Source organism: Emydura macquarii, unplaced genomic scaffold (genome assembly GCF_026122565.2).
Source record: "Emydura macquarii macquarii isolate MOO-44397 ecotype Brisbane River unplaced genomic scaffold, CSIRO-AGI_Emac_v2 contig_3401, whole genome shotgun sequence".
Classification (NCBI taxonomy): Eukaryota; Metazoa; Chordata; order Testudines; family Chelidae; genus Emydura; species Emydura macquarii.
Window position 1 is genome coordinate 65759 of NW_027133538.1, and position 283945 is coordinate 349703.

Here is a 283945-nt window from a genome sequence, read left to right on the forward strand (position 1 = left end):
GACGAGCCTTGGCCTTCTACATTGAGAGGACCAAGACGTTCTGGAAATCGACGCAGCTGTTCGTGGCAGTGGTGGACTGGATGAAAGGCTCACCTGTCTCCACCCAGTGCATCTCCACCTGGATCACCACCTGCATCAAGACCTGTTACGAGCGGGCAAAGGTGCCGCTTCCAGGAGCTGTGACAGCGCACTCAACCACAGCCCAGGCCTCATCGGCGGCCTTCCTGGGAAGAGTGCCCCTGCAGGACATCTGCAGAGCAGTGACCTGGTCATCGGTCCACACCTTTACGTCCCACTACGCCATCGTGCAGCAGGTGAGAGAGGACGCGGGGTTCGGCAGAGCCGTCCTGGCAAGGGCGGCGCAACGCTAACTCCTACCCACCTCCAAGGTATGGCTATTTAATCACCTATAATGGAATGGATATGAGCAGTCTCTCGAAGAGAGAAAACAGGGTTACTTACCAGTAACTATTGTTCTTCGAGATGTGTTGCTCATATACATTCCACACCCACCCTCCGTCCCCACTGTCGGAGTGGGCAGAAAGAAGGGACTGAGGGCCCGCGGGGTCGGCAGCACCCTATGTACCACCGTATGAGCGCGGTACTCCAGGGGGCGCCTGAGCCGACCCTACGGGGCCTGCTAAGGGGAAAAAAGTTCTGGGAATCTGTGCACGGGGCGCGCACACACCTATAATGGAATGGATATGAGCAACACATCTCGAAGAACAACAGTTACTGGTAAGTAACCCTGTTTTTCCTGATTCTGGCTGAGCCATACCTATCACTTGAGTCACGGTGGGTTATCATTGCTGTTAGTAAGTTTCCTGCTTTATGGGAACTCTCTGACTCAGAGGATCAGTTCAAATGTAGATTTCTTCTTGTCCATCTAGCATCTGATATCACTAGTCCCTTTGCCTGCTCATCTGTGGTGTAAAGCATGAAGGATTCTTTCTCCAAGAATCAGGCAGCACAGCCAATACTGGAGAGGTTTATTCATGATACTGGGAAGTCTGATAAATCAGCTTCAACTTCATGATGTTACAGTGGTCAATTATATACCCTTTCTTATTGATTACATAGTACGTTTTAAATTCTTTATCTATTCACTTACGAATACAAACATTGTCCCAGCCGGAGAGAACAACAGTGATAATGGTGGTTACATACATGCAGAGACACTTTTAATCACTTTACTTACATCATGGATGCTAGGGTTACACTCGGTGGGGTGTAGGGTGGAGGAAGAAGTGGGGGGATCCTTACAGATAGGTGGCAGACAGGAATTTCTAAAAACAAATTTGCCGTTCTCCTTGGAATTAGAATCACTAAGAGGACATCCGGCTACCTGAGTCATTGAATGTTTGCATTAGCCATTTACATGAGTTTTAATGTACAACTTGTTAGCTGAAAACAGTCTCAAGCCTTACAGCAGTAAAGGAGTTTGGCAAACAGCCTTTTCGCTGTCCCACTTTCTGACCAGCCTGTAGAACAGACCCAGCTTGTGCCGCCTCCTCTCTGCTTACTCCTCATAGAGCCGCCTGGGAAGCAGCCCAGAGGGTTCCTCCCATGACAGCTTGCAAGAGGTGGTGCCAAGTTGCAACCCTGACAATGTCAGTTTGAATCCTCTCTCTCTCTCTCCTGGCTACTCACACAAGCTCTTTGGGCACAAATGGACCCGGCGAGAGTGAGACTGGCTCAGCACAGCTCCTCCTGGCTTAGCCAGCCAGGAACATGACTTGCAGCTCAGCTCAGCTCCTGCTGTTTGGCCAGGCTGTGGCTCCCCTGCCAAGCCCAGCGGTAACGTGCGAGACCCATGCGGAATCCAGATGGGGACTGTCTAACAAACGGTTATTGTGTCTGCCAGCTGGTGCCCAGCCATTAGCGCAGGTCCAGTCAATTAGTGGGCAAGTCCTCTGCCTTTATTCGTATTGAGTTTTGTCTGCAGGTGACTTGGGTATTGACGTGCGAAGCTCTCCGATCTTGCCATCTACCGCCAGCATCTATACCAAGAAACTTTGCTTTGTCACACCAAGTTCAGCTCCTAAGCGGCGCAGGCATGCCAATCTCGCCCATGACAGAACTCTGGATCAATGGCTCCAAAGCACTAGTCCTCCACCATGCCACAGATGTGACCACCTGCGAGTGGCCACTGCCAAACAAAGGGATCACATGCATTGTGGGCGAGCCAAAAAATTAAAAGCCAGCATAGGGCAGTGGTGACACTCATATGCGCTCTCTGCATGTTCTGGCTAACTTCCAATATGGGTAAAATTGCATCCCACTGCAGTACCTACTGTCGCTTTAATGAATGTCCAGGCGTCTTCATTCCTTTCCCCTGTAACTGTTAGACAGTGGTGCTGTGAGCTGGTAAGCCCCAATCCTGTTATGAGCTAGCTAGAGGCGGCTGAATGTCAGAACTGGATGGAGTGCAGTGATCCCAATCTGCTGTCACATTAGAAGCTGGTAATTAAGGAGTTCCAGCTCCCAGTATAACCCCTCTTCTCTGCTTTTTCAGGAACCCAAAACTTTCTGACACTGTCTATGGGCTGTAGGCTGTAGGATGGCCATCTCAGCCCTTTACTTTTCCAGGACAAAAGCATTTGAGTTCCATGAAGTGGTGAGTTGTTGCTTTTGAATGAGACTTCAAAATCTGAGGACCTGCTTCCTGTATAAGGATGTCAAAGATGATGAGGTCTTTGTGTTATCGAAGTCCTTGGCAAAAATGTCTTCTCTTCCACTATGCATCAACTGTTGTGCACCAGTTGCCTGCTTAGTTGCACCTCAGAGGTGGATGCATTTCAAATGGAGTGACTGGAGTATAGCTTGCATAGCAGCTTCAGTGTGTGAAGCACTGTACAAATATCAACTCTCTGTAACCCTTGATCCAGCAGCAGGAATAACTATTCATTTGAGAGAGCCAATCTTTTTCTTATTTGGTTAACTTAGTGACATGTCATAGCTAAGAACCAGCCTAAGAGCAAATTGTAACAGCAAGAGGACCAAAGACTAAAGACGAGAATGACAGTGGGTGGAATACCAAATGAGCTGATATTGGGAGTCCTTTGTCTCTTTTAGATCCAGAACACACACAATTCCTGTCTGGGGGGACGTGACACCACTGAATAGATTATATAAAACAGGTTGGCTGAGCAAATAACAAAGATGAGATTGATTACAGCTTGTGGAATTCTTTAATGACTTTCCTTGAGACTTGTGTTCCTAAATCTCACTGGTGCTTTGAAACTCCTCTTCTTCCCTTCCCCCCCTTCCCCCCAGTCCAGGAAGAGGGGTGTTCTTTGGATCAGCCACCCACACAGACACCCATGAGGGAAATGGGAGTTCCTGTGGCTCATGAGTTAGAAATTGGACTAATGTAAGGTTGAGGTTTGTGGTCAAGAAAGAGCAGCGTCAGCTAACCAGCTGAGTTAGTGGAATGGAGAGCACACAGAGGAGTTGGGATTCACGGGAAGTGGGCCCTTGGAAATGTCAGCCCAGGGTAGATGGTGAACTGTCCTAGGATGGGGAGGAAAGGAAAGCTGAGGAAATATGTTGCCTAGAAGGGTTTTGTTAGAGTATGTTTAGCTAAGCTGATGCTGTGTGCTAGAGAGTGTATCCGTATTGGTCTGGAAGAGAGCAGGAAGAATAAAAGAGCTTACCTTTTGGGAACGGACTGAAGAGCTGGGTCTGGGCATGCCCAAGGATGGAGGGGGTGGGACTGACGTCTGTCTTCCAAAGACTCTGGGGGGACCGTGTGGTGAGACGTCATGTGATGTGAACAAAGGATGAGTCTGCTCATGAGCACACTGGGTGAAAATAAGGAGCCAGCAAATTGCTTCATGCCCAGATTAGCTATCAAGAACAGCCACCAAGAGAAGCTGACATACCTGCATTACCTCACCGACCCTTGCAAAAAAGACAACCACTGGTGTCCTCCATGTCCCTGTCTCTCCCCAGCAGGGGACCCTCCCTGTGAGTTCCCTCGTGTAGGGATGGAAATTTTAGAAATAGAGTGAGCTCCTGGCTGTGCTTGTTTAATAAACTCCAGGATGCTTTTCTGGCTCGCAGTGATTGCACACTATCTGTGGGAGCCACGCCAAAGAGGAGGCTAGGACTGTGGGCAGAGAGTGCTTTTCTGCACAGCAACAGTGAACCGGTGCCAGCTGGCAAGGGAACCAAGAGCTCTGGCTCTACGTCTGTGCTGTTCCACCCAGCAAACCCTCCCTTCTCAGCCTATCAGCATCTCTAGACGGTGCGTTTGTTTCAGAATGTTTTTTGTTACAATGAAATGGTGTGACCTGTTTGTCTCCGAGTCAGTGCCCCCCAGTGCGGTTCGGAAAAACACAAACCCCACAAAGTGATTTCACTTAGAAAAGCAGCTGCAGAGCATGTGTAAAGACTTCTCGGAAAGGGGAGAGGAAGGCTGTCTAGGAGCTGCGCTACTGACTATTTGCAAAGCCCTGCATTTAATATAGGAACTGGCCCAGCTGACTCTCACTGTTCCAAAGGACTGAGTGGAATAAGTAGGCCAGTCCCACTGAAATGATCTCGGATACAAAAGGTCCCTCACAACTCATTTGAGAATCAGGAATAGATGATAGCCTTGCTGTCGGATTCTTTATGGCCTGTGAGCTTGTAATGAGATCATCTTGGATTTCTGAGGCCAGGCACAGCTAAAGTACAATGGGAAACCTCCAGCCAGGAGTCCAAGTGGAAAAAAATGTAGGGGTGGTAATCTCCCTATTCTGTCACTCGTGACATCGGAGCTTAGATTCTGGCAAGGATGCAGGGGAAAATGTTGCCTTGTCAGACTGTTGTGAGCTGGCTCAATGTGACCCCTGCTTCAAGGGAAAACATAGAAGTTGTGGCAAGTTACATCAGTGATTCATGCAGTGTTAGTGTGCCCAAGTTCTAGTATTGCTGACCTAGTGCATGAGCATGCATTCAGGGGTGGCAAACAGTCTTTCAGACAAAATGCCCTCACGTACTTATTGATGATTCCCTTGTGCCTTTTACAGGAGTGGGAATGATAGGCCTAGCTGAGCAGGTTTTAGGGGCTCTCAGCCAATCGAGGTTGGCCCTTGGATTGCATTGCAGTCTTTGCATCGTGACAGTGATGCATGGGGCACTGCTTTACCATCTATCACTGCAGTGTCATCATGCTGAGACGGTGGAGGGACAGAGCAAAGCCGGAAGCAAGATTTCAGGATGGATGGAAGCCCAGCCAATCCCACCTCCCCTGCAGCCAGAGTGAGGGGGAACACACCTTTCCCTCTTTAAAGCACCACCTCTCTTGAAATGAAGAATAAAAAACCAAGACTGTAAGTGTGTCCTCCTCTGCATCGGTGGAGTGCCCAGCACAACAGGAATCCTTTCAAAATATATTGGTGTGAAATTAGAAAGACAAGGAATTAGGAGTGAAGGTTGCATTTCTCAAGCCAAGGGCGAGGCAGATAGAATGAAGCTACCACATAGTTTTATTTCATCATTGTCTTCAGCACATAGGGAGGAAATGCTTCAGCGTAAGAAAGCACCTGATGAGTCCTTCCTGTGCTCCTCCAAAGCTCTGCCCAGGTTTACATGATGCAGATGTTTTTTGAGACATCCCTACCAATGCGCTGCCACCTAAGCAGCTCTGCCATGGTAGCAATGGGAGAACTGCTTGTGCAAATAGGGCATAAGCATTGCTAAACAGTGGTAGCAATAAATATTTATATTACAATAGCACCCAAAGTGCTGGCCCCCCACGGTATTGGCTGCTGGTGCAAGCACAGGAAAGAGACGATCCCACTCTTTATCATTCACTTATTGTTTTTCCTTAGCTTTAGTTAATACGTATGATTAGAGCTTTGAATTTATAGGCCAGCTCCTCAGTTGGCGTGAATCAATACTTCTCCAATGGAGTCAATATGTTTCATGGCATATAAACAGCGAAATTAAATGAAGAATGTCACTGCTCTGGCTGGAAGGTTGCTATGTGACACTTCTTTACCTCTTAGTATTCAGAACACACAAGCACCGCAAAACAGACAGAAACAAAGCAGGCTGCTCCCTAAAACAGAGAGGCACAGCTCTCCCCACCTTACTGCAGGCTGGGTGGCTGCAAACTGACTGCTGCTAGATCTCCAGCTTCCCAGGAAAGCCTGCAAAGCAGGCTCCCATTCTTAATGCAATAGCTTGCAATTTCAACATATGGAAAGCCCTGCGTTTTTTGCAAATGCAAAATGAAACAAAAAATAACCAACAATACAAACTAAAATGCAGTCACCCTATAGCAGCGGCTTCTGCCCCAGGGGGCTGGGCCTGGCTCTCTCTTCTAAGCGCTGTGACCTGGTGCCTGGCACTGCAGAGCTGCTCAGGCTTGGCCCAACGCCCGCCCCCCATCACAATGATGACGGGGCAGTAGAGCCACATTGGATGGGTGGCACTGTGACTCCATATGCCAGGTCACAACAGCCAGAATGGGCAGCCGGATCCAGCCCCATGGGGAAAGAATTGCTGTTGTGGGGTGAATGCAGGGTGAGCTTACTCTCCAGTCTCCCAAAGCATCCTTTCATCACTGGGGTGGGTTTATGTGCCAACTCCTCAGTGCCTCCTGTTGATTCTGGACACTTTGTGATCAGTGTGGATACCAGTGAGACACAGTATGCCCGATTTGCAGATCAATAAGGTTTAATGTTCAAGGTTTTCTATAAATATACTAGTTAGATACAAAGCCTAAAATTAACTACAATATATCATACTCTGCTTAGCTCTCCAGGCTTAGTGTTACTCAGAAGGCTGTATACAGGAACAGCTTTCTTCAGGGGCCCCGCCAGGGAGTCAGTGGATCCTCTGGTCCAACCGGCAGTACCTTCCGCGGAGTCAGGTGTTGATGGAGCGCCCCCCTTTGTCTAAGTGGTGACTACCTATACCCTTCCATAAACAACCTTCACCTAATTATCTCTCTCTCATTATCATATAATGCTAATTACCTACATTGGGTTTCCACCCTTAATTACATTCCATTTTCACCATAATAATTGGGGTCATCAAAACAACGTCTGGTGGTAGGAGGGGCGGAGTAAAAGTATGCCCCTTGGCAATGAAACAGTGTACCCCCAGACGTTCAAGGATAACTTGTTGTTCCCATCATCGTTATCTATGTGCAGCTGCAAGCATACAGTATCTGTATTTTGTCTTATTATGTGCCATGCTATGCAGAAACTGAGACAGCTATACTGTTATTCAGTCTCTGCCAACTGGAAGATGTCATGCTACAGGGGTCAGAATAGCCAAGCAAGCAACTGAAGCTATGCTAGGCCTGTAGGACAGTGGTCAAGCAACTCAAATTGCACTGAGCCTCCAACACCTCCCACCCCCAGGGCTGGACCCCTCAAAAAAAATGCTCGAAAGACTTTCACAGGGTGGTGTCGGTGCCGCTCATGCACCATCTGAGTGCCTGGCCTTTTGACTTCAGCTTTGTACAGTGCCAGCCCAGAAAGCAAACTAAGGATTTTGCTCACTGGTGTTTGCTCAGTCTCCAAGGACTCCCCTCCCCCCTTGTTTGTACAGCACCTAGCACAATGGGAGCCTCATCCATGCCTGGGGCTCCGAGGTGCTGTTGTAATGCAGATGATGATAATCTAAAAGTTTGTGGGAGTCTGGTGGTGAAACAGCTTAGGGCTTGTCTGCACAAGCAAGGCTTTGCTGACACAGCTATATCAGTATAGCTCTACTGGCAGAGGCCCAGCGAGGAGAGCGCTTATACCAGCATAAGATGGGATAGGTCAGGGCTTCCCAGACTTTTTACTTGCATGACCCAATTTTCAGATGCAGTGCTTCCTGCGGACCCAGACTGCATAGAGGACACCATTTTGGATGCACTCAGAAAGGCTGTGACCCCATCACTGATAGTGTGACTCCGTTTGGGAACCGCTGGCCTAGGTAAACCGCCTCTTCAAAAAACATAAGCTGTATCAGCAAAAGGTCTCTTTTGTTGATATAGGTAGATCTACACAGGAGGTCTTAAGTTTTTTTTTCACACCTTGGATGTAGCTACGCTGACAAAACTTTGGCACGTTCAGGTATACATTACAATGTAAAACAAACCTAAGTAAAGATCTTCATACTGGGAGAAGTACAATGGCCTCAAAAGTGAGCTGGGGAAGGAAAAGGGTTTGCATCGCCTCCTGGTTTTAATCCCCTCTTTATATTGTCTGTGACGAGTGGCTGCTTAAAGATCTTTTTTTTTTTTTTTAAAAAGAAGTGGAGGTCACTCAATTTTTTTAAATATTAAATTCAGATTCTCTCTGTGAGTGATTGCTCATATCCATTCCATTATAGGTGTGTGCGCACCCCGTGCACAGATTCCCGAAGCTTTTTTCCCTTAGCAAGCCCCGCAGGATCAGCTCAGGTGCCCCCTGGAGTGCCGTGCTCATGCCACGGTATATAGGGCGCTGCCGACCCCGCGGGCCCTCAGTTCCTTCTTTCCGCCTGTGACGGTTGCTGGAACGTCTGCCTCTTGCATATCACAAGTAGCCTCCCTTAGCATTCTAGTGCTTTTCTTTGTTAGTTGATTGTGATAGTTTACAACTCCTTAGTAGATAAGTAGATAGCAAACAAGTGCCCTTCGGGGCTACGTTAGAGCCATGCCTGGCTCCACTGGCTTTAAAGCCTGCACCATGTGTGCTAAAGCTTTCCCCATGAGTGATCCTCACGACCACTGCCTCCGATGCCTTGGATAGCAGCACAGACGAGAGAAATGCAAAATCTGCAGGGCCTTTAAGCCATGCACCCAGAAAGAGCGGGATGCCAGGCTGAAGGCTATCCTGATGGAGTCTGCGCTCTGACCGGACTCCGAGCCATCTCGTTCTCCAGCGGCACCGAGTGTCTCCTCGGTGCGGAGCACTCCATCAGCACCGAAAAAGAAGAAGCGGCCTGAGGCCGCCCACATGGACTCCCCCCTGCGACCAGTACAGCAGGGTGTGTCTCAGGAGATGCCCCAGCCACATGCCGTGGAGAGTGCTCCAGCACCGGCATCTCCTCACAGGGAGCCTCCCCCGACTCCTGTGGGTGGGGGAGCACTCCTGCAAGGGCCGTTGACGCCGGAGGCATTTGTGGCGGCACGCACCTTCATGGGCCTGCCCACGCCTCTGTCCCCCCCTTGGCCGAGGGTTCCGGGACCGGCGTCTCGGGGTAAACCTGTGCTGGGTGGCCCCGGTGGGTGGAGGAGACAGGAGTCGAGGTCTCTCCCCAGACGGTCAAGGAGGGTCGAGAGTGCGGGCTCCCCTCCTAGCTCCGACTCTAAGTCGTCGAGCTCCTCGGCACCGAGGGCGGTTGAGAGGCAAATGCGCGAGGCGATGCCGTTCCACTTCCCCCTCGCGCAGGGATCATAGCTCCAACTCTGATGCCTTGGTACGGAGCCTCGCTCGGCACCGATCCCCAACTCCGGTCCCCGTCTCCGACGCAGGTGAAGGTCGCTGCACTACCGGCTCCGGCACCGCCCGCCTCGGCACCGCTGGCCCCAGCACCGTTCGTATCGGCACCGTGGAGTCGGATACGCTCTTGCTCCGTTTCGAGGAGACATAGGCGGCACCACTCCCACTCTAGAGGTGAGAAACGTCACTGCAAAAGATCGAGGCACAGGGGGAGTTCTACATCCCACTCCTCCAGCAGCTCGTCCCCCCGACGACATTGGAGACGTCGGCACCGGCGCTCCTCATCGTCATCTAGGGGCCGCTCAGCAACCCGGGGCCACAAACAACGGTCTAGCAGCTCCTGATCTCAAGCACGCCAGCCACTGCAAGCCCCAATACAGGCTACGGCGTGGCCCCAAGGCCCCTGGCAGTGGCCGTACTTGGGGCCGTGGGGTACCCAGCTGGGCCAGGGCACCGTGTCCATCTACTCTTCGGTGGCCCAGCCAGCACTCCCACCTCCGGCCCAACCTGACCAGGATCATCCATCGGATGACGGTTCAGACCCCAAGGACGGTCCCTCCATGGGGCCCCTCCCCCAGTCTTCCTCCTCCTCCCCAGATGAGGCGGTGGCTAGAGACCGTAAGGCCCCCCTCTTTGACTTCAGGGCCTACCAGGACCTGCTAAAGCGGGTGGTGGATAACCTCAACATCGATCTCAGAGATGTCGGAGGAGGAAGATCCTCTCTTTGGGTCATCTGGCTTCGCAGGGCCATTTCACATCACCCTCCCGGTGCACGAGAGGGTCATGAAACTCTCCAAGGCCCTCTGGCAGACCCCTCTTCTGTGGCCCCTACCTCCAAGACCGCAGAAAGAAAATACTATGTCCCCAAAGAGGGTTTTGACTTCCTGTATACCCACCCTGCCCCGGGAACACTGGTTGTTGATGCTGTCAACCAGCGTGACCAACAGGGAGGCCAGGGCAGCACCCCTAAAGATAAGGACAGCAAGAAGCTGGACCTTTTTGGGGGTAAGGTTTACTCCACCATGGCACTGCAGCTACGTGTCACCAACCACCAGGCGCTCCTGGGGAGGTACAACCTCAACTTGTGGTCCTCGCTACAGAGGTTCCAGTCGGGGCTGCCACCAGATCAGGCCGCGGACTTTGCCACTGTGACCCAGGAAGAAGCGGCAGTGGCAAACACGGCATTACAATCAGCCAGCGATATGGCGGATGCCTCCAGCAGGGTGATGGCTTCGGCCATTGTCATGCGCCGCTGCTCCTGGCTGCAATCTTCAGGATTATCCCAGGAGGTCCAGCAAGCAATACAGGACCTTCCGTTTGAGGGGGGGGGGCGGGACTCTTCTCTGATAAGACAGATGAGAAGCTCCATGCCCTGAAAGATTCGCAGGCCACCCTTAGGTTCCTAGGGCTCTATACCCCACAGGCTGCGAGACGTCAATCTCAGCCTCAGGCCCAGAGGCAACCACCGCCGCCTCCTAGGCCAGGGCCCAGACCCGCTCAACCCAGGAGGGGCCAGCATCGCTTCAGCGCGCCCAATCGCCATGACCGTCAGGGGTCCTCGGCGGGGCCCCAGCAAGGCCCAAGCAAGGGCAACAATGGAAATAAACGGTTTTGGTGGTGCGTACGAGGGTGGTTCTCCTTCATTGCCCCGGATCTCTCCCGGCCCTTTGCCCACAGGCTTCGGCCCTATTATGCCGAATGGGAAACCATCACCTCGGACCACTGGGTCCTTGGCGTAGTCCTCAGGGGCTATGCCTTCAGCTTACAGCCTTCCCCCCGGACTCTCAACCATCCAGTCCCTCTTCAGGGACCCCGCTCACGAGCAACTGCTCATACAGGAGGTCAAGTCCCTCCTCTCACTCGGAGCGGTAGAAGAAGTTCCTCCACAGGAACGGGGGAGGGGATTTTATTCACAGTCCTTCCTAATCCCCAAGGCCAAGGGGGGCCTGAGGCCCATATTAGACCTCTGTCATCTGAACAGATTCATCAGATGCATCAGGTTTCACATGGTTTCCCTAGCCTCCATCATTCCCACCCTAGATCCAGGAGACTGGTATGCTGCCCTCAATCTCAAGGATGCGTATTTCCATATCTCTATTCTCCCCGGTCACAGAAGGTTCCTCAGGTTCGTGGTAGCTGGCTGCCACTACCAATTCTCGGCCCTGCCATTTGGTCTTTCGTCAGCCCCCAGGTTCTTTACAAAGGGTATGGTCGTGGTAGCGGCCTATCTCCGCAGCAAAGGAGTCCAGATCTTCCCATACCTGGATGACTGGCTGATCTGGGGCCGGTCCAGGGCTCATGTGAGGAACAGCCTAACACTCACCTGCGCGACATGCACAAACTGGGGCTGCTCATCAACCATCAGAAGTCCACGCTCACCCCGGTGCAGTGCATAGATTTCATAGGGGCCACCCTAAATGCCACCCAGGCCAGAGCCTTTCTCCCACGGCCTCGGTTCGAGATCATGGCCGCCATAATTACCGAATTACACAGGTCCCCCACAACGACAGCCAGGCACTGCCTTCAGTGGTTGGGACATATGGCAGCGTGCACGTATGTAGTGAGGCTGGCTCGCCTCAAACACAGGCTTCTCCAAGGGTGGTTGGCCTCAGTGTATGTACCAGCCAGACATTCGTTGAACAAGGTGGTCACAGTTCCCACCCAGGTACTGTCCTCCCTAGACTGGTGGAGGAACCCGGGGGAGGTTCAGAGACTTGGCTCCTTCAGAGACTCTCATAACAGACACCTCAGATATGGGATGGGGGGCTCACATCAGCAAGGACTTGAGCACTCGGGCTCTGGTCACCGGACAAAAGAGCCCTCCATATCAATGTCAGGGAGCTGAGGGCAGTCCACCTGGCCTGCAGGGTCTTCCTCAGGTTCCTGAAGGGCAAGATGATTCACGTTCTCACGGACAATACGGCGGCCATGTTCTATATGAGCAGGCAGGGGGGAGCGCGCTCCTCAGCTTTATGCCAGGAGACTATACGACTGTGGGACTTTGCTGTGAGGCACGACTTCCACGTCTCTGCCTCTCACCTCTCCGGGGTCAAGAATGATGAGGCAGACCGCCTAAGCAGGTCGTTCTTACCCTGCCACGATTGGTCACTGCACCAGGAGGTGGTAGATTCAATCTTCCGGAAGTGGGGAGCTTCCCAACTGGACTTGTTCACATCGTCCTGGAACAGGAAGTGCCTGAGGTTCTGCTCGCTCCAAGGTTGCGAGCCAGGCTCCCTCTCCGACGCGTTCCTTCTAGACTGGACGGGGACCCTCAGGTATGCTTTTCCCCCCATCCCGCTCCTACCCAAGGTCCTCTTGAAAATCAAGAAGGACAGAGCGGACATGATACTGATTGTGCCAGCTTGGCTGCGACAGCACTGGTACAGCATGCTGCTTGACCTGTCCATCAATCCGCCGCTCCCGAGGCGTCACGACCTGCTCTCCCAGGACCAGGGTCACCTGCTGCACCCGGACCTGGACTCCTTCCACCTGACAGCATAGACACTCCGTGACGGAGAGAGAGAGAGCCTGCTCCTTGCAGGTCCGGCAGGTTCTTCTCGGCAGCAGAAAACCTTCCACTCAGATGGTGTACCAGGCCAAGTGGAAGCGTTTTACCTGTTGGGTGGAGTCCCGGGGTATCCCACCGAGCGGTTCGCTCATACAGGCGATTTTGGAGTACCTGCTCCATCTAAAGCTCCAGGGCCTAGCACTAGCCTCCCTGAAGGTGCACCTGGCGGCTATCTCCGCCTTTCATCAGCCAATGGAAGGACGATCCCTGTTCTCCCACCCCATGTCAGTCAGGTTCCTCAAGGGGGTGGAGAGGCTGTACCCACAGGTCCGTGACCCGGTGCCTCCCTGGGATTTGAACCTGGTCCTCACTATGTTGACAGGACCCCCCTTCGAGCCAATGGCTACATGCCTGCTGCTTGTCTTCTCTTGGAAGGTAGCCTTCCTGGTGGCCATTACATCGGCTAGGAGGGTCTCCGAGATAAAAGCTTTGACCTCGGAGCCCCCGTACACGGTCTTCTACAAAGATAAGGTCCAACTGAGACCCCATCTGGCTTTCCTGCCTAAGGTGGTGTCTCAGTTTCATTATAACCAGGATATCTTCCTCCCCGTGTTTTTTCCCAAGCCACACGGTTCGGAGGAGGAGCGGAGATGGCACTCCCTGGATGTCAGACGAGCCCTGGTCCACGACATCGAGCGGACCAGGCCGTTCCGGAAGTCAACACAGCTGTTCGTGGCAGTGACGGACCGGATGAAGGGCTCATCTGTCTCCACCCAGCGCATCTCCACCTGGATCACCGCCTGCATCAGGACCTGTTACGAGCGGGCGAAGGTGCCGCTTCCAGGAGCTGTGACAGCGCACTCAACCAGAGCCCAGGCCTCATCTGCGGCCTACCTAGGAAGAGTGCCCCTGCAGGACATCTGCAGAACAGCGACCTGGTCGTCTGTCCACATCTTCACGTCCCACTACGCCATCATACAACAGGCGAGAGAGGATGCGGGCTTCGGCAGAGCCGTGCTGGCGAGGGCGGCTCAACGCGGACTCCTACCCACCTCCAAGGTATGGCTATTTAATCACCTATACTGGAATGGATATGAGCAATCACTCGAAGAGAGAAAACAGAGTTACTTATCAGTAACTATTGTTCTTTGAGATGTGTTGCTCATATCCATTCCACACCCACCCTTCGTCCCCACTGTCGGAGTGGGCAGAAAGAAGGGACTGAGGGCCCGCGGGCTCGGCAGCGCCCTATATACCGCGGCATGAACGCAGCACTCCAGGGGGCGCCTGAGCCGACCCTGCAGGGCTTGCTAAGGGAAAAAAGTTCCGGGAATCTGTGCACGGGGCGTGCACACACCTATAATGGAATGGATATGAGCAACACATCTCGAAGAACAACAGTTACTGGTAAGTAACCTTGTTTTTCCTTTCGCATGGAAGTTAGTGACTGAAGAACGCGTGAAATAGTGACATCACAAGAGGCAAGTGACTGGAAGCTGAGACCTGGGCAGTGTTGCAAATCTTGATGATGTCTGAATGTGGCTGGGAACAAACATTTTAGCTGAAAACAGTTGAGTGCTCAATGGGTATGTCTACACTCCACGTTGAGCCTAAAACCCGGCTGGGGCGTGGATCAGAGCCTGCGTCCTGCTATGACTTGGTTCCAAGCCATCATTCTGCAATATGGATGCAGGTCAAGCCACAGACCTGAGTCAGAAGATCTGCTTAGTACTGTATGGACGCATTAGCACAGCTGAGAGATCCAGATCCAGCAATTGTAAACCCAGGTTTACAATGCAATGTGGATGCTCAAGTGTGGGTTTGATGACATGGAGTCCACAAGGCCGGGTCCCACAGATCCAGGTTTACAATGCAATGTAAATGTCCCCACCGTGGGACCCAGACAGATCACAAGTAACATTGAATTATAGAAGATAGGGTTGGAAGGGGAGCTCAGGAGGTCATGTAGTCCAACCCCGCTCAAAGCAGGACAAACCCCAACAAAATTATTCCAGCCAGGGCTTTGTCAAGCCGGGCCTTAAAAACCTCTCAGGATTGAGTTTCCATCACCTCCTTAGGTAACCGATTCCAGTTCTTCACCACCCTCCTAGTGAAAACGTTTTTCCTAATATCCAACCTAGACCTCCCACACTGCAACTTGAGACCATTGCTCCTATTCTGTCATCTGCCACCACTGAGAACAGCCTAGCTCCATCCTCTCTGGGAACCCCCTTCCAGGTAGTTGAAGGCTGCTATCAAATCCCCCCTCATTCTTCTCTTCTACAGACTAAACAAGCCTCGTTCCCTCAGCCTCTTCTCATAAGTCATGTGCTCCAGCCCCCTAATCATTTTCGTTGCCCTCTTCTGGACTTTCTCCAATGTGTCCACATCCTTTCTGTAGTGGGGGGCCCAAAACTGGACACAAGACTCCAAATGTGAGCTCACCAATGCCAAATAGAGGGGGATAAACACTTTGTGTCAGCTAAGCATGAGTAAACATTTTAGTTCTAAATTTTTGCAAAACCACATCAACAAAAAGCGAATAGCAAATGCTTATCTGGGTGTCTGTGGGCAAGTCCTGTTACCTCCCTATGCTTTAGTTTTTCAATCAGTAATGTGTGGCTATTCTCTCCCAGGGCTGTTGGGAACATTAATTCACTCGTGTTTGTAAAGTGCTTTGAGAGCCTGAGCTGCAAGGGGCTAGAGAAGAGTTACCGTAATTTCCCATTGTTATTCTGTAAGTGTTTGCACCTATTATCTGCTCCTGTATCATCTTGATTATAAATATGAGAGTTATCCACACAACTCAAGACAGAAGCCTTGCAGAATACATTGTATACGTTAGCATGGGTGAGAGAGATCTCATACAATGTCCACAACTTCTCAGGACAGTAATCACAGGCAGATTTCATTTATCGGATGTCACAGGATGGCAGTCCCTTGGGTCTTAACTGTTGACTGGGCCTGGCTTTCTTCAAATAGCCTGTTGAGTGGCAGCCCCACTGCTGTGGGTAGAAATAACCTGTGAGGTTAATCTTTTTGTCCACTAATTGTTCCATGATTAACATGGCCCAGGGGGGAGAAAGGGGGATGTCTCTAACCATTTATGTCCCTTTGTTTCCAATTAGCTATGACTTCACTTAAAGATATAACTAGTGAATGGGAGATTAATTTTACACACTTTAAGCTATATTTGCCCTTTCCTGGGTGACCTAGCATAGTGGCTAATAGGCCTGATCAAGTCTTAGACCCACTTACTATAGATAACTTCCCTTCATTTGAGATGATAGAGTGGTTCCACCAAAGGTGTAGCTGACCACGTAATCTCCAGCGCTTCTCCCTGCTATCCTTATATGTCTGGGAGATGCAGGGTTAATCTGCAATGGCTGCTGATGTGCCGAATGCAGCAGCCAGTTTCCATTTCCCAAACTCTCCTTTTATCCACCTAATCAGAGCCAATAGGGCCCTGCAGAGAAGGGAATCATCCCCTTTGTACTGTGTGAGTCTAATTGTTCCCTCCCTGCTGTTTTCGCCTCTGTTAAAAGCCCTCGATGGAGGCGCACCGAGTGAGTCCCACTGGTGGATCCAGAGTGCTGCTGTGTATCAGCTACTCATTTCCCTCTTCGGTTCCAGAGTTTTGAAGGCCCCCTTCTTTAAACTGTCCCTCTGAATCTATTCCCAGATCTGAAACTCTGGTTCTGATACATGACTCAGGCTCTAGAGCTAGCTAGTGGGCCCGAGGGAAGAATTTGCTGATGGGGAAGATGGGCTGGGAAAAAATACACGTCTTATTTTTATGTTTAAACAAAACAGGTCAGGCAGAAATTCTGCAGGTTCCTGCACCCCAGCTGATAGCCTGAAATCACTTGTCTTTGCAGGTATACTTCTTACGGTGTTTTTTTGGTGAAAAATAAACCTGTTTTCTGACTGGCGCTAGTTCTGAGCGCCTGGGGTGAAAGTGCCATGAGAGCCTACTTCTGCAAGAGTGAATGGGCAGGAACACCCTCTGGCTTCACGGACAGATGGGGGTGCGCTGCACGGTGGCAGAGTGGGCTCTGTTTGCCAAACGTGCAGCAGATCTTTGCACTGTAAACACGCTTTGCTGTTTCATTTTCTGGCTTGTACAGTATTACATCTTCAAGGAAAAAAATGGCCTGTGTGTAATATTTCATCAACCTCAAACCTGTCAGCAGTGCAACTTGTCATAGTAAATTGGGTCAACTCCTCAAACAGCTAAAACAGAAAAGAAAAACCAAGATTTCTAGTTCCCCTAAAAGAGGAGGGGTGGGGGGCCTGCAGCCCCAGGCATTGCAGGTCCTGCAGGCTGGTTCTGAAACAAGGCAGGGGGCAGAGGTCCAGGTGAAAGGTGGGGGAGCAGTGAGACTATGGCTAAACGAGGTAGGAAGGATTCCTGGGTGCCGTGAGTTTGGAGGAGTAGAGGAAAGTTTCTTGGCAGACTAATAACTTCTCTTCTACTTCTGATTGTGAGTCATCTCAGCAGTGGAGCAGCTTACAGCCTGGTAAATGCAGAATGGGAAATACAGCATGACTCAAACTCTGGGGAATGCTGTCGCTGGGTTGGATCCCGGGTACCTGCGACAGAAAGGAAAATTGCCCCTTTTGTGACAAAAGTGTATCATTGAGATAAAATCGACGGGAATTCTCAGAGTGAGGCAAGGTTCCCAATAACATCTGGAAGAGAGAGTGGCCAGGCTCTGGGTGTGATGATGAGACCACAGTCTGAGAACTCGGAGTGTCCATCTCCAAATTCAGCCTGAAACACAGTGTTAGGCATTGTCTTTCTAGAACAGGGGTGGGGAACCTTTTTGTTGCCAAGGGCCTGATGGTGAACCTTTTTGTTGCCAAGGGCCTGATGGTGGCCCTGGCGGTGGGCGGGGATTCGGCGGCAGGGGGGGGATTCGGCGGCGGCACAGTTACGTGTGGGGCGGTGCCCGCCGCCGAAATGCCGCCGCCGTTTCCGCCTTTTCGGCGGCGCGGTTTTGCAGTGTCCGCAGGGTTCCGTGGGGCAGTAACCGCCTCCGGACTCCACCCGCCGCCGAAAATGGGCAGACGGCGGCAGGGTTTCGGCGGCAGGGTTTCGGCGGCGCGCACTTCCCGCCCGCCCGCGGGCTGGATCAAATCCTTTCGCGGGCCGGATCCGGCCCGCGGGCCGGCGGGTCCCCACCCCTGTTCTAGAAGATGGACAGGCACATGTGTCTGAGGAGCCACTGATCACGTTTCAAAGCCCACTAACTCAGAGGTGTCCAGAGCAGCAGGTATCTCCTCTTCCTCTACTGGGAAAAGAAGGGTGATCCAGTTTTTCCTCCATTGTCTAGAGATTTGGAAAGGTGTTGCCGTTGCCTATTTGTGCCCCTACGAGTAGCAGCAGGGTTAGAAGGGAAAGGAATTGGATGGCACCAATGGAGCTTTCTTCCACTTCCACCCAAGCTGGTTCATTCACGGCCCAAGAGCATGGATCAATAACATCTAAGAGGGACAATGCTCTCATCACCGGGGAACCGTGCTCTACATCTGCCAATCACCTTTTAAGGGTTCTTTAAAGAAAGAACAAAGCTTTTTGAAGTTCAATGAGTTAAAAGCTCACAGCTATCCTTCCCCTCTGCAACAGAACCTTATGGCCCCCATGCTCGTCTTTCCCCTAGGAGAGAGAAAACACCCTAACCATTTCAGCCCTGAAACCCTCTTGCAGTTTGATTTGTGTAAACTTTTCGGTGTCTCTCTCTCTAGTTTTTTACACTGAGCTCATTACCACAGTGTCCAAATACCTCAAAGGGCTATCTGACTCAATGGTGGGAGGGGCAGAGGATTTTCACACAAAGGAGGGGAAAAAAAAAAAAAAACCAAATGAGACCAAGTGCTTTCATCTTCCTTTTCTTCCCTGGTGCTAAGCTAGCTGAGGAAGCAGCTCAGGCAGAGGGAGCTGTTGGCATGAGCTTGGAAGTCAGATATGAAATGTTAGGCCACCCAGAAATGAAAAGTAGATTCTAATGCTCTCTAAAATAGATGCAGCAGTGTCTTTGTTAAGCAGAGAATCCACAGCTATCTTACTCCTGCCTCTGCAAAAAAAAAAAAATCCCAACACGTTGACTCTAAAGTACATACGATGTCAACCTGGCGTGGTCTCTCTGACTCAGAGTTGAGGGAAACTTTCTCGGTGCTGGGCTTGTTCTGCAAAATATGAAATGATTAAAGGAAGAAGAAGAAGAAAAAAAGAAAACCCTAAGCTGCTCTGGCAGAAAAATTAAATATTTTCTTCTCCACAGGAACTACAAGGCCAGAGCTGCTGGCTCAAAAAGACATCTCATTGCTTTCCCAGAGCAACCTGGATCTCATAAGATTGCAGGATACAAAGAAGTAGCTACACAGTGTGGGTTGTAGCAAGGTCTGCTGCAATTATGCCTTAACTGGGAGGCTTTAAGGCTATGCAAAGCAGATTTGTGAGCTAAACACCTACTGTCCACATCAGATATGTTTCCCCCTCCTGCCCTCGCTTTGGGCTTTCATCAGAGGAGGGAGAGTGATGTTAGTTTCTGCTGGGGGCTTCTAATGAGGTTTTCCAACCCCATACAGAACATAGGCAGAAGAGCGAGGAGAGCTTTCCCTGCTGACAGGCATCCCAGGGTGTAGTGAAATGTAGTGAACAGGCTATACAAAATGTGGACTGAGACAGGCAACTGGCATGGAAAATTTCAGCCTCATTGGTTAAAGTTGGACAAACTGAAAAAAGACCTTATAATGGAAAGCGTTGGGTGTTCCCAGCCCTGCCTATAATACATACACTGAGACCTTTCAGTGACTTCTCTCCGTCCGCCCTTTTGTGATGGATGTATCTTTGGGAGTTCTGACTGTATTAACATCCCGTGTCACTGTGGGCCAGGGATCATATATCATTGCAGGCGGAAGGCTGAGCACAGCTTTTAACATGAATATAGGAATTTTTATTGTTGTTATATGTATTTCTCTTTGATGCTTTTTTTCACCTTAAGAATCAATGTGCTCACTTAGAAAGAGCCATGCAGTAAATTATAACTCGGGGGCCATTACATTGTTCATAAGCCTTCAGAGAGAAAGCAAAGTGCAGACAGGCAGTCTGGCTTGCTGGGGGCATCACAGCGTAGGCAAGGAACTGTGCAGCTTGGAAAAACCCCGATCAGGGGGAAAGATGTGGGTCTGTGCCCAAGATAGGTGGTAATTGGGAGCCTAGAGCCGGTGCCCTCAAGGGACCATGAAGGGGAAATACTGGTGCAGTTGCCCTGAATTATGACAATATACACTGACACCTTAATGATGCCTCGCTGTCCATCCTTTCTACTTGCCTTGACCAAAAAAAATGTGTGGATTCACTTCAATTTTCTTGGCTAAATGTCTCAAACATAAGTGCTTCTCTTCATTCTCAAGTCCAGTTTCATCTCCTATTGCCTTCCTCTCACTTATCACTACTCCACTACTGCTTCATGGGGCCATGAGCACAAGCATGTACCGGGCACAGTTCACCGCTCTCCCAACGCCTGCTCCTTCTGTGGCATGAGGGAGACCCTGGAGCATGTTTTCCTGGAGCGTGCCAGGTTGCAGCCTCTGTTTTGGCTCCTCCAGAACCTGCTCCTGAGGTTCTGGCTGCACTTATCCCCTCACCTTCTGATCTATGTACACCCCATCCCTGGCCCCACAAAGTTGCAAGACCTTGTCAACCTCCAAAATGGCCATTCACAGCACTGGGGAGAGAAGGTTGGCAGAAGGGATGCCCTGCGACTATGGGGACTATTTCTGTTCCTCCGTCCATTCACACATTTGGGCAGAATTCCTCCGGGCCATGGAGGAGCAGTGGATGCTTCCCAGGGTTCTCTGCTGGGTGTCCCCCTCTGGATCCTTGCAATTGATCCTTTGACACCCCCCCACACCCATTTGTTTTTTCATTTGTTGTCCCCCGCAATTAGTTGAGTCCTGGGCTCAGTGACTCCTTCGCTTAGGCTGGGGGAGGGGCCTTTAGCAGTGAGGGGGCTTGTGCCCACCCACTCCCTGGAACTCGCTAGGACCACTACTAGGTTATCTTGGTATTGCTCTTCACCCTGACTCCTCCTCTTTCCTATATTCCCATGTATGTAAATCTGCCTATCACCTCCAAATCCCCAGCATTAACTCAGCTCTTCACTGCCACCCACCTCTGCTTGCAGTCCTCTTGTGGCCTTCACCTTGTCTCACTTTGAGTCTCAGCCTGTCTGGCTTCATATTGCAGCTTGGTGAACTCCAGCATGAGCAGAAAACTGCTCTCCTGCTTCCACAGAGAAGGAAGCAGGGAGCAGGGGTCCCCCACTCATACCAGGAGATAGTAAGTTCAGAGTTTCTCTCTGTGTTTCTAAAAGCTTTCATGGACTATACATTGTAGACCTGGGACCAGGTTCTGGTGCCCACCTCTTTCCCCTCCTGTGGAGTCCTGGTGTAGAGGTGTGCTAGGCTGGGACTAGAGCAGAAGGAGGCAGTTGGGAGAGTGGCTGCAAAATTATGGGCAACCACAAGAAAGTTGCTGTAGGTCAGAGCAGCCCTCAGAGCTTCTCTACCTTACATCAGTGGCCATTCCAATCTCAGGGTAGCCCAGAATCCAGGAGGCACAAAGGTGATTTTAAAGTCACCCTTTTCCTGCCAAGCTGGGTCATCTTTGCTGGAATCTGGCCCTTTGTCTCCACCCTATTCTGCTCTAGCAGTGGCCTCTTCACACAGCATCAGCATAAAGGTGGGAAAAGGAGGGTGCCAGCTGGAAACCCCTTTTCCCTCCCGGCCTCATCCATTCTCTTTCTTATTCCAAGTCTGCCCTCAAGCCATCTCTTCTCTGTTAATTTATCTCTTTCCATGTACTATTACACATTATTTAGCTCTGTAACTGTACTATTTATAGCAACACTGGAAAGCTTTTCAGGATACAATTTGCGTGAAAGATGCTACACACAATAAAACATTACTGTTTAATGACTCTGAAAACATCTGCACCTGGAAATTCTATGCTATGTGAATGGCTTGGGTCTAATCCTTCAGGGAGGGGGAAAAAAAAGCCAACCCAGGTATTTGATCACTTGATTTGGTTTCTCTTTTTGTATTTTTACATAATTAGTATCCAAAGATGGAAACACATATTTCATATGAGTTATTCTGTGGTGTAAAACTAAGGGAATACGAATACTTTCACGGGCGTCGGTGTCTTATTCAGCAGATACAACAGAGCTAGTATCAACATGACAAGGATGACTGGTAAGTACTGAGAAATATATAATTAAGGGATAAGGTCCAGCCAGCTAGTTCTTTATCAGTCCAATAACGACAGCAGGAAATAGGTCTGGCTACTAACACATTCAATCCTTAGTGAGCTGACAAAGAACCAGTGATGGGGATTTTATCCATCATTTGTCACCATCAGAGCAGCAGCATTACACTGCAGCAAAAAAATCTGAGAGCTGTCAGAGCAGCTGCAGCTGCCGGTGTTTGGAACCAGGCCTGGCTGGACTCCCTTCCCCCACTCCAGCCCCCTGCATCTAATGTGGCCCCCGCAACCCATCCCCTACTTGGAGCACCACATGGGGTAGGAGCCCCCGCCTCCTGCCGGGATGTAGCATAAGAACGAGAGCTGTGGCAGCCCAGAGTCCCCCAACCATCTCCTGGTCCCAGCAGCCCATCCTTCCCTCCCCGGATAAACAGCCTCCTGCTGCACCAGTTAGTGTAGTTTGCCTGTTGCTCAAGTGGTAGAAATCTGTGCAAAATGTTCAGGGCTCACACCCCACTGGTGTGGCATGGTGAGACATGATGGGGAGGTTGTCACAACTCCCCATAATAGAATTTATGTTTATCTTTCTTTAAAAAAAAAAAAAAAGAGAGAAAAAAAATGACGTACAAAACCATACAGTATAAAAGGTATGTAGGCTGCCAAGTCAAGCCCTCAAAAAGCTACAAAATGCCAGCTGTATGATTGCTCATGCAACCTTTTATTCAGGCCTCCTTGCGCGTCTGTATTATGATCAAGTCTTTAAGTACATGATCACATTCTGTTTTTTTCCACAGGATCCCTGCCTCATTCAGTACACAGATTATACGCACAAGGAGGCAGAATTAAGGGTGCACAGGTCAAATGTAACTTTAGCTTTCCCTAGCATTCAAGTGCTTCACTTTGCAACTTAAATAACATTCTTTTATGGTAGGTTTTGGTATGTAATTTACATGTATCATGATAACATCCACACAGTTGCATTGTATAGGATAAAACAAAAATCAAAGGATTATAAACCCTCTTGGTTCAGAGCAAGAGACAGCCACTACTTGATGCGGTTAGGAAGACACATTCCCCTATGGGCAGGCTATACCATAATTGCCCACTGCAGATTTGCTTACTTCTTCCTCTGGCGCTGGCTACTGTCAGAGCTGGGATAGTGGAGACTCTGTTTCCACAATGTTTTGCCCATAGCAGCAATGACAAAGTTGGTGGATTTTAGGGGGGCTTTCTAATAAAGTGAGGCTAGGGAAGTGCCATCTTAGAATTAATGAACCGAACATGCTGTGGCAGATCCACTGAGTCTGAGGTGGGCCTCTGAACTGCCTTCCTTTCCTACCTGAGGAGGTGACCTCAATGAGAGACAGCACAGGGATAATTAGAGCCCAGGGCAGTTTGCTCACAAAGCTATCCCTGCTTTTAGAGAATCAGGGAGATACTGAACTCTGAGACAACCGAGAAAATAGCTCAATAATACAGAAAGAAAATGAGCCATAATCCAAAGCAGATTAGCTGATCTGGTCCAGCAGGATGGACTGAAGTGTTCAGCTACCACAACCCTATTTTGTAGGGAGAATATGGACCAAATTCAATCTTGGAGCAAGCGGAAACAATTCCCACCAACATCAGAGTTATGGCAGGGCTGTATTTGGCCCTTTGTCAAAAGACTGCAAACTCCTGAGGGCAAGGGTTGTCTTTATTTTTCTGTATTGTTCAGGGCCAAGCTCACTAATGCTGATGCTTAAACCAATAACAATTTCCTGTTTCCAGCTGCTGGTAAGAGTTTGTAATACCTACTGTGAGGACTGCTCTGAGTGCCAGTATGAAACTGGAGATAAGCCAGTTGAGTTTCTGGGTTAAGCTTAGAAGCAAGAACAATAAGGAACAATAAGGGTGATGTCGTGGTAGGTGTCCATTATAAACCACCAGACCAGGAGGATAAGGTAGATGAGGCTTTCTTCAGTCAACTAGGGAAAGTTTCCAGTTTACAGGACCTGGTTCTCATGGGGGACTTCAATCACCCTGACATCTGCTGGAAGAGCAATATAGCAGAGCACAAACAATCCAGGAAGTTTTTTGAGAGTGTTGCGGACACCAACTAGGGGCCATGCTCCTCTTGACCTGATGCTCACAAACAGGGAAGATTTGGTAGGGGACGTAGAAGTGGGTGGCAACCTAGACAGCAGTGACCATGAGATGGTCGAGTTCAGGATCCTGACAAAAGGAAGAAAGAACAGCTGGATACGGACCATGGATGTCAGAAAAACAGACTTTGACTCCCTCAGGGAGCTGATGGGCAGGATCCCGTGGGAGGCTAATATGAGGGGGAAAGGAATCCAAGAGAGCTGGCTGAATTTTAAAGAAACCTGGATTCACCAAGGGCAAGTCATGCCTGACCAACCTGATTGCTTTCTATGAAGAAATGACTGGCTTTGTGGATGTGGGGAAAGTGGTGGATGTGATATACCTTGACTTTAGCAAAGCTTTTGATAGTCTCCCACCGTATTATCAGCAAGTTAAAGAAGTATGGGTTGGATGAATGGACTATAAAATGGATAGAAAGCTGGCTAGATCATTGGGCTCAACAGGAAGTGATCAATGGCTCCATGTCTAGCTGGCAGCTGGTCACAAGCGGAGTGCCCCAGGGGTCAGTCTTGGGGCCAGTTTTGTTCAACATCTTCATTAATGATCTGGAGGATGGGGTGGATTGTACCCTCAGCAAGTTTGCAGATGACACTAAGCTAGGGGGCGTGGTAGATTCACTGGAAGATAGGGATAGGATACAGAGTGACCTAGACAAATTGGAGAATTGGGCCAAAAGAAATCTGCTGAGGTTCAACAAGGACAAGTGCAGAGTCCTCTGCTTAGGCCGGAAGAATCCCATGCACAGCTACAGACTGGGGACCAACGGGCTAGGCAGCAGTTCTGCAGAAAAGGACCGGGGGGTTAAAGCGGATAAGAAGCTGGATATGAGTCAGCAGTGTGCCCTGGTTGCCAAGAAGGCTAATAGCATATTGGGCTGCATTAGTAGGAGCATTGCCAGCAGATGGAGAAAAGTGATTATTCCTCTCTATTCGGCATTGGTGAGGCTGCATTTGGAGTATTGTGTTCAGTTTTGGGCCCCCCCACTACAAAAAGGATGTGGACAAATTGGAGAGATTACAGCAGAGGGCAACAAAAATTATTAGGGGGCTGGCGCACAAGACTTATGAGGAGAGGCTGAGGGAACGAGGCTGGTTTAGTTTGCAAAAGAGAAGAATGAGGGGGAATTGATAACAGTCTTTAACTAGCTGAAAGTGGGTTCCAGGGAGGATGAGTTAGGCTGTTCTCAATGGTAGCAGATGACGGAACAAGGAGCAATGGTCTCAAGTTGCAGTGGGGGAGGTCTAGGTTGGATATTAGGAAAATTTTTTTCACTAGGAGGGGGGTGAAGCACTGGAATGGGTTGCCTAGGGAGGTGATGGAATCTCCATCTTTAGAGGTTTTGAAGCTGCGGTTTGACAAGCCCCGGCTGGGATGATTTAGCTGAGGTTAGTCCTGCTTTGAGCAGGGGGTTGGACTAGATACCTCTTGAGGTCCCTTCCAACTCTAATATTCTATGATTCTATGACTGATATATATACAGGTCACTGGAGAATTAGCATTGGGTATGAAATCTGAAACGACATCTGCGACGCCAGAGTTCTATCAATCTCCCAGCCACATCCCTATGAGACAAAAGCTTCTTTTACGGGTCATAGTGTTCTGGGATTTGTTCTTTTGACCAGCTGAGAAATGAAACATTAACTCCCTTGTGTTATGAGACTTGTTTGCAATACCTGGCTTTGCTAGGACTTGTATACTATACAAAAATCTGGCATGCTGTTATGGTCCTGAAGCGGATATGGACTGGCTACAGATTTTGCTTTTCAGGCCTGATCTACACTAGAGAGTTTAGTCGACAAAACAATCCTGGCGTCCACAGTGCAATGACCCTTTTGTCGACAAAACTGCCCTGTTTCGTTGACAAAATAAAACCACCTAGACGAGAGGTGTAGAGCCTTTTTTGGTAAAGTTTTTGCGAAAAAGCACATGTGTAGCCCGTGCCCTTAGGTTATATTGCTAAAAATAGCCTCCCAATTATCCCAGCATGCCTCATGAGACCAGTCTGGTAAACAGTTTGATCTCAGCTACCCTGCAGCTGTCCGCCTCCGCCCCACCCCTTTCAAAGCCCCAGAGAATTTTCAAGTTAACTCATCATGGAGCTCAGTCCACAGTGCAGCAAACACAGTTCTGTCCTGCCTGCCCTAAGCTACAGTGTAGGGATATAACTCTTGATGGGGCCCTGCAACTTTGGGGAAGCAAAGGGGTTGGAAGCAGTGCAAGCATGGAAGGCTTAGGGGCTGGAGCACCTGAGACTGGGGAATAGGGCTCTTGGAGCCTAGGAAGCTGGGAGAGAGAAAGATAAAAAGATGCTGAAGTTACAAAATCCATGGCCAGATGTAACTCTGCTCTCTGCCAATGAGGTGCAAAAGAGGTAGGACTAAAGATCCCAGATTCAAACCTCCCAAAACGGAACGTGACCGTAAATTGGAAGGGGTGGTAGTGGGGAGTGGGCAGCCAGAAATATAATTAACCCTACCAAGAAGGAGGGAGGAAGAGGGGCCTCTGTTGGTGCACAAAGCTGTAATTACAGAAAGGCAAAGTTCCTTTGGTGTACAGAACCATGGATTGGGGAAGAGAAAGTTCTATGGGCATGTAGCGCTACAGTCATAAAAAAGAAGTGCAAGTGGTGTAAAAGACTGTGGTTTTAAGGTTGCCTGTTTGACTCCAATAAACCCATCCCAGTGCCTGCAGACTGGACTTTGGACTGTTACTTTGTTGCAGACTGTGTCTAAGAACTGAAAGAGGAGATATGGGAGAGGGAAGGAGCATTAACAGTGTGTCTCTGATTGCTTTAATCATTTAACATGCCTCTTATTTGTTTTTCCTTTTATAATAAACATTTAGTTTTAGTTACTAAAGGATTGACTGGCAGTGTGGTATTTTGAGTAAGATCCAAACTTATATTGATCTGGCACTGTGGCTGACCCTTTGGGGGGGTCAGGAGAAAAGTTTGGTAAAGGGAATAGAGTTTAAATAATGTATCTCGGTACTGAACCCAGTTGCTGATTGGACACCAGAAGCTGAAATGCAGTAAAGTGGGCTATGTATTTCCTCTTGTACCTTCTTGATAACCAGGGTGGGAAATCAGGAGCACTGTTTGCGACTGATCGGGGAAGCTAACTGCAGCATCACCCACCAGTTTGGGAGAATTGGCTCTCATCTCACATCCTGCCCTGCCCTAGGCATGGATAGTTCACAGCCGGTCAGGGGCCGGGAAGGCTGGGGGTGGGTGGGTCCTGGACCACTGGGCAGGTGGGTGGGGCTGCCTCTGCTTGGCCGGGGTCGGGGACAGGCCGCTGAGGGTCCTAGAGCAGTAGGCGCACTAACGGGCACCGCAGCCCGGACCGGAGCCGGGGGGAAGGCGGGGCCGCGGCGGCGAGATGCCTGGAGCAAGGGTTTAGCGCTAGCCCCCGGAGATCCCGGCCGGGGCAGGGGTGAGCGCATGCGCAGTGCAAGGACGGGAGCTCGGCGGTGCGAGGGCACAGATCCCGTCGAAGGACCTGCCCCGGGATTGGGAAGCGCCAGTGAAAGGGGCGTGTCCCCGTGCTGGGGGCGGGTCTGTCCAGTGTGCTGGCGGCCCCGCCCGGCTGCGCGGTGGTGTCATCGCCTGGCGGCGTGCTGATTTGCATACGCGGTGCGCGTGCGTGCGCGAAGGGGGGGTTGGGGTCGACAGGCGCGACGCGCGCGCAGGCGGGGGTGTCGGATCCAAGATGGCGCCGTGCGGACGTGTCCGGAGACGCTGGCCGGGCCCGTTGGCGCTTGTGCTCCTCTCGCTCGCGGCCGCCGCCACAGCCACCGTGCAGGGCGGCGGGGAGCCGGCCGCGGCTGGCCAGGGTCCCCAGCCGGGTCTTCCGGCGGGCGGGCCGGGCCCCGGCGGACGGGGGCCCCGCGGCGGCGGTTCCGGGTGGAAGCTGGCGGACGAGCCCGCCTGCCGCGAGGACGTGAGCCGGGTCTGCCCCAAGCACAGCTGGGCCAACAACTTAGCCGTGCTGGAGTGCCTGCAGGACGTGCGGGAGGTGAGGTCGGGCCGGGCCAGGCCAGGCCGGGGGCAGCGGGGATGGGGGATGGGGTGTGCGTGTGCGGGCGGGCCCCGCCGTGCTGGTGGGGGGTAAGGTCAGGTCGGGACCGGAGGAGCCCGGGGGGCGGAGGCATGAGGAACCGCGGGGGGTCTGGCCGTGTTCCGCGCCTGCTGTGGGGCTGGAAGGCTGCGTCCTGAGGCGAGGCGGGGCCGGGCTGGGGTGCTCACACCGCTCCCCATCCGCCCGTCCGACGGAAAACCGAGGTGCTGGAGTCACTCCCGCGTTCCTCTCTGTGAGTTGCAAAGGGCGAATGCCGCCGCTGCACTGGGAGGGGGCGCGTGCGCGGGGCAGCGCAGCGCAGGTAGCTGGGGGCGGTTTGTGTAGTGCAGCTGGCAGGGCTCGAGCCCGCTTTTGTCCGGTAACTGAACGCCGCGCGCGGTCCATGTTTGAAGCTTTGATCTGTGCGAGCTGGGTGGGGAACGTCGGCCCGGGCGTCCGGGATCCTGCCGCTCCCAGCAGCCATGGGCCTGCGGGTTTTTTTGATAGTTTTAGGTAACATCCCGAGTGTAACCGTATTTTTCTGGGTCACAGAGTTCCGGATTGACAGGGTCTTTATTAAACTAAATCACGGCAAGCTACCGTTCGTGCTGCTGGGTCCTTGTGTCTTAGTGTAGGTACTAGAGTTGGGGAAGGGGAAGGTATGTGTTGCATGTATTTGAACCATTATCTAGTAAATGTAATTGAAAAAAGTGATGCCCCATACTATTAAATTGTCTCATGCCCTCTTTTGGGTCTTTACCCTGTGGGCTGGGAAGGAATCCCCTTTCTCCTCCAAGAGTACAGCAGTAATTGATTAGTTGCCTTATAATGGTTCTCTTTTTCTTTGAAATGCTGGGTATTAGACTGCTGTTTGGAGTCAAGGTACTGGAATTGAAGGATCTGTTCTCTGATTCATGTTTCACTTGATTTAATGCAGTGGTCCCCAAACTGTTGGCAGAAAAATCCAGCCATGTGATAGATTCTTGTTTGAGTGAGAGAAGAACCTGGTTGCATTGAGTTCTCAATTGAACAAGCTTTTTGTCTTATGTAATTTACAGTTATAGTTTGTAAAACGGGATTGATTACTCAACTGAACTCACAGAAATATAAGACAAACACCATAAGAAGCAGCACTGGAATGGGTTACTTAGGAAGGTGGTGGAATCTCCATCTTTAGAAGTCTTTAAGGCTTGGGTTGATAAAGCTCTGGCTGGGATGGTTTAGTTGGGATTGTTTCTGCTTTGAGAAGGGAGTTGGGCTAGATGACCTCCTGAGGTCCCTTCTAACCCTAATCTTCTAGGATTCTATGATATCACCCATGGACAAACACTTTTCACAAAGCGATCACTCCATATCTGACTTTTCAGTCCTCATTCTCAGAGGAAACCTGCACAACATCTTCAAAAGATGACCCTGGGAGCTTAAATTCATAATTTTGCTAGAAACTAAAAATCATGGGTTTAATAAAGACACTGGATTTACGGCTTATTGCAACAATCTGTAACCCAGTCATCCCCCCTTTTTTGTTCTGTGATTTGAGGTGTTAGTTGGCCATTTCTCCTTGTATTGTCTGTTACAGTATGTGTTAACTACTTATGCTAAACAAACTGTTCCACCTTCTATTTAGCTGTGACATTCTAATGACCTTTTCCAGACCTGAAGAAAAGCTCTGTGTAGCTCAAAAAAGCTTCTCCTTTTCACCAACAGAAGTTGGTCCAGTAAAAGACATTATCTAACCCACGTTGTCTTGCTAATTATAAGGGCTATCATGCACCATGGCATTTCTTCTGACTTGCCTAATGAGTTGTGATGTATCAGTGTGCTCAGCATTCTTATGTACAGTGTGTTTAACCATATTCTGTTTTCTTTTTGTTTTCCAGTTCTTAAATGGCCCTTCACTTTTTAAAAAACCAATGGCTCCTTTTTAATCTATATCTTCAGGTCTTATACTACTGCTCATCACCGTAATATCTCATTGCAAATGCTATTGATTTTTTTGTGGAAGGCGAAGTCCCTAGCAGACACTTTGTGGAGTCTCTGGTTTTGCCTTTTTGGAGTAAATTCCCTGCTTGGAGTGGCTTTGGTGTTTTGTTACAGTTTTTATAAAAATATTTTTGAGGGGAAGTGTTTGAGTAGTTGGGGCACTTTGATTTTTAAAAATCAAACAATATCTCCCAGTGCCTATAAAAATACTGCATTCATAGCTCTGGAGACTGAGGAGGTTTGTTTCAGTGTCCTTGTGTTTTGGAATTTTACCTCCCAACCCCTGCTATTGTCTTCTGGCTGTATGATGTTCTCAGCCCTAGAGATAGCTAGCTGCAGTGGTTCTTTACATATGTAGTTCTGTACATATATGTAGCTTGGAACACTTTGAAGTGAAAGGTGCTAAATAAACACATTACATTTCTATCCACCATGTAGCTACAGTAGGAGTTGGTTGTGCCAATTTCCCCACAACACTCTGTTAATATTAGATTAAAGGTCTTGGGAGAGCTACCTTAAGGGAGTGGTGGTGGGGGAGTGGTGAGGTCATTCTTTAGATGATTTGTTCAATCTTTGGGGCCTCGGCTGAGAGATCCAACAAAAATGTCAGTGAGTACCAAAGGTTATGGTGTTCTGTAAAATGGAAATATTTTTCCACTAAGAACTGTGCTCATTTCTCATTGGTTATCAGAGCTAGCAGGTATCAATGACTTATGGTTAGGCTGATTGGGGTGGGCAATGACAGTGGTCACTTCCTAAATAAAACAGAAAAACCCCTAAGATTCTGTCTCTCCTCAAATTTGAAGTTTTTTTCTATTTAGTTAACTGTCTTTCAGGGTTAATTAAAAAAAATGACAGGTCTCAGTGGTGTGAAATAGATAATGCTTTTTACAGGTTATGGCCCATTTTTTGCTTTACCGTTGGTAACTAGCCCCTTCCCATTGTTCATACCACTCATTGATGCCTGAATGGGAAGTAGTACAGCTTCTCTAATATGTGCTATCTCTGAGATAGACACTTACTGCCTCTCCCTTTCGCTTTCTTCAGTGTTTCTGCTACTACCATTTCTGCTTTCTTCCATTTCCCTTGCAACACTTCTCTTTATCTTAACTGTCTGCTGGTATTCTTCCTTAAACTCTAGTAGTGTCTGACATCTGGGGCTAGTAGCACTACAGGTAAACCTCTAAATTGGATAACACCCACTTTGCAACAGGGCATCATAAAATCACATTGGATTGGGATTTCACTCCCCAGATACAGTTCTGCAGTCTGTAATGAACGCTATGTCCTTATTTGGCTTTTGACTGGTAAAGAATACTGTCAGGTAGTTTTTAGCTCAATAGTTAACCTGTAGAGTAATAGTTCTGATGGGCACATCGTGATATATAAATATGTTTTTGTTTCCCAAAGATTCACTAGTGAGCAGTATATTAAAGTGACGATTTGAAGGGTCTACAATTCCTTGACTTTTTGTATACTGAGAGCTTCTACAGTTTACCTCTGTCAGTATTATGATTCTCAACAGTGTTAACTGGTTACTAACCAGCAATGACTAGCATGTGGGAAGCTACGCTGCATGCATGTTTTCCTGCCCAATATGTCATCTGAGACCCTGCCGTCTGGTTGGAAATGGAGGGAGAGTTTGCGGAAACAAATGTCTAAAACTAGTCCTCTTGTATAAATTTACAGTTTTATTTAAGAGGCCCTACAGTGTTTGTAAAGGAAACATGCAAAGTGGTGCCTGCACAATAACTATTTCTAAAACCTAATTTCCTACCCCTTTAAAATTTTGGAATCCTGAGCCCAGTAAAATAGCTAGATTGCAAAGTCTTTGGAGGAGATGCTGTCTTTTTATTGTGTACAGTGCCTAGTACAGCAGGGTCTCAGTCCATGAGCAGAGCCTCTAAGCAGTACTGCAGTACAAGTAACGAATAAAATTGTAAAGGCAATCTGGCTGCTGAGTACCAAGTAGGTTATAGTAACTTGAAAGTGATCTGATTGTCTTAGTCAGACATCCTAAATATTCTCCTGAAGTGGAGAAGGGTATAATCTTTTTTAGTTACTCAGTACTTCTAATGTCCTCTTCTGCCTAGACAACTGGGTTTCATTCCCATACCAGCAAGTGGAGATGGGAACACTTTGAGTTATCCTTTAATAACGGGGGAGCTGCTGGCTCATACATCAATGTGCTAACCCCAGCATGTTGAACTAGCTTCAATGTGACCTTGGTTTTTTTATGATGTCTAAAGATAGCCTGAACATAGTGGTTTTTTTAAATATCTACTTGTTTCTTTCCTTGAAGATATCCAGATTAGCAAGTCTTTCTTGTTTTTGCAGCACAATTCCATGGAGACTAGAGAGCTAGAATGGGAGCTTTCTCGGCCCTCAATTGATGGATTGGTTGTGTCCAGTCTCTTTAGAGCCTTCAGTTGAAAAATTGGGGGTGTCTGTCTCCTTCAAAGATAGCTTTTCTGCTAAGTGGCTGTTATGAATGTGTCAAACAGGTGTTAACAAAAACAATACTCTGAACCGGTGACTGAAAATCCCCTCCTTTCTCTTCTGCTCATAATTCGACTCGGCCCCCCACCCCTAGTCCTCCGGGGGGTCCATCATCAGCAAACACATTTCTAATGTTTTAAAGTATAAATACCTTCATGGGGAGAAAACACTGGATGTGAAAAGGCTCTTTAATCAAGTGGAGAAAAGCATAACAAAAACCAATGGCTGGAAAGTGTAGCCAGAAAAATTCAAATTGGATATTAGGCACACATTTTGAACAACGTGGGTGATTAACCATTGGAACAAACTACCAAAGGAAGTGATGGATTCTCCATTTCCTGATGTTTTCAGTTCAGGACTGGAGCCTTTTTGGAAGCTGTGCTTTAACCAGACACAAGTGATTGGGCACACTTCATAACTGTCAGTGTTTCCTGTGCCGTCTTAGACATCATCCTGGCCTGTAAGAGGAGCTTAATATTCTTGGTGTTAAAAGCATGGCTTGTGTGTATATCTGCTCTGGGAACTAACTTGATGGAATTGTCATCTTACTGTGCTTTAACATGTACAGAGCATTAAAACATTAACCAATCCTCATAGCACCAGTGTGGGGTAAGTATTCCCATTTACAGATATCTACTCTGAGGCAAAGAGGTAAAGTGATTTGCCTGAGACCAGACAGCAAGTCAGTGGCTGAACCATGATTAGAACTTGAGAATTCCTGACCTACAGCCCATAGTCATTGCTGTATAGTTACACTGCCTCCTGAGATGGGTAAAACAGCTGGCTGTAAAAGGGAAACAGTATAATCAGGTCTAAGGACTTGTCTATAGGGCCCCCACAGTTTGCGCTGCAGGGTGTGAATTGTAGTGTGCATTATTGTGCTGTAACCCCCAATGTGGCTGCTATGGGCACGAACTAAAAGGCACCTCTTTAAAGAGGACTATGTTAATGTGAACTAGGAACTTTTTAGCCCCTTTCTGCTGTGTTCATGTGCGGGAGTTACAGCACAGCATGGAGTCCAAACTGCAGGGCTGTGTCAACATAATGTGTTTGTTTCCACCTAAATAAATTTCAACTCCTTAAACCATTGAGAATTAGGGCAGGTCTACACTATCGCTTAAGTTGATCTAACTTAGGTTACTCTGGGGTGTGAAAAAGACGCCCCCTGAGTGGCGCAAGTTACAGCAACCTCAGTGATGTCCACACCAGCACTATGTCAGCAGGAGATGCTCTCCTGCCAACATAACATCTGCCTCTCATGGAGGTGGAGTATTTATGCCAACGGGAGAGTTCTCTCTCTTCTGGGCATACAGAATTTTCACCAGATGTGCTACAGTGACTCAGCTGCATCAGTGTAGCTGCTAGTGTTGACTATCTTAGGTTCTATTTTAGGTGATATCTGTTTTACAGCAATCTCTCCCCGAACTAACACTAGAGCATACCTTAGCACAAGAATTATGTTAACATTTGTCAAATAGGCATCAACGTGTATGAAGTCAAAAGTATGGAATAAATATGGAATTGGAGAAGACCTAGCTCATTGGGGAGTGATTTTTAAGAAAACTTGCATAGCACGGACACTTGCCATTAGTTAGTGTCTGACTGGTCATAGTTCAATTTAGTATAGTAAATCCAGTGTCATTGCTTTAGTAAGAAATACGTTACTGATTAGACAATTCTTGTGGTTAGCTGGCCTAGCAATGAGATAAGATGACTGCACAAACAAGGAGTGAGGATTGTTTGCCTGTGTAGATGGCTTTAATGAAAATCAGTTGTGCAGTAAAAAGGCTATCCTTCCTGCTGAAAAGGGGAAAGGTAGTGACTTAAAGAGCAGCGTTTGCAATATCTGTCTAAATCCCTTTCTCCACCTCTATAATTTAAATGGGGTGGTAGGATGAAGTTTATGAAGAGCTCCTTTATGGCTGAATTGAAAGTAGTGTTTGACCATCTTCGAAAAAACAGAGAGGTAGGGTCCCCTGGGAAGAAAATAAGGAAAAAGGAGTTCAGGAGAAGTTGGCCGTTTCTCAAAGACAATATTAAAGGCACAACTGCAAACTATCACAATGCAAATATCTTGATTTTAGTAAGGCTTTTGACATAGTCCCACATGACATTCTCATAAGCCAACTAGGGAAATGTGGTTTAGTTGAGATTACTATAGGTGGATGCACAACTGGTTGAATAACTGTACTCAGAGTAGTTATCAGTGGTTTGCTGTCAAACTAGGAGCACATATCTCATGGGATCCTGCAGGGGTAAGGTCTGGGTCCAGTACTATTCAGTATTTTCCTTCATGACTTGGATAATGGAGTGGAGCCTATGTTTTATAGAATTTGCCAGTGACATTGAAGTGGGAGGGGTTGCAAGCACTTTGGAGGACAGGAATAGAATTCAAAATGACCTTGACAAATTAGATAATTGGTCTGAATTCAACAAGTTCAATAAACACAAATGCAAAGTGCTACACCAAGGAAGGAAAAAATCAAATGCACAACTACAAATGGAGAATAAGTGGCTAGACAGTAGAACTGCTGAAAAGAATCTGAGGCTTATAGTGGATCACAAACTGAATTTGAGCAGACAGTGTGTTGCAGTTGCAAAAAAGGTAAATGTCATTCTGGAGTGTAGTAACAGGAGTGTCATATATAAGACACAGAAGGTAATTGTCCCGTTCTGCGTGTCACTGTTGAGGCCTGAGCTGGAATACTGTGTCCAGTTCTGGGTGCCCCATTTAAAGAAAGATGGGGACAAACTGGAATGAGTCCAAAGGAGGCAACAAAAATGACAAAAGGTTTAGAAAACCTGACCTATGCGGAAAGGTTAAAAATATTTAGTCTTGAGAAAAGAAGACTTGAGGAGGTACCTGATAATTCTTCAAAGAAGTTGAGGACTGTTATAAAGAGGAAGATTATCAATTATTCTCCATGTCCACTGATGATAGGACAAGAAGTAATGGGCTTATCTGCAGCAAGGAAGATTTAGGTTAGATATTAAGAAAATATTTCCTAATAGGATAGTTAAATGATGGAACAAGCTTCCAAGGGAGGCTATGGAATCCCCATCCTTGGAGATTTTAAAAAATAGGTTAGACCAGTGGTCCCCAAACTTTTGGGATTGCATCTCCCCCTTACCTGGTCCATGCTCCCCTGGGAGCCAGGAGCAGGGCCAGAGCTGGGGTCTGGGCCCAAACTGCTGCTGGTTTGGGGTGAGGGCTTCAGCTGCATCCATGGGGCCAGGTCCCGGGGCTGTGGCTGGAGCTGCGGCCCTGGGGCCAGGGCCATAGCCAGGAGTGGGGCTAGGAGCCAAGGCCAGGGCTGCAGCTGGGGGTGTGCCGGAATGGAGATGGGGCAGAGCAGGGCTGGGTGGTGCTTCCTTCTCACCCCCATGGGGGTTGGCCCAGGCCCCGCTGCGTCCCCCTGAAGGATCTTCCTTGCCTCCTAAAGGGGCAGGCCCCTCAGGTTGGGAATCTTTGTGTTAGAGAAACATCTGTCAGGGATGGTTTAGGATGGTATACTTGGTCATGCCTTGGTGGAGGGGGTAGACTATATGACCTTTTGATGTTTCTTCCAGCCCTACCTTTCTATGATTCTAGCTGCCTCTTTTGCCTCACAAAACAGTTGCTTTTATTAAAAGGTTCAATCAAAAATCATTCATGTTCTGACTTTCTCTTTGGGCAACAGCTGCCAGTTTACTTATCTTTCTGGAACATGTAAGCTTTCTTGGGCAGAAACTTTGTTTATACAGTACCTCGTACAATGGGTGCCTGGTCCTGCTCTGGGACTCTGAATGCCACCATCGAGTAGGACTAGGGAGAGGCTGTTACTAGTGTACAGTAGAATCTCAGAGTTACAAACACCAGAGTTACAAAGTGACCAGTCAACCAAACACCTCATTTGGAGCCACAGTACGCAATCAGGCAGCTGCAGAGACCAAAAAACAAAAAAAGCAAAAACAGTACAGTACTGTATTAAACATAAACTAATAAAAAATAAAGGGAAAGGAGCATTTTTCTTTTGCACAGTAAAGTTTCAAAGCTGTATTAAGTCAATGTTCAGTTGTAAATTTTTGACAGAATAACCATAACGTTTTGTTCTGAGTTACAAACAACCTCTATTCCCAAGGTGTTCGTAACTCAGGTTCTATTGTATATGGCGTTAGTGAGACCATTACTGGAATATTGTATTCGCTTCTGGTGTCAGTACTTCCAAAAGGATGTTGAAAAAGTGTAAGGAAGGGTTCAAAAAAGAGCTGTAGGAATGATCTGAGATCTGGAAAACATGCCTTAAAGTGAGAGATTTCAGAAGCTCAGTCTGCTTAGTTTATCCAAGAGGATTATAAGAGCTGACTTGATAATGGTCTAGAAGTACCTACATTGGGAAGAGATTCTGGTAATGGGCATCCCTTTAATGGAACAGAAAAAGGCATAATGAGATCCAATAGTTGGAAGCTGAAGTTAGAAAAATTCAGATTAGAAATGAGGCATATATTTTTGAGAGTGAGGTGAATTAACAGTTGGAATTCACCAAGGATCAGGGTGTAGTCTCTATCACTTGAAGGCTTTACATCGAGACTGGATATTTTCAAGATATCCAAAAGCTCAAACAGAAGTTATGGGCTTAATGCAGAATTTGCTGGGTGAGGTTCTTTGGTGTATGTAGGAGGTCAGACTAGATGATCATAATGATCCCTTCTGACTTTAATATCTATTAGATAACAGTGGGAAAAGAGAGGAGGATTTACCCAATGAGACATTGAAGGAAACGATCAGAGCTGGGAGGAAGTACCCCTGAAGAGAAGGGAGTCAAGGAAGTAAAGGTTTCAAGAAAGTAAGTATGATTGATCGTGTCAAAGTCAGTTGAGAAGAGGAGGAGGATGGAATGAAGGTGCTGAGGATTCGTACTCCTGCATCTCAGCTCCTTAGGCAGAGGCTGACTGAACTCCCTTATTTTTTGAAGTTTTGACCTTTTGGGACAACTGTAATAGGATAGTTTAAGCCAGGTCACTATTTGCCATTGTACCTCACCTTTTACAGAGTAAAACCTTACCTTTCCTCTGCAAATTCCCATTCTTTATTGATGGTGGTCGATGAGAAGCTCCCCATGGAGTCTGCGTCTCAACTCTTCAGAATTTCAGTGGTACTTAACAGGCATCCTTTACTGCTTCTTACCCTGCCATCTAATATGGCTGTGCTAAACATGTAAGGCTAGTTTACACTGGCCACGGATTTCGGCGGCAGTCGACGGGAGATACGCAAGATATGTACAGTAACTTGTGTATCTCCCATCGACTTCCTAATGTCTACTTAGTGCGGCATCTCCATTGCACTGTGCCGAAAGGAAATGCCCTCCCGTCGATACAGCGCTACGCTATTCTCCGGGATAGATTTATGGAGTTGACTCCTGGGTTCGATTGAGCGAGTCTTTACTGCCGTTCAGTTGAACCCGCAAAATCGGCAGCTGTCACACCATTGCCAAATGCAAAGGTAAAATAACCTCTCTTCTATTTGAGATTCCCCGGTTTATATATCCAAGGATCACATTAGCTTTTTTGGCCACAGCTGTACGCTAAAAGCTTATATGCATTCAGCTGATTAACCACCACATCCCCAAAATATTTTTTAGCTGCTTTTCTGATGAAACTGCATTGTAATACCAAGATACTCTAATTGTAATATGCATTTACCAAAGAGAAAAGAAAAGGCCTTAAGCCTTAAAACTTAATAACTAGCAATCAAAGTTGCAAACTTGACAGGCAGTATAGAACAATATACAGAAAACTCATCTTTATAGTGTTGTGAAATTGGAGGATTTTCAATGTTTTAAAGTTAATTCTGTAGAAAGTATTTGGTTCTGCACTCTCCATTTGCCTGGAGATGCCAACAGAACTAACCAGCTTTCTCCATTACCCTGCTCCAGCTGCTCCTGATACCTCTCATCTCTTGTTGCCCTCCTTCTCTATTTGATCACCTACTGTCAGCGTTTTAGGAGCAAATGTGGTGATACCACTCCCCACATGCTCTACTTCAAGTAGGGAGAGGAGGGTTGTATTATCAACAGCATAGTAGGAAGACTTGAGTTAATGGAAGGGGCAGAGCAGTCTTTCTGGAATAGTTTGTGTAGCATATCTCTTACCCATGTATCAGACTCTCTTCCAGCAATGGGGTTCCAGCTGGTTATTTACTTATCCACTTTCCATTTCTTCCACATGCTCTGGGATTGTCTTGGCTGGCTGACTTTGCTCTCAATCAGCTGCTGATAAATAAGGCTGTTGTGGAAGAAATCCACAATCCTAAAAGCATAAAAATGCGTAACTTTTCAACTAAACAGCTGAAAAGTGCCAGAATCTGTTTAGTGTTTTGTTGCACTAACTTGATTGTTACATAACTTGAGCAAGGATCTGCACTCAGTGCAGTTTTAGATGTCAGCTAAAACATTGTTAGGTGAAGGGAAAATACAAAACTCTTAACTCAAATTTTGGCAGGAGAATGAAAAACACTTCCAAATATTCTGTTTTAAAATGGCATCTAAACATATTGTACATATAGAATACGTATTTAGACTACGTATTCTATACATTGTCTACATGTGTTCTGTTAATGGGATGTTAGTGGAATAACAGCCGAATAGGTCAGGCCTCTTCCCCCATCCCCCAAAGAAAAACCTCAGACATGAAATTTTTTGATATATTAAATAGGGATGAGATATAGGAGGATGTTTTGGTGTATCCAGTTTACAGAGCAGTTTTCATGTAGAAAATTATTTGGAATAGCTGCACAGATACTCTATTATAGCATTCAGAACACTTAGAAAGCTTAGGTGGTCTAAATAGAACTTCTACTAGTAACTGGAATGAGTATTTGGAATTCTCCGCTCTATAGAAAAGTGGAATTCTTGCCATAAATAGTGAGTTGGTCTGTCACTCTTGGTCAAATTAGGTCAGAAGAGTCCTTCCTATTTGAACTTTCACTCATTGATTGCTTGTTCTTGTAGTGAACTCATGGAAATTGTCTGATATACTATGTTTTAGTGTCCTGGGACCATACTGCTGAAAGTGTTTCAGCGTAAAGGTCTTTAGGCTTCAGATGGTTTTCCTTTATGAAGTTCTTCGCTCCTATGTTGTACAGTTATCCACTTTTTGTAGGAAATAGGAATAATCAATTTTGGTTTAATCCTTTTTCAGTTACTGGGGCATTGAGAATTTAATAGTTAACAGCTGTGTTTTAAAAACAGTAACTCTCCATAATGATTTACAACAATATTTCTTTTTAAACAGAGTAGTTAAAATCAGATGTCCTGAAGCATCCCATTAGACAGTAGATCAAAAAGATCATTCCTCAAAGGGTGTTTAAAAAGGTATCTTAAAATGTCCTGACATTTTCTGTGGAAATATTTTGGCAATGCAGATACCACTGATTACTTTCCTTGTGTACAGAACTGTTGTTACTTTGGATTTTAGCAGTAATTTATGGTTGAGGCAAGTTCAATTTTCTGGTAGTGGTTGTCTTGTGGGAATGGAGGTAGAAACTAGCCTAGAAGAGATCACAGGCTTGGGGTTGGGGGGTGATGTCTTATATATATTAATCAGTTTCTTGCCTCCTGTTTTTTGTGCCTGTGGGAAATGTGAGTTTGTCTTCTCTGCATAAACAACTGACTTCTTGACATGAGATTTTGAAATATTCCAGCCATTTTAAAACTTTAGTGATAGAATTGTATGTGTCCAGATTTTTCACAAGCAAGACTAGTAAGCACATACTGGCAGAACTCTGTGTGTTTCTTCCCTTCCCTTCCCTTCTGGAGTTATTTCTAAAGTTCCAATGCTGGAAGTGCTTCTTGCCTTTTCTGTCCCCTATATTTGTTTGACAATCAGTGATAGGCAAACCAAAGTCACACTAGCAAAACTTTCCTTTTGCAAATAAAATAGCAGTTCAGGCCCTTCCGGAACAGGAGCTATTTAGGTTTAATGCAGGGAGGTTTTCTTTGCAATTCAGATGTATAGGAAATCTCCTGAGATGCCCTCTTGATAGTAATAGTTCGTAAAATAAGCTCCGTGACAGGGACATTAATGGGAGGGGTGTTTCTTGTGTACCTGGGCAATTCAATCGATTTACATTTCCACCTGCATGGGACTAGCAGATTAAATCTGCAGAGGGGGCTTGGAGAGCCCCTCTTCTGATTATACAATCATGCAGTGGTCCATTGCATGTGGTGTTACATTTGACAATTGGAAGCATGAAGATCAGGACAAATATACAACTTTGGCAAAGTTTATTGTTCAGGCTTGAGAAAGTTTGTAAAAAATTCTGTACTCCTAAAACTGCTAGGCTCTGGACTGCAGGTTTAGTCATCGTCAGTTAAACTAGTATTTAGAGGCTTTCAGTTTGTATTCAGATCTCCACCTTTCTCATGCTTTTCAAGTTATAGTGACTGATTTCAAAGTTAACATGTTATCTAAAACACAGCCTAATTTAAAATCTCATAATTGTAAGCATCTCAGCTGGGGAACTCAGTTCAGGTAACTAACTTTTTCCCTTAGGTCCTTTGACACGTAAATGAGAGAGAATCCTTTCTCAAACAGCTGCTTTAGTATAAGAGTTGGCCTGCACACAAACTTGTCCTGAAATAACTAAATCTATTTAGTATCTATAAATCTAATCATGCATCTGACGAAGTGGGTTTCTGCCCACAAAAGCTTATGCCCAAATAAATTTGTTAGTCTTTAAGGTGTCACAGGACTCCCGTTGTTTTGCTAAAAACAGACTAACATGGCTACCACTCTGGGATAAATCTATTTGAATTCACACTTTTTGGTATTTTGATATAAGCTTGTGTGGGTGGACATTCTTAGTTCAGAGTAGCTGTCTGTTTTGATGTATGCAGTGTAGTTGTAGCCATGTCGGTCCCAGGATATTAGAGATGCATGGTGGTGTGAAGTAATATCTTCAGAAGTTAGTTCAATAAAAGAGATTGCCTCACATCATGTTGTCTCTCTTGATGTATAGCTTTTCTGAGCTAAAAATGTGTCCATACACAAGCTTACATCAGATTTGGTTATTTCAAGACAAGCTTGAGTAAGCGAGTTGAAGAATTGCCTGTTTGTTTTCAGTTCTAGAGTGCTAAGGAGCAGCAATAATTACTATCATTTACAATGGTTATTGGTTTGACGTTGAAACTTGATCACTAAGTCGTGGTTAATAAAAACTAAGTAATGTTCAGAATTGTGGTATTAGCCAGATTCTTTATGGATTTTTCACATGACTCAAGTGCTACTGTCTGCAGACATGATCCAGTGGTGTAACATGTTAATTATAGCCGATACAGCATGTGCCTGTCATTGGTGTATATATTTTAATTTTAGAGTTTTTACAGTGCACCCAACACTTATGTCTGGTCACGTGTACAAATCTTAAATAAAAGATTGAATAATCATGGCTTGTAAGATACTTTATCAGGCTGTGGGAAAACAGTGAGGTCAAGAATCAAGAAATGAACACAGATCCTATACCAAATCACCTGACTTCACCAGGCCATGTAAGATCTGGATCACAGGAAACTACATTAGAACTTCACATGGATGATGAAGTTACGTGCTATACAAATGGAAAATGAAGGAGAGCTCAATATGCAAATATGGAGAAGACATCCAAACCATGGAACAGTCTCGTGAACTGCTGCCCTCTAAGATCCTTCTCCCAAGGGACAACATTGATTTATTCCATGTCACCAGAATGGGTGGATGACAAACTTGGATGTTTACCTTTTAATGTTGCCTTTTAAGTTGTCATACAAAAGTTGTTCCTTTTGCAATCTGTCATCTTGATCTTGTGAGAGACGCACTAGATTCCTTAGTATCACAGCATTATAAATGTTCCATAACAGTAGAGTTCTGCACATATAATCTTGGAAACCAGTAGTGTCTTTAAATGGTTAGAGCCGTAATATTCTTCAAAATAGCCTGAATTCATCTGGTGAAAAAATGAGGCATAAGTTATGTTTATATGCTTCCCGTCCATGTAAATGAACATGCTTAATAATGTATTTGCTAATAAGAGATATATATTGTGCATAATTATCTTGTACTGTACCTCTGAATTATATTATCTTCAGGTGTTGCCCTTTCAGTCCATCACTAGATCTGAGACATTTTGCAAATCCAGTAAATGCTCTACAAGTAATCTTGATGAGCTCCTTTTGTCTCTAGTTTCCCAAAAAAGGCTGGCTGTCTTAGGCTCTGTGTTACTGGATTTAAAATGGTGCTTTGACTTTATTTTGGAGCAAAACTGCAACTTACTAGAACGCTCTAATTTCTTTTGGCCTAGTAGCCACGTATCCAAGAACAGCAATATTCTGTATTTGTACATAATGCCTAGTGAGATTCCTGTCTGACCGGGCTGTGGTCTGGAATAGGATAGTGCTGGCTTGAATAGCTTGTCTGTTCTTAGGCATTATGTTCAGGTATTAGTAGGTGCTGTCCAAGTAAACATTGCCTCCCATTGTTCAACAAAAGTAATGAGGGCTCCTTCCTCTTCTCTATTCTGTAGTTTTAGCAATCTCAGATCTTGTCTATGCAAAAATTGCACCAGTTGAACTAAACTCATTTAATTAAAGGGCGGCAAACATAAGCATTGTACGTGGATGTATTTAAACTTACTATATCTATTTACAGTGGGTGCTTAAGTATGGATTTAGGATCCTAACTTTTTGGAACCCAAATTAGAAAACTGTGGCCTAGTGAAAGTGGCAAACGGCTAATGAAACAAGTAATGTTACTGGAATGAAATTTAAATGTGCAACTTCTGATTAGTGGCTTTTTCCATAAGTTTCCTATCAAGCATGGTCCGGAGGAATGCACATAGGGTCCTGAGCATTAGAACCTAGAGATGCTGAGCTTTAATCTTATCTGGCTGTGCCACCGAGTCACTCTGGGACCTTAGGCAGTCATCTGACCTCTCCTTTTCCCCATCTGTAAACTGAGGGTGATAACTACTTCTACACGAGTAGAGGTTTAATGTTAAAATGTTTTAAATATATAAACAGCTACATAAATGCTGAGCATTTATAGCTAAGCAGCAGTGCAAGAGAACCATAGACTTCATTCTTCTCCTCCCACCCTCTCCCAAAAAGGCCACCCCAATCCTGTCAAATTAGTGGCATGCTCCTTCTCTTCTGGCTATGGAGTAAAAAATCTAACCATTCTGAAATTCTTGCCTCCCTGTCATATGTTAAGTCTGCTCCAGGAGGAATTGGTAGTCAGATGCTCCCTCTGTTACATGGTTTCATTGTATATGAGTACCATATGCTTCACCTTTCCTTTTGATCCCTAGAAGATGTACTCTTAGGGCTAGTCTGCACTTGAAACTCTACAGTGGAATAGCTGCAATACTTCAGTGTAGCCACTCACTACAGCGATGGGAGGGGTTCTCCACCTCACTGAGAGGTGGTTGCTAGGTCAGTGGAAGAATTCTTCAGTCCATCTAGCATGTCTACACTGGGGTTAGGTCAGTTTAACTACATCACTCACAGGTTTAGATTTTTCATACTCCTGAGCAATGTAGCTGGGTTGATTTGATTTTTCTGAGTGCAGGCCTGGGCTTGCTGTTGGAAGACACTGCAGACACTTTGACTAGAATCTTTTTTTATAGTATGTCTGATTTGAATTGCAGTGCTGTAGCCACTTCTCCTTGTCTTTTTTTAACCCTTTCCCCAAAGTGGAACTTAAGTAGTGGCCACCCTTGGCTGCACTGAAGGATGGAGGGTAGCCCTTCTTAAAATTGAAACAATTCCTTTGGATTTTGTAATGCTGCAATTGCAGTGTGCTGCCGTATTCAGCAGCTATCTCCTTACATCCTTGGTTATTTGAAAACTGATGCGCCTTTCTCCCCAGTTTCCATACGTTTTCTGCAAGTACAGTTCTTCATTGATCTTTTCATTAGGGTGTTGCACCAGAATCAATCTGCTCACTTTTTGAAACTTTTGTATGTTAGTAGTGAACTGAGAACCTTTTGACTATGCCAGTGTATAAAATTGCTAATGCCCTACTTGAATTGCAGGATGACTGTCAAAAAATTGCAGCTGTGTTGAGGATAAACCATGGCAAATTGCAGAAAAGTAATAATGGACCTTATTATTTGCCATAATAAAGTCCATTATTACTTCTCTGTGATTTTCCACTGGCTCGGCTTCCATTCTCAGCCCCGCACATGGTGGGGGTCCTGCTATCAAAATTGCAGTGGAAGCCTAATATTATGGAATCCACAATATCGCAAGTGAAGTAGGACCTTAACCATTACATAAATGTATTATATGTACATGGAAACATCTCTTCTTGGCGAGAAAGAGATACAGAACTGTCAGGTATTATAACAGTATGAAAAACCACATGGTTAAAAGTATTAGTTGGCCGTCATAAGGATACTGCATTTAACTGTCTAAGAAGTTGGAAGAAAGTTGCTGTCATATTTAACAATTTAAACACAATAAATCTGTACCAAAATGTATCTGAGACAGTCAGACTGCCAAATGCCTGTCTACTAATGGAAAAGTTTTTAAAATAGCAAACATTTCAGCCAGTCATTTCTTCTCATAAAAGTAAATTATTATGGATAGCTAATCTTTAGCTGAGCATTTTAAATCCCCAAACAAAGTAGCAGATTAATAATTATGCATTAAGTAATTACTCTAGTACATATACATTTATCCTGTAAAATAAAACAACCTTTCTGTTTGGTAATTGGATGAAGTGCCCACAAATATTCTAAGGACCTCAGACACACTGTCTGCCCCAAAGAGCTTCTGATTGTTACGGATATGTCACAACAATTGAGTGTCAAAAATGGGAGAGGGAAGAGAAAGGAAGGATGAGTGTGACAGGAAGATCTTTTGGTTCCAATAATGTAAAGTGTATGCCTTGTTGGTTCCATTTTACAAGATTTAAAATTTTTTTAGGAGCATAATAATTGCCATACTGGGTCTGAGCAGTGGTCCATTTAGTCCAGTAACCTGTCTGTGAGACTGGCCAATACCAGATGCTTCAGAAGATGATATAAGAAACCCCGAAGTAGGCAATTATGGAATAATACCTTACCCTATGAAAAGCTTCATTCTAACCCTGAATAGCTAGAGGTTGGCTCATGCTCTAAAATGTGAAGATATCTATCCCCAAAATGCTAATATTTACTCCTATAACTCTGGATATTCTTATTCATATAATATTCAGTCATTTAAAATAACTCTACTTGTTGGTCTCAATTATATCTTGTAGCAATGAATTCATGGGCTAACTGTCTACACTGCAAAACAGCATGGCAACGAGTCTCAGGGTCTACAGACTTGGGCTCATAGGTCTTGCACTATTGTGTTAAAAATAGTGGTGTAAATGTTCCCACTTGGGCTCTGAAACCTATCCCCTCGTTGGGTTTCAGGGCCTGAGGGGAACCTCTACGTTGCTATTTTTAGTACCATACCATGTGCTGAGTCTAGATCCAGGCTCTGAGACTCCCTGCTGCAGTTTGTGGAATTTTATCTTTTTATGGATGTATCCTACGTGTCTACTTGTCAGTTTTGTATTTGTCACCTTTTAATATAATTGAATGTCCCCTTATTCTTGTATTATGAAAGGGTGAGTAGAAGTTTTTAGTTTACCTATTCTATATTTATTATTTTGTATGTTTTTATTAAGTCTTTATTAAGTCCCAATCTTTTTAATATCTCCATGAGTTGTCTCATGCCCCTGATTGTTTGTCACCTATCTGAGCCAATGCTATTTCTGCCATATCCTTTTTGAGATGGGGTGACAACAATTGAACACAATATTCCAGGTTAAGGCATTCCATACATTATTAATATACTGTATGTTGTTGTCTTTACTTCCCTCCCTCCCTTAAGGATATGACAGCAGAAATGAGTTTTCAGAGGGGACTCAAATGAGGCAAGTGAGATGGCTTCAGGTATAACAGGGCAGTGTCAAAAATCACTGAAGTGTCTGACAGGAGATAAACAGGGCATCAAAGCTGGCATCATTGGCAGGGTGGTGAAGGAATGGGGATGCTAAAGGAGACCTGATTAGATGCCAGCAGGGCTTTCTCAATGTATAAGGCCTTGAAATCAAGTACAAGAAATTTGAATTTCTACTGCCCATCAAAGTCAATTAAATGATTCAAACAGTGTGCAATGGTCAAAGTGCCAGATCGGGATATTTTTGGAGGCAGCATTTTGGGGAAACTGGAGGACATAGAAGCTGATTGAAAAAGAGGAGGAGTTTGCAATAAGTCAGAGTGAGAGATGACTAGCATGTGGACAAGCATTTTAGTAGTTGGGACAGAATGTAAAAGATTGGTTTTTAAAATCTTTTAGAGGAAAACATGGCAAGATTTGGTCGTGATTTGGATGCAGAGAGTGCCCAAACAGTGGGGAAACTTCAGAAGACATTAAGTTCCATTCCTGCCACACACTAAATGCTCGGAGTGAATACAGGATTGTGTCCATAGCGGTTAATGGGGAGATATGTACCGAGTTCTAGCTAATTACTTTGCTATTAAATCTTTGCTTAGTACATGGGAGACATCACAAATTACTTGCAGATCATAAAAAACAGATTACCAAGATTCCACTGTATTTTACACTTCTGCACATTATTGATACCTGGAGGCAATCACTTTACTGTTTTCTGGTGAAAATAGTTTTATTTTCATATAATTGGAGGCAGGGTGTAATTTATAATTTAAAATGGGGTTCTTTACATGAAATTCAGGTGAACAGATGATTACTGGAGACTGCGGGTAGAAGGAGTCTATAAGAGTAGTTGCAGTTATCTATCGTTATGCACTGTTTAATCTATTAGTTGTGGTCTGTTGGACTATTAAACAGGTGGCCTTACATCTGCTGTTTACTGCTTTTGTATTAGAATCTATCTGTGTGTTCCATACATGCCATGTAGAATAAAACAAGACACAAATATATGCACTTTTCTCCAAGGAGTAAATGGGCTAAAATAACTAGCTGCTGCAAAGATAAATTGCCACATTGACCAGTTGACCAAACTGTCATAACCATAAAAACCTATTTTTGGCTGATTTTGTTTTTTGTGAAGTTCCGAAGACCAAAGGTTTAATTGTATATTAAAAAGCCAGTAGGCTTTTTTAGTTTCTCTCATAATCATAATATTTAAGGATAAAATCTTCCCACTTCCTGATGTGTTTAATCTAGATTTTATTCAGGGATTTGAAATGTGTTTGGGTTCTGTTTGCTAATTATCATAGTAAAAAGCTTAACTGTTTGTAGTCAGCACAACAGTTTATGCCATTGTTTAACATGCTAGTACCTATAATTTGCTAATGGAAATGCCTAGCATGAATACGGTATAACCAAAACTGAATGGATCAATCATACCTTAATATCTGTCTGTTCTTTAATAGATGGCCTGCAGCTTCCTCCCTTTATGCCCAGCTTCAGTGTCATTGAATTTACTGCAGAATTAACTAGAAATTCTAAGACTGAAGCTGTCTGAACTGCTTATTTTTCATGTGTACACTCAACCTACTGCATCATATGGTCATCTTCTTTTAACACCACTTACATCAGTATAATAGTATCAATAAAGTAGTATTAGTAACAACTATTTTGGCTTCTGTTGTGACCACATGTGAAGTCAGTTTAAGGGGTTAAATGCTCTGTCAAGCAGCATAATATGTTGTAGCATTTAAAGGCTTGCTCTTTTCCCATACTCTGGGTGGTATGGTATACAAACCCTACTAAGGGATATTGGGACAGTGACATGCTTTGTGAGAAGAAATGTATGGTATTTGAATAGCAACACAAAGGCCACAACTGGAAGCTTGCAGGTGGAAATGGTGCCTGTATACTTAAATGCAAATGACCTGGACAGATTGCACTAATTAAGATAATACAACCCTTACAAAAAGTAGGTCTCTCTAAAAAGACTACACACAAATCCCCATCGGCTGCTGCTAAAATGGTCTAGCAATTAATGGACTGACTGAACAGATACTTTACACTGTACCTTGGAGCCTGCCAAAATTGAGACTGGCAGGCTGCCAGAGGGATCAGGTTGCAGAGGCATGAGCAATCCACTTACAGTGCCTAGCCACTAGACCTACAGAATTTTCCCCAGGGGGCAGATCACAATAGGGATGTTACCTGCACCCACCATGATGGAACACACAGAGGGTTTATAGGGAGGGAAACAGTCTTGTAGATGGGTCTCAAACTAGATTAATGCTATATAGGTTAGCCAATGGGTAGCCAGTGTTCATCTTGGAGCACTGGGGCTATGCACTTTTGCCTAATCCAAGAGATAAGCCCCTGCCTTCTGCAGCAGCTGGAACTTCCAGGGTCTTTCAAGAGAAGCATCATAATATTAAAGTAATTAGCCTGGAAGTTACCAAGGTGTGGATCACTGTTATGAGGGGATTCATTCTTAGTCAGATGATACAGTCTGAATGTCCTGGTAATAATTTCCTTTCATCTAATTAGCTTGAATTGTTGAACCTTTCCTAAAAAGCAGCATTTTAGGTAGGTATTTGTACACTTTAAAACCCTGCATAAGCCTTTGGGAAATCCATTTACCAAGTTTTCCTGATGGATTTCCCTTCTGAACATAACCAAAATAGTGTTTTCTTTCTGAGTCAGAAACACAGGCTTGGTATAGCTCAGAACTATGTCATGTAGGGCAAAATGAAATGAACAGTATTGATCAGTTTGATATTCAGAACCCTGTGTCGATCATATACTTTGGTTGTGAGCTTTTAAGGGCAGGGACCACTTTTGTGTTTGCACAATACCTAGCACAATGTGACAGAGGCACTATTACAATACAGATTTACCAATAGCATGCTGTTGCTGCTGGAGGAACCTCTGAGTGGCAGAGACAGGTTCTGAAGTTATACATGGAAGGAAGAGGACGCAAAAACAGACTGGAAAAGAGCAAAGTAGCAGATACTGCCCTTTTAGAGCAGGACAGAGCCTACAAAAACCACCTTCTGTTCAAGATAGAGGGTGAGGTGTCAGATTTCAGACCCCTACTAACTAGAGGCAGACGAGAAAGAAGTTGCTCCCAAGCCGGGTCTAGGGATAGCACCTGAGTTTTAAAATGACCTGGTATTCTCTCTGCACCCCTTTCCCAGCATCTGGGGATGGCAGGAAGGATTGGGATTCTCACCAGCATATTACATCCGGACTTCGTTGGTTAGCACACCTCCTCTGTCTCATTGGCTTCTGCCTGGTAGGTATGTGGTAACACTTTTTCTAGACTTGGGTGCCTGTTTGAGCGCCCATAAGTGTTCATATATCTGTTGTCTTCTTGAAAATCCAGCTGTATAATATGGTATGGAAAACCTAGAGTTTTAGCATGGATAGATATAAGAATGGGTGTTAGTGGTTTAGCTGAATCACATAACGTTGTGTTTTCTGGGAAATGGCTTTCAGTGATGGCCAGCAAGCCCCGAATGGAAGTAGACAGTGTTTCATTACTTTTACTTTTACAAAAAGGCGCCCCTGTGGTGTTTCACTTCGAGCACTACCCTGTGTATGATTCCTACCCTTTGCACTGTTTACATTATTTTTCCATATCAGTAGTCCTCAGAGAGACTGGCTCTCCCTGTTTGTGCTTGATCTGTCTGTATGAATTCCAGTAAGCAGTTGCTCTAGAAATGGAGACTGTCATATTGAGACACCCCAGATGTAACTAACTGGCCTTGGGGCCTGGTTACATCATCTAAAATGGGTTCCAGGACTGGACACTGGGGTGCTGGAAGGCCTGCAGCAGGAAAATGGGAGATCAAATGTAATCTGAGAGTAGTGGATTGGGTGCTTAACAGCTGGTGTTTGTTGATGTTCCCTATGGCCCCTCTCCAGCTGGGTCCTTCAGTTCATACTTGAAAAGAGATGGATGCAAGCACAAAAGCTATTCAATGACGTGTTCAACCCATTGTGGGACATGTCAGATTTTGACCACACTGCAGCTTTGTCTACAATTAAAAGGCTTCATAGTATAGATGCAGTTTATACCTGCAAAAAAGCCATAGTACCTGTATAGCTTATACCAGTTTCCTCAGCAAAGTAAGCTATGCTGGCAAAAAGTCTTTTTGCCGGTATAACAGCATCTATACTAGGGCTTTTGTCAGCATAGCTATGTTGGCAAAAAACATCCCAAAGCAAGGGATCTGCCCCAGTAAAACTTCTAAGTGTAGACCAGGCCTAAGGCTTTAGTGCTTAATATTTCATAAAAACAAAGATGGATGGGTTCATAGTAAAATGTTAGGATTTTCTTATAGAGAAGGGCTCTGGACTGTATATGAAGTTCATCATCATGGTAAATCCCAAAGGGACGTTGCAGATCAAGTGCTACCGGGATTGATTTCGGCTATGTCCTTAAGGTGATCTGGCTGGATATTCAGCTTATGTCCACCACTGACCATTTTATCCTACCGAAGATTTTGGCATCCGCGTGATTGCCAATCATGTAGTAGCATTCCTAGTAAACCTGCTTTGGAATTCGTTGGTCTTCTGTTCTAATAGGCTCAACAGATGTAGACGCTCATATGGCATCATGACATCAAGCCTGCCACAAACGAAGCTGCAGATCTGTAGAACCACAGTTATACTAACTCTTTTACAGAAATGAAACATGGGCACAGTGGAAAGCTTAAGAAGGCTGGAGATAGATGTTTTCAGTTTACATGGTCTGTGTCAGCTGCTCCATATTAAGTGACAGGACAAAATCAGAGATGAGGATATTTGAAGCCAAACCCAGCAACTACCTCCATCAGCACTGGTTCATTTTCAGAAGCTTTCAGAGATACGGACATACAGGGAGATAAATCTGGCCAATTCTATGAGTGTTGCTTAAACATTTCCACGTAATTGAAAACTGAACTCTCCTGTGTTTTTGAGGGATTAAAAAGAAATTTACTTTTATTTTAAAGGGCAGACCACTGGCAGACAAATTATTAATCTAAGCATCACTATTCAAGAGCTATAAAAACTGGTGGTCCACATCTTTTGGTATATCACTGGTTCTGTACAGGACTCTGTTAATCTTTTTTGATTTAGATGTACAGGATGCATGGGTGCATATAAACTTTTTTACCATTTTGGAAGTAGTTGCCCAATAATAACAGTGCAGTTTCTGGTAAGTAATTACCCAATAACTACCAGCCAGTTGCACTCTGTGTGTCAAATTGGCAGAGCCTTGCAGCATATATTTTTAAATCTGCGTAAAATTTCTAGTGGGCCAGCCCTGACTTAGACCACTTATCCTGGCCTCCCAAATAATCATGCATCATGCTGCAGCTGTGTCCTTAGACTGGGTAATAGGAATTTAACTGAGAGGCGTGTTAAGAGCTTGCCACCTGCTTTTTGAGCTGCTCTGTTTCAGCTGCAGACTGAGCTTCAAACTGGCACACAAAACACAGTGAATCTCAGAAGACTAATTGTAAATATGGTCGGGGAGTAGGGCATCTCCCTTTGAGAAGAGATTTCATGTCACAAATGTGAGTCTGTAAGTGAATGCATTGTGGTATATGCTCATGCTCCCCTTTTGTGCAAATGGTAGATCTGTTTATATAATCTCACACACTTTAAAAAAGTTTGAATTAATAAAGCTAGACTAGAATATAGAAAAGAGTGAGGGCTTTACAATCTTGCTGATGATTAGTATGCAGGTCAGTATCTGGAGGTTTTGAATTCTAATGAGGGCCATGGGAGTCTATTGTCCATTTTCTGAAGGTAGCCAGTCTAATCTGTCAAACTGGTAGAAATGCTGTTACAATTGAACAATTTAGCTGTCTTTTTTTAACTGACCCATCTGATCAATGTTTAAAACTGACATTGGAACATCTAAATGAAATTAATAAAATGAATATTCTATACCTTGTACTTTCAGATTTGTGACTGAGCCAGGAATGACAGGCTCTATGTCTGGGAGGGTAGAGATGAGTTAGCCATACTGGAGGGGAGTGGCTGGACTGGGCATTGCAGGCTCTTTGAACTACAAGTGTGAGGAGCATCTGGTTCAGAACACAGATAGTATAGGTGCCTGGGGTGCTGGGTGGACCTGAGAAGGAACATGTTAAGATACTGGATTTTCCTGTAAATTTAAAATCTGGTTGTCCCTGTTTTTGATTCTATAAAAATGTCACCACCACGAAGATGGGAATAGAATTGAAGAAACAAATATAATTGCTTGCTGTAATAATATAACAAGTTTATTCAAAACTCGGTTTTCCTTTTCTCATCTTATTTACTACACTTTTGTGTTAGATTTAAGATAAAGCTTAAAATTTCACTGCTTTCTCTTCATTTCAGTACTTCAGGACGTAAAAGAAAGTAGAGGTGTGGTAGCCAATTAAACTTCATCTGGGCTGCTATTCCATATAGCACTTCTCTTCTGACCCCGTAGATCTGCAGAATGATGCAGTTGACTAGGACAGCATCAATTTCAAGCTGTTGTCTCTCGTCAGAGTATTTGGGCAATCAAGCAGAAGCAGGAGAATAGGAGCAATCTTCTCCTGCGGGAATTTCTTATAAAAGAATTTAAAGTGCAAGTCTGAGGGAGAGAACAAATTCCTGCACCAAATTTAAATGCTGGTTGCATGCCCTTTCTTCATAGATCTGATTGGAGTAGCTCCTCCAAATAATTTCTGGTTCTGAAGTTAAGCTTTGGCAGTGCAAGACTGATGATCCAAGTGCGAATGAATTTATAATCTGACCCAGCAATTGGGAAGCCAGAAAAAATTAGCTCAATCAAGACAGTGGGTAGTAGCATATCTGATGGAAAAAATTAAATATTTAACTGTGGAAGGCAACTGATTCTGACAAGATGATTCTAGGTCTGATCATGTGATTGAGTTCTGAATTCTGTAGAGACTGCACAGTGGTGGATTTCTGATTTTGTGTTGGCAGATTAAATTTGCCTTAAGTACAGTGTGCTTCACAGAAGTAAAGGCCAATGATGTGCAGAATATACTCAATTTCTCCAGTTAAGCCTTGTTGAGGTTCTGAGGATCATTTAACATTTTCCTTGCAGATACTCAAACTTGCTTTTCTCTTCCCATCTTTACCTCCCAAAAGATCTCTGCTTTTGGATATTTTTTAATACAGTCTGATCTGCATATATAAAAATGACATTTTCATTCTTGACAGAATAAACATTTTGCTGATTTTCTAGTAAATTGTGGGTGGCTTCTTGCCAAATGCATGCATACTTAAGGGCGGTATAGAGTCAAGGAAAATGCCTTTTTATTTCTCTCTTGGTCAGATTCAACACAAAAGGTGCAGTTTTCTGGTGATCTGTTTCTAATTAAAATGCAAATTAACTTCTTGGTGTTGGTGATCTGGATTTCGAAGTGCTAATATGTACTGTGCTGGGAAATCCCTAGCATGTGTGCTAGAGCACCAGCGCTGTCGGCTTTTGTGCTTGCTTTACTGGCTCTGCTGCAGTAGTCAACTAGAAGCCTATTTTCAGTGCAGTGATGACATCAATGATAGTGATGCATAAAAAGTAAACAAAATCAGGTTGTTTTCCAACCTCACTGGAAGCACGGTGGGGAAGAAAGGGGGATGTTAGTTTGCAAATGGAAAAAGAACTTAATGTGAATTATATTTAAGATCTTAAGAATGGGGTGATTATTTTTAGGGGAATATAGCAAAACCTTTTGTGTGTTAGAAGGGAGTCAGCGTGCTTCTACTCTGGGCGGTGGGTGGGGAAGAACGTGTTGGGAATGGGAAGCATATACATTGCTGTAACCTGCTATCAGGTATTCCTTTGTTCTTGCCTAGTTTATAAACTGAGCATTTTGTGTTTGTTTTTGTGGTAAGGCATTTGATGAGGATGAATTTGCAGATTGGGTCACACAACTCTGGTTGTAATGAAGATTAATGGACATAGAATCATAGATTAGAGTTGGAAGCGACCTCAGGAGGTCATCTAGTCCAACCCCCTGCTCAAAGCAGGACTAACCTCAGCTAAATAATCCCAGCCAGGGCTTTGTCAAGCATCAGCTTAAAAACATATGTATTTTTCCCTGAAGATTCTATAACGTGACAAAGATTATTACATCACTTTACACTAGCATTGTATATTCACTTAGCTGGCATTCATTAGCATATTTACTGATCATTGTCCTTAACTAAAGGCCAAATTTAAAGCAAACAGTGATGTAACTGAACTTGCCATTGAGGGAATAAATATTAAAAAGGAATTTTGATCCAAAAGAAAATTCTATCTGTACAGATTTTTCCACATCTATAACACATCTCCTTTACTGTTATTGAGATCATGGTCAGAAGAATAACAACACAAAATTGGTATCCTCTTAATCAAGAAATCCATGTGTATTCAGTCATTGTTTTGATGAGGCTTACGTACTTACTACTTCAGATTTGTTTCAAGTTTTGGTAATTAAAAGCCTTAGTGCCACATATGAGATGAGAGAGAGAGAGAGAGAATCAGCTATAATTTCTGATCCCAGAATGAGTCTGTAGTACCGGTGGCTGGAAACCAGATCTCACTCCTGCAGACTGCACAAACTTGGAATGAAATAACTGAGGCCTTTTAGTAATTTCAGAATAGAACCACACTTCAACCTAATAATGACCGTCACATTGTTCTGTAGCAAACTGTTTTTAAAAACTTGAAGGAAAATATGAGCAAGAGGATTTATCCTGTTTTTGACAACAGAATTCTGGTAAACTTTGGCTTGCTGATGAGGCCTTCTGTGGTAATTAGTATCTCTGTAATCTGCAACTTTTTTATTTTTATAATTACCTTGAGATAACATTTTATGCAGCTGATGGCATATTAAGGTGAATTGTGTTTATCTGCCTCTGCAAGGAGAAACAAGGATTCCAAACCAATACAGCTTTTCACTTCACCTACCATTGAAATGTGGGCATCTTAAAGGCTACCTTTTGTTTAACAGCACAAAGCAACACATCACAACCAGGAAATGAAGGCTGGACATATACCCAGTTGAAATAGAGGGGAAACTGTAGGTCAGCCCAATATATTTAGTAAGACTGTATTTCAGACTAGAGAAGAAGATTCTACATAGTTGAGTAGGAAAAGAATTCTGTTGAGAAGCCATCTGGAATAGCATTTAAACTTAGATGCGTGTTTTTGAATGGTTCATTTAATCATTTTTCAAGCAGAGGTATAATTCTCCTTTACCAAAGGAATTAGATTTTCTTCTTCCCCTCTTCAGCACTCTGCATATCCTTTGCCTTACATGATACTGTTATGTAAAGCCTGCAGATAGGTGTACCGAGAGGATGGAATATGACCAGATTATTTCTTGTCCTGGTTTCTTCTCTTCATATAGTATGAAGTGGTGGTGTAGTAATCCTACTTCAGCAAAACTTTAAACTGAATAGGAATTATGGAAGATGAATCAAATCCTCAATTCAAATAATGAATGGATTAATTTGCAGCCCTTTTCACATTATAAGCAAATCAAAAACTGGTTTTTGGCTGCAGAATAGCCACCTGAGCCCCTCTTTCATTAGTGAGGTCTGGTTTGTACTGAATAGATGTCCCTCTTTATAGCAGAACTTTTTAATGAAACAGTCTTCCAGAGGCTGTGCCAAATTATCTAAGCATTTCTTAAAAGGCATCTTTATTCACAGGGTTTGCAAACTTTAGATTCCTGGTAAGGGATCAACTTTACAGTGCCCTTTGTTTTTTAAAAAGTGACTTGGGGAGCAGCTGTTTCATACCTCCCTCCAGAATCTCTTCTCCAGTTTTGAAGTATTATTGGTCCATTGTAATAGAATTTCAGAATCTGTCTCTTGAGCTAAATTGGGTGAGTAGAGAAGTAGTGAAAGCCCCCTTTCTTCCCCAAAGCCAAACCACCATTGCTGGCTAGTGCTTAAGTGGAAATTGACAGTTCTGGTGAGCTCAGTATCTAGCTCACTCTTAAAAACACTGCTTTGGAGACCAGAAGAAAGACAGGGGGAGACCTCAGAAGAAATCCTTCTTGAAATCCCAGAATTTGGTGCATTCTTGTGTGTTTACACAGCTAGAATTCAGTCTTTTTGTTAACTGTAGGTAAGACTATTTTTTAACTGTACATTGCTTGTCACTAATTTCCAAGTTTGTGAAAGATGTTTTTAATAAGTAATCATTCAGATACTGTTGTGGATATTATATGCAATACATTTTGTTTTTGTAACGAGGTCATTGAACTGACCATAGGGACATGTTTGTTAAATACAGGCATTTCACTAGTATTAAATGAGTGGATTGGAGTGAGGCGAATCTGTGCACTGAGAGTAAAAAGGCAACGATGATGCTAGGCTGACCTCAGAGTACTGATACTTTCATTGACAGCCACAGCAGAAATGGCATTCTAATCTTGGAACCAATATGTCTCTGGGTTCCATAATAAATTACCATTTTTAAGACCAGTTATATTGGTATAGGAAGGGAGAGGCTGGGTTTATTCAAAGACAGGTCAAAATGTCAGATTTTTAAAGGCATATAGAAACTATTCAGGGAGGAGTAAGTTCTTTCTGAAATTAGAAGCATTAATTTTGGGGCAAAAAAATTTCCTCAAACTGTGGAAACAACCTTTTTTTGGGGGGGAGGGGGAGGAAGGAGGGCAAAAATCATTGCTGTTTCACCAACGGTGGCAAAATTCCCAGAAATGGGCTACACTGGAAAGCCAGAGTAAGAAGAGCACTGAGAATAAAGTGTCACTCATCATAATCCGTGAGGCAGCCTTGCAAATTCTCGTGGTCAGATGCCTTTCTTGCCGTTTGCATTAAGTTGTGACTTTTATAAATGCAGATTTATGTACTTCACAGTGTGACCCGACAGGAAATTAAAGTAACATTATTTGTGACACCAAGAGCCTGGAAATCCAAACAGATCATAATCTAGGCTTTTCTGTTGCAGTTCTAGTTTAGCTTGAGCCAAACTCCTTTACTGCAGTTGTCACACATGCTTCTTGCAATGTACTGGCTGCCTGCAAGACAGTCTAGATTTGCCAGATTCAGCCTGTTACGGAACAAATTAGCTCTTTTTCTTTTTTTTTTGCAGAGACCACTGATCTGTAGACCATACTTTTTTTTCTATGCTGGATATTGTAGCCAAGTGAAAACTTCAAGATAGACACTGAGATTTTCCTGACATACTAATCCATAATTCACTATGGCGGCTTGAATACAAATTGTCTGAACAATTGGCAGCAGCCCTGGCAAGGAAGACATTTTTATAAATAAAACCCCCTCTTTTGTGAATCAAACAAGCTGCTCTGTCAGTTTGTAAATGTAATTTTCCAGCAAGTTTGCCCCTCTTTGTTCTCTTGTGATAACACAGCTGCTCCCAGCACTTCTGTGGTATGTTTGGATTGATAGTTTAAATGGCCTTATGGTGAGCAGAAAGTGTATCTTTGCTTGCCTGTGGCCTGCTGTCAGCTTTTATTCAGGTGTCCTCTGTATGCTGGCTTCCAGAAAAATGAAGACCAGCTCTCCTATGTTTTTAATGGCACCACTATGGAAAGTATATTGTGAAGCATAACAAGTTCCTTGGAATTGATCCTTACTCCTCTGAGCTGCGGGATTCTGTTGTCAGTAACCCCATGGTGGCTTCTGCACTGATCCCATCATTTGGATATTAAAAAAAAAAAAAGTCATTGTTAAGGCATTGTATTAACTAACATTTTGCTCTTCAAACTGCAAGGGAAATACTATGCTGTACAATTGTACTTCTTACACCAGACGATCCTTTCTTCCTGATGTTTAATTATGTAAAATTGCAGATTGCTGTGTACCATGTCATGGCTGGAACATAGTATAAATCAGGGATTTGAATATGTCAGTGTAAAGCATTAGTTGGGATGATTTCTAACTGTTTATCTATGAATGCTTTTTATCTAAACCAAAGGAAAGTTCTGAGAAATGTTTTCAGTATTTGTTAGCGAAAGAGAGATGATGAAGAGATACAGCAATTGGCTTCACAAGAGTACTCAAGGCATCATTATTTGTACTCCAGCACATGGACTATGATCTGTCTAACAGAGTCCATTTAAAGTGGCCTCATGGCCTGTTTCTTCTGATGATTAACTTGTGGCTTTCTGTAACACATTTTATGAATCTTAGGATGGCTCAATAGTTTTTGCATAGTTCAAATCTATTTTCTTAGTAGCTAAATGAGCTATACTTAATGACTTTCTTTTTGTGCAGTAATAGGACTGTAGATGAAAATTCACAGATTTTGAACCATGCATGTGTACATTCGTCCACCTTAATTTTGTACGGCTCTTCCCAGCCTCTCCTGATGCAGTAAAGGTGATGGAAGTCTGCTTCCTTGGAGGTCAAGTCAGTGATTAACACACAGTGCTGTATTATCACAGTGCAAACAGGTTCAAGCCTTTATTTGCTTGCATTTCTTGATGAAAGATATTTCCTTGTTTTGTTTGCATATTTGTGCATTGGTTGGGGGAAAGATTTTCATGTGGGTGTTTTCATATGAACCTACAGATGATGTTTACGCACAATTTAAGAGTAGACCCCCAATTGTGTGTGTCTGTGAACTTGCACTCCTCGCTTGCAGGGCAAATACCACCTAAGTTAGGAATAATGTGAAAAATATCTTGTCAGAAACCCGTTGCTAAGGTATGTAGGGCATAATTCCTGCATTGTTTCCCAGGTCTCTTAGTCCTTTTGTAATGTACTTCCTAGATCAACATCTCAATAACATTTGTATAAGAAGCACATGGGGAGAAATATTTACATGTTGTGTGGTTACATCGAGGCTATGCAGGCAAGCAAGCATTTTTTTAAAATGTTTTGTAGTTTTCCAGTTATTGGTGCACAATGGAAGCTAGGATGATTTTGATGATTTTATTTGCAGACCTTGGTAATTACACTTAGGAGACACAAAGGAAATTTGCCAACTGACACTTTGCTGCTCTGTTTTAAACAGTTGTTTTTCCTTGTTTACAAAATGTTACACACAAAAGAATGTAAGTACATTTGCTGGCTGCCTCATTCAGTGGTTTCTTCTATTCTGTTCTGTTCTGTGTATTGTACCAAATTGTTTGCCTACCTGCAAAGCTTCTTTATAAAATAATTGTTAAAAATACCCACAGGGGCTTGCTGCATCAAGTTCCATAAAACATTTTACAGATAGTGTTCAGCTGTGTGCTCGTTGTGCCCATCTGTACTATAAAACAGAAACTACAGTGATGAGTGCAGTGTAAGAACCTATGTGGAACAGAATACAGCGTTAAATGACTGGCCTTAAAACAATCTAAGGCCCTTCCATTTGTGCATTAAGTGACGTGACAGATGTCAGTCATGTGTGGGTTTGTTCTTATCCTTTCCCCAAAGAGCGAATTGTGTGTGCACTGTAGTGACGTTTTGTTTTAGTAGGGTTTTGCTTTTGAGGCTTTTTAAAAGGTACATGCTGCTGTGTGTTTATCCTGTAACAGTTACGTGGTTTGGTCCTGTGTATGTGCAGAAGACCCAAACCATGTCATAACCAAGTTAAGGAAAAAATATACTTTAGCTTTAAAAGTGTCTTAAAATGAGGAAGGGGCCTGACTCACCAATTGGACCTGACTCTCCATTCTGCCAAACCCCCATATTCAGCTTCATTGGTGCAGAGGGGGCTGAAACACAGCAGATCTGGTCAGCTGAGATCTCCTTGTGCAGGGTGAATCTCCATGTGGTTTTATGCACAGTGGCTTGGAGGAGTGTGATTGGTGGAAAAGAAGGTATGGCAGAGTGTCTGTACAGTCTGGTTATTCCCGGCTGGTGGAATGGCTTCTAAGGCAGCAAAGCAAATATTAAGGCATTCCTGAGGCCGATCTAACTTTCTGGAGCTGATTTGGCCCGTGGTGTTTTGATGAGTCATCTGTCTCTCCCTTGGGTCCTGCACTGGGCATATCTCAGCTGGACTCAAGGATTGGGTCCCAAATTTGAACAGATTCCATCTCCATAGTGAAGCCCAAACCATGTTCTGATAGTTGGTCCCTAGTATTAAACTATGCTTAAACACAGTCAGGTTTGTAGTACAAATAGGTCCAAAGCTCCTCCATATTAGAACTTAGTAGTCATACCATATGATTCATTACATGGACAACCTCATTCCAGAATAAGAGAGCCTCTTTTCCAGTTTGTCACTTTGGAAACAAAATAAGATAAACTGGAAAGAGAGACACTTGTTCTGGAATAAGTGTGTCCACATGAGGAGTAATAGTGGTCTAACTGTAGTGGTAGAATTATACTGGTAAGTTTTCCCTCTGTAGACAAGCCTTTAGAAAGAGACCATCTTGAGGTAATTGAACTTGTTTGAACCTGGTTTTGACTTTAACATTGCAGCCTTATGAAGTTATTGCTTGGCATTCTCAAGGAGTGCTTAAGACTTGCTAGATCATTTAGATACTAGTTTACTTTTATTAGCCTCATTACTGTAGATATTATGGTAGAAAAAGCATGTTGGGAAACTTGCCATTTCTTACTGCAGCTGCAAAAGTAAACATAACTCTGCTGAAACTGAATTTCATTTGCCTCTAAGCAGTCTGAAAATATTGTTTTTAAGACTCTTTGAGTTTCCAGAGACAGAATAAATGGGATTATTACTGTTCAAGTGTGTGCTTGGCCTGCTCTGTTTGTTTTAAAGCTGTTATAATCTCAGATTTTGTTTTTGAGAGGAGCTGGAGTGGGAGGAGCACTGTACCTTAAAAACGATTAGGGTGCAGTCCTCTCCTACTCGTCGTACTTCCATTAAGTACAGATGTTACTCTGTAGTATGTAAGCAGTTTGCACACTATAACTTCCAATTTATAGTCTCATTTTTAAATGTCACATTTGAAGTCTTTAAAAAAAAAAAAAAAAAAAAAGGCAATCAGAAAAATCTGCTGAGGTTTATCCTCCATCTGCTAACTTGTTTAGATCTGTCTCATTTCTTAGTGGTGTTGGTGCATCATTGGGCTGTTAGTCAAATTATATGAATGGGGATTGGGAATGCTCAATTCCAGTATATTTTTTCTTAGTTTTCCTTTTATCACTTTATATATATATATATATATAAATTGTAATGTCTGAGATAGCTGCAGACATTCCTTGGCTGGGCATTCCTCTATCAAATAGTATGTACAAATTAAAGCAATAACCATGGCAGGATCGCTGTTTTACCAGGAGTCATACTGCTTGGAAATATTAAGTGTGTGTCTGGAGATCTCGCTCTAATGTACATTTAATAGCCCTGATGTGAAGGATTTTAACCTTCCCTGATGAACTGCATGCCCTTACAATAAAAAGCTTAGCTCACTCAAATTTCTTCAATCTTTTTGTGATCTACTTTTATTGTATGATCTCTATGACGACTCCAGATTGTACACTGTTTAATTCATCTGTTCAAAATTGTCATAAAAATGTCCAGCCCTGGCTCTATCTTTGTCTGATCTTAGCTATGAGTGTTAAAAATGGTAACTTTCTCACCCTCTAAAAGAAATATTTGCCCTGAATGAGAAAGTAATTTGCAAGGCTGGTTTAGTAGTTCATTTCAGTGCATGGTTGCTAAATACACACACACACCTTAAATCAGTGGTTTAAAAGCCACAATATCATTTTTACAACTCTGAAGGGTCACCAGTCTATCAACTCATAAAATATGTATTGATGTACACACCATTAAGCACTACAAATCACTACATATTTAAAAAAAACAACGAGAGTTCTGTAGCACTTTAAAGACTAACAAATTTAATTTCAGTAGGCGTAAGCTTTTGTGGGTTGCACCCCAGTTCCTCAGATGCAGTCGGTAGAAATAATATAGCAAATACAGGCAACATATATATGGTAGGCAACATACATATCCAAAGACATAGACCAGCGGTTCTCAACCGGTGGTACGCGGGGTGGTACTTACCGGAAGGCTGGGTGGTACGCGCGCCGCTGAATCCGCCGCCGCCGGAAGGGCCCTCCCACCTGCCCGTGCGAAACCGTGTCGCTGAAAATGGGGAAATGGCGGACGGGTTTCGGTGGCGGGTATTGTTTCCGCCGCGAAACCCCGCTGCCCGCCTCTCCCCACCGCCGCAAAACCCCGCCGCAAGTCCCCTCCCTTTTTTTTCCCGAGTGGTACTCGGGTCGGGTACAGTCGGGTCAAGTGGTACTTGACCTGACTGTACCTGGCCCGAGTGGTACTCGGGGGAAAAAAAGGTTGAGAACCGCTGGCATAGACAACAATGGGGTAGGTGGATGAAAGCCAGGTACTTGAGGCCTAATTACAACAGTTGCATTGAGTAGGAGGTGAGAATGGGTGATCAGAGCAACTTACTTCTTGTAATGAGAGAGCCATTCCAAATTCCTGTTTAAACCCAGTTTGAATGTGTCAAGTTTGCAGATAATTTCTAACTCAGCAGTTTCTCTTTGAAGTCTGTTTTTGAAGCTTTTTTAGAGACGTACAGCAACTTTCAGGTCAGAGACAGAGTACCCTGAGAGATTGAAATGTTCTCCGATTGGTTTATGGATGTTATTATTTTTTATGTCTGATTTATCCATTTATCCTTTTGCATAGTGATAGGCCAGTTTGGCCAATGTACATGGCAGAGGGGCATTGCTGGCACATGATGACATATATAACATTAGTGGATGTGTAGGTGAATGAGCCCCTTATGCTGTGATTGATGTGGTTAGGACCAGTGATGGTGTCACTAGAGTCGATGTGTGGGCAGAGCTGGCAACAGAGTTTGTTTCAGGGATAGGTTCCTGGATTGGACTTTTTGTAGGGTGTATGGTTGCCAGGATGGGTCTGCCGCCCACTGCCTGAGCGAGAGACGGAGCATCTGCTGGGATAGGTTGTAGATCTTTAATGATGTGTTGGAGAGATTTTAGCTGGGGACTGTAGGTGATGACCAGTGGTGTTCTATTGTTTTCTTTGTTGGGTCTGTCCTGTAGTAGGTGACTTCTGGGTACCTTTCTGGCTCTGTCAATTTGTTTCTTCACTTCTCCAGGTGGGTATTGTAGTTTTAAGAATGTTTCATAGAGAGCAGGATGAAGAATATTTCATTTATTTTGTACTGTATCAAGGCTCATAGCTATTCCATGGTCCCAACATAGTTGAGTTGAGTAGAATTTTTATCTAGTCATGTCTGGCAAAGCTGGTTTTGAAAATTTTGGTTTAGTGATAGGCTTCTAAATACGTTTTCATGTTAGTTTGGAATTTTTTGTTCTGTACTAAATACAAATTACTTCAAACGTATTTTATTTAAAAAAGCCCTTGAAAATGTAGCTGGCAATACATCAATTCTGGAAGCATGATGTCTGCAATAATCCTCCTGCATTAGTAGTTGATTTCTGAAATTAAATTAATTATAATGCATATGAGCCAAGTCCTTTATAGCTCTACATGAGCGTAGCTGTTCTTAATCAAGAAGAGATTTATACATTGGTACCATACAGTTCTGGTAACCTTACTAGTTCACAGTTAATCTTTTATAGTTTAGTATAAAGAGCTACCCACCTGAAGAAAGTGGTGTAATGTCCCACAATTGAACTTTCTTTTATAGGTGTTTCTAGAGTACAGAAGAGAACAAAGGCTATTTTATCTTAAAATGACTTTATTCCCAGTAACTCTTGATAGCTGTTCATTTCCCAGCAGGGTGGATAAAAATCAATTATTTAAAAAAAAAAAAAGTTAAAAATCTGATATTTTTCATTGAAATCGGATTTATTTAAATCAGATTTTTTGATTTTTTTAAAATCATCAATAAAATACTAAATTTCTCTCGTTTAAAAAATAACCGTTACAGTTAAATCTCATCACAAATATGCTAAACCTACACTTATAGTCTCATAAACATCAATTAATGGCTCTAGTCTGTCCAGCTTAACTACCAGCTCTTGCTTCTTGAAAGTTCTGGGCTTTCAGTTTCTGTTTCAGTTTCTCAGCAGACTAAAGTCACATGTGCAAAGAAAGACACAGGTTAGATAGGCTTGTTGTTCTGCGCTTATGTGGTGGTGGAGCTGGGCCAAGTGAGGCAAAGGAGTTAGTTAAGACACTGTCTTAAAGACAGAATGAGAATGGATGGAGGCAGAGTAGAAAGAAACAGTGTAGTGGACTGGAAAGAAAAAGGGAAGGCATTATTCAGTACACACACAGCTTCCTATATTCCCCCACACTTTTGCCACAGAAAATCTGTCATAGCTTGTGTGTGTAAGAGAGACCCTATCTGGGAATATTTTGAAGAAATTCCTTCCCTGGGTGAAAAAGGAAAATGTGTCAAGTGTAAGCAGTGCAAGAAGGAGATGCAGGGCCTAGTTGCAAGAATGAAACATCATAATGAAAACTGTTTATTTAGAGAAAATGATGTGGATATGTCTGAAGAACAATGTGGATCAACTAGTTAGTAACTCAAATAATTCACTTTGCAATGCATCGTTCTTTAAGACTCTCTCTATGCCTTTTAGTATAAATGTGATTTAACAAGTAAATTTCCAAGCTGTTCGTTATGTTGGATATTGCTAGAATAAAAAGTTTAGTTTAGCTAATCCTTATGTCTTGTTTAATTAGTTAACTAGGTTTAGAATCAATCACCCAAATACATGGTACAGAAAGCTGCAGTAAGAGAAATCTAGAGTTGCCAGTTGCCACTGGGTGTCATTTTCTTATTTTATATTACATAATACATACCCCTTATTTTGGAACATCATGGCCACAGACCATAATGGTGATGCCCTAAGTCTATTCCCTATTTTACTTCAGCATAATTCAGCTTTCCCAAGGGAACCACATCCTCTATTTGTTTTCTCAAAAAACAGAATTGCCAGTGAGTTCTATGGGGCTTACTCCAAAATTAAGTGCACTCTAAGTGCAGTCAGTCTTAGCTTTTTTGGTAATTTGGAATCGGATCTGCATCCTTCCTGAAAAAAATGTAAATGATTAACTGAATAATAGAGTGAGAAGAACTGAGAAGAATGACTATTCAAAATCATTTTTGAATTTTGTTTCGGGATTCCATTTAAGCATAAGAGACTTTGACTGTGACTGTCTAACTGCAACAATTTCAGAGTCATCCATTGGTACTTTTAGCAGCAGTGCTGCAACTAAATGTATTTCAGACAACGAAGTATCAGTAGCAAGCCAAAGATTTCAGTCTTCCAGTAAAACCGCCACCATGGATGGGTTTGTAGTAAGGACCAGCAAAACCAACAAGACACCATAGATGAAAAGATTGCTTGGTTCATTTATGCCACAAATTCTCCTTTTTGCATTGTTAACAATAAACACTTAATTGACGTGGTTGAGTCCTTACAACCAGGCTACACTGCACCTGGTAGAGCAGACATTGGTGGAAGGTTGCTAGATACAGTGTCTGAGAAGGAACTTGAACAGTGTGCAAGAAATACTGAGGGGAAATTTAGGCATCAACCTAGACAACGTCACAACAGAAGATGGGGTTGCATATCTTTCAGAAACCATAGATACATCAGGAAATGCCCACACAACAGAATATTTAAAAGAAGTGGTAGCAAAAGCTGTAATAAACAGTAAACAAAAATTCAACTGTCACATGCGCAGTTTTGTCACAGACAATGCTGCAAAGATGAGAAGAAACTTAGAAAAAGAAATGGAAGGCTGCTTCTTAACATATGGCTGCAGTGCCCATTTAGTGCATGTTTTAGCCAAAGACTTAAGTATGTCTTCTTCAGAAATAAAATAAAATGTTGAAATTGCAAAATACTTCTGTAACAATCATTTTGCTTCAGCTTCACTGAAAGCAAAGAGAGCAGGAGGATCCAAACTAATTCTTCCACAAGCTGTTCGATGGAATTCTGTGGTTGATTGTTTTGAACAGTTTATTAAGAACTGGCCTATTCTCATAAAACTTTGTGAAGAAAACCATGATAAAATAGATCCGAGTATCTCATTCAAAGTATCTAACATTGGATTAAAGAGGAATGTAGAGGATATGCTCAGTATACTGAAGCCTATATCCATAATCTTAAACAAACTTCAGAGAAATTGTTGCTGCATTGCTGATGCTGTCGAAATTTGGAAGGCACTTCAAGAGACATTGAAGAAAGAAATACCTTAGCAGAAAAGTTAAACTGCAGGCAATAAAGAAGCGAATGGATCAAGCACTAACTCCACCTCATTTTCTTGCGAACATTCTGGACCCCAGATATAAAGGTAGATGCCTAATTTCTGAAGATGATGATGCTTCCATGGCATGGGCATCTCAAAATCACTCCTCAGTTATGCCAGTCAGAATAAATTTCAGGGCTGGAGTGGAACCATTTAAACAGTACATGTTTACTGATGATATTTTGAACAAAGTCACTCCACTGAATTGGTGAAAATCATTAGTCAGGCAGCTTGAAACAGAGTTCCTTCAGTTGCTAAGCCAACTTTTCACAGCAGTAGCTTCCTCTGCAGGCACAGAGAGAATATTCTCATCGTTTGGTATTATTCACTCAAAGCTAAGAAATCGCCTGGGAGTTGAAAAAGCAGAAAAACGCGTATTTCAGTTTGTCTATGAATAAAAGTGATGGGGGGTGTGGGGGAATGGGGAAGATGAGAGCTAGTTGTAGAAGTTTTAAGGACAGTGTATGTTTAGTTTTGTGATGACTTGTCTGTTAGAGTTAATAAAATTGGAAAATTAAATTAAAAAAAAAGTTTGACAGCCGTCAGCCGGCAACTCAGGAGACTGCTGCAATTGCAAATGTGAAACATTTATAAATAAAATAAAGTGCTGTTGTGTTTGTATGACATTTAGTTCTTACCATTTCTAGTGTACTGCTGCTGCTTCTGCAGCTTGACACAGGTAATGAGTATTATGTACTATTTCCTAAATTAATAAAAATCAAGTTATTTAAAAAATTACACAATGTATACCCTCCTAGATGTTATAAAATGCTGTATTGAGTTGTAAATTAACATGTTATCAGATTTGCACCATTGTTTAAGAAATATGTGAAGAAGTATCAGTGGGAAACTTGATTTAAATCAATGATTTTCTCCTTGATTTAAATCAATCCACCCTGGTTCCCAGCAAAGCACTTGAAGTTACAATGGCTGGCTTCAGAAGTCTCAAAACCAAGTAATTTGCCAATATCCAGGGTAATGGAGACAGAGCATACTGTGACGTAACTGTATCTGCTAAATCATGAATGAGACTCTACAAAAGTGGCTATCCTGATGTATTAAAGGAAGAAGGCTAGAGAGTTACTACTAGGTTGAGTGTCCTTTAGCAGATGCTGTTTTATAATGGAGGAGAGGGACCTGGAGGGAATGAAAATTTTAAAAAATGTATTCACAAATATTGTGAGATTCAGCTTCTCAGTTTGCCTCCTGGATTGTCTGTTTCTAAAATGCAGGATGGACATGGCAGTATATGTTCTCCTGAGAGCATGGCTCTTTCAAATTGTCACTGTCAACTGGAACATTGAAGGCAGGATAATGGAGCCATGCTGTACTGAAGCAGTATGTAGTTCCTAGTACTATCTAAAAGCAGTAATGGATAGACTTCTCTCAATGAATCCAAATGGTGCCACTGATAAACTGTCAGATGAACACATTTTCGATGAGGTGAGTTGGAGAAGGTCAACAGAAGCTTTCTTGCTTTCTCTAAGATCAGAATAAATTGTTGTTATAACCACGTCAAAATTCAGTCTTTATCTTTTACAATAGTTTTTTCTCAACAGGCTGTCCAGACTCAGCTTAATTTGTGAGAACTGACTATGTTCCGAGGCATGAATACTGCAGGCCACCTTCCAGTGCCATTGCTGTCCACCTCAGGTGCTAGATTAGTCATTAATTTCTCCCCCAAAGTGCCAATGCATTATGGGAGTTCAGGACACTGTTCTAGGTCTCATAGCAGTATATGGAGCTACCATCAAGCCCTCATAATGGGCTGCCCTGCAAATGTTTAATAAGTAGAGTAGAGCTCAGATGCTCAACTTGGCACAGAAATGGTCTGACTTGTTCACTGAATCTGGTCTTCCATGTGAACACTGGGGAGAGAATCAATATTTTGGATCAAGTGTGCATTTGCTCAGTGCTGCATCAGCCCACAATTAATAGGTAATTGGTCAGATATAAGGAGACAAGTGCTGCTTCAGTACTACCAATACATTTTGCTGCATCAGCTGCTGGAGGAGAACATTTTATACAGTCACTGCTCTTTACTTTGCCTTTAATTTTATAAAAAGTGCTGCTGGGGAGGAGGGTGATACAATCACTGTACTTAAAACTGAGTTTTAAAGTCTTTTTTATGCTTACAATCCTGTCTATATGTCATAGCAAACAGGATGTGGTATTTTTAATGACCAAGAAGCAGACCTATCTGAGAGAATGCCTTACCACAGGGAGTTATTTAGCAACATTTCAAGGATGGGCCGTGTTGGAAAGGCAGATTTTTTCCTGAAGTGACCAGTTGGATGAAGTATTTTGAAATTCAAAGGCATTGACTCAAGGCCACTCAACTTTAGGCACTTGATTGTCCATTAGGGGTTTTTGTGTGCAAGGTGGTTCCTCTGTTGACTTTTTTATGCTATTCTCTAGCCTTCCAGTATTGAGGACATGGGGTAGATAACTTTAACCCTTTTCTGGTGTTGAAATGTGTCCTAGCAGTATTTTATAAGCAATCTATTCCAGTGTTTCTCAATTAAATTTGGCCACGGAACCCTTTTGAACTCTATGAATAATTGTGGAACACCCCAAACTCTTAACACAAACAACTAGGTCGTTTCTCAGTTAAATTACACTTACACTCCATACCCTCCGCCGAAAAATCCAGGACATCTTCCCTTTTTCGGCATCGCGGGCGGCGCAGAGAACGGCAGCGCGGAGAACAGCTGCTTGCGGAACCCTAACAGGGTTCCCGCGGAACCCCAGGGTTCCACGGAACACCAATTGAGAAACACTGATCTATTCATTATGCTAACACCCACTGATCTGTTTTGATGGGTACATCAGCCTGGTGGCTGCTCAGCCAGAGCTCAGACCTGTCATTCACTGAAAGCAGGGGAATGTCCTATCTCCTGAAGTACCCACTAGTTTCCTTTTGCCTCAGCAGTGGCAGGTGGGTGTACCTAAGCCCTTCTGCTCCACAGCTTTTATGAGGGGAAAACTCCCAACACCTTTATTTCAGATCTCAAAATTAACAGTTTGGCAGTCTATACACCACCTGTGTCCCAGGGCTGAATCTGCCTCTTGGGGAGATTTCCATCCCTTTTCTGCGTGCCTCATCAGCTGCTGCCCTTTAGGGAGAAAGGGGGGCTGAAAAAGCCATGGCCGTTCCTCCCCCCCCCCCCCTGATCTTTCCTATTTTGTCCCTTAGAGCATCTCACTGGGGAGTTCTCACTCAGAGCAGTAGGGTACAGTTCTGTTTCTCTCAGGCATTTGGAGCTTTGGTCCTTGAAAGTGGGTGCCAGGTAAAGAAACATCCAGCTCTCTTTGGTCTGATTTAAACGATTTATGTACGATTTAACTCTTTGGTTAGGGGTGTGACTTTACATAACCCCTAGTGTGGATGCAGTTGCACTGATATAAAGGTGCTTGCATTGATATAGCTTATTCCCATAAATTTAGGGAGTAAATTATTGTGGTATGAGCACCTGCATATGGATATAACTGTATCCACAATAGGGGTTTTTGTTTCTAAACTGATAAAGTGGTACAAACACTGTGTAAACAAGCCCTTAATACTAGGGGGAAGTCTCTTGGTAAGCGAAGGGACAGTAGTCAGGGTCATCAGGAAGGTTATCCTTGCTCCAGCAAGATGCCATAGAAAGGAATATGAATCATAAGAACAGCCATATTGGTGCAGACCGATGGTCCATATAGCTTAGTATCCTGTCTTCTGACAGTGCCCAATGCCAGATGCTTCAAAGGGAATGAACAGAACAAGACAATTATCAAGTCATCCATCTCTTGTTGTCCAGTCCCACCATCTGGCAGTTAGATGCTTAGGGACACCCAGAGCATCTTGGCTAATAGCCATTTATGGACCTATCCTCCATGAATTTACCTAATTGTGTTTTTAACCCAGTTATACTTTTGGCCTTCACAATATTCCCTGGCAATGAGTTCCACTTGTTGACTGTTATGCAAAGAAGTATACCTTAAGTTTGTTTTAAACCTGTTGCCTATTAGTTTCATTGCATGACCCCTGGTTCTTGTGTTATGTGAAGGGGGTAAATAACACTTCCTTATTCATTTTTCTCCGCACCATTCACAATTTTATAGACCTCTATTATATCCCTCCTTAGTTGTCTCTTTTCCACGCTGAAAAGTCCACGTCTTATTAATCTCTTCTCGTATGGAAGATGTTCCATACTCTTAATCATTTTGTTGCCCTTCTCTCTACCTTTTCCAATTCTAATACAGCTTTTTTGAGATGAGGTGACCAAAACTTCATGCGGTATTTGAGGTATGGTCATACAATGGATTTATATAGTGGCATTAGGATATTTTCTATTATCAATCCCATTTCTAATGGTTCCTTACATTGTTAGTTTTTTTGGCTTCTGCTGCACATTGATCAGGTGTTTCCAGAGAACTATCTACAACGACTCCAACAGCTAAGTTAGACCCCATCATTTTGTATGATAATTGGGATTGTTTTCCATTGTGTTACTTTGTATTTATCAGCATTGAATTTCATCTGCCATTTTGTTGCCCAATCACCCAGTTTTGTGAGATCCCTTTGTAACTCTCCTCAGTCTGCTTTAGAGTTAACTACTTGAGTAATTTTGTATCCTCTGCGAACTTTACCACCTCACTGTTTGCCTCTTTTTCCAGATCATTTAGGAATATGTTGAACAGCACTGGTCCCAGTACAGATCCCTGGAGGAAACTGTTATTTAACTCCCCCATTCTGAAAACTAACCATCTATTCCTACTCAATGGGCATTTAAAGCAGTCTCAATGGTAACAAAGAGTGCTGCTTTTCAAGTGGTAGCTAGAACAAGTTCAGGGAAGGCAGTAGCTGAGGAGAGGCCAGTGGATGCTCAGAGCAATTCACGTGACTCCAGCTCATCTTTTTCTGAAGTTTGACCTTCAGATCATTGCCAGGATTTTTCAGTTTGGGAGCAAATGGCTTCTCTCAACTCTGGTCAAAATGAGGGTACTGGACACTGTGCAGGAATAACAGAGGCAAGGTGGTGAGATATCTTTTATTGGACCAACTTCTGTTGGTGAGAGAGACAAGCTTTCGAGCCATGCAGAGCTCTTTTTTTTCAGACCTTCAGTACAGGACACTTATACTGAGTAATTTTGATCACTTGGTAAAGTGGCTGCAAACAATATGCATTTTAATATGGCCAAATGCAGGGTCCTATATATAGGAACAAAGAATGTTAGTCCATAGGACAGGCTGGTGCTGACCTCATTGCATCTGGAAAGAACAACTGGCAACACTCTAAATGCCAGGTCCTGGGATTGAAGTTGGTAGCCAATCTCTCTGAAAGCTAGCCAACAGGTCTTTGTGACATGCCTTTCCACTGCTCCTCAGGTACATTCATAAGCTAGAAAGGAGAGTGCCATAATGTTCATGCATTTCTGGGCAAAGAGGCCATTGTTCTCAGACCTGTTCATCCCAGTATCAGACTTCCTTGGTCCTCTGCCTTCCAGAGACCTGCTAACGATAGAACCAGTCTTCCACCCAAGACCAGACAGGCTCAACCTAGCTAACTTGTATTTGAGTATCCATTTTAAGTAACTGCTTTCAGATGAGCTGGATAACGTACCTCTGGAACCTAGAAAAGTCCGCATACTTACTCTGCTCACCCATTTTAATCCATGGATTAATTACCATGTTAAAGCAAATGAAACTTAGCCTGGCATTCCTTCAGATGGCCATTTAATGTGGGTGTATTCTAGTGTCCAAGCTAAAAGGCCACATTTCTGCACTCTTCTATGTTCAGGTGGCTGCATCTATCCTGAGGATTTTCTGAAATTCTCCACTTAGTGTTAAAACAGCTGGGGAAGAACATCTGGAAAGCCTATAGAGATAAGATCAGTGGGGTCACTGATTCTGCTGAGTATAATTACTCAACTGTCAGTCCTAGTTATCACCACTAGACCAAACAGACTCTGCTTTAAAGATTAGCTTTTAACAAATGCAAGCTTGTGAATTTAAAGGGTAGGAACTCTCCTTATAAAATATCATACTTTTACTGTTTATCCCAGTTAGCTAAATATTGCAAATCCCACTAGACGCAACCCATTTTATTCAAAGACAATTATATCTGGAAACAACCATCAGAAACAGCAGAACCAATAAGTAACCAATGTACTTCCATTAAGCAGTGTTCTCATTTTAATATTTGTTTCCTTAAGAACAAAGTGCAACTATTAAAAATTCTTCCCACTTTAGCAATTAGACTTTAAACTATTACATGGATTTTTGTAGCATTAAAAGCAGTGCTGTCACTTTCCCAGAACTGCATCAAGCATAGACTAAGTGGTGAGAAAAAAATAATGGGTGCCTTTGGCAATGAGGAAACTGAATTTTAATTCAAACATTTAATGGAATCATAAAAGTGTAGAACTGGAGCGACATCATTAGATCATCAAGTCCAGTTCCCTGTACTCGAGGTAAGACGAAGTAATAATTAGACCATTCTTGACAGGTGTTTGTCTAACATCTTCTTAAAAGCCTCCAATCACTGAGATTCCACAGTGTCCCTAGGCAATTTGTTCCAGTGGTTAACTGCCTTGGCAGGCATTTTCCTAATGCCCAACCTAAACTTCTCTTGCTTCAATTTTAGCCCTATTGTTCCTTGCCCTATCCTCAGAAGTTCAGGAGAACACCTTTTCACACTCCTCGTAACACCCTTTTATGTATTTGAAAACTTATCATGTCCCCCCTCAGTCTTCTCTTCTCCAGACTAAACAAACAGTTTTTTCAATCTTTCCTCATACATCACGTATAATCATTTTTCTTGCTTTCCTCTAGACTTTCTCCCATTTGTCCACATCTTTCCTGAAAGGTAATGCTGGGAACTGGACATAATGCTCCAGTTGAGGCCTTATCAGTGTGGAGTAGAGTGGAAGAATTACATCTCATGTCTTGCTTACAACACTCCTGGTAATTCATCCCAGATGATGATTGCTTTTTTTGCAACAAATTTACACTGTGGACTCATATTTAGTTTATCAGCTATAATTCCTATATCTTTTCCCACAGATATTCCTTCTTACTCAGTAATTTCGTGTTATTTTGTGTGTGTAATTAATTGTTTCTCTGTGAGTGGAGTGCTTTGCATTAATCCTTTGTGAATTTTATCCTGTTCACTTCAGGCCATTTCTCTAGTTTGTCCATATCATTTTGAATTTTAATCCCTATCCTCCACTTGCAACCCCTCCCAGCTTGGTATTGTCCACGAATTTTATAAATGTTTTCTCTGTGCCATTATCTAAATCCATAATGAAGATATGGAACAGAACCTAACCCAGGACTGATCCCTGTGGGACCCCACTCATTACGCCTTTCCGGCTTGACTGTGAACCACTGGTAACTACTCCCTGGAAATGGTTTTCTAGCCACTTATGCACCCACCTTATAGTAACTCCATCTAGACCAGTAGTTCCCAATCTGTAGCCTGTTGGCCAACAGTGGCCTGCCACTCCCCTCCAGTGGCTGCAGAAGGGAGCTGCTGCCTAAGGACTCAGGCGGAGCACGTTGCTGCGGGGCTACAAGACCGGTGCAGGCTCCTTGCGGCAGCCAAGGGGACGGGAGATCAGCGCTCCCCTCCCCCTGGTTGTAGCAGGGAGCACGGCAAAGCGCTCTGCCTAGATCCTTAGGCGCTAGGGTCCCTGCTGGAACCAGAGGGAGGGGAGCACTGATCTCCCATCCCCCTGGCTGCAGAAGGGAGCCACTGTCTAGGGACCCAGGTGAAGCGCACGTCTGGCTGCAGTGGGGAGTGGGAAGGGGGTTTGGCAGAGACTAGTGGTCCTTCAGAGTTGTAAAAATGATATCTGTGGCCCTCAAGCCAAAAAGGTTGGAAACCACTGATCTAAGCTCTATTTCCTTAGTTTGTTTATGGAAAAAGTCATGCGCGATAGTATCTGAAGCCTTACTAAAGTCAAGATATACAGCCACAAGACTTGTTTCCCTGTTAAAGAAAGCTATTAGGTTGGTTTGACATGATTTGTTCTTGACAAATCCATATTGACTGTTACTTATCACCATATTATCTTCTAGGTGTTTGCAAATTGATGCTTGGTTATTTGCTCCATTATCTTTCTGGGAACTGAAGTTAAACTGACTGGTTGTAATTACCCAGGTTGTTTTTATTCCCCTTATAGATTGGTGCTATATTTGCCCTCTTCCAGCCCTCTGGAATCTCTCCCATCTTTCATGAGTTTTCAAAGATAGTCGTGAATGAGCTCAGTCAGCTCCTTGGGTATTCTAGGATGTATTTCATCAGGCCTTGCTGACTTGAAGCCATCTAACTTTTCTAAGTAATTTTTAACTTGTTCTTTCTTTATTTTAGCCTTAGATCCCACCTCATATTTACTGGTGTTCATTGTTAGATGTCTGATCACTACTAACCTTTTTGCTGAAAACTGAAATGAGAGACATTTAGCACTTCCGCCATTTCCACATTTTCTGATGTTGTTGTCTTTCCCCCTTCATTGAGTAATGGGCCTACCTTGTTCTTGGTCATCGCCTTGTTTCTCCATGTATTTGTAGAATGTTTTCTTGTTACCCTTTGTCTCTGGTTAGTTTAATCTCATTTTGTGCCTTGGCCTTTCTAATTTTGTCCCTAATGCTTGTGTTGGTTTTTTTGTATTTATATTTTGCCTTTGCATGTAACCAACTTCTGAAATTCCTTCCCATGCCTTAGTGAGATTCCTGGGGAAGGAAAAAACAGACAACAGACAGTTACAAGATATAATCATGCTAAATCGTGTGTATATGACAGGACTGTACTGATCACCATATTTCAGATTGGTAAGGAATGCCAAGCCATACAGGATGAAGGATATCGTTTTCCACTAGTGAGGTGTAATTTTCTCTTCCCCAAATACCTCCATTATTGGGACTGCTAGAAACCGATGTTCAAATCTTGAATTATTTGTCTTCGTTAGCATATTAATGATCACCACTGCATAATTCTGCTTGATGATCTCTGCTCCTGAAGATAAGGACTGGAATACTAGGTGGCACAGGTATTATAAAGTATGGGGGTGGGGCGGAAGGTCTTATTTTTCCAAAACTACTTTTCTTATGAGAAGATGCTATTGACTAAAACTTTACTGAAGTGTGTTGTGTATTGTGTTTAGTGCAGGGTTTGGATGCAGTGTTGTAAATAAGGCTTGGGGCAGGGATCCTGTGTTTGTGTGGGAAATAGTGACTGTGTCATGCATATGGACAAGGGAATTTGAGTTAGAGGTTGCACGTGCAACTGTAAATCTGGCATTTCCTCTCTCTTGAGTATGACTTTGCAACCTTAATGTTCTTTTAACATGTGTTTTAATATAACAGGTATTAGACTCCAGAAGTCTGGCAACAAAGTAGTGTTATCATAGCAATACTATATTATGATATCCTATGATACTGAGCATGTTGTATGTTTTAGACTATATATTGTATGGTATACATGGCCAAATTAGCTTTACTGTGACAGCATTGTTTTTCATTTTGACTTTTATTTAAAATAGTAGCTTTAATGTTAATATACAAAAGCTGATGTTAATGTAACAAGTTTTAATAGTGCCATTACTCTTTCCTCGAGCCTGGGATTCCCTGTTAAGCAGGAAAAGAGGACAGTTTAGAATGCCATGTTACTCTTGGAATTGGTACTTTGTCACTCTGTGCACAGCAGCTCTTTACATCTTGCTAGGCTGCTCATGTTCTAGCTGTTTAAAAAATCTGAATTGGCTACATTAAACTCCCAGAAGCCTTGTGCTTCAAAACCCAATGGGGGCTAGGAGTGCATGAATGGACTTATAAAATGCCCTTTTATGTCTTCATGTTCACTTGATTTTGTATGCTGGAATGCAGCTATAAACTTGCAAATGCAGTTTAGGTTGCTATTGCTACTATTGTATTTAAACTGATGCTGCTAGTATACAGTTGGCTCTGTAATGGTAGATTTGTTTTTCTGTGGATCAAGACTTCCTCAGAAACCCCTGACTGGGGGTTACCAGTTCATAAGTATGAAACTAAATTTTGCTTATGCTTTTCATGCGTATTACAAATTTTGCAGTGATACAGCTAATCAGTTGAGGTCTAGGAGGGGGGTTATAGGAGAAGTGGAGCTAGAGAATTTCTAATTTCTGTCTTTAGAAAGAAGTTTAAATTTAATTTCAGGGAATTCACAGAAGCACTCCTTTAACTTAGGTTTTTATAATTGGATTCTTGGGATGAAATTCTGTTTATCTGAGGATCATAGGTGTGCGCAGCATGTTACATTTGGGCATGCACCTAGGGAATTTTCAGGCAGCACTGCATTAAAATTCACGTGCCCTCACTGCCTTACTGTCCACCAAAAACATCTCGCGGTGTCATCTGTTTCGGCGGCAGCTAACGACGTCTTCCCCACCACCGAAAAACTACTGGGGGTCCTTATTTTCGGTGGCACCTTGTGACGTAGTGCCCGCCGCCGAATAAAATGCCGGGGTCCTTCTTTTCGACGGCAGCTCTCGTCGCATTTCAGTTCTGTCGAGCCCTGCATTAGGGTGTGCCTGGGCACACCCCATGTGCATGCCTATGCTGAGGATCCAGTCCTTCCTCAGTTACTCTAGAAATTCTACCACATCCTAGTGAGGAGCAGCTTATTGAAGTTTGTAAATGTAGTGCAGTAATGAATTCAGCAGCAAAATCAATAGACCAGCATGTAAATTTGGAATTTTGACACAAGCCAGGCAGCCTGGGTCAACTATTGACAGAATTTCAGATGAGACAGAAGCTTTGTGGTATGTTAAACCAAAGTGATGTCATTGGTTCACTACAAATTTGAGGGCTGTGACAGACTTCAGGACCACTCAAAACCAAAAATCAAGCTTTGATGCTTACCTGTCTGTTTCACAAGAAAATCCCTCCTCATTCCCTTTTTCCTTTTGGGGGAAAAACAAGCTGCTAAAGCGGGTCCTTCAGAATGGACGTAGCTTCTGCTTGGCACCGATTCAGGGCCTCTTCCAGCCCTCTTGTGATGACTTCATTTGTCAGTCTAATCCTTTATACTCACCTTTCCTTTTTTCAGACAAGGAACTGTCTCATGCAAAAGCCGTGCTGCTCCTTCAGATGTAGGGAAGCCCAAGTAGCAGCTGTCAGTTCTGCAATATCTTTGAATGGATGTTGTATCAAGACTAAGTGGAGACAACTTAGTATAAAAAACAAACCCCAAGGAGGAAACTGTTTCTTTTTGTAAACAAGTTTTTATCCTTCTAAACACTGGAGCCTCAAGTAGTTGGGGAGCCAGGAATGCTGTTTTAACCATGATGCCTCTTATTCTACTATATCTGTGTCCACAACTCTGCTCCTTCACAACGAAATGTGGGTATTGCCAGTGTTCCCAGTGAATCCACTTTTGAGACCACCCTTCAAAAATTCCAAAAGTAAAAATCCAATCTGGGTAGGGGTTGGCTTTCAAATTTGGGGATGAATAGATAAGTTTTCAAGTCATGCTTGGCAACTCCATCCTTGTCTGCCCTTTCTGACTAAAGGTAGAGGGCCTGGACTTGCCCTCTTGATGATACTGAGGGCAGAGGTCGCTCTTTTGAGTAGCCTGGCTAGGATGCTGTCAGACCTATGGAAAACTCTGCCTTATTTATAGTTAGGGATGGGAAGGCTTGATTTAAATCAAAGCAATTTAAATCACTGATTTTAATTGTGATTTAAGTCAGCAAACTGGAAATCTTGATTTAAATAATCAGTTTTAATTATATTTTGCATTTGTACTTAGTTGTTTTCCTTAAAAAAAAAAAAAAAAAAAAGGTTGATTCTTATTGGTAACCATTAAAACATGTTGATTTGCATCTAAATATAGCATTTACATTAAATTTAGAGCTTCTTTTTGCTAACCAGAAGGATGCACACTGACTTAGCTCCTCATAGGTATTGTGTTGAAATCATGGCACTTTGAGGGTCTGAGCCTCCTATCTATACACATTTATTTAAGCAATTACATAACTTAATTTATATTTATTCCTATTATTAGTTTTTATTTTTATGTTGAAGAATGATGAATGATGTATTTCTTGTTTACTTGATTAACTTTTTACTTGTGATTTGTGTTGAGCTCTCTTTGGATGGAAATTCAAATTCAGTTAAAAATGTACATAAACAACATTAAAATGTTTTTTTTAAACTGCCTTAAAAGTGCTGGGTACATACAACAATTATCAAAACATGTTTTGCATTTCAAACTAATTTATTAAACCAAGGAAGTAGTATTGGTAGTTAATGAATTGAGTTGATATTTTTTCTGATCACCATGTCTTTCAAGATTTTAAAACTAGTAGATCTCACCCTTTCACACCTACTTTTTATTTATAGGATTGGAAGAGGAAAATGAGCTTTCTTGCTTTCTCAACTTGCAAATGATTTCTTAAGTTTGAATGAACATTGAACTGAACTGATTTTACACTGCAATGAATAAAATATTCTCTCCTCAGTGGAAAAGGTTAGTGTTGTCAAAAGCTGGTTTAGCACTTCAACAAACTCTGACTCCAGGTGCTTAGCCAGTGTCATCTATCAGTTTAGTGGTTTAACTTCCTTAAAATTTGGCAGTAAACACAAACTGCTTATTTTTTTTAATGTAAATGATATGAAACAGATTGTTATAAATTTAGGCCCTAACATGGGTTGTCAATTTCAAATTTAATTTTAAATAGGGTTTTTAAAAAAAACAAAACAAAAACCCTACTTTACTGGAAATATTTTTTGGCAAAACAAAAAATCCATTTTTAATTTAAAAAAAATATTTTTATCCATCCTGTTTAGAGCATCGATTGGTAGGGGGTGCGTTAGGGAGCCAGCATCCTAGTTTTTAAGGAGCAAAAACTTGCTAGCATGGAATGTTAGCACAAATTGAAAGTAGGAGAGGGAGCTTGACTCAAGTCCACCTTGCTGCTTCTACTGCTGGGCTTCCCTCCTGTTTTCTTCCTGGTGGGCTACTAATTGGCAGTACCTTTGAGATGATATGACTGACTACAGCTACAGGTGATCACTCTAAATCAGCATGGAATGAAAGCTTTTCTTGACTTTAGACATCTTTGTAACCCTGAGAGCTCAATATCCCTGTTAAATCACTTCTTGTAGCAGTACTTTTTGTCACTGGTCCCATACTGAACATACAGTGTCCAAGATCTGATCATGTTCACCACAATTGCAAAAACCCATGAATTGTTGTGTAAGCAACCATTAGTTTCTCTGATATTAAACCTGAATTTTCGTTTAAGGAACAAAGGTGGGTAGTGATCCGCAATGGCTGCCTTGCTTTTTCATAAAGGAGGTATTCTGAACTCTGATTACTGGCTGTCTGGGAGGCTAAAGTTTGAGCGCTGTTACAAGAGGTGGATTCATTTTAGGCCATTAAAATATACAGCGTAGGAGTACCCTGAAATGTAGCTAAGCTGTGTTCCTAATGTCTCCATTTTCATGGCCTAAATTAGCCCTGCAAAATTCTGCTTGCCCACTCGTGTGGAATGAGTCACTTTCCTTGACAGGTGATTAAAATGTCATGTTTTCTATGAATTTTTCTGTGGCATTTGATACCATGATCACCAAATACTCGTATCTCATCCCAGTGAACTGCAGGGAGAACAGAATACTCTGAAATGGCTAGGTTCTTCCCCGCAGACCTAACTGAGTCACTGTGGGCAACTGTTCCTCTACCTACAAAAGCGCTGTCCCCTGCAGTAGGCTGTGAGGCTCAGTCCTCTAGCGATATTCCATGTCAATATGAAGTTACTGGGGGAGATGGTGAAACATAATGGAGCTGAATGCAGATGACACCCAGGTTGACTTTTGCTTTAGTCAAACATACAACCCCAGCACCTACCTTTCTCAATGCCTAGCCAAACCCAGCACTCTGATGAGCTAGCTATCTGCTGGTTAAAACTGAACTCAGGCAAAACTGAAATGATGCATGCAGAAGGGCTGCACTTGAAAGAACATCTCCTCTCATTCCCAGCTATCATGGGTATCCACACTCCCACTTGTTCTCTGCAGCCTTGGGGTCTTTTGGGGTCTTCTCACTGTCATGTGACAAATTGCCATAGTGACAAAAGGTCACTTCCATCTGGCCAGAATATTAGAATAATTACACTGTCAACCAATAGGAGAAGCTTGTGAGTTCAAGAAACAAAACTTTTATTGGAACTGGACCTAGGCTGTGGAACATACTTTCACAAGAGAAAGTATGACCACGTAGCTCACCACTTTCACATCTAAATATAAAGCTCGTTTTTTTACTTGGCTTTCATGCACTACTCACCCACTTGTATTATCTCACAAACACAATTGAGAGGATCTCATAAACTGATCTGACTACTTCCCCTGCACTCAAAAAAGGAAGGGATGTGGGTGGTTCTTCTTTGGAGCACTAGGAAGCATTCAGGCTCTGAGAGTTGTGGGGCAGCATAAGTACCTAGGTAGAACAGTGCAGTGCATAGATTGTGTCTTGGCTTTTAAACGTCTATTATTGTTTTGCAAGAATAAACCCAGATAAACAATGAAATGAATATTTCTGCCCCTTAATTTTTTTAGTTCAGGTTTTTGCTTTGTTTCAGAACTACAGAGTCAGGGAGGGGAGGATGTGTTTTGCAGTTACTGAATACAGCAACATCCAAACTTAGTTAGCTGCCAAAGTTATTTCAAGCCAGTGTCTGTCTATACAAGTGTTTCTCAATTAAATTTGGCCACGGAACCCTTTTGAACTCCATAAATAATTGCGGAACCCCCCAAACTCTTAACAGTCTTCAAATGTTGAAATAAGCAAAGGTCAGCATTTCTCAATTAAATTACATTTAAATTACACTTACACTGGATACCCTCTGCCGGAAAATCCGGGACATCTTCCCTTTTTCGGTGGCGCGGAGAACAGCTGCTCTCAGCGGCGCGGAACCCTAACAGGGTTCCCGCGGCACACCAATTGAGAAACACTGGTCTACACACTGCCCTATTGATCAGTTCTGAATGAAAAGCAAGCTATAGCTCCACTGCCTTCTTACAATTTCTGCCATGCAACCTCTTGTCTGCAAACTCAGCTTTTCAATCTGTGGCAGCTGACAAGTGTGCACTCATTATAACCTCAGTTCTCCTGAGGGAATGAGTTAGGTTGCAGTTCAGGAATGGTATTGATGTTGCTCTTCTGCATACCAAAACATGCGCCTGTGCCTCTGCCTCCAGTTGTTTTTCTCCTATGCAGCTGCTGAGTTGCATTGTTCTAATTTTCTTACCAGAGGCAAAAGCTCTTAGTGTGCCCACTTATCTCCCTTTTGTATAAGCCTCATACTTTCCCCTGGACTATTTCTCTACATGTAGAGCCTAGTGACTGCTGGGTTTTTTGCCTCCACAAAATCTTCCAGATAAGTTTAGATTATTAAATGTGAGTACCCAAAGAGATGTGGGGTTGTTGAGATTCAGCTTCTGGCAAGAATGTTGATGGCCTGTGTCAGCATTACATTTCCATAAAGGAAATGTTAGACAAACCTGGAGAGAGGGTCTGCAAAAATCCTGAGTGTTGTACTCTGTATAGTGATTGCTTCCTTCTCACTAAAACATATCATCTTTCTTTATGTTTTAGAGTCCAGAATTGGCTCAGCAGAACCAATAGAGCTATGGAGGAGTGCTTCTGTATCAACAAAATTAACTAAGTCACTACTTTCATTTGGGTTGCAGAATCTCTATTATTGGTGCTGATGCGCAGACCTGAAAGAATCCTGCTTGAGACTCAGATCTCAGCATGACTTTACAGAATTGGCAGCTGGGGTGGGGGCTTGTTGATTGATCATGTGTGATCTGTCGTAATTAAGTGAATAAACCTGGAGCTCTTGTGCTTAGTCATCCTTAGATTGAAATTGCACTTTAAGCATTTCTTCAAAGCAGCTGGCTATTTGGTATTACTTTATATGTGTAACCAGGCCCCACCAAGTGATTTCTGTTCTTAACTTGAAAGGTGAATTGTCACATTTGCTGACCTGACAGTGACAAAAACAAAGGTTCAGTGCAGTTTTGCTCTTACTGTTCAGATATTGTGGGTTGTTCAAACCGTGGAGCACCTTTCATTCTATTTACTATAGCTCCTGGGCGCAGCAACCAGGTCAAGACATCTTCATCCTTGACTGACTCTGGCTTCTGTAAAAGTCAGACCTTAAATATATTCTTGTATTGTTTGATTTTTGGCTTCCCAGTTTGATGTCACTGGGTCTCGTTTTATCATCTTTTCTGAGCGATGTGTCTGCTGCTTTCACGTCTGAAAAGATCAGTAATTTGGAACTTGGAAAGAGAAGCGTTTGGCAGATCAGCAGAGATGGTTGTGGAATCTCGGTTTTGTAACCCAGGGAAATAGGCTTTGTTGCAGAACACTTTGTTGTGGAGTTATGAGATAGATTTGTATTTGTAGCAGTGTCTTGCATAGTACAAAAACAGTTTCTAAGACTAAATTGCTTCTGGTTCTCTTTGACATTTTAATCCTATACTGTAAACGTACAGAGTTGCATGCACGTTTGGATGGCAGTTGATGCTCAGGCATTTGGACGTAATTTGTATTACATCAGCTAGGCAGTCTTGGCCAGTGCACACCTGACTGGGTAGAAACAATTGTTCCAATGTATACTTTCATCACTGCCTTCCTTTTTTTAGATTGCTCCTTTTACTTAGTAAGGAAAATAAAATAGCCAGACCATCATGGGAGTTGAGGGTCTGCTGATTGTCTTAAGTGTGTTTGATCTTTTAATGGCATTTAAGTAAATATAATATGCAGTGTGATTCCTCGAAACAGGTTTGCTTTTAAAACACAGTAGGGGCTTCCTGCTGATATATTACAATGCCAGATTTGTTTCCTATTTTTTATTAAATGTGCAGCTAGAGACAATGTAAACCAGACTTCAGTTAGCTTGGTTTATCAGTTTACTATGTATGTATTTAGATTGCTTTAATATCCACAGTGGCCACATGCTTTCTTCATGCTTGCCCTGAAGAGCATTTGTCTCAGATTACAAAATGGATGAAAACTAGGGAAGGAGCTGTATGCCATGTAAGCATTTATGAATCGATGTCTGCACATATTGGTAGTACCAAGCTTTCTTTGCTTACAGAAACTATTTCCCAGCTGCCCTTCAGCCTAGCATTATTCCTGGTTAATTTCTTGTAGGCTTCATGTCACATGGTTCCTGGGGGTCTTCATGAGATTGGGAGTGGCCTGGCTTCCTGGTTTTAAAAGAGCAATCCATATGTAAGGAGCGCTGTGAGAGAATTGAATGACTGGGACAACAGAGATGATATCTGTATTGTTTCCTGCCCCTATTCTGCCAGAGACAAGGCTGGATAAACAGTGAGAGGACAGGAATGCGGAGCTTGGAAGGGTGACAACAAATAGGAACTTGATGAGAGAGAGAAGGGAACCAATGGAGAGATTCAAGGGAAGTAGTAGATATAACTCTAAGTCCAAAACAAAAACAGTTCTCTAGCGCTTGAAATTTAACCATCAATATCAGCTGCAGTGCTTTTGGTTACTGCTTATTAAAGAGTATATCAATATGATGAATGCAACAAACTCTTCTCTAATGGGGATAATAATAATAATGCTCCATCAACCCTTTCCCTTTCTCAAAGCAGGGATCTTGAATATGGGAATGGTGGCATTTGTGAAACTGACTGAGATCCTGTCTCCTCCCTGTAGGATAAAAATTGAAAGTGAACAAAGAAGAGGAAGCTCAGCCAGTTACTGGTTAAGAGAATTTTAGATCTCCCCAGATCCTCAGACGTTAGCCACAGTGGGTTATCATTCTTATCTTCCTTGTCCTACATCTGGCTGTGGATGGTTTCCAGACATTGCTGAATCCCAAAGGCATAGGACAAAATAAAGCTTTATTTTTGAATATGTGGCTTAAGGAGGGCTCTATGGATCTTGTAAATTGTGGAGTAGCAGTACACATAACCAAGTTTGTGTGCCATAGAACAAACCTATTCATGATCTGTCATTAGAAGAAGTTGCATGGCATTTGATAGTTCATGGTATAGGTACAGAATTTAGTTGAATAGGCTTTGCTGGGTGGTAGCTGACCCGACAGGTTAATGATCCCCGAGAGACAATAATGAGTCGGTTGGAAACTAAGGGTTTATTAAAACAACAGGAATATAAAAACTAGATTACTTTTTTCTTATACAGTTGGAGGAGGGGGGGGGGGAGACTATTGCTTACAGAGCAAGTTTTAAACGAAAGCTAAAAGAGAGAGAGGAGAGAAAGGGTTAACGTCTTACCAGCATCAGAAAGAGCTGCAACATGACACCCCGAAGCTTGCTGAACAGCAGAAACACAGAAAGACTGCTTGTAGGGCTCGGAGTCGGGAGCGGGAGAGATAGGGACGGGCCAGATGGTGAGCTCTCTCAACCGGAGCCTGGGGCGTGCCCCGGTTTTATACTAGGGGCTTCAGGTAGCCAAGGTTGCTCCGGATTGGAGGGGAGATATTTGAACCAGGACAAACCTTTGGCTGGGTGATGAGGCAGCTGCTCTCATCACCTGGTCAGTTTCAGGAGGGGCCAGGAAATGGCCTAATAAGGTCAGTTTCAGGAGGGGCGAGGAAATGGCCTAATAAGGTCAGGTCGAGGTTTTGCTGATGCACCAGGTGGTTAGGTGGGGGCGAGAGGTGGACATATCAGGTACTGTGTTGCAACAGTAGCGTGGTGACATAGAGTCCTAATTCTAAAATTAAAGCCATGACTCCTGAGTTCTGTTTTGGGCTCTTATTGTTGGCTTGATTTGTGGTTTTGCACTACTTGTTTTGTCTCCACCCCAAATTATTTCTCTGTAAAATGGGGATATCTACTTCAAAGGGCTATGGTGACTTTTTGCTAATGTGGTTTGATCTGTGGATGAAAGGTGTTTTATAAGAATGAAGTGTTGCTGACCTGGTCTTATAATGGAAACTAATTTTTTTAAAGCAAAGTTCTAAGGTTGAAAAGCTTATTTCATGCTTTTCTTTATTGTTAGCTTGTGTGCATATATATTGTGATATAGCAAGGGCAGTAGGAGAGTGCATGATGGGAGGTATGTAAGCCCCAGAATGCTCAGGGCTTTATTCCCTGCAGACTAGCCAGAGTCAGTAGAGGGCAATTAGGAGCAGCTGAGGTGCCTGATGAAAGCCCACTGCTCCAGAGAAATAATGCACAAGCTGGAGGAGTAAGTGTGCTGTGCTGTGCTATGAGGAGCTGAGGAGCAGATAGGAGTACAGTGGAGATGTGGGAGAGTGGAGGAGTCCCAAGAGAGCTACTGAGCCCAGTTTGGTCAGCAAGGAAACGGCTGAGAGGCCAGAAGGACTAAGGGGGAAAAAGTAGCCCAGGGGAAAAAGACTGCAACTGCGAATACAGTGTCAGCAGCTCATAGCTGCTACCCATAGGGCCCCTGGGCTGGGACCTGGAGGAGCGGGCGGGCCCGGGTCCCTACCCGCCTCCCCGGGGAGACGGACGACTCCCTGGCCCACTACGAGAGGTGAAGTGTGAGATCCACTAGAGGGAAGCCCGCTGTCTGCCACAATATATAATATATATATATATATATATATATATACACACACACCTACTCTCTCTCTCTCTCTCTCTCTCTCTCTCTCTCTCTCTCTATATATATATATATATATATATATATAGTAGGTATCAAGGGTTGTGGTGGATTCTCCTTTCCTGCCATTTTTTAAAGTTTGGGTATTTTTCTAAACAATATGCTTTATTTCAAACACATTAATTTGGGGGAAGTTTTGTGGCCTGTTAAGCAGGAGGGAAGAGATGATCATGTTGGTTTCTTATGACCTTAGAATCTATGAATCTAGTTCACCATGGGTTTTTATTACTTGTAATGCAGCATGGAAGCAAAAATTTACTTTAGTTTGCATCTGTCTCATAAGGGTGGTATTCACTCTGAGGTATTGCTTATCTTTAATTGGAATCAGGAATAGTACCTTACTCTACAGGTTACATATGCTGCCAAGTGTTACTGAGTGTGAAGGGGTCTATGGAGATAAATGTGAAAAGAGGCAGCCATCCATGCTCTTTGAAGCTGCTAAGTGGAAGTCCTACCAGGGTGCTACCCCTTACTTTTACTTGAGGATTCCATATTTTTAATCCTCAGGTTAGGAGATGTCTGAATTTGAGTCTCCACCCCTCTCTAGTTACTTGAAAGTTCCTCCTTTCTGTCCCATCTACTTTCCCTAGAGCATCTAGGCTGCTGCACAAGGCCTGTGTCTCCACTGCTCTGTGCCTTTTTCATCCAGCGATCTCAAAACCTCAATCTTATGGGCAGTTTCTATGTAGTTCGCTCCAATGCCTGCCTCTGCTGTTGCCCAGTGCTTTCCTAAACAGCATCATGAAACTGATGTGATTCACTGTTTTGCTGCTGCTTGCCACCCACAGGGTTCTGTACAGCAGTGAAACTGATCAGTCTTTCATTTTGCTGTGCTGCTCCCTCCAGAAAACCATGTGCAGGTGCAGAGCCAGGGAAGTGATTTATCTCGCACTTAAGAGGGCAGCACTGCCCTGGGTTACATTTGAAGGCTTATTTTGTAGCCAGAAGGGCTAAAAACTTCATTTTGTCTTAAAAATAAAAGATTAAAATGATATCGTCAAATGACATTGTTTGAAAATTGTTTTCCTGTTATAAGCAATACCTCAGACTACAATAGAAAGAAAGATTAGAGAATTATTTTACTTTTGCTTGCTTTGGGTATTTATTTTCCTTGCTTTGGGTATAGCACTTTGTGTGTTTTACCTGTCCATATGGATCTCTCATATAGCAGCAGGGAGAGAAAAATCTTTATGAAGGTAGGGAAATGTGAATGTAAACAAATTGGTTGGGGGGCTTGGGGTCAGACACTACACTTGATCCCCCCATTAATTTGCATTTTGTAAAGACTAGATTTCTAGTTGATATTTAAATTCTGCAGAAATTGATGACAGAGTTCCCCACACTCACCATGGTTCCCCCCTTACCATTAATTAGTGACTCCTTTAAACCCTGGGGGTACGCAGAGGTCTTCCAGGGTACATCAACTCATTTAGATATTTGCCTAGTTTTACAACAGGCTACATAAAAAGCACTAGGGAAGTCAGTACAAACTAAAATTTCCTATGGACAATGTCTTGTTTATGCTTCTCTATATAGTAATACACTGAAATGTAAGTTCAATATACTCCAATTGATTTATTTTATTACTATATGGTAAAAATGAGAAAGTAAGCAATTTTTCAGAAATAGTGTGCTGTGACACTTATATTTTTATATCTGATTTTGTAAGCAAGTAGTTTTTAAATGAGGTGAAACTGGAGGGTATGCAAGACAAATCAGACTCCTGAAAGGGGTACAGTAGTCTGGAAAGATTGAGAGCCACTGCTTTAACCCGTAGTTTATAGCTCATCTTCTACAGCCTTCCCTAGTTTAAACTATTGCCACTTAAGAGTGAATTGGCCTTAGATGTGCCTGGGGACACTTAGGAGTAGTTGTGCTCTTTCAGTCAGGTTGCATGTAGCTAAATATTACTAAACAAGGAAAATAAAGTCTTTTAAACACAGTTACTGCTGGTAGATGACCTCTGGGAATGCAATGGAAATCAGAAGCTACTAAGCAAGGTTACAGAGAACTGATATGTATATATGGTTGGGAATTGGTGTTGCCGCTTGGGTTCTTGATTAGCTTTGCAGTCATTGATAGATATTCTTTCTTAAGAGTTGATAGCATTTCTAGTAAATAAATCTCAGCATTTGATTAAGTTCTTGTTCTGCTTTTGACATTCTAACAAAAGCTTAACATTGTGCTAGTGTGAGTCTCATGATAAAACTTGCAGAATCCTTGAAAGAGAGACGAGGAGGGTGAGGTAATATATTTTATTGGACCAACTTCTGTTGGTGAGAGACAAGAATCCTATAAGTTAAAGATGGAAAATGTTCACCTCTCTCAAAAATTGGGACAAGCAGCCCAGAATTGGATCCAAACCTACATCCCTACAAGAGAATGTTACTGTAGATAATGCAGCATGTAAGACCACTTAACTCTGGGGTTCTCAAACTTTTTTGCTAGGACCCCCTTTGAAAATATTTCGGGCTGTAGCAACCCCCTATACCAGCCACCCTTACTTCTGCACTGCAGCTGGGGTGGTACTGCCTTCAGAGCACCCAGTCAGCAGCTGCTGTTCTCTGGCCATCCAGCTCTGAAGGGCTCTGGCAGTCAGCCATGCCAGGGCTGACAGACACAGCCCCAGTATGCGTGGGGGCTGACAGCTCGTGACCCCCCCCTCAGAATAACCTTGTGACTCCTTGAGGAGTCCCGACCCCCTGACTTAACCCAACCTGCCTGTCACAGTGAAAGGAGGATTCTGTTTAATACAGCAGAAAACTTACCTCAAAGTATTAGAAAAGTCCAGTGTCTTCATTTTTAAGTGATTAGTATTTTTAATAAAAAGTTGTTTAAATCTCTCAGGTTAGTGTCCAAAGCCTGAATTGAGCCCTAATCCTATGCAGATTTGAACCTAAACTGGTGAGATTGAAGGGCACTTGGTATTGTCATAAAAACAAAAAAACAGAGCAACTGAGATGACTTCTGGGATGGCTTTCTCATCTTACAAATTCTTTTGTTTACCAAACACATTAGCTTAGCCCTGCCCACCTTAGGGAAATAACGGTGCTAGCCTCCATCCTTCTGTGAAGAAACTCTGCCCTTGTCTAAAAGATATGATGGTAGGTTTAATTGAGGGCATTCTGGCTCTTGTTTTTCAATTAGTTCAGTCTGAAACTCATCTGTTTTGGTTCCTGCCATAGCTGAAAGATCTAAGATGGGAGTAAAGAGGTGGAAACTTAACCTGTAAATCACAGACATTTAGTGGTTAAAAGCAGATGTAACTTTAAAATACTGTAAATCTGATATTTCCATGTGTTAATATTTCAATTTGAAACATATGAGCGGCAATATGAGAAAGTTGTGAACAGGCTCTTATATCCTTTAACAAAGCTGATAGTCCAATCTTCAGGTTATCAGAAAGTTGGGAATAGTCTTGTAATGATACTGGAAGAGCCATCTAAATGAAATGCTAAACCTTTAAGTGCCACTTTGATTTCTCATTTGGGTTAGCGCTGAAGAGGTAAAAAACCGCCCTTTGCCTCTGTACCAAATAATTGGAAAGTATTTAGAGGTCACAACCAACTGCTGTAATTAAGGCGTTGGAAAGTTTCTTCTAAACGTCCCATTTTTACCACAAGCTGCTGCCATTTGTTCTTCCTCTGAAGCACTATTGGGTGGTGAAGTTGGTGGTATAACGTATGCAGCAAACATGTCTCCAAATATTTAAAGCGGTTACAGTAAGTTACTGAAAATTAACGGATGACATCTTAACATTCCATATTTAATTGGCATGCAAGAATTACTTTACAAATTGTTATGGGTTCCAGTGATGTTTGCAGTTTTTGGAGTCTTGTTTCAGAGATCTCTGGCTATGAAAGAGCAAATACATAATGTGGACTTAAATATGAAAAGTAGTAATGTTGGGCTCCAGTGGAGGTATAAAGTGTTGTCTGTTAATCATGGGATCATTTTTCTGTGGGAGAAGAGACGAGTGTGTGACAGTAAGTTTCCTATTTGTAGCCTGGCTCAGTAGTGAGGTGAGGCTGGGGTTGGTCTGACTTAGGAGAGTTGCCCAGCCTTAAAGGGGGAAATTCCCAGTCCACTTTAAAATACTGATGTGGTACTGATCTTGGGGATGGGAGACTCGCTTGTTTTGAGCATCCAGCCCATGCTTCAATTTAAAAAAAATACTTATAGCTTTTAATGGTGTAAAATGAATTGGCACATGCGGTGGGAAAAGGAAACAAATGGCAAGTTCATTTTAAGTGAAAGTGATCAAACAGATCCCAATATGAGATCCTGAGGCCTGTGACCTGTCAGAGCTGAGCTGAAGTCTCTGGTCTAAAGCATTGCACACCAGAGCTACAAATGATATTGAAGTAGATGCTGGTCACGTGTGCATTCCTTCTGAGTTCTTGTCACAGCACCATCATGGAAGAGGGTTGGCTCTTCCAGATGTTAATAGCCTGTTTAAGGGGGCAGTCATAGTAGTGTCAAGACACTGCTCCCATATACTTTTGTACTTGCCAAACCCTTCTTTCCCCATAGAGAGAGAGGTAAATTAATGTTGAAATGAGGAAATTAATCTGGCTGGTCTTGCAGCCTAAGCTGCTGATTCATCCTGGAGAAGCGGTCCCCTTTTTTCCAGCTGTCCTGCGAGTACGTTAGAATTAGACTGGTCTGGTCTATTTGTTAATAAACTCATCACTTGAATTTCTATGGCTGGGACAGTATTTTTATCTTTATGGATCCCAGTAAAAACATATGTTAAATCTAATCCAATCCAAAAGACACCTGAACGTCAGGGCTTATTCATTTCTCTTGGTAAAAGATTGAATTCCAAATATTACCTTTTGGTCCCTACTGCTCATCCTCTCAGAGCCGAAATATGGGACAGCCTCCCAAATGCAGAGCAAGGACCCTGGAAGTAAGGCAGCCATACCCTCTTCCACTTTTCCAGGGATGAGCTTGGGTGTTAGTACTCATTCAGCATCTGTACCCTCTGATCTACTTGTCTTTTTCACAAGTGTTCTGCCTTCTTGCCTTGTAACACATGAGTAACTGAGCTGAGTGCAGATCAGGAGGTGCACAAGAGACCTAGCTATGTGGGAACTACATGAATCCTGCTCTTACTGTGCAACTTCAAGGCTGTAAAGTGAAATGGTGCCTAGAAAATCGCTGAACAGTATAATGTCTCACTAAAATTGGGACAATCGAGGCATGTGTTGATTTCTTTGTTAGTGAAGTCTTAATGGTATTTATGCAGCAGCATTCTTGTTATGTAACTTTTAACACTTCCTATTTACTTTGTGAAATAACTTTCATGGTAAGAAGTAATCTTAAAATGTTTTGGAAAATGTAAATTTGTATCCTTAATTTTTCTGCAGTATTTTGAAGATTTAACATTCCCATTCTTTAGCTTGTGTTAAACAGTTCACATGAGATCTGGACTAAAGCTCCTTTTTCTTTTTCTTTCAGCCGGACAATGAAATCTCTTCAGACTGCAACCATGTAAGTATCAGTTGATTTTCTTTGCTCTCTAGCTAGCTATAGCATTTGAAACTTATTTCCTGCAGCAACCCCTAGCTTTTTTGCAGCGAGAGAAAGCAACACTTTCTGTAAGCTGTAATGTTTCCTGTGCCAATATGGGTTCCTGGTCTGACCCCCGGCAAGGGAACATGGAGCCGGTTTCCTTACCTCCACACACAGTCCCATTTTGGCTTTCTGAATTCACGTTTGCAGTAGGGAAGGTGCTGGCTGCTTAACTCTGAGTCTTCATCCATGGATCACTTGGTTTAAGGTAGGAGTGCCCATAACTTCCAGAGTTCTCAATGTGACCTCATTGTTCATAGAGGTTGCAGATCCCAGTATGCAATGGTCAGTCCTCACTGGAGGTGAGTCCCTTGGCACAAAATGTAGTGTTGCATGCTGAGACCTGTATAGTCTATGAACCACACCTCTGTGTTAAAGGGCAAGGTGGTTAAAATCTTTTCCATCTTGCGCATGGTAAATGTTGCCCTTAAACTCCTGGGAACACTATGTCCCTCAATTGGGTAGAGTCTGAGAATCCCTGGTGTGGTGTAGTCAACAACAGGTCCTCTCTGTGCAGGCTGGATCCTGGAGATTTTCACATACCATAAAAGGTAGAAAGAAACCAGACATTGTCCTATTTGTCTTGACAAAGAGCATAGAGTTTCCATATTAGCTCAGAAGGTAATTGTGACGCTTCCCAGGGGCTCCCACTGTTGTGGGCACCTCTGCTGTTAGCATGAGGAAAGCTTGTCCGTGCCTTCCTTGGGTCAGCTCCCCAACTCCATGAGTAACACAGGCCCCGCTGTCACTCTGCAAGTTAGTGATAGGCACATTTCCCTGCTTGAGCCCTCTGAGTGTCGTGCTGGAGTCTTCAGCCCCAGTTCCACTGGACTCGCAGTATTCACAGATTTGCTGCTTCCAAAAATACTAAGCCCAGCTTGCCAGTCCCTCTTCAGATCACTGTCACTTAATACACAGCACTTACATTTGTTGATAGTGAAAACAAGTATAAATTTAGCTAAGCATAGAGATTCAAGTAGTAGCAGGTAGAAGTATTGGGAACAAATGGTTACACATAAAATAATGCATTCTACAGCCTAGACTTAATTAACATGGTACTCCATGTGTTGTAGAGTATGGCTTACCCCAAATCCTTGCAAGGCTTTACAGCCAGCCAGTCAGCCATGCTGGTTGTGACACTTCTTTCATGAGAGAAGCATGCTGTCACATTGCTTCTTTGCTGAAAGATTCCGTGTCCCCCTTTGCATTCCCTGTGCCCTCTTCCAGTTGGCACATAGATGTCACAGAAATGACTCAAAAGAATCCCGTATTCTTGCACTTAATGCTGTTAACCTTAGAAAATCTGGCTTACACGATCATCTTCATTCACTAAAAATCTTAGTCACTCACATGGAAACTGCTGTGGTAGAGTGGAAAAGAACATGATCAGTTTGATTTGATCTGATGATATGGGAAGGTATAGGGTTTGGAGAGCACTTGAAACACACTACTGGGTCTAGGACAGGTTTCTTCTGATTACCTTGTTTATCAATGACCAGCCTGTTAGCTAAATTCCAGATTGCCAAACCGATACTTGGAATTCACTTTTGTAGCTGAATAAAATTTTGGTAGCTTTGCTAGTTTAGTGTTCATTCTTAAATCAAATAAAAATTAGTTTATTTACAGTAGCTGGTGTCGTTGCTAGGATTGTGCAATGTATTTCTGTGCTTTTAAAAAAGCAGATCTAGATGAGGGTGAGTTTTAAATATCGTGTAAAAACAAAATGATGACCAGCACTTCCTGCCTGAAATGGTAGGGGCATTCTCCAAGGGCTGCTTGATGTATGTCAACTTCATCCCTCAGGCCTGTCGTGATCTTAGAGTCATAGTCCCCATGGTCCCATCTGGCGGCAAAATCTATCTAGTCTGCCCTCCTGTATTGCACAAGCCAGAGAACTGCCCTGCATATTTCCAGTTTGCGCTTTTTCTTCCTGATTAATAAGCCTGTGGAAGGCCCAGGCTCTTGCTGCTGCAACCAACGCTTCGGGTCCAACAACTTCAGAACCCTAGATTCCCCACCCTCTGCCCCGACCATAAATAAAAGAAACCAGCTCCTAGTACATCAGAACTAAAACACTCCCAACAGTGTAGTCTGGATCAACAGCCCACAGCCATTGTATAATGTCCGGTGCTGAAAAGAGGACATAGTGCCAAGAGGCACCTTCATTATAGCCCAGTGGATACAACAGGTGATAGAGGTCCTGAAAGGATCATGTATTAAAGTGTCCTTTGGTGCAGAATGTATGGGATTGAGAATCAAATATGTTTCCCAGATCAGAGTTATGCCTTGGCGCCTGCCAGGGAAGTTAATAAGGCTTCCTTCCGACTTCATGTCTGTGAACAATCCTGCATTTCCCTGGTATGAAACATTCTTTGGTCTGCAGTCTTTGGTCCCCATTCTCACTTCCCTATGAAAGCATTTGATCCAGCTTATAGAGACTCAGAACTGTGATCTCCCATCTGCGGTAAAGTCATCTTGGCAGTTCCTTGATCTGAGAGTCTCCTGTTATGTCTGTTATTCCAGTATCATTGGCACATTCTTGCCACCTCTTATTGACCTCCCAGTTCATGGTGGAGGTGTCTACAGTCCTTCACCACCACCCCTCTTCAGGCTTTGCCCTTGCATTGGGATCAGTTAATGGCAGCTCCCTAGGCCTTCTGAAAGATATGAAAAAGCCATAAAGCGTGAGCCTCCCGCCCTTTCCAAAATACCCTAAGGTCCTGTCATCATCTCCATATCTGACCTTTCAAGTATTGGAATTCAGGGAGTGGAAGAAATTCATAGGTCTTCTGTACCTGTGTCATCTTCAATGCTCCAAATGTTGCTGCTTCTGCCTTCTGAAGGCTTTTAAACAAAGTTGTCCTATTTAGGTGACAGCATGTCTGCTGCCTAATTATATTTAAGTTTTTTTGTTTTATTAAATGTTGATGTATAATGCCAGTCTGACACAATATTAGCTTGACCCCTTAATAGATTATTTTGTCACAAGATCAGCCATAATGGGTCAGACCAATGGTCCATCTAGCCCAGTATCCTGTCTTCCAACAAGTATAAAATAGTTGTTTGAAATACACATTTTGTTAAACTCCTATGCTTCTGGTGAGAAGTGCAGTGGAATAAGCTAGTAGTGGTAACGGGGACTTACCATATGGACCAAGGCTAGCTCTGATCTGTAGCCAAATTTATTGAATTCTTGCTACCTTGTCTTGTATTTCTTCCTTTAAATTGATCTCTGCAAAGGTGCTTTAGGGCAGCTGGGACATCCATGTTTATGCAGAGCATCATGTGCTGCAAGTAGGGATGTAAAAATTTGTTTAATTAAGAACCTGTTTGTGTTCTAAAAATAGAACATTTAACTGGTTAAACACAGTGGAAGGGGGAACTATGCTGGGCTTGGCTCCTCACTGCCAAGCGAGAGCTGCCTAGCTGCAGCTTTCCCCCACCATGCACGCACAGCCGTAGCTGGGCAGCTCTCATGTGGAGGTGAGTTGAGCCCAGCTGCAGGTGTCTCCGCCACCCCCTCATGCTGGGTTCTGTACCTCCCCATGAGCAAGAGCTGCCCAGCTGCTCTCGTTCACGGGGAGCCAAGGCCAGCTGTGGCCCTTCCCTCCCTTCCGTGCCCGCCCTGCGCATGCGGGGCTTGTGCTGGGCGCTGTGCCTCTCCTGGAGCCAGCCTCTACTCCACCCTGACCCCACAGCCTGCTGGTGACATCAGTTGGCGGCTCCTTCACAGAACTGTGAGCACAGGCGTGTACCTGGCGCTGTTCACCCCTCGCCCCAACACCCGCCCCTTTTGCGGCACGAGGGAGATCCTGGCGCACGTCTACCTGGAATGCGCCAGGCTGCAGCCCTTGTTCCGGCTCCTCCAGAACCTCTTGGCTGCACTTTTCCCCCCCACTTGTTTTTATATGCACATCCCATCTGTGGCCCCACAAAGTTGCAGGACCTCCTTGTCAACCTCCTCCTAGCCCTGGCCAAAGTGGCCATCTATAACACCAGAGAGAGGAGGTTGGCTGGAGGGGCACTCTTCAACTGTGGGGCCTATTTCTGTTCCTCTGTTCACTCACGCATCTGGGCAGAGTTCTTCTGGGCGGTGTCTGCTGGTTCCCTTGACATCTTCTGGGAGCAGTGGGCGCTGTCTGGGGTTCTCTGCTTGGTGTCCCCTTCCGGTTCCCTCCGTTTGACCCTTTGACCCCCCACACCCCTTCCTGTTTCTTCATTACATTTTTTCCCACGAAATCAATTGAGTCCTGGGTCCAGTGACTCCTCCCCTTAGGCTGGGGGAGGGGCCTTTAGAAGTGGCCCACCCACTCCCATGGAACTCAGATAGTAGCAAGAGCTGCCCAGCTGCTCTCGCTCATGGGGAGGCAAGCCCAGCTGCCACTTTCCCCCTCTCCCCCAGCTGATTACCATTTAAATGTTTAGGCTTTTACATCCCCAGCTGCAAGTGAAATTCACTGTGGACCAGTATAACCGATTAGATCCTATTTAATAAACTAATCCCAGACTCTCTCCTAGGAGGAGCTGTGATTCTCATACAGGAGTTTGGGTGTTAACTAGGTTCTGTTTTACTGACAAAGTGACATTAGCCTTTCTAAGAGAGAACTCCTAAGTTTTCATGGCGTGCCATCACAACAGAATTCATTCTTGATGTTATTTTGTTAATGAGGAGCTGTCTGGCATCTCCTTTCCAGCCAGGCATTAGTTAGAAGGATTCTGGCATGAATCCAGTTATACTGAGGACATCACTGATCTGCATAGAGAATATTATGTTGCACAACTAAGCCATACAATTTGTACAGAAAGATTAGTGAATTGAATGCATTACTTTGTCCTGGTCTACACTGGTGGCTTAATTCAATTTAAAGTCCCTTAATTCGAATTAATTACTCCCGCGTCTACACTTGCACATTGTTAATTCGAATTAAGGAACCTTTAAAATCGAATTAATAAAACCACCTCTGCAAGTGGATTAGCGCCTGAAGCGCATCAGGTAATTCACATTAGTGAGAGTGTGGATGCAATGGGACTTAATTCGAATTAATTGGCCTCCAGACTGTATCCCATGATGCCCCATTTCAGTACCCTCCTCCAGAGCAGCCCCGGGAAGATTTAAATCTTCATTTCCTGCGGTGAATGGGTTTAAAATCCAAGCTGCAATCACACACCCCCACACACATCAAGCCCTTTGCAGTTTGTCTCCTTAAGGGTTTGAAAGATTTCACCACCCCCCTTCCCACGTGATGAATGAGTTTTAAATGCCAGTGGTAAGAGGAAATTCTTTGCTACATTGTTTCAGTGGCCAGTCATGTAAATTGATACTTTAAGAGTTTATTCACAGTGCTACATGTGGATACATTATATCATGCTTTCCATCAGTGAAATGGAAACATTTGTATTACTGTATTAATATACTAACTGACTCCTTTGTTATTTATCTTACATTCTACAGACACCTGTAGAATCAAAATCAAAGGCAAGCAATATACAGGGGGCGGTAGGGGGAGCATAAAAGGCAAACAGCATACAGTTCTAAAGTAATCCAGGATAAGCTGCGATGTATTTGTCACGGTCAAAATGAGAGCATAGTTCAGCTGGCTCCATGTGCCTGTAGCAGTGACGATCGGGGGAGTAAAAAAACAGCATGGAAATCCTTTTCCTGTTTGTTTGGGGGTGGGGGAAGCAGCGCTGCATCCTGGGATGATGACATTCGTCACAACAGCCTCTGTGGTTAGTTGCACTGTGGGATAGCTTCCCACATTGCACTACTTTCTAATTCAAATTAAGGCTGGCCAGTGTGGGCGCAAGAAATCAGCACAAACACTGTAGTGTGGACAGTCTGCAGCGCTTTCAATAAATTGCTTTCTGTAATTCAAATTAAGCTAATTCAAATTAGTGCTGCAGTGTAGACATAACCTGTGTTGCTAAAAACAAAGCAGGTATGAATTTAGGATGTCTTCATTGCCTTATAAACAAAGATCATGTGATTAAGAAAACGGATTCATTGGGAACTTTTCTTTTTAATGAGTCAGTTAATGATCACGTAGAAATTTTGGCTTCGGCAATCTTTTGCTTAAAATATGAAGTGATAAATGGAGGAATATATAAGGCTGTAATAAATAAATGTTGATGGGCTTTTTTTACATAGTTTTAGGTATGACAGAAGAATGAAGCTGTTGAATAATGGACCACAGTAACTGTGAAAGAGAGTGCCTCAGTTTCTGTTCTAGTCTGAAGCCAAAAATCAGTTTATCCTTCCTAGGTGCAAAATTTCAACTCTTGCTGTACAAATAATACATTCTCTCTCTTCATTTAGCTGTTGTGGAACTACAAATTGAACCTGACTACAGACCTGAAGTTTGAATCCGTGGCCAGAGAGGTCTGTAAGTCCACCATAGCAGAGGTGAGGGTGAAGAAAGGGGATGGTTTCATCTGTTTGTTATATTTGTGGGTTCTTACCCACTGTCACCAAAGCAAAAATGCTTTAAATCCATCTAAAGAACCACTTAGAGCTTGTCTAGACTGGGGAAAAAGAGTGGTATGCTAAAATGTGTTGGCTAATGTGGTACTTAACGCAGTTTAAACACTACTTAGAATCTAGCATAGGCAAGGACAGCAATGTTAAAAAATGTTTGCTGAACCAATCTATACAAGACCTCTCCACGGGGAGATTGAACTCACAATGGACAGTATGCCTTCTTCCAGATTTCTTTTTGGGAGGGTCGGGGAGCTTGGTCCCTGGGGGCTATTCCTGAGTATATTTCATTTGATATCTGCAAAAATGTCTGACTTGAGTGGTGGTGAGGGGTTGGATAGGAGAAATGATAGGATCAGAAAAAAGAGAAATGATAAACTAAGAACCTCTCAGTTCCTGCCTGACCTGTCACAGATCCACAGGGTCTGGTCTATGGCCAGCCTGTTAACCAGTCCCTTGGGAGTGACCCCTTTTAGTGTGCTGCACCCCGAGGACCCACACAGTTTCACAGGGACAGGCCTGAGGCCTTAAAGACTCCGAATCTGGGCCTTCAGAGATCCCTTTCTTTTCCCTGGCTCCCCGCAGTAAATCCAGCCAAAACAGTGTCCTGTAGGAAGCTTGTCCTGTGCCTCTTCAGGGCACAGCATTCTCAGTATTTGCAGTGACACCACAGCAGCCTTTTCAAAACAAGGGAACAAAATTTTAGTCACCAGGCAGACAATCTGAAAGTCCTTAGGTTAGCACAGAGGAACAAAAGTTAAGACATGGTCCATACTGGCCAAACTGGTGCAATCAGCCAGCCAAGCTGTTATGGAATCCATTTCTGTCTGTCTGCTTTTTTGCCCCCAAGGAGAGCTCCTCTCTCCCCCTAAAGGCCAACCCTTGTCCCAGCCATCTGACCCCATTCCCCTTTTTTCTCTAGCTGGGGCCTTCCCTGTCAAAAAGTGGGGGAAATCTCCTTCCTCGTGGTTTTGGTTGCTGAGTGTGACTGTCTTGTCCATGGGCGTTCCCATTGTCTTTCTGAGTTATCCATTGAAATGGGTCAGTTGCTGCCAGTGTTATCCAAATAACAAATATCACAGGATCTTTTTCAGGGGATAAGGCAACAAGCCATGTTTGTTGTAATACAAAAATTTGGTAAATAGTATCAATAATGCAAATACCAAGAAAACAGTATCAACACTGTAACAATATCAATATTGTGCTTTACTTATTGAAATAGTATCAATAATGCAAATACCAAGAAAACAGTATCAACACTGTAACAATATCAATATTGTGCTTTACCTAGTGATTACAAATACAGAGATTCTTGCTAATAAAGTATACTTCATTGACACGTTTCAATTGGTACTTTCATTCACACTCAGACACACTCAGGCATACACAGACAGGGAGACAGACAAACATACACAGGGGTCTCACAAATGTTATAGTTGCCAGCCTCTTGGTGCTCGTGATAGTCACTGTCCAGGTGACTGTAGCACGAGGGTGAGGAGCAAGGTTTTGCCGATGCGCATCAGTACTCCTTTATGGTGTGGTGATGTAGACCCGAAGTTCCAGCCTTCATCTTTCTGTCCCATTTTATAGGAAAAAGATCCCATGTAAGTCTATGGGTTTTTGCTCTGTCATGCTGCATCTGCATTTGGTGTGATCTTTAATCACCCACATTGTTGCAAGACTGATCAGATTTTGTTCTTTGAAGTGGGCTGACTCCAAAGTTATCAGGGTGGACTCCTCTTAGGGCAGTTGAGTGGTAAAAGTTATCTTCGCTCCTTTCTTCCTCCCTCAAATGTTTGAGGTGAGGCTGATGTTTTCTTCATCATGTTTCGACATCCCTTACTTAGACCAATTGTTCAATAACTTTCCCTGTCTACACCCACCTCAATTGCTCAGCCATTCACACTCCAATCACTCAGTGCAAACTCCTAGCTGAAGAACTTACATGTTTTTTAAAGCAAACATTATTTCATTTTTGACTTAAGCACATATAAAATAGGATTTTTACAAATATTCTGAAAGTGGGTAAAATCAACAGATAAAATTGTCAGTGGAGAGGTTTTACTAATAATCTTAAAACATAAGAATCATTCAAAGTAAAGACAGACTTGAATTATTACTAAATAATATGATTTGGTACCATGTCAAACTGGAATGTAGGACTTACAGAGAATAGCTTAGGCAAAAATCTGGTATCTCTTGTTCCAATGATATGCAGTAAATAAATATTTTAAAAAGACTAAAGTGAATATTTCAAAGGATAGAACAATAAGAGTCAGTTGAGGTTTTAGCTTTTGATTAAAGGTACAGTGTATCAGGCTGAAGTGCCTCTTGGTAGGAAGGGAGTGTTTGTGGCTCTGTTCTTTCATGCATTTCATAAAAACAGGATTGGGCCAACACTAGTTGTTTAATGGACCCATTCATTTCACCCCAGACAGCTACATGACAACACTTCTGGTCTTACTCTGCCCCCCAAGGGCAGATCTGACCCTTTTGCACCTCCTAGATAGCAATGCAAAGTACATTGGGAAAGTAAGGCGCACACAGGAATTATTAAAAAAAAAAAAAAAAATTAAAAAATTAAAGATTCCCACTTTGTCACACCTTCCATCAGGTGTTTCATGCAGGTTGAATTCTTTCAGTATTTACTGAGTACCAACAGCCAATTCCATACTTAAGGTTCCATTGAGTTGCCATTACAAACCTGTTTTTCCATATTCCCTTCCCCAGTAATATCCATGTGTCATATTGGCATCAAAATTGGTTGTCTAGGTCTGGGACCAAGGTAGAATTTTTCTTTTAAATTTGCAGTGGTTCATAGAAGAGGTTCCTGAATGATGAACTCCTCTATATTTAGCTCGTCCACAGAGTTAGTCCTTTAGTTTATGTTGCACTGCAAGACACTTGAGTGAGTTTGGAACTTCATAGCTCAAAAATGGAAGCAACAGCACAAAGTATCTCTATACAAGCTGACACTTTGCAGTCATAGTAAAGCCAAATGCTTTCTATTTTCAGCCCTTTGCTTTCTGTAAGAGAGCTGCTTCAGAATATTTACAACCCAGGCATGTTTGAGAATGCTCCCTTATCACAGGACAGTTAATTTCCATTTTTATATAACTGTATAGCATTGTTGTAAACATTGCACTATAAATCTTAGATAAAAGCTGCTAAATGTAGTGGGGAAAGACACAGAATTTTAATTGTACATTAACTGCCACAGTCTTCCTCCTCTATAATTTTTGGATGAATAATGATACAAAATAGGCTTTGTAAAATTCCAGTTTGATTGTAACAACAATCAGATATGCTAGATACCTTATTGATATTTAATGGCAAGGTAGATGCATGAAACGTTCTTGGTTTTGCAAGGGATAATGTTGATTATTAACCTGACATTTTGGAAACCGACTATAAAAAAAGGTTCTAATAGAGCACTCTTTAAAATGTTTAAGAATTAAAAAGCCATGCTATATCTTCCTATTGGGGAAGCATGACTTCACATTTTTATTTAATACACTACATCCCAATTTGAATTGTCCTATTCTAGACAACTTTGGTTGCATTTTTATTTTAATATATTGTGATTTTTTTTTCAAAAGCACCCGAGGGAGCTAAGCAACCAACTTCCATTGGAAGTCATTAGGAGTTAGGTACCTCCTTTGGGCACTTTTTGAAAGTCACACCATAAAAGTTTTATATCAAAATGGTTAATGCTAGTGTGAAATGTTAGTCAAATTAACAAATAATGTAATGGTTCTATAAGCATTTGGCCAGGAGCTTAACCTACGATAACAGTCGGCTTCCTCTAGAGTCAAAAGTGGTGTGTCTTTAGAAGTGGCCAGAACCAGCAATCCTGTATTTGCTGTATTCTCTGCGCAGTTCAATGAGCTCTAGACCCTAACTTTGAAACTGAATTATTTGCACTTAACTCAAAAGAGTTTAGGTGTGTTGTCTTGTCTGTAGTGATCTCACTCAACAGCTCTTCATGCTGTAATTTTTTCTAGGGGTTACATAGATTAAAATGTTGAAATTGCACTATGGTTTGAATGTTTATTTGATAAAAACCATTGTTCTTACAAATGAGGTTTTTACATGGCCACATGTTATCAGGCTAGAAGGAATCATTATCATCATCTGGTCTGACCTCCTTCATAACAGTCTAGAAAACTTCCCTGAATTAATTCCTGTTTGAACTGGAGCATATTTTATGTCTAGCTTCAACTGCCAGCCATTTGATCCTGTTTATATCTGTCTGCTAGACTGAAGAGCACTTTGTTATCAAATTTGTTCCCCTGTGAAGGCTCTTACAGAATATGATGAAGTAACCCCTTAACCTTCTCTTAGATAAGCTAAATAGATTGACCTCCCAGAGTCTATCACTATAAGTTATATTTTCCAGGCATTTAGTCATTCTTATGGCTATTCTCTGAACATTCTCCAATTTATCAACATCCTTCTTGAACTGTGGACACCAAAACAAGACACAGTATTCCAGTAGTAGTTGCACCAGTGACAAATACAGAGGTAATATAACCTCTCTACTCCTCTCAATAGTCCCCTGTTTATACATCCAGGGATTGCATTATCCCTTTTGGTCATTGTCTAGGAGCTTATGTTCAGCTGATTATCGACCAAGATCCCAAAGTCTCGCTGAGTCACTTTCCCAGGATAGAGACTCTCCATCCTGTAATTGTGGCCTGTATGCGTTGTTCCTAGATGTATGACTTTAGATTTGGCTGTATTGAATTAAAACAGTTTGCTTGGTAACCTGGGCATAAGCAATTTTGATCACTCTGTCCTTTGACCTGTCCATCATTATTTACCATCTCTCCTCACTTCCCCAGTCTTTGCGTCCTCTGTAAATTTGATCAATAATGATTTTGTTTTCTTCCGGGTCACTGATAAAAATGTTAACTAGCATTGGGCTAAGAAACGATCCCCCTGGGACCCCACTAAAAACACATCCATTTGATGATGATGAATCCCACTTAGAATTAGACTGCAGTCAGTTTTTAATCCATTTAACATGCTGTGTTGATTATTTCTTTAAAAAAGTGTGCTGTACCAAGTCAAGTGCCTTACAGAAGTCTTAAGTAAATTACAGAAATGCTATTACCTTTGTCAACCGACTTTGTACGCTTATAAAAAATTTATTGTTCGTTTGACAAGGCCTACCATGCGTAAGTCTGTTACTTTAGCATTTAGTATATTACTCTCCTTTAATTTTTTGTTAATTGAGTTTCATATCAGCTCTTCCATTATTTTGCCTAGGAATGATCTAAGGCTTACTGGCCTGTAGTTACTCTAGATGTCCTCTTTACTATTTGTTATTGGCACATTAGCTTCCTTGCAGTCCTCTGGAACTTACCTAGTACTCCGAGACTTAGTGAAAATCAACATCAATAATCCATAAAGCTGCATGGCCAGCTCTTTTAAAACTCTGTAGGTATGTCTACACAGCATTGTGGAGTGAGTGGGAGTGAGTCTGCCAGCCCGGGTCAACAGACTTGGGCTAGTGCTCTAAATATAGTTGTATAGACAGCACTTTGAATTTGTGTTTTGGGTGCCAAAGCCCATCCCCCACCCGAGGGTTCCAAGCCCAAGCTCCAGCCTGAGCCATGACTCCAAAATGCTGTGTGCACAGTTATTTTTAGAGCGCTAGAGTGAGCCCCGCTAGCCTGGACATCAACTCAGGCTGGAAGTCGCACTGCTGAGTGGCCCACTAGACCTCCCAAACTGATGTGTAGACATAACTTGCATCATGGGGTTTCTGCACCTGCAGATTGAAAAATGTCTCATGTGAGTAGCTGCACCTACTAAATAACTGAGCACAACTCTTCCTCTGAACAGATCAAAGAATGTGCTGATGAGTTAGCTGGGAAAGGCTACTTGGTGTCCTGCTTGGTGGACCATAGAGGGAACATCACTGAATACCAGTGTCATCAGTACATCACCAAAATGACAGCCATCATCTTCAGTGATTACCGTCTGATCTGTGGCTTCATGGATGATTGCAAGAATGATATTAACACCCTCAAATGTGGCAGCATTCGACCTGGAGAAAAGGTATCCACAGGACAGGTGGATGGGCAGTGGGTTCATAAAGGTGACACAGAGAAATTGAATGTTTTTGTGGGACTTATATGTACACCAGACTTAATTGCAATGACTGAAAACCAGCAAAAGACACAAGATAGCAAAAAAAGGTGATGTGTTCCTGTTTGCAGTGATTACCTCTTTCACAAGTTGTCTGGATCATTGTTAGTGTTTGAAGTTCTTTACTGAAGTACTAGTAAAAATGCTGTTGTATTTGCTCCCACCTCAACTGTGATTGATTTGTCCCCACCTCCACCAGACCCCCAATACAATTTAAAATAGTAAACAAATTATGTCCTTTTGGTCACACTTATGTGAATTTTGCTTTATATAATGAATCCTACAGTCAGGATAACTAAACCTGTGTCTAGACAAATTGCTTTGTGCCTAGATGCATACCGTCAAATGTGACCTAGAAAATTTTTGGGATAGGGGTATCTGGCTGTGTGCCCTGCGCAACCCATTCCTCCTTTTTCAGGGAGTTTAAATTTGATACAAGACAAAGCAGATCTCTGATCTTGCTGTGCAGGTGTCTTTATATGCCCCAGTTTGTGGGGGGTTTTTTTGTTTGGTTTTTTTGCAGCATGCCATTTGCTGCAAGAAGAAAGGGAACATTTGGTAGAATGGTTCTTTGGAACCTCTGGTGTATCTATTAAGTGACGTTCAATAGTAGTGTACTGTTTTTATAAATAAAAAAAATCCGCTTGTCCTTTCACCCTCCATTGATTAATTTCAAGGCTGTTAAAATAGGCTGAGCTGCACTTGTTAATGCCTCCTTCATTCTGTTTTGATAGAAGAGCTGCACACAGCAGTTTGAGTGTTTGTTGATGATCGGTTGTTCATACCTGATCACATCTTCCAGCTCTTTCAGCAATCCATCTGACTGCACAGCATCACATTTCACTGGAAATGTGTGGCAGTAGTCAGTTTAGACAAGCTCTGGTTGTTCTTTAATGAACCATATCAAGATGCCAAAGAGAAGATTGATAGGCTAATTGGAGGAAGTAGGAAGATTTTTCTAGACACTACTTTCCTATTTCAGTGGCGCTAATGCAATCGTCATTATGGTACTGCAGGCATACGTGGACTGTTACTTTATAGGTAAGTTGATGACTAGGGATAAAATTAAACTAGATTACAGTTTGTACAGTGCTTTGAAATACAAAGCCCTTAACTTTAATTAGATTGCTAGAGATTGAATCAGCCATTACTGGAGTGGTGAAGATGTGCTGTTCTAGGATATAGAGTAATTTCTTGATGAAGATGCAGGTATGGTGTTTTACTGCTCCAGTGAGACGGTCACTGGCATTAGCAGCTCCTTTACTGTACAGCATCTTAAATTGAAATGCAAGTGCAGATAGGAAGACAGCTCTAGGACTAATGCTATATCTACACTGTGGATGCTACAGCAGCGCAGCTACAGCACTGCAGCTGTGTCGTTGTTGCATGGCAGGGTAGACCCTTCCTTTGGTTACAGAAGGTTTTTTTCAGCCCCTGAAGTTAATTCACCTCTCTGAGCAACAGTAGCTAGGATTGGCAGCAGCATTCTTCTGCTGATCTAGCCACATGTATGCTGAGGGTTAAGAATTTTTCATGCCTCTGAGCAGTGTAGCTAGGTCGCTCTAAATTTTTAAGTGTAAACCAGACCTCAGACTCTTCCAACCCTTGTCGTCTAACCTCTTCCCTTTTCTGTAAGTTGTCTCCTCAGTTTTCTTTCCCTTCTCTATTATCTGCTCTATATTCCATTTTATTCCATCTTATGCCATTTCTTCTGGTTTGTTGCTTGTCTTGCTCTCTATCTACGGGCTTGTTCCGCCTGCTGTTCTCTTTCTTGTGTGAGCAGCAGAGTGCAATTTTTAAGTTTCCTGATTTCAGACTTCATTTTGCTGCATGTATCAGAAAGGAATGTCTGTGAAGCAGAAAAGTGCCATCGTATCTTACAGCTGCTTGTTTGGCCCACTTTCTGCTGACAGTGAATGTACTTTCCTCTCCTTCCCTCTCACCTGGATATTGTGCTGTGTACTGAGTTTGGTTCCCTGATGCTTAATCCCCGCTTTGTTTTTATACAAAAGAAGCTTAATGTGAAATTCTTCTGATTGAGAATTGTAGTGGCAGCTGAGCCTTTCTCCTTCAGATCTGTGTCATCTGTCAGAATAAGCCAGCTATTTCTCTGATCTTGTCTCCACACACACATGCACCATTAACTTAAGTGTGTTTCTCAACCTATTTAGTGTAAATTGGTGCAGATTTGTATCTAGACCAGGCCTGTGTCTGAGCTAGGTTAGGCACTGTTTTCTTCCCATGTGTATTAAGAGGTATCCGTTTAAAAGTCACGCTTCTCTCAGGGTAGTTTACTTGCTAGGGTTATAAATTACATTTAAGATTACTGTAAAAGGTTAGAGGACTACAGTCTTCCTCATTTTTCTGTTTTTCAAAGAGCTTTGGGTATAGTCAGTATTACTGTTTCCCCCTGTTGTGTAGGCCTTTAACACAGCAACAGAGTAGAGGAAAAACAAAGTTAAATAGGAAAATGATAGTAAAAAAAAGACAGAACTGAAGGGTTGCATAGTACCTAATGCTACCTTTAACTCTTTTTTTTAAACTGACTAGACTTCTACTAGGCAGTGTCCCTTTAATTTTGGCTTCTGCTACTGGCTACTTAAAGCTGCTAAAGTGGGAATGGTAGGGGAACCACTGGGAAAAGAGGTCGGTTTTCTGTAGATTAGCTATTTTAATTCAGTTGGGTCATCTGTCTGTCATCTTGTGCTAGCTATTGACTACTTGTACAGCACTCAGCTTGGATGGCAAAAATACTGGTCAGTTTTGCTTTCTGGCTTTCTTACACAAGCATCGTGCAGGTATTTCTTCTCCAGCGAGCTAGATGGGATTATTGGACAGCAATGGGAAGCATTTTGTCTCTGCTTTACCTCAGAACCAGCATTTGCTGTCCTTAGCCCATTAGTGCAGCTTTCCATCCTTGCATTATCCATTTTCTCTGCACTGCGTTCTCCACTCCTGGGTTTTTTATGTCCTTTGGTCATTCTTAACACACCCCAGTGCTTCTGCAACTAGAACTACAGGAATTGTATGCAAAGTCAGATTTTACTCTTTAGCACAACCCAGCATCCTACCACTCCCTCAGGGTTTTTTGAAAATGAGAGGGAGAAGTAAACACCAACAGAAATTGCACCTACAGGTTGAATTTTGCATAGGTCACATTTTACAGAAATCTATTTTAGGAATGTTTTAGAGCTTTAAAACAATTCTATGTCTACCTGAAAAAAACAGGTGTCTTGGATATCAAGTCCAACCAGGAGGGCTTTATAAAGAGGGGAAAATTAAAACCAATACATTTTAAAATAAATTAAGGTCATTTTTACAACACCATATTTTAAAGTTTCTTAATGCCTTCCATGGCCTGAAATACTGTATTCCTCCCTTGGGGAAAGATGGTTATCCCCCTTTTTTCGATGATCTAAAGTTTCCATCCTAACTTGGCAGGATTTCAAGATATTGGACTATAAATCTGTCTCTGCAGGAATAAATTACCTATCTGTTTTTCAGACTTGTGTAACCTTAGGTTAAATTCCATATTTGTGGGTAGTGGGAGAGAAGCATATTTTTTCTGGCAGGCTGGAAGCTGATGTGTATCCTTTAGAATTTTGGAAATAGTTCAGACAAAGATGCATTGGTGAGTAGAGTGCGGGTGTAGGTGTATGATAAATACAATTTATCACATGGCTCTGCACTGCAGCTAGAACTTCAAGAGTAATGCAGTCATCCTGAACTCATGCCAGTAATTTTTATACCACCCTTCTGTGTGTGCTTCTGTCAAACTGCGTTAAAGGAATATTAAGGTTGCATGTTTAAGCACGCTAGTTGAGAAATGACTCTTCCACCTTGTCCATTTTCTTTCCAGTACTAAAATTACATGAGCACTATTCCTTGAGAACAATATATACTATTCAACATTAGAAAATCTTGTAATCTTTTCTTTCTGGTATATTAAGCTATTTTCATTGACAGACTGAAGCAGTTAACTTGGATTTCTATATAAATTAAGATAATCTTCTCTATGGTATGGATTTAATCATTTAATCAGCAGCGATATGCCATAGTCAGCATTTTAAAGAAATTGGTACCTAAAGTTAAGCTTCTGAATTGCCTATTTAGGCACGGAAAGAAGTAGCTTGATTTTCAAAAAGTGCCAGTCTTCTTTCAGCTCCTATTGATTTTAATGTGAAGTCAGAGCTGCCGGGAGCTTGGTACTTATGAAAATCAGGCTTTATTCAGAGCCTGAATGTGCAATTCAAAAGAGCATAACTTTAGATACCAATTTTTAAAAAGCTTGGTTTATATTTTTTCTCAACCAGCAGAACAGTCTTCCTTATGCGCTTGTGAGGAGAAGACACAGTTAACTTTTATGCATATTTAGTTGCAAACTTCGATGGTGTATGTATGTCTTCAAACTTCCACTGTTCTGTTGTACTGTATCTGTGGCAGATTTAAAAACAGTTTATATTTATCCAAAGTTGTAGAACATTTGTGAACTGGTATGTGATCGTGTAATAAAATGCTATCACAAATACATAAGTGGTAGTTAGCACTTTTAGTAGGCTGTGTACATACAAATAAAATAGCTTTCACCCAGTTCATGCTTTATAGTATATAACTATACTATAGTTGAATAGTATATATGTTCCAATGTGCATTGAAGTCTTTATCTGAAGTTTTAATTAAAGAAAATCCCCTCGCATGAGGAAACCTTGACTAGAGTGCTCTATCGTTCTTCTGCCATAGAGCTAGAAACATGCTTTGCCTAGGTAGGAAAAATGTTCATTGTCTCATGCCCCAACAAGAAGCGTGCCCAGGCTGTAAGGGTAAGCCTGCAGATGGGCGAGAGGCTCTTTAAAGCAGAGCTTGCCTCTTGGAAGGCAGGTTGGAGCAGTTAGCTGTCAGATGTTTAAGCCAGGAATCTTATGAAGTTTGTAATGCTAAATGGCTCGATTGCCAGGGCTATACATGCATCACCATGGGGATTTGAGGGAAAAGGTTTGTGTCCAGCATATAGTTATGGATAAATCAGTAGTGTGGGATAATATCCTGGAACGATGCCAAAGGCTAGCAGTATTCTGCAAGGGCACCTCTAAAGGCTGCTGAATCATGGCTGGAGCTTGATGGACACATCCATCAATGTTTTTACCTAACATACTTTTGGCCCTTTGAAGAAAAGTGTTGGCAGTTCTGGGATTGGCGGTGATAACTCGTGACTTTTGAATGCTGCTAGTGTTCCTAGCATGCCAGTACCAAGACAGGTATCAGGCTTCCTGAGCAGGGAGAAATGTCGGAACTGGAGGGAATGTTTATTGGAAGAATTTATGTGGCTTTAATTAGTAATGTTAATGTTTTAAAGATTCCTGTTTTGTTCCAAACCTTGCTATTGTGTGCTCATCTCTGTTACAGTAACACCTGCTTGACGTACAGAGAGAGTGAAAGAGATGATGGGATCACCGTGAGTGCGTGTTAGTGCAATACGCGCAGGCTGATTGATTTATCCAAGTGGTCAGGCAGGGCACCACTACTGAACAGTGTCCCTTACAGCAGGTAGTTAGCACACCAAAGTGGCATAAATTGAAGGAAAGGGGAGTGAGAGTTGAAAGCCTTCTCAGCCAGCCTTCTTGGTCATCTCTACTGTAGATGGACTCTTATTTTAAGAAGAGCTCAGGCTTTCTGAAGGCCAGAGGAGTCTTGGGTACCTTTTCATTTTAACTTCCTTAGCATGCCCAGCTGTGTGGCTGTGAAACCCACTGATCAACACTCTACTGCCTACTTCAGGGGTGCTGGTAGAAGTGACTCACCTTGTGCCGTCCTGTGGAAACCAGTGAGCTTCCTCAGGTTTCTTGTTATCATTACTCCGTGATTCCATTGAGCCCACATGGCAGAGGGTGTGGCTGTTGTACACTATCAGTCTGGAGTTGCTTATTTTACCAGACAGTGTTGGATGCTTTGGCTCTTTTTCATTGGAGGAATTAGCACTGATAATCCTAGATTGCTAAAAGCTCCTTTGTGAGCATTTAACCTCTCTAATTATCAGTAACCAGATTGAAGACTGCATTGACAGAGCAGCTTTCTAATTCCTCTCTTCCCCCAAATATGTTCCTTTAATGTCATGCTGCTACTTGCTGCTGTCATGGCGATAAAAAGGCTATATGTCAGATTAAAGATAATTTGACCACTTTGGTGAACTGCTCTAAGCAGTGTGTCTAAATGGTGATAATCTCTTAAAATCACGTTAAAGCAAACCCAGAAGCATTGAAGGAGGCTACACCAATGTGAGCCCTCAGCACTTCAGCGGTCTAAATTATTATACGGCATGTGGATCATGTTGCTGAAGGCTATTGGATTGCAAAGAGAGATGGGGACAGTAGATACAGAGCGTATCTCTTTGCAGTTTAGCTCTGTTTGGCCATTCCTGGCTTGGAGCGTGATTGAAGGTATTTCTGCTCATCTCAGTCTGAATTTGGGAGCCAACAATTTCCAGGCTTTGGAAATTGTTGCTCCTACCCACTGTATGAATGTCCATGCACTGGGACAGAATGCTCATTTGCAAGTCTGTATATAAATGATTTGAGTGTCACTTAATTCTGGTGATAGGTATCTATAAAGAATTAACATTGCTTGGACTTCCTTAGCCATTGCATGGCATAGTCAGCATTCTGGATTGCTTGAAGTGTGGATTTTTTTAACACACTGTACATATTAAGCTGGTAACCATGCATTTTCTGCACTCCCGTGTATTAAGAAATATTTGTTCTTGTTCATTGTCTTCTGCACTTGTAAATAATGGACCACAAATCCTCTTGGTAAAAGTCTTTTTGTTGTATAGGATGCTCACTCGCAAGGAGAGGTAGTGGCCTGCCTGGAGAAAGGGCTGGTAAAGGAGGCAGAAGAAAATGATCCTAGAATTCAGGTTTCTGATGAGTGTAAGAAAGCTATTCTTCGTGTGGCTGAACTCTCCTCTGATGACTTCCACTTAGACAGACACCTGTACTTCGCATGCCGCGATGACCGGGAACGCTTCTGTGAAAATGTGAGTAGTTTCAAATATTAGTCCTTTCCTCTCCACTCTTCTCCCGCAAATCAGTGCCTGAAAAGAAACCGAAGGACAGAGAGGAACCAGAGCAAGATTCCATAACAGCAGAAGGTATTCTGGGAACTGCCTGTTGGTCAGTCTTCATAGGCCCACCTTCAGTGGTGAAACTTGAACAGGAGATTACCCTTATTAGGCAGCCTACTGTTACTACTCTGTTCCACCGTCAACAGCATACGGCCGCTGTTAAGCATTGCATTTTTGTCAGTCCTTTGAGAGGCTGGAAATAAGTTCTCAGTTTTTTTAATCTCCTTGGTTTGAGTAGCAGCTTTCTTGCTATTCTAAGCCTTTAATTCAGCACTTTTGGCACCAGGAACTCCTATAAGCTCTTATGAAGAGTACATTTTAATCTCACCTCGTGGTTATAAAGTGGACAGGAGGGGAGAATCTCTGCTCTCATCAAAAGGTTAATTCAAATGGAGCTGCAACTTTCATTCTTGTCATGATGTTGGAATTAACTGCAGCTGAAACATCATAGCTTCTGCTAATGGACCAGTGGCTTGGAGTGATGCAGCAGGAAACCAGACTTATTGCTTTGTTCTGGTTCTCTTGCATTAATAGAAAAGTTTTCTTTAACCAAAAAATGGCAAAACCCAGAAGCCAGAGTAAGGACACTCAGCTGTAATATTTTCCTTTACAAAAAACATCTTCAGTTCTGTGCCATATTTAACAAGTGTTAGTGAGTTATTCCCATAATGCACATGGACACCACTTCACTAGTTTAAAAGAAGGCTTTTGGTACAATAACACAACACAATTAGATTTTGATTAGCAAGGAGGTAAGCTGTAAACTACCCTAACTGACCAGTGCTGCTCTTCTGTTTCACAGACTCAGGCTGGGGAAGGCCGGGTTTACAAGTGCCTCTTTAACCACAAGTTTGAAGAATCTATGAGTGAAAAGGTAGGTATCTATTTCAGCTAGGCAGATCCTTTACCCAGCAGTTATGGATCATCCATCCAGCTAACTGACTCTGCCTTGTTCATCCCTCTCCCCAGTATTAATACATTTACAGTAACCCACTGTTAAGCTGGTCTGACAGATATCGGTCCTTGAATAATGTTGAACAGAGGCCTTTAAATTGGGACTTTCATGCTTCCAGCTATACGCTGATAGTATGAATTGGTTACTCTTGTTTAGCTATGGGAGAGCTGTGTTTGGTATATAAAAGCACTAAGGATATACAACTGTAGTCTACCAAGCCATGAAAAGCAAAGGCCAGGAAATTCAGGGAGCTGGACAAGTAAAGATACCTCTCCTGTTCTTTGGGTGGCTACTCCTTCTTTAAACATTTAATGGAGGTGTTGCTTTCAATGTGTAGATTAAAACAGATTGTTTTGATGTATCTCTTGATACAGGCATTGCATATTAAACCTATCTCTTCGTCACCAGGCTACTCATCAAGGGCTGCTTTTACCAAATTTGTGAAAATGATGCATTGTCTTTGGTAACTGTCGTTTTCCTGTTACAGTTCTAAATTTCTGTATAGAGTTTAACAAATTGACTTGATCTCTCAGATGTGCCAGACCAGGGTCCAGGTATTGCTTAGAATACACATTTGTACACAAATTACATTTCCTTTTATGCATTTGGAGGCAGTTAAGTTCCAATGGAAATCTTCTCCCCTCCCCCCCCCCCCCCCCCAGTTCATGATTTAAACTAAATCATTCATATTTAAGTCACTTTAGTCAGGTTTATTTACAGACCATTCCTTTAGGAGAAGGGCCCATTTTCCTTCAGAATGGCTGCAATGAAACCAAGAATTTATTTTTCTATAACAATTTTATAACTTTTAATTGTTTCATTTCCTCCAGCTTTTTTATAGGGTTAATCTTTTACTCTTTTCCCGCTTTTGCTTACAATTTTTGGTAACAGGCTTATCTTGTTTTACACACATTTATTTTCAAAACATCAAGTTTTGGTCTTTGGGCTTTATATCTGGGAGATTCTTAATAAGCCCCTTATTTCCTCTGTACTGAGAGGAGTATACTTAGGAACATGCTGAGCTGTTTTCCATTTAAAATCGGTGTATTCCTCCTGTTGCATGTTAGCAGTACTGTGATGTGCAGAGGAGTTACACTCTTTCAGTTTAACCCTGAAAGCACTGTTCTGGGTTTGGAGTTTCTTCAATTTATAGTTCAGATTTGCCTTTTTCTAGCTTTTTACAGTAAAGTATCACAACTTTTTCCTAGCTTTTCTTTAGTCTGACCAGACCACCACAACAAACTGTCTTTTACACATACCCATCCATCCATCTTTTACCATAGGTTTCTGAAACTTTGCATGTTTTTTTTTTCCTTTAGAAATTTAATGATCTTTTCCTCCCCTTGAGGACATCATTGAAGCATCTGGGGCAATTCGTAAGACATTTTCACCCAGTTTCCCAAACTCATTCAAGTGTGACAACCCTGGCAGTGCAGCCACCTGGTGCTGCAAGAATACTTTGGATTTCTAATGTGCTTTTGATCTGGGACAGTTACTAAGCCTGGTTTTAAGTTTTTCAGTAGGCAGGCAGGCTCCTGCATTGTTGAAATTTACAAGTAGGGGATTCAACAGGCAAGTACTCTTGCTTGTGCTGCTGAAACTGACAAATAGGGATTTCAACAGCCCCCACACAGACTCATTGCTCTGTTGAAACTGACAAAGTTTCCTTGGGTGTGCACCCCAGGTATTCACAACAACAATGGCATGCTTACTGTTCTCCCCTTACATTTTTAATATCACCCAAATAGCAAATATCACAGGATCTATTTTTTTTTCCTTCTAGGGGATAAGGCAACAAGCCACCTTTATTGGGAATACAGAAACTTAGTAAATAGTATTAATAGGAAAAGTACTAACACTGTAACAACCTTAATATAGTTCTTTACTTAGGCAAACAGTATTACCAATGTAACACTCAAGAAAACAGCATTAATACTGTATCAACAACAGAGACACATGTTTCAATCAGTACCTTCATTCACACTCACACATTCTGATAAGCATACACAGAAAGAGACAGACAAACATTCATAGGGGTCTTACAGATGTTAGACCCGAACCTCCTTCCATTGCTGTTTTAATTTTTACTGGGAGGCTTTGAGATTTCAAGTTTGTGACTTTTTGAAGCTTTATTATACTAATTCAAAAAATGCATTTTATAACTGGGGCCCTCAGGATTCTGGAGACTCTAGCACTTTTCTTAAATGCATTATCTTATCCAAATCAAGTGTTTTCACATGGGGGAATTGCCTGACCAGGTCATTCTTGGTGTAAGAATGCCAATTTGCTAGAAACTTGCAAGTTCAGGGAGCTTAATGCATACTAGATAATACACTGGGGTTCCCTTTGGGGGGGGCTGACACTTGCCTAGATTATCCTGTTCCCCTTATCACACACACTCACACACATACACAGGAATGGCTTATTGAGGGATCCACACCGCTTCAATTCAGCCCGCAATGCAGCTGGGGTGAAATGAACCCGATGATGGAACGCTTATTTAGCGGGAGGGGGTTGGGAAAGGAGACAAGACACAGAAGGGGTCTTCCAAAGTCACAGGAGTCCATTTGGACAACGGATCTAAGGAAGCTTATGAATTGAAGGGGGAAAGGGATAGCCTCTTCGGCTGCAAAACACTCCGCCTGTCCGTTGGGTCACTAGGTTCAGGCAAGTCCCCCTTGCAATTGACTCTCACCGTTCACTGCCAACAAGGCTAGCGGTGGAATCAGGGCGGCTAGAACTTGCCTTAGTCCAAGACCTGGTCAACGGCTCATTTAGCTAAGCACGATCATTTGGGTTGCACCCACACATTACTTTCCCACCCTCTGAAGTTTCCTGGGTGTAATGCTTAAACCTGCTACAGGGAAGAACCAGCCCTCCACTGACAGAAACTTAAACTTGCTAAGGCGAAAATTCCCATCCTTAGCTGACAGAAGAGAAAATATAAATCTATGTAGCTTCAGTTTATAAAGAGAAGGAAAGGAAGAACCCAATCCTGCCAAGGTGAAGATTTCTACCTTCAGCTGGCAGTGAAATCAAAAACCTACCAGGCGGAGGACATGATCCTTAGCCTGTAGTCTGCCGGGACCCGTGTAACCTGCAGTAAAACCTAAACCTGCCGGGGTGTGGATCTAACAGTGTCCACAGCCCGCAGTCTGCCGGGGTAAGGATCTAATAGTGTCCTTCAGCCCGTAAAACCTGCAGTAAACCTGCCAGGGGAGGACTAATATCCTCAGCCTGAAGTACCTGACGGGGAGCATCCTCGACCCGCAGTAAAACCTGCCGGGGTGGAGACTTGCGTTTCCAGCCCGCAGTACCTGTCGAGGTGGAGACTTGCGTCTGCAGCTCACAGTACCTGACGGGGTAAAGACTTGCATCTTTAGCCCGCAGTAAAACCTGCCGGGGTAGAGACTTGTGTCTCCAGCCCGCAGTACCTGGCGCGCTTTCCAGTATCACAATAACCCAGGTGGGGGAGACCTAATGTCTGCAGCCCACAATAAACCAGGTGACCACTTCAGTTACATACAGACAAAACAGATAGACACAGACAATTTAAAGCTTACCCCGATCCTTAACAAAGTTCGGATCTCGCTTGGCTGTTCTCAAATAGGAAGCCTATGGACAGCCCTCCTTCAAGACCCCAAATAGAGATTTAAAAGGTCTCTTACCTTTGAGTGGCGCCGAGGGGTTGAAGGGGAGCGATCCACGGTCCTTCCTTGGTGAGTCTAGCGCTTGGAGATCCGAGTCACGGCACCAAATTGTCGTGGAAAAGAATCACACTGCTACATTTTAGAGTTGGATCGGGTGCAGCTTTAATTGTGACACACACACAGTCACATAACCATAGCTATGGGGAATACTATAGCCATAGGGAAAACCCAGGTGGCTATAGGGAAGTCAAGCAGCATGTCTGGATGCTGGGCAAATGTACTTCATCTGGCTACCAGATACAAAAGACTTATAGGGTTGCTTAGGTTCATTTACACATAGATCGTATAGTGGAATTTGATTAACAGTTTATACTTAACACGAAAGACAATCACAATGCACAGTGGGGCACACCAGACGCCCTCACAGGAACGCCCAATGAGTCACTTGAGTATACAATGGTGTGAGTCTTTGTGGGGCCGGTAAGACAAAGGGACAAGTACTGGTACTTATCAAATAGGTGAAGTCTGTTCACAGACTTCAATAAGACTTAAGGCTCAACAGAGAACTTGCCTCTCGGGTGTGGTTCAGAGACCTCTTGTGGGACTTTAACATCTTTATCCTAATTTCAGTTGAGGCCTTCTGTTAATGGTTTAGCTTGGGGCTTCTATTTCAGTTTCAGGCTACAACTTCAGGCCAGGCCTTCTATGACCAGTTTCAGGCCAAGCATTCTATTAATAAATGTAATGCTTATTTCTTTGATTCCACAATAGATTGACAGCTCAACTGTTCTAACACTTATCTTCCTTAGTGTCGCGATGCACTGACAACCCGTCAAAAGCTGATTGCCCAGGACTATAAAGTCAGTTATTCATTGGCAAAATCATGTAAAAGTGACCTGAAGAAGTACCGCTGTAACGTGGAGAATCTTCCCCGGTCTCGGGAAGCCAGGCTTTCCTACCTGCTGATGTGTTTAGAGTCCGCAGTGCACAGAGGTGAGAGGGGTTAGCGTTGGGTAATGTGATTTGCTGGCTTATTTGGAAACGTAACTACAGTAGACACTACTTAATAGCAATGGCAATATTAACAGCTTTTGCTTAATAGTAACATTTTGCCAGGGGCCGATCTGTCCCATTGACTTTAATGTTAATGGGATTTGGATAGTGACAACTGGCAGGCTGCTTACTAACAACTTTTTTTGGAAGAAAGGCCCCAGCTGCAGGCAGGATTGCAGGGCTGCCGCATGGGAAGGAAGCAATGAGATTTGCACAGCACTGACCACAGGCAGGTTTGCACGGCTGCAGCCCCGGAAAGCCTGTCTCAGTGTTTCTTTCCCTGGCGATAGACCTACAGACTTGTCTTACACTTTATTGGCGACTCCCAGGTAATGGAAATTTATTTTGCTGGACACCAAGAATCCACTGTATTTTCAGGCTCCAGCTCATCAAAGAAAAACGGAACTGCCTACTGATGATGTTTCCATCAGTGGGATGTTCCTTGTGCAACAGTTCTCGATCTAAGATTTGCATATGCCTAAACTGTTAGAGCTCTGGTGCATTGTTTTGTAGCTAAAGTTTGAAATGACATCTGGCCTGTAACTCTTAATACATTAAAGATCACTGCTTATTTGAATTCTTACATCATGACAGTGACGTCCATGTTGAAGATTATCAAATGGAGAATAATTTCTGAAGTTTGCTCAAGTGATTCCTATTATATACTTTAAAATCCTTGACAATATAATGGCTAAGTCTACTTAACTTGTTGCTGTTGAACTGAAACCTAAAGCAGCTATACTAAATCCTTTTCTCCACAACTAATGTAAGGGGTTTTCCTCTGTTTATATAGTAAATAATAAATGTATTACTTAGTATATGAGATAAACCTCTAGCTTAATTATCATCAGCTCACAGCATGAAAACCAGAGCTATTCACTTATTCTTGTGCCTGTTGTAAGTAGCCTGCCCTCCTCAGCTAAGTTGTTTAGGTAAATTGATTTTCTTACTACACACGTTTATGTACATAGCAGAGCATACTGCACCCTAGTGATACACAATGTTAAATAATGTTCTGATTTAAATGTAGAAAGCAAAGATAATGTGTGCCGAGGCTGCCTTTTTACCCATAACTGTCTGAGTGGCATTGCAGAACATGTGGTCCTATCAGAGGGTCCTAAAAAATCAGGACCATGTTACATAAACTTGGCAAAGCTGCTATAATACTGTGTACAAGTGCTACACAATGTTACATATTCTTAACTTGTGTCATAGAAATATTTGCTCTGCTCTGCAGTGTTGTTCTGTTTTGTGACCCCCTGGTGGTAGGACTGCATGCAGTAATCACTCTGGTGCAATGGGGGCCAAGGTGTCATGGCAGCCTTTCTCAAAGTCTTGGCATTTATGACCTTTTATGAGTGATTACATTTGGATTGTGTAAAAAATGTAGTTCTTACTGTCTGCCGTAGCATTCCCTTTACCTGTAGGGCAGGTGTGGGCTGGTTGCTTCCCTGAATTCCCAGCTCTGCAAGCAACTGCTGTGGTGTGTTTAACTTCCTCTTTGCTGATTAAACATATTATGCAATACACAGCCTAGAGGTGCATACATTCGAGCTCAGAAGGAACATTGCTTCACACACCCAAATGCATAAATTAAGCATGACTTGGGAGTTAGCAAAAGTTAGAGTTGAGAGATTTCTAGTTTCAATTTTTGGAGTCAAATGGCATGAGAGAGTTCCAGGAAAGTTTCTATTAGCATATCTTAAGCTCTTTAAAGCTGATTTTCTGTATAACGATTGTCTACTTGCTAGAAAACCAGCATGTCATTTCCGTAATGTGCCTGAATTTCATGGCTCTCTGAGCATGAGACTCTGCTGTCTCCCATGAGACTCTGCTGTTCTCCCCCTATATGGCACTGTTAACCCGTCATTTGGCCAGAATAATCTTTCCCAGTTATGTAAAAGGCTCTTAAATTACTGCAAGTGGCTTCCATCTGTGCAGTGAAACTGATAGCTTGAATTTACTAAGAATAGATGATGATCTTGTAGTACAAGGCTAGAAATCCATTCAGGGATTCTGGTTACAGCACAAAAGCTGCTCTTGAGCAGTGCAGGCTCAAACTGGAATGTCCCTGTAAATTTTTTCATAATATAATAGAATATTCTATTTGAATAACTTCCTGTTCCTAGCAGTCATATTGCTATTGATTCCAAGTATTAACAGGAACTGTCAGTAGTAACTGTTTGTTCACTTGTCCATTGGGAGGCGTTCAGTAATTAACTATATTGCCTCAAAGATTGCTGATATTGTCCCTACTCCTTCAGTATGTGAAATGTTCATTTACCTTCCTCGAACGACAGAAACACCTCACTAAGCATTAAAGCTAAATCATGTCTACCCTCCCTTGGCTAGGTCGGCAGGTGAGCAGTGAGTGCCAGGGTGAAATGTTGGATTACCGGCGCATGCTGATGGAAGACTTCTCACTGAGCCCAGAAATCATCCTGAGCTGCCGAGGCGAGATTGAACACCACTGCTCAGGACTGCATCGGAAGGGCCGTACTTTGCATTGCCTGATGAAAGTTGTACGTGGGGAGAAGGGAAATGTTGGACTGAACTGCCAGCAGGCGGTAAGGAGAGGCTTATGTCACTTCAATCCCATGTTGTGTGCTCTATAGAAGAACTGCTTTTACTATAATTTCTTACGTTGCTGTGAGGATACTAATGGGTTAGTCTGGCTGTACAGGGAACTTATAAAAGCTAGTGGCAGTTGTACAGCCCTGGTAACATGAAACTTTACCTAATATCCAGCAGCAGTTGACTAATTCTGCTTTAAAGACTTTGTGGCCGTATTGCATTTCTTTGCCTCTGCTTTAAAAAATCCAACTGCATACTTGATCTCCATATGCTGTAGTTCTTTGAAATCATCTGGCTCTTTCCTACACACAGAATATAGGGAAACTTCCATTTATATACAGATATTCCACATTTTTCTTTGCCAGAAATACAAAGGTTCTTCACAATTTTACTATTCACTCTACTGCTTTACTCTTTCTCCCAGCTTGCACAATGAAAATAGACTAGCATATCAGAATTTTAAGTGAAAGTGACTATAGTGCTGCAAAATTTTGGTTGTAAGCATTGCAGAGTGTTTATTTTTCTCCTAAAGATTAGACAAAAGTAGCAACTTTTCTTTTGACCTCAAGTTTTATAAAAACGCTTTTAAATCTAATTTTGGCCCAGATTTGACGTGATAGTAACCCTATAAATTGAACCACTAATTTATTTAATGCCTGTTTTCAAATTTATTAGTTCTGCTTGCTTTTTAATTTGTGCTTAATTTCTGTTTTAATGTCTATACAGCTTGTTTGTGGGGTTGATCCCTGAAGAGTGGCACTATGGAGGGAAATGACAATTGATGAAAAATAGTGTAGGGACTTAACTTCTAGTGTGATATGACAATCTGAGTGAGTAGCTAAATCGTTAACTTCAGTACGTGGAAGTCCCCATAGCCCAACTTCAGTATAAACTCATCACAAACCAAGTGGCTTGTGGCCAAATCATTTTCTTCTATTTTTATTAATATCAAATCTAGATGAGTGTAAGCACTTGATTAAATTTTATATTTTAAGTTAAAAGAAGCTTTTTTGTTAGTTTCTTTTGTACTCTTAAAGTTACCAGATGCATCAGTGGAGTGATTACCTACTTTGAATTTCATTTTTTTCTGTGATCTGGAGTGCAGGAGACAGACATTACAACATTTATATGGAAAGCAGGATGTTTGGTTCAACTTCTAATATGTAATTGAACTAGTCTCCTCACAATTTATTGATTCTTGAAAGTGTCAGAAGATGGGTTTCATTTGGGAATAAGTCACAGATGAAGGGTCACTGGTTTTTGTAGCAGTTAAGATGGTAAGTTTGTCATCACTTTATGTGGGAGGGAATCGCCATAAAATACTATGAAAATGCAGACATCTGGGAAAGAATGTGGGAATAATCTGTACACTTCACTGGATTGTCTATGGGGACTTCTCAGATCTTCTCTCTGATTCATCCATTGATTTTTGTATTGCAAGATGAGTCAGTAGCAGTGGCTGCCTATAAATCAAGTGACCTGTGGCCTGTTCTCTGAAGAATATGCAGCAGGAGCAAACAAAATGTTAATTACATGAAATATGATTAATTTTCCCCTATTTTGGTGAGTGACAGTACAGGGATGGGCAGAATAGACATCTGGTGCAGAAATAACTTCCTGAATAGAATGTTCATCTTATCAAGTAGTAATGGATTCTTAAGTATCATGTGTGACATATATAACGCTTATGTTCCCAAATAGCTACATAGAAACTTAAGTATCTAGATTCTTTTATTGCTGCATTACATTTCATCTGTGCAAGATGATACTTTGATGATTAGTGGCTGCCTCACTATCACCGGTTTTGGTCCATTCTAGTATCACGCCATAATGAATATGCTGCTTTTGCTCTTCTGTGGATGGTAGTTAAAGCACGCCTCTAAAAATAGAACTTTGCCTTGATCCCTGCTTCTAAATCATATGCTTTGAGTACGAGAAAAATAGTAAGTTATCTAGTTCTCAGAGGCGTGGCCCTTTGAGGCACCAATAGGTGTGTCTCATAAAGATGATGATTAATGTTCCAGTGCCTTCTAGAACCTTGCCTTTCAGTTCCTTATTGAAAGCAGTCAGCAAAGGAGCTTCCTATCACTATTCGGGCAGAATCATACACTGTTGATGCTGTGAGGCTGGGGTTTTTGGCTCCTCGTTTGAGTTCACTTTTCGGGATGCATTGATGGTCTCCGTACTGTCAGTGCTGAACTGCTAGCTCCAGGTGCTTTATGCACTGCCCGGTTGGCCTTGTGTCGATGTATTGTCTCTGGTGTATGTCCTGAGCTTCAGGGAACACTACGATCTCTTAATAGTTGGTGATCCTGGAAACATTGAGAATAGAGATTTGCAAACTTGCTAGAGCTGAAAGCCATTAGGCTCCCTCAAATATTTTCTCCCACAGACCAGAGGGCAGCTGCTACAGATTCTCAGACAATATGATCACAAGGTATTGCCTGTGTGGACAGGGGTTAGTCACCTCTGCTACATCAGGCAAGCAGTCTTTGGGAATGGTGCATACAGATGAATATTACTTTATCTGCTATGCACCTGGCAAGGATTACATTCTTCAACCGATTATTAGAAAAAATATGGATCATCTTGTGTTCACTCAAACGTGCAGTGTCTTGTCTGATATTTGTCAGGCTGTGGTCATCCATACACTGACTAGATTGTTACAAAGCAGAACTTCTTCCTCAGTGCAGGTAGAGACCCGCCATGCACATAAGCCCTCCTTCATTCACACTGGAGGAAAAGAGCTCCACTACCCATCTCTGTTTGTTCTCATCCCCAGAATACTAAGGAAGATTCAACAGAATAGTCAGGGTAACCATAGTCACTCCGCTCTGGTTTCTGGCTTTTGGCAGCTTGTGGCCCTTCCAAATGTCATCCATCTACTCACCCCTGAGTCAAGATTTCTCTTCCCAGCAGAACAGCTGGGTGTTGTTTACTTAGACCTTAAGTTTCTTCATTTGACAGCACTGCTAGCAGGTTTCTGTGGATGGGTGTCTTATCCTTATTTGAAGAGATCAAGACAGTCCTGTTCATCTTGAAAATCTTCCACTGAGAGGTGTTATGCTACCATACAGATCGGGCTTAAAGGGTTTGCTTAAGGTAACAAGGTCTGGAACCTGGGTCTAGTCTGGTTCTGTTCATTCTTGGGCTCTTGGGTTAAGGCTTTCCCTAGTTACGGCTTAGGTCATTGTTTCTGCCAACCATACCCTTGCAAAAGGAATCATGTCATTTTTCCAGCTTTTGAAACAGTTTTTAAAGGTCTTATAAACGTTTGTCTTCCTGTTTGGGTGTCAACTGATCCTAGCGCTTCAGGCTGTTACCAACCAAATTTATGGAAGGGACTTCCGAGCCCAAGGGTTATTGCTCTCTGAATCATCTCTTATTGAAGACCTTGGTCTTTGTGGCCATTACCTCAGCCAGGAGGGTCTTGCAGTTGCAGACACAGATAATCTACCCTTATGTCATATTCTGCCTTGTCTTTATGGCAATTGGGCCTCACCCTAAATTTCTGATAAAAATGGGTTTGACATCTTAGTGTCAGTCACCATCTGAATATTTCCCAAAATGTTTAAGTACTCTGAGGATGATTACCTATTGCTAGGCTTGACAGAATTCTATTTTATTTATTTTCTAATTTTGTAAATTCATCCAACCAGAGAATGGAAGCTTTAATGACATATGTCAGCAGTATGCCCGTATCTGAAAGCTGTAGGACTATGGCGTTTTGTTTCCATTATTGTCAATGCTGCATCAAGGGCAGATGCTGGTTTGGGGAGGGCAGTACCTCTGTCACAGTTTAACAGGGCTCCATATCCCACCTCTTTATGGAGGGAACTGATAGGTCCCTTCCCCCATGCTTCAGAGCTACAAACAAAGCTCCTGGGGGCAGAGATGAATTGAATCACAGCTGGAGTGGGTAAGGTATCTAAAAGATTCTTCTACAACCTCCAGTCTCATGGAGATCTCAAAGGACATATGTATATGCCCTCTTAATTAGCTGCAGCCTGGAAAGTGTCCGTTGCCAAATGGATAAGTATGTGACTCATGCAGCATGGCTCTGTGGAAGAGGCAGTACAGTCAGCACAGGAGCTATGGTTGTCAGATGGTTTCACTAACTCTCCTGACTGTTTCTGGTCTAACTTTTCTTTGGTCCCCTCTTCTCTTGTTGACCCCATGAGCATGACATCCCTTCCAGCAACAATCATGAGCTTAGCAGTCTTTCTGCTCTCAATTTCTGATGAAGCCAATTGTGAGTTAATCAGATCCTAATTTAGCTGTGATGTAGAATAAAAATTGAGCAGAGCAAAGGGGCAATGAAATGCTGCTGAAAAGCAGATGGAAACAAGGGCTAGTCATGGGTGGAATGGAGGAAAGTTTTAGGAACCCTTTTTCCTCTTCGCCACCTCTTACCAAATCATCCCCTCCTCCTCCGCCTTTCCTGCTGCCATGGCAGCTTGCTGGACTGCTTTCAAGTTTTGCACTTGGTTGAGAATCTGAATTGGGGGCGCTGAAGCAGCTCCCAAAACAGCATTTTAAGTAACTTTAAAGCAGTGTAGCTGCTGGGAAGTCTCACCATTTGGGCATGTAGGCAAACAAACTTCAAAGGAAACAGCCACGTCCCTTGCCCAGTCTGGTCAGCGTGCTTTAAAGTCAATTGGGCAGAATAAACCAATGCTTTCATTAGCAAAGGACGATTGAAAGCTCTCTTATAATGACCTCTGGGTTAGCAGAGGAGTAGAGGAATTTCACAGACACCAACATTTTCAGAAGAACTGAGTATTAACTGCCCTTGTTACGTGTAATAGTATATTCTATCTTCGAGTGATTGCTCATACGCATTCCAATTAGGTGTGTGTGCGCCCCGTGCACAGATTCCCGGAACCTTTTCCTTAGCACACCCGCAGGGCCGGGTACGGCGCCCCCTGGAGTGCCGAGCTCATGTCGCGGTATATAGGGCACCGCCGGCCCTGCAGGTCCCCAGTTCCTTCTTTCCGCCTCTGACGGTTGCTGGAACTTCTGCCCCTTGCTATTGCAAGCAGCAGTCCTTAGCTTATCGTTCTTGGTCAAAACCATTACCATTACTGTTAATTTAGTTTTCTTTTTGTTATTCAAAAGGAAGTCATTTGTGTTAATTGTTAAACTGCCCTCAAGGGCTCCTGCGGAGTCATGCCTGGCTCCACAGGCTTCAAGAGTTGTACTCTTTGCTCTAAACAATTTCCAGTGAGTGACCCTCACGATCGCTGCCTTCGTTGCCTCGGGGAGCAGCACCGAAAAGACAAGTGCCGAATCTGTAAGTCGTTTAAGCCTCGTACCCAAAAAGAACGGGACGCGAGACTGAAGGCTTTACTTATGGAGTCCGCGCTGCGCCCGGCCTCCGAGCCGTCGAGATCCCCGGCACCGAGCGTCTCTTCAGTGCAGAGTGCTCCTCTGGCACCGGCAGCGGCACCGAAATCCTCGGTGCCGATTAAGAAGAAGAAGAAGCAGTCGGAGATATCCTCGACGGACTCCTCCCTGCGACCACCTAAGCAGGGAGAGGTACAGGAGACACCCCAGCCACGTGCTGTGGAGGCCCCTCCGGCACCGGTGTCTCCTCGTAGGGAGCCTCCCCTGACTCACGCGAGTGGGGGAGCGCCTCTACAAGGGCTGTCGACGCCGGAGGCGTTCGCCGCGGCAAAGGCCCTTATGGCTTTGCCTACGCCTCCGTCCCCCCCTCGGCCGAGGGACAAGGGACTTGCGTCTCGGGGCAAACCCGCGCTGGGTGGCCCCGGTGGGTGGAGGAAGCATCGCTCCCGATCCTCACCCAGACGGTCAAGGAGGGTGGAGAGTCGCTCCCCTCCGAGCTCCGACTCTCAGTCGTCGAGCGCCTCAGCACCGCGGCACCGGGGGCGGTCTAGAGGCCCAAAGAACCGACACAGAAGCTCCAGCGCCGGTTCCGGCACCGATCGCAGCTCGGGCTCGAGCACCCCGGTGCGGGAAACATCCCGACACCGCACTGGCTCACCTGCTGGCAGCACCGGTCACCATCATAAGCTGACGGCACCGGACCAGAGGGTTCTGCCGAGCACGCTTGCTACGGCACCGGACATGGAGTTGTCAGCATCGGCACCACCTCCATCTCTCACGGCACCGGCTGCCTCCCTGATGGGAAGAGCACCGACGCCTCTGGTGCCCCTAAGCACTCCGGCACCGCTGTACCCGGTACCGCTATACCCCACATCGTCGGTACCGATGTCAACCGCACCAATGCGCTCAGTGATGACTACCTTGGTACCATCATTACAGGCACCGATGACTGTAGTACCGACGCACTCGGCACCGGTGGGACCGGCACCGACCCTGACGACACCGGCACCGACCCTCTTGGCACCGATGATATCAGCACCGTTTCCCCCGGCTCCGATGATACCTGCGTACCCTACGCTCGATCCTGGCGCGGTACCGACCAGCGCGGCGACGGCGGGGAAGCCGCATTCCTGCTCTGAGTCTGCGGCTAGGCGCCGGGGACATCGCCGTTCGCACTCCAGAGGTGGCAAGCGGCGTTACAAGAGGTCGTGCCATAGACGTAGAAGATCCAGCTCCTCTAGCTGGTCGTCTTCTAGACGGCGCCACAGGCGTAGACACGTCTCGACCTCTTCTTCCTCACGAAGCCGTTCCCCGCCTAAGGCCCATAAGAGGCGCTCAGCGGGCTCTGGCCACCGTGATAGACATGGCCTTCAGTACCCAATTCTGGGCTGGGCCCAAGGCCCTTGGCAAGGGCCATACTGGGGTCCATGGGGCTCCCATCCAACCCAAGGGGTGGAGTCGCTCCATTCGGGGGTGGCTCAGCCTCCACCACCCCCAATTCAACCAGCTCCGCACGTACCCTCAGAAGCGGAGTCTGACCCTGAGGAGGGCCCCTCTACAGGGCCTACTCCCTTATCCTCCTCCTCGTCCCCGATGAAGGGACCTCAAGGGATCATAAGTCGCCCCTTTTTGATTTTCGGGCACATCAAGACCTTCTTAAAAGGGTAGCCAATAATCTGGGTCTAACCCTTAAGGAAATGTCCGAGGAGGACGACCCCCTCTTTGGGCCTTCAGGGTCATCTGGGCCTTCTCGAGTGGCACTGCCAGTTCATGACAGAGTCATGAAAATAGTTAGAGCTGTCTGGCAGACGCCTTCCTCTGTTCCCCCTACATCTAAGGGAACGGAGAGAAAATACTATGTTCCCAAGGAACACTTTGAGTTCCTTTATAATCATCCTGCCCCAGGAACTCTAGTAGTCGACGCAGCCAACCAAAGGGACCGCCAAGGGGGTCAGGGAAGTACTCCCAAGGACAAGGAGGGGAAAAAATTAGACCTCTTTGGCCACAGGGTTTACTCTACTGCTGCCTTACAATTGAGGGTAGCTAACCACCAGGCGCTTCTGGGTAAATATAACCAGAACTTGTGGGCCTCCCTGCGCCGCTTAGTTGCAGCGCTTCCCCCGGACCAAGCTGCAGACCTCGCCACTGTGGCTCAGGAGGGAGAGGGGTTGTGGCCTGAGCGGCCTTACAGTCGGCTAGTGATGCCGCAGACACTGCAGGCAGGGCGATGGCTTCGGCCATCGTTATGCGCCGCTGCTCTTGGTTGCAGGCTTCTGGACTCTCTACCGAGGTCCAGCAAGCGATTCAGGACCTGCCGTTTGAAGGGTCAGGCCTCTTTTCTGAGAGGACTGATGATAAGTTGCATGCCCTGAAAGATTCCAGGGCCACCCTTAGATCACTGGGACTCTACACCCCTCAGACAACAGGAAGGCAGTCCCGTGGTCAACCTCAACACCGCCCGCCCGCCGCCGCCCCCCCCCCCCCCCCCCCCCCCCGGGCCACCTCCTAGGGCCACCCAGCCAAGGAGGGGTCGGGAACGGTTTAGAGGGCCCAATCGCCGGGACCGGCGGGGCTCTTCGGCACGAGCGCAGCAGGGTGGCAAACCTGGATCCGGAAACGGTAATAAACGCTTTTGACAGCGGTTTTGAGGTTGGCACTCTTCCTTCTACCCTGGAAGGGGGCCGGCCCTTTGAAAACCGGCTCCGGCCATACTATCACGCCTGGGAGTCAATTACTACGGACCGATGGGTTCTGGGGGTGGTCCTTAACGGGTATGCCCTTCAACTCACGGCCTTTCCCCCTAATTCTCCTCCTGCTCCGTCCCCCTTAGGGGTCCCAGCTCACGAGCACTTGCTCATGCAAGAGGTTCACTCCCTTTTGCGTCTAGGCGCTATAGAGGAGGTTCCGTGAGGAGAAAGGGGAAGGGGTTTTTACTCCAGGTATTTCCTGATCCCCACGGCCAAGGGAGGTATGAGACCTATACTGGACCTCCGTCGCCTGAATAGGTTTATTAGACGAATTAAATTTCGTATGGTCTCCTTGGCTTCTATAATCCCCGCCTTAGATCCCGGGGATTGGTACGCTGCCCTGGATTTGAAGGACGCGTACTTTCACATATCCATCTTTCCAGAACACAGGAAGTTCCTGAGATTCAGGATCAGGGGAGATCATTATCAATTTATGGCTCTCCCATTCGGCCTGTCTTCGGCTCCTAGGGTTTTTACCAAATGTATGGTGGTGGTGGCTGCCCACCTCCGCCGCAATGGGGTACAAATTTTCCCCTATCTGGACGACTGGCTCATCAAGGGCAGGTCCAGAACCCATGTCCAGAACAGCCTTGAGCTGACTTGCGCCACATGCACCAGACTGGGGTTACTCATTAATGAGCAGAAGTCCACTCTTACCCCGGTGCAGCGCATAGATTTCATAGGAGCCACCCTAGACGCTAAATGCGCAAGGGCCTTCCTTCCACAGCCCCGATTCCAGGCGATGGGTTCCATTATTGCGGACCTTTGTAGGTCTCCTACGACTACAGCCAGGCATTGCCTACAGCTGTTGGGGCATATGGCAGCTTCCACGTACGTGGTTAAGCTGGCTCGTCTCAAGTTAAGACCTATGCAGGCTTGGTTGGCTTCGGTCTATGCCCCTTCTAGACATTTACTGACCACGGTGGTCACGGTTCCCCCACAGGTGCTGTCCTCCCTCGATTGGTGGAGGTCTCCGAGGGAGGTGCTCAAGGGAGTCCCGTTCACAGACCTGACTCCGTCAGTGGTTCTTATCACGGATGCCTCGGATGTGGGATGGGGAGCCCACATCAGCAGAGACCTAGGTACCCAGGGGTTGTGGTCTCCAGCGGAGAGAGCTCTGCATATCAACGTTCGAGAGCTCAGAGCGGTCCGGCTGGCCTGCAAGACCTTCCTCAGATTCCTCAAGGGCAAGGTGGTGCAGGTCCTCACAGACAACACCGCAGCCATGTTCTACATGAACAGGCAGGGGGGAGCGCGTTCTTCGGCCCTGTGCCAGGAGGCTATGCGCCTATGGGACTTTGCAGCGAGACACGACTTTCATCTAGTCGTCTCTCACCTCCCTGGGAGCAGGAACGACGAGGCAGATCGCCTCAGCAGATCGTTCTCACCCCGACACGAATGGTCATTGCATCCGGAGGTAGCGGATTCAATCTTCCGAGAGTGGGGCACTCCCCAACTGGACCTCTTTCGCGTCATCTTCGAACAGGAAATGCCCGAGATACTGCTCACTTCGAGGTCACGAGCCGGGTTCCTTGTCAGATGCTTTCCTAATACAATGGGTGGGGGGTCTGATGTATGCATTTCCCCCCATTCCGCTCCTCCCTCAAGTCCTACTCAAAATCAAGAGGGACAGAGCGAACATCATACTGATTGCCCCAGCATGGCCGAGGCAGTACTGGTACAGTACCCTGATCGACCTCTCCATCGCTACTCCAATCACGCTCCCCAGGCGATACGACCTGCTTTCCCAGGACCAGGGGCGCTTGTTGCACCCGGACTTGGACCCCCTCCACTTGACGGCCTGGAGGCTCTCTGGCTGACGGAGGGAGAAAGAGCCTGCTCCCTGCAAGTCCAACACATTCTGCTGAGTAGCAGGAAACCCTCCACGCAGTTTACATACCGGGCTAAGTGGAGGCGCTTTATTGGTTGGGCAGAGGACAAGGGTTTCTCCCCAGATAGTTCGTCCATACAGGTGGTCTTGGAATACCTTCTACACCTTAAAACTCAGGGCCTAGCCCTGGCCTCCCTCAAGGTTCACCTGGCGGCCATCTCGGCCTTCCATCGGCCGATGGAGGGGCGTTCCCTTTTTCCCACCCCATGTCCGTCAGATTCCTTAAAGGGATTGAAAGGGTGTTTCCACAGGTTCGAGACCCCATCCCTCCCTGGGATTTAAACCTGGTCCTTTCCATGCTAACAGGACCCCCCTTTGAGCCCATGGCCACATGCTCCCTATTGGTCCTTTCTTGGAAGGTATCCTTCCTGGTGGCCATTACTTCGGCCAGAAGGGTCTCCGAAATAAGGGCATTGACATCGGAGCCCCCGTACACTGTCTTCTATAAAGATAAGGTCAGACTAAGACCCCACCCGGCATTCCTGCCCAAGGTAGTGTCCCAATTCCACTATAATCAGGACATCTTCCTCCCTGTGTTTTTCCCTAAACCACATGGATCTGCGAATGAGCGCAGGTGGCACTCTCTGGATGTCAGACGGGCCCTGGCACACTACTTGGAGAGAACCAGGCCCTTCCGGAAATCCACACAATTATTTGTAGCGGTAGCAGACCATATGAAAGGCTCTCCCGTCTCCACCCAGAGAATCTCATCATGGATTGTAGCCTGTATTAAGACATGCTACGAGAGGGCAGGGATGCCCCTGCCTGGCCCTGTGAAGGCACATTCGACCAGAGCCCAAGCATCTTCTGCGGCCTTCCTAGAGAGTGTACCTCTGCAAGACATCTGCAGAGCAGCGACCTGGTCGTTGGTACATACCTTTACGACCCATTACGCCATTGTCGAACAGGCGAGGGAGGATGCAGCAGTAGGCAGAGCCGTGCTGAATAGAGCTGCTCGCCAGTGACTCCTACCCGCCGCCGAGAGTATGGCTACTTAGTCACCTAATTGGAATGCATATGAGCAATCACTCGAAGATAGAAAACAGGGTTACTTACCAGTAACTGTTGTTCTTCAAGATGTGTTGCTCATATCCATTCCAAACCCACCCTCCGTCCCCGCTGCTGGAGTCGGCAGAAAGAAGGGACTGGGGACCTGCGGGGCCGGCGGTGCCCTATATACCGCGACATGAGCGCGGCACTCCAGGGGGCGCTGTACCCGGCCCTGCGTGTGTGCTAAGGAAAAGGTTCCGGGAATCTGTGCACGGGGCGCGTACACACCTAATTGGAATGGATATGAGCAACACATCTCGAAGAACAACAGTTACTGGTAAGTAACCCTGTTTTATAACTGAAATATTAACTTTTTTTCAGATGACTTATAGAAAATGCTGTTGCATAAAGTTTCATAGTTTTCCCTGCGTGCTTAGTTTCTCCCTCTTTGTGTGGATCTTTCACACACCACCATGTGGAGAAGAGCTTTAAAAATAGAAAGAGCAGTAGCCACAAACAGACAAAGGGGATTCAGGAGCAGATGTAGAACCCACCACCGCTTTTAATTCAGGTTTTAAAATATGCCTAGATTTCAGATTGACAGTAACCTTATAACTAAGGTTAAGATTCTGTTATGGGTATTTTTAGTGAAAGTCAGGACAGGTTGCAGGCAATAAACAAAAATTCAGGGAAGCTGCAACCTGTCCCTGACTTTCAGTAAAAATACCCTGTGGGGGAGGGGAGAAAACAAAGCTGCCCCAGCTTGCTGCCGATCAGCTGTTCGGTGGGGGCAGGTCGGCTGGCTGAACCACTGTCAGGCCCAGGGCTGACAGCTGCTCCAGCTCTGCCCCAGAAGTCACAGAGCTCCCAAAAAGTTACTGAATTTGTGACCTCCGTGGCCAAATCATATCCTTATTTATAACTTAACCGCCATTAAATGCCTGGTTCAAAAGTCATTGCTGTTACAAATCATGCCACCTGAATAAATGAAGAAAATATAACTATGGTTCTGCTTTTATCTGTGCCTTCCTAGTAGTTAAAGGACCAGTATGTTAACATGTGGGAGAATGGACTTCATTCTCTATGTTCTGTTAAGTTTATCATAGAGTTTAACTGCTAAAGGCAGAGAGAACAAACTTCTTCATTGAAACATGCGACTCTCATAACAAATGGGAGTTTCCCAGTGCCCTTTCAGGGACTCTAAGCTACTGCCATACATTGCTCTTGAAAACAACCCTAGAGAGAGAGTTGTGACCTTTGCTATCCAGAGCAAGAGTAGCGATTTTGACTCCATTTGTGACATGAATAGGAGCATATGGATCACTTTAAATCTTGAAAGTACCATCTTTGAAGGAGGGCATGGGGACTGTTGAATGTCACAGCAAGTGAAAAGCTAGCGGGTCTAATAGGGAAGCAAGACCTAAGCAGACAGCAGCAGTGTGGTAATTTAGGACATCTCTTGTGCACCATCCCACCCAGTACATGTTGAAATTGGCTTCTTCCACTTGCCCTTAGCCTCTTTCCACTTGCTAACAGACAGAGTTAGCATCCTGCACACTGAGACATAAGGAAGAATATCTTGTCTGTATGATAATTTGATACACTCTGACCCAGATCACTTACTTAATCTTCACTTATGAGTATGTTGGAGTTGAAGGGATGAAAGAATGAAACATCTTGAGCTAGAAAACTACTCAATGATCTTTTTAATATGAAAACTAGTAGTATTGCACGGGTGTAATTTGTAAAGTCATGTTTAAAAAGCCGAAACTGGCTGAGAACTTAAAAATTGGATGGTAACAGGCCACGAACCTAGTGGCGATTGAATCTGGTGATGAGCAGTGGCTATGGTTTTATGGTAAATGAGTAAGGGTGGGCCAATGTGTGTGTTGTGCAGGAGAGTTGCGTTTATTTGTGTCTGGGTTGTGTTTTACTGGGACGTTTGTGTGGATGGCAAATGAAGGGGCTTTGCTGCAATGAGAGGCTGGGTGTGTTTGGGTTGTTGTGGGTGCTGGTTATGTTGTCTGGGTGTCTTTAAAGCCAAATAATCCACCATTTATGCTGTCTCCATCATATAACAATTGAAGCAGTTGCATGCAAATTAGTTGTAGAGTAAGGATGGTAATTGGTTGGGTTACCTCTCATATTAGTGGTCTAGGATTCTTGGCATGGCATAGATACATGCCTTCCTGTTGCATGGGTACATACAGTTGAAAATGGCTGTGAACTTAAAACGGGACAATAACAGATGTGTCCACCAATGGTGATAGAGCCTGGTGATATCTGAATAAAAAGAGCCCTTAGCTGTGCATGTCGCTGTGTCCATCACCTCATGCTGACTCAACAAACATTCTAGACTTCAGATTGACCATCCTGAAATCTTATTATATCGATAACTACACTGAAGCATTCTTAATGCCTTACATATGCCATGTCATGGGGGGAGTGGGAGGAGGAAGGATGTGGGAATTCCTCTAGTATAGTGGTTTTCAACCTGTGGTCTGAGGACCCCGGGCGGGGGCACAGACTAAGATTTCCAAAGGTGGCCTCACCTTCATACGAAATTTTTTAGGAATCCGCAAATGAAAAGAGGTTGAAAACTACTGCTCTAGTATCTTCTGCATGACTGAATGTCAGGGTGATGCTTTCTGAGGCATAGGAGTAAAGAGGTCTCTGATATTAATGTCCCACTGTAATCATAGAGTTGGAAGGGACCTCAGGAGGTCATCTAGTCCAACCCCCTGCTCAAAGCAGGACTAACCTCAGCTATATCATCCCAGCCAGGGCTTTGTCAAGCCTCAGCTTAAAAACCTCCAAAGATGGAGATTCCACCACCCATTCCAGTACTTCACCACCCTTTTTCCTAATGTCCAACCTAGACCTCCCCCCCTGCAACTTGAGACCGTTGCTCCTTGTTCTGTCATCTGCCACCACTCAAAACAGCCTAGTTCCATCCTCCCTGGAACCCCCCTTCAGGTAGTTAAAGGTTGCTATCAAATCTCCCCTCATTCTTCTCTTCTGCAGACTAAACAAGCCTAGTTCCCTTAGCCTCTCCTCATAAGTCTTGTGCGCCAGCCCCCTAATAATTTTTGTTGCCCTCCGCTGGACTCTCTCCAACTTGTCCACATCCTTTTTGTAGTGGGGGGCCCAAAACTGGACACAAGACTCCAAATGCGGCCTCACCAATGTCGAATAGAGGGGAATAATCACTTCCCGTGACCTGCTGGCAATGCTCCTATTAATGCAGCCCAATATGCTATTAGCCTTCTTGACAACCAGGGCACACTGCTGACTCATATCCAGCTTCTTATCCACTGTTACCCCCAGGTCCTTTTCTGCAGAACTGCTGTCTAGCTCATCGGTCCCTAGTCTGTAACTATGCATGGGATTCTTCTGTCCTAAGCGCAGGACTCTGCACTTGTCCTTGTTGAACCTCATCAGATTTCTTTTGGCCCAATCCTCCAGTTTGTTTAGGTCCTTCTGTATGCTATCCCTACCTTCCAGTGTATCTACCACTCCCCCTAGCTTAGTGTCATCTGCAAACTTGCTGAGGGTGCAATCTACCCCATCCTCCAGATCATTAATGAAGATGTTGAACGAAATCGGCCCCAGGACCGACCCCTGGGGCACTCCGCTTGTGACTGGCTGCCAGCTAGACATGGAGCTGTTGATCACTACTCATTGAGCCCTAAGCTGTAGCCAGTTCTCTATCCATTTTATAGTCCATTCATCCAACCCATACTTCCTTAACTTGCTGATAAGAATACTGTGAGAGACCGTATCAAAAGCTTTGCTAAAGTCAAGGTATATCACGTCCACCGCTTTCCCCACATCCACAAAGCCAGTCACTTCTTCATAGAAAGCAATCAGATTGGTCAGGCATGACTTTCCCTTGGTGAATCCATGTTGACTGTTCCTAATCACCTTCCTCTTTTCTAAGTGCCTTAAAATGGATTCCTTGAGGACCTGCTCCATGGTTTTTCCAGGGATTGAGGTGAGGCTGACCAGTCTGTAGTTCCCTGGATCCTCTTTCCTCCCTTTCTTGAAGATGGGCACTATATTTGCTTTTTTCCAGTCATCAGGGACCTCCCCCAATTGCCACAAGCTTTCAAAGATAATGGCTAATGACTCTGAAATCACATCAGCCAACTCCCTCAGCACCCTCAGGTGCATTGCATCTGGCCCCATGGACTTGTGTATGTCCAATCTTTCTAAATAGTCTTGGACCTGTTCCTTCAGCACTGAGGGATGTTTACCTCCTTCCCATTCTGTGCTGCCCAGTGCATAAGTCTGGGAGCTGACCTTGTCTGTGAAGACAGAGGCAAAAAAGGCATTGAGTACCTCAGCTTTCTCCACATCCTCTGTCACTGGGTTGCCTCCCCCATTCTGTAAGGGGCTCACGCTTTCCCTAATCTTCCTCTTGTTGGTAACATACCTGTAGAAACCCTTTTTGTTCCCTTTCACATCCCTTGCTAGCTGCAACTCCAATTGTGCTTTGGCCTTCCTGATTTCATTCCTGCACGTTCGAGCAGTATTTTTATAATTCTCCCTAGTCATCTGACCAAGCTTCCACTTCTTGTAAGCTTCTTTTTTGTGTTTAAGATTACCAAAGACTTCTTTGTTAAGCCAAGCTGGACGCTTACTATATTTGCTATTCTTTCTGCACATCGGGATGGTTTGTTCCTGTGCCCTCAATAAGGTTTCTTTAAAATACAGCCAGCTCTCTTGGATTCCTTTCCCCCTCATATTAGCCTCCCAGGGAATCCTGCCCATTAGCTCCCTGAGGGAGTCAGTTTGCTTTTCTGAAGTCCATGGTCCGTATCCTGCTGTTCTCCTTTCTTCCTTTTGTCAGGATCCTGAACTCGACCATCTCATGGTCACTGCTGCCTAGATTGCCACCCACTTCTACGTCCCCCACCAAATCTTCCCTGTTTGTGAGCAGCAGGTCAAGAGAAGTATGGCCCCTAGTTGGTTGCTCCAGCACTTGCACCAGGAAGTTGTCGGCAACACTCTCAAAAAACTTTCTGGATGGTTTTTGCTCTGCTGTATTGCTCTTCCAGCAGATGTCAGGGTGATTGAAGTCCCCCATGAGAACCAGGTCCTGTGAACTGGAAACTTTCCCTAGTTGAGTAAAGAAAGCCTCATCTACCTCATCCTCCTGGTCTGGTGGTCTATAACAGACACCCACCACGATATCACCCTTATTGTTCTTGCTTCTAAGCTTAACCCAGACACACTCAACTGGCTTATCTCCAGTTTCATACTGGAGCTCAGAGCAATCATAGTGCTCTCTTACATACAGTGCAACTCCTCCACCCTTTCGCCCCTGCCTGTCCTTCCTGAACAGTTTATACCCATCCATGACAGTGCTCCAGTCGTGCGAGTTACTCCACCAAGTCTCAGTTATTAATCACTTGGAGGAGTCGCTGTTTGGTGATGTAAAGCCGTGTGTCCCCATTGCCATGTGTTATGACTAGGACAGCAGCCCATGTTGCAGTGGGCTTTTACATCTGACCCTTGCCAGACCATACAAAACTGGGTAATATTTTTAGTATTGTTTTTGACAAAATCCAAGGAAATTTGAAGTGTTAGCTTATGCAGAGAGAGCCTTTGTATTTAATGTGGCTTATTGTGCCTGCCAGGCAGGGTTTTTATTTTTTGAGTTGCCTGCCTCCTTAGAAGCTGTGATCAGGATAATTAACTTCCAACCAGGAACAGGTTATTGGAAATCTATTGTGTTCCCTCCAGGCAGTATATGGCCTCCTTTCTTGATTTTGAACTTCCTGTTGGATTAATAGTACCAGCTTTTTATTTTCTTTGGTTCTTTTGATGTATGTTCTCTAATTGCATTGTGATGTCACTGCTTTGATCCCTCTGTAAATGCACTTAAAGATGCTCAGGTGAAAAACTTGAAGTGGAAGATAGTCTTAGTTAAGACTCTGGGCACAGCCACAGAAACTTGAAGTGTATGGGGGACATTAGTATCGATTTAGGTGGTTAGGAGCCAAAGCACAGTTGCCTTATGAGTGAGAATTCCAGTTTTCAATTGAAATTGTTTCTCAAGAAAAAATCCAGCTTGCCTGAAGGGTGAAAATATAGTAAATATCTGCCTTATTCCTGGTCATCCAGTCACTGGCTTTTGTTTTAGGGAATAGTGAAATGGAGCAAAAGGACTAGGTGTAGGGGCATCCAGGTGTGATGTATACAAAATTGCTTTCCAAAATATACAGGAAATGGGATGTTTGCCCAAATTTTTCCTTACGTTCTTCAGTATAGAGGTCTGCTCGTACCTAATTTTTAAGCTCAACCCAAACCCGGAAGCCTTGAGCCATTTTCCAGCCCTTCCCCCTGAACCTGAGTCAGCACCATCAGTGCAGCAGCAGCTGCATGCCTCAGTCCTGTCAGCTGCCTCCCCCTGTTGTGCTGTATGCATGCATGCTGTGGAGTGAAAGGCACTCCTTTGTCATGCTTTCTCTGCAGTGCACACAGCTCAGCAAGGCAGGAGCAGGACAGTCAGCCACTGCTGTGCCCATCTCGGGGGCTGGACGAAGAGACCAGATCCCAAGAGGGCACGTTGTTTTCTGACCTGACCCGAACCCAGTGCTTGTAGTCAGATCCTGTCATGGTCAGGTTGCAAGGCTATACTTCAGTATATATACATCTTAAACTGATCTTCTATGCAGTAGCATAACAAAGGGCATCTGAAGAGGAACTGTGTTGCAGAACTGATGACAGAATCCATATCTCCTGACTCAGGGTGATGCTTTAGCCGTTAGACCATGTTTAAACCCTGCCTTGTGGGGCCAGGCTAGTCTGATCAGAAGTTCAGGATTGATGATTTTTCCCACTGTCATTAAATAGATTGATTAAATACATCTTGAAATGGTTACACTTGAAGTCTATCTGCCTATTCCAGTTTCAAGTCATCAAATTATAGGTAACTTAATTCTGTTTGACCCTTCAAATCCCCAGATTCAGGTGGACTAGAGCTTCCTGAGTTGTGTATCTAAGACTAGACGCTCCAAATGTATATTTTGGTTTTTGGCTTATATACCATAACTGCAGAGTTTCAAGTTCCATCACCCAGCAATTAGTGGGTGACCTCTCATAAATACTGAAAGCCACATCTTTACTATAAAAGCCCTTAGAGTGAGATGGGAAATTACTGCTTTTATAAATAGAGCCTTGAGTCAAATATTCATGTACGTGTGTACCCCATCATCACTATCCAAATGGATCATTGTTTCCAAACATTAAGCAGAATAACACTGGAGAAATCCTAATTTATGGAACCACGCAGTAAGATTTTTCCCATTTACTGTCCTTGGTTCACTTGAGAATCTGTACAGAGGCTTCAGTTGCTATCCAGTTAGAAAATGTTGATTTCTGAGATGTGTTTCTGTTAAAGGCCATTTACTCAGATCCACTGATTTGGATTTTTTGGGGGAATGGTATGTAACTTTAATGGGAGGGAGAGAAGAACCTGTCTTCTCTAAAGCATTCTGCAATGTCAGTAGCTAAAATGAACAACTGTCAAGTGGGTGTGGTGTCTCTTACAAGGCAGTTTGCATTGTGGAATTGCAAGTTAGAGGATAAGAGCACTCTGACATTGATCTGCCATGCTGGCTAAGCTATTTTCCTGTCTCCAATTCCTTTCTTCCAGCTTCAAACTCTGATTCAGGAGACTGACCCTGGTGCAGATTACCGCATTGACAGAGCTTTGAATGAGGCTTGTGAATCAGTAATACAGACGGCTTGCAAACACATACGATCTGGAGATCCAATGTAGGTGGCTTTTTCATAGTGTCAGTGTATTTTATTGTTGCTACTGGGCATGCATAAAGTACTTGGGTGACCAAAATAGATATTAACCAGTCTAAAAATGAAGACTCCCAAGCAATCAGGAGCATGTACCAGAAGTTTATATAGTAGTTGAAGGTGGGGTCCAATCTGTATAGCTCTTGCTGTAGATTATGCTGAATTTTTTTTGTTATAGGACTGTCATAGCACTAACATTAGTACTTGTAGGTTGAACTTGTATCATTTGGTGTACTACCTTCTGTTATACCAAACCTTCATAGTGTCACTTTTCTGATGAGAAATGCAGTAAAAGAAAGTATCAAAAGGTTTTCTGAAAGACGAGAGAAGGAAATCCATATTGCAGAGACATGTCCTATTTATACCCTCTTCTGAGCCAAATTATATAAAAATAAAATATGATGCTTTTGCCCAATGTAACTGTCAACACAGCTGAGTCTAGTAGTTCACATAGACAGTGGAATTTAACCTAGCACACATGAGGATATAGCTATTTTGATGTATTCCTTTTTTTAGGTAGAATGTTGTAAAGACCCTCTTTACGATGTGGCTTATATCTCTCACCAGCCAAAATGTTTCTGTGGAAAGACAGATCTGCTGCATATCGAGTGGAATAAGTACAAGGACTGCTGTGTAGCTGCAGCTCAGCCTCTCTCATTTTCTTCTCTCCTGTTTCCTTTCCATTCCCAGGATTCTGTCTTGCCTTATGGAGCACTTGTACACTGAGAAGATGGTAGAGGACTGTGAACACAGGCTCCTGGAGCTCCAGTACTTTATTTCTCGTGATTGGAAGTGAGTACTGTAAAACAGAGGGTTTAATTTTTCTCGTTATTCTGCACCTCAGCTGTGTCAGTTAAGCAACTCCCTATGAACCAGACTTGCTTTCTGTTGCTTAACTGGAGATACTTTATATTAGCATGTTTCTGCCCTGGAGACTTGATATCTCATTTCTCCGTCCAGTGCCTTGGAAGTCAAATCTTCTGTGGGGCCACCCACCTATGCCTGACACTGAGTGAGAACTAGAGGTTCAACTTGCCAACAAATGTGTCCTTGTTTAGAGCTCGGAGACTTGAGAGGCTAAGCACATGCGTAATTGTAAGCAGTTCATTGTCTGTGCTTCAGATAAAGTTTACTTGGTCAGTGGATGGGGAATTAGCTTTAGTAGTGATGATAGGTGCTCTCATAAAAATCTTGCTATTCAGTATAGGGAGGATTCACTGTTTCTGTAAGAGGTTTCCTGTTCTTTTATGGAATGTAGAAAGCTTCCATTCCTGCCTTGTTTCAGTCCCCAAATCTTTGTAGCCCTGTCTTTTCCAGCCAATGTGGACTAGGTGGAATTCCCTTTAGAGCATCACTGCTTTTTATTTGGTCAGAGCATCTACACCTTTCATTTCTATCCTTCTCCTTCTGCCCTTGGTGACTGCATTTATTGCCTGCGCCACACTTCCAGCAGGAAATCACTTGTTTGAGCCAAGCCACTCAATTAACTAGAGAATTTTTCCTTCTGTTGACTAATGTGTGTTTGACCCTCATGCTGTTGGAACAAAGATCATTCTAACTCAAGTTCTAAGTGGACAGATGGTGCCCAGCCTTTCATGTTTATAACCACCGTTCCCTTGAGCTGGCTAATGAAACTGCAGTGTAATTCTCTAGGAGTGCAGGCAGAATGGAAGTCTTGCATGATTTATTTTTCTTATTGCTTCTCAAAATCAAGTGTTTGCAGAGCTGTTTTGTCTACCAATCTCTTCCTCCCCCCTGCCCTTCTGAAAATACCATGAAGGCCTGAGGCTATTTATAAACCTCACTAATAAACCTCTGTCACTAAATTTCCATTCCCAGAAGGCTCTGTACCAAGTCCCTCATTTTGGTGTAATATAATTAAACCATTTCCTCTTTAGAGCAGGTGCAGGGTGTGCAAAGCAGGGGACTGAGGCTTCACTTAGACCTATCACTGCAAATCTGAACTAACTGTGGTTAACTGGAACTGAAATCTGCCTCCTGTAAAACAGACTTATTTTAAAATGGAAATAATGGTACTGGAGTTGGGTGTGCTCTTTAGTCAGATCTAGTGTGTGTTCGGCTTTGCTTTGTTGCCTGCTTTCTGCTGTGCCACCTCAGGGAACTGATTTTCTCAGATTTTGTGCACTAGCAGTGTCAGACTTCATCAGCATTTGGATGGGAGATCTTAAGGGGAAAGTGGGGGTGCTTCATGAAGTAGTGTTGGTGATTCATTCGGTGACTCTTTCTTATGAGTCAATCTCCTTACATGTTATGGGAGGTTGTGCTGCGGGAGGTGGTCACTTTTGAGAGAAGATGTAAAAACAAGATCCTGACTTGATGCCAGAGCACTTGTTGCAAGAGTAAGGACTTGATTCCAGATTGAGTGATATGCAGTCTGCCAGCCTGCTGGTTTAGTTGATTACAGAGTTCCTAACTTTTCATGCTGTGCTGTGTACTATGGCTGTGTGCAGTTAATAGTGGATCTATACACTTCATGTGTATTTGTGGTGGAAATGTGATTTCTGTATTTGAAAATGTATTTAAGTGTCAGGGTATGAGAGGTGCTGGAGTAATGATCTTGACTGCCTTTTTCCTTCTACAGATTGGATCCAGTTCTTTACCGCAAGTGTCAGGGAGATGCTTCCCGACTCTGTCATACCCATGGCTGGAATGAGACTACTAGTGACCTGATGCCTACAGGGGCTGTCTTTTCCTGCTTGTACAGACATGCCTACCGCACGGAGGAGCAGGGAAGGAGGGTATGCACTAGACATTGACTTTTCATTATCTTCATCAGTGATCTAACAGAGTTGGTTGCGTGTTCAGTTATCAGTCATGCTACATCAACGCTGTCAGTACTACTGAAAACTAGTTTAGAAAAGGCAGTTGCTGCAGATGTTCATTGCATCAATGCAAAGATCCTTATCAGGTTTGTTCATCCTTGGATGTGCCTTTAATGTCTACATTAGAACTTCAGTGAAAAGAGGAATAATGCGATGTCTTACCAGCAGAATTGCCACCTTGAGGTATTTGTTCAAGGAGTTGCAGCAAAGCCTGAGACTCAGGAGTCCTGTGTTTTAAATCTGTGCATAGGCACCATGTAAAGGTCTCTAGCAAATCATTTGACTTCCATGTGCTCCAGTCAGTTTAACTGTCAAATTGTTTTTATACAAAAAGTCCCTCTGTCATAAAGGGCATGCAGATCAAATTCCTTTGGTTTACATAATCTACTAACAAGCTCTGTGTAGTGACATAAACTATTCTTTTAACGTTGTGTAGCAGAAAGCATAATGCATTTCCCAGTAAAACTTATGACTGGAACACAGTAAAGATTTGACTTATTGCACTGATGCTTTCCTCCTGGGATATATGCTTTCACAAACCTTTTGCTGTAGGATTCAGTGTTCTCTCCAAGTAATTGCTCATATCCATTCCAGTATAGGTGTGTGCGCGCCCAGTGCACAGATTCCTGGAACTTTTTTCCCTTAGCTAGCTCTCTAGGGTTGGCTCAGGTGCCCCCTGGAGTACCGTGCTCATGTCGTGGTACATAGGGCGCCGCTGACCCTGCGGCCCCTCAGTTCCTTCTTTCCGCCTGTGACGGTTGCTGGAACGTCTGCCTCTTGCATACCGCGAGTAGCATTCCTTAGTACTATAGCTTTGTTATTCAAGTTATTGTTCATTGTTTTCGTAGTGATTAGCAATAGTTAAGTTGTAGAGAAAGTGCTCTTAGGGGCTAGAGCTGAACCATGCCTGGCTCCACCGGCTTTAAAGCCTGCACCACGTGTGCAAAATCCTTCCCTGTGAGTGACCCTCACGACCGTTGCCTCCGATGCCTCGGGGAGCAACATAGAAAGGAGAAATGTAGGATCTGTAGGTCCTTCAAGCCACGGACCCAGAAGGAGAGGGACGCAAGGCTGAAGGCGATCCTAATGGAGTCCATGCTTCGCCCGGACTCCGAGCCGTCGCATTCTCCAGCGGCACCAAGTGTCTCGTCGGTGCGGAGCGCTCCACCGGCACCGTTGTCGGCACCGAGGAAGAAGAAGCAGCCGGAGGCCGCACACATGGACTCCCACCTGCTACCGGGAAAGCAGGGGGTGTACAGCAGCAGATTCCCCAGCCACGTGCCATGGAGAGTACTCCGGCACCGGCATCTCCTCGCAGGGAGCCTCCCCTGACTCCTGCGGGTGGGGGAGCGTCTCTGCAAGGGCCGTCAACACCGGAACGCGCCCTCATGCGCCTGCCCATGCTTCTGTCCCCTCCTCGGCCGAGGGTTCCGGGACCGGTGTCTTGGGGTAAACCCGCACTGGGTGGTCCTGGTGGGTGGAAGAGACGGGAGTCAAGGTCTCCCCCAGACGATCAAGGAGGGTCGAGAGTGCGGGCTCCCCTCCCAACTCTGACTCCGAGTCATCGAGCTCCTCGACAACGCGGCACCGAGGGCGGTCGAGAGACAAAAGCTTGAGGTGAAGATGTTACAGTTCCGCCTCGAGCGGGGACCATAGCTTGGGCTCTGGTACTCCGGTGCGGAGCCTAGCTCGGCATTGATCCCCAACGCTGCCTGCCTCGGCACCAGGCTGTGGTACTCAGTGTGTTGGTAGATGCTGTCACCGGTATTTATCAGTGTAGGCTGCGTGCGTGTGTCCCTGTGTAGATGCTGTCCCAGCTCTGTCCAGGGAACTGAGACGGCTCTCACGATCAAATGAGTCGACACGACCACAGATTAGCTGAGTAACGAAGGCGCCCAAGCGAGGTTTATTGCGTGCGGCACAATGAGAAATGACTTACAGAGTATCTCTGGGTCAGTTTCATATTGGCGGCGTTACAATGGTCTCTGCCCAACGGCGGGATTTTCCGTTATCCCCTAGACCGGACACCGGTATTCCCTCTGACATCCTCTTTTATACACTGTTACATACACTTTCGGTCTGCCCCCTTTCACGTAGGTAGTTGCCACCCTCCTGACGTAGTCTAATACCACCTTTTTCCGTTGATTGGCTGATTTGGGCACCGCCACTCCATGTATCATTTCTACCCATCAAAGTGTCATTTCAGAGAGTTAGTATCTTGGTACCTCTTATACCCACTACATATTTTAGTCATATTTTGGCAGTCTTACAACCTTGCAGAATCAGCACTTTCCTGTACCAGTCTCAGTTAACTTGAGTGACCCCTTATACTTCTGTTCACTCGGCTTTTTCCATTTAGGCCTTAGCCTGTTTTACAGGCCTTAAGCTCTCACTTCTTACTACACAGGCGTCTCGGCACCACGTGATATGTCGTGCTCCAGATCAGCATCGCGACGACACAGGCGTCACCGCTCCTGCTCTAGATCTGGGAAGTGTCGCCATAAGTCTTCCAGACGGAGGGGGCGTTCCACCTACAGCTCCTCCAGTAACTCCTCTCCTCGTTGGCACCGCAGACGCTGGCACCCGGAGGTCATCGTCATCCCGGAGCCGCTCCCCTTCCAGGACCCACAAGCACAGGTCAAGCGGCTCGGATTCCAAGGGGCGACGCCTGGAGATGACCCAGCAGGTTCCTACACCTGCATCTACATGGCCCCAAGGCCCCTGGCAATGGCCATATTGGGGGCTGTGGGGTACACAGATGGGTCAAGGGATCACCTCTGTTCACTCCTCGGTGGCCCAACCAGTACCCCCACCGACCTGTCCACAGGAGGGTCACCCCTCGGAGAAGGGGTCTGACCCAGAGGGAAGGCCCTTCTACAGGGGCCCTTCCACAATCCTCCTCCTCCTCTGCGGATGAGGCGGCGGCCAGGGACCAGAAGGCCCCCCTCTTTGACTTCCGGGCCCACCAGGACCTTCTGAGGAGAGTGGCGGACAATCTTGGTTTACAGATTAAAGAATTGTCGGAGGAGGAGGACCCCCTCTTCGGGGTTTCTGAGACAGCAGGCCCATCACGACTCACCCTTCCTGTTCATGAGAGGGTGATGAAGATAGCCAAGACCCTCTGGCAAACCCCATCCTCAGTGGCCCCCACTTCAAAGGGCGCTGAGCTCAAATACTATGTACCTAAGGAAGGGTTTGAATTCCTTTATACGCACCCCGCCCCAGGTTCGCTTGTAGTGGACGCAGTGAACCAGTGGGACCGCCAGGGTGGCCAGGGCAACACCCCGAAGGACAAGGACAGCAAGAAGCTGGACCTTTTAGGGCGCAAGATGTATTCCACTGTGGCCCTACAGCTGAGGGTCGCAAACCATCAGGCCCTCCTGGGAAAGTACAATTTGAATCTCTGGTCCTCTCTGCAGAGGTTCTCCTCGGGGTTGCCTCCGGACCAGGCCGCAGACTTCACCACGGTGTTGCAGGAAGGGGTGGCGGTGGCTAAGGCGGCACTTCAGTCGGCTAGTGACGCAGCGGATGCTGCTAGCAGGGCCATCGCTTCGGCCATCGTTATGCGCTGGTGCTCTTGGCTTCAAGCTTCCAGCCTGTCCCAGGAGGTTCAACAGTCAATACAGGACCTCCCCTTTGATTACGCCGGCCTCTTCTCCGAGAGGACGGATGAAAAGCTCCACGCCCTAAAGGACTCAAGAGACTCCCTGAGGTCCCTACGGCTATACACCCCCGAGGCCTTGAGGCGCCAGGCCCACCCTCAGGCCCAGAGGCAACCGCAGCCTCCGCCAAGGCTGGCCCCCCAGACCCGCTCAGCCCAGGAGGGGTCGGGATCGGTACCGGGCGCCCAGTCGCCATGACTGTCAAGGGCCCTCTACGGGGTCTCAGCAAGGCCCAAACAAAGGCAATGCAGCCAATAAAAGATTTTGACGGGGTGCATGAGGGTGACACTTCTCCTTTCCCACTGGATCGCTCCAAGTTATTTACCTACAGGCTTCAGCCTTACTACGCCGAATGGGAAGCCATTACCACGGACCAATGGGTCCTTGGCATAGTCCTCGAGGGCTATGCCTTACAACTTACGGCCCCTCCCCCCCAACTCGTCCCCTACCCAGTGCCTGTTCAGAGACCCCTCTCATGACCAACTCCTCATACAGGAGGTCAACTCCCTCCTCACGCTCGGTGCGGTAGAGGAGGTTCCTCCAGAGGAACGAGGAAGGGGATTCTACTCACGGTACTTCCTAATCCCCAAGGCCAAGGTGGGCCTGAGGCCAATTCTGGACCTCAGATGTCTGAACAAGTTTGTCAGGCACACCAGGTTTCATATGGTTTCCCTAGCCTCCATTATTCCTGCCCTAGATCCAGGGACTGGTATGCCGCCCTCGACCTGAAGGACGCGTACTTTCATATCACTAATCTTCCAGGTCACAGAAAGTTCTTAAGATTTATGGTAGCTGGTGGCCACTACCAGTTTGCAGCCCTACCCTTTGGCCTTTCGTCCACGCCAAGGGTGTTTACAAAATGCATGGCAGTGGTAGCGGCCCACCTGCGCCGCAGAGGGGTTCAGATATTCCCTTACCTGGACGACTGGCTGATCCGGGCCAAGTCCAGGGCCCATGTAAGGAACAGCCTGCCTCTTACCTGCGCCACATGCACCAGACTGGGGCTGCTCATCAACGAGCAGAAGTCTACTCTTACCCCAGTGCAGTGCATAGAGTTCATAGGGACCACATTGGATGCCACCCAAGCCAGAGCCTTCCTCCCTCAGACTCGGTTCGAGACACTGACTGCCATAATCAACCATCTGCACAAGTCCCCCACGACGACAGCTAGGCATTGCCTTCAGCTGTTGGGACACATGGCGGCGTGTACTTATGTGGTGAGGCTGGCTCGCCTCAAGCTTAGGCCTCTCCAAGGGTGGCTGGCCTCAGTCTATGCACCGGCCAGACACCGGCTGAACAAGGTGGTCATAGTTCCCGCGCAGGTACTGTCCTCCCTGGACTGGTGGAGGGACCCTGGGGAGGTTCTGAGGGGCGTTCCCTTCAGAGACTTGGCCCCCTCAGTGACTCTGATAATGGACGCCTCAGATGAGAGTTGGGGGGCCCACATCAGCAAGGACCTGAGCACCCAGGGGCTATGGTCACAGGAATGACGAGGCGGACCGCCTCAGCAGGTCGTTCTTACCCCGCCACGACTAGTTACTACACCCGGAGGTGGTGACTTCAATCTTCCGGAAGTGGGGGGTTCCCCAACTGGACCTGTTCACGTCGTCCTGGAACAGGAAGTGCCCGAGGTTCTGCTCGCTCCGAGGTCGCAAGCCGGGCTCCCTCTCCGATGCGTTCCTCATAGACTGGAAGGGGACCATTCTATATGCGTTTCCCCCCATTCCGCTCCTGCCCAAGGTCCTTTTGAAAATAAAGAGGGACAGGGCGGACATGATACTGATTGCACCAGCCTGGCCGCGGCAGCACTGGTACAGCATGCTGCTCGACCTGTCCATTGACATGCTGATTCCGCTCCCGAGGTATTACGACCTGTTCTCACAGGACCAGGGTCACCTCCTGCACCCGGACCTGGACTCCCTCCACCTGACGTCATGGAGACTCTGTGGTTGACGGAGGGAGAGAGAGCCTGCTCGACGCAGGTCCAACAGATTCTTCTGGGCAGCACAAAACCTTCCACTCAGGTTGTGTACTGGGCCAAGTGGAAGCGTTTTACCTGTTGGGCGGAGTCCCGGGGTATCCCACCGTCCGGCTCGCCCATACAGGCGATCTTGGAGTACCTGCTCCACCTGAAGCTCCAGGGTTTAGAACTGGCTTCCCTGAAGGTACACCTGGCAGCTATCTAGGCTTTTCACCAGACGATGGAAGGGCGTTCCCTGTTCTCCCATCCCATGTCAGCTAGGTTCCTTAAGGGGGTGGAGAGGCTGTATCCCCAGGTCCATGACCCAGTGCCTCCCTGGGATCTAAACCTGATCCTCGCCATGTTGACAGGATCCCCCTTTGAGCCCATGGCCACATGCCCGCTGCTCGTCTCTCTTGGAAGGTAGCCTTCCTGGTGGGCCATTACATCGGCTAGGAGGGTCTCTGAGATAAGAGCTTTGACCTCGGAGCCCCCCTACACGGTCTTCTACAAAGATAAGGTCTGACTGAGACCCCACCCGGCTTTCCTGCCTAAGGTGGTATCTCAGTTTCATTATAACCAGGATATCTTCCCCCCCCTGTTTTTTCCTAAACCGCACGGTTCGGAGGAGGAGCGGAGATGGCACTCCCTGGATGTCAGACGAGCCCTGGCCTACTACATCGAGCGGACCAGGCCGTTCCAGAAATCAACACAGCTGTTCGTGGCAGTGGCGGACCGGATGAAGGGCTCACCTGTCTCCACCCAGTGCAACTCCACCTGGATCACCGGCTGTATTAAAACCTGCTATGAGCAGGCGAAGGTGCCGCTTCCAGGAGCTGTGACAGCACACTCAACCAGAGCCCAGGCCTCATCCGTGGCCTTCCTGGGAAGAGTGCCCCTGCAGGACATCTGCAGAGCAGCGACCTGGTCGTCGGTCCACACCTTCATGTCCCACTACGCCATCATGCAGCAGGCGAGAGAGGATGCGGGCTTCGGCAGGGCCGTGCTGATGAGAGGAACTCACCGTTGACTCCTACCCACCTCCATGGTATGGCTATTTAATCACCTATACTGGAATGGATATGAGCAATCACTCGAAGAGAGAAAACAGGGTTACTTACCAGTAACTGTTGTTCTTCGAGATGTGTTGTTCATATCCATTCCACACCCGCCCTCCGTCCCCACTGTTGGAGTCGGCAGAAAGAAGGGACTGAGGGGCCGCAGGCATGAGCGCGGTACTCTAGGGGGCACCTGAGCTGACCCTATGGAGCTAGCTAAGGGAAAAAAGTTTCGGGAATCTGTGCACGGGGCGCGCACACACCTATACTGGAATGGATATGAGCAACACGTCTCGAAGAACAACAGTTACTGGTAAGTAACCCTGTTTTTCTTGCGCTGAGTTTGCTGCCCTCTGGTGCCTTTGGGGACTGAGCATCTCATGGAAACATTTTGGTGCTCAAAGTTCCATTTCCTTCTCTAGTTGTTGCATTGTAGGGTGCAGTTCCAGTGAGCTGTAGAGAGATTATGCAGCAACCTTGCTTCCAAATGATTCTGTGGAGCCTAATGTAAATTCTTATGATGGAAAGGTCAAATACTGATCAGAAGTTCCATCCTTGTAGGGATGGAATCTTTCGTTCAGTGGTTTCCAGTTCAGCCTTCTGGTGCCATGAGCTGGATTTTTCATTGTAATGCATTTTACACTAGTGCTAACCACAGGAATTCCAGGCCTACTGCAAATGATCCAGCAGTTGTGGTGGAACCAGCATTGCCTCCTGCTCTCTGCTCCCTTCACAATTTGCATTTCTACTTCAGTCTTGACATTTTCACCTTGCTATGCTAATATAGGACTCACCTAAAGGAACAGATGGAACACATTGTGCAAGGATGTGGGCTGTCATTCATGAAACTGATGCCACCACTGTTATGAGAATCTCCAGATTCAGACATCGTCCTCTAGAATAGAAGGCCTCTTTTCATGTGTAATGCAGTGGTTTCCTGTTTGCTGATTTAGAGGCCTGTGCTGGCATTTGGTTCCTAGCTCAAGTGAATGTTAGCTTTCAGTAAAATATTTTTTTGAATACTACATGCCAGAAAGACCATGGAACAAAGTATACACCCGTAGGGCGAAATGTTCTCCAAACCATGAAGAAAGCTAGAATTCGAGGTATCTCTGGAGCTGAGACCACTTGGCTGGCAGAGGCCAAGCTTATCATAGAGCTAATATTCTCCATATCTAGGAGAGAAGGATCTACTCTTACAGAAGTTAGGAAGAAGAGAAATTTCTTGTCACTTTCCATGGCCCCTTAGTAACTGAACAAATCAGTTTCCTGCAAGCAGGTCAGAGATGCACATTTGTCCCTTTTAAACAGTTCTCTGCTCCCTGTTTAGTTGTCGCGAGAGTGTAGAGCAGAAGTACAGCGAATCCTTCACCAGCGTGCAATGGATGTGAAGCTGGATCCAGCCCTCCAGGATAAATGCATGATCGACTTGGGGAAATGGTGCAGTGAAAAAACAGAGACAGGACAGGTACTGTGCACTACTACATGGCAGTCAGTCCAATTGCAAATGCCTTCTGGTGTGTGGAGGAAGGAAACCCTTAGTTGCTGGCACGTCTTGATACTTTATGTTCATAGCTTATAGTTTATTAAATTTCAGAAATTAATTCCCCAGGCACACTGCAATACATAATATATATGATAATAGGCAAAAAGATATGGTGTAATAATGTCTGTCCATAAAGAAAAAACTACACAGCTATGGAAGTTGCCTTGTAGAAGAGATCTGAATGCTTAATATGAGGTGATAGTTAACCCTGTGGGCTCTCCTTTAATACAGCAACTATCTTTTTTCAACTCATATTTGTAATACCTTGTTACAAGCTTGACATTTATTTTCTCCTCAGACTTTGTCCCATTTCCATTTGGCAAATATTGACATGCTTCCTGTGTTTGAAAAGAGCTGAAATTAACATCTGCTGCTCTTTAACAAGACTCCAACAGCTAGTTTTTTCATATTAAATCATTGTGCATTAGCATAGCTCTGGGGAGAGAGCCATTAATTAATATATGCTAAAGAGAGCACCCCACTGATTTTTGAAGGTAGGGTTTAGTAGTTTGGGGGGTTCCTGCTGGTGTGAAAGTTACACTCAGCAAACTAAGAGCAAACCATCAGCGATGGAAGTGCAGCCTGCTGAGACAAAACGTTCCAGCAGGTGGTATTCCATCCTAGAATGGCATTCCCAGTCATTGCCGGTACTGCTGCCTGTAGCTTGAAGTGTGTGAAAAAATTTAAACTAAATCTGAAAATTCAAACAGAAGTGTTAGCATTTTATGTTCAAAATATGGCTAGCTTTAAAAAAAAAAAAATTCTCACTTGAAAATAAGACTGAGTGGATACCGTCTCATTTTCATCCAGTGATGCTTTTTCTTTAAAGCAGAAAAATGCAAATATCCAAAATTCATAATTGTTCTTGCATTCAAGACTGTTTGCATTGAAAATATGAAAATCTTGTCTTCTGGGTGGTGAGAAACCCTGGATCAATATAAACATTTTTCATCATTTTCACATAGCTCACTGGCTGTAGGAGGCTGGTTGGTCTAGAACAGTAAAGGGTCGGCAGCTTCTGAGTTCTGCTGCTGTGTGCTTCCCCTTGGCAAATCACTTCTCTTCTGTGCCTCAGCTTACCCTATCTGTAAAGCATCAAGCAGCATCCCCAGCATCTAAGAAGTTACAAAGAACTGAGCAGGGAAGCCACCGGATGGTTAGTGCAAGCACCAAAAGAGCAAGAAGCATTAAAATAGTAAAGATTTTCCATATTCATTTTAGTATAATCTCATCCCAAGTTAAAAACTGAAGGGGAGACTTTCTGTGGAGGGCCACATGTTGAGTGTGGGAAAGAAAAGCATGATGAGGTGTCCACCAGCCCTGCAGGACTACTAGTCTCCAAGCTAGTCTGTGGATGAGGTCCTTCATATAGCATAACATATTGTTGCTCGTGAGTTGACCTGAATCAATTGAAACTTTTCCAAGGCAGTGTTTAGTTCTCAGAAAGCCAGCAGAGGTAGGGCATAGTGCATGTTAGGGATCCTTTCCTTGCTAAGATGTAGTACGTATCATCATTTCTCAGCAGAGGCTCTGAATTTTCAGTATCTCATCACATATTAAGATGACTTGTCTCTCTGTAGGAGCTTGAATGCCTCCAGGACCATCTTGATGACTTGGTGGTCGATTGCAGAGACATAGTTGGAAACCTTACTGAGTTGGAGTCTGAGGTAAGCAGTTTCCAGCCTGGGGCAAAGGGAAGAGTCTGTAGCAAAGCGTGTTCAGCTGCCCTCACACCAGTGCTGAAAAATATCCATATATATGGATCATCAACCCACCACAGAAATGCAACCATCTTTGAAGTGAAGCAAGTCGTCCAATGTCAGTACTGCATATGTTTTCTTACAGAAATGAAATAACAGCTGTGATTTAAGATGGGCTGAATGCAAGCGCCACAGTGAATGTGGCCAGGGTGCTGGGGCTAACACCTTTACTCCTGCAGAAAGTTACATGAGATCTTTAATGAGCAGAATGTGCTCAGGAGCTCAGATTTTGGCCTTATTTGAAAGCAGTTCCAGCAGCACATAACACCTGCCTAACATTTTGCTGCAGGCACTGTTAGGTAGTGAGTGGTGGGAAGAGCGCTATCTAGGGAGTCATCAGCACCACTTCTTGTAGCAACCCAGGTTTTCATTGAGTATCTTGCATCTAATCATCTGTATTTTACCTCTGACAAACTCATGGCTCTAGAGGCTATTTCCTTCCCACACTTCTGACACATTTTGCTGAAAATGGCCACTAATCTCAAACTCTGTCTAGGTTCCTATGGGGTACCTAAATGAGTTCCTCCTCGCGAGAGTGAGCTGGCTGAATTATCTGAGTGGTAAGGGCTTCTCCAGCTCTGTGTGGAGAGCTGTTCTGCTCCAAGCCCACAACCTTGAAGGCTGCCCCATCAACCACAACACTGTTGGCCAGAGTGTGCAGTGTGACTGCCAGTGCCAAAGGGTGAAGCTGTCTGGATTTCATATGAACGAAATACCAGACATTCAAATAGACAGCTTGACTTGGAGCACAGATTTCAGAATCTTTAATGCATGAACAAAGCCTTCCCCTTATGGCGGTTTGCTGTGCAGTTGTTACAAGAGCTGAATGTTGCATGTCTCTTCTGCAGGATATTCAGATTGAAGCCTTGCTCATGAGAGCGTGTGAGCCCATCATTCAGACATTCTGTCATGTAAGTTCTTCATAATAATCTAGGAACTCCAGGGAAATGCAGGATATGTTGGAAAGGTTAGAGTTTTCATTCTTTAAACATAATTGGAAGTACCAGACACAGGCATCAGAGTGAATGCTAATATAAATGGGTGCAATTAGTGATGTGTGTATGCCTCATATGGTTTTTTTTTTTTTTTTTTTTTTGCCTAAGGATAAAAACTAAGAAAACACCCAAACCAAACCCTGTGTGTGATGCCAGAACTCCAACCTGGGATATATTGCCTTATAATAATTTAGTGATTTAGGACGAGGTTAACTGATTTCAGCCCATGTGGGCATAGGGGTGTCATAAATACACAGCTCTGAACCCTAGTCAGATTGTTCACAGAACTAAAAAGCAAACAAGACAGATAAATTATATATTTGATAGGCAGCTGAATCCCAGGGCCTTTCAATCCATCCAGGGCTTTTGCTGTTATAAATCCTCTCACAGGAGCAAGAACCTCTCGATGAAATTATCCTGTAATTCAAACATTACTGTGTGTCTATTGGGTCAGAACCCCAGTTCCACAGTAGCAGACCCCCTGTGGCTCCACTCCCTCCCTCAAGCTCTTGCTGCTTCTTGGCAGTGCCAGAGCAGCTTTATTGCATTGCTCTGTGGTATCAATTCCTCACCCTTTAAGATAATCAGGGGCTTCTCATTTGTTAGCTAAAGTTCTTATCATAGATGGTGGTGGGGGTATGTGTGCATTCGTGTGTACGCGTGCATGTGCACGCACCTAAGTATCTACAAAGGGATTAATCTACAATTCACACAGGGTCACATAATGAGCTCAGATTCAGAGTAGAGAACAGTGCTGTTAATTTCACTTCATTGAGTTCTTATTAGTTGGCCACATCCTTTGATCGTGTAGCTGATTTATAAAAAACATGGTTTAATGGCGGTGGGAATGTTTTCACTAGGGTAACCCATTTCTGAACTGAGGTAACAGTCTGTCCCCTCTTCCTTCCTTCAGGAGATGGCAGATAACCAGATAGATTCTGGGGACTTGATGGAGTGTTTGATTCAGAACAAACACCAGAAGGAGATGAATGAGAAGTGTGCCATTGGAGTCACTCACTTCCAGCTGGTGAGCAATTACCTGCCTCCCTACACCATCTCACTTGTCATGTCTTATTTTGCCCACGAAGAGATGGGTAGGAGACTGCTAATTATGCCCCTCTTCGTGAGCCAAGATCCAGTCCAGCTGTAGTGAATTCAGTTCATAAATTTAATCCCTTATTTCATGTCACTATTTGTACATCTAGCATAAATGTTCACTTTTGGGTGTTAGTTCCAATTCCTTTGATGCCCCCTGAGAGGCAGGCCCTGTGCATTCTGCAACACAGGAGGAACAAATTCTGCAGGAATATTAATTCATTGTATCTGCAGGAAATCCCAGCATTTCCATCCATCCCACACCCAGACACACTCACCTGTGGCTCTTGGTTGAAAATACTGATGGAGAATTTGGCAATGAATACTTTCAGCTGCGATTTTTTTATGGATTCCTCCTCCCCCCTCTCCCCCCCGCGTTCTCCAGACAGCAAGGCTCTGTAAGTTTCAGCAGTTACTATGTTTGAGCAGTCCAGCTCACAATTTCCTTGTCCTGCCCTATGCATGACAGGAAAGTGGGGAGCTTGTGGTCAGCTTCTGCGATGATTCTTTTCAGCTCCCCAGGCTACGGTTGCTACTCTGTTCTCTAGCTGTCCAGTTTGCACATCTGGTTCTCTGGCTGCAAACTTGAATGTAGCTGTGGTTTCTATCTGTAGCAAAAATAATTCTTTGGAATTCAGCATCCCGGGGGCCCCAGGTGAGATGACAAGGGAAGCTCTCACCTCTGAGCTGTTGTTTCAGGCTCTTTGCAGAGGTATTGGCTTGCACTTAGTACATGTTTGAGGTAACCTTCCCAACTGTAAAAGTGAAGTTTCTAGCCCTTAAACAATAAAAGCTGAGATACTGGAGCTAAATTCTTCAATTGGAATACATGGGGCCATGATTATAAGGCAATACTAAATGACACGTGCCTCTTTAGCCTTCATTGTGGCTGAAACTCAGCTCTCCACTTTCCATGCCACCTGCTTAACTCTCCATTAGTGCAACTTGGGCATGTTTATGGATCTTGATCAGACCAGATTGTACCTATGCTGCTGGTGATGAGTAGTCAGCAGTGGCAGCTGCCTCAGGAAAACTTCAACCTGCCGCAGAACTTGTCTAGGTAAATTATGAGATCGCTCTTCCAAGCTTGTTACTCTTTGAGGAGCCTCCTTTTGTAGTAAGGATGCCTTGAGATTGTGATTACCATTGTTTTGGGGTAGGAGATGAGAAGAGGAGAAATTGGCCATACGGGGCCCATGCTTCTGGTTAGTAGATTTGCATCAGGTACACAGTGTATTGACTCTGTCCTAATAGAGCATGGCAATTCAAGTGCCAAGGCATACGCTATTTTAAGCAAGCCTAGTGTCTCATCTTACCTTGATATAGTCCTTTTAATTTCTGCTTCTTATTCTTTTAGGTTCAAATGAAGGATTTCAGATTCTCTTACAAATTTAAAATGGCTTGCAAGGAGGATGTGTTGAAACTTTGCCCCAACATCAAGAAAAAGTATGTAGCACTTAAGAGACTAGCAGCCTGATTCTAAAAACATGTAATGAAGTTCTCTAACACTATTTCTTTGCTTCTGTGGCAGGAAATGTTAGACTGTCACAGTGAAATTCGCTCTTCCTGTTAAACTTTGCTTGACTCTATGCTGCAAACACTTAAAAGATGCAGGGGTTTCTTCTTTAGGAAAATACTACTAGTGCCTTAATTGCAAATTTCTAATTTTGCTGTTCTCTTCAGTTTCCATAAGAATATTTCTGGCTTTGAAAACAGCTAGCAATTACTGCTGTTAAATACCCATAATTTTAAAGCACTTATATTACCATTGTTTGTGCTACTCTTGAGATACAGGAGGCAGTGCTGATTAGCTGATGAAGGAAGAAGCTCCACAAATTTCCCGCAGGCTTGTTCTCTTCAGAAGAAAAAAGACTTAATAGACTAATATGATCTTCTAACAGCTGATGATTAAAAATATGCATTGGAGCACAAGCTGAGGCTCACGCTTTCCTTATGCAACATATGGTAGCTGGCATAGCCACTCTTCCACTAGTGCTCGTGCTTATTTTGTAGAACATACCCCTGAGATTGAGTGGGATTTTCAAACGCGCCTACATGATTTGGGAGCACAAGTCCCAGGTTTTCAGTGGGATTTTACACAAGTATCCCTGTGCTTGCATTTATAGTGTCCTGTACAGAACCAATGTGAGTCTAGATTCAGAATCAGAATTAGAAATCCTCAAACTGGCTGTTTTAATCTACAGTTCAGACATCCGACTGTGCTTGGGCTAGTTCTACCTTCTAATCAAATGCACAAGTGCTTTGTGCTGACATGGCATTCCTGTGTGTCCTAGGTTACTAAGTTATTTTGCTTCTTGATGACATGGTGTCCAAACCCTAGAACTTTGACCAGGTGCACAAGGCCTAGAAATGAATTGGCATATGTATGACCTGTTTTCTTCTTGCAGGGTGGATGTGGTGATCTGCCTAAGCACTACGGTGCGAAACGACACACTGCAGGATGCCAGGGAACACAGGGTATCTCTGAAGTGCCGCAGACAGCTGCGCGTCGAGGAGCTAGAGATGGTAAGTATGCATGGGGCTCTTGGGCTGATCGCTGAATCTATTTTACATTGTTCCTGTAAAGTCTTCCAGTATTAGTTTCCCCTTTCTTGCATACTTTGAAAAAGGAATGAAGCTCACTACGTGAGATACAGCTAACCCACTTTCTACTGGGAGAGCTGAAAGGGACAACTTTTAAAGCAACACATCAAAGCCAGTTGCCCTTCAGACTGACAGTGATGACTCAGTGTTCTGATGCCAGCTACCTGAATCTAGCTCTTAATACTTAGCAGTTAGATAGCAATACACAATCACTGTCTTCCTTCAGCCCCCAGGAGGTAAGTATTAGCCATATTTTACAGATGAGGCAGTTGAGGCACAGAGATGAAGTGACTTGTCCAAGGCCACACAGTGAGTCAGTGGCTGAACAAAGATTAAAACCTATTTATTCTCTAGACCAGACTGCCTCCTAGTTCTCTGGCACTGGTAGTATTTACTGTAAGAGAACCACAAGACTTTCCCCCCTGCATTATTTAATGTAAATGGTGAAGCTCTGTCTGACCATCCCCAGCATCTTCAGAGGCAGCACACTCAGTCCATGGGTTGGGGGAAATGAGTGTCTTGCATCACTGAGCAGCATCTGCATGCTTTACCTTTTTTATTTGCTAATTAAGGAGCATGCCAGGATGGGTTCCCATCAGTGTTCTAGGCTTTATTCTTCAACCAGAAGGATATTGACTGTCTTGGACCCTGATGTGGAGGAAAAGGGAAGAATCTTCAGGGGTGTAGAGGAACCCAGCATTTGTAGAGGGAGAAAGGGAAACACTATTCAGTGTTAGTATTCTATGTGACCTCAGTTTAAAGGCAAAACAGTTGCTTCAGTAAAGCAGTGTAAAATAGAATTTCACTCTAAAATTCATTGCCAGCTATAAGACCTGACCATGTCTTGATCTGCTGCATGGATTTGCAAAACTGATTTTTCATTGGCTTTCACCATTTGCCCTGACCAGGATAATTCAGACATACAGTCAGGTAAGTGTGAGAATGAAGCTGATGGTGACTATACATAAGTGACAGATGTCTGTGACTGGAACAGGAGAGCCAGATATTGTCAATCCTGCAAGGAAAGGTAGCCAGTGAAAAGTACCCAGAGTTGAGATATGAATCCAAGATAGTACCTAGACACGTGACAACTCGGGGACTGTTTTTCAACACTCATCATTCCTGGATAAAAATCACTAATTGACTTTCTGCTTGAGTCTTAGCTTACTGCTTGTTTTCCTGGACCTACTTATCTTACAGACTGAGGATATTCGACTTGAACCAGAGCTGTATGAGGCTTGTAAGAGTGACATCAAGAACAATTGCCAGAATGTGCCTTATGGCAATGCTCAGGTGATGGGCTTTTTAATGATTCACATTTCATTTTTTCACTATACATAGCCTGGTTTTGAAGAGCATCCGTGTCTCAACAAGCACAGAGCATTAGACTTGCATTTTGGAGTATTTTCCACCTTTTATGAGGATTAGAGCATTTCAGTGTCCAGTTCTTTCTGCGTAACATCAGAGCACAATGTGACCCTCTGCACCATGGCGAAGTTAGTGATTTTGTAAATCTAGTTGAATAGGAAGGTGTTATGGCCAACTCCACCTTGCTAAAACTAACAAGTGACTAGCTGAATACAATCTGCTGCACAATACAGCGTCAGTGATTTTTTTAGGGTAAATTCCAGCCTCTGATGTCTAGGATTTAACAAGTGCATAGATACTCAAAAATGAGCCCACTGGGGAACACCAAAAGTGTTTCTTGACAAAGTATATGGGGAAGGATTTTTACCACCAGTGCGCCTTTCTCAACTGCTGTAATACTGTCTTGCTGCAGATTATTGAGTGTTTGAAGGAAAACAAGAAGCGTCTGAGCAATCGGTGTCACCAGAAAGTATTTAAACTGCAGGAGAATGAGATGATGGATCCAGAACTAGACTACACGCTCATGAGGGTCTGCAAGCAAATGATCAAGGTAATAGTAGTATGCTGGCTGGTGAGAGGATAGATTTGAGACCACAGGGAAAGTTAACTTGCCTAGAACTCTCAGGATATTCATGCTTGGGACACAAGATGTGGGGGAGAGGGGATACATTTTGTTCTTATTTTTTATTTATTTTTAATAAAAGTTCTGTATTCTCCAAAATGACATATTGCCAAGACGGCTGCTTCAGACCATGTTGCTTTTTTACACAACATAATTAGGTCTTTTTTGACTTATAACTTTGAATCAATTTGAATGTTCTTTCAGAGTTCTCCTCTTTAGACTGCACTCTCTGCCCCCAAACCCATTGTGTCCCATGATGAAGGTAGGCTGGGTACAAGCAAATCTGTTGCCTTGAATGTCAGCTGGTGTTGGGGGAGAAGGAGATTGATGTGCTGGAATTTTTGACAGAATTCAGCTCTAGTCTATCCTGCTGCTGCACTGGATGGAACCCTTTGTCAAAGGATAAGTTGTCAAGAACACAGACTGATGTAACTCTTCCAGTTCACCACTAATGCAGACCTTTATCAAGTGACAGATTGTGCAAAATCATATGGCTGCTCTGCACACACACAAGATTAAACAGCCATCAAAAGGTTAGAAACACTGGGCTCAGAAGGCTGACACCTTGTAGTCCGGAGACAGCACTAAACACTAATAAAAACACTTTGCTGCTTAGCTGTAGGAGCCCCAGGGCACTGACTTTAACATGGAGAGGTAATAAAACAGTAATCTCATTCCCTTTATGGCTAAGGCTTAATGTCTGACTGAAGAGTTGGTAATGGACTCAGGCTTGTAAAAGAATATCTGTAGCATATAATCAAGGGTAGTGGAAGGTTACCATGCCATGGAAGCCTCAACTATTACTCATAGAATTAGAGACCCTTTAAAAGGAGAATGCAGGAGAGTAGTGATTAGTCTGTAGAGGTTTTGTCAATCCATTGATCAGGATGGACAGTTGATTACCACTGTGCACTAGATTCAGCTCTCCAGTGCTCTGTACCTCGCAATGAGCCCTGCCTTAGCAACATTCTGGTGTCCTGCATAGCACCTGTTGTCCAGGACAGTGACTTGTATGTGTGATCACCAGCTTCTGTTTGTTCCTGTTTCTGGAGAAAATAGGGATCAAAGATGATGATGGGTATGAGGCCCAAACAGAAATAATGGAAGTTTTGCACCATAATGTGGAATGAGAATACAGTGAATGGGGAAGTAGGGAGGCCATCTGGCTTTGCTTGGTAGTATTACTGACAAAGAGCAGCCAGCTGCATCCCGGGACCTTGGTAGCAACTGCTCAGACAATGCTGCATAAAACCATGTTCACCTGCCTTCTCAGAGGATGTGAAGGAATTGCTATTTGTAGTGGGTATTTGGGGGGGGCGGGAGGGGAATCAGGCATATGGTTCCTTTTTAGCTTGGGCGAGTGGATATTCAGACTCTCTTATGAATGCTTGAAGTTTCATAAGCTATAAAACCTGTGTTTTTCTTTATAGAGGTTCTGCTCTGAAGCAGATTCAAAGAACATGTTGCAGTGTCTGAAACAGAATAAGAACAGTGAGGTGATGGACCCTAAATGTAAACAAATGATCACCAAGCGACAGATCACACAGAACACAGGTACCATGGCCTCCACTTCACTTCTTTTCCCAGGGAAAGGAACTAGCTACCTGGCTGGGCTGAGGGATGATCTGTGCAGCCTAACTGCAGACATCTTCCCTTCATTGAATTCCCCTTCACCCAGCGTCTAAGAGCCAATGGTTTCTCTATCCTAGTGACTGAGTGTCCTGTGATTATTGGCTTCACTTATCCTGAGACTTGTACTATGTGGTCATAGAATCATAGAATATTAGCGTTGGAAGGGACCTCAGGAGGTCATCTAGTCCAACCCCCTGCTCAAAGCAGGACTAACCTCAGCTAAATCATCCCAGTCAGGCCTTTGTCAAGTCGCAGCTTAAAAACCTCTAAAGATGGAGATTCCACCACCTTCCTAGGTAACACATTCCAGTGCTTCACCACCCTCCTAGTGAAAAACCTATTCCTTATATCCAACCTAGACCTCCCCCACTGCAACTTGAGACCATTGCTCCTGGTTCTGTCATCTACTACCATTGAGAACAGTCTAGCTCCATCCTCCCTGGAACCCCCTTTCAGGTCAACTTCTTCAAAGTAAAAAGTGACAATTTAGCTCTTTCAAACTGCTGCAAGACAGGGTCATCCAGAAGGAATTCCTATTGCAGATTCCCTCTGGAGCTCTGTCATGTTGCTGATACACCCTTTATTCCAATAGTATGTAAATTCTACTGCAGTTCTTTTCCATCTTTCCTCTTGTGGTTAGATTACCGCTTGAATCCAGTGCTCAGGAAGGCCTGCAAACAAGACATCCCCAAATTTTGCCAAAACATTCTGAGTACGGCCAAGGATGATGCAGAATTGGAGGGCCAGGTCATCTCCTGCCTCAAGTTGAAATATGCAGACCAGGTGAGTGGGGAAGGCATATGTGTAAGAGTGAGCTGTGGAGAGATGTGCCCAGCAACACTAATTGACCCTTCATCATAGTAAAAATTAAACTTTCGCTTGCAGTGTGTGTGTATGTAATCTTGTGCTACATATGGATAAGAGTCTGAGTGCTTTGCACTCATAATTTAACCTTAATGATCTCTTAGTCTTCACTAGAGAATAAACATATTAAATGCATTTAACCGTGCTATTAAGGTATCGAGACAACTGACTTGCAAAAATCAAGCTCATAATTTGGTGGACTAATTGGTATTGTCTTCCTCTTGATAGCGTCTCTCTCCAGATTGCGAGGATCAGATCCGAGTGATAATTCAGGAATCGGCTCTCGATTACCGGCTAGATCCACAGCTGCAGATGCACTGTTCTGATGAGGTAGGAGACATGATTACTTTGCCTCTTAGTTCAGTTGAAAGCTCCCCTCGGCAGTTTCACACTCACTCACCCTTTTTTAATAAAATATATTTGTGAGCCATTTTTCTTTCCTCTGCTTGTGCCTCTCTCACTTGGGCATCTCAAAGCAGCAGTAGTAGGCATTGGGCACTGTGGGGTCCTCATGTTGAACAGGCTGGCAGAGGAGCACATACACCATTGAGAAATAGGTGAAGGGAGAGGAGGAGAGACTGGAACTGAATTAGCTAGACCATGGATGTCTTAAACTTTAAAGGAGGAGTATACAGGTTGTTGGAGATAAGAGTTAAAATGTACAACACCTCTTGCTATCCTTGCTTTCAGTTGTGTGCATATGGAGGCTGAACCTGTTGCAAACCACAGTTCCTTGTTGATAATGGAACAGTTCTGAAATGGCAGCCACTTACCAGTTGCTAAACCCCACCCCACCCTGGTTTTTAAATTCACTAATCCAGGTTTGGATCAGGGAATATAGAGTCGGCTCAGAATACTATTGGCATATCCTTTAGATGGCATCTTAAACCTTCAGTCAGACTGCTCCTAGAAATCCTCCACAAACATAGCACATCATCTAGAGATCACCCATAATCCGTTCACTGACCTACCCTTGCTGTATAGGAGATACTGAGTACATTTAGAGCAGGCCACCTTTGTAACATCTTGTAAGATAAACCTGCCTCAGTGAGCAAGATAAAAGGAATTACTGGAACTTCCAGGCTCTGAGACATTGTTACTATAAGGGTATTTTCTCGCCATAAAAAGTAAGCAAATAGGTTGTGATTGCCACAGTCGTCTTCAAATAAAGACAAAGGTTTAAAGAGTTTTCCTAAATTTGGGCCCACCTTGTGTTGAAAGTTTTGCAGTACAGGTGCAGATTAGATGTCATTCTTTCCATCTGTTGCCCCTTACTTTGGAAATAGTTTTTCTTGAATGATTAACTCTTCTCCAAGTGAGGGATCCTATGTGTGTATTCCACTTGAGATGTGCATATGCACGAGACTGGCAGATACTTCCTGTTCCCGTTCTGTGTCCTGCACCTCCACATGTTCTCTGCCAAGGAGATAAGGGGCAGTATGGACTGACCGCCTTTCCACTTCCTTTCTGTCACCTGTGGTCTGAGACAGAACCTCTCTAACATCTGGAGCATTAGCTAGCATTCTTTTTTCTTAGCTGTAAATAGTTTTTCTACTTCGAGTGATTGCTCATGTCCATTCCAATATAGGTGAGTGCGTGCCACCATGCATTAGTTCCCGGAACATTTTTCCCCTTAGTAGACCCCGTAGACTCAGCTTAAGCGCCCCCTGGAGTACCGCGCTTATGCCACGGTATATAAGACACCGCTGACAAATTCATCAAGTGTCTCAGGTTTCACATGGTTTCCCTAACCTCCATTATCCCTGCTCTGGATCCAGTAGATTGGTATTCCGCCCTCGATTTGAAGGACGTGTGTTTTCACATTTCCATCCTTCCCAGCCACAGGCGCTTCCTCAGGTTTATGGTAGCTGTCTGCCATTACCAATTCTCGGCCCTGCCCTTTGGCCTCTCGTCTGCCCCCAGGGTCTTTACCAAGTGCATGGCGGTGGTGGTAGTCCACTTGCGCCGCAGAGGAGTGCAGATCTTCCCCTACCTGGACGACTGGCTGATCAGGGGCAGGTCCAGGGCCCACGTTCGGAACAGCCTATCCTTAACTTGTATGACATGCACCAGACTGGGGCTGCTCATAAACGAGCAGAAGTCCATGCTTACCCCGGCACAATGCATACTTCATTAGGGCCACCCTGGATGCTACCCAGGCCAGAGCCTTCCTCCCGCAGCCTTGGTTCGAGGCTATGGCCATGATAATCGCCCAACTACACAGGTGCCCCATGACGACAGCTAGGCACTGCCTGCAGCTGTTAGGGCACATGGCGGCCTGCACGTATGTGGGGAGGCTGGCCCGCCTCAAACTCAGGCCTCTCCAGGTGTGGTTAGCCTCGGTGTATGCACCAATCAGGCACCCCTTGAACAAGGTGGTCATGGTTCCCCCAAAAGTCCTGGCCACCCTGAACTGGTGGAGGACTCCCGGGGAGGTGTTGAGAGGGGCTCCTTTCTGGGATCTGGTCCCATTGGTCTCCCTGATCACGGATGGTTTGGGGGTGGGGGGCCCACACCAGCACCAACCTAAGCACCCAGGGCCTGTGGTCGGAGGAGAAGAAGAGCCTCCACATCAATGTACGCGAGCTCCGGGCAGTCCGGTTGGCCTGCAAGGTGTTCCTCAGATTCCTGAGGGGCAGGATGGTTCAGGTCCTCACAGACAACACAGCGGCCATGTTCTATATGAACAGATGGGGAGAGCGCGCTCCTCAGCCCTTTGCCAGGAGGCCATTCAACTCTGGGACTTCGCGGTGAGGCACGACTTTCATTTATCTGCCTTTCACCTCCCGGGGGTCAGGAACGATGAGGCGGACCGCCTCAGCAGGTCATTTCTACCCTGCCACAACTGATCTCTGCACCTGGAGGTGGTGACTTTTCTCTTCCGCAAGTGGAATGTTCCCCAACTGGACCTGTTCGCGTTGTCCTGGAACAGGAAGTGCCCGAGGTTCTGCTTGCTCTGGGGCTGCGAGCTGGGCTCCATCTCTGACGCGTTCCTCATAGACTGGAAGGGGACTCTCATGCACGCGTTTCCCCCCATTCCGCTCCTGCCCAAAGTCCTCTTGAAAATCAAGAGGGGACAGAGCAGACATGATACTGATCGCCCCAGCCTGGCCAAGACAGCATTGGTTCAGTATGCTGCTTGACCTGTCGATCGCTCCGCCTGTGGAGTTCCTGAGGCGTTACGACCTGCTCTCCCAAGACCAGGGTCGCCTGCTGCACCAAGACCTGGACTCCCTCCACCTGATGGCCTGGAGGCTCTGTGGCTGACGGAGGGGGAGAGAGCCTGCTCGGTGCAGGTCCAGCAGATTTTGCTGAGCAGCAGAAAACCTTCCACTCAGGTCGTGTACCGGGCCAAGTGGAGACAGTTTACCTGTTGGGCGGAGTCCCGGGGCATCCTGCCGAGCCACTCGCCTATACAGGCGATCCTGGAGTATCTGCTCCACCTGAAACTCCAGGGGCTGGCACTGGCCTCCCTGAAGGTCCACCTGGTGGCTATCCTTAGCCTTCCACCAGCCGCTAGAAGGGAGGTCCTTATTTTCTCACCCCATGTCAGTCAGGTTCCTCAAGGGGTGGAGAGGCTTTACCTGCAGGTCCGTGAGCCGGTGCCTCCCTGGGACCTAAACCTGGTCCTCTCCAGACTAACGGGGCCCCCCTTCGAGCCCATGGCTACATGCCCGCTGCTCGTTCTCTCTTGGAAGGTAACTTTCCTGGTGGCCATTACCTCGGCTAGGAGGGTCTCCGAGATAAGAGCTTTAACCTCGGAGCCCCCCTGCACCATATTTTATAAGGACAAGGTGCGGTTGAGATACCATCCAGCCTTCCTGCCTAAGGTGGTCTCCCAGTGCCACTATAATCAGGATATCTTCCTCCCCGTGTTTTTTCCAAAACCGCACGGGTCGGAGGAGGAGCGGAGATGGCACTTGCTGGATGTGAGATGAGCCCTGGCCTACTACATCGAGAAGACACGGCCGTTCCGGAAGTCGACGCAGCTGTTCGTGGCAGTGGCGGACTGGATGAAGGGCTCACCTGTCTCCCCAGTGCATCTCCACATGGATCACCGCCTGCATCAAGTGCTGCTACGAGCAGACAAATGTACCACTTCCAGGGGCTGTTTCAGCTCACTCAACCAGAGCCAAGACCTCGTCGGCAGCCTTCCTGGAGAGAGTGCCCCTGCAGGACATCTGCAAAGCCACTACCTGGTCGTCGGTGCACACCTTCATGTCCCACTACGCCATCGTGCAGCAGGTGAGAGAGGACGTGGGATTCGGCAGAGCTGTGTTGATGAGAGCAACTCACCGGTAACTCCTATCCACCTCCAAGGTATGGCTTTTTAATCACCTATATTGGAATGGATATAAGCAATCACTTGAAGTAGAAAACAGGATTACTTACCAGTAACTGTTGTTCTTCGAGATATGTTGCTCATATCCATTCCACACCCACCCTCCGTTCCCGCTGTCGGAGTCGGCAGAAAGAAAGGACTGAGGGCCCGTAGTGTCGGCGGTGCCTCATATACCGCAGCATGATCGCGGTTCTCCAGGGGCGCCTAAGCCAACCCTATGGGGTCTGCTAAGGAAAAACGTTCTGGGAACCAGTGCACGGTGGTGTGCACTCACCTTTATTGGAATGGATATGAGCAACACATCTCGAAGAACAACAGTTACTGGTAAGTAATCCTGTTTTCTTCACTAAGTTAGTTTTAGATAAGCCCTTACAGGACTTTGGGGTTATCTCCACTCCCTTATACTGGGTGCCTAGCCAGGGCCAAGGCCCCAGGTTTCAAGAAGTGGGTGGTCTGTGTCTGGGCCTTCCCAGTCAGCAGCGGCCACACCTGCTTACATTGCCTTAGGGAAACTCTTATCTCCTCCCAGTGCAGCATCTGTCAGACCTTCCCTCAGCGAACTCATCAATCACGGGAGTTCAGACTGGGACTGTTGCTGATAGATCACTCAATGAGACCAGAGTCCGACTCCCTGTATGTTGGGCAGAGGCATTCAGGAGCGCCCTTTGAAGCATGGTTGGCTTTGACTCCAAGACCACTGTAAGCAGACTTCAGGACTCCAAATGAAAAATAGGTTAAAGTGTAAACACCCTTATCAGGACAAATGTCAGAAATCCCTTCTATATTCTCATCTAAGATAAAACCTTCTTCCCCAAATCACTCAGTTGGGAGAAACTTATCACCCTGGTACAAGTGTGTCAGGAGCTCAAAAGGAATGTGGTACCAGACCCTTGGCACTGAGAATCTCAGATGCCACCTACTGAAGTACTAAAGAGGGAGAGGAAGTACCAATGAAGGACAGAGGCTCCATTCACCAAGCAGTGCTAGCGGCCAGATATACGATTCTGGAGAATCTAACATTCTCTATTGACCCAGAATCACTGATACTGTCAGATCAGGTCCTGTTGAGAGGTCTCAGCACCATCAGTTCAGCTATTTGCTGGTACCATCAACCAGCCAAGAGAGAGGAGGACCACACCTTGGTACCAATGGCTCTGCTCATGAATAAAAGCCTCGTACTCCTTAGAGGAACTAGGAATCAATGGGAGAACTTGACCAACCTTCTGAAGGCAGAATATTAGCCCTTATAGAGGCTCAAAGGTCTTCCCACATGAGAGACTATCCAGTTCTGGACCATTGGTCCCTGGGGCCACCCCATTTCTCTTACGATCCTCTCAATGGCCTTATTGGGGCCCTGAGGACCCATACATGAGATATCCCGAATACAGCCACAGTGATCGGGTCATGGCACATATTCCCATGGAGGGAGGAAACTTTTACCCATGCAGGAACACTCTGAGGAACAACCTAATCAAGCTGAGCCACTAGCCCCTGAAGGTTTATCAACATCTTGACTGGTGAGGCCAGCCTCACTGTTGCTGAATGATTATAGAGCTCCCCTCTATAATTGGCGAATTGCAGACATGCTCCAGGTTCCCTTGGAAAGATACCCTGCATAAGCTGTTAGGTGTTTTTCAGAGTGCATGACCTAGTAAGGTAGCATTGCCAATTAATGAGGCGATCTTAGCACCAGCCAGGATGATCTGGTGCACACGAGCCTTCTGTTCCAACTCCAAAAAGAACAGCAAAGAAATCATTTGGGCCTTCTAAAGGGACTAAAGGCTTGTTCTCATGCCCCCTTCTGAACTATCTGGTGGTGCAGGCAGTTATCAAAAGAAACAAGTCAGCACCTACCCAGATTGACACTTACAAATAGAGGCCAAATGTCTGGACTTCTTTGGCAGAAAGACCTTTACATCTGCAAGTTTACAATTCCATATAGCAAAGTATGATTTTTATTAATTACAATAAACTATCTAATTTTTGCTAACCAACTACCTCAGGAACACAGACAATGATTCGAAGCAATCAGGGAAAATTGTTAGCCAAATCCTCTTCAGGCTTCTGTAGATGGCATTGTATGTTGTCATGAGGTGTGCTTCATGGCTCCAGTCTTTGATTCCCTACAATCACCATTCAGGATCTGCCCCTTGGGGGGGAATAATTCTATTCAGTGAGAAGAGGAACAAATCGTTATATACCTTCCAAGATTCGAGAGCAACATTTCGCGCTCTGGATATCTATACTCTAGCACCATGGAGGAAATACCCTAAACCGCAGCCTTGTCACAGGCAACGGTGCCCTTCTGCCACCAGAGGACTTATGAATCTTCACAAAAGTCCAAAGATTGCAGCATAGAAAGCAGAACATTCCTTCCTTCTACTCTCATCTTCACCCTTCTCGCTAGCATCCCTTTTGATAGGACTTCCGAGAACTGCTGACCAATCCTACCACCGGACCTATTCCTCAGACCAGATTTCCCCACACCTTTTCACGGTTGCCTAGCTCACTACTTCTTGGTATGGCACCAAGTAATATCAGACAGATGGGTGCTGGAAGTCGTCATCAATGAATACCCCATGGAATTTGTCTACCCACTCTTCCAACCCTCCTTCTCTAGCTCTTCTCAGGGACCCCTCTCACAAAAGGATCATCAGGCAGGAGGTAGACTCCGCTTCAACTGGGAGCAGTGCAGCCAATGGCACATTGACAGGGAGAAAAGGATTCTTCCTGAGGTATTTCCTCATCTCCAAAAAGAAAAGCCGGGGGGATGGGTGGGGGGAGAGAGACTAGTTCTGGATCTTAGACAGCTGAATGGCTTCAATCAGTGCCTGAAGTTCAGAATAGTTACCCTGACAGCTATAATCCCTTCCCTTAGACAAATGAGATAGAGCTGTAAATCCATCTGAAGGATGCTTATTTCTATATCAATATCCACCCTCTGCACATGTTTAAGGTTTACTATTGGTGTGTAGGCCAATGCTGAGCGCACGTCCCCTTCAGCCCCTTGGCAGTGTCAAGGATGGTCATGAAGGTATTATCGGTAGTGGTGACACATCTGTTGTCAGGACATGTCATTGTTCCCCTACCTGGATGACGGGCTGCTCACAGCAAAGTCATTCCAGACTATACTAGGAAGTGCTACATAGCAAAATGGAGGAGATTTTCCAGATAGTGCCACTGGAAAGGTCCAAGATTCCCCTTTTATTGGGCTATTTCCCCTCCCTAAAGATATCAGGATTATCACCAGCTTCTTAAGGGCATGGTTGGCAGCTGTTAGTGCCTGTCGCCCCCGGATGTATGACCATACCATCTTTGCCCACCCCGTCACAGTGAGGTTCTCAAAAAGGCTTCTCTGGTGCTGAAACCATCCCCAATATGAGACCTCAGCTTAGTCCTATCTGAATGAATGAATCCCTAGTTGAGTCTGTAGCCTCATGTTCTTTAATCATTTATCCATGAAAGTTGCCCTTCTTGTTGTCATCATCTCAGCAAGGAGAGTGGAGAACTGGGAGCCCTTATGGCAGACTCTCCCAGCACAGCCTTCCATAGGGTGCAATCGCAAGGAAACTTTATTCCTCATTTTGTTCAGAAGGTGGTCTCGGAGTCCCTCTGAACAATGTCATTCGCTTACCTGTCTTCTACCTGAAACCATGGCCAGCAGGGAAGACAGGAAGTTCCACTCTCTAGATGCCTAATGAGTCTTGGTTTTCTTCTTGCAGAGGACGTAACCCTTCAGGAAATCCCCTAAACTTTTTGTCTCTTTCACTGAACGTATGAAGAGACTTTCTAAATGGATTTTGGGCTGCATCCTGCTTTACTATGAATTGATTGAAACCTCTGCCTTGCAGGGAGTTAGGGCACACTCAGCTAGGGCCAGGTAACCTCTGTAGCTTCCCTACAGGATATCTGTCATCATGAGATAGGCAGGGCAGCAACGTGGAGCTCCACACATTACACCCTGGTGCACATTTCAACAATGGACATCTCCTTCAACAAAGCTGTCCTTCAGTAAGTGGTACGGTAGGGGTCCTCGCACCCAGCACCTCAGTGCATATTGCTTGTGAGTCACCTTGAGTGGAGTACACACAGAAATCATCACAGGAAGAAAATTTATTTATCCTGTACAGTAACTGGAGTTCTTCAAGGTGTGTGGTTCCTCTGTGTAGTCCACCACCTGCCCTCCTTCTCCTCTGCTATGGATCCTTATCCTAAGGGTATTTTCAGTAGAGGAATAACTAGAACAGTGGTCGGTCTGCACCTCCTGTTATGCCCTTGGCGGAGAGCATGAGGAGGGGTAGGTCACAGACCAATGGATACTGCTAACAAAACATTTTCTGGTCAAGGCACGTGTGGAATACGTGCAAACCCACGGTGAAATACACATAAAGACAATGCATCTCAAAGCGTTACTGTACAGGGGGAGTAACTTTGGGTTTTTGTGAAGTTGTGTGTGTACAATGCATTTGGGCAACAGCACTCATTTCTCAGTATAACGCAAAATTGAAGTCCATTTCTCCATTGGATTGCAAACCTAGCAAGCATATTTTTGAGAAGAGATACATCTTTGCTGGTTTCTTTAAACAAGAATGAATTAACCAAAAGTTCTGTTTCAGGACACACTGCAAATATTTTTCTGTGAGCCTTCTCCAGAGTGTCCGGCAAAATCTGACAATAGTTTTCTCTTAAATGCAGATGTATTACTGGGTCTTCATTGAACAAGAAAATTGTGCCTGTGTAAACGTTGTTAGGCTACCATAGGCTGTTAAGAAAAATCATGCTTTTCAGATATGTATACATATCTTTTATCCCAAACCCACAGAGTAGACTTTGCTAAAGCTGGAGATAAGTTTTTACCTTGCCAATGACACCCACTGCAGCTGATCCAGATCTTAATTCAAATTACAAACCAGAGGACTTTAAAGATAGGGAGAACCAAGGAATGAATACAGTTGGCTAGCTATTCATTGAAAAAACTTTTTAAACTTATTTAGAGATCAAAACTAACCTTTAACTGGCCCACTTTTCCATGGTACCTATACTTTCAAGTTAGGCATTTTCTCAACTTTCTAGAAAACCAACCTTTTAGAAATGATGGTGTCTGATTAATTAGGAAACAAACACACACACACACAAAATCAAATTTTGCAGACAACTCTCCCTTCCCCCCCCCCCCACCCCCAAAAAAGTTCATATGTGACATGCTGAGAAAATTATCTGGATAGACAAATTACCCTGAGAAATGGACTTTGATCTGGAAAAGAGGACTAGCAACATTAATGTGTAGCACGAAAAAGAAAATTTCTGAGATACTGTTTCAGTGATACTTCATACCAGTCTGGTTAAAAAATAGAAGAGAGATTGAATGGGGATAGATGATGAAAGAGGAGGTTTTATGCATATATAGTGGACATGTCCAGTCAGGGTGTATTGGGGTGCAGTTGGTAACCAAATGTAACAAATGCTTGGATATGTATTACTAAATGACCCTTTGGTAGTCCTTCTGGGGCTTCCCAGCTGAAACGGTCACACGAAAGGATATGAAGAATTAATCTCTCATCTGCTTGTAGCTGCTGGACTCTGACAGCCTCCCACTGGAAAAAGAAAAATAGTCCAACTATAGAGAAATGGTTCAAAAAAATATGGCAGGTGGTGGCTATGGAAAAATTAACACACTGATTTACATACCCAGCAAAATACACAGAGGACAAATACCTCGCTATTTGGTTGCTTTTTTATTCAGTACTGAGAGTACTTTCATCTGCCAAACAAACATCTGTCCAGTATTTTTTAATATTAACATTTGACACACCTGGTTTGCTAATTGTGTTGTCTGAGATTTCACTCAGTTCCACGGAATCCCTAGAAAAAATGTGTATGGATGTTATAATGATGCTCATTCTGTAAAATAGAGAGATCTGATAACTTTATTCCTATATAACATGCCTTAAACAAAAACTCCGTTGTAATAATGGTTTTGTTTCTGATATTTCCATGGCAAGGATTTGTAAATTTGTTAATTCCTAAATAAATAGTTTAAAATAGTGGCTGTATTTGTCTGTGTACAGCTTGTTTTACTTCAGGATGGAGATAAGGGATGGATTGTAACACATCTCAAGGCTTGCTCCCTAGCATGTGATGATACTGCACTAACATGATAGCATGTCAATGCCTTGAAAAGCAACTTGTCTCCTACATTTTCATTCGTGTTGAAATAGGGATTTTTCCCCCCCCCCCAAACAGATCTCCAGCCTGTGTGCAGAGGAAGCAGCAGCCCAGGAACAGACGGGGCAGGTGGAGGAATGCCTGAAAGTTAACCTTCTCAAAATTAAAACCGAAATGTGTAAAAAGGTAAAAAAGGAAATGGTGTATCTCTCTCAAACCAAACAGGTTTTAAAGTGCAATTACTCCTTAAGCTTCCAATGAATGACAATGGTTCATTACATGGCACAGACCAGGGCCTGGAATGGTGTGAAGCCAGATCTATGCACACTTCTGTGCACAGCTGAGCCAATGCACCTCAATGCTGACCTGCAGCATCCTTTACCATGTCAGTCCTGGGCCCCAACATAGACTTGCCAGTGAACCTTAATCCTGATAAGCAGTATGCCTGCTTCCACTCTGGATCCCTACACACACACCACTCCTAATATACTTCAGTATTGATCTGCAGCCCACTGTATCTATTTAGTAAATTGAACTGTGCTAATCTGTAAAGCAGGGCCTCTGATCCAGCCTAGAACAGCTTCAGTTCATTTATCCAGTGGCAACATTGTCCTCTCTTATCCCTTATTTAGAAAGATTAGGTAACTCTATGAACTATTAACCAGTATGATCTGTGTCGCTTTCTTTTCCCTCCTTTAATGTGTAATGTGTACTCTTCCCTCCATAGGAGGTGCTCAACATGCTGAAAGAGAGCAAAGCAGACATATTCGTTGACCCGGTGCTTCACACAGCCTGTGCCCTAGACATCAAACACCACTGTGCGGCCATCCCACCAGGAAGAGGACGTCGTAAGTGTTGGCATGTCATAAGACATGTGATCTCCTAGCTCCTGGAGTGGCCTAAAACTGGGATTCTCCTTGGATGACTTGAGGTCCTCTTGAACAGCAGATATTGCTGCCAGTCGTCATGGCTGGTGAATGAAGGATGGTGCCCCTTGTGTGGTATATGGGTGTCCTTCTGGCTTTTTAGCTTGGAAATCTTTCTTTTACGTGTTCTGGGAAATGTTAAGCTAGTTCAGCTCTTCAAGTGCTTGCTTATGTGCATTCCATTGTAGGTGTGCGCATGCCCCTCATTTCTCCTCCACAAAGCATGGACCCTGACAGTGCTTGAAATGAACCACCTTTCTAAATACGTCACTCTGTCTAGTCCAGATGGGACACCTGACACAGTTTGCATAGGCCCCCAGCAGATCATTCTGCAGTTTGTCCTGAGTTGAACTTCCTCTAAGCTCTTGGAGAAGATGCACAGGATTTAGCATTCTTAAAATATTTTTAGTGAGCTGTTCTGTGAATCATAAAATATCCTGTAAGTCCAGCTGGACTATGCCTTGGATACCTAAAGTTAACCCTTTGATCCCCTTCCAGGGGTCAGCATTCCTTGCCCCTTAAATGCTGCATTAAGAAAAATATTTGAATGAGATCTTGGCTGGGCTGCTAGCTCTGAGGGCTAAAGAGAGGTTTCCTTCTAAACTAGTCTTAGGTTAAATTTCCCAGCACTGATTTATAGGGAGTTTGGCTGTATAATTTCGTAAACAGATGAACAACCTGGGTTCAGAGGACTTGGAATGCATGTCCCAAGTACTCTGTGGTGCGACCTCTCCCTTGAGCCAGTTCGTGTGTTTTGTGATACCATGTTCTCCATTTTGCAGAAATGTCTTGCCTGATGGAAGCTTTGGAAGACAAGCGTGTGAGGTTACAGCCTGAATGTAAGAAACGCCTTAATGATCGGATTGAAATGTGGAGCTATGCTGCAAAGGTGAGGATACAAGAGCGGCTCTATGCCCCACCTGGCTTTTAGCATTGGTCACTCCACTGTATTGAGCAATGGTGAGTTAGGGTCTGTTAGAACAGGGGTTCCCAACCTTCTTTCCTGAGGCCACCTGTGCTGCTGCAATAGGCTCTGTGGCCTACTGTAAACACTTCCTGAGGACTGTTATTGATGTTAATTACCACCTCCATATAAACTATAACTCTGTAAATAACAATGTACATGTTTCCTTTTCATTTTAATGTAACAATTGTAATAATAGAAACCTCTAGCAATATGTACTCAAAGTGCTTCAAGATCTTTGAAACCCAACAATTTTAATAAAACTAGACTTCCAAAAAAAAAAAAAAAAAAGTTGAGAGCAAAATGTTGTGTTCAAACAGGGAAAACACAATGTATAAAACTGAACAATAAGCAACACAACAATGTTAACAAAATTGTTAAAAAATACATTTGTTGATTTTAAAATAAATCATTGTCCAACTTTGAACACTATATTGTTTTCAATTTTTTTAGCATAAAATCTGAATTTCTGTGCTGTGTAAGTAAAGATCCAACCCTACTAAGTAGAAAAGAATCAAATATTATAAATAAAAATATGAAATAAGAGTTGTATTATAACATACTGAAGCAATGGGGTACTCATCTGATCTGGTAAAGGAGAATCCAAACTTCATGTATGTATCATATTTTCTTACCACTTTCTTTAATTTTTTGGCTGGCTCATTTCATGTAGCTGCAGATGGTCCGGAACTTTTATTATCTTCTTCACCAGTGCACCCTTCTTGTTTTAGAAAAATAAATGGATCCATGTCTGATTGAAATACTATTTGCTGGTTTTTACAGTTGTAAATAGTGGACTGTGTGTATATTACTAGGTTATCTTGCAGTGAAACATACTTGCGAGAATTAAACTTGACATATTGCAGCTTGTTTTTTTTTTTTTTAATAAATAAAGCTTTTTCTATACTCTGTCCAACATTTACAGCTCAAAACATTACATTTATATAGCTTTTATTTAGATTACATGAGTCGCATGGAGTTAAAGATTTATTAAGAGCTTGACTGGAGAATGCAGGGTGCACCAGCAGGACCACCTGGGATTGTGTTGTGGCCCACAGTTTGGGAACCCTTGTGTTAGGAGACCCAGACATGGTTCTCGTGATTCAGATTGTTAGCGTCTTGTGAAGGACTTGGCAGGGCCTGTGCCTTCAACTATGGGAAGGCTAAAGTATAGATGTGCCTTAGTCCTGTGAGATGATTGAGTGAATGCATTCAACTGTGCTGTGGGAAAAGACAATCTTCCTGCTTTCCAATCATAGATCAGATAGTTTAATGAATACAAAAAAGGGTTCAGTTAATAAATAAGGGGGTAATGTAGAGTTCAGGCTGCTCTTTGTTCCATTCTGATCTTGCTGTGCCTAGGTGTTGCAGCGTGTTGTATATGTCAGGCTCCATTCAGAGACCCATGCGCACCAAGCCAAGTAAAGAACAAAGTTTTTATCTTAATTCAATAAAATGGAAAACCTGGACCCTTAATTTATTTATACATCTCTTTCCTCAGAATCTGGGTTACTTCCCTAATAACAACATTGAAATGCAACGGCTCTCAGCACCCCAGGGACTAGTTCACAAGCAGGACAAAGAGATCTGAGGGTGGGAAGTGGTGAGATGAATGGATGTGAACAGAAAGGCAGAACGCTTGAGAGAGCTACAGGAGGACCCGGGGATGTCTTTTGGGCAATGAGGAGCTTTAGAATTTGTCCTGGTTGATACACTCCATCTCCTGAGTACTGTGTGTTATGTGTGTTATGTGTGTTATGTAATTGTGTCCCAGGGAAAGTTCAGTTACAAAAAGAGAGCACGCTGGATGCTTACAGGAGGCAAATGGGGAATTTGAGTGTCCTTATCCAGCCCTTAAAAAAGAGTAGCGTTCTACAACAGAGTCTTTAGAATTTCTGTGCAAAGAATGATGTGGAAACTGAAGTCCTGTTAATTATGCTTCCCTTCTCATGCCCTAGGTTGCCCCGGCAGAAGGCTTTTCTGATCTTGCTATGCAAGTGATGACTTCTCCGTCCAAGAACTACATCCTGTCCGTCATCATGGTCGGTATCTGTGTACTCTTCCTGATTGGCCTGATGTGCGGACGCATTACCAAGCGGGTGACACGAGAGCTCAAGAACAGGTAGAGCCTGGATTGCCTGCTGACGAAATGCCTGCCCAGTGCCCAGTTTGTACAGCCCTCCTCTGTATAGTCTACCCACCCATCCCCTCTTGTGAGAGGAGAATAAAAAAAGAATTAGAACAGCAGCAGGTGTTGGCACAGTTTTCCCATCTCGGATCTCATCCATGGCATCATCATCATTCTATGAAAGAGTCGGTGTGCAACATTGGCAGCCCAGCCAGCAGCTTTTGTTACCCCTTTGTTAGCGGACTCCTGTTACCTGCCTGTAGACGAGTCTCTTTATTGTATTGTCGGAACTGCCTTCATCAAATCAGACTGACATGACCTGCAGCTCAAGCAGTTTTTAAGTAAATTTTTAAAGGAAGAAAAATACACATGTACCAATCTCATGGCTTAGGCAGCATTTCTTTCTGGGATATATTCACGTTCTGTGGCTGGGTAAAGCAGAGGTAGGAAATTAGAGAATAAATTGCATCACTCACCGCGGTTGGCCTTGCTCATCCTATGGCAAGCATCTTCAGGGCTTAGTGTCAGATCGCTAAGGGCGTCAGTCAGCGGACTGTTACCTCTGAGTGTCCTGGCCTTGTTACTGTGGGTGTTTCACTTGAGAAGATGATGTCCTCCAATTCCCCTTTTTCCTCTGCCTCTCACAGGATAAAATAAAATACTGGCCAGGATCAAAACCTCCAGTGGTCTGATACCCATTTGAGTTACATAGCATATACTTGATTGGACTAGGGAAAGCGAGTGGAGATTAGGCATAGAAGAGCATTTTGACAGCTACACTGTATGTACCCTGATTAACTAGCTCATTATCCTTTGTTCATCAAAGGCAATGCAGATGAATTTGGACACTCCTTTATTACGTCCCTCTGTGGTCAAGCCAAGACTCTTCTGAATTAGCTATTCAGAGATGGTAGTAATGATACATCAGCAGCACTCCATTTTGCCTGGTGATGTTGAATGGGCTAGATCTACCAGTCTGTTTCAATAAAACGGTCGTTTATGGGTTATTGCAATGATTCATCATTGAACTGTCTGGATCTGAACTGCTTGAGTTACAGCATTAAAAAAACAGAGTAAAACTTTCAAGCATCTAAAGCATGAGTTGATATAGATGGAATTTGGCATCTCTGAATTAGGTCAGAGGTGCTGGCCCTGAATGCCAAGCAGGAGTGAATTGGAGAAGTGCTGGTAGTGTTTAGGTGAAGGACAGAAATGTTGATCTTTAACAGGAATAGCTTTTTGTTGTCACCCACTGATGTGCACAGTTAAGCTATAGTCACATTTCCAGAACTTGATTTCCAGCCCCATTTCCCAGCTCAAAGGAAGTGTTTTGCAGAAACACCTTTAGCTGTGGTAACGTCTTACCGTTGTCTTTGTTCCCCAAGGAGTGGTGGGAGTGGAGCCTCCTCTAGCCCACACACTGCGGCTGGGACCTGGGGTACATAGGTTGAGTACATGATTCAAATATGGCAGTGATTGCACGAGAGGCGGCATGTACAGTAAGATGCATATATTTTATTAACCTGTTAGATGTGTTCACCTATGCGTGCTGGAGTATAAATCATGTGCCTAACACTGTCCAGCAAGGCTTAATGCTTGATCCTCAACTTTCTTTTCCTGCTCTCTATTATTGTACTGCTAGGTAATTTCTGAAATTTCCAGTGTTATGCATTGATCTAATACAAGATGGGGGCATTGCTGAATGTGGACCAGCTCATTTTAATTATGTACACAGACTGATCTCTAAAAATACTGTGATTGCTCTCGCTACCCTTACAAAATGCTATAGAGGGGTACAAAGTTAGGCTTTTGGTAAACATATCTCTTCACCATGCCACTTCGAGGATGTAAAGTAAACTATTTTGAGACCCAGTCTTAGTAGTATGGTAATGACAGACATGAAAAGCTTATGTAAAAGACTGTTGGTGGTGGTATATGGAGTCTTGGACCATGAGAGCCAAGGGACTGTACAGACTGGGTAGGGGATGATGGGAGAATCTGAGCAGTCGAGCAGGTTCCACAGAAGAGATCTGTTGTCTTGCTTGATGTACTGTAGGTTTCCAGATGTGTGTGATGCAAGTCATCCTTGGAACAGAAATGGAGCCTAAATTCCTTCCTTGCCGAGGGCTATTTATGTGGTTTCACTGATTCTGCATGAGTGAATGAAGCTGAGGGGGAGAGAGGGGATGGCAGAGCACATCACTCGCTTGTAGGTGACAGGTGTGTGTGTGGCAATTGCAAAAGGATATGGTTTCACCTGTCACTTGAAGTGTCCTTTCAACACTTTGTAACTGTTGAAAGGGTGCCAGGTCAGACAGACAGGATGAATTCAAAGTGCAGGGGAAGGGGAAACAAGATGGTACATTTTCCCCCAATGCACCATCTTGCTTGTTTGGCAATCCTCATGCTGCCTACATTTTGCTAGGGCAAAATTTAATTGCCGTCCAGAGATTTTGTATTTTTGAGGAAGCATTTGCTACCTGTTTAACTTGAAGAGCCCAAGTGAGACAGTATAAAATACATTGACTAACATCTTCTGGTAAATCCCAAATGGAATTGTAGTGAAATACTGTAGATGGTCTGTCAGCTCTGTGTTCTGCCTGTGAAGCTGAGGGAGGAAGGGAATTACTGTTTTACCTTCCAACTTAAGTACTTCATTGGAGTAAGTTAGGATGTGGGGAAACATGATTTCCTGCCTTTTCCATTGCAGTAGAGAACATAATGGAGAGACATCAGAGAAATGTTAAAGACAAAAGACTAGTCAGCTCTGTAGTATAGAGCTAGATAGTAAGACAGATGTTCTGTGGAGTATGGGGTCTCTTCTTGAGTCTTTGTCTTCTAGCCAATCTCTGTATTTGTGTGTGCTCAGTTCGAATGCAGTATTGTCTCATTACTTCCTTTAACCAACTGCAGTCATCATCCCTGCAACTGTATAGTGCTAAGACCTTCCTCATATCCAGGTGTGTCTATTGCTAACTACATTATTCCATTGGTGTGAAGCCTTCACTAAGCAAACCTTCAGCAGCAGCTGCAATTTCTGGCTATTGCTTGCAGTCTGCCTGGTGTTTGCCTTCAAAATTTCGTCTTGGGACTTGGTTTCAGAGGTGAGTGGACAATGGAGCTGCTGTGGGGGAGTGGCAGAAGGGGTTTAATGAAGCAGGAAGCTATGACATGCACTATGTTTCTAGGCAGTTGCCTTCTGTGATGGCATGGTCAGAAGTGCAATAACGCACAGGCCCAAGTATCCTGTTGTGATTACAAAAAGGCATAAAATAAAAATGAGACAGACTCATCTCTTACAGGGAAATGACGTGGCTAGGACCAGGCAAAGAGAACTTGGTCACTGGTTGCTAGGGTTTTGGCCATTTCATAATCATTAAGATTTATACCCAATTCACCACCCTACAAATGGGATCCCTAACGTACTGGCCTGCTAAACACGATTCTGGTGTCAGAGCAACTTTTTAGGGAGACCAGAAATATTCCACTATGGTGTGTTAGAAATGCCCTCCTAGCCATCGTAGCATGGAAGGCCTGTAAGAAGGCCAGTAAACAAAACACAACAAAATAACCTATCCTGTTCCAGACATATCCTGACTGCTGAGCATCTGCTCCTTGGATCTCTAATGCAAACACTTGCTGGCTCTGTGTCAGTAAATGCCCATAGTGGGTGGTCATTCCCAATAGCAGGGAGAGGGAGAGAGATACATGGTTGTAAAATGCACTGCTGCCTTCTTAAATTTAGGGAAACTTTTTACTTTGATTTCATAAGAGCATTAGAAATTCTTGGGAATCAATCATTTTGGAGGGGACTTGATGGAAGGATGCTTCTAGACCTGAGGCTTCCATGTTACTTCTCTACTCTTAGCTCATCATGCCCCTGCAGCATTAACTGTCCCCCCTCAGTTAGGGGAGGCTGCTATCCATTCCATGTAGTATCCTGCAAGTGTGTGTCCTTCCCAGGCTGAACATTGCTTCTTGGAGGTTGGTTCTAGGTGTTGTAGAGCTGATGCTCCTGGGAACGGCTTGACTTGGAGTATCAAAGGGGGGAAATGACTCCTAGTAAGGAGTGTTGCACCTCTTCATCCTGCCTTCCTCTTCTGCCCAGATGCCTAAGCGTACGTTCATAGCTGACTCTCACCAGTCAAAATCATGTGTTTGCATAACATGGAAAGGGTTGTGCACGACATGCATCTCAGTACTTCACTCTGGCTAACCAGGCGGTGGTTGCTTGCGTGTTCTTGTAGCAAAATAGCCTTAGTTATTGTTTACTAATTGGTAAAATCCAAGTCTTTGTCACACCACTTTCCAGAAAATCACTTTTCATATTAAGGGTGAGGACAGGAGCAGCATTCCTTCTCCCGCTTCACATCAAACTTGTGTCCATCCCCCTCTGCTGCTGCAGAAGGGCTGAAGGATGCAACTGAAGTTAGAATAAGTCTCTGCAAGTTCCACATGTGAGGATTCCTTTCAGAGTCTGACACTTGTGCTCCATGAAAGCATAACCATCTTGGACCTGAGCAAGACCATTGTGAGCATGGTGTGTAAAGATACACTAGGTATGGGGGAGGGCTGAGCAAGACAGCAGCCTCTAAAGTGTAGTCACTTTTAGCACAGAAGCTGTTTTTCTTTGAGTGGGTGCAGGGGGCGGGGGAGTAAGGGGAAAAATGCGATGTGAAAACTCAGTGTCTGAGGGAGTAAGCTCTGGTTTATCACATTCAGGTGTATGTGCTTATTTTGGATGGTGATTTTTTGTTAACTCGGAATGACTTAGAATGTAGTTGTTTGAAAACCAAAAGCTGGCAAAAAGTCCAAGTTAATTTTGAGTTCACTGTGAGAGACAAGATCAAAACAGGTCAACTAGCTTTTTCCCCCGATTTAAAATATTTTGGTATAGATTCACAAACTGCTGTGATTTGACTAAACCTATGAGTCTTTTACAACTGTCACCTAGAGGAGCAGCTCCCAACCATGTACTGTTGCTTTCCAGCTTCTGAGACAAAGGAAATGGGCCAGCCTAGGTTTTTAGCCTAATGATGAGCCATTGTGTTGGGTCCCATTCGCTGGTATGTGTTATGCAGGCTCAGTTGAATGGGAGAGGACAGGTGGTACTAAGTGGTACAGCCAAGATCTAAATCTGGTAAATTGGAATGGCTGCTTTTCTCTTACACTGGTGGGCTTCAGCATTCTATATATTGTCTGTGTTGCAGGATGTTACCTGCAGAGCTGGTCTGTAAGGGTGAGGGAGCAATATCCTGCCTTCTTTACTGGAGAGAAGCAGCCTGTTCCAAAAAAATTATTTTGATTTTTGTAATTGTTTCAAAGCAAAAGGTCTGTGTTCCAGGGTAGATCACTGAAAGACCAGAGTGCAAAGACCACTGCAGGTATTTGAAAAGGGATGTTTGTTTGTATAAGGGGAGACACATGAACACATGCACAAAGAAGGGTCTCTGGGTAGCGTGCAGGGATAATACTGTGAGCCTCCCCAAGTATGATGTACAAAATGGACTCAAGCAAGAAATCATGGATTGTACAGCAAAACCTGTTTGAATTTAGTCCTTTTTTAACGTAACATTAACAAGACTTCTTTGTAAATTGTTTTCCTTTCTGTGTATAAAACCCTGGCTGTTTCTTGTTTTTTACATGTTCATGCTGTGTAATTTTGAGATGTTACTGAGATTCTGAACATAATGTGCTTTTTTTCTGTACAGATGAAATAGGAGAATTTAATAAAAAAAAAAGTCTGCAGGTTTTTACTTGTTTTCTTTGTTAATTGTGAATTAAAAGGGATTCACCCACAGCTTTGTCCTGAGTGAAACTTTCTGAAGCTGATTCTGACTCAGCTTGATTTTTTTAAAATAGTTTTACTGACCATGGAATAGCTGTACAGCTGAGTTTGGCATATCAAAAAACTGCCAAGGTAGACTGAACAGAATAAACCTCTTGGAAATACTCATCTGTCCTTCCTAGGTTTTATTAATACTCCCCCCTTTCTTATGTCCAAAACCAGCAACACTTCTCAATCTTACAGCTGAAAGTAATTTCCCCATTGAGAATACCTGAGCTGTAAGTAGTGAAACATTCCTGCTAACTTGATACATTCTGGGAAATCCAGTATTATTCACACTTATTTAGTGTATATCTGTAGCACCCGGAACAAACCAGATGGATCTCAAATACCCATTTATTACATCAAACAATCTTCCTCTGTACAGAAGAAAGAGGAAAAAGTATGTTAAATTCATTGTTCTGTACAGTGAACCACGTGTCTCTTTTTTTCAATATTTGAGTCCTTTTCCTCTCGTTTAATCTTGAGTAACCTGGACATATGAGTAAACTCCAAAAATCATTAGATTTTACATCAAGTGATTTCAAATTTTGTAGGATTATAAAAAAGAGGCTTTAATTTCTTTATCAACAAATTTAAATACAACAGTTCCTTCTGGCTTGTGTGACAACATATCTGGGGGGAAAGTTTGGTCCCTTTAAATACTAAAAGGCAGTTTAATACACACTGCAGTACTTAACATGTTGCAAGCAAGATTCTATCTTGATTCTGAAAAGCAAATAGTTAAAATAATGGGGTGTTCCACCTAAGAATTTATCAGATTTCTTCAGGGGGATGTGGAGGTTCTCTCCTAGTCAGAGCCTCTTCATATTTAAACTCAGAAGGGCACTAGGTCTTGTCTAAAGGTAATAAAGCTCACATCCCTTCCCTTCCCTTCCCTCCCCCCCCATTGCTGGATTGCACTTGATTTTTCTCTATTCCATTCATCAGTCTGCAGGCAAGCTTTGTTTGGCTCCCTGTAAAATCTGCCCCCACAGTTCTGTGACAGCTGTAAATTTGATGTTACTGTCCTGGACGCTCTCTTTACCTTGATTATTCCATCCAAATTATCGTTATTGAGGGATCCATGAAAACATCAGTTTAGTAAATCAGATGTGCACCAAAGCAAACACTCCATCTGGCAAGGATAGTTCAACACAAGATGATGGTACAAGCTTCCTCTGAACACTTCAACAACCCTCAGCCTTGCTTATAAGGAGAGCACCTCTAGAAGCAAGAATGTTACTGTGTCCATGGTCCATTTAGCTCTTCCAGCTGAGGGCGCAGATTGTTGTAGTTTGTGATATGGCTGCTTATCCCCCAGGGTTGGACAGAGACCCTAGTGCATCGACCCATTTCCATTATATTGAATGGTAGTGACTTAGTCACTTCAGTTCAAATTTTTGACACACTCCTGCTCCTTTCCAGGCACCTAAATGAGGGCCAGATTTTGAAAGGAGCTCAACACCCAGCAAACTCCTGTTGTGACATTTAGTCAGATTTTTCAAAGGAGCTCAGCTCTGAATCCACTTAGCTCTTGAAAATCTGGCCACTTATTTTGTTTAAAAATTCTGACTTCACTGCTCTAGGCCAGGTTTGAAGTGCTACCCTAGAGATGAACAGCTTTGCAGCCCATTACCAATCTCCTTCCTCATACACTTCAAGGGGTTCTCTTTAAAGACCCTATCAATTTTTTTTACAGATATTTTCAGTGATCCTCCCAACAGGTCAAACACATGCTGATTGGATTCCCCCATCTCACCACTCAGCTTTATGTGCCATGATGCTCCAAGAACACCTATCAACTCAGTCAGCTAAAGGGTGGGCTCTGCACATCATTTCTTCCACCCTATACTGGTAACCAAGAATTGATACAGCTCTAAGTGCCTCCTTGCTGCTCTGAATGACATGAGTGATTGCTTGATCAGTTGGGCATTGATGGGTCACAGGAAGTCACATGATGTGAGCACACACTTAGGCTGAGTTTGATTTGGAGATGTTATGCTAGTGCGAACCTCACCAACTGCAGCATGTCTCAATGGGACTAGTGTTCTTTGTAAACAGGAACGTGTAACTTTCTGTGGCTAAACAGAGATCATCTATACAGACCCAACCTGTAAACAAGGGGTGGAGCAGATTTGCTAAAACTGCTAGGCTAGAAAAGTGTTGGTTGTCAACTCAAGTCATACCAGGAGGTCCATGTTCTTCTGTGACACAAGAAGAGTCCCAATAGGTTAGAACTGGCAGTCATTTCACTAAGTAGGGGAGCCAAGTTGCCAGACCAATTTGTCTATTGCATTCTAGTGAACCAGATGAGAATGCAGGAGCCTGGTTGCTCATGCTGTGTGTGCTATACACTATGTCTACAGCCTGAGACTATTGACACTTGTTCCACAGACTTCGTCTTCTAGTTCCAGAGATACTGCGGGAGAAGTTTGTTTGTTGACTCCATTTCTCTTCATGCTGCAAAAATGTCCATGAGCATCTTGTCTACCCTCTTGTGGGTCAGACACTTAGCTTTAGTTACTGTAATTTAACAAATTGGGCATTTTTTCAATGGCTATTTGAAAAGCCTCCTACCTAATACTGTGCTGTTCTGACTTTTGAAGTGTTTAAGCCAGTGTGTGATAAGTGACAGCCCTGGAACCTAAAGCCATCTGTCCACAGCACAGGGGAAGCAAAGGTAGGAGAAGAGCAAGTTAGTTCTTCTGAAACTCTAATCTGTTCCCAAAGGCCAAATTCTGCACTTGTGCAGTCCCCTTCCCAGGGCAGAATTCTGACCATCACATCTGAAACCCCAAATACTAATGTGATTTACTAAAATGAAGTACGCTAATATAAGTAAGTAGTGCGCACACAATTGCTATAGGCTGATCCTGTATCCCTGTTAAAATTAAGGGCATCTCATCTACAGCCTTCCTGGAGAGAGTGCCCCTGCTGGACATCTGCAAAGCTGCCATCTGGTCGTCAGTGCATACCTTCACATCCCACTATGCCAGGGGTGGGGAACCTCCGGCCCGCGAAAGAATTTGATCCGGCCCGCGGGCGGGCGGGAAGTGCGCGTCGCCGAAACCCTGCCGCCGAAACCCTGCCGCCGTCTGCCCATTTTCGGCGGCGGGTGGAGTCCGGAGGCGGTTACTGCCCCACGGAACCCTGCGGACACTGCAAAACCGCGCCGCCGAAAAGGCGGAAACGGTGGCGGCATTTCGGCGGCGGGCACCGCCCCACACGTAACTGTGCTGCTGCTGAATCCCCCCCCTGCCGCCGAATCCCCGCCCGCCGCCAGGGCCACCATCAGGCCCTTGGCAACAAAAAGGTTCACCACCCCTGCACTATGCCATCATCCAGCAGGTGAGAGAGGATGTGGGATTTGGCAGAGCGGTGCTGAGGGCAGCTCACCAGTAACTCGTACCTGCCTCTAAAGGTACTGCTTGTTCTAGTGACCTATAGTGGAATGGACATGAGCAAGCACCCAAAGAAGAAATCAAGGTTACTTACCTGTAATTGCTGTTTTTCAAGATGTGTTGCTCATGGTCATTCCATAACCCACCCCACCCCCATCCCCATTGCTGGAGTTGGCAGAAAGAAGTGACTGAGGGGGCATAGGGCCTCATATACTGTGGCATGTGTGTGGGACTCCCAGGGGCACCAGAGCCGGCCCTACGGGATCTGCTAAGGGGAAAAAGGTTCTAGGAACCATGCACAGGCCATACACTCACCTATAGGGGAATGGACATGAGCAACCTTAATTCTAGCATTTTCTATTTTTGAATGCTTGATTTTGTAACCTGTTCTTTTAATGTAGTTTGTGTGCATAATGTGACAGCGACTCACCAGCCAGAACCCTACCTTGTGGCTGGACTGGTATTGCTGGGTTTTTGCTTGTCCTCTGATCTGCCATCCTGGTCTGCAGGTGGTCCCAGTTGTTTTGCGATGTGGCTCTCTGCTCAGGTCACATTTGGCCTCATGCCTTTCAGGGTAACGTGGGTTTCAACTCAGTAGTCAGAGGACCTCAGCTTAGGTCCAGCTCCTGTATTCCTCCGGGCCCCTTTTAGCTGAGTCTTCATGCGAGCCTCCTCTGCGGCCGTAGGTGAACTCAGTCCTTCCTGCTACCCTGGCTCCTAGCACCAGGGTCCGTCCGTCGCCCGGGCTGCGGCCTCCTCAAGCCGTTTCTCTTGCCTCAGCCCAGAGCTGCCTTTAAGCGCCTCGGGCCGGGGCCCCCTGCAGACCCTGGGCGGCTGTTCCCGGCCGGAGCTCGGCTCCCCTCCAGGCAGAGGGGCCGCGCTGAGCTGGGCGGGGCTGAACCGTGCCGTGTGCGCCGGTGGGGGGGGAGGTGGACCGGGCCCCTGCTCTGCTATCCCCGCCCGCCTCATGGCTTTAAAGCGCCAAGCCCCGCCCCCCAGCCAGCTGCGCGCGGCACGGGCAGGGCAACCTCGTCCCCCCCTACCGCCTCCAGCACGTGCTGGTCCCCAACAGCAACAAACCCACTTGAGGGAGGATGAGGGGGGACCTGATTGGTCCGCGCGTGGTGACGCATGCGCAGGGTCGCGCTGTCGTACGCTCGGTGACGTGAGAGCCGTAAAGTGCGGCTAGAGGTCGGGGCTCGGGACGGGCGCGGGCGGTGGCTGGTGACGAGGTGAGGTAACGCTTACACCCCTCCCTCCTTCTACCCACCCAGAGGTGTTCCAGGGCCTCCCTGGGGGCGGTGACCTCTCCTCTCTCCTTCCCCCCCCCCCCCAGGGCTGGGGTGCGGGGCTCTCCGCGGCTGTGCGGGGCCCCGGCCCCGGCCGGAGAGACTGGTCTGTTGGGCGGCCGGGCCGCGGGTCCGCCTCCGTGGCCAGGCCAGGGAGCCCTTGGCGCCGGGCCGGTTTGACGGCACTTCCCGCCTCGGCGCAGCTGGTCACAGCGGCGACTCCGTGGATGGGTCCCTCATGGGTGACGGGCTCTGACAGCAGCTGTGGTGGACACCGCCGCGGGAGTCGGAGACCGCCTTGAGCAGTTGGAGAACTGGTCTGAAATCAAGCAGACGGACTGCAAGGAGGGGGCGTGTGAAACCCTGCTCTTAGGCGGGCAAAGTCACCGGCACAGCCGCATGGCGAGGCGGTGGCCCTCTGCGCTTACAGCGGGTCGCAGATCAAATCGGAGTTCGCAGTGAGAAAAGGCCAATGTCATTTTAGAGCCAGGCGGGCGGCGTGGAGGAGCTGGGGCTGGGTGGTCGTTCCGCTCTTGGCCCTGGGGAGAGGCCTCAGCTGGGGTCCGGTGGCCGGTTCTGGCTGCCACATTTTAAGGAAGATCTGAATGAATTGGTGGGAGTCCTGAAGAGAGCAACGAAAATAACAGGTTTAGAAAACAAGACCTAAGAGGAAAGGTTGAAGAAATTGGGTATGTTTAGGATAGAAAAGCAAAGGCTGAGTGGGGGATGGGAGGGGAGGGACAGGATAAGTCTTCAAATACATTATAATGAGGATGGTGACCAATTGGTCTCCATGTGCACGGACTCTATGACTAGAAGTAATTAGCCTCCTTTACAGAAGGAGAGATTTAGGTTAGGTTATTAGAAAAAACTTTGACCATTGTATAAGGATAATTGAGCATTGGAACAAGCTACCTATGGAGCTTCTCCATCTTTGGAGGTTTTCAGGAACAGGTTAGACAAACACCTGGAAAAGATGATCAACATGTATTTAATTCTTGGGAAGGACTTGATGACCTCTTCAGGTCCCTTCCCGCCCTACATTTTTATGATTTCTGTCCTGATGCTTATGATTATGTGGTAGTAATAATGTCTGGGGCTTTAAAGGAATTCAAGGTACATGCCCAACTCCCATTAAAATTCAAACTCTGTTGTGTTCCACTCTTGTTGGTCATGTCTAAAATGAGATTTCACTTTCACTTTCTGTCCATACAATGAATGTGCAGCAGTCAGTGATATTAAAAAGCTAACTTTATACATTGTTTCCAGTGTGCAAGTTTCTGCTGTGAAGTGTTGGTCCCTGTGCTCATCTCCTACTAGAGACGTGTAACCAAGAAATAGTATATTACTGCCTGTTTTTATGCATCAGTTACTCTGCTTTTTCAACACTGAGTTTTGGAGTGTGGTATTTGTACATAAATTATGATTGCAGAATATCTGGTAAAAACCAGATATTACTACTAAATACAGGTTTGTGGGTATACTGAAGAAAGGGAGAAATGTTGTTATAGATGACCTCCAGTGGGTGGATCACAACAGTAGGAGTAGAGCAGTGTGTCAGCAAGGAGCCCTCTGGCAGAATCCATGATAAAACTAACATCATTATGAAGCAACTCTATAACATCTTAAGTCTCAGCTGTGCAGATTCCAGTACATGCAGCTCCTGCCAGCTGGAACAGATGTCCTGTGTATACATCCAAATTTGATCTCGTTTTCTTCCTTGTTACTAAGTTAAGCCCAATTCAGAGATGAAAAACTCTGAGTCTCATTATTAGTCTCCTGATCTATCTCGTTCCTTTCAGTAGCATGGCTGTTCTTTGCGGACTCTCAAAGTCTACACAAGCTGTTTTCCTGCATATTTATCCATCAGCGTTTAAAGATTCTAAGTTATCAGTATAGAGGTTGAAGATATATTATTGCACATAATGTATTTTATTGTTCCTGTCACCCTCCTCCTCACCCCTGAGTTCCCAGGAACAGCTTTACATACAGGTAGTCTGGTAAATGATGATAATCTCTGTTGCTTTTTTTCTTGCCTAGAAGAAGTGACAGTGAGCTAGAATCTAACCGTGTCTAGGTGGTGCCTCTAGAAAGCTGACTGACACTTGTCAGGATGTTTTTCCGGTTACTGTCAGATGTCCGGTGGCGGACAGTCAGCCCAAGATGGAGAAGCAAGTCCAGCTCCCGGCACACTACCACATCTGCGGCAGAGCCTCAGCTCATTTCCCTGCCAGCTCAGGCACAGGTGGTAATCTGTGGTGGTGGAATCGTGGGCACATCCGTGGCATACCACCTCTCCAAGCTAGGATGGAAGGATATAGTCTTACTTGAACAGGGGAGGTAAGGATTTGATTTTATCTTTATTAACGCAAACTGTTCCCAAAACCACAGAACTATATGGGACTTGTGCACAAACACAGTATCTTTCTTTGTGTGGTCTTTCCATCATCTTACTTTCTCCCAGCATCAATGTCACACAGTTAACACTGCACATCAGTGATGAGACCCAAAGTCGAACCACAGGCCCCTGGGGAGTTGCATATTGTGGGGTCTGTTTTATGCAGTGAAACTTTATAGGCCATTCTTAAAAGCCTAAATGCCTCATGTAGGGCAAGAGTTGTAGCAATTATCATTTTCAGACTATGCTTGAGTCTTCTCTTTCTCATCCGCACTAAACTTTCACTCTGCCATCTTGCTGGCCTCCCAGCTTATTTAAGATCTCCCACTCCAACTTCTGAACAAACTCCAAAATAAAGGGAAGGTATGTCTGCATAGGCATGAAAAAACCTGTGGCTGGCCCAGATCAGCTGGCTCGGGCAGTGGAGCTGAAAAATTGCTGTGTAGGTATTTGGGCTTGGGCTGGAGCCCTAGCTCTGGGAACTTGCATAAGTAGAGGGTCCCAGAGCTTGGGCGCCAGCCTGAGCCCGAATGTCTACACAGCAATTTTTAACCCTGCAGCTTGAGCCCTGCAAGCTCGAGTCAGCTGATTCTGGTTGACACACCACTGTTATGTATTACAGCAGCACCTGGAGGCCTCAGAAAAAGGATCCTTTTAAGACACCAACTTCCCAGCTCAAAGGTTGCCTACAGCTGCTTTCCAGAGAAACTAGCCCTAGGCTTCCTACAGCTTTAGGTCATTGGTAAGAAGCTACTGCTAGACTCCTTTTGGTCTTATAAACAAACACAGAGAGTAAATCAATCTTATCTGAGAGCCTCATTAAATTGGGTGCCCTATTGAGTCCAGGTGGAAACTCTTTCTAATTGGGTGGCTGAGTAGATACTCTGAAGTGGTGTTGGCCTTTTGCCTGTCTTCCTTTGCAGGGAATTAATTTCTTTCCTACTTCTTTTTGAATGGGGTATGTACATTCCATCACAGGTCCCTGTTGAGCTAGTTGCTATACAAACCCAGTCCATGTGCATTGTCCAAAAAGCATTGTGTTAGGAAATTAGTATACTGAGAAATTTTAATTAGCATGATGTTAAATATGGTTGTGTTTTTAGTGTGCACAAGAATAGTCACATTTAAAAATGTCAGCTCAATGTTGTTTATGAAGGTTATAGCGTAGACAGACCTTAATCAGGTAACTGAGGTGTTATTTTCTTACGACAGATAGATATACTGGGACATTAAGTGAGTGCTATGAAGGACTGTGCAGATACATGAAGTGGCAAAGTGCAGGGCTGGTGTAATGGTAGGAAAAATGGGTTAATGGCCCTGGGAATCCTGGCTAAGTGCTTAGATCTAATTGTCATTTCTTTACATGTCTGCATTCTAGAGAATTTCAAAGAGTAAGATTTTTGTGGCACCGCAAGCCCATACCTGATAATATAGATGTTCAGTAGATTGTAAGAACAGCTTAAAAATAAAAGTGTGTGTCCACAGTCTTTTTATAATTGCTGCAGAGAAACTGCAAGGATGAAGGGGCAAAAGGGCTACTTCCAGCCCAGGGAAGAGACCAAGGAAGGCTGTATTTTGGAGAACAAGTAAAACAGCAGAAGGGGCTAAGTGAGCATATAGAGAGAGGGTTTTTTTTTTTTTTTTTAAGAAGTGCTTTGGAATGTTTTTCCTGTTGTCAGAATGTCTGAAGGGACATCATAATGAAATCTCATAAATGTCAAAAGATGAGCTAAAAGTAATTTGAGGGATCACAGCTGACAGTCGTTTTGCTGATGTTTGTGGTTTTATAGCCATATATTCATATTTTAAAGTTTTTTTATGTCAGTTGTTGCTGTGTGAAAGACCCATGCAAACAGGCAGAATGATTATAGAGGGGAGATAGTGAAACTGACACTACACAGAGTGCTGTTTAATATGCAAAGTAAACAAATAGAAAAAATAGAAATACTCTTTTTCTTTAATTTGTTTAGTGATGGTCCTTTTAGGCATTACTTTTAACAATAGGTAGGTTAAAAATGTTGATTTAAAAAAAAAGTTTTTTTTTTTAAAATCTTCCTGGGACTCCTATAATAGAACTCATGTCATAAATCTTTCTTCTGTAGGTCTTATGAACTTTATGTAAATGGGTATCATTATCCCCATTTTACACATGAGGAAACTGAGACAGAAGGCCTTGTCTAGGATTTGAAGATCATTAATATAATTTCTAACATGCTTTAAAAGTGTAGTGTAGTCCAGGCAGTGTGTCTTGGCTACACAGGACTTTTAAACAGGTTGTTTTCTAACAACACACCTTAAATCCCAGCCTAGATGAGGTGTGACCCGTCCTGTGCCCAGGGCAGCCCCCTGATAACGCCAAGGTCAGGGCAGGCTGTAAAGAGAGAGCAGATTCTCCCAACACTGGTGGGTGACACTGAAGTCAGGCTTCCCAACCAGCCACAAACTGCGCTTCTGAATCTCCACAGAAACCAGTATACAAATACACACAACCCCCTTTACTGCATTTCAGCTTCTGGCTCCCAAATCAGCAGTAGGTCCAGTAAAGAGACCAGTTATTTAAACTCTATGCTCTTTACTAAAAAGGTTCCCTCTGACCCCAAGGGATCAGCCACACTACCAGATCAATATAAGTTTGGATCTTACCTAAAATACCATGCTGCCAGCCAATCCTTTAGTAACTAAAACTAAAGGTTTATTGTAAAAAGAAAGAAATAAACCATAAGAGAAATGTTAAAGGGTCAAAGCAAATCAGATACATACAAATGATTGTAAGTCCATATACATCAAGTCTCTGGGAGAATTGTGGAGTTGCAAGCTTGTACAGTTCCTCTGGTACACATCCAACACCTGGATGGGTCTAAGTCCTTCGGTTCAATTACAAAATGAATAGATCCAGAGGCAGGTATGTGTCTGTAGCTGAACAGGAACAAAGACAAAATAGTTTCTGTGGCTTGGCTTTATATACCCTCTGGCCTTGGCCATGCTGTCCTGTGGGATGTTACAAGAACTAAAATGGAGTCCAGAGTCACATGGGCCAATCCTGGTAACTCTTCAGGTGTGCCTTTAGTTTCTTCCTGGGCCCTTTGTAGAGGTTTTGATGGGCCATTAAGTGGGCTATTGTCTTGCTGCCTCTCTGTCTGGGGTGTTGCCTGGGCAGCACAATTTGAAATACAGATAGCTCAAATATATGTATAACTTCCATTTCACATGAACATAAGTATCATCTGACAGCATATTATAACCTTTCTAACAGTACCTGACATGGCATATCTCACATGAATTATTATGATTTTGACATATTGATGTTAGCCCATATGTTAAATGCCCCCACCCTCTGCTAGTGACAGAGCTTGTATTAGAACTCAGGTCGTCTGATTCCCATCATATTGCCCTGTCTGTTCCGCCATGCTGTCTCTGTTACATTATTTAACTGTTCTAGTTGGTTCTGTGTTGACACCTTGTTTGGATGAGTGAAGTGAAGGGGACACAGAACGTACTTGGCTGCTGCTGACTGACTGGAGATTGTTTTTTGTAAGATGAGTAAACACAGCAGTTTGCATGGTTTGCTTTTTCTTTTCAAAGAAAGAAAAATAGGGACTCAACCCATTTTTAAACAATAACTTGGATTCTGAGGAACACAGCAAATATTGCTAAAAAAAACCTTGAAATGATGGAATCCATGTAATTTTCCCCACAGTTATAATTTTCCACCTGTCCTGCAGATGAGTTTTCTCATAGTATTTTTCAAAGAAACAGAGGGCAGTGAGTGTGTTTAGCACCCTAAAGTTTTTTGTGTTCGCTCTTGATTCATGCAAAATTTCATTGTTCGCACATTGGCAAGACTTAGTTGTTGAAGTCTGTAATCTATTAAGTGCTCCAAAGCATCTGTGGTGTAGCTCAGGTTTTGAGCTTAATATGTGACAGAAATCTGAGTTAGCTGTGAGCCATATCTTGGTTGTACCTTGGGGAGATTTAAAGTTTTATTGCCACAATAAACAATTGATGTCTGAATCTCCCTGCATAGCCCATTGCTTCTCAACAATGATTATCTATGGCGCACTGAGGTGGTTCATGTCTTTGTAATTATGAATTCCTATTTCAAAACCAAATGTGTTGTATTATAGGGCTTGAAATGTCTGCAACAGATGCCCCATGCCAGATAACTTTTTTCTTTAAAGTCATCCTCACTAGCAAGATGTTAGGACTGGAGGGTGGGAGATAGAACAGTAATCTGAAGCTAAGGGAAGGATGTTGGATTAAACGCAGATAGGGTAAGTGTGCCCACTGCTCTGCTAATTAAACTACTGGATTTTAGCAGATGTTTCCAAAAAGTATTCAAAATAGAATGAAAATGTTTTGCTTACTCAGCAGTGCATTTTTTTTTTTTAAACAAGACTCTGCTGGCATCGCTGAGTGAATGGACACCAGATGGACATATAGTTTTACAAGAGGTGTACCTGATACTGTGGTAGACAATTTCCCTGAAAATGGTCCCTCTCCTGTGTGGTGTCTCATGAATTGCCTCTTTTGGAATCGCGAGTTGTTCTGAATTGGTTTACTGTGATGCCACCATGCGTGCAATTCAGATGAGCTATTTGAGCTCTGTATAGCATATTAAACTACACACTGTATTATGGGCTTCTCTGTCTTTGTGTGGAAGACCTTCAAATTCAGCCTGCTCTGTGGTGCTTTCCTTTGCATCTTTGACTTGGGAACATGCTTCTGCTGGTTGAAGACTATTTGCTGATGCTGTAGGGAGTGGAGTCAAGTCTGTTATAGGTTCTGTGCATATGTAGGTCATAGTAAAAGCACCCTTCAGTGTTCAGTTTTTAAGTCAGTCTCACTGTAATATGCCTCATTGGCAGAGCAGTCTTCCTGCCACCTGCGTCTCTTGCTGGGGTACAAATATAGGGTGCATTGTACCCCAACAGGCAGCTAAAAATATGCTCTGGAGCTGGAGTTTTGTTTGTAGCAGTGGTTGCAGATGTCTGGATGTGGGATCTGCCCATTCAATGGGGTATGCCAAAGGGAGAGGACTCTTCACTAACAGGGTTTATTACTCTGACATCAGCTCAAGTTACCAGGAATTCATGTCCACCTCGGTTCTGGGCTCACTCCCCTCCCCATCTTACTGTGATTTCACCACCTTGTATCTACACACACAAGCAGCAAATTCTGGCTGCCAATAAGAGGGGCTGCAGTGCCTTGTGCATCTGAGAGGTACTTGTCCTGAGGCCTAGTATGATAGCATTTTATGAAGCCCTCGCTGTAATTTTTCCTGCAGGCTGGCTGCTGGCTCCACTCGATTCTGTGCTGGCATTGTGAGCACAGTCAGGCACTTGTCCATAGAGCTCAAGATGGCTGACTATTCAAACAAACTATATCAGCAGTTAGAACTAGAGACAGGAATCAAAACAGGTAAGAAAAGGAACCCCTGGCTCACTTCCCTGTGAAGTAGATTCTCATGAACTCCACTGCTTTCCGGGCCTTGGAATGAGTAACACTAGCATGTATAATTGCTGGTTTCTAAGCACAGAATGGGGCTGTAGCCCTTTCAGCTTCCTCTCAGCTTGGAAACACTCCCATGGCATCATGGATTGTCTGCTGCAGTCATTTAGAACACAACAATTGTGACAGGTCAGGACAGAATTGTTGAAAGAAAACTGCATCCATTATCCTCAAATCAGCAGCATAAAAGATAATTGAGTAAGAGTTAATTAGAATTAACAATGAGGCCTATACAGATGCATTTATTTCTTTGGCAGGGGCAGCAATCTTAGTGTAAAGTACTTGTTTATATTCCACACACACCTACATATTAAAGGAGAAGCAGAAGATGAGAGCCCAGTATCAGCAACTGCACAGCTGTTTCCAACCAGCTTTAATAATAGCACATGTGAAAAACATACTGTGTCAGATCCACAGGGCAAGCTTGCCTCCAGCCTTTCAACAATCTCTCAGGGAGTGTACCCCTTTTAGAGCTAGTTCCTAGGCCACCACTTTTTGCAAGGTGTAGCTCTGGAGCTCCACCATTTTGAGACTGGGTCCTGCCTTCAGTGCCACTGTTTCTCACTGTGGCTCATTCAGCAAGTCCAAAAGAACTGAAACTCCTGTATACAGCAAAAACGAGAGTCCTGTAGCACCTTAAAGACTAACAAATTTCTGCAGTCATAAGCTTTCAACAATTCAACAGACCAGACACCGAGATCTCAAGTCAGGCACAAAGAAAAACGCGGTTAGTGAGCACTATGAAAAGTTTAAGTGACTTGCCTAGCATCACTTGGGAACTCAGTCAGAAGCAGGGATTGAATCCAGTTCTCCAGGCCAGCATTCCAACTGCCTTAACCATGAAATCATCCTTTCTATTTCCACAATCCCCTGCCTCATTCGCCACTACACTACTCTGATTCACCCCCAGATCAGGTCCCGCTTGTACACTGAATGAGGCAGGAGTCCTATGGGAAATATATTATGTGATCATATAATGAAAGACTGTCTTGATGCATATGCACAAGGAGGCTAACTTAAGGTTTCAGGGATTTTATCATTTCCTGAGCTCTGGGTGCTTGACTTTTAACATAATTTATATGTATTTTCCTAGGTTTTTAAATATGCGAACTGGAAAAACAGAAATTCCATCATGTGGCATCCTATTGAAACCCACATGGGTCATCAGCGGGGTCAAAACCTTTCTATCCATCATATGAGTTTAGCTACCTGAGCTAATGAAGTAACTGATAGCACTAATAGGTTGTCACCCTCTATGGACCAGTGCTAGGGGGGACAGGACACTGCCAGTGGGTTTTACAAGTATTTGCTGATAACAGAGGAATGGTGAGACTAAGGGAGCTGAGTTTCCATTCCAGAATCTGGAGGGGAGTGTGATCTAGTTGGCACAGAGCCTTCTGTCTCTTGTCCTGAAACTTCATTCCTTCTGTCAAGCCCCCACTGATCTCTTCCCTTCCCCAATTCCCACTCTCCTTTCCCAGCAAGTCCCAGTCCCCTTCCACCTCATCTGATCTGTTTGTCTGCCCCCAGCTTCTGGTGACACACACCCATGTTCTCCATTACCATTGGGTCTCAGTCCCAATCTCCGTCCCTTGGACGAGCAGCCCATCTCAGTGTCCCCACCCCCATCTCCTTGTATGTTTCCTTGCCCAGCTAGCCTCAGTTCTCCCCCTGAACTCCATCTCCTCATCAGAGCTGTCTCCTTTCCTCCCTCTCCCCCACACCTCTCTGGTTCAAATCCCAATCGTCTTGCCCAGTCAGTCCCAGTTTCCCCCCAAGCTCATCTGATCTCAGTCCCCCACTTCCCAGCTGCTAGTTTCTTTGCCCAGCCAGTCCTATTCTCCCCCCAGTCCCAATTTCTTTCTCCTTCCCCTCCAACTACCTGTCCCAGTCTACTTTCCCTGGCATTACTGTCCCAGGTCTTGTTCCCTCTGCATTCGAATCGAGCAGCTTCCTTCTCCACGCTGCCTGGACCCAGCAGGAGGAGCACTGAGAGCACAAGAGAGACAGTTCTCAGTTCCCTGTTCTCAGTTCCAATCCAGTCTGCAGGAGAACAGATCTGCAGTTGCAGGGAAAGACCTGCTTAGTCCCAAGTTGGAGCATGAACAGAATCTTTGGAGACTTAGATGCGAAACTCTAGCAAGTCTCTACTGTGCATATGTGAACTATGATTTTTCAAAGGCTTATAACTTGGCTAAATTAGGTCGATTTTCACAGGGATGGCAAATGGTACATCCCTGATGCTAAGCCTACCCACCTGACACATTTCAAGTCCTGGCTCCAAGTCAGGAGGAACTTTAGCTTCTCGAAAAAAAAGGTTGCCAAAATTTTTAACATGGGCAGTGCAACAGATTTTTCCTTAGCCTCATTCTCAGAATGGCTGAATCATTTAGGCTGAAATTTTCCAAAAATAATTCAGTTTGAGGCAGGCACCTGACATGGAAGATATCAGCCCAAACAGTTAACGTTTGGCAGAATTGTAAGCAATGGAAAACGGGATATTTCAGTGGAATGTGTCAGGCAACCTTAATAATAGGCAATGTTACCAGACCTACCTATAATCAAGGCTAATATTTAAAGGGTCGTATTCATCCATTAAAGCCAGTGGCGTTACCTTGGCTCCAAAAGGTTTATGTTTAGTTATTAAATGTTAAAGTTTTTTCTTCAAATTATTAAGCAGTTATCAGAGCACATGGGGCAGTGCCCTAGTTCTAACCTCTTGCCCTGCCAGTTTCTCCTTTACTGGGCAGGAGAGTGTGGAATATAATCTGTGAGAGTATTTATGAACCAGAGTAAATTTTAGTATAAAGCAGGATTAAAATAGCTTTAGTTGTCCAAATTAAACTGTGCCTTCTAAAACAGTTGTAGGTTACTAGCTAATCATTGTATGAATCTGAGGAGGTGAGTTTTCTTGTCTGCTGTGTATTAGAAGCAATGGGTCTGCTAGAATCATAAGAATGGCCATACTGGGTCAGACCAATGGTCCATCTAGCCCAGTATCCTGTCTTCCGACAGTGGCCAGTGCCAGGTGCTTCAGAGGGAATGAACAGAACAGGCCATCATCAAGTGATCCATCCCCTGTCGTCCATTCCCAGCCTCAGGGGTTGTAGAACCTGCTCTACTCTGACTTGGCTTTGGTTGATCATTGTCCTAGGTTATGTGAAGACAGGCTCTATCTCCCTGGCTCAGACTCAGGATCGACTGATCTCCCTGAAACGCATTGCCTCAAGGCTCAGGTACATATAAGAGAGAAACTATGCCTGATCTTAAACTTTTCCTTTGCTTGCCTTTCCCAAGAGGCTAATGACAAGCATTCTTTTGTGTTTTGTGGCAGTGTAATGGGGATACCTTGTCAAATCATGGCTCCAAAACAAGTGGCACAATTACACCCACTAATCAACATTCATGACCTTGTGGGTGCCATGTATGTGCCAGAGGATGCAGTTGTATCGTCTGCCGATGTGAGTCTTGCTCTGGCAAATGCTGCCTCTCGGAATGGTAAGAATTTTTTAAATCTGTATCATGCCTGCTCCCTTGTGTGATGTCTGTCTTGTAGTTATAAAGGCAAACGACCCTTTGGTGGGGATGGCATCAGATTTGGGATTCATCTTATTTTGATTTGATGACCAAAGTCTGCTTATTTCTTGAAAGGAAATATTCTTTAAATCCATTTTTCTCCACCCTAAAGCCAGATCAGATCTTGTTTGACTACTGCATCCTTAGAGATCTTTAGTATAAGGAATCACACACCACAGACCTGCTGTAATCATTATTTATATACAACCCTACAAGTCCACACAGTGCTTTACTATAGGTAGAAACCTGGATGGGAGCTTAGTCTAAAGGCACAAGTGGATTCAAACCAGTTTGGACAGTTTCATTATAGACAAGGCCAGAGAGGCGTGTGGTCAGGTGGGTTTTCGGGGGCTTGGAGGTGGATCTGGCACATGCCAGTTGGAAGCTTGTTCAGTGAGCTTGGGGTGGCCTAAAAGAAGGGACGAAGTCATGATTTAGCAAAGGAGGTGGAACTGTCTGGAATGAAACTTTGGTCAGATTGGAGGAAGCTTCTGAGGAGAATGAGGGTGGAGGTCTGGTGCTAAGGTGGAGGCTGGATAGCAGCTGCATGTCCTTTGTGTATTGAGAGGCACGAGGCCAACAGCTAATTGTCTCCATTGCTCTGGAGGTGCTATTCTTATAATTTAGCATGTCCTAGTATTGTACGTACAACCTCGTATCATTGCTTTTGATTGAGATGAGTATGTTAGTCTCACTAAGTGCCACCAAACCTGGTATCCCAGAACTGCATTGGCTGGAACTTCTGTTTGCCAGTTGGATTTCTCACTGAGTCATACTTATTGTCAGAGTGTCATTCACTACACTCGGGCAAAAATGACCGTGTTCCCTTGAAATAGCCATTAGCCTTTGTATCTGTGCCACCATCCAAACTTAAGACTCCAGCATTTATAAATAAAGTTTAAAGGAGTCTCTACTCTGGCTTACAGAGCTTCTTGTTCACACTCTTTCTTCCTCCCTAAATGCTGCCTATGTTTGCTCTAAATGACCGTGTTCCCTTGAAATAGCCATTAGCCTTTGTATCTGTGCCACCATCCAAACTTAAGACTCCAGCATTTATAAATAAAGTTTAAAGGAGTCTCTACTCTGGCTTACAGAGCTGCTTGTTCACACTCTTTCTTCCTCCCTAAATGCTGCCTATGTTTGCTCTTGTCACTCAGTATAAGTCCCATGCTAAAGAGGCTGTAAATTCAGCCCTGTGCACTGCAGCATCTATCTTGCTTCATTGTACGCAAGCTATCATGATGATTCTGCTGTTTTCCGTATGAGAGAGTTTCATCTAGAAGGAGGAAATACCTGTGTCTGAAATGGAGGAGAGGCTGTTAGTTTGGTTTTGGGGTTAGCAGCCTGATGTTTCATCCTAGGAGTAAGGCCTGTGGTATCCTGACTGCGTTCTCTGACTTCTCTATGCAGGTGTCCAGATCCATGAGCGGACAAGCGTCAGCCATGTCATGGTCCAAAAGGGTTGTGTGACTGGAGTGGAGACTGACAGAGGACAGATTGAATGCCAGTATTTTGTCAGCTGTGCTGGGCAGGTTAGATCTGATGGGAATTTCTCCGTGTGTCCTCTTTGTAAGGCCTCCAGTGTATTCTGCTGCAGTAGCAGAGGAGGAGATCATTCAGTGACCAGTAAAAAGACCACATCACATTTCTTCAGAATGAATGAACACTGGTCGGCCCCAAAAATAGGAAAATGTTGGTTACATCCCCAAATAGCTGTGTTTACACACTCTCCATGCTCTCTCTGTCCTAATTAACAGCTAAGTTTCTGCCACCCACATATTTGCTTTTAATAGCATTTTTCCTTTATAAAAAATGTGTGCGCTGCATTTTCTTTGCAGTTTCATACATTATAATAATATAATTTTAAGTTTAACTTTGGCAGTATGTTAAAGTCATGCTAATTTGTGCCCCAAGACAACATTATATATAAGAGGAGACTAGTGCATGCTGTTTGCTTGGCACTACAATCTAAGTGGCAACCTGCTGAGAAGCATCCTGCAGTGTGGCAATACAGATCTGCCAAGTCTCACTCAATGGAATGGGGGACATCCTTCTGAGGTGAAGGACTTTGCTGTCTCTCTCACTGAGCCAATTGAATCTCCATAAGTTTCTGGAAACCTTCCTCATTCTAATTGTCACAGGTTGTCAGCCCGAAAGATATATCTGACAATTGATGTTTCTCAGCCTGCAACTGGCCATGTTGGCAACTGGTAATGTGGGACCCCAGCACTCCAGGACCCCAGTAGAAGAATCATTGTCTATTATGTTTTCCTCAGAGGCCAAACCAGTAGTGACTTCTCTGTATACATTTTATATGATGGTAGCACCTAGGAACCTCAGTCATGGACCAGGCCTCCATTGTGCTAGTTGCTATACAACAAAAAGATGATCCCTTCCTCAAAGAGCTTAAAATCTGAGTAGAGAGGGGAAAAAAGTAAATAGTTCCTTTTCTGTTGAAGGTAATATTACAGCCACAGAGACATTGACCTGCTCTCTGGTGCTGTAGCAAAGACACATCAGATGAGGAAAAAACATGCCTGGGGACCCAGCTTTCTACCTGTCACTGCCACCCTAATTAACTCTTTCTGGTTTCAGTGGGCCTACGAGCTGGGTCTCTCCAATGAGGAGCCGGTCAGTATCCCACTGCATGCCTGTGAACACTTTTACCTCCTGACACGCCCCTTGAAGAAGCCACTGGAGAGCAATACACCAAGTGAGGATTCTCCCACACTGTTTTGTTTTGCTGATGAACTCTCTCTCTCCTTCCAAAGGCAAGGCTGACTGGTGAGGCAGAGCTGATGGGGTGCAGACATTTTCTGCAGTCCTGAACTCCGCCAGGAATGTGCCCTGGGTTCAGGCTCAGTTGTTCGGCGTGTTCTCTTTCAGAGTTGAGGTTGGGAATAGCTATCTGTTTACTCAAAGATAAACTCTTGCCACAAAAAATGAGCTCTTTTGAGTTTGTCAACTCAGATAGCAGAGATTGTGGCTTGGGAATGATTTTGACTCTTGCTTTGCAGGTGGTTGTACCTCAAATGGGCATATCAACTATGCACCACATGCTCTGGAGGGAGGATGGTAGCCTTGCTACTTTGTTTCCCTTGCAGGCTGCTGTGCCCAAATGGGCCATGTATTCCTCTCTGTCAGCTGACATTAAGGCTTTACAATGGCATTTGCATGTCATTGTGCAGTAGGGGCAACCAAAGCACTTGAGAAAACAACCCTTCCTCCCCACACACCTGGCTTTTGGCTCCCTTGAAGGAGAGTGCGCATATGGATACCAGAGCTGGGACGTGGAAAGCCACCCCCCTCCTCTCTCGCATTTCCGCAACTAGTGAGTAATGTTTATGCTTCCCTGGGATTCCAGCTCTCTGACCAGAGGGCCTGATTCACTCTCTAGTGAATTCTCTTCACTGACTGCTTTGTGAGCCATTTTTGTATTCCCACCCTTTGTGTGTGGAGCACAGTCTATTTTGATATAAGCAAAGTTGTAATTTGTCCTGCACTTCCCAATCTGCCCATACCATCTCGTCTTTTCTCTGCAGCTATTGCGGACCCAGATGGCAGAATCTATATCCGCAGTTGGCAAGGTGGCATCCTCTCTGGGGGCTTTGAGAAGAATCCCAAGCCCATCTTTACTGAGGGCCGGAACCAGCTGGAGATTCAGAATCTGCATGAGGACTGGGATCACTTTGGTATGCTAGTTGGAAAAGGTTTACAGACCTTACATGGGCAGGGATCCCATAGGAGCAAAACAGAGGGCTCAATAGGCAGGCAGTGCTGCCTACAAGGGAGATTGTGCTATGGATTTGTTAGAACACTTATATGCCCTTTCTTCAGGAGAGGGGAGATTGGGCACTTTAATAGGTGTGTTCAGCTGTCAGTTTCTGGGACAATTAGTGTGAGAATCCCACTCCCATCAACTGCGGTTGCCTCCTCTGGGCATTGCTGGAAATCCCCAACCTTCAGAATATCCATTCACATGCTTTAGTTCTTATACCAAGTGGCGTGAAGAAGAGCACTGTGCAGACCTCCCCAATGCATATGATCTTAAAGCTGCAGCACCATCTGCTATGTCTGCTCAACACCAGTAACCTGCCATGCATTCCTGATACTCCAGTCCCACATCCCTTTTGAACAGGGACTGCCAGGTGTACCTAATTTGGTGTTACCTTTTATGTGGACAAAGTACAGCATTGCTGCTCCTGGATTCCTCCCTTACATTGGGGTGGGGTGTTGGATTTTTTTTCCCCACATGTACTGGCAGGTATTTTCCCAAGTTAAATCTCATTTTTATGTTGTCGTTAATTTTAACTGGAGGGTTGCAACTTGCACATTACGTTGTGTCTGTAGCTGAACTTATTGCACACACCAGGGACTCCTGGCATCCGTCATCCCTTCCTGCCCACCCAAACTATTTGAAATTTGTTAAATTATTTCTTTTCTTGTGTGGATGATACATCATGCCGGATGTCAACATTCTGAACTTCATTGGGACAATGGGCAGAGCTGAGGTGAGGGATGGTCTTGTGCTGGCTAACATAAATCAGTTCTTCAATCTGTAGACAATTACAGACTTGCTTAAAGTTGATGAGTGTGTAAACCAGATGCTGAAGCTCTTGTGCCCCCATTTTCCTCCTCCTGTTTTTCTGATTTTCACCAAAATCAGTAGGGTTCTGCTCATTGATGCCTAGAACATTCCCTGTAATTTTGGGATCAAATCCAGTATTCAAAAGTTATTGCATTACAGACCGACAAGCAGAGAAAAAATGTCATCAGTTAACTTTGCTCAGCTACATACTCTTGTTGAGCTATGTCTAAGGCTCCGATATCTCTGGTATCTCCGCATCAAAAGGCACACCTCTCTATCATTCCTCTGATCTCATTGGTGTTTGCAGCTTCACTCAGTTTAGAGTAGACACTGTAGTTTCCTAAAAGCTGTTTATCCCCTTGCAAGGCAGTGTACTAATCACCCATAGTGCCCTTTTGTGGCAGGGTGCTACGCTGCAAGGGGTCCTAATTTTCAGTGCATGCCCCTGTCAGTTTGCCTGTTGCTGGGTCTTCTCTAGCTTGGCATTCTAGCCAAGTCCTGTAAAGTTCAGTCCTCTTCCAGGGTAATTAAAGGTCTAGCTGGAAAGCCTGTGCTAAATGTCCATCCCCCTAGGCCCTCCCCCACAGGAGCCTAATGTGCATCTTCATTGTTCCTCGCTGGAGTGCTCCTTACTGGCCTGTCTCTCAGGAGCCTAAGCTACTCCTGCAGTTGGGTTGGCATACCCCTTCCTTGGTCTGGTATGGGAACCCATGACCACCCTCTGCTTTGGCTTTTGGCCGAGGAACCCTGTATTTAGCAGCAAGGTGCGCTGCTTCAAACATGCTGCTGTTTCTCTGGGCCACTTCCTACCTTTAAGATCCCTTGTATTGTATCCCTGCAGCCTGTGCTTAACACAGCCTCCCTTTGGTTGTCAGGACTCTGTCTTCTCCCTTCTCTGCTGAACAAAAAAACTTCCACTCCTTTAACTGACGCTACCTCAGAGCCTTCTCCACAGCCTAACTACTCCTGTGGAGTTCTTGCTTTGTTGCTTCTTGTCTTAGCAGGCCTTCCCTCACTGCTTGCCTTCCCTGGGAACTCTGGCAGCTTTCCAATGTACCTTGTTAGACCCTAGCTCAGGGCTTCTCCCACAGGAACCTATGCTGCTCCTTGTGGGTTCTCCTACCTGTCTCTGCAGTCACTGTTTCCATCTTCCTCCCCCACATGAGTTCTTCACTGTATTGTCTTTTCCTAACCCTTTCACAATTGGGAGTCACTGATTGTTAAGTTGCCATATCACAATCAACGTGGGGCTTGCTGCTAGGTCACAAGCAAGGCTGAGCCTGGCTTGTCTTAAAGGGCCAGCCAGCTTGTGACACCCCTCCCTGTTCTAGATATCATATAAAATCAAACTTGACACTGGCTGCTCTGAGACTCCTCTTGGTCATAGAATCATAGGACTGAAAGGGAAGCAAGTCTAAAGGGAAAAAGAGTTCGAGAGAGTTGGCAGTTTTTCAAAGAGACATTATTAAGGGCACAAGAGCAAACTATTCCACTGCATAGGAAAGATAGGAAGTATGGCAAGAGACCACCCTGGCTTAATCAGGAGATCATCAATGATCTGAAGCTCAAAAAAGAGAGTCCTACTATCGTAGGAAAGCTCAGGGCCCTCCCAAATTATGACTTGAGTGTGTAGTTCTTTGAGGCAGTTTATTTTGAGCAGCTCGGAGAAGTGTCGGTCACCCTAAGGCTCCCGAGGACTTCTGCCTCACATCACTAAGTTTTATACAGTATAACAGACAAAGAAACAAAAAAAAAGATGACATATTCAGTACTTTTCCATTAGCTCAACCTTTTTTTTACATTGATATACTAAGAAATTCCTCCATACTGCCAATTAACCAGGGCCTCTGGTTACTATAACAATTATCTATTAGAGCTAGCTAGCCATGTCCCGTTATCTACTGACAGCTGCAAAAACCTGCAACATCTGCAAAATGTACCTGTTTCAAGGCTAAGAAAGCTACTAAAAATCCAAGATGGAGTCTTTAGCATACAAGATGGAGTCTTAAAAGCTTAATACAAAATAGACTATATAACTCGATATGAAAGTAGAATACAAAATGGAGTATATAAAAACTTTCACACTACAAAAATTGGAAACTAGGCCAAATTACAAAGGATGAATATAAACACATAACACAAATTTGTAGGGAAAAAAATTAGAAAGGCCAAGGCACAAAATGAGATTCAACTTGCTAGAGACATAAAAGGTAACAAGAAAACATTCTACAAAAACATTATAAGCAAGAGGGGAACCAAGGCCAGGGTAGGCCCGTTACTTAATGAGGGGGGAAAACAATAACAGAAAATGTGGAAATGGCAGAAGTGTTAAATGACTTTTTTGTTTCCGTTTTCACCGAAAAGGTTAGTAGCGATTAGACGTCTAACATAGTGTATGCCAGTGAAAATGAAGTAGGATATGAGGCTAAAATAGGGAAAAAAAAAAAGTTAAAAATTACGAAGACATCCAATTTGTCTAAAAGTCATCAGGGCCTGATGAAATACATCCTAGAATACATAAGGAGCTGACTGATGAGATATCTGAGCCATTAGCAATAATCTTCAAAAAGCCCTGGAAGACAGGAAAGATTCCAGAGGACTGGAAAAGGGGCAAATATAGTGCCAATCTATGAAAAGGAAAATAAGGACAACTCAGGGAATTACAGACCAATCATCTTAACTTCAGTACTCAAAAAGATAATGGAGCAAATAATTAAGCAATCAATTTGCAAATACGTAGAAGATACTAAGGTGATAAGTAACAGTCAGCAAGGATTTGTTAAGAACAAATGTCAAACCAACCTGTTAGCTTTCTTTAATAGGGTTACAAGCCTTGTGGCTGAAGGGAAGCAGTAGTGTATATCTTGACTTTAGCAAGGCTTTTCATACTGTCTTGCATGACCATCTCATAAACAAACTAGGGAAATATAACGTAGATGGAGCTACTCTAAGGTGGGTGCATAACTGATTGGAAAACCATTCCCAGGGAGTAATCATCAGTGCTTCACAGTCAAGTTGGATGGGCTTATCAAGTGGGGTCCCACAGGGATCAGTTCTGGGTCCAGTTCTGTTCAATATCTTCATCAATGATTTTGATGATGGCATAGAGAGTGCACTTACGATGTTTGAGGATGATACCAAGCTAAAAGGGGTTGCAAGTGCTTTGGAGGATTGGATTAAAATTCAAAATAATCTGGACAAACTGGAGAAAGGGTCTGAAGTAAATAGGATGAAATTCAGTAAGGACAAAAGTAAAGTACTCCACTTAGGAAGGAACAATCAATTGCACACATACAAAATGGGAAATGACTCCCTAGAAAAGAGTACTGTAGAAAGGGATCGGGGGTCAGAGTGGATCACAAGCTAAACATGAGTCACCAGTGTAACACTTGCAAAAAAAAAAAAAAAAAAAAGCAAACATCATTTAAAAGTGTATTAGCAAGAGTGTTGTAAAAGCAAGACATGAGAAGTAATTCTTCCTCTCTACTCTGCACTGTTTAGGCCTCAGCTGGTGTATTGTGTCCTGTTCTGGGCACCACATTTCAGGAAAGATCTGAACAAATTTCAGGAAGTCCAGAGAAGAGCAACAAAAATGTTCTATCTTCGAGTGATTGCTCATATCCATTCCAGTATAGGTGTGTGCGCGCCCCGTGCACAGATTCCCGGAACTTTTTTCCCTTAGCTAGCTCCCTAGGGTCAGCTCTGGCGCCCCCTGGAGTACCGCGCTCATGCCGTGGTACATAGGGCGCTGCTGACCCTGCGGCCCCTCAGTTCCTTCTTTCCACCTGTGACGGTCAACCGGAACGTCTGCCTCTTGCATTCAAATGCAAGTAGCATCCCTTAGTGTTAGCTTTTATTGTTAGAGTTTTTTGGTTTTGAATAGATAGTTAGCGAATAGTTAAGATAGATAGTGCCCTTAGGGGCTAGAGCGGAGCCATGCCTGGCTCCACTGGCTTTAAAGCCTGCACCGAGTGTGCAAAAGCCTTTCCTGTGAGTGATCCTCACGACTGTTGCCTCCGATGCCTCAGGGAGCAACACAGGAAAGAAAAATGTAGAATCTATAGGTCCTTCAAACTGAGGACCCAAAAGGAGAGGGACACGCGTCTAAAGGCGATCCTGATGGAGTCCACGCTTCGGCCGGACTCCGAGCCGTCGTGCTCCCCTGCGGCACCGAGCGTCTCCTCAGTGCGGAGCACTCCACCGGCATTGACATCGGCGCCGAAGAAGAAGAAGCAGCGCGAGGCCGCACACATGGACTCCCCCCGGCTACCGGGAAAGCAGGGGGTGCAGCAGGAGATGCCCCAGCCACATGCTGTGGAGAGTACTCCGGCACCGGCATCTCCTCGTAGAGAGCCTCCCCCGACTCCTGGGGGTGGGGGAGCACCTCTGCAAGGGCTGTCAACACCGGAGGCTTTCGCTGCGGCATGCGCCCTCATGGGCCTGCCTACGCCTCCATCCCCCCCTCAGCCGAGGGTTCAGGGACCTGTGTCTCGGGGTAAACCCGTGTTGGGTTACCCCGGTGGGTGGAGGAGACAGGAGTCGAGGTCTCCCCCCAGATGGCCAAGGAGGGTAGAGAGTGTGGGTTCCCCTCCTAGGTCCGACTCCGGGTCATCGAGCTCCGCGGCACCGAGGGTGGTCCAGGGACAATCGCTCGAGGCGAAGGCGATACAGTTCCGCCTCGAGCGGGGACCTTAGCATGGACTTTGGTACTCTGGTGCGGAGCCAAGATAAACATCGATCCCCGGCACCGACTGTCTCGACGCCGACCGCATTGGCACCGAGCTCAATGGCACAGCCTGCCTCGGCACCGAGCTTTACGTCGGCACCGAGAGCCCGGGCATCGCCGGCACCGCCTGTCTTGGCACCGAGCTCCGCGGCACTGAGCGCCGCGCTCCAGATCCACGTCGCCACGTCGCCGGCATCATCGCTCCCGATCTAGATCTGGGAAGTGCCGCTGCAAGTCGTCTCGAGGGAGAGGTCGTGACAGCTACAGTTCCTCCAGCAGCTCCTCCCCTCACCGGCACCGCAGACGTCGGCACCGAAGGTCCTCTTCTTCTAGGAGCCACTCCTCTTCCAGGGCTCATAAGCACCGGTTAAGTGGCTCGGGCTCCAAGGGGGGACGGCTGGAGATGACCCAGCAGGCTCCCGTGCCTGCACCTGCATGGCCCCAAGGCCCCTGGCAATGGCCATATTGGGGACCGTGGGGTACTCAGATGGGCCAGGGGACCGCCTCCATTCATACCTCGGTGGCCCCACCAATGCCCCCTACAACCAGCCCGCAGGAGGGTCACCCCTCCAAGGAGGGGTCTGACCCAGAGGAAGGGCCTTCCATAGGGCCCCTACCACAATCCTCCTCCTCCTCTCCAGATGAAGCGGTGGCCAGAGACACTAAGGCCCCCCTCTTTGACTTCAGGGGCCACCAGGACCTTCTGAGGAGGGTGGCTGATAATCTCGGTCTGGAGATTAAGGAGCTGTTGGAGGAAGAAGACCCCCTATTTGGGGTCTCGGAGACAGCAGGCCCATCACGCCTGGCCCTGCCTGTTCATGAGAGGGTCATGAAAATTGCAAAAACCCTCTGGCAAACTCCCTCCTCAGTGGCCCCCACTTCGAAGGGCGCTGAGCGAAAATACTATGTCCCAAAGGAGGGGTTTGAATTTCTATATACACATCCCGCTCCAGGTTCGCTCATAGTGGATGCAGTGAACCAGCGGGACCACCAGGGTGGTCAGGGTAACACCCCTAAAGATAAGGACAGCAAAAAGCTGGACCTTTTTGGGCACAAGATGTACTCTACTGCGGCCCTACAGCTGAGGATAGCGAATCATCAGGCCCTTATGGGAAATTACAATTTGAACCTCTGGTCCTCGCTACAGAGGTTCTCCTCGGGGTTGCCCCCGGACCAGGCCGCGGACTTTGCCACTGTGTCACAAGAGGGAGTGGCGGTAGCTAAGGCGGCTCTGCAGTCGGCCAGTGATGCAGCGGATGCAGCCAGCAGAGCGATCGCTTCGGCCATCGTCATGCGCCGCTGCTCCTGGCTCCAAGCCTCAGGTCTGTCCCAGGAGGTCCAGCAATCTATTCAAGACCTCCCCTTTGACTACTCCGGCCTCTTTTCGGAGAGGACCGATGAAAAGCTACGTGCTTTAAAGGACTCATGGGCCACCCTGAGATCCCTCAGGCTCTACACACCTCAGGCCTCGAGGCGCCAGAACCGGCCTCAGGCACAGAGGCAGCCGTAACCTCCACTGAGGCTGCCCCCCAGACCCACTCAGCCTGGGAGGGGTAGAGACAGGTACCGGGCGCCCAACCGCCACGACCAGCAGGGACCCCCTCAAGGGTCACAACAAGGCCCTAACAAGGGCAATGGACCCCATAAGAGGTTTTGACGGGGTGCACGAGGGCGGCACCCTTTCTTTTCCACTGGATCAGTCCAAACCCTTTTGCCACAGGCTTCGGCCATACCAAGCTGAATGGGAAGCCATCACCACCGACCAATGGGTCCTTGGCATAGTCTGCAAGGGCTATGCATTACAGCTTACGGCTTTCCCCCCAAACTCTCCCCCTACCCAGTCCCTTTTCAGGGACCCCTCTCACGACCAACTCCTCATACAAGAGGTCAACTTCCTCCTCACGCTCAGTGCAATAGGAGGTTCCTACACAGGAGTGGGGAAGGGGATTCTACTCTCGGTACTTTCTAATCTCCAAGGCCAAGGGGGGCCTGAGGCCAATTCTGGACCTACACCGCCTGAACAAGTTTGTCAAGCGCACCAGGTTTCACATGGTTTCCCTAGCCTCCATCATTCCTACCCTAGATCCAGGGGACTGGTCTGCCGCCCTCGACCTGAAGGATGCATATTTTCACATAACCATCCTTCCAGACCACAGGAAGCTATTAAGATTTATGGTAGCTGGATTCCACTACCAGTTTTGTGCCCTGCCATTTGGCCTTTCATCCGCGCCAAGGGTATTCACAAAATGCATGGCAGTGGTAGCGGCCCACCTGCGCTGCAAAGGGGTCCAGATATTCCCCTACCTGGACGATTGGCTGATCCGGGGCAAGTCCAGGGCCCATGTCAAGGACAGCCTGGCCCTTACCTGCACCACATGCACCAGACTGGGGTTGCTCATCAACGAGCAGAAGTCTACTCTCACCCCGGTGCAGCGCATAGAGTTTATAGGGGCCATCTTAGATGCCAGAGAGGCCAGAGCCTTCCTTCCTCAGACTCGGTTCGAGACCATGACCACCATAATCAGCGATGTCCACAGGTCCCCCACGACGACAGCCAGGCACTGCTTTCAGCTGTTGGGACACATGGCGGCATGTACTTATGTGGTGAGGCTGGCTCGCCTCAAGCTAAGGCCTCTCCAAGGGTGGCTGGCCTCAGTCCACTTGGCCTGCAAAGTCTTCATCAAATTCCTGGGGGGCAGGACGATTCAGGTCCTCACAGACAACATGGCGGCCATGTTTTATATCAACAGCTGGGGGAGCGCGCTCATCGGCCTTTTGCCAGGAGGCCATTCGTCTTTGGGACTTTGCTGTGAGGCACGATTTTCACATCTCTGCCTCTCACCTCCCGGGGGTCAGGAACGACGAGGCAGACCGCCTCAGCAGGTCGTTTTTACCCCGACACGACTGGTCACTGCACCCGGAGGTGGTGACTTTAATCTTCCAGAAGTGGGGGGTTCCCCAACTGGACCTGTTCGCGTCATCCTGGAACAGGAAGTGCCTGAGATTCTGCTTGCTCCGAGGTCGTGAGCCGGGCTCCCTCTCCGACGCGTTCCTCCTAGACTGGACAGGGTCCCTCCTGTATGCGTTTCCCCCCATACCGCTCCTGCCCAAGGTCCTCTTGAAAATCAAGAGGGACAGAGCGGATATGATACTGATTGCGCCAGCGTGGCCACGACAGCATTGGTACAGCATGCTGCTCGACCTGTCAATCGACACACTGCTCCCGCTTCCACAGGACCAGGGTCGCCTGCTGCACCCGGACCTGGATTCCCTCCACCTGACGGCATGGAGACTCTGTGGCTGACGGAGGGAGAGAGAGCCTGCTCGGCGCAGGTCCAACATATCCTGCTGGGCAGCAGAAAACCTTCCACCCAGATTGTGTACTGGGCCAAGTGGAACCACTTCACTTGTTGGGCGGAATCCCGGGGTGTCCCACCGTCCGGCTCGCCCATACAGGCAATATTGGAGTACCTACTCCACCTAAAGCTCCGGGGCTTAGCACTGGTGTCCCTGAAAGTGCCTGGCAGCTATCTCGGCCTTCCACCAGCCGATGGAAGGACGTTCACTGTTCTCCCACCCCATGTCAGCTAGGTTCCTCAAAGGGTTGGAGAGGCTGTATCCCCAGGTCCGCGACCCGGTGCCTCCCTGGGACTTGAATCTGGTCCTCGCCATGTTGACAGGACCCCCCTTGGAGCCCATGGCTACATGCCCGCTGCCCGTCCTCTCCTGGAAGGTAGCCTTCCTCATGGCCATTACATCGGCTAGGAGGGTCTCTGAACTCAGAGCTTTAACCTCAGAGCCCCCCTACACAGTCTTCTATAAAGATAAGGTCCAACTGAGGCCCCACCCAGCCTTCCTACCTAAGGTGGTGTCTCAGTTCCACTATAACCAGAATATCTTCCTCCCCGTGTTTTTTCCAAAACCACACGGTTCGGAGGAGGAGCGGAGATGGCACCTGCTGGACATCAGACGAGCCCTGGCCTTCTACATCGAGCAGACCAGGCCATTCCAGAAGTCGACGCAGCTGTTCGTGGCAGTAGTGGACCGGATTAAGTGCTCACCTGTCTCCACCCAGTGCATCTCCACCTGGATCACTGCCTGCATCAAGACCTGCTACGAGCGGGCGAAGGTACCGCTTCCAGGAGCTGTGACAGCGCACTCAACTAGAGCCCAGGCCTCATCGGCGGCCTTCCTGGGAGGAGTGCCTCTGCAGGACATCTGCAAAGCAGCGACCTGGTCGTCGGTCCACACCTTCATGTCCCACTACGCCATCGTGCAGCAGGCGAGAGAGGACGCAGGATTCGGCAGAGCAGTACTGGCAAGAGTAGCTCAACACTGACTCCTACCCACCTCCAAGGTATGGCTATTTAATCACCTATACTGGAATGGATATGAGCAATCACTCAAAGATAGAAAACAGGGTTACTTACCAGTAACTGTTGTTCTTCGAGATGTGTTGCTCATATCCATTCCACACCCACCCTCCATCCCCACTGTCGGAGCCGGCAGAAAGAAGGGACCGCAGGGTCAGCAGCGCCCTATGTACCACGGCATGAGCGCGGTACTCCAGGGGGGGCCGGAGCTGACCCTACGGAGCTAGCTAAGGGAAAAAAGTTCCGGGAATCTGTGCACGGGGCATGCGCACACACCTATACTGGAATGGATATGAGCCACACATCTCGAAGAACAACAGTTACTGGTAAGTAACCCTGTTATTTAAGGTCTTGAAAACATGACCTATGAGGGAAAATTGAAAAAAACTGGGTTTGTTTGGTCTGGAGAAGAGAAAACTGAGGGGGACATAAGTTTTCAAGTATATAAAAGGTTGTTGCAATCAGGAGGGAGACAAATTATTCTCATTAATCTCTGAGGATAGGACAAAAAGCAATGGACTTAAATTGCAGCAAGGGCAATTTAGGTTGGACATTAGAAAAAACTTCCTAACTGTCGGGGTAGTTAAGCACTGGAATAAATTGCCTAAGGAGGTTGTAGAACCTCCATCACTGGAGGTTTCTAAAAGCAGGTTAAATAAACACCTGTCAGGGATGGTCTAGATTAGTGTTTCTCAGTTGGTGTTCCGCGGAACCCTAGTGTTCCACGGGAACACTGTTAGGGTTCCGCGAGAAAGTGAGATTGCGCTGCCGAGAGCAGCTGTTCTCCACGCCGCCGAAAAAGGGAAGATGTCCCGGATTTTTTGGCGGAGGGTATCAAGTATGAGTGTAATTTAGATTCCGGGGGGAAATTTAATTGAGAAACGCCAGTCTAGATAATGCTTGGTCCTGCCATAAGTGCAAGGAACTGGACTAGATGACCTCACGAGTCTTGCTTATAATGTATTTGTAGAATGTTTTCTTGTTACCCTTTATGTCTCTAGGTCAGTGTTTCTCAACCTGGGGGTTTAGAGGGGTCGCAAGTGCAGAGCTGGTATTGGGGGTGGCAAGAAAGGCAATTGCCTGGAGCCACAGGGGCGCCATGAAACTAAGTTACATGCCTCAGCCCCGTGGGGGTGGGACTCAGGTTTCAGGGGTACAGTAGTTTGGAAAGGTTAAGAACCACTGCTCTAGGTAGTTGAATCTTGTTTTGTGCCTTGGCCTTTCTAATTTTGTCCCTACATACTTGTGTTGTTTGTTTATATTCATCCTTTGTAATTTGGCCTAGTTTCCACTTTTTGTAGGACTCTTTTTTTGAGCTTCAGATCATTGATGATCTGACCATGGTCAAGGAAGCTGAAGCTCTCCTGGCAACACCATCCTTGCAGCTAGTCATTCACTTGGATGCATCTGTGTCTGCCTAGGCCCAGTCTTTGACCAGAAGGATCAAAGAGAACACCACCTGCACCTCCAACTCCCTTACCCTTATTTCTAGATCTCTGTAGTCACTTCTGATCTGCTCAGGGTCATACCTCACAGTATCATTAGTGCTCACATGGATGAGTAGCATGGGGGAGTAGTAAGAGGGTTGGATGATCCTCGACAGTCTCTCCATAATGTCTCAGATACAGGCTCCTGGCAGGCAGCACACCTCCTGGGATGCCATGTCAGGCCAGCAAATGGGTGCCTCTGTCCCCCTCAGAAGAGAGTCACCAACCACCAGTACCTTACATTTCCTCCTAAGTAGTAGTGGCTGTGATCCTCCCAACCTTGGAGGTACATGGCTTCTCCTCCTCCACCTTTGGAGGTGATTCCTCATTGCTTGCTGCCAGGGCAGCATTACAGCTCTTTATCACTATGGTGGGTAGGGAGTATGGGTGGAGCACTGCCTGCTGCCAGAAGTAACCAGCAGTCAGTGTCCTCCCTGTGACAGGGCCACATCCTCCTCTCTTGGTGGCATGACAACAGTCCTCTCTAGTTGGATAGCTTCCTTGGCGTTGGACGTATCCGTATTGATACTCTTAATGAATTCCTCCTGGGCATGGATGCTCCTCAGTCTAGCCACTTCTTCTTGTAGCTTTCTCCCACCTGCTTCCTGAGAGATTCCACCGGCAAACATTTTTTCACACTGGACCCAGCCTGGCTTTCTCAGATTGGGAAACGCAGGCCATGGTCTCTGCAAAGCTACACCAGGATTTGGGTATAGGAATCCATGGTCAGGTTCTCTGTCTGGATGCAGGTGCAGGAGACGGAAGCAGGGTTGGCACTTGTGGTGCGGCCCTTCCTAATCATAGCTATTATATTATGATTCCCTCTTACAAACCCCCTCTCAAACTTTCCTATTTGTGGTCCCCTGTTCGCTAGCTCCCCTTAGTCGCTTATCAGAGTGGAATTCATAACCTCATATTCACACGCTGGAATCCTCATGTGCATGGGGAATGGGCACAGGATCCATTCAGACATTTTTAAGGGAACATGCAACTTGACCATTTTAGTGCCTGCAACTGCTGAATTTTGAGCAAAGGAAGGTGAGAGCTTTTATATAAAATATCTTGCAAAGGGAAATCCTGAACCAGAAAAAAACTGAAATGGGATAAGAACTGGATATTCCTATAAAGCAAATTAAGAACCCCCAAATAGGTTCTCTTTCAGCGCTGATCCATTTTAATTAACCTGAGAAAGCAAGCTATGTTTCCTGCCCTTCTACTAGTATACACCTGTGGTACTTTCCAGCCAACATCGGGTTTGTCCCATGGATGCACTGAGACATGGAAGATGCTACTGTCTGTTAAGATCATGTAGCTTAATGTTTGTCTGTTGTGGCATAAATGGACTGGTTTGTGTGTCTAGTTTGGGTATGAAGGAAGAGTGGCTGAAGTGCCTGTAGACTAAAGGCCGTCGTTTATCAAGATTAGATTGTCTTGTTTTCTTTTGGTGACTAGAGCCACTGCTGAGTTCTCTTCTGCGGAGGATGCCAGGGTTGGAGGCTCTGGAGATCATGCAGTTAGTGAACTGCCCGGAATCCTTCACTCCAGACATGCGGTGCATCATGGGAGAGTCGCCCACAGTACAGGGCTACTTTGTCTTGGCTGGAATGAACTCCGCTGGTGTCTCTTTCGGTGGGGGAGCAGGCAAGTAAGTGGCTCACCAGTATAGTGCAAGAGGCACGGTGGTGTTTTGTGTACCACAAGATGATGATCAAATTCTGCATATGTAAAACTCTGTCAATTCATGGGAGCCTGAGCTTAGCTGATAAAGCAGCCTGGATTACCAAGGAACATGGCATTATTTAGGGTGAAGAGCATCTTGCATTTTCTCTGATTCCCTTCTCTGGGGGGGTTTCAGACTCCTAATCAGGTTATTGTCTTTCCCTATGCATCATCTTTAGACTCCACATACCAAGGACCAACAGCTTGCTGAAGACCAATGAGGCTCCTTGCAAAGCCCACCAGTCATAGACTCAGAGATCATAGAATCATAGAAGGTTAGGGTTGGGAGGGACCTCAGGAGATATCTAGTCCAACTCCCTGCTCAACGCAGGGCCAACCCCGAGTAAATCATCCCAACCAGGGCTTTGTCAAGCCGGGCCTTGGAAACTTCCAAGGATGGAGATTCCACCACCTCCCTAGGTAATCCATTTCAGTGCTTCACCACCCTCCTAGAGAAAAAGTTTTTCCTAATATCCAACCTAGACCTCCCTGACTGCAACTTGAGACCATTGCTCCTTGTTCTGTCATGTTCATTTACCCAGCTGGCAGAAGTAAATGCTGAACACAACACAGCTCACCTTGTCCCTTGTGCACAGGCTTGGTGCGTTTTCTCTGTGGTGCTACCACATGAGGGGAATAATTCCTAAATCCTAGACCTGCAAGCCAGCTTCTCTCAGACCAGATTGTTCAGGTGACTCAACAGAGTTAATTTTCACTAAAAACACAGGTGATAAAGTATTTTGTATTATAAATACTAAAGTGAGTTAACTGTGGGTTAAAGGTGCTGGATTCACAGCCACAGATACTCATTTATTTATTCCCTAAACAAACTTCCCCCACACTTCCTTCTGCCAGTGTGCTAGGGTTGTGATGACTTCCTGGTAGATTAGACTTGCACACAAATCTGGGGATTTAGACATATTTGTATACAGTAGAATCTCAAAGATACAAACACCAAAGTTACGAAGTGACCGGTTAACCGAACACCATGTGAAACTGAAAGTTAGCAATCAGGCAGCAGTGGAGGAAGGCCAGGGGAAGCAAATTTCTGTATTATACTGTGACTGTATTGCCATTTTAGGCATGCAGAACAGAAGCAGCCTGGGGTCTGTGCTGTTTCCCATAAGCCAAGGGCGCTATTTCACGCCCCCTTACACCCTGCCGGGAGGGGGAAGCTGTTTTCACCACCACCCCCAGTCTGGAGGGTCAGTCCTGAGCCAGAGAAAGAAGCTGCCACAGGGAGCTACTGAGCTGCTGCTGTTGCAGCCAAAATCTGGCTTGGAGCTGGAATGGAGGAGCTGCTCTCTGGAGGAGTTTTAAAGGGCCACAGCTGGTGCACCAATGCGACCCAAGCTTTGCCCATGGCTGCTCTCCTGAATCCTGCGAGCACCTCTGGGAGTGCAAGGGGCAGGGGAGGGAGGGGCACTGACATAGCTTTCTGCTTGTATTTTCTAATGACCAGTTTCAAACACCTCTGCTATTGTTTCTGCCAGCCAACTCTTCTGTTCTGCTTTAGTTTAGGCTGCTCTCTCTCTTCCTTTAGCTTTCTGTCATTCTGATTTGACAGGTGTCTGGAGTACAACTTCCAGGCCTTGATTAGTCACTCCCAGAGGTATAGCCAAATGTAACCTCCGACTTGGCCTGGGTAGCCCACAACAGATACTGGAAATGGCAAAGCAATTGGCCCCCTAATCCCATATTAATCATACTTCAACACTCCCTGCTTTATGTAGGCTAAGGATATAACATAATGTCAGCAATGTTAGCAGTCTGATGCTCTGTGGTTTTATTTGCATTGTGTCCTTAGCTTCCATTGCTCTGTGTAGTAAATTTCATTGCAGTGGGAAGTTGTTAATTCCGTTATTTGGTGGCTGGTTTAGTTTTAGATTGAGTCTCCCTGCTCCTATTGGTGTCTGTATTATGGAAATCTTATTCAAAGCTCTTCCTATTGCAAGAAATGCTGGTGCCCAAATTGCCCTTACTCCTTGACTTCAGAGATAGACTCTTGCTCGAAGTACTTCAAGTAATATCCAAATCCTCCTTGGTTTTTGCCTCCAAACAGGTACCTGGCTGAATGGATGGTAAATGGCTGCCCATCAGAAAATGTTTGGCCTCTGGACCTGAAGCGCTTTGGTGCCCTTCAGAGCAGTCGCACTTTCCTCCGTCACCGTGTCATGGAAGTAATGCGTAAGTAACTTTCCAGTGTACTCACTATTCTAGTCTAGACAGGTTCTTATACTGCGCTTATCACTGTAGTATCCAAGCATCTGTGACATGTAGTTCTCTTATCCTCTCCGCAGGCGGGAGAAATGTTATTCAGTGGAGTGTCTTGTTTTGATAGGGTTTTAGGTTTATACAAATATATGTACTCATGTTAGAAAAGGCAAGGTCTAAGAATTGCACCTTACCCTTGGAGTGGAAGGTGGTGAGGTTTGTGATGGCTAACACTAGCATTCACAGAGGTCTGTAGGACTCTCTCTGCTGCACCTTTTCTCCTCCCAGCATTGAATTGCAATCATTCTCAGGGCTACTTTCTCCCTTCTGGTCCTCCACATGGCAGTGCAGCCTTTGCCCGGTAGGAAAAAACGCCTGGCTTCCTCATTGGTTGTCAGTAGCACTCCACTAATTTGTTCCAGAGAGATGGTCCTGCAGACACTTTTGTACCTCTCTGCTCACCCAACATTCTTTGGACCATGTGTTTTTTCTCCTGGTTAACATATCTTCTGCATGGGAGTTCTGTGCATGGCTGGCTAAGACTCCAGTAGAGTAAAGACAGTGTAGAATGCTGGATTATCTGTAATTTGAAGTCTTTAAATCAAGATTTGAGAACTTAATTAACTAGCTAGACATTATGGGTCTATTACGGGACTGGGTGGGAAAGGTTCTGTGGCCTGCGATGTGCAGAAGGTCTGACTAGATGATCATGATGGTCCCTTCTGGCCTTAAAATCTGAGTCTATGAATGCTTGGGACAATACATTGCTTTTAAATAGAAACTTTCATAATGTGAAAATGCAAATGTCCCAGTTTAGGAATATTGAGTCTAATGATCTTTATCAGTTGCGAAGATTTTATAGACATACTGTCAGAGGGGAAAAATGGCTCAGCTGCTGCTGTCTGTATTTTCCCTCGTGCCACAATTTCTAATCAGTTGCGACCCATGATCTTGTGTATTAAGTGCTTTGTAGGGGTGAGGCCCAAACTTATGTGTTTCTTCCTATCGTTGGGTAATCATGAATGAAACAAAACTGAGCTTCACTGAAGAGTAGCTTTAGATGGAAAGAGTCCTGCCCCATTGTTTTTAAAGATGGAGGTAAGGGAGTATGATTGAACAGAAGTGACAATCAAAAGAGGAATCAAAGGCTATCAAAAGGCCTAAGCTAAAAATATGTGTTTTAAGGTCAGAGCAAAAGAATTGCAGGGTAAAATTCTTGGGCTCACTTATGTCCAAACCCCCCCCCCCCCCCCCCCCCCAAAAAAAAAGTTTTACAGTACTTTCTTCTCCATTCCAAATTTGGCACTCATTCATATCATCGTACATCCTGAGTAACACCACTCAGTTGCTGTAGCTATACTGCATAAATTAACACCATATTCAGCCCGTGATCTTCTCATATTTTGTATTCTAATTCAAACATCCCTCTCTTCTCTTCACCACCGCTCCTGCCTGGACACTGGTTCAGTACTATATAAGGGTGGCAAAAGTGCCAGTCACGATGCAGAGAGGAGAGGTGTATTCAATTAAATATTTCTGTTCTGTATTTGGAAAGAAGCAAGAGGTTCTATTCATATCCTACCATGATAAGCAAATACTTTCTATTCCATCAGTAACTAGGGAAGATGTTAAACAGTAGCTACTAAAGTTTAACATATTTAAATCAACAGGACTAGATAACTTGTATTCAGGAGTATTAAAGAATTGGCTGAGCAGCTCTCTGAACTACTAATATTGATTTTTAACAAATCTTGGGGCACTGGGTAAGTCCCAGAGAAGTGGAAAGAAGTTAATGTTGTATCAGTATTTTAAAATAAGGGTAAATGAGACTTTGGTAACTATAGGCTGGGTATCCTGACATCATTCCCAGGCAAAATCATGGAAAAGTTGATACGGGATGCAATCATAAAGGATGAAAGGATGGTAGCATAATTAGTGCTAGTCAACATGGTTCTGTGGAAAATAAGTCTTATCAGACTAATTGGAGACCCTGTTATGATGAGATTACAAACTGGATCGATAAAATTAACTGTACATAAAATGCTTAGACTTCTGTAAGTCTACATGATGTTCTGATTGGTTTTATATAGTGGTACTTTTTTTAACGTAGTTCATATTACGTTGATTAAAAACAAGTTAACTGATAGATCTCAAGAAATAACTGTAAATGGGGAATCATAATCCTTTGGAGATGTTTCTAATGGAATCTAGTGGAGATCTGTTCTCAGCCAGTGCTGTTCAATATCTTTTTCAATAATCTGGAAGAACATATAAAATTATTGCTGGCAAAATTTGCAATGACACAAAAATTGGTGGCAAATAACAATGGGCTCATTTCTGCAGACTGATCTGGATTTCTTGGGCTAATCTGAACAAGGTGCATTTTAATGCAGCCAAATACAATACATCTAGGAACAAACATATTTACAAGATGAGTGACAATATCCTGTAATGCAGTAATTCTGAAAAAGACGTAAAGGTAATGGTAGATGACCAATTGAATATGAGTTCCCATTGTGATAATGGTAGCTAAAAGGATGAATGTAATCTTGGATGTATAAGCAGGGGATTATCAAATAGGAATAGGGAGATTTTATTATCTCTGTATACAGTTTTAGTGAGGCTGTTCTTGGAATATGTTGTCCAGTTCTGGTACCCATACTTCAAAAAGGAGGTTAAAAAATTGAAAGGTTCAGAATACAGCAACAAGAATGCTATGAGGTCTGGAAAGCCTGCCTGATAGCATGAGACTTAAGACACTCAACCTCTTTAGTGTGTCCAAAAGTTGGTTAAGAGATGGATTGATCACAATCTGTAAGAACCTAAAGGGGGAAGAGATTTCTGACAGTGTAGAGTACTCTTTAATCAAGCAGGAAAAGGCAATGGTTAGAAGCTGAAACTAGACAAATTCAGGCTTAAAAAAAACAAGATGCAAACTTTTGGCAGTGAGGATAATTAGTTATTGGAACAACTTCCATAGAGATGTGGTGGATTTTCCATCACTTGAAATCTTTAAATCAAGACTGGATGTCATTCTAAAAGATGTCCTATAGCTCAGTTATAAGTTATGGGCTTGATGCAGAAATTCCTGAGTAAGAATTTATGCCCTGTGTTATATGGGAGATCAGAGTGGATGATCATAGTGGTTCCTTCTGGTGTTTAAAATCTGGCATGTGTGCCTAGCTGCCATGGCATAGAATTTGGGGGCAGGCTGGTGAGAGAAGTACTGTAGAATAGGTACATTTTAACTATTAGAAAGGAATGTATGTGGGGAAGGGCAGCCTTTATAAGGAACCTGGGCTGAAGTGTTAACAACTTAGCTGATAATAGGCCATCCTTGACCATTACAGCCCTGATATATGATCTAAAGGTTCCCCGTTGGGACTTCCAGACTGGCAGGCAGCTGCGTACTTCCCCTCTGTATGATCGCCTGGATGCCCAGGGAGCCAGATGGATGGAGAAGCATGGATTCGAGAGACCCAAGTACTTTGTCCCACCGGGGAAAGGTGAGATCATATTCTGCTCTGCATAGAGCATTCCTATTGATTTAATGTGCATCATTGCAGTCAGCTTATTAATTGTTCTCTTGCCTACCATAGATCTACTGGCTCTGGACCAGAGCAAGACCTTCTACAAACCAGATTGGTTTGAAATTGTGGGGTCAGAGGTCAAGTGCTGTAAGGAAGCTGTGTGTGTAATTGACATGTCCTCTTTTACCAAGTTTGAAATAAGTGTAAGTACTTAAGGGGTGACAAAGGGACAGACTGGCAAATGCTGTCTTTTATGGTCTGTTTGTTGCTTTCCTAAAATGTTATATGCACCATTGGGGATAGATATAGGAGGAAGAACTGTATGGTCAGTTTCAGCTTTTACCACATTCTGATTGTATTATTAGTATTTATTTATACTACTTTTTGTGGTTTAATTTAGAGCATTTGTGACACTTATTAATTAGAATTAATAGACTTACCTTTCTGAAAGTTCTTGGCTACTATGATGTTATGTGAAAAGCCTTAGTCATCTGTGTAATTACTATTCTGAACTGAGAGGCTTTTGGTGGGATGAATCATAGGTGCTATATAGACTAGCCTCTATGAGTTTGCTTGCCCTGCAGGAACTAGTTGCTCAGCCTACTGACCTGATCCTCTCTCCCTGTCTCAATCCCTGCAGTCTACGGGGGATCAGGCACTGGAGGTTCTGCAGTATCTCTTCTCGAATGACCTGGATGTGCCAGTCGGCCACATTGTACACACAGGCATGCTCAATGAAGCAGGAGGGTATGAGAATGACTGCAGCATTGCACGATTAAACAAGCGCAGGTAAGTCTGTACTGCAGCATTCTTATTTAACAGTCATTCCCACTGTGTTTCTGGCATTTATCTCAGTTTCCTTAGTAACTCTTATTACAAATAAATCAGCTTCTTAATTTTCTTTTCTAGCTTTTTCATGATTTCTCCTACTGACCAGCAAGTCCACTGTTGGGCCTGGCTCAAAAAGCACATGCCTAATGACAGTAACTTGCTCTTGGAGGATGTGACTTGGAAATATACCGGTAAGACATGCCAGGAGGCAGAAGTGGTTATATGCCATAAAATTCTGCTTGCTTTTTTTGATTGTCACTGCACACTAATCATTTGTTTAAAGTATCCACCATGATACTCAGGTCTCTTTCCTGAATGGTTACATATAACCCAGTAGTGTGTCTGCGTAGTTTAAACTGTTCCTTCCTATGCATACGCTTGGACATCACTTCCATTTCCACACAGGCTCCCAAGAGAGCATCTAGCTGACCCCTAGAAGATCTTTTTTTCATTTCTAGTTTCTGCGAATCTCTATAAGCCTTGTGTCTGTTGCCCATAGCAACAACTGCATAATTTATCCAAAATCATAGAAAACAGACTGAAAAAAGGTAAGATAAGTATGTGGCCAAATGCAACCTTCCTCTTCATCCATCCCATTACTCAGTAGTAGAAAACCTTTTCCTTTCTCCATCTAGCTCTCAATCTGATTGGCCCTCGTGCAGTGGACGTCCTGTCAGAATTATCCTATGCCCCAATGACTCCAGAACACTTCCCCTCTCTCTTTTGCAAGGTGGGTGACTTGTATTTACAGATGAGATTACAGATATTTAGAATTACTGAGGTAACTGAACTAGGTACTTAGCAATACTCAGTGTGGGTAGTTTTATTACCTCCCTTTAAAATCTACTTAGTGAATATACAGCAGAACTTATTTGAAATGGACTTTATTCCATGTAGCTATAGTTCTGATTGATATCTCAATGTATTTCATAGTAATGGAATACAAAGTCGAGAGTCACTGGTAGCATCTAGGATCAATTTCTATGGAGTCACCATCCCTGCACTTTACTATTAAAAGACTCAGCAGATGCCTTTGTGTTGTGCAGCCTTTTATGTACAGGCTTGAGACTACAAGCCTCTGTCTAGATCTTGCTCAAACTTCATTGCTATGACAACACTTGAGTCATTTAATAATTGTTTAGTTCTATCTTCGAGTGATTGCTTATATCCATTCCAATATAGGTGTGTGCACACCACAGTGCACGGTTCCTGGAACTTTTTTCCCCTTAGCAGACCCTGTAGGGCCGACTCTGGTGCCCCCTGGAGTGCCCTGCACATGCCGCAGCACATGAGGCACTGCTGGCCCTATGCCCCCTCAGTCTCTTCTTTCCGCCCATGACGGTGGGATGGAACTAGCACTTGCTCTCTGCAAGTGCCATTCCCCTTCTTTGAACTCTTTGTTAATCAAAGTACCTAGTTAGTTTAAGTAGTATGTTAACTGCTGTAGTTTAGGAAGAAGTCCCTGACCGACTTAAGGTGGCCGGGCTATGTCCCGGCCGCCTGGGTTTAACCGCCCCCTGCCCTTCCCACTCAATACCTTAAGTGCCTGGGGGGACAGAAGAAAAGAGTAGGATATGCAAGGCTTTTAAACAGTGAGCCAGAGCAGAGAGATCAGGTTTAAAGCCTTGCTCCTATAGCAGCGCTCCGCTCTGTGTCCAAGTCGTCATGCTCCCCCTCGGTGCGGAGCGCATCATCGGCAACGTCGGCACCGGATTCCACTCGGCATGGAGCAGCATCCCCAGTGCCGACGAGGAGAGAGCATGGAGCGCGGACACTCCCCTGCGCCGTGGGTACGGGCAGGATTGAGGACAGAGATGCATCAGCCATGACCCGTCGAGTCCCCTCCGGGTCTGCATCTCTGAGCAGGGGTCCACCCCCGACTCCTCGGAGTGGGAGAGTGCCCCTGCCAACGCGGCGGTCTGGCGGCATGAGCCTTGTTGGCCGGCCTATGCCATCTCCTCCACACACACACACCCCTCCCCCCCCCCGCCGAGGGAGAAGGGGCCGGGGTTCCCGGGGCAAGCCCGCGTGGGTCCCCCTGAAGGGCGGTGGAGATCCCCGGTACGGGGAGGACGATCTCCTGCCAGACGGCCACTGGGGGTAGAACGAGGATGCTCCCCCAGCAGGTCGGCACTGCTGCAACCCTACCTCGGTACCGAGCCCCCAGGGGCAGTGCTGGTTCCACCAGCGGTGGCAGGCCTCTCAGGCACCGCTGCCCCAGGCGGTGCCAGAGCTCCCAGCGGCAGCGAGGCTCCTGCTGGCAGCGGGGCTCCTGCCGGCTCTGCATCCCCAAGCGGGGCCGGAGCCCCTAGCAGCAGTGGGGCTCCTGCCGGCTCCGCACCCCCAAGGGGGGAAAAAAAAAAAAAAAAAAAAAAGCCGGGGCTTGCAGTGGGGCTTCACGCTGTGCTGCAGCTCTCCATGAGGCTGAGGGCTCTTTGGAGCAGCCCCTCAGCGGTAAGCAGCAAAAGCACGGTCCCTGGCATGGGCACGGCACCCGGGACCAAGGATGGCTGCCTGTGTGGCGGCTCGGGTTCTACGAGGTGGGGGGGCAGTCGTCGAAACGGCCGACGCCCCCACAAGGTGTCCAAGCAGGCGGCAAAAGTGCTAGTAGGGGTACAGTCCATGCCCTGGCACAGTCTTAGGCCCATAAACACCGCTCCTCAGTTGAGTCGGACCCCATGGAGGCACCCTCTATGGGTGCACCCCTTCGGCAAGGGGAGCACCCGCAAGACTTGCCTCGGTAGTCCTATTATCCTGGATGCCAGAGACTAGTATGCCGCCCTTGCCCTAAAAGGACGCGTACTTTCATTGGTCCATCCTCCGGAGCCAACAGTGGCTGGCTCCTACTACCAATTTCAGCCTGCCCCTTGGCCTACCTTTGGCTCCAAGGGTGTTCACCACTTGCGTGGTGGAAATGGCGGCCCACCTGAGGCGAAAGGATATGCAAATCTTTCTCTACCTGGACAATTGGTTGATAGGGGGTAGGTCCAGGTTCCCAGTGCAGGTCAGCGCGACTCAAGCTGCTCCACGTGCAGCAGGCCGGGGTCTGCTCATAAACGAACAGACATCCACTGACCCCAGTGAAACGCATAGAATTCCTTCGAGCCACCCTGGATGCTCCCCAGGCAAAAACCTTCCTGCCTCAGCCATGTTTTCAGGTGCTGGTCTCTATCATCTCCCAGCTGCACTGATACCCCATGACAACAGCCAGGCACTGCCTACTGCTGTTAGGCTACGTGGCGGCCTGCACATACATAGTGAGGCTAGCTCGCCTGAGGCACAGGCCACTTCAGGCATGGTTCACCTCGGTATATGTGCCGAGCAAACACCCACTGAACTGGGTGGTCCAGTTCCCCGCCCGCCCTAGACTGATGGAGATTCCCCAGGGCAGTAGGGAAGGGCGTTCCCTTCATGGAACTGATCCCGTCGGTCACCTTAAGCTCTGATGGCTTGTGTGTGGGATGGGAGCCAACATGGATGCCAACCTGAGCACTTGGGGGCTCTGGTCAGTGGAGGAAAAGTGCTTGCAGGTCACCATGGGGGAGCTGAGAGCCATTCGCCTAGCGTGCAGGCTGTTCCTCTGATCCCTGACAGGCGGAGTGGTGCAGGCACTGCCGGACAACACTGCAGCCTTTTTACATGAAGAGGCGGGGGGTCCTCCCTGCGAGGAAACTACCCGTCCGTGGGGCTTTGCCATGAGGCACGACTCCTCTGGGCTGCCTCTCACCTCATGGGGGTGAGGAGTGACGAGGCGGATCGCCTCAACTGGTCGTTTCTATCCCACCACGACTGGTCGCTGCACTCAGGGGTAATGACTGCAATCCTCCAGAAGTGGGGTGTCCCCCAACTGGATCTGTTCGTGTCAGTTTGGAATGCGCAGTGCCAAGGCTCGGCTTGTGCCGGGGTCATGAGACTGGGTTGGTTTCAGATATGTTCCTCAGTAACAGGACGGGGACCCTCAGGTATGCGTTCCCACCCACTCCACTCCTGCCAAAGGTCTTACTGAACGTAAACAGAGGCAAGGCAGATGTCCTATTCACTGCTCTGGCCTGACTGAGCCAGCGCTGGCTCAGCATGCTGCTGGACCTTTCGTTCGCCCCACCCATGGGGCTCCCGAGGCGGCATGACCCTCTCTCCCAGGACCACAGTCGCCTGTTGCACCCGGTCCTGGATTCCCTGCAGCTCATGGCCTGGAGGCTCTGTGGCTGATGGAGATAGAGGGAGCCTGCTTGGTGCAGGTCCCACAACTCCTGCTGGACAGCAGGGACCCTTCTACACAGGTCGTGTATCAGGCTAAGTGGTCATAGTTTACCTCTTGAGCGGAGTCCTGGGGCATTCCGCCAGCCTCTTGCCTCCACAGGCGACCCTGGAGTACTCCAGGGTCTGGTGCTGGCCTAGTTGATGGTCCACTTGGCAGCTATTTTGGCCTTCCATCACCCACTAGTTGGGAGATCCCCGTTCTCCCATCCCACATTGGTCAGGGTGCTCAAGGGGGTGGAGAGGCAGTATCCCCAGGTCCACAACTCAGTGCCTCCCTGGGATATCAGCCTGGTCCTCTCGAGACTCATAGGGCTCTCCCCCTTGGAGCCCATGGCTTCATGCCCTCTGCCGCGCTTCGTGGACGGTAGCCTTCCAGGCGGTCATTACATCAGCTTGGGGGGGGGTCTCCAAAATTAGGGCCTTGAGCTTGGAGCCCCCTTATACACTATTCTATACAGATAAACTGCAGTGGAGATCACGCCCGACCTCCAGCCTGGGTTGGTTTCTGAATCTCGTTGTAACCACGATTGATCTCTCCCTCTGTTTTTCCCAAACTGCGTGGTTTGGGGGAGGAGTGGAGATGGCATTCGCTAGACGTGAGACGAGCCCTGGCCTGCTACAGTGAAGACATGGCCGTTCCAGAAATTGGCGCAGCTCCTCGGCGCGGGGGGGGCGGACCGGATGAAAGGATCACCTGTCTCCACCCAGCACATCTCCGTGTGGATCGCATCCTGCATCAAGCGCTGCTATGAGTAAGCGAATGTGCCGCTGCTGGGTTTCATCACAGCACGTTCACCCAGAGCTAAGGCCTCATCTGCGGCTTTTCTGGAGAGAGTGCCACTGCAGGACATCTGCAAAGCAGCCGCCTGGTTGTCGGTCCACACCTTCGTGTCCCACTACGCCATTGTTCAGCAGGCGAGAGAGGACGTAGGATTCGGCAGAGCCATGGTGAGGTCAGCTCACCGGTAACTCCTACCCACCTCCGAGGTATGGCTATTTAATCACCTATATTGGAATGGATATGAGCAATCACTCGAAGATAGAAAACAAGGTTACTTACCAGTAACTATTGTTCTTCGAGATGTGTTGCTCATATCCATTCCACACCCACCTCCAGTCCCCGCTGTCAGAGTTGGCAGAAAGGAGGGACTGAGGGGGCATAGGGCCGGCAGTGCCTCATGTGCTGCGGTATGCGCAGGGCACTCCAGGGGGCACCAGAGCCAGCCCTACGGGGTCTGCTAAGGGGAAAAAAGTTCCGGGAACTGTGCACTGTGGTGTGCACACACCTATATTGGAATGGATATGAGCAACACATCTCGAAGAACAACAGTTACTGGTAAGTAACCTTGTTTTACACTGGATAATGTATCGTTATTGGATTCATAGATCCAAAATACCTTGCATGCAGCTTCACTTGCAAGAATGCCTGAGAAACAGGTTAAAACATAGGTTAGGTTTTTAATGCAAAATTGTCTTTGAAAATATGGCAATTTTGTTTGAGCTGGACAGTCAGGCAGTAAGTTTGAAGCGAAAGGATCTGCACAGCCTAACAGAAAAACAATGTCACAGTATGGGAGTAGCCATAACGTGTTCAGTGCAAATAAGAGAATTTTTCCTTCAGTTTTTCCACCAAAGTATAGAAAACTCCCTGTAATTTTCCAGATGCCGTGCTTCAGGGATGTGTCAAAAAATAAAGCAGAAGCTCTGCACTTTGTGTGGGTTGCAGTCTGTATTTTTCTTAATAGAAATCATGGTTAGGAAGGTTCCAGATGATAAAGCATCCATTTATCTTAAGTTTCTTGAGCAAATAGTTGGCTTTCATCCTTCTAAGAGACTTAAAGTTTCTCTCAACGGGAACAGTTACTTACTTTTCATAATGCTTTTTGGGTAACTGGCACAGGCTGATTATACTAGGAGTCAATTAGGAGTTTTGTTCAGTACCACATAATTATAGTGAGGTGTTGGTATCTGTCTCCATGGCAACATTCTAGTACTTAAGGCATACACTTGTGTAGTGCACAGATGAGTGACTTGGAATGCCTGGATTATTTTGGTGTGTGTTTGTATATTTTGGGTGGGTTGTTTTTGTTTTTTTTAGATGTTCCTTAGCTTTCCCCCTCCTGCCTCCAAAACCCACATATTGTTAACAGAGACAATCCAGTGTCTATTCTCTGATACCTCTGAATAGAGAGTATCCATAGACAAAAGAGGTTTTCCACAGGCCCTGGTCTCTAATAACCTCAAAATGAATTATGCCTCTCCCTTCCCACACAAGATCCACTCTCTTGTGCTCTGATGAAACTCATCTTAAAATAAGAGGTGGATGTCCACAGCCTTGCCAATATTTGATTGATATGAATGTGGGCCTCTTGTTGATGCTGCTTATGTGTGAAATTAGAAATGCAGCTCTTCCTGCATCCAAGTGTGTTTGTAGATCCTATCTCCCAGCAGCCCCTTTGGCATTAATGTTTATGCCTTTCATAATGAAATCTATGTTAGGGTAAGTAGCAAATGCCCTGAAAGCCCATCAACTTCAGGAAATAGGAACTGATCAAATCTCCTTGTTTAAATTAAACTACGCTTTTGGCATGAGCTAAGATGAGGAAAGGGAAAAGGTTTAGCCAATGGGGTTTGCATTGTGTGTGTGGTGTCCAGGTTCTAGATCTCACTTGCCATGTTCCAGTCTGAACTTTGCCCTCTCTCTTTAACTCCACCTTTCTGCAGGAAATGAGCGTGGGGTATGCTAATGGGATCCGTGTGATGAGCATGACACACACAGGAGAACCTGGATTCATGCTATACATCCCTATAGAGGTAGAGTGGTTTATAAACATTAATCAGTTAGTACAATCCTTAAGTCTTTAACCAGTAACATTTCCATCTTAACCATACAAAGATGAATAGGCTTTTTTCCTGCTTGTTGTAGATATAGTTAACATTGACCCTTTGGTTATGGAAAATGGTATTTTGTAATCTGAAATATACAAGTGCCTTTGCTAGGAGCTCTGAATTCTGGAAGTGAAATTAATGCTGCCTACATTCAGTCGAATGTGTTTGCTTGTTAGAGTCAGTACTTAGCCATGTGTATAAAAGGTAGTTTTAGTAGGCTGGACTTTATTATTTTCTGCCCTTGGAGTCCAAATCATACTGCTGTAGTTCTTATAGTGTATGTAAAAGATCAAATACTGTTGTGTAATCATTGGCTCTAAGTGCAAGGTCTGGGCCTTATGAAATTGAGACAGAAGGAGGTGAGTGTAGGGAAACTACCGTGTATTCAGCGCAAGATTATGGCAGTGGAATGTTGTTCAGTTATGGGAATAATGGACCATTCAATGGAAATAATAGCTGGCAAATTTAAGAACAAATAAATGAACAACTTCATACAGCATGTAGTCACGCTGTGGAAGTCACTGATTGCGGAGGATCAATGTCCCATACTGTCGCTGGATTTTAAAGATGGCTGCGTAATTATATGTCCATTATTTCTAGTAATGCTACGTTAGACAAGGTAATCAAATCTCTGTCTTTATTGTGTGAGCTGATCTCTGCAGACGACAGGAAGGAGTTTCCCTGCTTTGTGCAGCATTACACAATTGGGCAGATACCTTGTGCAGGCTTTCACTTTCCTGTGAAATATTGCTCCGGAGACAGGGTACTGGAGTCTGCCTCGTGGTGTGGCAGATTTTCTGTCTTCTCTGATGCTGTGTGCGCTGGTAATCCTGAGGTGTTAATTCTTCTCTGCAGTATGCTCTGCATGTGTACAACGAGTTGATGAGTGTGGGACAGAAGTATGGAATTCGGAATGCTGGTTATTATGCACTTCGCAGCTTACGCATTGAAAAGTTTTTTGCGTTCTGGGGCCAGGATCTGGACACTTTCACCACCCCCTTGGAATGTGGACGCGAATTCCGCGTGAAACTGGACAAGGTACCGTGTATGAGGCTGGAACCAGCTCTCTCAGCAGTGTTTGCATGAGAACAGGCAGGATACATAGAATTGAAACAGAGAAGACAAAGCAGTACTGCCATGAAAAGAAAGTGCTCTCTACCGGGATAAATACTCAGCACAAATATTTTCCTGGGGAAATGGGGAACTTGTGTGTGAACATATTTTGCCTGTATTAATGACTGATTCTGTTGCATCTTGAAAAGATGCTAGAAATCACACACATGCTGCACCCTCCAGCCTCTTGTGTGCTAATCTCAACACAGCCTGTGTGCAGTGTGAACCTTTTTTTGGACATTAGGAAAAAGTTTTTTACTAGGAGGGTGGTGAAGCATTGGAATGGGTTACCTAGGGAGGTGGTGGAATCTCCATCCTTACAGGTTTTTAAGCTGAGGCTTGACAAAGCCCTGGTTGGGATGATATAGCTGAGGTTAGTCCTGCTTTGAGCAGGGGGTTGGACTAGATGACCTCCTGAGGTCCCTTCCAACTCTAATATTCTATGATTCTATGATTCTATGATAATGTGGCTGCTTGTGTGCCAAGCTTAATTGATGGTGCCAGCACAGCTCATGGAACAGGATTCGAGGTCAGTTCAACAGCCTAGGGAAGCCCAAGAGCAGCAAACCATAGTTTGTGCAGGGATCATCCATAAATAATCACTTTTATGGCAGGGAGTAGCTTGAAATCAGAGTGATGATGTTTTTTGGGTGCTGGTGAGAGAATTAATTTTAGAATCTGGGTGATGATCCTTACCTGTTATAACCACTCTCTGGCTGCTAAAACTTGGGCTCTCAGTTGCTTGAGAGGTAGTAGAATGCCTGATTTTGTCCTGTTTGCAGGGGTGAGAGCCCTCTTTGTAAAGTAGCGACTCCAGGAACTTGATCCCATTGATCTGGTGTTGTAAGGTTTGATTTGCCTTTTCGTTCTGGGCTCCCTTTTGTCACTCTCTCAGCAGCATGTACCCTACTCAAACCATGTGATTGGGATGGCAGGTAAGGTCTCCAGAGAGTGAAGTCATGCTCCACAACCAGAGCAGAGGGAAGATCTGCACCTTCCCCGTAGCTATTTCTGGCCTTGCTTGCTTTTGGGGTGCAGACCTGGCCACCCACTTCCTGCAGTGCGATCTAGTGGTCTGAGTGTCAGGAGATCTGGTTTCTCTTCCTGATTCTGCCACTTGCTGCATGTGACTTCAGACAAGTCACTGAACCTCAGTATCCAGTTTGCCTATCTGTAAAGTGGAGATAACACTATCTGCTGATCTTTGTGACGCGCTCTGCAGTCCTCTGATTGCAAGTAAGGCTGGAGTGATTCTAGAGTAGCTATTCCTGATTAGCTTAATCCTCTTCCAAAAGGAGTTAATGTGGAATAATGCACTCTTGTTATATGAGCATCCAAATGCTGAGTCAATCAGGAATGTTTATTCTGCTTTAAATCCTACCTTAATATCCTACCTTAATCCAAATTAATTTCACAATATAGACAAGCCGTAAATTGCTTCAGAAGAATAAAAGGATTATCCAGGCTAATCCAGGAAGCAGAGAATGATTGCTTTGTTCTTATAATTTCCAACAATGTGCTTGTGGTGCTATACCACAGAAGAGAGACAAAATCCCATCCTTTTAAAAAATAAACCCACAAAACATATGAAGGGCTGCAGCTGAACTAAGGGAAAACAAGGGATTGAAAGAGAAGGTAATAAATAGAGGGCCAACAGTGGCCATTCTAAAACACCTCTAGGGGGAGAGAGCTGTCAGGCAGCAGTTCTCAGTTTTTTTCCATAGCATGAGACCACACGTTAATAGAGATTGCATGCCTTCCTGTTCCAGACTGTCCCCTCCCACCTGTAACCAGATCATATCTTTGTGGCAGCTACACTAATTGTTTACATTGAATGCAATGCTAAGAAAATACAGTGGGTACATTCAAAAGCTCATTCTGCTTTTAGAATTATTACCAGTTCTGGCGATTAATACATAATAAAACGGGGAAACTGCTGTAACCAGTAATATGGCTAAAACTGGAGTGAATTTAACTGCACCTGCTATGTTTTTGTATTTTTTTAATGCCTTTTGTATGCAGTTCAGCAGCTGAAAAGAAAGAAAGGCAGAAATGTGAGTGGCTCGCAAGTTCTTGTTTCTTTGCAGATGGGAAGGGACCAGTTTCAGTGGGGAGTGATTCCATGCTGCATGGCCCTAGGCTAACCTTGTATCACTAAGCATTTGTCCTTTAAAATCCAGCAGCTGAGTCTGGCACAGATAACATGCCCTTCATCAGATGGCCTTTTCTTCTCTTTCCAGGGGACTGATTTCATTGGCCGGGATGCACTGATGCAGCAGAAGCAGGACGGTGTGTGCAAGCGTTTCACCATGTTCATCCTGGAGGATCATGACACAGACCTTGACCTCTGGCCCTGGTGGGGGGAGCCCATTTACCGCAACGGCCACTACGTGGGCAAAACCACCAGCAGCGCCTACAGCTACACCCTAGAGCGCCATGTCTGCCTGGGTTTTGTGCAGAACTTCGATGAGGAGACCAGGGAGGCGCTGGTGGTGACACCTGACTTCATCAACCGGGGCGATTATGAGATTGACATCGCTGGGCAGCGCTTCCAGGCCAAGGCCAAGCTCTACCCCTTCAGCTCCCTCTTCACACAGCGACGCCGCAAAGACGATATGGAACTGAGTGGCTACCATGGGAAGTAGAACCACTGGGCCCCACCACTTCTCCCTGACAGGCATCTCCATCACCCTCCTCATTGTCTTCCCGAGTGTCTCCTTTATTCTTCAATCTATGTGATTCCTATTCCTTTTCCTCTTCCTCCTGCTGTCTTTCAGTTTTTGAACCTTTTGGGTGTGTTACATTTTGTACATTTTAGAACTGATTTTTCAAACCTTTCCAACCCCTCACCTCACCTCCTTACTCCTTCCCATGCCATGCATCCACACCTCCCTTTCCCCATGGCAGCAGCAAAAGCCCATATGGGAGCAAGCACCTTCAGAAGCCCTAGACCGTACCCCAGTGGCTATTGAGGCATTGAAGTGAAGTCTTGAGGCCTGTACCCCTCCCATCCCCCTGCTGCCTACGGCCTAGAGCAGTATGTGTTGGCTGGCCTGTGACTCTGGTTTCCTGTTGCCTGGTTAAACCCTTTGGTATGACCTCACCTGCTGGTTGCAGTAGAGTGGCCAGACCTACAATAAAGTGGTACACAGGCCAGCCTAGGGGGTTCCTTCTTGCCAGCCAGTTCTTCCTAGATCCTCCAATCCACAATTCGGAGGGGTCAGCGCATGGATGCACATCGCAATAGAATGATCAGCTACCTCACTGGCACCACACAAGATATAATGACAACTTTGTGTGACCAACAGCGAGCAGGCAGGTTTGGTGGGTTCCAGGCTGTCAGTGCCCTCTTCTTTTTCCCTCTGAGGGAGTGAATCTCAGCAACTTCTGTGTTGGGGCACTGAAAGGGAATGGTGTTCTCTGAGTAAGTGAAGATCAGCATGTGCCCTTCACTCCTACAAAGGGACAGAACTTCATATTCTTAGTGAAAATGTTTCTCTCTAACAAGGACAGATACACTAGATTCTTTACTGCTTCTGGAATTATTACAGTGCTGCTTTTGTTTCAGTTGTACAGTGTACAGTCCCCTTCTCTGGATTTTCCTTCTTTCTCCTTCGTTTTGCTTTGTGTATTTGAGTGAGCTCCCTTGGCTGGCTTACACACCAAGCACTAGAGTTGGATGGGAGGGTTGTGTTAGTTTGGGAAATAAGCAGAGGAAGGGATAGAGACTTGCATTTTCAGCAGCTGGGGCCATTTGGAGAATAGAGTTGAGGGACCAAGTTTGGTTCCTTGAACTTGTGGTGCCCTGAGTGCTGCAGAGGCAAAATATTATGCTCTTGGCAGGAGTGGCAGTGTCTCTTAGCTGTGCCCTCTGGCCCATAGGAATTGTTTCCTGCCCTTTTCATCAGATCTGTTGCACTTCTGTCTTCCCCATCACAATAATGCCTCAGTTGAAGGTAGTGGATTCTCTGTGCAGGGTCCTGAGGTTAGAAGAGAAAGTGGGTAAGGATCTTTGAATTGCCTTGCCTCAGCAAAACCTCTCCTCACAGCCATCATGCAGAGAGTCACACAGACGCTCCAGACTACAAAGCTGGGATCCACCCACTCTGAAGCTGACAGCCCTGCATTGATTATAAACAATTATGGTAGAACAGGGAAGAAAGTGGATGAAGAATGTTAAATTGTATCCTGTGGATTTCTCTCTCAAATTCTTCCTTCTCCCATTATGATCTAGATCAGAGTAATGAATTCTCTCTTCCCTTAATTTAAAATTATCCATTAAAACATCTCCAGTAACTCCCTCCCTCCCTCCCCCCACTTCTGGTTCCCCACTCTGTTCTCAGCAGCCTTTCTCCTTCCCATTGGAGCCAGCATCTTTCCATCTACCATGTAGCACCATCTGACATTTATGTGAGCTCGCTGAGCTGGCTGAATTGTTTGTTTTTGCACCAGGAGCCAGAAGTTTACCTGGCTTTGGCACTTGCTTTTCCTGTCATTGGTTGAGCATCACTAATGTTACATTTGAGCCCAGCACTACTCAATACCTGGCTTAGATTCCTGTCTTTTGAAGTTTTTCTCTTTTGGTGGCTTCCATCAAGTCTTCGTCCTACTAGTGTGAAAGTGGTGGTATCCCAGACATTCCCTCCCACACACTGAAAGCTGGCTTTCTGACTGCTGCTGGGGATTGTAGTAGTTGGGGTGGGAGACTGAGACATTTCCATTGTATAGAACTGGTTGCCAGAGGAGGCTTCCCAAATGGTGAAGTGCCCTGCAGAAGCTGTGAAAGCTGGGAGTGGGGCACTAGGAAGGGCATGGTCTAGAGAAGGAATCGGGGACTCAAATGACAGCACTTCTAGGCAGGGACCCTGTTGGCAGGCAGGAGGCAGCCCAGTGTGTGGTCTGCATTGAGGTAGGACATTGATACACTTGCTGTTGATGGCTGCTTCCTTCCTGCAGTGAGATCCTCTATCCTGAACTTGTCTCCCTTTGTAAATAGTAGTTAATACTATTTTAAAAGAAACCTTCTCTCTCTCTCACTTATATAATGTGTCTCCTGCTTCAGGATCCCCAAGTGACTTTCAAGCTTATTCACGTGAATAACTTCCCCCATCATTTGAAATGCAACCACTTCAGGGGGGAATGTGGTGGCCATTGGACAAGACACAGAAGCAGTACTGGGCATAATAGTTTAGTTGTGGAGGGAATATTGTACCTGGTTAATACTGTTTAACTGAAATTTCCCCAGCAGTGGTGTTATCCAAATTGGAATTTGGCCAGAGTACGAGGGTTACCACCCTGGTTTCAACTAAATGAGCCGTAAGGTCTTTTGGGCACTTTTGCAGTGGAATGCATCAGTCACTCTGCACAATCAGTGCTACGTAACAGTTTAGGAGGGAAAATGAAAAATATTGTTTACCATAAAGGAGAATTCTGAGTAGACAGAGTATAACTACCTGAGTTGGAATTCGACCAGGGCACCTTTCACTTTCTTAGGAGGCATATTATGGTGTGGAACCTTTAATGACCACAGCTGGCCAGGAGTACACCAAAAGCCAGTATCTATTACAGTCTCACAGCAATAAGGAATCCCTGGAGAAGAGCATTTTTATATGGCTTTCCTATCTTAAAGAGGTTCATACCTAGGCAGATAAACTTGTCTGTGTAGCATGGGTGACTTTTGCCCTTTTCCCTTTTGCAGAGTAAATGGCTCTCTTTCTGTCCAGGCCTATTTAGCCCTGAAGTACCCATATATGAGGGTGAAAATTTTGTAAAGGTATCCCACAGGTAGGGTGTAATTCCATCCATGTCTGTCTTTTCTTGTTGGGATGATTAAGTGTTACTTTGGTGCTGTTTTGGTAGTAGAAATGAGAAACAGTTTGGCGGTTGGCTGTATCCCAGCTCAGACGCATTCACTCTGCCCTTACCAGTCCTCTCTCTGACTTGTGCTTTATCTCTGCGCCTGTACTCTTTGAATACTGCTCAAGTCTAGTCCTTTCCTTGGTAGATTTTTTTTCTCCCTTTTGTGTTGGTGAGGAATAATTTGACTTTGGCAACTTGAGTGCTTGCCAGAGGACAGTCACATGGTGGATTGTTAAATACAGTACTAAGCACCAGGCTCAAGGAAGGAGCGTCTACCTTTTCCATAATGCTTTCATACCTTTGAAGGGAAACTGCAGTGACAAGATTCTACCCATTGTATCTAATTATAAAGAATAAAGTACATAAGGGATTAAAAAATAACAAATTGGAAGCTGCCATCTTGGCTTTGATGCAAAGTGAGGCTGAAAACAACTCATTAAAAAGCAGTGGGAATCCAAGCTTCAGAAATGCTGCAACAGCGAGTTCGAATGCTTTCTTTTCTTTCTGGTGTCCGATTGACTAAAACGTTTTGTAAATTATGCACTCTCCTTTCTTACAATTTGGAAACTGGGATCTCCAGTGCTGTCTTATAAAGTTGCCACCTTCAGTCTTCTCTCTTGCCCCCAGACTGGCCCCTAACTGGGAAGTATTAAAATAGCAGTGCACTGGGAAAGAAACGACAGCAGCATACGCAGAATAGCGCTACTGAAACGATAGGTGTGGTCTGTCTGCACAGAACTGATTTGTATAAGGAAGTGTTACCTTGGGACCTGATCCTTTACCAAGCATAGTTGTCCTGTTGGTTTCAGCAGGGCTACCTCGTGGGAGGAGTAAAAACTGTCCCCTCTATAGTAACAGGCATCACGCAGTGGGGCTCTCACCTGGGTAATTTCTATACAAACAGGAAATATTTGCAGGGGCAGGCCCTTAGCAGGTCTGACAACTCATGGGAACTTTTGAGCCAATGCTATTTTACACTTAGTTAGCTAAAAAAATTTTTAAAGGATATCTATAGTGATATAGTCAAACACTTTTTGGTATAAACTTATCAAAGCTTAGTGACATGACATTTAAAAATAGCTCTGGGTGCTCCTCTGGCTAGTCTAACTTGTAGCAGTGCTTCTGGCCACATGGTTAGAATTATGACCTGAGAGCAGTAGCAGTGCTCTGTATCTGAATCAGTTTCCTGCCCTGCTTCCCTTCCCAATTCCAATCCATACAACATGCCCTCCTTACTGTTTGTATTGATTGAGCTCTGAGAGGCTGCTTGCTGCCATAGGGGAAGCCCTGAGCCTTTGTCCAAGGAGCTAATGGTTCCCTCTGGCCTTGGACTCTATGAACCTGAGCTTACAATCAAAGGCCTCATATACAGCCACTGACTTTGCATAGACCTCGGGATCACTTGCATGGAGTCAGTTGTACGATCCGGGGCCTAATTAGACAAAGCAATACAGGTAAGTAATGCAGCAAGTGGGCTTATCTCAAAGTGGTGCAAACACTTATATATAACAACCGTTCTTTCTGTAGTGCTGCTTTTTGCACTGCGACGAGCAGTGACAGACTTCATATGGGAAGTGTAATTTTAACAGTGATTTGTACAGGGAAAAAATATTGTCTTGTGCTCTTGTTTAGCCTGTCTTGTAGATAAAGAAGCGATATATATAATATATATATATTTTTTTTTTTTTTTAAAGTTGTGTGGTTTTTACATTAGAAATCCAGGTTCTGTCTAGCCTGGAAGACTCCGTGAGGACTGGAGAGCTAATGAAATATTGGTATCCCAATTCAACTGTGCAGTTGAGAGAAGAAAGAATTTTTAATTAGACTGTTTAAATCTGGTTTTGAGAACACCTATATAACTCTAGTAATGAATGAACATTTTGGAGAAAGGACTTGTGAACCCATGCCGCTGACAGAATGACAGCCAACAGTTGGTGTAAGTAACAGTGTCTACATGGACACCCTTTGACAGGCCACTTACTTTGAAAAAGTAGCATTCTCATGTAGACACTGACATAATTAGATAGACCTAACTCTGGAGTGTAGAGCAAGCCTTAGTGTACGTTGATGTCCCAGCGTAGGCTGAAATGTCCATTATGTGCCGCCTGTTTCTGTGTGGTGTTTCTGCTAGCATTGTACCAAATTCAGAGAGGGGTCGGATTGGAAGAGCCACTCGTAGTACTTCTGCTGGCTCTGACTCCACAGCTGCAAAATGAGATGGCACTTGCAGAAGATTATGTAGATCTTGGCTCACCTGGACACCTTGCCAGCTCTCAGCTGGGCTGAGCTCCCGCTCCATCTTGTCAGCTCCCCCATCAGCTGGGGCTAGGCTCTTCCTCTGCTCTAGACTGGGTCCCTATGGTTCCAAGCTGCTGGGTGGCAGTTTGCTCCTCTGAGTCAGCTGGGTGCATTATTATTGCTGCCAGCTTAGTGCCTTTTCTCAAGCAGGCAGAGAAACTCTGTTGGTAGCTGTCTAGCAAACTGGCTCAATTGGAACAGTTGTTACAGCTAGGAGAGATTCCCAGGCGCTGTGGCAGTGGCAAAGAAGAACTTCCCTAGCTCTTCTGGAAGTGGGAGGAGGGCTGCTTTTCTGTCAGATGAGTGGCAGACACATTGGGAATAAGGGCTGACTTGTGAGCTGGGCCAGTCCTGTCCAGGTTTGCAGGTTCAACAAAATTTCCAAATGAAGAAAGCATACAAATACTCTAGAGACTGCTGTGCTTTTGCTTCATCAACAGCCATCTGTGGGGGCAAAAGCAAGCCATGCTACATGTATTGTGGCATGTTATACAAACTGTAATATATGCCTGGCCTTTGGGAATCTCCTAGAACAACATCGCCTGTAATACTTTTACTGCAGCTGAGCCAGTGAGCCATGTGGTTAATACTATTCGAAAGCTTAGTGTTTGTATAGGGCATGGAGATCCCCAGAAGGTGCTGCAGAAAGATAGCGTTACTAATAAACAACCTTCCCATGGAAGTAAAATACGTGGAGAAGTGTTCATGTTTCAGTCAGCCTTGGCTAGCAGCTACCCTCCCTTCTTCCTTCCATGCTCCATTCCTTTCTGTCCTCTGGCTCCTTTCCCTTTGCCTTCAAGCTATACCATTGTTTCTCCTGTCCTAAAGAACCCATTTCCTTCTCTTATTACCCCATCGCTTCCTCTTCATCTGTAAGTTTCTCCAGTGGCTGCCTGGATTTCAGCTTCTCTCCTACCGCTCTCTGTCTGACCTTCCTAGTGGGCTTCCATCCTTTCCAGTCCACTGAATATGCCCCCACAAAAGGAAAAATGTAAGTGTCCGTTCTTCATACTCATTCTCTTTCTTGCCCCTCCTTCCCTCCCTCCACCCCCCCCCCCCCCCCTCCCGGCCACCCCAATGAAATATAAATGTGTGGCTCACACTTCTGGAGACACTTCAATCCCTAGATTTCTGGGACTGTCATTGGGGCTCTGTGGAGCTGGCTGTTCTTTCAGGATTTGGAACCCTCTTCACCCGGGGACCTCTATCCTCTCTCCCCTCTCTTCTCTATCACTTTCCCCTTGGCTGATCTCATTGGTTGCCGTGGTCTGGCTTCACTTCTGTGCTGATGACTCTCAGATCTACCTCTGCCCAGTTCTGCCTCCTGGATGTCTAGCCACCTCCTCAAACTTAACATGGGTAAGTCTGCTCTTCACCTTTCATTGTCCATCTCCTCTCCCCCTTTTCACATCACACTCTCCCAGCTCACAGCCTTGGCTAGCTTTGCTTTCTTCATTTTCTGCTGACCTCTCATCCAAGCTCTCACCAAGTCCAGTTACTTCTCCCTTTGTAACACATCCACATTCCTTCCCTCCCCGCTTCCCCGCCAAAATCCTGGTTTATGCCTTGTTCTCTGTGACTACTGTGTAAGCTTCTAATCCCATTCAATCTATCCAGTGTGCTTCCTTTCTTACACGCCAACCAACTCCATCCCAGATCCCTTTATTGGTCTTTCTGCATCAAGTTGAAACTCCTCAGCTTCAAGATGCTACACAACTCGGCCCCTACCTGTACCCCACCCCCCTGCACTCTGCCCAATTTCTTTGCTTAATCCTCCCATTGTCTCCTCTCAATCTACCCCTCATATCTGCAGTGACTTCCCTTTGCCAGTGGCTCAAAGCCTCCCTCCGCATTCAGATCCCTGCTTCCACCTCACCTCTCAGCTGTTTTGCCATCCACATCTGTTTATTATTTGCCCTGCTCTGTTCTTAGATGTAACATTCTGATCTTTCAAGATTCACGCATATGGCACCCTTGTCCATTCCTCTCTCCCCAACCTGTTGTGATTTCCAGAGTTTGTCTTAGTAGTTGGTAAGCTCTCTCAGTGAAGGGAGCATGTGTGTTTTCTGTAAGGCTCCATGCAGATTTATGGTGCTAGATACCCACTGAATAATAATGATGAAGGCAGACATTCACTTTCCACCATAAACTTCTCTCCATCACCTTTCCTTCCATTAGAAGGAAGTCAAGCCAAAACAGAGCTGGTGATGGAACTGCTTGTGTAATGCAGAGCTTCGCGTACTGTTCTCTTTAAAAGGCACATTTATGGAAGCAGTGCCTTACTCTAAAGACGTAACATCAACATATGTAAGCCCAATATTGGACCTATCCTTTTGTCATTCTTAAATTTGCCGGATGGATGGATGGGGTTTGGGTTTGGTTTGTTTGTTTGTTAAAAAGTTCAGAAACCCTGCAAAAACTAACTAATATCTAGGGGTGAAAAAGGAAAGTTCCTTGCAAATGCAAGAGTTTTGCTTATTTTTAAAACAAGAACTTAGATCCCGGTGGGTACAGCAAAATAGTCAGACATTTTCAAGTTATTTTTCTAATTTTTATCATAGTTCCTGTGGAGACAAACATTTTGGCTAAGTGTGGGAAGTGTGTCAGTTCTAAACCATCTCTCTTCAGTCATCACATGCATGCATGTCTGTCTGTCTCAGTCTCTTGGTTTGTAAGGAAGAAAACCTAATTCCATTTAAGCCAAATTAGTTCAGCTGTTTGGGTTAAGGAAATGCATTAAAAAATATCTTATTTTTTGCACTTAAAAACAACAAACTTGCTCAAACAGTTGAACGTTAAAAACTTGGCATGTTCATAGTCCTCAATGAGCACAATCCTTGTTGACTTTGAGGGAGGAATACTTGAGAAGTCTGTAAACGTCTTAATGCTTTACATGAAGTGTTTGCACAGGCAGTGCTGACTGCTTGATTTGTTACTGAATATCCATATACTGTACTTGCAGAGCCGGCACAAGTTCCAGCACGGGCTGGTGAGCAACACTGAAGGCAGTGGAAGTTACCAGAGTACATTTGTTCCTCTTCCTTTGCTGCAGATGTGGAATTTGCACAAAAGTGCTGTGAGAATTAAATCAGTAGAGAAACACCCAGTTAGATACAGTTTCTGTATCTGAGCAGCTGTCTATGCTAGCAGGCAACACTTTTTTTCCCCCCAAGAGTAGAATTGTGCAGTTAAAGGGGACAGAAAAACACCATGTATCTGTCGTTAAGGTCCTTTGTTTAAAGAAAAAAGCATCCGCTGGCGTAGAATGTGCTTAATGGCAGTGCCCCATTCCATTCCTGCTTTTAGAAAATCAAATGAAATCCTCCACCTGAATGTTGCATTACTATAGGCTTTAGTATTTAAACACCAAGCCAGGCCATTCAGGAGTTAAGACTTTCAGAGGAATGTTAACTTCACCGTGTTGCTTTTTTGTCCCATACTTTGTTTATGAAGGTAACTTCTGGATTTCTTGATTCCTATATATTTAAATACTTCACTTTATTACATTACCAATGTGTAGGCTTGCTTTGGAGTTACAATATTTCTATATTGCAGGTATAACAGTTATAGATGATTCACATAAGAAAGTATGTGCCTCAAGGGGATCATGAAAGTTATGGAGAGAGAGGCATGCATGATTGTATATGAACAGCTTCCTGACTTAATGACAAGAAACTGATCTTGGCAAGTGTATGTTTGATACCCACCTCTGTTATGAATACAGTGGTTATCCAAGAGCTGCCCTACACGCTCTTAAGGCACAGTCCAGTTTTGTAGCATAGAAGGGACAGTCCCGGTCTCTTGCATGTCTTAGGGACATGGTCAAGATCCTGTCTATGCTACAAAATGTTTTATCTGTATTGGCGGCCACGTGGATCCTCTTGACAAGAGCTAAGTCTGACTCTCCTCCACTGGTGTTGGTTGCATTTACACCTTTTACTTAGTGTGATTGTACTCCGTTAGGCCCATGTGTCGGTGCAGATTCATCTCTCCAGGATCTAAAGCTGGCTGGCTCTTTTTGCTGCTGTTATGGCTACAGAGTCAGTTGAATAGCAGTCATCAGAGAGAGTAATGATGCAAGCTCTGCATGAGGGAGGCAAACTTACTCCTGATATTGAGGCCAGATCTGTATAGAGTAGCTCCCAGGTGCGCAGTTTTCTCTAAGTTCCATAGTATGCATTAGTAGTGGTTGGCTGGCACCTCTCCCTCCAGAACATCATGTTTGCTGTCAGATCTGCTAATGGATTGTGATAAATAACGGTTTGAGTGAAATATTTTGAAAATCCCTTGACTGGGTTCTCTTTGGTTAAGTTATAACCTGGGTCATCATTTATGTAACAGACCTTTGTAAGCAGGCTGCTTCCTTTTTCCCTGATCCTCACCTCAGACTCTGGATAAAGTTCTGTTACAGCTGCTTGGATTGGGCAGCCCATACCGTTACTAATGCACTGTTTTTCTGGGAAACTGATCTGTGCAGTGCAAGCATTTCTGCTTTCCCTGCTTATCTCCAGAGTTGCACTTTGTACAACACGAAACGTGACATGTTCTTTCCTGAGCAGAGACTGCTGCCCTCAGAACTGATGTAGAATTAGGCATCCCTTCTTTGGGTGACTCTTATTTTCATTTTCAGTGGCACCTTAAATTTGTCCATCAAAATGTCATCCCTTCATAACCATCTGCACTTTTCCCCTCCCAAGAACCAAGTTTATAGGACTGGGAGAATTTTTTAATTAAAGTTTTTAAAAATGTGGCAGCATTTCCACGGCAGAAAAAGAATTGGAGATTTGAAGCTGTGAAAACATTTATAGACTATTTTGTAGTGCCTTACGCTTATGAATGTTGTGTAATGGATGTACAACTGACACAGGAGAGAGCTTCAATCAACTATATTAACATGTCATTCCTCAGCCATTACAAACCACCTCCTCTCCCCTTCCGAAGAGAATGTGTTTCAGCAGATGGATATAAATGATCGTTTCTAGTAGTACAAATGATGTTTTTAACTGCTTTGAACCCTTGGGATGTAGAAAATCTCAATGTTATTACTGTAAGATATTGTACCTCATTGTCTGCCTTTGTGGAGAGCAGCAGCCTCACCTCCATTAAAGCATTTAGAATTAGAACATGTTTATGAAGACACAGAAGCCTCTTTAATAATTGGAGCCAGTTCAGGGAGATCTAAATGGTGGTTCCCAAGTGCACAAGAAAAGGTGGGTTTGCTGTTCTTCACCAATGCCAAGTTGTCTACTTTGGATGCTGTATTTATATCATGCTGCATTTCAATAATTTCTGTCCTTGTTGGTTTAAAAGTTACTAGGTTTGTATATTAATAAAGAGGCAATTTAACTACTCTTGCCACAGACTTCCAAGGTCTTTTCATTGCACATAAGAGCCTATTTATGTTCTTTACTCTGTTTCCTGACTGCTATCCCCATTAACACAGATTTATGCAATTGTGTATGTGGCTGGAATGAGGAAGCATTCGGCGTCATTCATTCTGTGGAACAAGGGAAACCATACCAACTACTGTCTTACTTTTGATTGCAGTGCAGTCTGTTTTCAGGCCAGGAGTGTGATGAATAGCATGTCTCTAGTCAGACATATTACAGGTTTTATCCTTAAGCTATGGATACACTACCACTTTTGTCAGTATAACGTATGTCACTCAGAGGTGTGAAAAAATACCTCCCTGCATGATATAAGTTACACCAACACAAAAGCTGGTGTGGACAGGTTTATGTCAGTGGGAGAGCTTCCTCCACTAATGTTGTTACCACAGCCCATTAGGGGTAGTTTGATTATGTCAACAGGAGAGCTGTCTCCTGTTGGCATAAAGTGACTACACGAGAGATCTTACAGCAGTGCAGCTGCATCAGTATAGCTGTTTTGCTGTAAGCTCTCTACTGTAGGCATGGCCTTAGAAAAGGAAAATGGACCGATTCTGATGTAAAAGACAAGTGAGTCTCTCGTGTTATGATTCTGTGCCAATTCTTTGGAATTAGCCACCACTCCAATGAATCTCACCCTTACTAACTCACTGCCATTGCCTTGTAGCTAAACGGATAGATGTCTTATTACTTGTATTGCAGCAGCATTTGAGAGTATGGTTTTGTGTTGATAAACAAGTTTCTCAGACCTAACAAAAGATATATTCATTAAACCCTTGTTCACTGTTACAGCAACAAACATTTAAGTGTGGTTTGGGGTTGTGTGTCATGGTATGGCTGGCTTAATCCTATTGTAAACCATTGTAACAACATGATCAAAAATATCTAAGTTATGAAAAACAAAAAACAGTTAAAACATTTAAATTGGAAAGTATTAAGTATGGCTTTCATGTTCACAGTATCCCCTATTCCCTTTCCCTTGAGTTAAGTAGCCTTTCTTAGGGAAACCCTTCTTTGACAGTCTAAAAATGCTAAAAACTGTCTTTTTGTGAGGAAAAAACAGAAGAGGTTTAATTTAGATGGTCTGGATGTGCTGCTGTTAAAATTCAGTCCTGCTTCCTTTAAGACAAAATGAGACACACAAAAGGGGAGAAAAAAGAATAGCAAATATAGAAAATGCAACTTCTGTCTCTGGTGCTAACTTTCACTTGCCTCTGCCCACCTCCTAAGCTTTGGGACAGGGAAGGGATTTATGAAACCCTCTGACCCAAGGGAGCTGCTGTCCCATGCCCCCCATTGGGCACTGCACAATTGAGTGCTTGTTGTTAGTGCTACACAAACCTGTTTGCCTCCATCGAGTCATGTCCCCATGGGTGCTCCACTGTAGATGCAGCTGTGTCTTTGCGTCTGGAGTCGGAGATCTTCAATAGTAGTGCCTGTTGGACTGCATGTGCACACCTCCTCTGCCTCACGCAATGCACAGGAAGTATAAATAGCGCTGTGCAGTCCGTCTGCCCTCTGTTCCTTCTGTACCGCCTGCGGTCTGGAACAGACCTCTTGGCAGAGTCCATTTTCTTCTTTTCCTCAGATACCATGATAGTCACCTTTCTTTAGATAGATAGTTTAGATGTCTCTTTCCTTTCCTTCCAAAAAAGAAAATATCAGTTTAGTATAGTGTAGGTTCCCTTTTCCCTTCTCCCCTGAAAGGAAAACTATCACTTCACCCCTATGCCCGGGTCTCCTGGGTTCAAGAGGTGCAAATCGTACGGGGCCACATTTCCCCCTAACGGATAGCCATGCACAGTGTATTTGCTGCCTTGACCTAAAGTCAAGGGCAAGAAAAGACGGGGGCATTAGGCTCAAACTTACCCTAATAGAAAAGTCCCTTCAAGCAGCTTCAGACCCAGGATCGCCTTCATCCCTGGACCAGACCCTCAAGGTCAACAAGATCATCCACTGACCCTCTCTCTTCATGCCCAACAAATGAAAAGTTTATTCTGACCAAGCAAAGAGCAAGAAGAGAGTGGGCACCTTCCTCAGATTCTGAGCTGCAAACCTTGAGAATGCCATCCCCAGCTAGATCCATGGCATCAACGGCTTCTCACAAAGGGCATGACTCCACAAAGAGACCAAGTTCATCAGTGTGTCAGGAGAAATCTAAAGACCATGTCAGGGCAGACCACCAACGCTTGGTGCCACCCTCTGACAGCACTGAACAGAATGAGCCATCCACCTCATTTATGGCTCCAAGATCTTTCGTGGCTCTGAAGAAGCCACCGGCACTGATGGAGCCGCCAATATCAACCACGTCAGCAGTACCAGCGAAGATGTCGGCACTGAAAAAGTCTTCGGCACCAGCGAAGTCTTCTGTACCAAAACATTCAGCACCAACAAAGCCCTTGGCACTGGCCTTGGAACCGACAAAACCAGCAGCTCCAAAAGAACCCTCAGCACCACCTATTGTCCCTACTGTATCACACATCATGGCACCGTGTTTACGTGCAAACATCACCGGCACTACATTTCTCATCATCCTCGCCAGATGAGGCTATCATGCCAGTTGCCACCACCTCCTACTGTGGCTGATGACTTCAGACTTTTTCAGTCTATTCTGTAGAGTGGCAGATGCACTACACATTCAACTAGAGGAGGTCAAGGAACAGCAGCATGAGCTAATGGACATCCTCCACACCTCCTCTACAGCAAAAATTGTGTTATCCATCAGTGGAGCACTACTTGAACTGGCGAATCTTTTATGGCAGAGCCTAGCCTCTAACCCACCTACATGCAAACATGTGGATAGAAAATATGTGCCTGCAAAGAATGCAGATTTTTTTTTCTCGTACCTGACTCCAAACCCCCTCATAGTTAATGCCGTGCATGAAAAGAACAGCCAATATCAATCCTGACCCACTCATTCTGATCAAGAATGGAAAAGACTGGACCTATTCGGGAGAAAATCTTACTCATCTGCCACCCTGCACATTAGAATCTCCAATGACAAGGCCCTCATGGCCAAATACAATTTCATGAACTATTCTAAATTGGAGGAGTTATCAGGATCTTCCCCAGGCCAAAAAGGAACAGTTCTTGTCTCTAATAGCTGAAGGACATCTAATAGCCCGCACGACTCTCCAAGCCTTCCTGGACTCTGCTGACACAGCAGCCCAATCTATTGCTACCTCGGTAGTAATGAGACGTGCATCCTGGCTGCACCTGTCAGGATTCCCAAAGGAAGTACAAAGGTCGAAGACCTACCATTGATGGGCAAAAACTCCTCAGAGCGTACCTATAACTCTCTGCATTCCCTCAAAGACTCAAGAGCTCCGCTAAAATCATTGGGAATATACGCCCCTCAACAAAAGAGATCAGAGAACTATCAACTCCCTCCTCGAACCCAGCCTCAACTCTACTACCCACAGTGGCACTTTGATAATTAACAACACCATCAACGTCCTTCCAACAACCGCAGATAGCTTGCTACACAAGGGGAGACGTCATGCGCACCTTCTAATAAACAACAATTTTGAAATTGTGGTTGAGGGCCCAAGAACGACTCCTCCAATTCACCTGCTTCCACTAGCTACAACATTGCAAACAGGCCATCAGTTTGACAACCGATTAACTCCATTCTTACCATCTTGGAAGCTCATCATTTTGGACAAATAGGTCCTGGAAATAATCAAGGAAGGATATTCCATCCCCTTCCTAGCTATGCCATCCCCCCACCCCCCCGTCCTTCTTCAGGGACCCCTCTCACAAGTTCATCCTCAGAGAGGAAGTAAACCATCTTCTGCAACTGGGAGCCATAGAACCTGTCCCCACACAGCACAGAGGACGAGGATTCTACTCCCACTACTTCCTGGTCCAGAAGAAATCCAGCATCCTAGACCTTTGTAACCCGAACAAGTTTGTCAAACTACAACGTTTCAAGATGGTCACATTATCTACCATTATACCAGCACTGGAACAGAGGGACTGGTTCTTGGCCCTCGATCTACAGGACACTTACCTCCACATCATCATACATCCAGCTCACAGACGCTTCGGACATTCTACTGTGAGCGTTGACCACTTCCAGTACAAAGTTCTAACTTTTGGCCTCTCGACAGCACCACGAGTTTTTTTTCAAGGTATTGGCAGTGGTTGCACCCCACTTGAGAGAGGGGAGGAATCACTATTTTCCTTTACTTGAACAATTGCTTCTTTGATGCACCATCTCAGGCTGTGGCGCACCGAGCGGTTCGCACAACCGTGAACACCTTCAACAACTTAGGTCTCCTTATCAACTTAGAGAAATCCATCTTGAGACCTGTACGAACACTGGAATTCATCGGTGCCCAACTCGACCCCATACGAGCAAGAACATTTCTGCCATCACACAGATTCACAACTATAACAGACCTGATCTCAAACACACAAATGTGCCTCCAGATCTCAGCACATGCATGCTTCCAGCTCACAGGACATATGGCAGTAGCCACCTTTGTAGTCAAACATGCAAGGCTACATATGCACTGTCTTCAAGGCTGTCTCCACACCGTGTTCCTCCCACACAAACACATCATTCACAAACTACTGCTTATGCCAAGACAAGTCAAAGACTCCTTGCTCGGGTGGAGGCACCCTAGCAACCCGTGTGCCAGGGTTCTCTTCCTGCAAGCCTTGCCTACCATGGTCCTAACCACAGATGCTTCCCTCATCGGCTTGGGAACACATCTGATGGAGCACAAAATACAGGGTAGATGGACACCCACCAAATCCACCTTACATATCAACCTGCTAGAGGTAAGAGTGGTTCACAACACCTGCCGACATTTTCTATCCCTCCTCAAACACCAGACAGTAAGAATGATCATGGACAACCTCGCCTGCAAGTACTATATCAACAGGCAAAGAGGGGTGAGATCATGCTCCCTTTGTTTGGAGACAATCAGGCTATGGAACTTTTGTATCTACATCATCTCCCTTTCGGCAGCATAACTTCCCAGTCAGTAGAACATGATGGCGGGGACACTGAACAGGAATTTTTCACAAGAACACGAATGGGAACTAGATGTGAGAGCACTACACCCCATATTCCGCCGGTGGAGTCATCCAACCATAGACTTTCACCATGCAATGGAGCACCCACTGCCCCCAATTTTGCTCCAGAGCAGGACTGGAATGAGCATCAATGGGGGATGCCTTTTTCATCACTTAGAGGGGAACGCTACTGTACACATTTTCCCCTCTCCCCCTGTTCTAAGCTCAATGCAAAAGAGGACCAGTCTTACATTATATTAATAGCCCCAACTTGGTCCAAGCAATTATGGTACACCTACCTGCTCTCAATGTCACTATGGTGACCCATCAGTCTTCCTCCAGTATTCTGGCTCCTCTCTCAAGCCAATGGGCGTGTTCGTCTCCCCAATCCACAGACGTTCCACTTAAAGCATGGCTTCTTCTTGGTTCAGGGATTCGGAAATAGACTGCTCAGACCAAGTAAAACATACCTTGCTTTGCAGCAGATGTGCTGTTACTAGAAGCATGTATACTCATAAATGGAATAGATTCCAACACTGGTGCATTCAAAAGCATATAAAGCCATCTTATGCTCCCCTACCACTCATTCTAGTCTACCTTCTCCAACTCAAACAGAACAGACTAACAACTCAATCTGGGTACACTTGACAGCTATCACCACCTATCAATGGATGTTCTGTATTCACGTACCCTCTCATTATATATATTTTCTAAAGGGCATTGAGAATCTCTACCCACAGATATGAGACCCCACTCCTACTTGGGACCTAAACCTAGTGCTATGATCCTTGATGAGACCCCCTTTTGAACAGATGGCAACATGTTCACAGTTATGGCTAGCCATGAAAACTGCATTTCTTATTGCCATCACCTTGGCCTGACGGGTTGGAGAAATATCAGCCCTCATGGCTCACCCTCCATTTACTGTGTTTCACAAGGATAAAGTCACACTTAGTCCACACCCCAGATTCCTACCTGAAGTCATTACCTCTTTCCATTTGAACCAACTTATATACCGCCATACCTTTTTTCCTAAACCATGCACTAATCAGCGAGACGCAGCTCTCTACACAATAGACATAAGTCATGCATTATCCTTCTACTGTGATAGAACAAAACAATTCAGAAAATCATCTCGGCTGTTCATATCACCACTGAGGTGTCCAAGGGTGACACTATATTGAAACGATGCCTTTCTAGATAGATCTCACAATGCGTATGCCTCGCATATCAACTCCATAATGAGCAAGCTCCTATCTCACTAAGAACGCACTCCACACAAGCACTGTCAAGCTCCATTACATTTCTGAAAAAATGTCCAAATTAATTATATATGTAAGGCAGCCACATGGGCGTTTTCAGATATGTCTGCTCAACACTATGCTGTTATGCAGGATTCCTCCACAGACACTATCCTGGGATGCACAGTCTTGTCCTCAGCTTTACAGGCTGCTCTGAAGCCCCAACCTTCCCACTAGGGGCACTGCTTTATAGTCCCCTACAGTGGAGCATATGTGGGGCCATCACTTGAAGAAGAAGAGAGGGTTACTCATCTTGTGCAGTAACTGAGTTTCTTCAAGACGTGTCCATTACCTTCCCTCCTCCCTCTGCTTTAGAAAAATAACATATCGGCTCTGTGGCAGAGAAGGAACCGAGGGCAGTCGGACCGCACAGCGATATTTATGCTTCCCATGCATTGTGCGAGGCAGAGGAGGTATGCATATATGGTCAAACAGGCACTACTATTGAAGATCTCCAACTCCAGACAGAAAAGGCGCTGTCACATCTACAGTGGAGCACCTATGCGGGGGGGAACAGATCTCAAAGAACCTCAGTTACTGCACAAGGTGAGTAACTCTCTCTCCTTTTCTGTAGTAAGGTCTCTGCGGGGACATGGGGCTAGGATGGTGGCCGGGGGGAAGAGGAGGTCTCTGTGGGGACGAAGGTTTATGATGGTGGCAGGGATTCCTAGTCACAATTCTTTATGTAGACATCAGTAGCAGTCAAATCAGAAGCCATCTTCCTGGCAGAGACTGATCAGCCACAGCTGATAATGAATCCGTCACCCATGAAATAGAAGCCATATTGTAATGGCTGATCCTCTTAACAGCCCCTTTTAATTCTGCTCAGAGGTGCTGTAGCAAAGCCTTGTAACCTTCCTCCGAGCCTGGGCCCAAGGAAGGGTCGCAATGCCCCTGCTGGGCAGAACAAGGCTCTACAGGCCAAACACTCTGGAAGCAGAGGGGTGGAGCCAGGGCAGGACAGGGAAATATAAAAGGCTGGCCCTGCAGCTCAGTCAGGGGGAAGCTGCCGCCGGATGCAGATGTGTCTTCCTAGAGGCTGCGGTCTTGGCCTGACCCAGGCTCTGCAGCTGTTCAGAACAACAGCCCCACTGATTAGAGTTTTTCTTAAATGCATTATCTTATCCAAATCAAGTGTTTTCACATCGGGAAATTGCCTGGCCAGGTCATTTTTGCTGTAAGAATGCTGATTTTGCTAGAAACTTGCAAGTTCAGGGAGCTTAATGTATACTAGATAATACACTGGGGTTCCCTTTGGGAGGACCTGACACTTGCCTAGATTGTCCTGTTCCCCTTATCACACACTCACACACAGAGGAATGGCTTATTGAGGGATCCACACCGCTTCAATTCAGCCCGCAATGCAGCTGGGGTGAAATGAACCCGATGATGGAACGCTTATTTAGCGGGAGGGGGTTGGGAAAGGAGACGACACAGAAGGGGTCTTCCAAAGTCACAAGAGTCCATTTGGACAACGGATCTAAGGAAGCTCATGAATTGAAGGGGAAAGGGATAGCCTCTTCGGCTGCAAAACACTCCGCCTGTCCGTTGGGTCACTAGGTTCAGGCAAGCCCCCCTTGCAATTGACTCACACCGGTTAGCGCCATCAAGGCTTGCAGTGGAATCAGGGTGGCTAGAACTTGCCTTAGTCCAAGACCTGGTCAACGGCTCATTTAGCTAAGCACAATCATTTGGGTCATACCCACACATTACTTTCCCACCCTCTGAAGTTTTCTGGGTGTAATGCTTAAACCTGCTACAGGGAAGAACCAGCCCTCCACTGACAGAAACTTAAACTTGCTAAGGTGAAAATTCCCATCCTTAGCTAGCAGAAAAGAAAATATAAATCGATGTAGCTTCAGTTTATAAAGAGAAGGAAAGGAAGAACCCAATCCTGCCAAGGTGAAGATTTCTACCTTCAGTTGGCAGTGAAATCAAAAACCTACCAGGCGGAGGACATGATCCTTAGCCCGTAGTCTGCCGGGACCCGTGAAACCTGCAGTAAAACCTAAACCTGCCGGGGTGTGGATCTAACAGTGTCCACAGCCCGCAGTCTGCCGGGGTAAGGATCTAATAGTGTCCTTCAGCCCATAAAACCTGCAGTAAACCTGCCAGGGGAGGACTAATATCCTCAGCCTGAAGTACCTGACGGGGAGCGTCCTCGACCCGCAGTAAAACCTGCTGGGGTGGAGACTTGCGTTTTCAGCCCGCAGTACCTGTTGAGGTGGAGTCTTGCATCTCCAGCTCACAGTACCTGACGGGGTAAAGACTTGCATCTTTAGCCCGCAGTAAAACCTGCCGGGGTAGAGACTTGTGTCTCCAGCCCGCAGTACCTGGCGCGCTTTCCAGTATCACAATAAACCAGGTGGGGGAGACTTAAGGTCTGCAGCCCACAATAAACCAGGTGGGGAGACTTAAGGTCTGCAGCCCACAATAAACCAGGTGACCACTTCAGTTACATACAGACAAAACAGATAGACACAGACAAATTAAAGCTTACCCTCATCCTTAACAAAGTTCGGATCTCGCTTGGCTGTTCTCAAATAGGAAGCCTATGGACAGCCCTCCTTCAAGACCCCAAATAGAGATTTAAAAGGTCTCTTACCTTTGAGTGGCACCGAGGGGTTGAAGGGGAGCGATCCATGGTCCTTCCTTGGCGAGGCTAGCGCTTGGAGATCCGAGTCACGGCACCAAATTGTCGTGGAAAAGAATTACACTGCTACATTTTAGAGTTGGAGCGGGTGCAGCTTTAATTGTGACACACACAATCACATAACCATAGCTATGGGGAATACTATAGCCATAGGGAAAACCCAGGTGGCTATAGGGAAGTCAAGCAGCATGTCTGGATGCTGGGCAAATGTACTTCACCTGGCTACCAGATACAAAAGACTTATATAGGGGTTGCTTAGGTTCATTTACATGTTGATCCTATAGTGGAATTTGATTAAATACTTAACAGAAAAGACAATCACAATGCACAGTGGGCACACCAGACGCCCTCCCAGAGATGCCCAATGAGTCACTTGAGTATACAATGGAGTTTTCAGGGACTCTGGTCAACTCCCAAAGATGGGTGGTGACACAATACTTGTTCAAAAGCTAATTGTATGGAGTGAGTCTCTGTGGGGCCGGTAAGACAAAGGGACAAGTACTGGTACTTATCAAAACAGGTGAAGTCTGTTCACACTTCAATAAAGCTTAAGGCTCATAACAGAGACTTGCCTCTCGGGTGTGGTTCAGAGACCTCTTGTGGGGTTTTAACATCTTTATCCTAATTTCAGTTGAGGCATTCTGTTAATGGTTTAGCCTGGGGCTTCTATTTCAGTTTCAGGCTACAACTTCAGGCCAGGGCCTTCCATGACCAGTTTTCAGGCCAAGCATTCTATTAAATACATTTTATGATTATTTCTTTGCTTCCACAGGAGCATGTGGCCATGGGTTCGAAGGGATGTCTCATCAACATGGTAAACACCAAGTTGAGATCCCAGGGCGGTATCGGGTCCCGGAACTGAGGGAAGGTCTTCTCCATTCCCTTAAGGAACCAAACTGACATGGGGTGGGAAAAAAGGGACCGCCCTTCCATCAGCTGGTGGAAGGCTGAAATAGCTGCCAAGTGCACCTTCAGGGAAGCCAGAGCTAGGCCCTGAAGCTTAAGGTGCAACAGGTATTCCAAGATCACCTGTATAGGCGAGAAACTTGGCGGAATACCCCTAGACTCTGCCCAACAGGAGAATTGCCTCCACTTGGCCCTGTAGATAATCTGTGTGGACGGTTTCCTGCTACCCAGCAGAACCTGTTGGACTTGCAAGGAGCAGGTTCTCTCTCCCTCCGTCAGCCACAGAGTCTCCATGCCGTCAGGTGGAGGGAGTCCAGGTCCGAGTGCAGCAGATGCCCCTGGCCCTGGGAGATCAAGTCGTATCGCCTGGGTAGCGGAATCGGCTCGATGATAGAGAGGTCAAGCAGCATGCTGTACCAATGCTGCCTCGGCCACGCTGGGGCAATCAGAATGATGTTCGCTCTGTCCCTCTTGATTTTGAGGAGGACTTGGGGCAGGAGCGGGATGGGGGGAAATGCATACATCAGACCCCCCCCCCGCCCAGTTTATAAGAAACGCGTCGGACAGGGAGCCCGGCTCACGACCCCTGAGCGAGCAAAACCTCGGGCACTTCCTGTTCCAGGCTGATGCGAACAGGTCTAGTTGGGGAATGCCCCACTCTTGGAAGATTGAAGTCACTATGTCCTGGTGTAGTGACCAGTTGTGTCGGGGTGAAAACGACCTGCTGAGGCGGTCTGCCTCGTCGTTCCTGACCCCGGGGAGGTGAGAGGCTGATAAATGAAAATCGTGCCTCACAGCAAAGTCCCAGAGGCGAATAGCTTCCTGGTAAAGGGCTGAGGAGCGCACCCCCCCTTGTCTGTTCACATAAAACATGGCCGCCGTATTGTCCGTGAGGACCTGGACCACCCTGCCCTTCAGGAATCTGAGGAAGGCCTTGCAGGCCAACCGGACAGCTCTGAGCTCGCGTACATTGATGTGCAGAGCTCTCTCCTCAGGTGACCATAGCCCTTGAGTGCCCCGGTTGCGACTGATGTGGGCTCCCCATCCCACATCGGATGCATCTGTGATGAGAGTCACTGATGGGTCCAAGTCTCTGAACGGGACTCCCTTCATCACTTCCCTTGGGTCCCTCCACCAATTGAGGGATGACAGCACCTGTGGGGGAACCATGACCACTCTGGTCAGAGAATGTCTGTTTGGCACATATACCGAGGCCAACCACGCCTGTAGAGGTCTAAGCCTGAGGTGAACCAGCCTTACCACATATGTGGAGGCTGCCATATGTCCCAACAGCTGCAGACAGTGTCTGGCCGTCGTCGTGGGGGACCTGTGGAGATCGGATATAGTGGCCGCCATTGCCTCAAACCGAGTCTGTGGGAGGAAGGCCCTGGCCTGTACTGCATCCAATGTGGCCCCAATAAAATCTCTACGCTGCACCGGGGTGAGTGTGGATTTCTGCTCATTGTTAAGCAGCCCCAGTCTGGTGCATGTTGCACAGGTGAGCCGTAGACTGTTTTTCATGTGGGCCCTGGACTTGCCCCGGATCAACTAGTCATCCAGGAAAGGGAAAACCTGTATCCCACTGCGGCACAGGTGGGCTACCACCACCATCATACATTTGTAAAAACTCTTGGTGCTGAGGAAAGACCAAAGGGCAGGGCCCGAAACTGGTAGTGGCACCCCGCTACCATGAATCGTAGGAACCTCCTATGGGCAGGTAATATGGAGATGTGGAAGTACGTGTCTTTTAGATCAAGGGCATCGTACCAGTCCCCTGGATCTAGGACCGGAATGATGGTGGCGAGGGAGACCATGCGTCTGATATACTAATTCAGACGGCATAGGTCTAGAATGGGCCTGAGTCCCCCCTTTGCCTTGGGGATCAGGAAATACCTGGAATAGAATCCCTGCCCCTCCTCAGTCACTGGGACTTCTTCCACTGCCCCAAGCTCCAGGAGGGAATCAACCTCCTGTACCAGGAGCTGTTCGTGGGCAGGGTCCCCAAGGGGGAATATCCTAGGGGGGGAAGCCGTAAGCTGGAGGGTATAGCCCCTGGTGATCACCTCCAGGACCCACCGATCTGTAGTAATGGCTTCCCATTCTGCATAGAAAGGTCGGAGCCTTTCTGCAAACGGTCAGTTAAGATCCAGGGGAGAAGGAAGAGTGCTACCCTCGTGTACAACATCTAAAATGTTTATTCGAATTACCCCCTTTTGAAGGCCCTTGCTGGCCCCCAGCAGAGGCCCCTTGCCAGCCTCCTCTGTTGGGCCCTGGGTAACGCTCCCGACCTCTCCTCGGTTGGGCAGGTCGGGGAGCTGGTCTCAGTGTGGGTGGCGGCTGCCTCTGGGCTTGAGGCCGGGACTGCCGTCTCGAGGCCTGGGGGGTATACAGCCCTAGGGACTTCAGGGTAGCCCGCGAATCTTTCAGGGCATGCAATTTCTCATCACTCTTTTCCGAGAATAGCCTGGAGCCGTCAAAGGGGAGGTCCTGTATGGCCTGTTGGACCTCTTGTGACAGGCCTGATGCTTGAAGCCAGGAGCAGCGGCGCATGACGACAGCTGAAGCCATAGCCCTACTAGCTGTGTCCGCCGCATCACTGGCAGACTGCAAGGCCGCAGTCGCCACAGCCTCTCCCTCCTGTGTCACTGTGGCAAAATCCGCCGCTTGGTCAGGCGGTAAGGTTCACGCAAACCTCTGCATCGAGGCCCAGAGGTTAAGATTATATTTTCCTAATAAGGCCTGATGGTTAGCTACTCTAAACTGCAAGGCTGCAGTAGAATAGATTTTCCTCCTGCATAAGTCTAGCTTCCTCCCATCCTTATCCCTGGGAGTATTCCCCTGGTTCCCCTGGCGGTCTCTTTGGTTGGCTGCCTCAACCACCAAAGAGCCTGGCATAGGGTGGTTGTATAGGAACTCAAAGGGTTCTTTGGGTACATAGTATTTCCTCTCTACCCCTTTAGATGTAGGATGTACTGATGAAGGGTCTGCCAGAGGTTCCTGGCGATCTTCATGACCCTGTCATGTACTGGGAGGGTCGCTCGTGAAGGGCCCGCCGACCCTGATGGCCCAAAGAGGGGGTCCTCCTCCTCGGACATGAGCTTAAACTCCATGCCCAAGTTCTCAGCGGCCCTCTTCAGGAGGTCCTGATGGGCGCGGAAATCGAACAGGGGAGCCCTGTGATCCCTGGCCGCAACATCATCTGGAGACGAGGAGGAGGATGGAGGCATGGGTCCATTAGAGGGTCCTTCCTCCGGATCAGAATCCCCCTGTGAGTCATGCCCCTGTGTTATTTTAGGTAACAGGGGTGCTGGTGGGGCCACCGCAGAATGTAGCGACGCTGAGCCTTGGGCCACTGGAGCATCCCATGGTCCCCAATATAGCCATTGCCACGGGTCTTGGCCCCATCCCGGTGCCTGTACAGGTTGTGGCTGATGCACCGTATCATGCTGGCCACCTGAACCCCCAGAGCATCGCTTGCCACCCCGGTATGGTGAGCGGCTGCGCGATGAGGATGTCGACCGGCGCAGACGTCTCCGGTGCCGGCGGGAGGACGAGGCTGGAGAAGAGGACGATTAAGTCGTGGACCTGCCCCTGCGCCGAGATGACTTGCGATGCCGCTTACCCCCTCAAGAGTGGGAGCGGCGTCGGTGATAGCTGCGTGGAGCAGATCCGGACTGCACCGCCATCGGTGCCGGGATAGGCAGTGGGGCCGTGAACGGTACCGGTGCCATAGCTTCTGGGGCCGGTGTGGAGGATGGTTCCCGGATCACTGGTGCCCTCGGTGCCGATGGCTGCGGACTGCTGTCCCTTGATCTACTGCGGCTGCAGGATAGGGATCTGGACCGGTGCCGGAACGGGCTCCGCACAGGAGTCTGCGAGCCCAAACTGCGGTCCTTGCCGGGGTCAGAGCTGGATCTTTGGCGACCCCGGCAGCTGCCTCGGGATCGCCCATGGTGCCACGGTGCCGAGGCACTCGATGACCTAGAGGCGGAGCTTGGAGGGGAGCCGACGCTCTCCACCCTCCGCGACCGTCTGGATGGAGACAGATTGAGGATGTCTCCACCCACCGGGGCCACCCAGCGTGGGTTTGCCCCGAGACACAGGTCCCTTAGCCCTCGGCCGAGGGGGGGGACGGAGGCGTAGGCATAGCCATGAGGGCGCGTGCCGCAGTAAACGCCTCCAGCATCGACGGCCCTTGCAGGTGCACTCCCCCACCCCCAGGAGTCGGGGGAGGCTCCCTGCATGGAGACACCGGTGCTGGAGTAATCTCCACGGCACGTGGCAGGGGTGTCTCCTTCCTCACTCCCTGCTGTCCCGGTGGCAGAGAGGAGTCTCTGGGTGTGGCCTGAGGCCGTACCTTCTTCATAGGCACCTTCATCTTCGGTGACGGTGTTGGTGCCGGTACCGGAGGGGCGCTCCATACCAACGACACACTCGGTGCCATCGGAGATCGCGATGGTTCGGACGCTGGCCAGAGCGCGGACTCCATCAATATAGCTTTCAGCCTGGCGTCTCTCTCCTTCTGCATCCGGGGCTTGAAGGCCTTACAAATCCGGCACTTGTCTCTTCTGTGCTGCTCTCCGAGGCATCGGAGGCAGCGGTCGTGTGGATCACTGACTGGAAAGGCTTTAGCGCAGGGGTCACAGTTCTTAAAGCCTGTAGAGCCCGGCATGGCTCCTAGAAAGGAACCCTTTCAGGGGTACTTACTCTGACAACTTAACTACTATTAACAGCTAGTTAACACTAGAACTTCACAAACCAGTTGAACAACAAGCTAGGGTACGAATGCTACTTGCAGACAGCAAGATGCAGTAGTTCCAGCAACCGTCACAGGCGGAAAGAAGGAACTGGGGACCCGCGGGGCCAGCAGCGCCCTTTATACCGCGACATGAGCGCGGCACTCCAGGGGGCGCCTGAGCTGGCCCTGCGGGGCTTGCTAGGGATAAAAGTTCCGGGAATCTGTGCACAGGGCGCGCACACACCTATATTGGAATGCATATGAGCAATCACTCAAAGATAGAACCCTGTTTTCTATCTTTGAGTGATTGCTCGTATCCATTCCATTATAGGTGATTAAATAGCCATACCTCGGAGGTGGGTAGGAGTTACCGATCAGCTGCCCTCACCATGGCTCTGCCGAATCCTACGTCCTCTCTCGCCTGCTGAACGATGGTGTAGTGGGATGTGAAGGTGTGGACCGACAACCAGGCGACTGCTTTGCAGATGTCCTGCAGGGGCACTCTCTCCAGAAAAGCCGCAGACAAGGCCTTAGCTCTGGGTGAATGCACTGTGATGAAACCCGGCAGCGGCACATTCGCTTGCTCATAGCAGCACTTGATGCAGGATGTGATCCACACGGAGATGTGCTGGGTGGAGACAGGTGATCCTTTCATCCGGTCCGCCCCCCCCGCGCCGAGGAGCTGCGCCAATTTCTGGAACGGCCATGTCTTCGCTGTAGCAGGCCAGGGCTCGTCTCGCGTCTAGCGAATGCCATCTCCACTCCTCCCCCAAACCACGCAGTTTGGGAAAAACAGAGGGAGAGATCAATCGTGGTTACAACGAGATTCGGAAACCAACCCAGGCTGGAGGTCGGGCGTGATCTCCACTGCAGTTTATCTGTATAGAATAGTGTATAAGGGGGCTCCAAGCTCAAGGCCCTAATTTTGGAGACCCCCCCAAGCTGAGGTAATGACCGCCTGGAAGGCTACCGTCCACGAAGCGCGGCAGAGGGCATGAAGCCATGGGTTCCAAGGGGGAGGGCCCTATGAGTCTCGAGAGGACCAGGCTGATATCCCAGGGAGGCACTGAGTTGTGGACCTGGGGATACCGCCTCTCCACCCCCTTGAGCACCCTGACCAACGTGGGATGGGAGAACGGGGATCTCCCCGCTAGCGGGTGATGGAAGGCCAAAATAGCTGCCAAGTGGACAGTCAACTAGGCCAGCACCAGACCCCAGAGTACTCTAGGGTCACCTGTGGAAGCAAGAGGCTGGCGGAATGCCCCGGGACTCTGCCCAAGAGGTAAACCATGACCACTTAGCCTGATACACGACCTGTGTAGAAGGGTCCCTGCTGCCCAGCAGGAGTTGTGGGACCTGCACCAAGCAGGCTCCCTCTATCTCCATCAGCCACAGAGCCTCCAGGCCATGAGCTGCAGGGAATCTAGGACCGGGTGCAACAGGCGACTGTCGCCCTGGGAGAGAGGGTCATGCCGCCTCGGGAGCCCCATGGGTGGGGTGAACGAAAGGTCCAGCAGCATGCTGAGCCAGCGCTGGCTCAGTCAGGCCAGAGCAGTGAATATGATATCCGTCCTGCCCCTGTTTATGTTCAGTAAGACCTTTGGCAGGAGTGGAGTGGGCGGGAACACATACCAGAGGGTCCTCGTCCCGTTACTGAGGAACTTATCTGAAACCAACCCAGTCTCATGACCCCGGCACAAGCCGAGGCTTGGCACTGCGCATTCCAAACCGACACAAACGGATCCAGTTGGGGGACACCCCACTTCTGGAGGATCGCAGTCATTACCCCTGAGTGCAGGGACCAGTCGTGGTGGGGTAGAAACGACCTGTTGAAGTGATCCGCCTCGTCGCTCCTCACCCCCATGAGGTGAGAGGCAGCCCAGTGGAGTCGTGCCTCATGGCAAAGTCCCATGGACGGGTAGTTTCCTCGGAGAGAGGCAGGGAGGACGCCCCCCACCCGCTGCCTCTTCATGTAAAAAGGCTGCAGTGTCGTCCGGCAGTGCCTGCACCACTCTGCCTGTCAGGGATCGGAGGAACAGCCTGCACACTAGGCGAATGGCTCTCAGCTCTCCTACAGTGACCTGCAAGCACTTTTCCTACACCGACCAGAGCCCCCGAGTGCTCAGGTTGGCATCCATGTGGGTTCCCATCCCACATACGAGCCATCGGAGCTTAAGGTGACCGACGGGATCAGTTCCATGAAGGGAACATCCTGCCCTACTGCCCTGGGGAATCTCCACCAGTCTAGGGAGGATAGGGTGGGCAGGGAACTGGACCACCCAGTTCAGTGGGTGTTTGCTCAGCACATATACCGAGGTGAACCATGCCTGAAGTGGCCTGTGCCTCAGGCGAGCTAGCCTCACTATGTATGTGCAGGCCGCCATGTGGCCTAACGGCAGTAGGCAGTGCCTAGCTGTTGTCGTGGGGTATCGGTGCAGCTGGGAGATGATAGAGACCAGCACCTGAAAACATGGCTGAGGCAGGAAGGTTCTGGCCTGGGAAGCATCCAGGGTGGCCCCAAGGAACTCTGTGCATTTCACTGGGGTTAGTGGACGTCTGTTCATTTATGAGCAGACCCAGCCTGCTGCACGTGGAACAGCATGAGTTGCACTGACCTGTACTGGGAACCCAGATGTACTCCCTATCAACCAATTGTCCATTTAGGGAAAGATTTGCACACCCTTTCGCCTCAGGTGGACCGCCATTACCGCCACGCAAGTGGTGAACACCCTTGGAGCCGAAGATAGGCCAAGGGGCAGGCTGTAAATTGGTAGTAGGAGCCAGCCACTGTTGGCTCCGGAGGATGGACCAATGAAAGTACGTGTCCTTGTAGGGCAAGGGTGGCATACTAGTCTCGTGGATCCAGGCATTCTGGATAGATTACTGCACCTCCTGGACAGGCCTGAGAGTAGCAGCCATGAGCATGTCCTCATGGAACTTGCGGGGGCTATGGCCCTTCCCGCCACAGCAGCAGCATCATTTGACATTTGGAGCGCTGCGTTAGCCACCGTGATTCTTCCATGCATGATGGCGGAAGCCAACCTCAAGGTAGGGGACCTGCTCTTCAGCAACTCCTAGTGCGCCCTGAAATCTTTCAGTGGTGCCATGTGGTCCGTGGAGACTGCCTCGTCCGGGAAGGAGTAATAGGACTACTGAGGCAAGTCTTGCAGGTGCTCCCCTTGCCGAAGGGGTGCACCTGTAGAGGGTGCCTCCACGGGGTCCAACTCCTCAACCGATGAGCGGTGTTTATGGGCCTCAGACTGTGCCAGTGCATGGACTGTACCCCTACTAGCACTTTTGCCGCTTGCTTGGACACCTTGTGGGGGCGTCGGCCATTCTGACGACTGCCCCCCCCCCCCGTGGGACACAAACCGCCCCACAGGCGTCTGTCCTTGGTCCCGGGTGCCTTGCCCACGCCGGGGGCCGTGCTTTTGCTGCTTACCGCTGAGGGGCCGCTCCAAAGAGCCCTCAGCCTCATGGAGAGCTGCAGCACGGCGTGGAGTCCCAGTACCACGTGGAGTTGCGGGGCAACTGCAAGCTCCGGCCCCGCTTGGGGCTGCGGAGCTGCCGGCAGCCCCAGCCCCGCTGCTGCCGGGAGCCCCGCTATCGTGGGGAGCTCCAGCCCCGCTTGGGGCTGCGGCACCACAAGAGCCCCACTGCCACCGGGAGCCCTGGCACCGCCTGGGGCTGCGGTGCCCGGAGAGACCCACTGCCGCCGCGAGAGCCCGTTACCACATTTTAAAGTTGAGAAAAAATTGAATCTGCTGAGATACATCAGCACCATTGCAGGCAGGAAAGGAAAATAAAACAGGCACAGGAGCTCTGGGCAGCTCTTCCTCTTGAAAAAAAATTGGATGTCAAATCTTCCAGTGCTTAATCAGATAAAACTTCTATTGCCATCAGCACCTCCACTCACAGACATTAACATGTGCTCAATACCTATATGTGTCATACTTAAATATCTGTGCTATCTTATTCAGGGCCATTGGCTCAGGGACTACATTTTCTGGCATATTTTGAACAGTGCTGAGCATACACAGGGTGCCCTGTGAATAATAAAATGTGGAATTTTCTTAGTGTGGGGTTTTAAATATTCGCCTCTGAAAACTGCAACTCAGTCACTGTAGTGTGTTTAAGAGCCTTCTGGAAAGTAACTAGCCTTTAAACAGAAGTGAAAAGTGACTTGAAAGTGTCAGTTTCACTCCTGTTTATAGTCAGTTTCTAGTCTATTATTATTTGTTATAGGATAACACCTCTAGAGCCCCAGGCAGATGCAGTATAAACTGACTGGGCCTTGCCCCTAGTAGGTTGTTTCCAAAAGTTAAATGATCTATTCCAAGCTTGGTGAACTGCAAATAGTAAGTAGCCTAAATATAGAAAGCAATCTAGATATTTCTACAATTGTTTCAATTGTATTCAAGAGTTAGTAAAAAAGTAAGAACATACATTAAAATTTTAAACCTAACCAGTGTCCCTTAAGTGACTTGGCATAAGATGTCAGCACATGTTCGTATTAGAGCTGAGTGGGTCTAATATTTATTTAATTTTCTTTTTTTAATATAGGAATTAGATACAGAGCTCCTGCCAGCTAATTTCTAAGTTATCTGCAAAAAAACCCAGAAACTCTAGAGTTCTATTTTCGAGTGATTGCTCATATCTATTCCAATATAGGTGTGTGCACGCCGCAGTGCACGTTCCCGGAACTCATTACATTCCCCGCCTGGGCCTAGGGCGTGTGCCATGAGCAGCTCTACAGTAGGAAACAGGAAGATTAGGATGGGGAGAAAACCCCCTCCCCAGCGCTCCCTAAATGGCGCCTGTAAGCTGGTGGCATGGTCCAGCCAGGGTGTTGCGACCCTTCCTCAGGCCCAGGCTCTGAGGAAGGCCACAGCACCTTGGTCTAGGGGAATACGCTTTGCAGATTACAAGTCTTTAGCACAGGCCCCCGGCAGGGCAGGCTTCCCTCACAGTCTGTTGCCCCCTGGCCCTCACGGAGGGCAGAGCTGTTAAGGAGTCTATAGCCCCAGCCCTCCAACCGGCGGGGCAGGCAAAGCAGTCTAAGCCCCAGGCCTTCAAACAGGTGGGACTAGCGAGTAGTCTGGTGCCCCCAGCCCTCAGGCAGGGTGGGCCAGGCAACCAGTTGCCCCTGACCCACAAGCTGGGCAGGGCTGGTGAGGCAGTCAATAGCCCCTGGCCCTCCAGCGGGTGGGGCAAGCGAAATAGTCTAGAGTCCCTGGCCTTGCAGGCAGGCGGGGCTAGGAAAGCTCAGTATCTTCAGGTAGGCAAGTTCTGAAGAAGCCAAGCACTCCCGGAGTGGTTAAGGAAGGAGGGAGGGGGTCGCAGGCCCACCCAACTGCACTGTGTCCTAGCCCAGGGCCCTAGCAGTGGCAAAGTGGTTTCCCATTGAGTCAGTGGGGATCCAGCCACAACACGCTGACTGGTTTAGCCAAAGACTCAGCCAGTCTCTGGTCGGCTGTCCCTGGGCAACTTCCTCCCACCCTGTCCCCGGGTATCTGCAGCCAGGTGTCTCACTCCAGGTAGCTGGGGTAGATGGCGAGCAGGAGCCCCACGAGTCTCTCACCATTGGCCGGCAGCAGGTCCAGAAACTCCTCAGGGCCGTCAGTGGAGGGCAGCTCCTCCAGGTCACAGGCTCAGGCCGCTCCAGTGGGTCCCTGATGTTGGGCAGCTCCTCTAGGTCAGGGCCAGCCACCGGGGGTTCCTCCCTTTCAGTGGCCTTGGGAAGCTCTTCCCACTCACTCAGGCCCGGTGGCCCTCTCCAGTCACTCGGGCCCAGGCAGGCCTTGGAGGCTCTGGTTGGTGGGGTGGTTGCTCCAAACAACTGCAGAGCCTGGGTCAGGCCCAGACCGCAGCCTCTGGGAAGACACATCTGCCTCCGGCGGCAGATTCCCCCTGACTGAGCTGCAGGGCCGGCCTTTTATATTTCCCCTTCCTGCCCTGGCTCCACCCCTCTGCTTCCAGGGTGTTTGGCCGGTAGGGCCTTATTCTGCCCAGCAGGGGTGTCGCAACCCTTCCTCAGGCCCAGGCTCCGAGGAAGGCCACAGCGCCTTGCTACGTGCCCCCCACCTCAAGTCCAGCTCCCAGTCTCCGGGGCTGGCCTGCTCTCCTTCTCCTACGTGGGACAGGGCATCGGCGTTGGCATGGTTCTTACCTGCCCGGTGTTGGATGTCAAAGGTGAAGGGATGTAGGGCAAGGTACTGTGGAAGAACCCAAACTCAGGGGTCCTTACATTCACATCTGTTGCCTAACGGATAGTCCAAAATAAGATGGCAACAGATTAGCAAAGTCAAAATTTATTCTTTACGTAAAGAAGGTGGTCCCGTTATGCAAGGGGTGACTCTTAACATAAAATTCTAAAAGCTTTTATAGCTTTACACAAACAAGTCTTTATATGTCATAGTTTCCATGGCCATACATATTAAAAAAACTGCTTATCTAGGAATTTTCTAGCTCAGTATTTTCAACTTTCCTTATCCAAGTTACAAGGTCTTTCTCTGCATTTCATTCCTGCTGGCGCCCAGGTTTCATAACTATCTTGTTAACCCTTAACATTCTAAGATTTAAACATCTGCTAGAAAGGCACTTTCAATCTCAGGCTTTTGCAGCCATTTCTATTGATCAGTTTTCATAAGAAACAGAGACCCCACCTTCCTTTCCCTTCACAGTACCAATGCATCACCTAGGCGTTGGTTTCCTTCATTTGGTGGAGCCAGTGGAGGGGTGCGTGGTTGGTAATCATGGTGAAGGGGCTGCCTAGGAAGTAATACCTTAGGGCCTCCAGCGCCCACTTTACAGCCAATGCCTCTTTTTCGATGGTCGAATACCATTGTTCTCGGGGAAATAGCTTGCCACTAATATATAAGATGGTGTGTTCTTCCACGTCAAAGTTCTGGGCAAACACGGCCCTCAGTCCGACAGCCAAGGCATCAGACTGCACCACGAAGGGGCGGTTAAAATCAGGGCTGTACAAAACCAGCTCATGGCATAACGCATCTTTGACGGAGGTAAACGCCCTGTCACTGTCTGGGGTCCACCGGACATGATGCAGCTGATCCTTTCTTAGGAGGTCCGTGAGCGGTGCGGTGAGGGTGGCAAAGTTGGGGATATATGGTAGTAGCCAGCCAAGCCCAGAAACTGCTGCACCTGCTTCTTGTTGGTTGGTCTGGGGTATTCTTGCAGGGCTTGTACCTTCCCAATCAGGGGTCGCAGGGTTCCCAAGGTGTATCCAAGGTAGGTGGTTTCCTGCCACCCTATGCGATATTTTCAGGGGTTGGCGGTTAGCCCCGCATCCCGCAGAGTTCTCAGAACTGCTGCCACCTCATTCAGGTGGTCACTCCAGTGGCGGCTATATACCACATCATAGTCCAAGTATGCTACAGCGTAGTTCATATGTGGCCCTAGGAGTTGGTCCATCAGTCTCTGGAACGTTGCTGGTGCCCCAAGTAGTACGAAGGGCATTCGTACAAACTGGTATAGCCCACTGGGGGTCGCCTACGTGGTCTTTTCCTTGGAGCTGGCATCAAGGGGGATTTGCTAGTATCCCTTGGTAAGATCGAGTGTTGTAAAATAGCGAGCCTCCCCAATTCGATGGAGCAATTCGTCAATGCATGGCATGGGGTAGGCATTGAACTTTAATATGATATTAATCCGCCAGAAGTCTATACGAAATCAGCGCGACCATTGGGTTTTGGCACCAGCTCAATGGGGCTGCACCACTTGCTGGTTGAAGGCTCTATCACCCCTAGCCTCAGCATAGCTTGGACCTCTTCTTCCACAGTGGCCTGCACACAGCAGGGGGGTGATTTTGTGCCAGTGTGTACCACCTCACCAGGCAAGTCCCAGTGGTGTGGTATACCCGAGTGGTCTTCCCAGGGGTCGCAGTAAAAGTCATGGCGAATGATTCCACCAGGTGTTTCACTTGTCACCTCTGGGTCCCAGATAGGTTGACCCCCAGCTGGGGTTCTCCAGGATCGGCCTTTTCAGGGATCTGTGGACCCAGGTTTGGGGCCAGGTGGTGAGGGTTGATGAGTAGACCCGCCCGCTCACGCCAGGGCTTCAACAGTTGATATGATATATTTGCTTCTTTTTCTGCTGGTCTGGTTGTCAGACCTCGTAATTCACTGGGCTGACCTGCCGGATGATCTCATAGGGCCCTGCCATGGGGCCAGTAGCTTGGACTCGGCGGAAGGCAATAAAACAAGAACCTGATCGCCTGGCTCAAAGGAGCCGGACCATTCCCCCTGGTTGTACGTCCAGTCCTGGGTGGCCTGGGCAGTTTGCAGCCTCTCCTGGGCAAGCGTCCCAGCCTGTCGGAGGGGTTCCCGCAGGACCAGGACATACTGGAGCAGTCACTTTGCCGGCGAGGGGACCTGCTCCCACTGTTCCCACATCAGGTCCAGGATTTCCCTCAGTTCTCGGTCATATAGCAGCTCAAATGGCGAGAACTGGGTGGAGGCCTGGGGTACTTCCCAGATGGCGAGGAGCAGGGCTGGAATCAGTTGGTCCCACCTCTGCAGATCCTCCAGAGGGAACTTCTGGAGCATGTGCTTCACCGTTCAACCAACCCGTCAGTCTGGGGATGGTAGATCGAGGTCCAGAGCTTCCGGACCCCAAGGATGTCGCATACCTCCCGAAACAGTCAGGATGTGAAATTAGTTCCCTGGTCCGTGAGGAGCTCGTGGGGTAGTCCCACTCTCACGAACACCTTGACCAGTTCCCCCGCGACGGTTCGGGTGGTAGTATTCTTCAGGGGGATGGGCTCCAGGAAGCAGGTGGCGTAGTCCAGCAGGACAAGAAGGTAGTGATATCCTGCCACACTACATTCCAGAGGCCCAACAAGGTCTATGGCTACTTGTTTGAACAGGGTCCCGACCAGGGGGAGAGGCACCAGGGGGGCCTGCGGAACGCCAGCTGGAGCTGCCCGTTGACAGTCTGGGCAGGGTAGTCCTGGACTTCCTGGTACATGCCGGGCCAATAAAAGCAGGCCAATATTTGGGCCAGCATCTTGTTGAGACCCAGGTGGCCTGTGGCCAGGATATCGTGGGCCAGTCTCAGCACGGCTCTCCGATGGGTCCGGGGCACTATCAGCTGGGTGCAGGGGGTCCAGGTGTCCCACTCCACACAATACAGTCGATCGTGGCGCAGTTGGGGGTTGGTCACCTCCCGGTCTACGGCAGCCAGTTGGTCCTAGGCATGGCTGAGGGTGGGGTCTTTTCGCTGGTCCTGACAAAAGTCATCCCCTGGTTCCCCTAGGTCGGGTGGATCCGCTGCTGCTGGTGGGATCTCTTGTTCTTGGGTCCCCATCTCTCTGGGGGTTTCTGGGGCGGGGCCCAGTCGCCTTCAAGGGGCAGCTCCTGGTCGTCTGGGGTTTCCACTTCCAGGGTCCCCTCGCCTGGGGCTCCTTGGTGGCCTAACCTCTGTAGGCCCCCGCAAAGTCTGGCCAGTCCTGGCCTGAGATGATGGGTATGGTAGGCAAGGCGCCAGTCCTACGGGGAGTACTCGGGTGACTTGTCCAATAGTCAGGGGAATGGAGAGTGTGGGGTTCATCTTCAAATCTCCATGAATACACCTGAGGCCGACTTCTCCGAAGACCCATCTGTCCTCGGGGATCAGCCCCCACAGAATGAGGGTCTGGCCACATCCCAAGTCAACCAGGGCCTCCAGGTGCCTCCCCACTATGCTGATGGTGATTATGGCTTTTGGGATAGTCAGGCCCCGGGCTCGCCCCTCCCCGGCATAGACCAGGCTGAAGGGGTAGTCAATTATCAGGTGCTGATGTCGCAGGTGTCCCATCTGGCCACATGGAATGCATGGGTCCACGCTCCCTGGGATCTCCTGGGGCTGGTCCTCCCCCTCAGGGTTTGGCACACCCGGGGCTCTGAGGGGTCCATGGGCTGTCTGGACTTGGGGCCGACTGTGGCCTGGCTCCTGTGGGGCCAGGTGACCCGCAATGATGAGTGTGGGACTGACCCGCAGAGTCTCGTGGAGCCAAAGTATCCCAGGCACAATGGGATGCATTTTTGAATTAGTATAATAAAGCTTCAAAAAGTCACAAACTTGAAATCTCAAAGCCTCCCAGTAAAAATTAAAACAGCAATGGAAGGACGTTCGGGTCTAACATCTGTAAGACCCCTATGAATGTTTGTCTGTCTCTATCTCTGTCTGTGTATGCCTATCAGAATGTGTGAGTGTGAATGAAGGTACTGATTGAAACATGTGTCTCTGTTGTTGATACAGCATTAATGCTGTTTTCTTGAGTGTTACATTGGTAATACTGTTTCCCTAAGTAAAGAACTATATTAAGGTTGTTACAGTGTTAATACTTTTCCTATTAATGCTATTTACTAGGTTTCTGTATTCCCAATAAAGGTGGCTTGTTGCCTTATCCCCAAGAAAAATAGATCCTGTGATATTTGCTGTTTGGGTAATATTAAAAATGCAAGGGGAGAACAGTAAGCATGCCATTGTTGTTGTGAATACCGGGGGTGCACACCCAAGGAAACTTTGTCAGTTTCAACAGCGCAAGAAGTCTGTGTGGGGGGCTGTTGAAATCCCTATTTGTCAGTTTCAGCAGCACAAGCTAGAGTGCTTGCCTGTTGAATCCCCTATTTGTAAATTTCAAGAATGCAGGAGGGTGCCTGCCTACTGAAAAACTTAAAACCAGGCTTAGTAACTGTCCCAGATCAAAAGCACATTAGAAATTCACTGTGCAATTAACAAAGTATTCTTGCAGCCCCAGGCAGCTGCACTGCCAGATTTGTCGCACTTGAATGAGTCTGGGAAACTGGGTGACAATATCTTACGAATTGCCCCAGGGTGCTTCAATGATGTCCTCAACGGGAGGAAAAGATCATTAAATTTCTAAAAGAAAAAAAACATGCAAAGGTTCAGAAACCTATGGTAAAAGGATGGACGGTATGTGTAAGAGACAGTTTGATGCGGTGGTCTTGTCAGACAAGAAAAAGCTAGAAAAAGGCAAATCTGAACCATAAATTGAAGATCACAGTACTGCTATCATGCAATAGGAGGAATACACCGATTTAAAATTGAAAACAGCTCAGCATGTTCATAAGTACACTCCTCTCAGTACAGAGGAAATAAGGGGCTTATTAAGAATCTCCCAGATATAAAGCCCAAAGACCCAAACTTGATGTTTTGAAAATATGTGTGTAAAACAAGATAAGCCTGCTGTAAAAAATTGTAAGCAAAAGCGGGAAAAGAGTAAAAGATTAACCCTATATAGAAGCTGGAGGAAATGAAACAGTTAAAAGTTGTAAAATTGTTATAGAAAAATAAATTCTTGGTTTCGTTGCAGCCATTCTGAAGGAAAATGGGCCCTTCTCCTAAAGGAATGGTCTGTAAATAAACCTGACTAAAGTGACTTAAATATGAATGATTTAGTTTAAATCATGAACTAGGGAAAAAAAAAAAAAAAAAAAAAAAAGGATTTCCATTGGAACTTAACTGCCTCCAAATGCATAAAAGGAAATGTAATTTGTATACAAATGTGTATTCTAAGCAATAATTCGCCGCCCCCCGAAGGGGTAGAAAAAGTGTTCTTTTATTTTTCAGGACTATGGAAAAAGACTGGTACCAGTAAAACAGCTAGAAAACAAAACCATGGATCTAGTGTTGCAACAAGGGTTGTGTTGTGTGTTTGTCTTGTCTTGATTACTAACATTGTTATGTTGTGTTCAGTTTTATATTTTGTCTTGTTACTATTATTGTGTTTGGTATTGAAGGTACAGCATTAAGCAGAAAGGAATCAGGAAGCACTGTAAATCAATGAAGTTAGTAGGAAAAGAGATCCTGAAATTAAATGTTTTTGGTACCAATTAAAGAATGTGATTTTAAATTTCAAGTGCCTAAATTCACTAGTAGCCTTGTTACAAATTCTGATCAGAGGAACACCAAAGCCCACACTTCCTAATTGCAAAAGGAACTGTTGGCACAGGTACCTCCTCAAATTTTCAATTTGTGCAAAATCTGCAAGCAGTTTATGCTGCAGTTTTTCTGCCATCCCTAATCCAGCTACTACTTTGTCATGTTTTCCTGCAGCTGCTATCTATTTTACCATTGTGAAACTCTCCCAATCTGAGCAAGTTTTTTGTTGTTGTTGTTGTTGTCTGCCTTCACTTCCTACTACTCGCAAGCAAATAACAAGCCTTTTTAAAATAGCAGGGTATGGTAGACAATGAATCGTAAAGTTTGCTTCACTTGTAAAACTCCTGTAGAACCTAACCTGAATTCAGTCACTGAGCCACGTATCTAATCGGCCGAGGCTGTCTTATCTCTTTACTTTTGAGTTTTGCTACTAGAAGGGGAGTTTGCCCACCCCAACTCAACTCCTCGGAGATCACATTACAGCATGCAGTCTGTCTCCCCTCCCTGCTTTCGCTCCGTGACTACAGCAGCCATCTAATTCTAGGCAAACTGAGTATAAAAGGCTTTTCCTTTCAGCCCTAATGCTCTGTAAAGTTAGATCTAACCAGTTAAAGGTGATGTATACCTTTTATTCTTCTGTGAAACCTGTACTGCGTAAAATGAATTTGATTGTTTTACAAGAGTGCCTGTACATCCTAATTTGCAGAACCAGCTGCACTGCCAAACTAAATGGACACAAAGTCATGGTTATTGTGCCTCAAAGTGTCAAATTAGGTATTTGCAAGAATTGCCCACCAGCAATCTATGGAGATAAAGTATGGAAGGTAAGCCCCTTACCAAAATTGGCCATAGGATCCTTTGGGTTACCCTGGGTTATAAGTCAGTGGGCTGGGAGAGAGAAAACTATTGGATACCAGGGGCTGTAGTGCATGTAAACCCCACAAATGGGTCTGCCTATCCATATCTTCCTCCGTAGAAACATGTAACAGAACTGCCATAGTGGAAAAATGTATTTGGAATAATTTAGAAAAATGCCACAAAAGTCCTATACGATAAACAGCGTGTTTGTGTAACATCATGAAAGAATGAAAGTACTAGCAAGCCCCTGTAAATAAATGCCAATGCAATGTAAGTGTTCTGTATACCACAAATCCAAGGGGACAGTACACCTCTCACTGCCAGTCTAACAAAGCTTACTGCATATCATGGGTATAATGTTAGTACTGGATGGTCCCCCCACCTCTTCAGGGATAATGTCTATTATACTTCACTCATTGTTAATTTTTTGGTTAAGTTGTATTTGTTTAAGTTAGAATATGTGCCATGTGCTATTAAATAAGAAATATAAGCTAAGTTAAAAGCCACAAGTCTATAGTGTAAGCCCCGCAAACCTCTACACCGTTATATTGTAATACCTTGCCCGTGCGACTCACTCCGTGACTAACACGAGCAAAGGGGGATGTCGGATGTTATCGTGATTTGATTTCATTGTGTGATTTCATGATTTTTGGTGGTTTGATTTTTTGATTTTGTGTCATCATGATTTGATTTGATCATGATTGAGTTGCCCGAATTTTTCCTGTTCTCTTTTTCCTGAATCTTTCCCTATTGGCCTAGCGTCCCTTTGTGAACTTCACCCCCTCCATGGGGACCCATTGTAAACTCGCAAATGGATTTACTTTGAATATGTGTTAGTCATCATTGATATGTTTTCAGTATGGGTAAAAGCATATCCTTGTAAGCAAGCAGATGTGAGTAGCTGTTGCCAAGAAACTATTGAAAGAATTTATACCTAGGTTTGGGTTACCCCTCATCCTGGACAGCGATAAAGAGACCCACTCCAGAGAACAAGTCATTCAAAACCTATGTGCAGAAACCAGCTTAAAGTGGCCAAATGGCTTACCCATGGCTCTCGTGCATATTAGAAATACTGTCAACAGAAAACATGGACTATCTCCACATGAGATCCTTATGGCCAGATCCATGAGATCACCACTAGACTCACAAGGATTGGATCTGCACTTAACTGATGATGTGATACTGAACTATTGTAAATTATTAATGAAGTGTGTTAAGTCTATCTACTCACAGGTTTAAGGAGCCCTTCCAGCACCTGAAACAGAACTGTACCATTCCCTCCAATTTGGCAATTGTGTCTGTGTAAAAGTCCACCAACAACAGAATGTGTTGCAACCTCGGTGTAAAGGACCTTATTTAGTGCTGCTAACCACTAACATCGCAGTGCAATGTCAAAGATACCTTAACTGGATTCATACTTCACATTGTAAGCAGACTCTACCGCCAAAAGAAGAAAACAACCAAGAAATCCAGCAGTTAATGGACATTTTTGTTTCACTGGGAAAGTTCAAAACCCCCCAAGAAGACCTTACATTTTAACTGCCTTGATTGTCTGCTAATCTCGTTTGATGTAATACAACCTGAATATGTACATAGTTCTAATGTTTTGCCTTGTAATAATGTATAACAATATGTTATCCCAGTCGCTCCTCGAAATCCATGCCTGTAGTTTTGGGTTTGATTGTCCAAGCAGACAACCACCTCCCTTGCCTCCCCGTAGCATGTCCAGTGGATAAGGCATCAGACCAACCTGGAGCCTGGGCCTCCTGGACCGATGCCCCACTGGTCAGTGTGCGGGAAGGGTAGGTGCCTGGACCACTCTTTAGATGAGAGTGAGGGTGTGTGGAAGTACAATTTACAGCAGGACAAGTGCTTGAACCTGAACTACAGAAAATGGCTTTGTGGAACAGGCAAACCTAAGTGTACTTAGCAAAAGTTTTGTTTCAATATTGTTGTAATTCCCCCCCAATAGTAATGGATAAGAGAGGCCACAGATGCTTATGCCCTTTCAAATCAAAGTATTTTTTATGTTGTACTGGAAGTACAAAAGGGAGGATTGTGGAAGCAAAGAAATAATCATAAAATGTATTTAATAGAATGCTTGGCCTGAAAACTGGTCATGGAAGGCCCTGGCCTGAAGTTGTAGCCTGAAACTGAAATAGAAGCCCCAGGCTAAACCATTAACAGAATGCCTCAACTGAAATTAGGATAAAGATGTTAAAACCCCACAAGAGGTCTCTGAACCACACCCGAGAGGCAAGTCTCTGTTATGAGCCTTAAGCTTTATTGAAGTGTGAACAGACTTCACCTGTTTTGATAAGTACCAGTACTTGTCCCTTTGTCTTACCGGCCCCACAGAGACTCACTCCATACAATTAGCTTTTGAACACGTATTGTGTCACCACCCATCTTTGGGAGTTGACCAGAGTCCCTGAAAACTCCATTGTATACTCAAGTGACTCATTGGGCATCTCTGGGAGGGCGTCTGGTGTGCCCACTGTGCATTGTGATTGTCTTTTCTGTTAAGTATTTAATCAAATTCCACTATAGGATCAACATGTAAATGAACCTAAGCAACCCCTATATAAGTCTTTTGTATCTGGTAGCCAGGTGAAGTACATTTGCCCAGCATCCAGACATGCTGCTTGACTTCCCTATAGCCACCTGGGTTTTCCCTATGGCTATAGTATTCCCCATAGCTATGGTTATGTGATTGTGTGTGTCACAATTAAAGCTGCACCCGATCCAACTCTAAAATGTAGCAGTGTGATTCTTTTCTACGACACTCCCTACTCCTCCTGTCTTGGAAGGTAGCCTTCCTGGTGGCCATTACATCGGCTAGGAGGGTCTCCGAGATAAGGACTTTGACCTCAGAGCCCCCATACACGGTGTTCTATAAAGATAAGGTTCGGCTGAGGCCCCACCCGGCTTACTTGCCTAAGGTGGTGTCTCAGTTCCATTGTAACCAAGATATCTTCCTTCCCGTGTTCTTCCCTAAACCACACGGTTCTGAGGAGGAGCGGAGGGGGCATTCGCTGGATGTCAGACGAGCCTTGGCTTACTACATCGAGCGGACCAAACCCTTCCGGAAATCATCACAGCTGTTTGCGGCAGTGGCTGACCAGATGAAAGGCTCACCGGTCTCCACCCAGCGAATCTCCAATTGGATTACCGCCTACATCAAAGCCTGTTACGAGGAGGCAGGGGTGCCCCTTCCAGGTGCGGTGAAGGCACACTCAACTAGAGCCCAGGCCTCGTCCGCGGCTTTCCTGGAGCACGTGCCCCTGCAGGACATCTGCAAAGCAGCGACCTGGTCGTCGGTTCATACGTTCACGTCGCACTACGCCATCATTGAGCAGGCGAGGGAAGATGCGAGTTTCGGCAGAGCCGTGCTGTCAAGAGCAGGTTACCGATAACTCCTACCCACCTCCAAGGTATGGCTAATTAATCACCTATATTGGAATGCATATGAGCAATCACTCAAAGATAGAAAACAAGGTTACTTACCAGTAACTGTTGTTCTTCGAGATGTGTTGCTCATATCCATTCCAAATCCACCCCCCGTCCCCACTGTCGGAGTCGGCAGAAAGAAGGGACTGGGGATCCGCGGCACTCCAGGGGGCGCCTGAGCTGGCCCTGCGGGGCTTGCTAGGGAAAAAAGTTCTGGGAATCTGTGCACGGGGCACGCACACACCTATATTGGAATGGATATGAGCAACACATCTCAAAGAACAACAGTTACTGGTAAGTAACCTTGTTTTTTTTAGACACACTTCCCTGAGTGCTGCCATCGCAGGGGTCCCAGCTTAGACCCGGAGTGGTTTCCTTCCCCTTCCTCCCTTCACTCTGGAGTTTGGAGTGGCCTCTCTGGGGATGCTCCCGTGGCATCTTTGTCCCCCCGAACACATGGGCTTGGAGGATCATTCACATTCCTGATCCTACTCTGCAGCATCTGTTTCTCAGCACTGGCAATGGCTGGGCATTAGCCATGCCACCTGCAGGCCAGAGGCACAACCCACTTCTAACCCTAGCTCCTCTGCCATGTTGAGCCCAGGGAGTAGCCTGCTTTCCTCAGAGCAAGCCCCCATGCAGCTCCCCAAGGAGCCAGCCATATAGAGTGACTGCCCTTTCCCCTGGGCTCCGTCATCACTGGCATCTGGTGTATAGAGGGCATTGGGGCACCACCACACCAAATTAGACAAGCACACACAAGGAACCACAAACGCAGCAGTTTGCGATAGAATTGTTTGCAATTCATATTTCGCAGCAGGACATCTTCTCCACTGCTCCTGGGGCCCAGGCACAGACTGCGCAGTCCAGGTTTGGCAGCCCGTGAAGCAGTGGAGGTTGCCTAAGGACTTTGGGTCACCTTACAAGCCACAGCTGTGGTGACTGTAGGGGCGCTCTAAAGTGTTGCATCCAACTGCCCTGTGTGGACCCTGTTGGCAAACTAGGAACCTTTTAGAGCATGGCATCAGGGCCTATATGTGGCAGTTAGAGAGCTAGGGACCTTTTGGAGCGCACCAGCAGGATCACCATGCAGCAGTCCAAGCAAAGCACTTTTGAGGGCACTACAAATGACATCTCCAGTCCCCGGCACAGACTTCAGTACCTGAGTATGTCCAGGGGCAGAATGAAGCAGGGGACCAAGCTTCTCCCTTGGCCATAGTGGCAGTGGAGGTGAGAGAGCTCCTGAGTGGTCCCAGCCTGTCTGGTGGAAGGAGAGGGGAGGGGATCTGGGACCCTTCTCCCTCCCACTGGAGATGCCTACACTTCTCCCACCCAGTGCTGTGGGGCACTCCGCAGTGGGTCAGTATGGAGGAAGCTGGGATGCTGCAGCCAGCCGGTAGCGTGTAGGGGCTGCAGCTTCTGGGAGCCCGGAACAGAGCCAGAATGATGTCAGGAGCCGCATAGTAGAACAATAGAGCACATCAGTGGGAGCAGAAGCCAGGCAGAGGTAGGTGGAGGCGGGGATGGAATTGGCTGTGGGGGAGTCAGCCCATGCTCCCTTGGGCCTCTCTCCTCCCCATCTTCCTCCCAGCTCCTCCCCATTCCTCACCCTGACTTGCCCCAATTCACCACCACCATTGTCCATCCCCCCTCCTCTCCAGGCACAGTTGCTCAGCTGGGGGTAGGACAGAAGCATGGTCCCAGACTCCTGTGGGCGAGGAAATGATCAGGCCCACCTGAGCTGGAAATAGCTTCATCGGGGGCAATTCAGGGAGAGCCTGGCCAATCCCACCCCCCCATACTGATCTCTGCTCACCCCACTTGCATCACCATGAGTGTAGCAGTGTCTGGTGTGCTGGGCACAGACAGGCCATTCACACCTCTGAGTTATGCCCCAGCCAAATCCCTTCTTCCCCAGGGGCACCAGACTGCATGGGCCTGATCCATCTGGGCCCAGATCCAGCCCCTTCATGCCAGGCAGCATCATGGGCTGGGAGAAGTATATGCAGCAGCTTCTCCTGCGTGGGGTGTCTGCACTTTCCCCCTCACAGCTCCAGGGCCCCTTTATCCCAGGTCCTGTCAAACAGGGCTCTGGACTCAGGGATCCTCATAGGGGAGCAGCAGGACCCTCATGGGGGGCCCCAGGCACTGGTGGCAGTAGCAGGTTCCTCTGGAGCCTTCTCTGGGGCAGTGGCTGTGCAGAGGGGGAGCAGTCCCAGACTGGGGGTAATTACACCTTGTCCCTTTCCCCAGCCCCCTGGGTCACAGCTCTCCCTGTGCCCCTGTGGGGGCTGATGGCTAAAACCAACACCCCATTTACGTCCTGCCCCCAACTGCCACAGAACCTTCCGGAACCTTCCCCCTGCCCAATGCTGCCCCTACCCCCAACTGCCACTGAACCTTCCCCCAGACATTAGGTCCATGGGCCGCGGCGGGCAGCTCCTGGTCGGGTTAGTGATTAGCCCCAGGGCGCTGGGCCAGGCAGAGACCCAGAGCCCAGCCCAGCGGCGTGAGGGCCATGCTGTGAAGGGGAGAATGTAGCCAAGCCCCTGTGGGGTTCCTGTAAGGGCTTGACACCACAGCCAGTACCTGGGAGCACCCGCTGCACCAGCAGTGTGCAGTGCTGTGGGGGCTCCAGCGCTCGGCCTGGGGCCCAATTCCCAGCCTGTGGAGGAGGTGCCTCCCTCCCCCTCTGTGGGCAGAGACCCAGCCCCACCGGGGCAGGATCCGGCTGCCATTTGAGTCTGTATCCAGAGGGGATGGCAGCCAGGTGTCCGTTACGCCATATGCTGGGAGTCCCAGCCTGTGTTCAGTGCCTCCCATGCCAGCCCTTTGCCTTGACCAGCTCCAGGCCCTTTCCTGGGCCTCTTGCTTTCTCCTAACCTGGAGGTTCTGCTTCCTTGCCCAGCCAGGTGGCCCCTCAGCTCAACAGACACAAATTGCTGTGATATCAGTGCCATGGCGCCTCTTGCTGGGGTCTTTAGCAGCCCTTTATAATTATTTGAAGTTAAGAAATCTTGAATTAAACTGGAGTTAAGGCCGAGAGTACGTATCATTAATTTAAAGTTAAAAAATAATGCAGGAGTGCTGTGATTATCCAAAACCAAGCAGCACAAACTCAGGAAATTGAAAGTTAAGACATCTTATAGAAGAAATCCACACAAGGTAAGGTAAGAAATGCACAGTTAAGGCAGCAAAGAACCTTATCTCTGCCCTGTCGTTATGCCATGTGATAATAATTAAGGCATTTTAGAAGATCAGATGAAACTGATTTTTTAAGACTCATTAGTGGGTTTTCAACCTTTTTTTGCTTTCTTGGTGCAAGGCAGAGCCAAGCTGGAGAGTGCAGCACAGGGGAAGACACCAATGCATCGCTGGAGGTGGAAAGTCAGAGAACCCTTCCAATTGTGCAGAAGAGGAGTACCAGCGAAACTCTGGATGCTTGTGCCATCCGCCAGGTGGACAGAGCAGCACATGGGCACATAGCTGAGTCAACTTCCATAACTGCCAACCCTGAACATTCACATATCATGAATCAGGTCCCTAAAATTCATGAGATTGGCTAGAAAATCATTAAATTTTTAAAATAATATATTTGAGGCTTTGTTTATTCGCTTCTGGTTTCTGAGCCTTTAGTGGTGATGTTTTCAAGCTTTTCTTTGCAACATGGAGGCAAAAAGCTTTTTAAAAAGCAAGCTGAGATTCTCACGTAATTACAGCATTCCAGGAGCTGTGGTGTTAAGAAAAACACCAAATATTGCAAAATGTGCAACATAATTGCAAGAAAATCACCTCTGGAGATGCTGTCACTGTGCTGGCCAGGGTGCTGATTGGTGTCTTGGTGAAGTAGATTATTCCCATTGTAGGAAAGCAGCTACTGATCCTCCCTCTGCCCCAAGCAGTATTAATCCTGGCTGAGCTCCTTTACTCTTACTGCACAGAGCCTGTTCTGAGCTCTGGATCCTGTTGCGGTGTTATAGTTCGGTCTGAAATGGAGTCCTGGATCTGCCAGAGCTTCCCCAGTGGCTGTGACTTGTGTGGTGCCCCTGGAGCTCTGTGCCCCCGTGTTCATCTGTCCAAGGTGAAAGCCTGAGAGTCCTTGTCCTCAGGTGTTTTTCTCTGTAATCCCCTGACAGCCCTTTGCCAAGGGAAGCGGAATCCCATGTGCTGGGTGAGACCTGCACCCCCAGATGTGAGCCAGGCACTGCAGCTCTTCAGCTGGGGGCAGTAGAATCTGCCTCTCGGGCTCTCTGGGAGTTAAATTCTTGGTGAGGCCAAGGAGTTGATGGAAGGGAGCAATGTGAAGGGGAGCTCTCTGGAGTGGAGTTCCCGCCACTCCAGGAATGATGGAGCTGGTTTAGGCTCTCAGAATCTGCGCAGCCCCTGCACTGCTCGGTATGGGGTGGTAGGTGGGGCTGGTTAGGGACCTCTGCTCCGGAGCTGGATGCTGTGCCTGGGGCTGTTACAGGAGGGTCAGTTGGCTGCTGTGATACATGGTGCCTAGTGTCCCATGCCCCTGACAGGATCAGTTGATGACCTGGGGGGAGGGCTGTGTTGCAATAGGCTCTGGGCACTCTGCCCTCTTTCCCAGCTCTGACCTCCTGCAGGTGGAATATCTGGGTGAGCCTGTTGGAGCTTTAAATGGCTGGGAGACCACATCAGCAACCTGATTTGCTTGGGAGCCCGCAGAGAAGGGTGGGAGAGCAGAGAAGACACAGTGCCCTGCTGGTGTCAGTGTAAGTGTTCGTGGCTGTGAGTTTGGGATCACTGCACGTTGTGCTGTCTCTGCTGCTGGTGCATAATCAAGGGCTGTAATGTACTTGCATAAGAGGGCAGAATGAAGGCTGTGTGTAGCTCACTTCCCTCTGGTATTTTAGACTTGGTGTGTTTCACACTGCAACTTTTAATTGTGGCTTTTATGTGGAAGGTGTTGGTCATTAGACAGTGTGACAGAGTGCAGGGAGTGAATGTGTGAGCCTGCACTCTGATCACTTAGAGGCTAATTAGTGCTCTCAGGAGAAAATGATTGAGGGTAATGATCCAATCAGGTTGCTGGGCTAGGTGGGGTAAAACCTCAATGCGTCCCATCAGCCCATGGCTGAGAAAAGAGGTACTGGAAGGAAGTGGGGAGAGGGAAGGAGGGGAACATGGCTAGTCATACAAAGGCTCAGAGTAGGCAGATCTCCGTTCTCCTCAGATGCTGCTTGAGAGGGCCTAAAGCTCAGCAAAGCTTGTAAATAGGTGGGAGCATGGGGGAATGTGGTGATATTGGTGAAGGGAAAGAGAAATCAAGGGTCACTAAGAGCGCACCCGGTGGAGTCTGTGTGGTTTCTGCAAGGCAGAGGATGGGGGCGGAGGCAGGCCCCCGTTACAGACTGATGCAATGAACCAGGCAGCATGGCTGCCTCAGATGTCCTATCCTGCATGTGGAATGTCTTTCCTCCTAACCGCTTGAGCTGGAATGCGTGAAGAAAACTCAAGTAATGTATTAAACCTTCCCTTGCCAGTGCCTTAAGCAGTAAGAGCTACATCATGACCAGCTTGTGCCTTTAAGGCCTAGCCCTGCTCCGGGGCCTGTGCCGAGGGATTCCCAGCTTGGGGAAGATCAGGCATGGATTATTCTACTCAGGTCCCACGTGAACCGAGCTTGCAGTGTGGGCTGGTGTGGAGAGGGTGGAACCAAGTCATTCCATGCCCCCTCAGGTTGCATAAATGGAGCAGTCCCTGAGCAGGGGAGACTGGGATGGAGAGTGGGCCTTACCCAGGCCTGGCAATGGGGGAGGCAGAGGCTGCCCCCTGTGTGATGATAGGTTTCGTTGGTCTATCAGAAGCTCCCTTCCTGCCCAAGTCATTGCTACCTGAATGAACAGTCAGGTTATGCTTGCAGCCAATGTGTACACTCAGTGAGTGCACTCCCCATTCTGGGATATCTTCCATCTAGTCTGGGAAACAGCCATATCAGTTCTAGCAGCTCTAGGAGCTGCAACATCCTCAGCAATAGCTTTGAGCTATTATTCTAAACTTGGCTAGGATAAAAGTGTTACTTGTGAACTTTCATAATCAAGATGCAAAAGAGCTAATTCAGGTCTACCCTAAACCCAGTGCACACCGGGAAAGGACTTTGAGGTATAATTAGTGTTGAGTAGGCGCTCATGATGAGCGGATGTGGTCAGTTATGTATCTTGCTGCTGAGTTTCAGTCTATTAGAAGCTGCTTGATAGGTTTTGTTCAGAAGCAGCATTTATCCCATCTGCACTCAGAATTTAGTGGGAATCAGCAGGATGGCTGAAGTGGGAGTCCGACTCATCTCACCACATGCTCCTATGGTCATAGAAGAAACTTCACCATGAACTTGCACACATTTCCTCCTCGGCCCAGCAAACAAATGTGATTGGCTAGAACTCCTGGCTTCTTGCTAGAAGAGCAATCCATACAGCTCCCCCAATTGTTTGCAGTAGGTCATCCCAGCAGTGATGACAAAATACTCAGCAAAATAGACTCGACAAATATTCTCTCTGACTAATTATTTGTGATGTCTGCTGTTCACTGCCCAGGACAGGGCCATCACACACTCACATGGCGTGACACACGTGTGTCATCCACAATGACTGGCCTGTGATTCATGTTTTCTAACCATAGAAGTTTAGGAGAGGCCCTATCTGTTTTGCCTGCCAGGGCAGAAAATGTTTCCAAAGTTTTTGGACCCATTCACTCCCAAGAAGCCAAATGCGCGCGTGCACACACACACACAAAAGGCCAGCCAATCGGAGGGGACTCCACCTCCCAATAAGGCTGAGTGGCATGGCAATTTGGTGCGCCCTGGAAGTTAGTGGCAAAGGCAACTGCCCTGCTTACCCATCACTAGAACCAGCTATGCCTGCCTGAGGTGCTTGAATGTTCAGCTCTTTAGATCAGTGTTTCTCAGTTGGTGTTCCGCGGAACCCTGGGGTTCCGCGGGAACACCATTAGGGTTCCGCAGAGAGCAGCTGTTCTCCGTGCCGCCGAAAACGGGATGATGTCCCGGTTTTTTCGGCGGAGAGTATCGAATGTAAGTGAGAAATGCTGACCCAGTTGTTTGAAATTTGTTTTATAATTTGCTTATTTCGACTTTTTTTTGGCCCCATATGTAAAAATACTGTTAAGAGTTTGGGGGTTCCGCAATTATTTATCGAGTTCAAAAGGGTTCCCTGGCCAAATTTAATTGAGAAACACTGCTTTAGATAAATCAGTAACAACACAGTGGGGTTTAATGGCTCTCCCATCTGCAGAGGGGAGAGGCTCATGAAAGGTGTTGTAATTCAGCTCAAGATGTTTACTAGGGTGCCTAGTACAGATAACACTGCAGGCACCTCCATGATCTAGTGAAGGATTCCTGCCACACCTGACAAGCGCATCTCACCAGGGATAGATTTGTCCATTCCAGCCCACGAAGGACCCATTCTCCTTCTCAGAGAGCATGGAAAGCATCTTCAGGATTGCTTGAGTGGTTTCCTCCACGGTCTGTGGGGCCTGTAGGGTTAAAGCGATGGTGTAAGGCAGGATAAAGCTGCACCTTTCAGGCCCTTGTTACTCTGTTGCTAGCAGTGGGTGTTTTCAGGACTGTGTCTCCTCCCGCAACATATCCTCCTCTTAGCTTCACTAGGGTCTTCAGGGTAGGGGTGCTTTTGCATATATTTGTACAATGCCTAGCACAATTAGGCTTGAGGCTCTGTGTTACCACAATACAAACAATCTACTAAAATGAGAGTTGATGTTTTTCACACTTGTGCATGTATCAAAACCCCATAGTAGTCAATAGGAGCCTTTCCGCTGGTTTCAGTGGGGTTTAGATCAAGCTCACAGAACCGTCCCAAAATATTAAATGTTCTTTTGCAATAAAGCAATATGAAAAGACATGTATACACTATTTATGGGCCATGTCTGGCATGGGGCATGGCAATGCTTAGTTACATACAGAAAGGATACTTAGTCACACCTGGGCAATGTTAGCATTCTGAGGTGGTAGTTATTAACACCCAGTTTGCACTGGTGCAAATGTGCAAGGTTCAGGGCAGTGGCCACTCAGGTCCACTCTATGCAGATTAAAGCGCAGGGAGAGTTAAGGTTGTCAGAATTTACTTTCCCCCACGTTGGACTTTGGTCACGACATTGCATTTATAGAAATCAGTGGGAGTTGGGTACCTAAATAGCTCTAAGGATCTGGGCCATTGTGGCCAACTCCTTGGTTCTTGCACACAGGTTGTTTAGAGGAGAGAGGGGGAAAATGGGTTGTGCAAAGGAATACACAGGTCAAGAGCTGGAGGAAACAGGCCAGTGTGCTTTGATTGGTTCGTGCTGCTTTAAAGTGGGGTAAAGCAGGCAGATAATACTGGAAAATTTGGCCATCAAAATTAAAATGACTAGAAGATTTCAGGTGGATACATATCCTCAAATCATAGAAATCTCATCACAGGGTGACTTTTTCTTTGGGTTTATGTATGAAAATTCTAGTAATTTAACAAACCAAAGGAAATTCCCTAACTAAAACTATGTTAAACTGGAGTTATGGTTGAACATATCCATCAGTAACTTGAAGTTTAACCTTTACAAACCCAGGAAATCAGAGTTATGTTTGTTTTTGGGATAACGACAACATTCCTGCAATGGTTTACGCTCATGGCATTGATACATATTCCCAGTCTTCAGTCCAGTTTAATGTAGTTGTCATCTGGGAATAGAGATGAGTTGTGGCAGAACCAAGACTGTAAGGCTTGCCTGATGGAAGTTGCCAGTCACCCAGACTAAGGGATTGTAAATGTGTTATGGTTCCTACCTTTTCCGTTCCCATTCTGGTTTTCACCCAGCCAGGGTGGATAGGAGTGCTCAGAATCCCGTAGTCTTTGTATTCTAAGGACTGGCACCTGGTGATCATGTTCAGCGCAACCTGTGGGTGGGACACACCGTGAGCAGAGATAGCTGCACAGTACATAAGCAGTACTGCTGAGCTAAGGACAGCTCTTGATTTAGTCAGGGGACAAACCCAGTTCAGCTGCTCAGGGGTGACAGATCAAAACAAAGCTGCCCAATGAATCGTCTGTCTTTGCTGCCCCTATGTAAGGGGTGCAAGGCTGTGAGATACCAAATCCCAGACAGCTCAGCTTTTAACCTTTATGTCCTGGAATGCTCAGCCACGCGGAAACCAAGAGAGCCAGTACTTGATAAAAGCAAAGGAGGAAAATCATTGGCCAAGCCCAACTGCTGGCATTGGCTACAACTGCACCTTGAGATCCTACACGGCAGAGGCTGATGAAGGGGTTCAGTAAACAAGGAACAGATGGCACCAGCAGCTGCATTTCTGTTACCCTAGCAGCAATAGCATTCCTGGCATCTGAAAGAGGGGAGAGGATCCCATTGAACAAAACCCTCCTCACTGCCTAATGGAGACCAAAGCTGGATGAGCTGGGAAGCTGATAATGCGTCCGGATCTTTAAATTATTGTTAAAGAGTAATTGTGACTAAAGGTTGACTGTAAAGGGGGAGATGCAGGGACACATGCACTGTTTCTTTAACTCTGTAGCAAGAAGCCATGCAGGAGGGGGCTGGGAAGGTTCTGGGGCAGTCACTCTGCTGGGAAGCATGGGGGGAGACTGATGTGTATAGAAGGAGCTGCAGAAGAGGTGCCTGTGTTGATACAGGGTGGGGACTAGTGACGCTGGAAGGGAGTGAGAGTGGTCCCATATGGTACCTTGCTGCAGCGGTAGCTGGGAAATTTCCACAATTCCCACAGTGGGAGTTGTTCTAAGGAACTTGATAGACTGGACATGTTGACAATGGCCGCCTTGCTGCAGCTCAGCCCTGTCTGGGTGCTCTGCTGTGCAGCCTTCTTCAGCAATGGTAGGAACTCCTGGGGGAGATACCAAGGACCATATCATGACAGGGGTAACACTGCTGTACCAGGGAAGGAGAGTGTCAGTGATGTTAATGTCAGGAAGAGGGATGCTCTGAACATGGGGTTTGTGATTCAGGCAGGTTGGTGCATGTCAGGGGTCTTGGGAATGTGATGGCTGGAAAACCCATTTATGGGGCAGTGTGTGCTCTCCTTGCAGGGAGCCTGCTCTGCTCCATCCCTGCTCCTTCGGAGAGGTGCACTCTACTGCAGGCGCCAGCCCTGCACAGTCCTTGTGCTCTTCGAACACACAGAGTGGGACTGTGGCCAGCCCCCGGGCTGGAGCATCATGGGCAAGGGGCTCCTTGGGAGGGCACAGTCTGGCCCTCACCCTTATGGCTGTGTGTCCTTTGAGACAGCTTTTGAAACAAGAGAACATGTAACGTA

General features: G+C 45.7%; 3 protein-coding genes across 9 annotated transcripts in view; 2 read left to right on the plus strand and 1 right to left on the minus strand.

Annotated features, from left to right (window-relative positions):
- Positions 1 to 28011: 28011 nt before the first annotated feature.
- GLG1 (golgi glycoprotein 1) lies at positions 28012 to 181325 on the plus strand. Of its 2 annotated transcripts, none has more exons than XM_067534416.1 (26): positions 28012 to 28356; positions 92106 to 92138; positions 98536 to 98622; positions 104545 to 104760; positions 111677 to 111880; positions 112770 to 112841; positions 117382 to 117565; positions 119978 to 120192; positions 138837 to 138958; positions 139682 to 139783; positions 141594 to 141750; positions 149845 to 149982; positions 151641 to 151727; positions 152669 to 152731; positions 153729 to 153842; positions 155268 to 155356; positions 156319 to 156436; positions 157715 to 157807; positions 158295 to 158432; positions 159935 to 160058; positions 160777 to 160919; positions 161229 to 161330; positions 171586 to 171693; positions 172235 to 172355; positions 173216 to 173322; positions 175356 to 181325. In XM_067534416.1, exons 1-26 carry the CDS (start codon positions 28051 to 28053, stop codon positions 175521 to 175523), a joined length of 3411 nt encoding a protein of 1136 aa, XP_067390517.1. In that variant the 5' UTR covers positions 28012 to 28050; the 3' UTR covers positions 175524 to 181325. The 2 variants fall into 2 exon arrangements, with proteins under 2 accessions (XP_067390517.1, XP_067390518.1); XM_067534417.1 differs by lacking the exon at positions 28012 to 28356 and adding an exon at positions 85545 to 85584.
- A 4629-nt stretch (positions 181326 to 185954) lies between these two features.
- PDPR (pyruvate dehydrogenase phosphatase regulatory subunit) lies at positions 185955 to 242768 on the plus strand. 6 transcript variants are annotated; one of them, XM_067534421.1, is made up of 18 exons: positions 185955 to 185988; positions 188181 to 188385; positions 193728 to 193861; positions 197106 to 197187; positions 197286 to 197449; positions 198938 to 199059; positions 200123 to 200240; positions 201070 to 201219; positions 214154 to 214346; positions 216483 to 216607; positions 219985 to 220140; positions 220234 to 220367; positions 220805 to 220953; positions 221074 to 221186; positions 221631 to 221725; positions 227980 to 228069; positions 229000 to 229182; positions 231498 to 242768. In XM_067534421.1, exons 3-18 carry the CDS (start codon positions 193801 to 193803, stop codon positions 231900 to 231902), a joined length of 2340 nt encoding a protein of 779 aa, XP_067390522.1. In that variant the 5' UTR covers positions 185955 to 185988; positions 188181 to 188385; positions 193728 to 193800; the 3' UTR covers positions 231903 to 242768. The 6 variants fall into 6 exon arrangements, 5 of the variants coding, with proteins under 5 accessions (XP_067390522.1, XP_067390519.1, XP_067390520.1 ...); XR_010917354.1 differs by lacking the exon at positions 185955 to 185988 and having other exon boundaries at positions 186798 to 188385; positions 231498 to 237052; positions 240377 to 242768; XM_067534418.1 differs by lacking the exon at positions 185955 to 185988 and having other exon boundaries at positions 186798 to 188385.
- Positions 242769 to 281028: 38260 nt separating this feature from the next.
- Positions 281029 to 283945, minus strand: part of LOC137144199 (C-signal-like) — a 5257-nt gene continuing 2340 nt past the window's right edge. Inside the window, exons 4-6 of the mRNA XM_067534394.1 lie at positions 283358 to 283516; positions 282446 to 282556; positions 281029 to 281142 (exon numbers count right to left, since the gene is read on the minus strand). Of these exons, the coding sequence (XP_067390495.1) occupies positions 281029 to 281142; positions 282446 to 282556; positions 283358 to 283516 (384 nt within the window). The remainder of the gene's footprint in view (positions 281143 to 282445; positions 282557 to 283357; positions 283517 to 283945) is intronic.

Excerpts from the sequence above, each read along its gene's own strand:
- GLG1 (XM_067534416.1), top strand. The coding sequence starts at position 28,051 with ATGGCGCCGTGCGGACGTGTCCGGAGACGCTGGCCGGGCCCGTTGGCG. Across the intron at positions 98,623-104,544 it reads GTAAGTCCACCATAGCAGAG|ATCAAAGAATGTGCTGATGA; the intron begins GTGAGGGTGAAG and ends TCCTCTGAACAG. Across the intron at positions 158,433-159,934 it reads TCTGCAAGCAAATGATCAAG|AGGTTCTGCTCTGAAGCAGA; the intron begins GTAATAGTAGTA and ends TTTTCTTTATAG.
- PDPR (XM_067534418.1), top strand. The coding sequence starts at position 188,159 with ATGTTTTTCCGGTTACTGTCAGATGTCCGGTGGCGGACAGTCAGCCCA. Across the intron at positions 197,450-198,937 it reads AAATGCTGCCTCTCGGAATG|GTGTCCAGATCCATGAGCGG; the intron begins GTAAGAATTTTT and ends TTCTCTATGCAG. Across the intron at positions 220,141-220,233 it reads CTTTGTCCCACCGGGGAAAG|ATCTACTGGCTCTGGACCAG; the intron begins GTGAGATCATAT and ends TGCCTACCATAG.